We start from the raw sequence: 224,310 nt of genomic DNA, 5'->3' as shown, positions 1-224,310 counted from the left end.
TCTCTCTCTCTCTCTCTCTCTCTCTCTCTCTCTCTCTCTCTCTCCCTTTTCTTAATATCTTGAGAGTACTCATGTCATAAGTTGAAGAAAGGAGGATCCCTGATACTGCAGGGCAAACATAGCTACCCTCGGTTTCTAGGACTTCTTTAAATATGCCACAAAGGAGACTTAGGGATGGTTTTGGTCATCAGAAATTAGGTTGTTTGTGGTAAAAGAAAGAACTCCAACAGGAGTTAATGTTATGGTGAAATGAGCTTGAAAGTTTTGAGTGGCTAAAAATACATTTATATGGAATGGGGAAAATAGAGTTAGAGTGGAACTTAGAAACACAATTGGGATAAAGAATGGATTAATTCAATGAAAAACCATGAGACCAGAGGGCTGGGCATGGATTGTGCCAGCCACCTTCTGCAAAGGTGATGGATTCAAAATTCAGGATGAGTAATAAATTTTTGGATGTGGCCAAAGTAGGATTTTGCTTCTATGTGAGTTTGTTGTGAGGTTTGTTTTTGTTTTTTACTTTTCAGTTGGGAAGGGGGCACTGGAAGAGAGAGATAACAATTTCTTGGAAAAAATAAATACATAAGTAATATTTAAGAATATTTTTTTTAATGAGTAGATTGGAGTCAGTAAAGGGAAGAGGTGATAAAATGTCAATACTGGAAAGAAAGAAGGAATGAAGGTAAGACAAAGTGCTTTAGCCAGACCAAGCTACTATGATCTAAGAAGGAATGGGTATGGGAGTCAAAGTCCTAGTCCCTCCACTACTCCATATGTACATGACATATACATACATACATATGTGTATATGTATGAAATGAAGAAGAGTAGAGAGAGATCAGATCTGATAGCATACCAGTCAGCTGAGTCAGACATTTTCTTACCTTTTCATAGGTAGTTTGGGTAAGAGAGTCCCTTTGGAGAGGGGGATGTGTCTAAATATATATGCATACATGTATATATACATATATGCATATGTAATTCTTGTTTCTTGAAAGATCTTCCTCTTTATGTTTTTTTTATTGTATTTATTTTCAACGAAGTCTTTTGTGCTCCTTTTTATGTACCAGTCATCAACCGTAATATGCTGTAGCCCATTTATGCCTAATATCTGTGTTTGCCCTTTGGATTGACATTTTGATTCTTCCAAGATCTCGGTGAATAGTGATTTACAGTCATAGAAATCCCTGAGAGTCTACCAATTTTAAAGAAATGGACTTTGCTACAGTGAGCAATTTAGATAGATGGCACAATTCCCCACAGTCAATCTAACCCTATCCCTACTCAATTTAGAATCCAGTTCATTGTCTTCTATCTCTCTGTCTGTCTGTCTGTCTAGCTATCTATCTAATCAATTCAATGGCCTTTTTGTCCAAAGACTAGGCAATGTGTTTTCCATCCGCTGTGTTTTTCAACATAGATGGTTGGTTGAATCTCATTAACATTGCTATGAGGTTCACTGAAGAGGCTTTGTAATGCAGGTGGCCCTTAGAAGATACTAGGGAAATATTACCATTTCACTGATTCAACACAACTTTGGGCAATTTTCATTTATTTTGCTCATAATAACACGGAAGCCTTGGAATTTTCTTGGCAATTCAGCATCCTTTATTATTACTAATAAGGAATAGATTGAACTTGACAGTGGCTGTAGAGAAGAAATGAGTAAGAATGAGAAAATTTAGCTGTCTCCCTCTCTATCTACCAGATATAATAGATGCACTATTAATGCTGATGCAGTTGTCACTACATCAAATGCACGTCTCTGAATCTACTCAGTTAGAAGTAGATTCAAAAAGACATAATGAGAAATAATTACTTCTAAGGGCCTGAGTGATGTGCTATGTAATGACAGGGCATTTTTCTGGTTTTGTTTCTATGAACATATTCAAAATCACTTACAAGTCCAATGGAAATAAGAATCCATCTGATTTTCGTATTAATAACAAAGATTTTTAAGGTCAAAATATCTATCAATCACATCAGTGAGAATTAGACATCTGAGCTAAAGATATTGGCAAGCCATTTGGTAATCTCCTTTTGGAAGTTATTGGGAATCTTTAGAATAAATTTTCAGTTTCTTAAAATCTAAATTTCTGGCATTAACACATTTGCCTTTTAACAAAAGACATACTTTTTTGGTTTAAGTATCTTCACACAAGTTCTTAAGAAGCCCAGTATGAACTGGGTTTTTTTAAGGTAGATCTTTTATTTTTGGTTTTTAATCAATTACAACTAGAATATTAATTCTGAAACTTTACTATAATGGAGCTTTCCTTTGACTCTGAAAAGGCTACATATTTAGATCATGCATTTTTTTCTAAACCTTAACACAGAGATGCTTTCTACTGTGTAATGCCTCTCTTCTGTCTGTTGTGTAAGTAAATTAGTACTTAGGCCATGGAAAATGCTTAAGGCAAACAGAAAAAAGACCAGAACCAAACCACTCAGGGATTCCTAATCCATTCTGTTTGTAAAAAGCATTAAGGCCACAGTTATTTTGTCCAAAACTCATTTAAGCTATAAAACATGAGTCCAATCTCAGATTGTTACAGCGAATTAGAAGCAATAACACAACGGTCCAATTTCACATCAATTTTCTCATTGTTGGAAAAAACGGCAGAAAGGAAAGATGATGGATTCAGTGTGATTTTGTGTTTATTCTTCGATTATTCTCATCTGCAAAACCCATTTTATTAAACTAGAATATGTTTAGTATACACATATAAACATGTACAATATATCTTCACAAGAGATTCCAGCCTAAATCAAAGGACGAATAAAGAAGAGTTATCTTTATCCCAATTCTTTATTCCTATTGATACACACACACACACACACACACACACACACACACACACACATACACACACCCCTTCCGTGTTATCCAAACAATGAGCAGTAGAATATATAGACAAGGTCACTCCCTTCAACAGCTCAGAATATAAATTTAGATACAGACGTATGTAGATACAGTTACACAGAAAGAAGGGCAGAGAAAAGCCAATAGACATGCTTGAGAGAAGGCACACTGTTCCAGTGTTTACCTCTGAATAAATGCTAGCTAATGCTATTCTCTTTCCTCCAGAGTTCAGCTTAAAATCAACAGTCTTCCCTTTGCCAAATAGCCAAAGGCATCCAACAATATAAAATTACTCCGTGTTTCCAAAAATTCCCTTTCTTCCATTTCTGTTTTGAAGAAAAGAAATAACATTTTAATACTACTTACGTTCTTTATATATTTGTCTGTGACCTTGGTGTCTGTTCTAGTTTTCTCAGAATAAATAGTAATAATCATGATAACTAGCATTCATATAAGGCTTTAAGGTTTGCAAAGCACTTTATCCATATTATCTCAAGTAAAAGATATAAAAGGTTTATAAAGACTGCCACAACCAAGTGCTACAGAGGCTATATCTTTTCTCTTGTGCCCAGAACTTACCTAGACATGCCCACAAGGTGTTAAACTAAAGTGATTCTGAATCTTCAGAGCTCTAAGTTGTCATTCTGAAGCTGACATTAACTCAGCAGGTCCTTTCATCTGTCTTTGTTTTACCTTCCCAACCCATACAATGAAGCCAGTGGAATAATATTCATCAGAATGCTATAGCAACTTTGGTGATCATTATCCTAAGCTAATCAACTCAATACTTTCTTAGTGTCTAATAATAATTGTAACAATAATATCTCACATTGATAGATTTCTTTGCAGTTTGCCAAGTACTTTCCTTACAACCCTGTTGAGATAGGTAGGAAATCATCTGAGGTAGGCAGATTATATGCTAACAGGAAGATAACAGGTAAAAAATATCCTTGTTAAATAATAACAATGAAAGTACCTAAAGTTTTTGAAGCACTTCGCAAATATTATCTCATTTTACCCTCACAAGTGTAATTATTATCCTCATTTTACAGAATAGGAAATTGAGGCAGAGAGAGGTTAAGTGACTTGCCCAAGGTCACACAGCTAATAATAAGTGTTTGTAATGAGGTCTTTGTGACTCCAGGTATAGTGTGCTATCTAATGTGCTACCCAAGTCCAAAGCAAGCTATCTGTCATTATACTTTTAACAATTTAACTAGAATATTTCAAGGGAAAGTAGAGAAGGGAATTTGAATATACAAAGTTTTTTAAGCATTTTTTTAATCTTTAGACTTCAATCTTGTCAACATAAAGCAAGCAGTAGCTAGGTGCAGTAGTAAAAGCACTGGTTTTGGATGCAGAAGTCCAGGGTTCAAATTCTGCCTCTGATTCTTATTTCCTGGGTGACCCTGTTTAAATCCCTTGACCTCCCTAAGCTTCAATTTCCTTATCTGTAAAGTGAGGAGCTTGGATTAGTTGAATTTCTGATTTCCTTTTCATCTCTAGTTCAGTGAGCCCTAGGAATGATGAAATAGTTGCTTCTACTTCATAAACTAAAGAGATAAAATGAAAAGAATCTTCCTTTTAATATTCACCTTTACAAAAACAAGCGAACTAAATAAAACCATTTTCAAAGAATAAGTCGTTTTAAGGGGGCGTAAAAAAGCTGATCTTCATTTTTATGCATGTGAGGCATTCATATTTATCATCCAACAGCATTTCCCTGCATTTAGGTGTTTTATTTAACTCTTCATTAGTCAAGATTTTAATCTTTCAACTGAAGTTGATAAATTAAATCTTTGCTCTTTGGTTTAAGGAACATTACAGAGCCATGTGTATAGTTATATAGGCAATAACCTAAAGGCCTACTTTAAATGACTGACAGTGGCATGAATTATTTCCCTTTATTGATTAGCAAATAATACACTATATATACTTATTCTAGATGTGTGACCCTGGGTAAGTCACTTAACCCTGTTTGCCTATTATGTGGATAAACAAAGCCTTCTTTGATAGTTGCATGGCTAAAATGGGAGCAGCTTCAAAAAGGCCTGGGCCTAGTCCCTTTGGCCATTTTCTCCTCGTCACTACCCTTGAAGGATCTTTTGGACTCCTTGTTAGTGGCATCTTGGGAGATGTAATGGGAGAGGCGTAAGGTCCTCCCCACTGAGTCTGCCCCCTATGAATACAGGCATTGGTTCTCTCCCAGCCTCCATGTTTGTTCTTTCATTTTCAGTGAAAGGAGACTGTGTCCTGGCATCCAGGTTTTTGAAGCCAGCTCATCACTGATGTCCCAAGGATGAATGTTACCTTCAAGAGAAACCTTCAAGACTCAGCCCAGGGTAACTGAGATGAGGACTTCTCTGGCAGTCATGTTCCATCTGGATGTGAACTCCTTGGGACCAATGCTGTATAAGAACTATGCTGAAAGTGAACCTCCTCTCCCCGTAGGCAGAAGTAGAATAGGGGAGAGTGTGTCCCTGAGGTTTTGGGATAGGGGTGGAGCAAAATGTTTGTACCTTTGCTCTTGCTATAATTTCAAAGTAAATATCAGATGTAAAGTGATGAAATGGAAATGGAAATGAAGCATTACTCACTGGCACAGTGAGGGGCCACTGTCTGAGTGGGGAATACAGGTAATAGGAGTTTGACACCCTACCTCCTCTGGCGACCCCCTAGTGTCCTGAGGGGGAGATGTAGATATCTTTGGGAATATGAACACATAACATAGAACATACTTCATATGCTCTGACTAGTTAATATCTATAAGGAGCATAAAGTTAGCAGGAGTTAAAAACCAGTTTATTATCACCATATGCTGTGTAGAAGCCGCTGTCTTCCTCAATTACCTGATGTCTGATCTGGAATCAGATTTTCTATTCGTGTCCAAGTCATAACGGAATCAACATGTTTACTTCTGGTCCTCTTTTATTTGTAAAGTTCCCACAAAATAATAAGCCATTCTGGAAATGGGTATAATTTGTACATAATTTAGGTTTTTCTGCACCCTCTACAGGAGTTGGGTAATTACGATGTTCTTACCCAGGAAGACTGTGGTCTAGTGATTGAACAGTCATAGTTAACAAGTTCAGTGCTAAGTTATCGACCTAACACAGAGGAAAAAGAACACGATGAAACAACCTAAACCCCCTTAAAAAAACATCTACTCTGTGTCTGAGCAAGTAGGCCAGAGAAATGGTATAGAGAGTAACATCAAGGACGTACATGAAAAGAAAATTGGCTAATCATGCAACAAGAATGAAAACCTAAAGCTGCCCAATCCAAGTGGATTGTATGCATGTATCCAAGTATCCATGGACACTGCCAAGACAAAAAGAATAACCAGAGAAAGGTCTTTAGCAAGTTGGTTATATCCTCTGGGAGGATTTCTGAAAGACACAGACAAGAATTTTGAAAGATAAAAAGGTATGGGATTGTGAGTCCCACTGTTTGGGCATGCACCCAAATGAATGAGATCATTCTTACAGAATTTTAGCGTTGGAAGGAACCTCAGTGGCCAATCTAATCCATTTAAGTACCTACTAAGCACTAAATAATGGTCATTAAGTTTGCATGTAGTAGCACAGAAACTTTTGCATGTATCCTGCTTATGGGGAGGGCAATGGTAAACAAGTTTGAATTTGTAAAATTTCATTCTCAGTACAGTTTTATTTTTAAAGATTTTATATTTTATGACTATATTATATTTTTTTATAATTTCATAACTACATTATTTTTAAAAGTTTAGTTTAATTTTTAAACATTCTTTAATGATGTATTTAGGCCTTCAAAGATAAAATCTTGAATGAGAGATTTTTTTTCCCCCATCTTTTTATCAAGTAGTCAGGTGATATTGTGGATAAAGGGTTGGACTTGGAATTAGGAGGACTTGAGTTTAAATCCTTCTTCAGACATTTCTAGTCCAGTGACCTAGGGCAAGTCACCCTCTTAACCTCAGTGTTTTTTTTTCATCTGCAAAATAGGAATGATAAAAGCATTTATCTCACAGGGTTGTTGTTAGGACTAAAAGAGACAATATATGTAAAGTGCTTTGTAAACCTTAAAATAATAAATACTAGCTATTATATGGCAGCTAAATGGTACAGTGGTGAGAGTGCTAGGTCTAGAGTCAGGAAGACCTAATGGTCAAAAATGGACTCAGCCACCCCGAACAAGTCACTAAACCTCTCAGCCTTAGTTTCCTCAGCAGTAAAATGGGAATCATAATATCACTTATCTGACAGTATTGATATGATGATACAATGGAATAATATTTATAAATTGCCTAGTACCATGCCAGGCATATAGTAAGCATTTAATAAATGCTTTTTCCCCTCTCCTCCCTGCTTTTATTATAGCTACTTTAAAACTCCAATCTCTACTTCTGGAGCTTTCTGGATTTGTGATATAGAATTCTTTGCTCTAGTCTCCAATTCTTTTGCTTAGTCATTTGGCAAATTTCACTACTCTAAAAGAGTAATCATTGAGGTCCTGTGTCCAGATAACCCACTGAGATATATTCAAACTTTAAATCTCACCTTTCAACTGAGATAACTGATTAAATCTTTTCCATTATATTCTTTTCTAACTTATTTCCTGAAGGATGTCTCAAGTAAATGCTCAGGTTTATATTTAAGCAATTCTTTATGGTATCCTATTTTTCCCTTCAAAAAACAGTATGGGATTTCTGAGTTAGTACTTCACAACATCAATATTCATCATATTTTTATCAAATCATAGTTTTATTTTGATCAAAGAGTCATTAGGATTTAGCCAAGTATTCATAATCCATACCATATTGCATTTTTTTCACTTAGTAGGAACATTTCCAGAGTATGTTTTTCTTTTGATAATTTTGTCATTTACATCATTGTCATTAACACCACCCTTTGGTATTTGATCTTCAAAAGACCTAGTTTTTTTTATATCTAAAATCATCATCACAATAACTAGCATTTATACACTGCTTTAAGGTATGAAAAGCACTTTATAAATATTATCTCAATCTTCACCACACCCCTGGAAGGAAAGTCTAATTATTATTCCCATTTTACAAATGAGGAAACTGAGACTTGGGAGAGGTTAAATGGCTTGCTCAGGGTCAGCTAGCTAAGTGTCTCAGGCTGAATTTGAATTCAAATCTTTCTGACTCCAGGTCTAAAACTTCATCAATTGTGCCATCTAGATGCCTCTGATAATCTCATAATCATTGTTATTAACAACTGATGTATAAAATTGTCACCTTCAAAGCACCATGGGAGATGTAATGAAGCATGAGTATATATCATGTTTAGGAGCTAAGACATATTAAAATGAAAAATAGACAAATTTTTAGGAATATCTACCATCTTCCTTCTACCACTATGGGGCAACTCCCTCTTAGCCCTCCAGCATCCCCCTCAAGAAATAAGACACAGAAAGAAAGTTCAGTGGGTAGCTTTATACTATTATTAAGAAGGCAGGTTTTTCATTGGCTAAAATATGGCATCAAAGCACTTGGGTTTTCCCATTAATAGATATACATAGGCCTATGGGACTATGTGATAGGCAAGTGGACTATATGGGCGGAATTCAGTAACCTTGCCTCCCTAGATTACATTCTATCATTCCTCAAATTCATTTATAATTCAGCCAGAGAGGATATTGGTGTATTGTTGAGGGGTACAGTGGGGAGGAAGATGGGGATGTATGAATAGATAATAGTAAGTAAGATGTTTATGGAAGGTATTGATCGTCTAGGGGTAAGAATCAAAAAGGACCCTTTATCATGGCAGGTTCTAGGTACTATACCTTGGCAGAGAGTAGGCCCAGTGAGGCTTTCATAGTGAAGAGCAGACCCAGCAGAGATCCCACAGAAACCCAGCAAAGAGTAAACCTAGCGTTGATGCCACTGCTCCCAGAATGGATCACTGAAGGAACATGTTCAGTAGAGATGTCACATGCATCAAGGAACAGAGCTGTTGAGAGCAAAATGGTAATATCAGAGAGTAGAGCAGTAATATCAGAAGGCATCATCTTGCAGCATTGAAGGTATGTCTAGTCTCTCTATAAAGTATCCCTATATATGGGTCTTTTATTGTCCTTTATGCATGATCCTTATTGCAAAATAGCTTCGTGTTGATAGCATTTATTTATGGAAAGGATATGCCCCATTTGGATGGGGCGGGGGGGAGTTCTATTGAAAATCTTGCTGTTATTTCACTAAATGCCTTTGTTTTGGACTCATTATTTCTTCTAACGAGCTAAAGATAAAAGCATACACATTAATGGGAGATATGTTATTATTTTGAGTAAATGTAGACGTATAGAGAACCTTTAACCTGGAAGAGCTATTTTGAGACCACATGAGTGAAAGGGGGTGCCATGGATGTTGCACTTTATGTGAACAGCTTCATCATCACATATTTCTTGGAACCAAGATCAACATGCACTCTTGTGAACATAGTGTTCAGTTGTGTCCAACTCTTCATGACTCTATGGACCATGCCATGCCAGGCCCTTCTACCCTCCACATCTCAAAGTCTATCCAAGCTCATTGTTTCCATGATCCCATCTATCTATCTAATCCTCTGCCATCACCTTTTCTTTTTGCCTTTAGTCTTTCTCATATGTACACATAGACATATATAATGATGACACAAGGAATGGAAACTTAACAGAAAGCCACAGTGTCACTATCCTTTGCCTTCTAGTCTTTGTATACTTTCTCCACTCTGCCCTCTACAACCTGACAAGCATTCCTCATTCATGCCACAAAATGTATGACATCACAAAAATGTTCTAGCACCCTTTGCTGAACTGTGAGGCAGCCTGGTAGACTGTGCCACTTATTACATGTGTGGTTTTAAGTAAGTCATTCAACCCCTGGACCTGAGGTCCATCATTTATAAGATGAGGGAATTGGACTAAATAACCTTTCCAGCTCTAAATCTAACACCAAGCTTTCTCACCACTAAATACCATCTTAGTCTCCATTTCTTCCACTTTTCCTATACTTCTCCCTTTTCTGTTCTCTAAGAAATACCTAAACAGAAATGCTAGCACAATAATTTATTTCTTTGTCAAAAACCTTCTTCTCTCAGGTTCACAGCATCACAATTACCTGATCTAAATTAGTGGTGTTGAAGATATTTTCATGAGTTTTCACAGCTAAAGAATTCATCACCTGGTGACCAACCTATTGGTAATGAGCACCTTCATAATTAGCTAGGTAGGTCTTCAACAGTGGGCCCAGTCTGTCACTGGGACCTTATTAAAAGCCTTTCCAGCTTGGTAAAAAACCTGCCAGAGCTTGTACTCCTCTGGCAAAGACATCAAGGACTCAGTGTTACCAACTTCTTTAAACATTAAAACGCTAACTACCTTGTCAGTAACTACTTTTACCTTTACTATAAGTAGTATCTTGTGAATTATTAAAAATAAATATTTATTAGATGAAATGTTTCTCATTATCTCAATTGTTTTACCAAATGTTCCTTAAAACTAAAACTCTGCACTTTTTTGCTTGGAGAACAACAGGTATAAAGTAGCCAAACTTAACAATGTCCAATTCTGGCTCACTATTTTTTAAGTATTTCATTGGTCCAAATATTAGATACACTCTCTTCTCCATCCTACCCTCATCCCCAAATCTGGCTTGTATAAATTCGAATGTCTTCTTAGCACCACAGACACAGTTTAAGCTTTGTTGGTCTTAAAGAAATAGAAGCAACTATAGCACCAGTCTTTTTTCTGATCCCTACATCCCACACTCATGTAATCTGTGTTCTTTGTCCCTGTGTCTGGTACAGCAAAATAAATGAGCTACATACCTCCCCCTTAATCACCGGGACTTCTTGTCTTCCCTTAGAAGTCCATTGGCAAAGTCCATCAACTAACTCCTTCCTTAATCCTCTCCACTTCCCCAAAGCCTGCTGCTTTAGGGTACAAAGTTGATTCAATGTCATTGAGTGAAAGAATAAATGGGAATAAAGGATCCCAAATAGTTTAATGGAGTAACCAAGCTTTGAAACTGAAGGAAGTGGGAAAGAAGGAAAATAAGTCTTTGAAAGTGACCCATTAGGGTTATCCTCCTTAAATTAAAAGGGAAGGGGGCCAATGCAACTCTAAAGTCTTGGTATCTAATATGGATTGGTTGTAGGGAGTGATTATTTTCCAGTATCATATGTAAAATGATCCATTTTAGGTGTGTGGCCTATATTCACATTAGTACAGTAAATGTCATTACATTGACCTTCCTTCTAAGATCTTTCTTTGATCATTTTTTTTTACCATCTTTGACATCTATGGCATGTATGCTACAGGGGAAAAAAACACAACAAAATTTGTGTCTTAGAAATATTTGTAAGATATTTTAAAATATCAATTGGACAACTCTTTTCAAGAACTACATTGCCACAACCACAAGGTCTTCATAGACAAAAGATGCTCCAGCCTGTGACCTCTTTGACTCTTTAAAATAGCTTAAAAAGAAAATTCTAGACAGCATCAGGAGTGCTGTACAAAAGTGAAATACTGCAAGCAAAAATCTATATAAATTGAAGGAATAGCATTAACCTTGTTGTTTGCAAGTTAGGACAGTTAAAATGCCTTAAATGGAACTTTTTTTCACTTTTCCTATGATTGCCATCCTTACAGAAAGTTTCTTTTACCAATAAAGGGTTTCATTGAAGTATTGAGATCATGACTTGCCCAGGGACACACAGTCAGTATGTGTCTGATGGGACTTGAATTAGGTCTTTCCCATTTTTTGGCCAGCTCTCCATATCTATTCTGTCATGGGAACTTAGTATGCTTAAAATGCATTGGGGTAAGAAGAGGCAAAACTGCTAAAACAAACAATAGTGTTCATCAATCTGAAGGATGTCAGGATAAATAAACAAAACATAACTTTTAGAAAATTTAATATGCTATAATAGGAAGTTGCACAGTACTTCATTCCTTTTAGAAGACTGCTACATCTGGACTTAAAAAACTGTGTCCTGGTATTTCAGTATGATACCTAACACAATGAGGGTGTTGAATAATAAATGGCTAATGAATTTCCATGAGTACTTTTGTTTGGACACTCAAGGCAGAACTGTACATTGAACAATAACAGCCAGTTACAAAAGCTGGAATAATAATATAAATACTTCCCTATAAGTGTGACCCTGGGGGCCTAACTATATGTTCCTTCCCTAAACCCACCTCTTAAAATTTGTGGCCTCCTGCCAACTGAGTAGCCAGAAAAATAGGCAATGAAAAGGGACCCATGTAACTGCTTAGGAAATCCCTGTCCTCAGTAATGAGCTGCTACTGAAATGTTTTTGTTCTTGGAGGAAAGGTACCAGGATATTATAATTTCAGATTCTCTAATGAATTTGTGTAATGATTCGAAAGTGATGTCTTTTCAGCTGTAACTCTGAAAGGCAGAGACTATCTTGACAAACATAACACTAAATGAAGAATAACTTTATATAGCAAAGGTCTCCAACTTTTTTTGTTAGTAAGAGCTACTTTCTGTTCCTCTAGAGCCTTGAAATCAAGGAAGGGTAAGGTAGTATGTGTGTGTACATATTGGGGGTGAGAGTGGAAGAGCAATGATGAATAAATGCCATTATTTATGGAGCACCTTTAGAACACTGAGCAATGGCTTAGGAATGCCATGATAAATAGATATAAAAGGAATATACTTAAAATTTAAATAAAGAAGTCATATTACGGCTGAAATTTGGACAAGAAGTTGTCTATAGGAAATAATGAAAATTAACATTCATAAACTGAAAACTTAAAATATTTTACTGTGATCTGAAAAGTATCAATATATGAAAATATTGATGCTTGGGTTGTCCCATGCAATTTAAGTGCCAATTCAAGCATATTTGTAAAATCCAAATACCCCATCACTTATAGGTACTAATACCAGAAGCTTAATTTCATACAACAAATATTTATAAATATTATCAACCCTAATCAGGACCTTAATTAACAAATTTTCTACTTATTCCACAGAGTGCTTTGGCTGTCTTGAAGCATATCACTTGGACCCCAGAAATATGAGTTCAGATTCTGACCCTGCTATTTACTATGGCCAAATTTTCCATCAAATCGGGATATTAATACTGCCCAATACCTACTTCACAGGTTTGCTGTGTGAATCTAAAAGCAACATATTTGTGCTATTATTATTTATTGTTATTCCAAGTTCAGGCTGCCAGAAGTCTCTGTCCTTTTACTACCTGTGTGACCTTGGGTGGGTCCCTTTTCACTCCCAGGCCTCAGTTTCCTCTCCTGTAAAATTGGGGGGGGGGGTGTTGGACTAGAGGTCTTCTAAGCCACTTTTCAGGTCTAAATATAATGATGCAAATGTGCCGAGTGTTAATACCCGCACTGAGATGTGGCACCCCTGCCAGCACTAGAGCCATGTGGCTCTTGGCTCTCAGAGGTACTGGCAGCAGAACTGTCCATCAGTGGCTCGGGCAGCCATGACTAGTACCAAAGAAGGAGACATCCTGACTGCCCTCCAGCGGGCAGCAGAGGGGCTCTGCCCTTGCATCGGCCTTCGCCCATTTAGCGTCGAACTCAGCCAGGCGCGGAGCTGGGGGTTTGCGGCGGCGGTCCTCCCCTAGCCCGCCCGGTGCGCTGCAGAGTCGGGAAGGCAGGTGCACAGGAGCCGGCTGTCGGCGTGCGCGTGCGCATGCTGCCGGAGGAGGGGAAGGGCCAGAGGTGAGGTTTCCCCTCCCAGTCTCACCAGCACAGCCTTTCAGGGGATGCTAGCCTCCCGGTGAAGACCACTCCTAGGAAAGCGGTTCCAGCCTAGCGGGCACCGAAGGAAGGTGTACATGTGAGTATGTATGTGAGCATGAACGCATGCATGTCTGTCTGTGTGTGTGGAAGGTGCGGGGAGGAGAGGGTACAGGGGAAGCTGGGGCTCGCGCTAGCGCTCGCGTTCCCCCCCCCCCCCATACCCACCCTGCGCGCCCCACCCGCTCCGGAGATCCTCGCGGCGGAGGGGCTCGCACCGGTTTGTCGGTGCCTGTCACCTGACTCTGTCGGAGGAACCAAAGCTGAGGTGGGGGCGGGGGGATGGGGACGCTGCCGGGGAGAGCCAGAGAGACGCGGCGGCGGCGGCAGCGGCAGTGGAGGAGGCGGTGGCGGCGGCGGGGAGCGGCGGGCTGGTACATGCTGCACCCCTGGGAGGGCGGGCTGGGGGCCTTGGGCGGCGAGGAGCCATAGGGAGAGAAGGAGGAGGGACAGCGCTGCGGGTGAGCTCAGGGGGGCATCTCTCCCCACGAGACACCCGCCTGCTCTCTACCCACCCGCCGGCTTCCTTCCTTCCTTCCGCCCCGAGGCCACGGACGGCCGACGGACCAACTGGCAGGCAGGCGGGCGGGCAGACAGACAGACCGACAGGCGGGCGGGCACGTTGTCTCTCCCCCGCTGCCCGAGGGAGCGGCAGAGCGGTGGCAGCTGCAGCGCCGCCCTGGGGAGTGGGGGCGGGGACGAGTAACGGACTCGTGCGGCTGTCTGTCTGCACGGCCGCCGTCGGCACGCCGCCCTCACCCGGCTCTCCTCTCTCTTTCCGCTGCTCGGGCTGTGCCACCCTCGTCTTGCCTTGCCGTGCCGTGCCGCGCCTCTCTAGGGGGGCTCCCTCGGAGGCGATTATCCTTCCCCAGAGAGAGGCGGACGCGGAGTGACAGGTCCGCCTCCCGCCGCAGGCTCGGGTGCGGTGCTGCACCCCCACCTCCCAAGGGCCTGGTGCCCCTGCCCACCCTTGGGGAGCGGAGGGGTGGGAGCGGCAGGGGACCAGGAGGATCCTCGGCACCCGCACCCGGGAAGGGTGAGCCGCATCGAGCCTTCCCACCCCTCCTCCCCAGGGCGGGCCCCCTGCAGTGAGCACTGAGAGGGCTGCGGTGGGAGGTGGGGGGGGAAGGCAGGGTCGGGGCATAAAGGGGACCAGGAAAGGGGTACCGGAGGGAGGGATTAAGGATGTGGAAAACGGTAGCGGCCGTGCGCTGGGAAGGGGGAGAGAGGGCATAATATGGCGCAATGCAACGATAATCTCCGGCTCAGAGGAGATGGGGAGAGGAAGATCCCATTGCTGCTGCTGCAGCAGCAGCAGCAGCAGCCGAGGCAGCATCAAGGGAGGGGGAGGGCAGGGCGATGAAGGTTGGGTATCCGATCCAGTTTGTCTCCATAGCCTCTTGGGAATGGGGGGGGGGGAGGGAGTAAGGGCATGCTGCTGCAGCAGTGAGGAGGTTGCCTTGTGGGCACAGTGCCCAGGGAATAACCCCGAAACCTGAAGGGTCTAGTGTGGAATAAGGTCGTCTGGTTGAGGAGGAAAATTGGTGATTGACAAGAGGGTGGAGAACGCTGGGATGGTGGGGAAGCAAAAACAGGAGAGGGGTAAGTTGCAGAATAGAGAAGCCCGAGATTAGCGCATCCATAATGAATTCATTTTCTGTGGGTGCATCTCAGGCTGATGGGTTGTAGGTTCATCCGCATCTTTACAACCTCTAGTGCTGCTGATACTGAGATTCTGGGACAGTGGACAGGGCGAAGAGGGGGAGGCCCTTGTTGCCCAAAGACAGGAACCCTGGGCTAATGAGGGGGCCATCTATCTCCTCTTTCTTGTAGAAGAGGAGGCAGTAGAAGCAAACAGCCGAAGATGTCGGGGCAAACGCTCACGGATCGAATCGCAGCTGCTCAGTACAGCGTGACTGGCTCTGCTGTAGCGAGGGCCGTCTGCAAAGCAACCACTCATGAAGTAATGGGGCCCAAGAAAAAGCACCTGGACTGTAAGCATCTCTTTATATAAGTGGGACATGCGCATGCCAAAGACACTCCAGAGCCTAAGCAGAGGCTGTCTAGGCTTACTATCAATAATGCTGCAGCATTTAGTATTCCCAGCTGTGGAAATCTTTTAAAGTCTGCTGTAGCAGTGTCTTTGAGTGAATTTTTTTACTTCCCATATCCTTTCAGTTTTATTTTTCTTCCTTTTGGTCTTCATTTTCTGTACTAAGGTTAGGTTATAGTATAGGCTTAGTGTAGAAAACCAAAGTCTAATGTGAGTTATTGAGAGATTAGAGACTCAAGCTTCACTGCTTTCTTACGATTTTAGTTGTGAGGTTTTTATTATTGCTGACTAGTTCAAGAAATTCTGGGGTTGTACAATCACAACTCAGAAAGAAAAGATGAACACCGCCACTTGGCTTTAAATGCATTTTAGACAGGTTTTGATTTTGGTTGGTTTGTTTTTTGTTTTTTTGGTATTTTCAGTGTGTGTGTGTGTGTGTGTGTGTGTGTGTCATTCTGAGAGCCTAGTTGGCTTTTGTGACTAAACATTGAAAATGAATTCTGCAGCTGTTAATAGAAATAATTCATTTTGCTATAGAGGAACCTCTTGTAGATTATATTTTGTGATCTAAAATGGAAGTTTTCCTAGGATTTTGGAGTGATATGTATTCTATTTTTCATATTTGTTATCTTATGGGAAATATTTTAGAATCATTCTAAATAACTACTGCTGAAATGATATAACATTTTTGTTGAATCAGTTAATGTAGTAAATAATTCCTTTAATTGGAGGAACAATATGGAAATAATCTCAAAAGAAGGCTTACCGGGGTAACTGTGTAAGCAGTGATTTTTGGGAAAGAAGCTACTCAATTAATATTTTGCAAAATTGCCTTTTTTTCTCTGCTGGACCCAGTCAGAGCGTTCAGTGGTAACTTGTTGCCGTGTACAAATTCTTGCCTTTGCCAAGTTTTATCAACAATCTGATCCCAACTTTCCATCATCATTTTGAAAGGCTGGTACTTGGTGGTCAGGAATTGCACTATCAGGAACTGCACTTATTTGGATTCTGTTTCTGCTCCCCTGGAAGGAATTGCTATTCTCACACACTGGTATTAGCATTTACCTTAGACCCAGTAGGAGCATAAGCACAAACTGAAAAGAATTTCCAGTAGTCAAAAGAGAAGAATGTTTTAAGGTATTTCCATTGCTCTGGCCTTATAATATTAAATAATTTTCCCTTTTAGATTTATCTGAGGGCTATAAACTCCTCAATCTTTTTTAATAATGCTTTGTAATATATATATATGTATATTTATATATATTTACTGCACACTTTATGGTATAAGCAACACAATATGGATGGGGCTATCTAGTATATGATATTAAATAATAATTGAGAATTATAAATTAATAAATTAGTTATTTTGCTGCCTACATAATGAAAACTATGGACTTATTTATTGTCCTTTTTACCTGATAAATTAACCCATATGTGTGACTCATGGACCATAAAAGGAATGTATCTCCCTTTTAATGCTTTTAATAAAAAATTTTATATTGGAAATTGTAAAATTTATACTTGTAAAACATTACAAAAATACTAAATAACATGCAGAAATGTCAGGCTTAATTCAAAGAATAGTTTTCATTTCAAATGTACAAGAATTTTACCTGACAATTATGAAAGACTTATGTTTGAACTAAATAATGAAAAGAGAATGATACTTCACATAGAATTAGGGGTAGCATTGGAGTAGATATTAAAATTCATTGACCCCCTTTTTTTTAAGGAGTTATCATTTTATTTTCCTTGGGTATCTTTTTGATCTGGAAAAGTTTAGTAAAAATGATGCAGACTGAGAACATTCTTTCCATTGTTTTCAAAAATAACTGATGAATGGAATGGTTTAGAGGTGTGTAGCTTCAAATACTATGTGTGATTTTTTTAATAAAGGAAATAATAGCATTTGATTTTTGCTTTGGTTGCTTCTGGACATTATCAGTAATCTTTATTAAATTAGTTTACATTGTTAACCTTAACTACCTAATCTTCTCATTTACAGGGTATTTTTATGTTTATAGTCATTTTCTATGTATTCAGATTTGAAAGACATTTATTTTGCTTACAGTATACTACAGGGAAGGCAGTGTAGTAGGTGCTGGAGGTACAGAGAAAAAAGAAATAATCTCTCACTTTGAGGAACTTAAGTTCCCTATATATACAAATAAGTTAAATACTAGTTAATTTAAGGAAAGAGAGTACTAACAGCTAGGGGGACCAAGGAAGTCTTTGAGGAGGAGGTGAAACCCTGAGCTTTGTAGGAAGTTTCTGGAGTTGAAAAGGCAATGAATTCCAGGTATAGGGGGAGGTGTGGCATGGAGAAAATGTGCTATTAAGTTTAGGGAGCAGGTAGTAGTTTGATTTTGCTGGAATCCTTCTCAACATCCCCATAATATGTACAACAATGTTGACCACTCTCTTTCTGTATGCTTTCTCCTCCCAGAATTTTCATGGCACTACTCCTTTTTCAGTCTCCTTTGCTGATTTATTATACATATCACCTCCCATAATTGTGGCTGTTCACTAAGACTGTGTTCTGTGCCTCTTCTGTTCTCTCTGTACTCTCTCACATGGTGACCTCATTAGCTCCCATGGGTTTAAGTGTCATCTCAGTGCAGATGACTCCCAAATCTAGGTATCCAGTGCTAGCTCCCTCCCCTGACCTCCAGTCTGTTGTGCATTTCAAACTGGAATGTCCAAGAGGTTTTTCTAACTGTGGGAAAATATCCCAAATGTATCCGAAATTGAACTTACTATCTTTCCCTAGAACCTACCCTTCTAACAAACTTCTCTGTTGTTGTCAAGGTCACCAAAATCTTTTCAGTCACTCACTTCTGCAACTTGGGTGTCATTCTCAAGCCCTCACTTACCTTCCACCCACATATCTAATCAGTTGTCAAGCCTTATAGATTGTACCTAGCACAATTATCTCATACAACTGTATACTTTTCTCATGGTCACCACCCTGGTCCAAGCCTTCATCATGTCACACCTGAGGTATTGCAGTAGCTTCCTGATTGATCTCCCTGCCTTCAAAGCTTTCTCTTCTATTATCTCTTCTCCACATAGTTACCAAAGTAAATTTTCTAAGAGTTCAGATCCTACCATATCACTCCCCTGCTCAGTAAACTCCAATAGCTCCCTATTATCTCTAGTATCAAATAGAAGATACTCTTTTTAACTTTTACAGCCCTTTGCAATCCAGTGTTCAACCTATCTTTCTCATCTTTTTATATGTGACCTTCTTGCTCTTCTTTACCTACCATATTCACTTCCCATCCCTGGCTCTCCCTTCTGCCTGGGATGTATTCTCACTTCACCTCTGTCTCTTAGAATCCCCAGTTTCCTTCAAAACCCTGTTCAAATAACACCTACAGAAAGCCTTTGTTGATCCTCCTAAGTGACTTTTAACCCTCTCCCTCCAATTTACTGTGTGTATGTGTATATGTATGTACACATATTTTAGAGTGTAAGTATGTTTAGGGAAGGGTCTTGCTTATTTTTGTCCTTGTATCTTTACAGCCAGGCACAGTGCCTATACATAATAGTTGCTTTTAAATTGAATGGACAGTATACAGTGGGCCACAGCATGAAATGAGGCTAGAGAGTAGGGAGATGGTTAAAGTCAGACTATAGAGAGTCTTAGATACTCATTGAAGGCATTAGAATTCTGACTAAGTCAGAAATATGTGTGCAACATTCTGTCCCATAGTATTCTGACTCTGCTAAGGGGAGAGAGATATGCCTTCTAATTTATTAATAAGAAAAAACTACCTTTCACTCAGAAAAAGCACAGATGGATGAGACTAAGAAGAGATAGTCTAGAATTCTAAGATGATATAGTATTCTGAATTTATAAAACAGCTAAATTGGGGTTAGTTGATCGGTGACTTAATTTTAAAAGGACTTTTGCTATACAAAGTAAGTCACTGCAGGATTCTTTTGACCAGTAGTCTCCTATAGTGCATTTGAATTTTAATTAATCAACCAATAAGAATTTACTAAACACTTACTATGTGCCAGTTGCACTTTGTGCTGCCTATAGAGAGACAAAAAATGAAACAATTTCTGCTCTGAAAGGACTAGGATATAACTTTTCAAGAACATAGCTCTAATATAGATTGATGACCAAAGCTTAATTGTTCAATAGTAGCAACTAAGGGAATTTTAGGCATGTGATTTATGGCTATTAATATGGTATTCTATAGATTAATGGTAAATAAAATACTGTGCTTTATATGTACCTGGAATTTGGAATAAACAGAATGCCTATATCTAGGGACAATTTGACTTACATCATGATACATTTTTTAATGTTTGGAATTGAAACTAAGTAATTTGGATTAAAATAAGTTGGTTGTAACAGGTCAGATGAAGTGAATGAATTTGGGATCATTTGTGAAATAAATGTTTAATATTTAAGGTAGCAGTGCATATGTTTTCTCCCCCCCCCCACCTCAGCCTGGTTGATCAAGAATTTTTTTTAAAATTGGAACAATCCTTTTTGATTAGAGTAGAAGTAAGGTAAATAGGATGCTTAAGATTAAAGCTATTCAGAAAGTTTTTTGATTTTTTAAAAATACGTTGATTGATTTATTTTAAGTGCTTGGTTACCAATAGTTTTGAATACACATTACAAAAGAAAAGAAATTCTCTTTCTGCAAATTTAATGAAGATTAAACTCCCTTTTCTTTGTCAAATCATAATGAATTTATAGACTTGATAAGAGCAATTGTTAATATCTGGGCAGGAATTAAATGGTTAGACAGAAATGACAGGTTGGTTCCTAAATTTCACTTTTTGGAATGACAGTATATTTTGTTGGAAAAAGCATTTCATTCATAATGACATTCCTGTAATTAGCAGGTATTAACTAAAAATATATGATGAGCCTTGGTTATCTTAGATGCATCAATTCATACTAGTTTTCTTCTTATACTAAGCACTGTGTAAGTTCATGGAGCAACTAGGTGAGGCAGTGAATAGAGCACTGGCCCTGGAGTCAGGAGGAACTGAGGTTAAATGTGACCTCAGACGCTTAACACTTACTAGCCCTGTGACCTTGGGCAAGTCATTTAACCCCAATTGCCCTGCCCTCCCCCCTCCAATAAGCAAAAAAAAAGTGTAAGTTCAGGACTTTTCCTTCTGTATTACACAGATATGAATAGTATCAAAGTAACAATCAACAAGCATTTGTTAAATACCTACTTTGTGGTTGGCACTGAGATTAGAAATACCTTAAAAAAAAAAGAAACAATCTTTCCCTTGTATCTTTGTTTCAGTAACAGCTCTTGTCTGATGTTTCTGTGTTCAGTAATCTTAAATTGAACACTTATTTAGTAAAATGAAAGTTTAAATCTTATCTCCATATAACTTGCACTTATAAGGAACTAATTTTTGAAAAGAAAAATTTGCTAGGCATAAAAATGATTTTTAAATGATGGTATGTGCTATAAAATAGTTTTTGTATCTATATTTTTCATTCTAATGTACCAAATTAGTAAACTAAATAGAAATTTTGAGTTCTTAATCATTTTGTAGTATCTTTCACTCTTAACTTGTTTTGCTACCTAATTTTAATGAGGAATTACATTACATTTTTCTCTATATAAATTTCTTCTGTGAAAGCATTTGGAGTTGGACTGGACTGTGTTTACTTTATTGAAAGAGTTAATATCACTTTAATTCTTATAAAGCCTTTGGAGGATTTGCTATGATGTGGTACTATGCTAATAGCCATTAGCAGCCTACTAGAGGAAATATGTTCCAGGCTATATTGCAATTGCAACTGCCTCGATCTTATCTGTAAAATGTTTATAAAAAGTGAATAAATTACATGAATTTTTGGAATGTGTATGTTAGAGAATAATTTACTTTACAAAAGGATTTTTTTTAAATCAGTTTTCTTAAGGTAGCTCTCCAGGACATTAAAATATTATTTGATTTATGGAAACTCTGTTTGCATACAACTTTTCAGGGGTCCATCTATTATATATTTATGTAATATAATATATATTATGCATATAGTTCTATAATATACTGTGTAATAGTATATAATAGCTAATTTAGTCAGGGATTTCTTTGAATCATAATATGAAAATAAGTCAAAATTGATCTAAAAAACCGAATGGAAGTAGTAAAAATAGTGAAAAGTATACCAGATACCAATGTAACATTAGACATGAGATGAATGGATTCTTGCTATAAATGAAAATTTGAAATTAGGGAACATGAACAATATTCACTAAGTTACTATATGACTTTTCATAGCATACTAGGGATGGTGAAAGAAAAGTCTTAAGATACTGCACTTGATTATAAGAAGCTTATAGTTTAATTGCTCTTCAACTTCAATCTTCTAAAATTTCTTGTATGTGTATATAATGCTAAAGTCAATATCAATGTTAGTTGTTTACATATATCCACAATGTTGTATTGTAAAATCTTGGGAGAAAAAATTGCTGCCTAAGGCATAACATTTAAGAGTTATCACTAAGTTATCACTATTTAAATTGAAGTTAGAAGATTGTAGGCTGATATTTACATATGATTTATGGAAATATGTCTCATTTTATATACATACCCCTATATTTTTAAATTTTATAAATTTGTGATCTCATTAATATGTGAATATACATAGATCATAATCAATTCACAAGTATTTATTAAGAGCTTAATATGTGCCAGGCATCATGCTGAGTGCTAGGGTCACTAAGAAAAAAAACAAAAATGGTAAGTGTTCTCACAGCATTTGCATTCTACTTGAGGAGACAGCATATATATAAATAAGTACATAGAAGACACAGAATAGATGAAGGGTAACTATAGAGGAGAAGTGAATCTTGTCCATATTTTCCTTTGTACTGAGGGTCCAGCCAGGTTGCTGGGGGCCTTTCTCTAGATCTTGACATTGTGTGAATACCAGTGGAACACATAGCATTCCTTGGCTATCCTTTGCCAAGGAAGACCTGGGTTCAAATCTTGCCTTCCTCACTTATGACCCTAAGCAAGTCACTTAACTCTCTCAGGCTCAGTTTCTTCATCTTTAAAATGAGAAGGTTGGACCCAATGTTTTCTAAAATCCCTCTAAGCTCTAAATCTATGTTCATGTAAACTGTCTTGTACTTTTGTATTAGTTCTGTGCATGTACACAGATGTGTGCGCACGCACACACATAGAACAGGATATGTTTTCTCCCTGATGGAATATAGGCTTGTTCATTGATTGATTGTTGCATCTTCAGAATAGATGATGATTAGTAATATACTATATTACTATTTATATATATAATACTATATATTATATATATATATATAATATAATACTATAGCCTATTTTTGCCCACTCGGTTTCTCTTCATCATCCTTTGTCCAACATTTGACTTTAATTTTTGGAGGATTGTAACATTTCATGACTCACATCTGTATAGCATCGTCAGAACAATATTGACGTTTAAAAGATGAACATTTGTTTCAAGGAGAAACTTTAATTCACTAAAAGCATTGCATAATGTCCAAAATGTAGTCCAGCTTGCTATTCAGTTTTGGGCCTAGTCCACTGACTTTCCACATTGTATATTCAAGATATATGTGCTGATGGGCCATTTCTATTATATAGCTGTTCAGATGCATGATATAATCTATACAGTAGACTTTCTCCAGCTATTTGGTTTTTTGTTTTTGTGTTGATAGGTCAAACTCTTAGGTTATTGTGGGTTCCATTTAAGAACTCTGAAATTCTTATAGAGTATTATATTATTAATTTGAATTCCATTAATTTGGAACTTACACTTTAGTAAAGACTGTGGAAGCTTACTGAACTATCTTTTTTTGGGGGGGAAGCATTATTAAATTAGAAATATCAACAAGACTTCAAGGAAAAATACTTAAATTTAAGAAAACCAACATTTTTCAGAGCATAGTTGTTTCAGTCTGTCTACAACAGAGTTTCTTAACTCCAAGGTGTTCATGAATAGATTTCAGGAGTTCCATGAACTTACACAAAGCAAAAATATATATCTTTTTATACACGCATATATTTAATTTCTAATTAAAATTTAGCATTTTCTTCAATTTATATATATATATATATATATTTTTTTTTTTCTTTATAACATTGTGAGATATGATGCATTGACTTCACCGGACTGCCAAAAAAAGATTCATGACACAAAAAGATTAAGAACCTCTGTTTTTGAGGTATCATTTATGTATCAGAATCACAGAATATGAGAGTTGGAAGGGACCTCCGCTGACATCTAGTTCAACACTTGCACAAAGAATCCCTACCATAGAATACCAAAAAAAAGCGCTTAATGCTGTTTTCTTTATTTTTTTTCCATTTTTCAAATGCTTTATTAACTTCTGATTTACATCATTAATTTACGCCAGATTTTGTGTTACAAATTTTCTCCCCGTTTTTCCCCTACCCACCACCCCAGAATAGCAGTCCCACAGGATATCCCCCCCTCCAATCTGCTCTCTCCCATATCTTCTCCCATACCCCCTTAGACTTTTCCAGTAGGGCATGATGGATCTGCCCCAGTGCCTGTACATCTTCTTTCCCAATTACATGTAAGATAGTATTAATAATAGTTTATATGTATATATAATTTTAAACATTTGATTTTAAAACTTTGACTTCCAGATTCATTCCCTTCCTCCCTTGTCACCCACTCTTATTGGGAAGATAAGCATTTCAGTATAGATTGTACATGTGTAGCTAATGCAAAACATTAACATAGTAGATATATTGTAAAAGACTGACTATATTTCCCTCCCTCCTATCCCACCACCCACTTGTTCTATTCTCTACTTTGATCCCATCCCTTTTCAAAAGTGGGTACTTCCAACTTCCCTCCCCCCCAGCCTGCCGTGCCTTCCGTCATCCTCCCTCTCATCCCCTTCCCTCTGCTCTCCTGGAGGGTGAGATACCCTATTTAGTGTGTATTTCATTCCCTCCTCAAGCCAAATTCAGTGGGAATAAGGTTGACCCATTCCCTTTTGCCTTCCTATTCTTCCCCTCCATTGTAACCCTTTTCCCTTGCCTCTTCTTTATGAGATAGTTTACCCCATTCTGTCTCTCTCCATCTCCTCTCATTATATTCCTCTGTCACCTCTTAATTTCCCCTTTTAAGTATCATCCCTTCCTATTAAATTGGTCCTGTGCTCGGCTCCCAGAGCTCTGCACTGGCTGCTTGCTGCCGGCCTGCCGGGCTGTCCTCAGCGGGAGGTTAGCTTCTCTGTGTTATTTTGTGGGTTCTGCAGCTCAAAAGTTTGTTTAGAGTCCCCTTTTACATGGATTGGGGAAGGTGGAAGCCGAGCCCCGTGGAGGTCCTGCTTCTACTCTGCCATCTTGACCCCGCCCCCTCCATGCTGTTTTCTTTAAAACTAGCTAAGTACAAACTGGGACAATCTCTTCCTCATATAAGCATCAACAAAAGGAAATTTTAGACTCTTTATATTAATGCTGCTTTATCTGACCAGTTAATTGATTTCATTAGAGCATAATATGAGGACAAAATATTTTTGCCTTATTTAGTTGACATCTGTTGATATATGCCTGGCCTTTATAGTATTTATATATTTTCCAGACCTGTTAGGTATGGCGTAGAAACCATTTTGCATTGGACATTAGACTTTGAAAGAAAGTGTACTTGACTTAACCTCATTTCTTTAACATTTGAGAGAAGAGAAAGATAATGGTTGTTACTGTTTATCATCATATGTGGAGAGAAATTAGTTGTCAATGTCAACTTTTTGTTGTCAATATTTTATCTTTTCTCCATATTTTAAGAATGAGGCACCAGGGATATAAATAGTTTTTTAAGAGGTCAGCTTCATGAACATTAGGATTTGAGAACCTCAAGCATTCACAATGCTTGTGACCTACATTATGAAATGTTTTCAGAAGTGAATAAACCATTAAACTGTTAGAACAAAAAGATACATATACACATGGAGAAAACTGAATGATGGCTTTATAGCACATTAATTACAACATACACATTTACAAGATTTGCTAGGGTTGTAAAGAAAGTATGAGCTCCGATCCAAAGTAAGGAAAAAAGTAGCAGGGAGTAAAGGCATCCCTGTTGTTTCATTCTTGCAATAGGCTGGATGTTATGTACCTAACTGTGAGTTGGGCACTTTTCTTCTTATTCTAGGACATATTTTGTTCTTCTCATATATTAAGGTGACAATCTGTTGAGTTTTGACTGAGACAGCCAGACACAGAATAACAAAAACAACTCCTAAAGTCACAGTTAACACTGAATTGCATTTATATTTTAACAATAAATATTTATTAAACATTTACTAAGGTTATAAAGATGAAAATGAAATTGCCCCCACCTTCAAGAATCTTATGTGTACTTACAGTTTGTTTGGTTTTTTTCAAGAAAAACAACATTGGCAAGGAAATTCCCTAAAGGAAGAACTCCTAGCTTAGGCAGTGTAGGCAAATACATGTGGCTTCTGGCATATGCCATGACAGGTAGAAAAAAGGAACTTGGACCTTACTGAAGATTCACCTGTATTGGACCACTTCAAAGGGCAAATAATTTCCTCCTGGAGGCAATCCCCATAGGTGAAAACCTGGAGGACTCGGTGGGATGGATGTATCTCTATAGAGAAATACAATCAAAATTGTCAAAGGCTCACTAACCTGGATATATATCAAAGAACCTTTTTGATTAACTGGTCACCTAAACAAAATATAGTTACAAAAAGCAGCTAGTGATCATTGTTAAATGAAGGGTACAAAAAAGTACTGTATCAGTTAAGAGAAATAAATCATTGTGGCCTTAGGTGATCAGGGGAAAAAACTTTCATAGGGCCTGAATTGAGCTTTGTCAAGATGAAGGGAATGCTTTTAACAAGCACCTCTTTAACAAGCTAGACGTAGATGAGAGGCAAAGATGAAAATATCTTTATTTAAGTTAAGATCAGGGAGTTGAAATCGACTCAAAGAACTATGATATAAAATAGAAACGGATTAATCAATAAGGAAGAGGTTTAAATTAAAGTACTGTGGGAGTTCAGTGGAAGAAGAGATCACGTCTTTTGGGGAATCAAGGAACACGTCACGAAGAAAATAGTATGGGAGCATGGCAATGAAAGAAAGTTCAACTCAGATTTATATTGATGATTTCAGCAAAGTGGTGGAAGTAGAAGAGTTTGGGATATATTTTTGGGGAATGGCAAGTTGTCCATTTGATCTGCACAGGTTCCTAAAGTGGGTGATAGTGCCAGAACAATCCAGCAGGGTGCTGCTTGCCTTGGGTGTGATTATGGTACATTGAATAAAAATAAAGGGACAATAGAAGCATAAGGAAAGAAAAGAAGAAAATTTTGAAAAACTGTTCACAAAAGTTTCATCTTTTGTATAACAGAGTTAAAGTCATAGTTGATTACATTATTTTCCAAATAAATATGTAAAATGCAAGTTATAAGCATTCAGTGGTAAAGTTCCCCAATAGGTCTTAACAAGCAAATGTTGCAAGAGAGTATGTCATACATTGTCGGGAAGTCCAACATATCTGCAGGAATATGTGTGTGTAATGACTTGTTTACAATATTATATAACACAATATTACATCATCAAAATTGCTATGCAGGAAAAAAAAGCCCCACAAATTTGCAATAAATTATTAAATCTAAGATGAGTCATTTTTGGGGTGGCTAGGTAGTGCAGTGAATAGAGCACTGGCCCTGGAGTCAAAAGGACCTGAGTTAAAAATCTAGCCTCAGACATTTAACAACCAGATGAGTTACCTTGGGCAAGTCACTTAACTCCAATTGCCCTGCCTTCCCCCCTCCAAAAAGCAAAAACAAAAAATCTTTTTCAAAAAAAATTTTTTTGGAAATTACACAAATTAAAAAAAAAAAGTTAGGTGGCTAGGTGGCACAGTGAATAGAGCCCCAGCCCTGGAGTCAGGAGAACCTGAGTTCAAATGTGATCTCAGACACTTAACATAAAAACTAGCCATGTGACCTTGGGCAAATCACTTAACCCCAATTGCCCTACCAAAAAAAAGTTCAAGGGTTAAAGAAAGATATCCAGGGGAGCAATGAGTAATTTTTTTTTAAAAGCAGGTGGTAGGCCATATAAGTTTGGAAACTGCTGGTCTAGAGAAAAGGAAAGTGTATGTGAAACAAGATAGATTGAGATCAGATTGTTGAGGACCCTGAATGCCAGTTTGGACTTTACATAGGTATTTTTATGTTGATTTAAACAATATTTTGCTGCACATGCAATTCTAACAACTTTTAATTCTTATTTTTCTCATTCTGAAAGTCTTTGTTTATGAAATGCTTCTCTTTACATTTAACTTTCCATTAACCAAATTGGAAATAACCATAAACAGAAGTTTGTCATTTTTAAATATTATTTTCTAGACCATCTCTCTACCATGTGGCCCCCATTGGTGAACTTCTCCTAGATACTCCATTTTGGGGAAGGCCCTAGGCTGGTCGGCTTTAATTCCCTTGGTGATCCTGATCATAACCTTCCAGACTCCCCCCACCTTCCCCTTACATCTTTTTTTTTTTGGTGTGTGTTTTGTCTTCCCTCATTTAAATTTAAGCTTCTTGAGGGTAGGAACTGCCTTTCTTTTTTGCTTATGCTTGTTTCCCTAGCAGTTAGCACTGTGCTTAGCATGTAGTAAGACTTAATAATTGCTTTTTGCCTTCTGTCTCTAATTCTTCCTTATACATGAAATTCATTTGTTAAGAATCTTTACTTTTGGGGCAGCTAGGTGGCGCAGTGGATAGAGCACCTGCCCTGGAGTCGGGAGGACCTGAGTTCAAATTCGGCCTCAGACAGTTGACACAAAAACTAGCCGTGTGACCTTGGGCAAGTCACTTAACTCCACTTGCCCTCCAAAAAAAAAAGAAAAGAAGAAGGATTCTTGACTTTTTTCTGTTTTTCTGCCTTTTGAGGCCTGAGAGAATGATGCAATCTTACTAGCAGAAGAGATAGAGGCACGATGTTAAACCTTTATTTACTGAATAGTTCCATTTGTATGTTCTAGTAATTCATAGTACTTCAGATACATTCATAGTAATTTATAATATCAAAACCAAATACAAATTATTTTTTTAAATATCCATATCATGGGTTTCCTATTTGTATAGATTGAAAAATTATGTTTACTTAAAATGCAGAAACTTCTAAATTCAAATCTGCTTTTGTTGGGAAAAAGAGAAATCATGTTGGTAACCATTGAACTTACAGAAAATGCCCTGGATTTGGAATGAGTACCTTGCTTTTAGTCTGGGTCTATCACTTAATACCAGTGTGAGATTAAGTAAGTCATTTTACTTTCTGAACCTCAGTTTTCTCATCTATAAAATGAGGGAATTGGACTAGGTGATCCCTAAGGTCCCTTCTAGGTCTAAACCTTTAATACTAACTTGGTTATGTATAGTGCTTACTTCAATACTATAGTGGAAACATAATTTTGTTCCTTGCTGGTACTTCTACTGTTTCAGATTGCAATACATCCATACTTTTCATCTTATGCAACTATTATCTATATCCTCCAATAATTTTATGCAGTACATCCGCTTACCATGCTTGGGTCCCTTACCTTGCTCTAGGTCGCTGTACGTTATTAATATTCAAATAAATAACAGTATTTATTCTGTCTCTTAGTTATCCTTTGCTTTTATTACTTGACCAGTCTATCTCCTCTTCCCATGATACATCTCTCTGATTGTCTCTTTTTATACCACTTATTTTGTGTAATTAAGCAGTGATAATATGCTGTAGCCCTGTACCCCACATGTGCTCCTTGTACATCTCTGCATTGACTTGTAGATGCCCTATAAGTTTTGATTCTTTAGAGACCATGATATTGTATGATTTTTAAATATATAATATCACCAGAAGAATATTGATATTAGCATGATAGTCATTTTGGGGGGAGGGAAAGCTTGAGGTCATTGAAAAGTGTCATATTTTCTGGAAGGAAGGAAATAAGCATTCATTAAGCACCTACTATGTTCCCAGCACTAAGCTGAGTGCTTTATAAATATCTCCCTTGATCATTACAACAACCCCAGGAGGGAGGTGCTATTATTGTCACTATTTTACAGCTGAGGAAACTCAGGCAGACAGAGGTTAAGTGACTTGCCCTGGGTCTCACAGCTAGTAATAATATCTGAGGCTGGATTTTAAGTCAGATCTTTCTGTTTCTAGGCTCAGAGCTGTATTCACTGTACCACCTAGCTAATCAATAATATTCAGTTCTGGGCCTCGATAATGTCATACTGCCCATCCGTCCATGATATATGTATTTCTGAACTAGTTGTCTTAGTCATTTTTCCAATTTTATATCTTTATATGGACAATCTGATCCATTTGCTTTTTTTTTTTCTTATGAACAACCAGGGTTGAGTAACTTGCTCAAGGTTACATGGCCAGTTATTTCTAGGTGTGGTGCTAAGTTTTGGAGCCCAAATTCGATCCCCAGGTCATCCTGACACTGGAGCCGGTGCTCTTACTTGCTGAGCCACCTGGCCACCCCTCATTTGCTTTTTTTTCTGTGTATCTAGTTAAACACAATGTTCTGGGGCTTGGTGCCGTCAGCATCATATCATCTTAAGTAAGAAGACCTCTTCATCTATAGGGTATCATACTTCCATTTGGACTTTGTGTTAGACTTCCTCTACTACAATGGCTCTGATAAGAATACGTTTTCCTGAATTATGCCTTGCTTGATGTTCGTGTGAGAGATAACTAGTCACTTTTTTTATGTTCAATTGTAGAGATTTAAATTTTTTATGATGACTTTTTTTGTGTCTCAGCTCTCTTGAATAAAGTATTCATGATATATAATATAGGACTTCTGTTTCATGACTAGTTTTTGTCCTTTTTCATTTCTTAATCTTGAACATATTTTTCATAGACCTACCCTCTATTAAAGATTTATTTATTTATTTGTTTGTTTATTTATTATATAGATTTATTTGGAGAGCATTATCCAGTCTTTCTTAGAATTTCTCCACCATCTCTATCCTTTCCATAAGTTTGTACATTTGTTGCTAGGTCTTTTGCAAACATTTACCATGAACACTCTTAATATGATGTGACCTAGTCAGTGTCCCTTGAAATGTTTCTTGTAACTGTTGAGAGCATGATAAAACCAACTCTTCCAGCTATTTTCTTTGCCTTCCTAAAGAGATTTAATCCTTCTTCCATTTAGCTGTAGCTTCCTTATATCCTATAATTTTGTTGTAGTATAGTAGGTGCCATGTTAAAAATAGAAAATTGACATTCCCTGTTGATGATGCTGTGTATTTTATGCTAAATAGTTTGTACTCTTCTGATAATTTGAGCTAAAAATAAAAAGGGACATAGACTAAAAATGCATTTATTTATTGGTAAACATTTGGTGGCCTCAGCAGAGCAATGAGGTTTTTTAAATTTATTTACTTTTAGTTTACAACATTCAGTTCCTCAAGTTTTTGAGTTCCAAATTTTCTCCTCCTTCTCTTCCCCTTTCCTCCTATGGTGTCATGTAATCTGATATAGGTTCTATATATACCTTCACATTAAACATTAGTCAAGTTGTAAAGAAGAATTATAACCAATGGAATGAACAACAAGGAAGAAGAAATAAAACAACATAAAACAAAAAAGAGACAGAACACGTAGTTTGCTTCAATCTGCAATTACTGTGTAATTCTTTCTCTGGATGTGGATGGCCTTTTCCATCATGAGTCCTTTGGAGTTGTCTTATAATCTTGTATTGCTGAGAAGAGCCCAGTCTATCAAAGTTATTCATCACAGATATGATGTGTCCGTAATTGTGTACAATGTTCTACTGGTTCTGCTCCTTTCAGTCAACATCAGTTTATATAAGACTCTCCAGGTTGCTATGAAGTCCATCTGCTCCTCATTTCTTATAGCACAGTAGTATTCCATTACTTTCATATACCACAACTTGTTTAGCCATTCCACAATTGAAGGGCATCCTCTTGATTTCCAATTCTTCAGCAACGAGCTTTTAAAATAAATGAATTTTAAAGCATTTCTTAAACAATTATTATGTCCCAAACACTGAACTAAATCTTGGGGATACAAATTGAATGAGACAGTCCCATCTTTCAAGGTGCTTATTTACACTCCATTTGGGGGAGATAACACATAAAAGAAATACCAGTTGCAGGGCAGATGGAAAGATCCTGAGGTCCTCAGAGTGTAGTAGCAAGATTGACATATAGTTCAGGAGTCCTTAGGTTGCATCAGTAGACTTAGACGATGGTATCTGGGAGTTTGGAGGACCTAGAGGCAGTACATATGGTAAGGCATGGAGGACCTTGGGATACATTTGCAGGGTAAATAGTAAGGCTTGGTGGTCCTTCTATCTAACCATAAGGAATAGAGTCACTGACATCCATCTCATTCAGGTGATGCAAACAGTCAAGCAGCTTGAATGAAGTCTGAGTGACCCAAGGCAGAGAAGGAGTACAGGCAAGGGAAGGGAGGGCAGGTGCCATGGAAGTGGGTCTTCCCCTACCTAGATAGAGTCAGTGCCCTGAGGGAAGAGACAAAGTGAAGGTAACGGCTGAATTAAAAGAGACAATTTGTAAATAACACTAAACTTTGCTAGGGATAACAATAAATGAACAATGACAGGACCAGTGTTGGTGATAATTCTCTTAATTTGAACTGTTTTTACTGAATGGTAATTTAGTTGAATTTTGTGAAGGGCTTTAACAATTGATACTGGTAAGATTAATACTATAATTTAATATTCTTCATCTTCACTCTGATCTTCATTTCTTCTACTACTCTAATCTCCAAGGCTACTACTATCCCTGTACTGGCTAGAATGGCCTCCTTTCCCTGTCTCACTCAACCCTTTGTTAAGCAACTTGACTCTACACTATCTTTGCCATTTTGCCCTTTCACACTTTTCAAAACTTCCCAGGATCTGCTTCCTTTTAACCTATTCATATGTTGCTGAATGGAGCTGGAGGAAATAATGAAATTATGCTGATTCAGTCTTCTACAAATCTCATCTCATCGGGGCCCCTACTGTAGCAAGACAAATATTCTCTTCCTTCCTAATTTATTCACTCTTCTTCTCCTCTCCATTAAACAAATAAGCAAACAAACAAAAAGGTCTCACTTCTCCTTAAGACTCCTACTGCGCTCTCATTTAAAGGCCTTATCTCATATTTAACTGAAAATTTTGAAGTCATTTTCTGAGAGCTCTCTTTTATTTCTTCTTCATCTTGTATCATGTAGATATCTTCCTCCACTATCTACTTCACTCAGATTAAAGAAGGGACCCTTCTCTTTGCCAAGGCAAACACCTCTACATATACCCTCCATCCTATTCCATTCCATAGTCTCTGGCAGATTGCTTCCCCTTTAATCCCCATTTTCTCTTATTTTCAGTCTCTCCTAATTTACAGGCTCCCTCTGTGCTGCTCTGGATACCCATGGCTCCCTCATTTTTGAAAAACTCACTTGATGCACCATCCCCTCTAGGACTTACTCTTTATCTCTCCTCCCTTTTGTAGAAAAAATCTTCAAGAAAGCTGCCTCTTGACTTCCCCTCCTTTCACTTGATTTGAAATCCTTTGCAATCTGGCTTCTAACTTCATCATTCAATTGAAACTGCCCTCTCCAAAGTTGTCAATGCCAAATCCAATGGCCTTTTCTCACTTCTCAAACTTCTTTACGTTTCTGTAGCATTTTACACTGTCGATTACCTCTTTTTAAATAATATCTTCTCTCTACATTTCCATGACATTACTCTTGACAATTACTCTTTCTGAGTCTTCTTTGCTAGATCTTTACCCATGTTACTCACACTAACATTTTGTATTCCCTTTGACTCTGTCTTGGGCCCTCTCATCTCTTTATTGTATCTCAGGGATTGGCAAACTGTGACCTGTGGACCAAAGGCCCACTGGCTGCATTGGTATAGTCTGAGGCATACTACAAATCACAGAGATGCAGTTATGACTCGGCAGCATTTGAGTGTCATGCATATCACCATATTGTAATATTTTTAAAATTAGCATCATGGTCAACACCTATAATGTTAAATAAGAAAAAAAGTTTTATTAAACTTTTTAAGCCCAGGTCCTAGACTGATTTATTTTTTTCTGAATGAAACCTACCCTCAGCCATTATTATCGAACACTCCTCAGTGGCTTTGGAAATTAGCTTTGGGCAGACTTTATAATTTTTCTTAATGAATGCAACTAAACTTATAAGGCAAAATAGTGCTTACATGCAAAACTTATACTACAGTAATGTCAATTCAGTGATAACTAATGCTTCAATTACAAGTCATATCGGACTGCTTTATACACTTTATGTGCTGTCAGAATTTAAAATAAGAATTTTGATCTCTATTCTCACACAAATTTACAGCAGAAACATTTTCTGAGTTTAAACTACAGTTCCAGCAATGTTTTTCAGACCTCAGTGCAAGTTCAAAAGAAATTTCCATCTTTCAAAATTTAGTTAACTCTGCAGTTGAGGAGCTTCTACCTAACCTTCAAATGGAAATGATTAATCTGCTATGTAATAACATACTAAAAAGCAAATATCAAGAGAAAAATCTAATAGAATTCTATTAAATGCCTTCCAAGTGATGAATATGCTCAATTAAAATCATATGTTGGTGGATTGAGATCAATATTTGGCAGTACTTACCTCTGTGAAAGAACATTTTCAAAGATGAAATACATAAAATCTCATTACAAATCAGCAATAACAGATGAGCATTTGCAGTTGATTTTGATGATTGGGGATCACTAACTTTGAACCCCAAGAAATGTTATTTCCAAAAAAAGAGAGAGAGAATTCTATTCTTCTCCTTCATTCCCATTCTCATGGATTTATATTACAAAAAAAATAATTAATTTTATTTTGAATTTTGTCAATAAAACTGCATAGAAATTTGCTTTCTTGTTATTTAAGTACCTAGATGATATCCTCACATTTGTCTCTTGACCTGCAAACTAAGATGTTTACTATCTTGCCTACAGAAAAAAAATTACTGTTTCCTGCTCTATTCTCTCTCACTTTTGGTGAGCTTTTATGGGTTCAATTTTCATTTTTATGCAGATGATTCCCAGATCTATATATTCAGCTCCAACCTTTCCCCTCAGCTACAGTGATGTATCACCAATTGTCTTGGATAACTTGAACTGGGTGTTCTGTACTCGTATCAGCATGTATCATCATAAATAACTTACTCTTTTTCTTCTCAAAATCTCCCCTCCAGTGAACTTCCCTATTACTGTGAAGGCATCCCTATTACTGATGAAGGGCATCATCATCCTCTCAGTCACTCAGGCTGGCAATTGCCATGTTATCCTCATTTTTTCACTCTTATTCACCTCCCCCCATTGTGAATCTAATCAAAGTCTTGTTTCTACCTTTACATGCCACACATGCCCACATATGTTCCTTTTCCTTCATTCACACATGCACAACTGTATTCAAGTTCCTCATAACCTCTTGCCTGGACTACTGCAATAGTTTTCTAACTAGTCTCCCTATGGTCATTCCCTACTCCAATTTCTCAGCTGCCAAGATGATTCTAATGTTCAGGTCTAACCATCTTATCCCTCTGCTCAATGGGCTCCAGTGGTTCTGTATTATCTCCAGATTCAAATATTAAACTTTTCTGTAGGTCATTTAAAGCTTTTTGTAACTTGATCCTTTACCTACTTTTTATACTTTCCAAGTCTTTTTACAAATTGCTCCCCTCTCTACCCCCTAGGAGCTAGCATGCTGGCTTAGTTGGAGTTGTTGGAATATCACACTCCATCTCCTTTTGTACTTTTGCATGAACTGCAGCCCATGACCTGAGTGCTCTGCCCTCCCCTTACCTCTGCTCCTTAGTTTCCCTAGCTTCCTTCAAGACCCAGCTCTAATTTCACCTTCAGAAGACCTTTCCCACTTCTCCCAGATGCTAAAGTCTCCCCCATTCTGATTACCTTCTATTTATCCTGTGTGTATTTTGTATATATCTGATCATTTATATGTTGTACTCTCTAACCCCCCAACTAGAATGTAAGGTCCTCGAGGGCAGGAATTGATTTGCTTTTCTTTGAATCCCCTAATCTTAGCACCATGCTGACACATAGTCAATATTTAATAAATGCTCAGTAACTGACTGACTTGTTGGTTATTAGGAATATTGCTGAACTATGGAAATATTAAATATTAAGATACTAAATTCTAAATATTAGTCAATAAATAATATGAATACCACTCTTATGCAGTGTTGAGAATATTAGAAGACTCCAAAAATATTGGCCATAATATGTGAATAGTAATAACTTTATTTGAAGGTTATAATAATATAAGCATTGAGATTAAACATGAGGCTCAATAAGACTTCTATGGTTAATAATATCAGCAACTGCAAACTAGCAGTTATGTTTAAGAGGCTGCCTATCATAAACTAGTAACACATAATTCCTTATGGATGGGGAAAATTATAAAATAAACAGGTTATAATTGTTCATAACCTTTCCCCCCCCAAACTCTTTCCTCCTCTGAAATGCTATCAGACTGTATTTTGAAGCAAATTTTTTATTCAACACACTAGTTAGATTTTACTATCTATATTTTACTGTCATTACAAGCTGATATTTGGACTTAACTTCTATTTTAAATAATAGCAAATATGTGGCTAGAATAAGTTATTTTATTGTAGATTACCCAAAGATTACTTAGAATCATAATTACTGACTTTAGCGTGCATGTTTCAAAATAACACTGGACTAGAAAATGAAAAATATATTTGATATCAAATGAAATATATCTAATAACATATAATGAAAAATATATTTAATATCAAATATTTTGGTATGAGTAGGGCATAAGGAATATGCAACATAAAATAGCGGAAAGAGCACTGAGCTCGAAGTCAACAAGACCTAAGTTTGAACCCTAAATTCTGCCGCTTCCCTGTGTGGCTGTGGGCGTATGATTTAACCTCTCTCGGCTGTAGTTTCCTCATCTATGAAATGAAGGGATTGAGCTACAATATCTCTGAGGTTCCTTCCAGTTTTAGATCTGTGGTCTTTTGAATCTATAACATGAAAAAACCTTTTTTATTCCCTTGTCTATTGTCTTTCCTCCCACACATGAATAACAAAGAAGTAAAATAAGACCATGTTAGAAAATGTAGGTAGCTATTGCAGTGGTAAAAAATACCCAAACATGGATAATCTGTGCTGAGTATTTTTTAAAGTGGAATTAATCTAAAACTTCTACACTGCTTCACAACTTTACTTCCTAAGCTGCATTACCTAAATAATGCAGTGAAAAAAAATATTTTCAGTAATTACTATGCTGTCATCCTTCCTTTGAGGTCTGTTTGTATGTATACAATCAACTAAACAAAATTTTTTCTATGTATTTGTTACTTAAATAACCCGAAAGTCTAATTGTTTAAGTGGAGAATTTAAAATGTTTTGTTACTGTGTATCTTAATTGCATTGTATACCATCTTTATTAATTTGCAAGCTTTTTTTAGTTATTTGCTTGGTTTTATGTTTACATAACTACTCGTTTTCAAATTTTGTTTCAGATTTTTGGTGTTTTGGATTTTCATATCACCTTTATTTCTTTTTATTCAAATTTTTAAATTCTGAATTTAAACACTAAAAAGAACATTTCCATAGACATAGCAGAAAACAAAAATAATCTTTGTGAAACAGCAAATCTCCATTTCACAGTTTGCTTTAAAACAAAAAATTATATAATAAAGTCCATACATTTTCAAAACTGTCTTGATTGTGCTTACTTCTGAACTAAGTTCACTTCTGCACTTTTCCAAGTGTTACAATTGCTCTTTTTTTCCTTAGCATCACTATTGTTAACATATACCTCATACCCTATTTCCAGTTAAGTTGGAGAAAGGGAGAAGGGAGAAATTTTTGTTATCAGCTAATCATGGTCACGCAAAATCAGTCCATACAGTATCATTTCTAAATATATCCACCTCTTTCCCCTGCCCAGAGAGGCATTCCTTATAACAAAGAATAAAAAAAGACAAAATTTAAAAAGCATTTCCTAAAAATTGAGTCATCAATTTTATACAATGGTCCATACCCTTAGGCCTCTGCCTCTTAAATTAATGGTGTGAAGGTACATTTTCTCGTTCCTTCTATAGGACCAGGATTGGTCCCTATATGATTAATTATATTTTTAATTTTTGTTTATATAATTTTTAATTTATTATAATCGCAGTGTCTAGCTTCTTTTTTTTTCATTTATATTGTTATAGTGATTGTGGATATTATTTTCTTGCCCTGTTTACTTTGCATCAGTTTGTAAATATCTTCTCAAGCTTCTGCATTCTTGAAATTCATTGTTACCTATGCTTCAATAATATCAGAGCTGAGTTACCCACATATATTTCATATACCACAGTGTTTAACCATTCTTCAATTAATAGGCATTTTCTTTGTTTCCAGTTCTTTGCCAACATAAAAAAGTGATGCTATATCAATATTTTGGTGTATATAGAGTCTTTTTTAAAGGTATATGCCTAGCAATGGGAGCTCTGAATCAAAGGGCATACATATTTCAGTCACTTTATTTGAATGATTTAAAATTGTTTTTCCTGAGTAGTTACACCATTTCTGAACTCTACCAACAGTGTATTTGTGTGCTTGTCTTTCCACAGACCCTCCAACCTTAAGCATGTCTTTTCTTATATATCATTTTTACACATTTGTTGGGTATTAGTTGAAACACCAAGGTTGTTTTGATTTGCATGTCTCTTAGCTTTAGTGATTTGAAATATTCTTTCATATGATAATTAATAGTTTGCAACTCCTTGTGATTACTCATAACTCTCCTTCATGCACTCTGGTTTTCTTATTGTTCTCTGTCCATGGTATTCTATCTTTAATCTCAATGCCTAAATTCAGTAAATGTTAACCCTGGAAGTCCATGCCTCTTCTCCTTCACCTCTTTGAATCCCTAGCTTTCTTAACTGTTTGTTCAGCTTAATCACTACCTCTTTTTTGAGGTCTTTACTGAATGCTATTTCTCTCAGAAATTAACTTGTATTTAGTTTGTGTGTGTATATATATATATATACATATATATACACATATATATCTTTCATTCATATTTTCTTATTTGTGTACATGTTATTTTCCTTGATAGAAAATAAGCTTATTGAGGGTAGAGATTTTTCACCAACACAGTGCCTGGCATATACTAGGTGCTTATTAAATTTTTATTGATTCATCGAATAGTACCATGGTGTCAAATGGTTTATATTATGTCTTTGTGTGTTGTGGAGGAGGTCTTTATGATGTGGTCAGGCTTATCCTGGACAACCAATAAAATCCTTTTCTTTCTTTTTTTTGACTGGACCTGGGATTTCAGTTGTCTACTGAACTCACAGTGAGAAACTTCCTCTACAGACGTAAAACTGCACCTACTATACTACTCATAGTCTTAGAGATTTGCCTGGGTCATAGAGAATTTAAGTGGCTTGTCCAACCATGTATGTCTAGAACCAGTACTTGTACACCTGTCACCCTGAATCCAAATCTCTATCCACTCCAACTTACCTTTTTTCTAACCCCTAAGATTCTTTAATTCTATAGGTACTTGAGAATGAGCAGCAAAAAGGGAAAAAACTAAAATTTTTATTTGGTTTTATCAAAGTAATACTAAGTAATCATTTATGTGAACTACTTGTCCTTTTTCAAAATAAGCCTTATTTTGAAGGTTCTAACAAAGAAATATAGTTAAGCAAAATTAATTACTAAGTGACTTCTACCTTCATAACAAAAGAAATGAATGAGGTCCATTTCTTTCTCTGTTATTCAAGGACTAAGATTGTTCCTTTTAGTGTATTAAGTTCTGCTTCCTCTTTGTGGGTTTATTTTCCATTATTGTAATTATGTCTATTGTTCTCTTAGTTCTTCTCACTTCACTTTACCAATTGGCACAAGTTAATCTTTCCACATTTCTCTGAATTTATAATAATCATTATTATTTGAAGTGTAATACTATTCTATTTGTATACCACAATTTGTTCAGCCATTCTTCAAAAGATGGGCTTTGTTTCTAGTTTTTTTGTTGTTGTTAATACAGAAAGGATTGCTATCAGAATTTTGATCCATATAGATAACTTTTCTTTGTCCCTGACCTCCTAATGGTACATGCCCAGAACTAGTATTGCTCGGTCAAAGACTATGAATAGGTAGTAACTTTTCTTAGATAATTCCTAATTGTTTTCCTGAATGGTTGAAACAATTCACAGCTTGTATGAACTGATGCAGAGGGAATTGAGCAAAACCAAAGCAGTTAACATGATGACCATAGTAATGTTAAAGAAAACAACTTTGAAAGGCTTCAGAACCCCGATCTAATCAGTGACTGTTCCTGATGTCAGAGGAATAATGATGAAGCCTACCTCTTACCAAAAAGCTGATAGACTAGAAGTACAGAATGAGATAGGCGTTTTCAGACATGGCTAATGTGTTGATGTTTGCTTGATTCTACATATCTGTTAATGACAAAGGGCTTCTGTGTTAAGGGTGTATTGAGTTAGTGGGTAGTTATTGCCCCCAAATCATCAATAAGACATTAAAATATGGAGATGAAAACAAGCTTCATAAGAGGATATAAATTACAAGAGGACACAAATATGTTCAGATTTAACATGCTTTAAATTTGTATGGAACAGCTGTTCAGTTTCTTTTGTTTCTTTTTCTTGTTTTTTATATATTAAAATTTAAGTTCATAATAAAAAATTAAAACAAAAGCTTTTAAAAATCAGTTTCTCTGCTTTTTTATGTGTAAGCTTTTAAATTTTATATAATTCAATTTATTTTTATCTTTTATAATGTCCTTTAACCCCTATTTAGTTAAATAATATTACCACAACCATAGTTGTGAAAAGTATTTCATTCTACTTTCTTTTTATTTTCTTAAAATATGACCTTTCATATTTGGGTCAAGGATCTTTTTGGAACCTACTCTGGTAGATCCTATAAAATGTTAGTCTAAGCCTAATTTATGACAAGCTCCTTTCCAGTTTTCCACACAGTTTTTGTTAAATAGAGAGACGTCCTCCTCCCCAACCCAATTGTCTTGCAGTTTATTGTACATTGGCTAGTAAGCTCAGTTTCTTCCAATGATCTTCTTTTTTTGTTTTTTTTAACCAGTGCCAAGTGATTTTGATGATCATCACTTTATGAGTTTTGAACATGTTCAAAATACTCAGATGAATCTGTCATCTCTTGAACAATTCAGCTCACAACTCACACAGACCTTCCAGCCTATACAGTTCCTGTCTCAAAGGCTCACTATAGAAGATCCACTTAAAGTGCTGGAGGCCTTCCTTGCTTTCTTGAAAAGTTATCAGTGTAATATTCTGGTGACTTGATGCAGCTGGCTTAATGTTATCTGCAAATTGGAATTTATGAAGGACCTTTTCTACTCACAGGGGGGCCTTCATCAAATTGGACTCAGAACTGGATTTCCTCCATCACATGGGCTAAAATCTTTAGGTAACATACATCCCCCTGTTTTTTACCTTGCTTTATACTTGTGATTAGAGAGAGAGTTGCCAGTTGGAGTTATTTGTTGTATCTTTAACACTAGAAAAAGCAAGCACATCAATTTATGCAAAATTTTTATTATAATTTTACTTGGAAACAAAAAAAAATCCACTGTCAATTGATGCAGCTTAGTTCTTAAATTCTGGTCTTTCTGGTGTGAAGAGCATCTTCAACAATTCTGATGAATTGATGAAAACACCTTGTTAGATAAGAGAAACTTCAAGTTGGTCTTTTATTCTGTTGAATCAGATGATTTTTCATAATCTAACAACAGGCACAATAAGATCTTATATCCTCTACATCCACCAGTCAGTTGAGAAGTGGCTAATGTGTGGTCCATCATTTATAAAAACCTGTTTATTTCTTACTGTATTCTGATCAATGAGACCCTTGTTTTGTGTATAAATATGTATCCTAAAGACTTTGCATAGATGAGAAAGTTATCTATGGTGGGGAGGGGTGCAGAATTTGATTTTGTGAATACGTGAAGTGGTCACATGACTTAATACCAGATGAGGAAGTATAAATGAGATAATAAGGTATTAACAAGAGATCTGATCCTTTTAGAAGACCTGCACCTCTCTCTGATAAAGTTAAAAGGAGCCTGATCTTAGGAAGAACAAAGGCAAATTGGTTGTACCCCAGGGGCTTTAAGTCCTGGAGACCATCTACAATAAAGTTTGAAAGTTTGGAGATGGTTGAGCAGTCATAAAAAAATCTCCTTGAGAGATGAAGAACTGATTTCTTTCCAGACTGTTGTCTCTCTCAAACTGATCCAAACTGTCCAGCTGCATAGAGTATATAGGGCTTAGTTATTTAAAACCTCCAGAGGCATGGTCAGTTTGTTTGCTCTTTCTATAACCAGGGTTCTTTTAATTCCATTAGATGAAAGTGTGCCAGATTCCTAAAAGAATCACAGGGTAGTAATACCTTGTTACAACATTTATACCTCATCATCTGTCATTATAATCCTGTGACCAAATCAACTGAGCTGAGAGGGGGGTGCTAGATCTCCATCTACTCCTTACAGTAGACATATGTAGACATATTGGTCAGTAGTAGTTCATATAGTTAATATAAGACTTTTTAAAGGAATTTGTATATTCTCTGAGTAATGATGGATTCTTTGGAGAGAGTAGTATGAAGTTTCTTTTGCCTTACATGTGTAGCTAAATGTCCTATAAACATTGTGCAGTGTTTAGACACTGACTCTTTTAAAATATTTAGATTACTGAATTATTTTTTCAATGCTGTGTGGCAGTGCCCAAGTCCTTTTATTTGAGCTGTTTGGTAAGAAGAAAATTAAGGACTCATGAATGATAGAAGAGAAGTTTTGATGAAAAAAAAAGTTGGAAGTTTAATAATCAGTTACTCTCACGTTACACAACTAATCAGAATGACCCATTCTATGGTTAGCAATGTGGTTAAAGTTTCACACATAGATAGTGGTATAAGCATGGATGGAAAAAAAAGTTAATGTGATCTAGTGAACTCTACAGTTCTAATTTCTGGAGACATAATTGGTAGAAATGAAAAAGAACAGCTTTTTTTAAAGTCTTTATGGTCTTACTACTTTATTGTGAGAGTGTTTAGGAATGTGTTAATTATTATTTAGGATTTTTAAAGCAGTTAAGATCTGCTTTAAAATCTTTGGGTAGAAAACCTGTATAAATTAGGTTTCTGCTTTTATCTCTGGGAACTCTGTGTTTATGAATAGTAGTCTATTAAGAATTGAATGAAAAAGTAGATTTTTTTATTTGTTTTTGAGTAGGAGAACTTGCCTTGCCCATCGTAGTTGCTTAATAAATAATCATAGATTTAAATAGGATTCTTTCTTCTAAAAGATTTTTTAGCAACATTCACTAAGACAGTCTTTTTACTCTTTTTGAAACACAGTAAATATTTATTTACTAGTAAATATTGATAATAATGTGAAAGTGTTATGGCTAGTTTTCATGTGAATGAAAAGTTTTTAGTGGGGAGTCATCAGTTATCTTCTGCTGAGTTCAGAACACGAACTTAGCCATAGCATGAGAAATTTAATTTAAATAAGAAAGTTGTTTATAGAGTTGATACTCATTAAAGTAAGTATAGACATGAAGGGGATCAATTTTCTTTCATTCTAATCAGCGCTCACATATCCCCTCAGAGTTCTCTCTCCTCTCCCAAAAGTTATGCCACAACTTCTATCTACACCAGTTCAAAAGAGCATACTGAATCACATTTCCTATTTCCCCTCTCCTCACACCATCTTTATCCAGAGTTGGGATAAAGTTTTTCTGGCTCAGGTGCTATACATAAGTTATTATGTAATGTTCATACTTTTATACGTGTGTGTGCATATGCTTGGTAAACGGATACTTAAATGTATTGTAGAATTTAATTTCTGGGACATAAATACCAATATTGTAAAGATCAAAAGAATCTGCCAATCACTGTCGGAAAGGAAAAGTCCCAGGAATATCACAGACAAAATAAAAATTCTCACATCAAAGAAAAAATCCTACCAGCAACCAGAAAGAAGTAGTTCAAATAACCACATCCTGCAATCAGAATCGCACAAGACTAGGCATCTTCTACTAAAAACTAGAATATATCTCAGAATATGAGATTCTAAAAGAAAAAAAGGAAGGGCTTACAATCAAGAACAATTTGTCTTGCAAAGATCAGCATAATCCAATAGGAGAAAATAGAAAATTTTAAGAGAATAGAAAATTTTTTCAAGCAGCCATAAAAATACCAAAGCTATTATATTTCAAAGGAAATCTGAAATATAAACACAAGAGTCCAGAGGAACTTAGAAAAAAATTATTTGAGCACTTAGAAGAAACTATATGTTGATGTGTAGTGCTAACATGCTAATACAAGGAGAAGAAACAAGAGTCTCTTCAGAATCAGTCTTCAAGAAAAGCAGAGAAGTATATTGGGTCTATTTTGAGGATTTGAGGAGGGGAAACAGAGAGAGAGGGCAAAAGAAGGAATACACTAGTATAGAAAGGAAAAAGAAGAAGTTGGAATTTGGTGTTTCTCATAATTGGAATACCCAAGAAGAAAATGCAAACCAGGAAAACTGGTGGGAAGGATGAGCATCAGATGACTCCTACTGTCATCTTGAAATGGCTCAGTAAGGGATTGAACACACACACACAATATAATGTATAGAAATGCATTGTATTTAATAGGGAAACAGATGGGGCTACTAGGGAGCATGATGATTGGAAGGATGTAATCACAAGTTAACACAAACTTCCTGATTCTGCAAGAATTGGGGGGAGGGAGAAGAAAAGAATGAGCCTAAAGAGAATGATTTAGATCAGCCCAACACTCCTGAGTGGGATGAACCAGGTTAAAATATAATTGGGAAATATTTAACAAAATAAAAATTCAATAAAACATAACTAACATTACATTTTAAAACTAAGACAGTATGCTTCCTACAGACATCCTTATACAGGGATTAGTGGCCCCTGTTTATATTTGAGTTTGATACCACTGATTTAGAATACCTCTTAGCCAATTGGTGAATGACAGAGCAAACTGTTATATAAATATAAGGTAATATTAATATGCCATAAGGAATAGTAAAAAAGACTTTCAAGGAGGTAGTATGAACTGATACTGAGTAAAGTGAGAAGAACAAAGAGAAGAGTTTACACAAGGATAACAACATTGTAAAAAATGGATAGTTTTAAGAATTCTAATCATAAAAATGATCAATCATGTTTCTAGAGGACTTTTTGAAAGGTAGTGAATCATTACACCTATCAGATTGGCTAACATGACGAAACAGGAAAATGGTAAATGTTGGAGAAAATGTGGGGAAATTGAAACATTCATGCATCGTTGGTGGAGTTGTGAACTGATCCAGCCATTCTGGAGAGCAATTTGGAACTATGCCCAAAGGGCTATAAAACTGTGCATACCCTTTGACCCAGCAATACCACTTCTAGGTCTGTATCCCGAAGAGATCATAAAAATGGGGAAAGGACCCACATGTACAAAGATATTTATAGCAGTTCTTTTTGTGGTGGCAAAAAATTAGACATTTGAGGGGATGCCCTTCACTTGGGGAATGATTGAATAAGTTGTGGTATATGAATGTAATGGAATACTATTGGGCTCTAAGAAATGATGAGCAGACAGATTTCAAAAAAACCTGGAAAGACTTATATGAACTGATGCTGATTGAAGTGAGAAGAACCAGGAGAACATTGTACACAGTAATAGCCACATTGTGTGATGACTGCCTTTGACAGACTTAGCTCTTCTCAGCAAGACAAGGACCTAAGCTCCAAGACTCATGATGGAAAATATTATCCATATCCAGAGAAAGAACTTTGGGGTCAGAATGAAGATGGAAGCATACAATTTGCTTTCCTTTTCTTTTGTTGTTTTGCCTTGTTTTATTTATAGTGGTTCCTCCCCTTAGTTCTAATTCTTGTTTACATCATGACTAATATAAAAATATTTTTTGATATGAATGTATAAGGAGAGCCTATACTAGATTGCATACCATCTTGGGGAGGGGGAAGGAGATGGGAAGAAAATTTAAATCTCAAAATCTTATGGAAATGAATGTTTAAATTAAAAATAAGTTAATTATTAAAAAAAGAAACCCACTAATAAAAAAAGAAAAGTGATATGTATATTACACATACACACACGTGTTTGTGTGTGGGTGTGGAGATCTATATTTACCTAATCTATTTCTGATTTGCTGTTGACTTCTTTTGGGTATATGCTCATTAGTGAAATCATTAGGTCAAAAATTTTGAACAGTCTAGTAAGTCATATAATTCTAAATTGTTTTTAAAACATTTAGATCAATTAATATCTTCACCAACAGTGTATTATTAGTGTGCTTATCTTTTCACAGCTCATTCAACATTGACTTTATTTATTTTGGCTTTTGGAGGGGCAATTAGGGTTAAGTGACTTGCCCAAGGTCACATGGCTAGTAAGTGTTAGGCGTCTGAGGTCAGATTTGAATTCAGGTGCTCCTGACTTCAGGGCTGGCGCTCTATTCACTGCACCACCTAGCTGCCCCACAACATTGACTTTAATAAATAATTTTTTTGATATGATAATGTAACCTGTTTGCTAAAATTTTTTAATGATTATTTATTGGTAATATTTTTAACAGTTCCTTGTTTTATCCCTCCTTGGTTTAAGTATCAGGACCATATTTGTCTCAAAAAAAAATTAGTGTATAATACTTTTTCTGTTAAAACACCTTTTGGAACTTTGTCATTAATTCCTATTTAAACATTTGATAGAATTTGCTTTTTAATTCATCTGGACTAATAAGGTTCCCCTCTTATTTTGTTGGGGTTTTTTTTTTCTTTTCAATAAGATAGCAATTTCTATTTCTTATTTTGATAGTTTTTATATTTTATTTTTTATTATTAATCATGTACTTCCTTTAAATTATAAATTTTGTTGGTATGTAATTTTTATTAAATTCTGATTATTTTCTTAATTTCCTTACTGTTGGTTTTATGTTTATCTTGTTCATTTTTATTTTGGCAATTTAATTTCCTCTTTTTATTTTTTATTATTTTTTTTCTTTTTAAAATTGTTTTCTTTTAGACAAATACTAAAAATTAAATACATAATAAGAAAAGAAAAAATATTACAAACTTAAATATAAGATAAGAAAAAGCATGTCATGTGCACAGCAGAATGCAGGAAAGGATTCAGAATATATAGCAATAACTTCCCATTTCAGGAAAGCCTATATGTTAAATACTACATGTTATGTTGAAAGCTGTCAATCTTTTCTTTGCCTCCTTGTAGGTTTTCTTTTGCTATCTGCTGTGCACTTTCTATTTTGTTCTTTTTTTCCCCCTTCTGTACCCTCTCCCCCAGGCTACAATTAAATGTGGATATATTTATAAATAGATATTGATATATACATATATGCACATGCATATACACATACATATATGCGTGCATGCACATATAAACATATACTTGCCCTATTCCCTCTTTTTTAATCTAATAATTTATTTTTCTTCACATCTAAAAAAACCTATCCATTCTTTATTTTGTTTCAGTTCAATAGACTTTCTTTTTAATTTTTTTTGTTTTTCCCTCTTAACTTTAAAGATTTTTTTCTCTGGAGAGAGTGACAGCTTTCTGTTGCTGCAAAATGCTACCAGTTTAAAAAAAAAAGCTAAAATAATATAAAAAGAACTACTTAGTAGTACTTTTGCAAAGAATTTGTGTCACTTTGCCTGAATGAAAATTCCCTTTTAATTAATGACCATATAGCCATCATTTAAAAAATATTATCAACGTGTCTAACTTGTTTGCAAATGTAATATTCACTGAAGTGAAAGATGAGCCTCTTATTTTACTTCAGTGGAGCCTCCAGTTGATAAGATACCTTTGTTACAGGATGAAAGGACTGCAGAATTTTTTCACTCTGACAGTTTATTACTAGGAAAATCATTTGCTCCAATAGGGCATTGCAAAATTGAATAATTAAATTTCAGAGATTTTAAAATGAAAAGGAGAATGACTTTATAAATTTAAGATGCTGATATAAATGGGACATTATAAAAAGGGAATAACATTTTGTTTACTTTAGCAACTGAGTAAAAAGACAACAAGTATCTTTCTGGTGGTCTTAAGTGGTGTAGTGGATAGAGCAATGGGCCATGAGTCAGGAAGATTTGAGTTCAGATTAGGTCTCAGATAATTAATATCTCTGTGACCTTAGGCAAGTCACATAACCTCTCTTTGCCTCAGTTTCCTCATCTGTAAAATGGGGGGGGGGGGGTGAGAGTGGGGAAATAACTGTCAGGGTTGTTGAGAAGATCAAATCAATAATTATAAAACAGCATAGTGCCTGGCACATAGTAAGTGCTATATAAATGTGAACTGTTATAGGATATATATGTACACTGTATAATACTTTTAAACTCAGGTTGGTTTCAGTTCCTGTTTTAACAAGTTATGGAATTATCTTCAAGTTAAATTGCTTAGAGTATAATCAATGATGATATATGCTAGCATATTGTTGTTCTTCATGGTTTCAAATTTTGTATAATTCTTATTCATGAGATTATCAAGGCTAATGACTTCCCTAAAGTCATTGTGGGTAGGCATACACCTGGACTATCAAAATTCCCAGCCCAGTTTTCATTAGACTAAGCCTTCAGCTTGTGCTTAAATGAATGTTTACCTTGCTTAGAAGAAGGAAAACCATGTGCTTAAGGACTGAAGAAAAACATCTTGCCCATATTCTATAATCATGCTTATACAATTTTGAGTGATGGGATAGTTAAATGGGAGAACATTTTTAGTTAGGACTTAAAAGATCTGGGTTCAAATTCAGTCCTTGATACTTCTTTTTTTACATCAGACAAGACAGGTAACCTTTTTGGGCTTTAGTTTCTTAATAAAGCAATATGCATTTATTAAATACCTTCTTATATGCCTGGTCCTGTACTAGATATTTGGAATACAAAGTCCAAAATAAAAGTCCCTCCAGGAGTTTATACTCTGACATAGGAGACAACATGTATACACATAAGGAAATAGAAAATATATATAATTGTATACAATGTAATTTGAGGTGGGAGAGGTAAAAGGATCAGGAAAGGCTGTATATAAGCTGCAGCTCAAGCAGAACCACAAAACTAAACAAAAACAGAAAACCTCTGGGGATTCTAAGAGGCAAGGTTGAAGAGAGAGTCTATTCTGGACATAGCACAATGATAGATGGAATGTCATGTGTGAGGAACAGTCAAGCAGTCCAGTTTGGCTTGACTGGGAATCAGGTGAGATAAGACTGGAAAGGTACATTGGAATTAGTTGATGCAAGGCTTTAAATGCCAAACAGAGGAGTTGGTATTTTATCTTAAAGACAATAGGGAGTTTGAGCAGGGAAGTGGTATGGTCAGAAACTGCTTGAGGAAAATCACTTTGGCATCTATGGAAAGGATAGATTGAAGAGGTGAGAGATGAGGCCAGGAGACCAATAGATTATCGCAGTAATACAGATGAAAAGTCATAAAGTCTGACCTTGGGTGGTTGTGATGTGGTTAAAGATTAGATCAGTGTAAAAGATGTGAATATAGAATCAATAAGATTTAGTAAGAGTGAAAAATGTGAGGTGAGGAAGAATGGGGAGTACATTGTTGCAAATTTGCCTTTGACAGAAAGAGGGAAATCTAGAAGAATAATAAACTCTCTTCTCTAAAATAAAGGGATCAGGTTAAATGGAGCTTTTAATATATGATTCACATTCTCCATCTATAGGTGATATTGAAATGGATGAGAATCTTGGTGAATAGAATTAAAATGAAAAAACAGGTAGAAAAAAAGTAGTTATTCCTAATATTTGGGGGGAGTTATACCTTATTTACTTTTATGACACTAGCTTATCAGTCAAATAATAAGTATCATTAATAAGCATATAATAAACAATCATTTATTAAGCACCTACCGTGTTTCCCCAATAATAAGACACTGTCTTATTAATTTTTTTGGACAGAAAAACACCAGAGGGCTTATTTTCAGGGGAGGGCTTATTTTAATGAACATTGAGAGCAATTTTAATAAACAGGTAAATGTGAACAAAAAAAATGTACCTTTATTCAATAAGCAAATCACTGGGGAAGAACAGGATGACTCGCTCACTGCTGCAGCTCTGATTGGATGCAGCTCGGAGCACAGCGTGTGTTTCATGGGGGGGACGGTGCATACAGAGGGTACCGTAATGTAGCGTGTAGCGCAGGGGATCACCTTCACTACAGTAGCAATCTCAATAGGGCTTATTTTCGGGGGAGGGCTTAGTTTAGAGGAATCTTACACAGTAAGGGGAGGGCTTATTTTCGGGATAGGTCTTATTATCGGGGAAACACGGTAAGTGCTAGGCACTTTACAAAGGGGATAAATGGAAAATGGCACAAAGGGAAAAAATTAAAAGTCTCATCTTCAAAGAGCTTACATTCTATTGGGGATACAAGTACATATAAAAGGATATATATGATGTATTCATGTCTGCTGTGGAGGAGGGGCAGGAAATGGAGAATGTTCTGGATCTGAATAGACTTCTGGGATTTGTAGTTTTTTAGTTATCTCCTGACTATGAAGAGAACCCTTGAAAAAAATGGAGAAGAGGACACACCAAAAGGGGTGTGATGGTGGCCCTTCTCCCCGCTGTGAGAGTCACTAGTGTCCCAACAGCAGTGGTGGTGACATTGGTAATTCCTCATCCTTCAAATCCATAACCATGGGGAGATAATAGAAAAGAAAGTTAAAGGTACAAGCAGTAAAGTATAATACACACACACATACATTTATATATACACATGTGTGTATATATCTATATCTCTAGGTCTCTATCCATGCATCTTTCCATCTATCTACATTTGAAGCAAGCATTGGCCTAAGTAGCTGGAGTGCTGAGAATAAAAACTAGTTATAAGGAATGTCCTAGAACTGAGGGACCCCACATCTCCTTTTACTGTTTTACTTCACCTAGGTGCAGCTAATATCCACTTCTAAGCCCATTATTGTATTCTGTTAAAGATTGCATCTGACTGATTTAATCTTATTTCTCATAGACTTGTGATTCACCCTCTCCTTTTCATTTCCTTGCTTTATTATGTCTGTGGCATAGGGTATATAATAGGGTAGTTTTGGAAGACCTTTCCTGTCAAAGGGCTGTGTTTGTGGCTAACCCCACCTCCCCAGCCCAGTGTTAAAGACTTTTCTTTCTCTGAGGGCATTATCACAAACCATTCATATATTTTATAACTATACTCCAAAAAACAGAATTACTACAAACCTGAACCTTTTCAATAGGCTGCATCAGACTATGAGCCTAACCTTCAGCGACACCTAGTGTTTAGAAAGCATACAAAGCAACCAATGTAAGGTGGACCTTTCTGAAGTGTTTTATGTTAAGTAATGTAAAAGATTGTGAAATAAAATTTAATTTTGCTTCGAGAATTTTTTGTAAATTTTACCCCTTGATAAATTGGAGATCCTCCTAGAGTGACAAGAATCATATGATGTGATTTTTTAGAAAAGAGTTATATTATTCTGCTGCTCTGGACCTAATAAAACCTTTTTTTTTTTTCATGTATTTTCATCTGTTAGACTCTAAATTCCATAAGAGCATAGACCATACCTTTCATTGAAAATAGTGCTGTTAGAAAGGTTAAAGAAATTGGTGTGACTTTAGTCAAATATGACAGATTATATCCCTTTGTACTTTTTGTATATCCCTATTTATATCTTTATTATATAGAGATAAATTACCAATAATGGAAAGAAAGTGGCTATTTGATTCATATAAACAGAGAAAAGTATAGAAAGCTAAGTGGAATTCACTTTCTGATTAGTAAATAAAAAAACTGCCTAGAGTTTTTCTATGTAGACTTTTTTGGGCTTCCTATCCTAGATTTCTTTTTTAGGCCTTCAAATGAAGTGTTTTAAGAGGAAGTGTATTATCCTCTAAGCCATAAGTGGTAAAAAGAAACCACATATAAAATTGAATACATATTATTTTGGATGTACTGTAGAACTGCTCAGTAATACTAATAATAATGAAAAGTGATAAAGGTCTGAACTTGGGTACTCTAGATGCATGAGTGGAGAAAAGAAAATGAAAATGAGATATGTTATGGAGGTATAATCAGCAAATCTTAACAAATGATTGACAAATGAAAGAGTGAGGTATAATGAAAGTCAAGGAGAGAATTTAAGCTCCTGGAAAGTAGTGGTTTCATTTTTTTTTTAATTTGTATCTGTAATAGTGCAATGCCTAACATACAATAGGCATTTAATAAGTGCTTAAATGAATTGATTCAAATAGCCCTGGCTATTACAAACCTAGATGATTGGAAAGATGGTGGTCCTTTCAATGAAAATGTGAAAGTTAGGAAGAAAGATATTTGTTTTAAAAAGCTAATGATCCTGTTTTTGGTGTGTTGATACTCAAAGGACATCCAGATAGAGATACATAGCATACACTTCACAAGGTGGGATTGGAATTTAGCAGAGATATGCAATCTGTGATCTGTATATGTAGGATTTATCTGCATAAAGATAATTAAACTTATGAGACCTAATGAGATCACCCAGACATTAGGGGTATGGTACAGTGCTTTGGGGTGCACCAATGCAAAAGAAGCTAGACAAAGATGATGATCCTGTAAAGGAGACTGTAAAGGAGTGGTTATTCAGGTAGGTGGAGAACAGGGAGAGCAGGGTCATAAAAGTCAGGGAAGAGAGACTGTCCAGGAGGAAGGAGTGCTCAGCAGTGTCTAGAAAAACAGGTCAAAATGGGAGTGAGATGAGACCATTGGATTTACTAATTAAAGACATAATTGCTAGTAAAGGCTTCATTTCTAAAATATATAGAGACCTGAGTCAAATTTATAAGAATACAAGTCATTCCTCAATTGATAAATGGTCAAAGGATATGAACAGGCAGTTTTCAGAAGAAGAAATTAAAGATAACATAATCATATGAAATCATATGAAAAAATGCTCTAGATCACTATTGATTAGAGAAACGAAAATCAGAACAACTCTCAGATGCATTTCACCTGTCAGATTGGCGAATGTGACAAAACCGGAAAATTATAAATGCTGGAGAAGATGTGGGAAGATTGGTACACTAATACATTGCTGGTGGAGTTGTATACTGATACAACCATTCTGGAGAGCAATTTGTGATGGGGTTTCAGCTCTGGAAACCCCCTTGAATCTTCCCACTTGATGAGGCATTTACCTGAAGCTATAAGGCATTCATTACTGCTAGACCCAAATCTCTTTTACTCTTAACCTAACCTAGCCCTCCATTGTCCAGCTGCTTCCCACCCTTGATCCTATCAAAATAACTATACCCAAACCCTTAAACTAGCCTAGCCCTCCATTGTCTGTTATCTCCAGGGAGCCTTCAGCTATTATTCCCCACCCTTAATCCCATTCCTGGAGTCTGACCCCAGTTCCATCAAAGATCCTCCTTAGACTGCTCCTCAAGACCCTCCCCAAACCACTCCTCTAGACCACCCCTAAATCACTCCCACAATCTTTCTGTATATAAGATCCATCTTGCCTCCATGAAGGCACTGAGATTCAATCTAGCACATACTTAATCTGTGTCAGATTGTTCTGGCCTGCTAGTCCAGTACAAGCATTACAAATGCTTAGGCTCCCTAAGAGTCTACCCATTATGGCAAATCTTTAATAAACTTTGTTTTACTTTGGCTGAGAGAAGGTTTGAGTAGAATTCATTCAGCATGTTGATATGTCGTTATTTTGGGGTCTAGAGCACCCATAAACCCCAATCTCAACATTTGGACCTATGCCCAAGGGACTATAAAAATGTGCATACCCTTTGACCCAGAAATACCACTTCTAGGGTTGTATCCCAAAGAGATCATAAAAATGGGAAAAGAACCCATATGTACAAAAATATTCGTAGCAGCTCTTTTTGTGATGACAAAGAATTGGAAATCAAATGGATGCCCATCAATTGGCAAATGTCTAAATAAGTTGTGATATATGAATGTAGTGGAATACTATTGTGCTATAAGAAATGAGGAGTGGGGGCAGCTAGGTGTTGCAGTGAATAGAGCACCAGCCCTGGAGGTAGGAGAACCTGAGTTCAAATGTGACCTCAGAGAATTGTTAATAGTTCACAAATCTTTTGAGAACTGTTTATGCATATCCATTTATCTTTTTGGTCCTGGCTTTTATCTAGATGGCTTGGATACCAAACCTTTAGAGATATTTGATACAGAGATATTCCTCCAGGCTTCTGTTTCCCTTCCTATTCTAGATGCAAATTTAACAGGCCCTTCTGGAGTAATTTATTACAATTCTCTCAGTGCTTTCATGGGGGCATCTCTAAAGGTATTACATGCATTTTAGATGAAACTTGGCACCATGGCATTTGCAGAATGCTTGAAGGAACTAGAAATATTTAGAAGAAAAATATAAGTTGTAGCATAGAAGAAGAATTAATTTTGTTTTGCCCAATTACAGAGTGCAGAATAAAGAGCAAAGCTAGTTTTTGGATTAAGATAAGGGAAAAAAACTTCCTACTAGAGCTTGTCAATCAGTAGCATTTATTAAATGCCAGGCATACAAAGAAAGACAAAAGATAGTCCCTGCTCTCAAGAATCTTAGTCTAACAGGAGACAACATGCAAAGAACTATATACAAACAAGATATTTACAGGTTAAATTGAAGATAATCACCAAAGGGAAGGCACTAGCATTAAGGGACATCCAGAAAGGCTTCCTGTGGGAAACTTAGCTGAGACCTAAAGGAAGCCAGGGCACCTAAGAAGGAAGAGGAAGGAGAGCATTCCAGGCAAGAGTAATAGCCAGTGAAAATGTCCAGAGTTAGGAGATGGAGTGTCTTGTTCAAGGGATAGCAATTAGGCCAATGATATTGGATTAAAGAGTACGTGAGGCCAGAAAATGTAAAATGTAAGGCTGAAAAGGTAGGAAGAGTCCAGGTTATGCAGGACTTTCAGAACTACACGGGATTTTATATTTGATTCTGGATGTAATAGGAAACCACTGGAGTTGATTGAAAAGGGAGTGACATAGTCAGACTTGTGCTTTAGGAAGATTAGTTGGATTGCAGTGTGACTGTTAGAAGCCTGTTACAGTAGGTCAGGTATGAGCTGATGAAGGTTTGTACCAGTGTGGTAGGAGTGACAGAGAAGAAGAGGGAGAGTTGAAAGTTAGGAATATAAGAGATGTTACAAAATAGAAATGGCAGGACTTGGCAAGTTATTAGATATGGGAGGTAAGAGAAAGTGAAGAGTCAAGGGTGACATCTGAGTTGTGAGCCTGGGGTCCCAGGAGGTGGTAGTACTCTCAACAATAATAGGGAGGTTAGGAAGAGGATAGGTAAAGAAAGATTGAATTCTGTTTGAGACATGCCGAGTTTAAGAGATTTGTGAGACATCATTTTGAAATGTCCAATAAGCAGTTGAGCATAGAGAAGTGGAAGTCAGTAGAAAGGTTAGGGCTGGATAAATAGATCTGAGGATCATTTGCATAGAAATGATAGTTGAATCTATGTAATCACCAAGTGAAATAGTAGAGAGAGATGAGAAGCAGGCTCAAGACAGAGCCTTGGGGAACACTAACAACTGAAGAGCCTGATCTGGATGAAGATCCAGTAAAGGAAACTGAGAAGGAAGGAGGAGAACCAGGAGAAGAAGGCAACCAGCAGTGTCACAAGCAGCATAGAGGTCAAGAAAGATGAGGATTGAGAATAGGCCAAGATTTGACAATTAAGATATCATTAGTAACTCTGGAGAAAGAAGTTTCATTTGAATGATGATATCAGAAGCCATACTATAAAGAATTAAGAAAGGGAGAGGAAAGGAAGTGTAGGTACTTAATGTATACAGCCTTCTCAAGGAGTTTAGCCAGTAAATGGAGTAGAGATATAGGATCGTAGCTAGCAAGGAACATTAGATTAAGTGAGAAGTTTTTGAGGTTGGAGGAGACATAGATATGTTTGTAGGTAGTAAGAAAGTAGCCAGTAGACAGGAAGAGATTGATGATTAGTGATAATAGAGATGATAGGACAATTTGCTAGAGCAGATTGTATATTGGTAGATTGGATAGAATAGAATTATTTGTGCATGTAGAGGCATTTGTGTTGGCAAAGTGAAGGACATGTGATACAGGAGGAAAGGAAGAAAATGTGAGAAGGCTTAGTACCGTGAGATGAGGAGGGGAAAAAGAGAAAGAATGGCTTCAATTTCTTCAGTGAGATATGAGGAAATGTTCTCAGGTGAGGGGATGGGGTAGGAGTAAGGGGCCATGAGCTGATTGTGAAGGGATGAAAGGTTTGGAAGGAAAAAAAACCATTGTAGTGAGTAGGATAGTTAGTCAATTAGGCAGGTGTAAAAGGATTGCCTTGCTGCATGCAGTAAAACCCCAGTTAAAATTATCTAACATATTTGTAGTGGACCTAGTCAACATAGTTTTGTGATTTTCTCTAGTTTCATTCATTCAGTGGCAATCATTAAGAATGGAGCCAGTGAATTCTTGGCAGGGCAAACTCTTCAGTAAGATAAAGATGCAAGGGCTGTGTTGCTCAAGTACAAACAATTTTTGGCATTTGTGTAAATGTAGAGAACGCCTAGAGTGTTCCCAGGAGAACTGATTTATGTGGAGTTTGGGTAGCCTGAGAAATGCATTGCTTTGTAAAGGTCTATGTGAAAGTTTTCAGGCAAAGACTGGATAGATATCTTTAGGGGATATTAGAAATTATTACATTAGCTTTCAACTCTGTCTCTCTTCTTCAAGTCTTTCCCTCTCCAATCCATCTTCCATACAGGTAGAAAGTGATTTTCCGGATCTGACCACTCAGTAAACTCTAGTAACTGACTACTGTCTCTAGGACAAAATATAAAGTCCTCTATTTAGTTTTTAAAGTCCTTCAAGTCCTGGCCCCAGCCTATCTTACCAACCTTATTGTATTCTGCTCTCCCTTCCACACTCTATACTCCAGCCAAACGGGCATTTTCTGTTCCATATATACATGCTATTCTGTTTCTGATTTCTGTACCTTTTTCTTGGATATTTCCCATACCTGGAATGAATTTTCTCCTCCCCTGCACATCAAAGAATCCCGCTCTCAAAAGCACAAGTCAAACACTTCCTTATATATGAAGCCTCACCTAATTCCACCAAATGATTATATTTCCCCACCCCCACCCCACTACCTTCTACTTTATTACCTTCTGTACATCCACAGCCGTCTGTCTACCTGGGCAGCCAGGTGGCACAACTGATAGAGTGCCAGGCTTGGAGTCAGGAAGATTCATCTTCCTGAGTTCAAATCTATTAGACACTTACCAGATGTGTGACTCTGAGTAAGTCACTCAACCCTGTTTGTTTCAGTTTCCTCATCTGTAAAATGAGCTGGAGAAGGAAATAGCAAACCACTGCAGTATCTCTGCCAAGAAAACCCCAAAGGTGGTCACAAAATGTTAGTTGGACATAACTAAAAAGACTGAACAATAACAACACAGATCTATATCCATAGCTATATATATCTGTATCTATAGCCATAGACTGTTAGAATGTAAGTTCCTTCAGACTAGGGGTAGTTTCATACTTTGCATTTATACCCTTAGCACCTCTAGCAGTGCCTAGCATATAATAGGTGCTTAATAAATGCATATTTATTGTTTGATATTGCATAAGCGTTTCCACTTGAGGTTACATATTAGATGTCCTCTGAAATTCCTTTTTAACTATTAGATTATATGAATGACTGGAAGACACCTCTGTATCTATAAAAACTTAAAGCTCTTTTAGGAATTAAGCTTCTTTTCAGGACTAATTTATCAATGCTCAAGGAGGTTTGGGGGGAGGGTGTGTATTTACCAAATATTTATAAGAATAAGTATAAATAATCTTGAAATTCATATAGCATTTTAAGATTTATAAAGTAGGGGCAGCTAGGTGGCGCAGTGAATAGAGCACCGGCCCTGGAGTCAGGAGGACCTGAGTTCAAATCCAGCCTCAGACACACAAAAACTAGCCATGGGACATTGGGCAAATCACTTAACCCCAATTGCCCTCTAAAAAACAAGATTTATAAAGTACTTTGTATAATTCTTATTTATTTCCATGTCAGTTTGAGGTAATACTGGTTGGTATTATCTCCATTTTAAAGATGATGAAACTGAGACCCTGAGAAGTTGGGACTTGTTCTAAGTCACACAGGCTACTAAGTGTCAAAGATGTAATTTCTCTCAATTCCATATCATACTATACCATATTTATCCATAATTATGAGAATTTAGCACACAGTCAATTTATAAAATTTATTAGAAGAAAGTATAAACTGTGGTGAAATATTTTTAAACTCTCAGCCAGTCTTTGGTAAATGTAAGGAAACTAAGTACAAAGAAATTAAAATGCACAATAAAGCTGCTGTTGTTTATATATAATCTTTTGGTAGCTTGTGGGTAGAGACTCTTATGTAGGCATAGTTGAAACCCCTATTTAAAATAGTGTGTTGCCTCTTTTCATAAAATAAAATAGCTTTGTGTATTTTAATAACTTGTTTAAATTATAATTTGAAATAGCACTCACAAAACAGTAGTATTCAGAGTTGTATGTGCTTCTTTTGTATGTGACTGCTAAGATCTTTAATTTATGGATTAGCATATTTTATTATATTAAACTCTACACAGTGTCTTTAGTCATTTGATTCTTTGGGTTAACAATTGTTAATTACTGGTGTAGATCTAGAATCATATAACACTACCTCACTATACTTTAAATTGATGTGAATCTGAATACAGTGTCCTACAGAATAGTTCAAATATTGAGGCTACTGATAACTCCAGTGTATTTTGCTTTTATCAGACAATGTCTGGAGTACTATGTTCAATTCTAAGGGCTAGATTTTAGGAAAGACAGTGATGAATTGGAGCAAATCCAGAGTAGGGTGACCAAGATGGTTAGAAGACTACAAAGCAGCTAATAATGATTATCCTGGGGGAGAGAAAACGTGGAGGCATGCATGATAGCTTCTTCAGATATTTGAAGGGCAGTGAAAAGGGAGTTAGCCTTGTTCTGCTTATTCCCAGGGGGCAGAACTATGAAAAATGGGTGGAAGTTTGGGAAGATTTCAGCTTGATATAAGAAGAAAACATTTGGTAGTTGGAACTGAACTATCCCAAAGTGGAATGAGCAAACTTGGAATTTAAGGGATTCCCTGTCTCTGGAGATGTCTAATCAGAGGCTAGATGACTAGCTGGCTATGTTGTAGGTTTGAGATTGCCATTCAGTTGAGTTAGATGACATAAAAGGAAAGAGATCTGGTTTCTAGGCATAGGGCTGCTACTAATTAATTGTGACACCTTGGGCAAGTCACTTATCCTCTCTTATTTATCCTCTCTCTAGGTTTGAGGCTTGGTGGGATTTTGTTTGTTTGGGCAAAATGAGGATGCTAAGTAAATGATCTATATATTTTCCTTCCATTCCTTATTTTCTAAGAAGTGCTCAGTTAAGAAGGTGACTGTGAATAGCAGCAAACCATAAATAAAAATAAAGTAATATTTTATGGCATTCAGCTGTCTGTTATAGTAAAGGAATATAGTATTCAACTGCTTATGGAGTAGAAGAACTACAAATTTTAAAAATTAAGGTAATATGCTTTACTTTGATGAAGGTCTAGCAATTGAGTGAGAATTTTGGTCCTGATGTTTTAGAAATGTTGGATGGCACTAATGTCTTTGATTAAGGACTCATCTCTAAAATATACAGAGAATTGAGTCAAATCTATAAGAATACAAGTCATTCCCCAATTGATAATGGTCAAAGGATATGAATGGGCAGTTTACAGAGGAAGAAAGTAAAGATATTTATAAGCATATTAAAAAATGCTCTAAATCACTATTGATTAGAGAAATGCAAATCAAAACAACTCTGAGGTACCATATCTCACCAGTCAGATTGGCTATGATGACAAAACAGGAAAATGACAAATGCTAGAGAAGATGTGGACAAATTGGAACACTAATGCATTGCTGGTGGAGTTGTGAACTGATCTAACCATTCTGGAGAGCAATCTGGAACTATGCCCAAAGGACTATAAACAATTTCATACCCTTTGACCCAGCAATACCACTTCTAGGGTGGTATCCCAAAGAGATCATAGAAGTGGAAGGAAGACCCATATGTACAAAAATATTTATAGCAGCAATTTTTGTGGTGGCAAAGAATTGAAAATTAAGAGGATGCCCATCAATTGGGGAATGGCTAAACAAGTTATGGTATATGAATGTAATGGAATACTATTGTGCTATAAGAAATGAGGAGCGGATGGACTTCATATTTACCTGGAGAGGCTTATATGAACTGATGCTGAGTGAGAAGAGTAGAGCCAGGAGAAATTTGTACACAATTACAGACACAACGTATGTGTGACAAACAAGTTTGATAGACTCTTCTCAGTAATGTGTGGTTATAAGACAACTCCAAAAGACTCATGATGGAGATAGCTACATTCAGAGAAAGAACTAGAAAGAACAGAGTTTGAATGCAGATTGAAACAAACCACCTGCTCTCTTTCTTTTTCTTGTTTGGTTTTGTTTCCTCTTTCCCATTGTTCATTCCATCCAATACAATCCTTCTTTATAACCTGACTAATGTCTGAAAGTATTTGCAGATCTATACTTGATTGCATACTGCCATGCCGGGAGGGGGGGGAGGGGGGAAGGAAAGGGGAGGGAAGGAGAGAAAATTTGAAACTCAAGGGATCAGGGTGGCTAAGTGGCACAGTGAATAGAGCACCAGCTCTGCAGTCAAGAGGACCTGAGTTCAGATCCAGCCTCAGACATTTACTACAAAAACTAGCTGTGTGACCTTGGGCAAGTCACAACCCCTATTGCCCTCCAAAAAGCAAAAAAAAAAGGCAAGAAACTCAAGGGATTGTGGAACTGAATCTTGTAAACTGAAAGTAATCAAACAAATTAATAAAGACAAAAAAAGAAAAGAAATGCTGGATAACATTGTGGAACGTGCTTTACTTAAGCCAAAGAGTATCAACTCAGAGCTGTATAGAATAACAGAAATGGCAGAAACTAGCTGTTGTAGATGAAGGCTCTTTTGAACATGGTTATCTTCTAGACTGAGTACTCTTTAAAACACAGGGAAGTTTTGACCACCAAGATATTCTAAAATGTGTTGGTGGTAGGAATGAGAAAATCTGTCATAGTTTCTGCCTCTTGGACCCTCCTAAATCAATAAAATTGCATATGGGTTACTCTTCCAAAGTAATATCAACCACCCCAGCAGGTTTCATCTGGTCCATCAGGATAGTTTGCATTGCTTCTCAAACTATGGGTCGTGATCCCATATAGGGTTGTGAAAAGTTTGACAACAGTAAAAGGTTTCTGAACATGCAACAACCAAAAATTGATTAAAAATCAAATACGTAATGAATCTGAGATGTTTCTGGCAGCACTTACCCATGCTGCATTGTGCAGCTTCACTGCAGTGTTAGTTCTGAACATAAAGCATGTGTACTTTGCACTGTGCATATCCTCACTCCACACAATGCCAGCGAATGCTGCCAGAACACAAAAAGGGGTCTCAAGTGGAAAAATTTTAAGAAGCCCTGGTTTAAGGGACTGTTCAGGGATTAATTTTCTAGAAATTGGGTGCCTCTTGGGGATTTCTCAAATCTTTTTTTCTGCATAATAGAGTTAGTAATAGTAGGTCAGGTTGGTATTAGTACTGAAGATGGGTAAGTTCAGTGAAGTCTCTCCATAATGTATGTAACTAGTCTTATTCCACATATTCATATCAGGTATATATTGAAAGTTCATATGCTAAAAGCTACTGCCTAAATTGACCAGGCCAACTACTAAGCTCTTCAAAGCTTATATACAAAATATACACATTTATATACAAAAGCTTTTATACAAAATATATTAGTAATATATTATAGTAGATAACACACATGCAGTGACAAAATCCTAAAGAAGTTTAATGTTTGATACTTTTCACTAAAATAAAGGTATGCAGGGCTTTATAAGGATTAACAAGGTCATATTACAATAATTTAAACCCTTCATATTCTTCTGTCAGATCTTGGATCCAAGCAGCTGTACCTAGGTATATATGAGGTCTTGAGGGAGTTTGTGTTCTACCTGGCCTTCCTATCACTCTTGCTTACTTTAACAGGGGATGTTGTCAAGGATATTGGTAGCATGCATTTCAGTAGCTGATACTGCTATTCCATTTAAGAGCACAATGAAGTTTATTTTCAACTTTTTGTGAAGAATATATGTTTTCTTTAATAAGTACATGCATAGGGGGTGGAGCCAAGATGGCAGCATAGAAGCGGGAAAACTCCATGCACTCCCCCCATAACCACCTCAAATACCTATAAAATATGACTCTAAACAAATTTTAGAGCTATTGAACCCACAAAGTTACAGAGAGAAACAAACCTCCTGCTGAAGGCAGCCTACAAGGCAGACAGGAAGGGTTCATAGCAGTGTGCTGGGAGCAGAGCCCAGCCCCATGTGAGCCTGTGGTTTTAGCCCCAGGGTGGCCGCAACAAGCTGCTGCTGGAGGGACTTAGGGAGAATCGATCACCAGCAGCTGTGGCAGTTTCCAGTATTATCAACCCATAAATGCCAAAGGCAAAGTAAAAGGTCAGTGTGGACTTTGGGAACAGGGGGTCTAGGAGTGTGGTCTGGCCTCTGTGCCTGGAGGGAGAAGTGGCTGAGGTGCAGCAGCCGCAGTGGCATGGGTGCTTGAGAGCTCCTGGCCTACAGATCGTAGGGGGACCAAACAACCATTCTGAGGGGTAATCGTTCTTGCTTTAACCTGCTTGGATCTGGATCACTGTCTTGGGTGGAGGTCTTGTGACCAGGTGCCAGAGCCTGTGGAGGCTTCAGAGAAGGCAACCAACTAATAGCTACGGCAGCTGCAAAAACCCCAGCAATTTGGGACAAAGCTCTCCTCTCTGGAAGCAGAGTTCTACTGTGGCAAAAAGCTCAAAAGTCAAGTAATTAAGTGGCAACATGAGCAAGCAAATGAAACACAGCAATCCAACTTTAGATTCCTATTTTGGGGACAAAAAGCATCAAAGCACGGAACAGGAGGAAGACAACAAAGTGAGAACTTCTGTGCCAAAAGTTTCCAAGAAAAATATGAATTGGTTACAGGCCATAGAGGAGCTTAAGAAGGATTTTGAAAACCAAAAAAGAGAAGTGGAGGAAAAATTGGGAAGAGAAATGAGAATGATGCAAGAAAATCATGAAAAAAGAGTCAACAACCTGACTGAAAAAAATAACACCTTAAAAAAATAGACTAACTCAAATGGCAAAAGAGGCTCACAAAGCCAATGAGGAGAAAAATGCCTTAAAAAGCTGAATTTGACATATGGAAAAAGAATCTCAAAAGCTCACTGAAGAGAATCATTCCTTCAGAATTAGATTGGAGCAAATGGAAACTAGTGACTTTATAAGAAATCAAGATACTATTAAACAGATCCAAACAAATGAAAAAATAAAAAGCAATGTGAAATATCTCATTGGAAAAACCACTGACCAGGAAAATAGATCCAGGAGAGATAATTTAAAAATTATTGGATTACCTGAAAGCCATGATCAAAAAAAAAGAACCTAGAAATCATCCTTCAAGAAATTATCAAGGAAAATTGCCCTGATGTTTTAGAACTAGAGGGCAAAATAGAGGTTGAAAGAATCCACCAATCACCTCTTGAAAAAGATCCCAAAAAGAAAACTCCTAGGAATATTATAGCCAGGTTCCGGAGTTCCCAGATCAAGGAGAAAATATTACAAGCAGCCAGGAAGAAATTCAATATTGTGGAACCACAATCGGGATAACACAGGATCTGGCAGCTTCTACATTGAGGGATCAAAGGGCTTGGAATATGATATTCCAGAGGTCAGAGGAGCTGGGATTAAAACCAAGAATCACCTACCCAGCAAAACTGAGTATCATGTTTCAAAGGAAAATATGGTCATTCAATGAAATAGAGGACTTTCAAACATTCTTCATGAATAAACCAGAGTTGAATAGAAAATTTGACATTCAGATACAAGAAGCAAGAGAAACATGAGAAGGTAAACAGGGAAAAGAAATCATAAGGAACATATCAAAATTGAACTATTTACATTCCTACATGGAAAAAATGATAATTGTAACATGAAACTTTTTTCAGTATGAGGATAGGTGAAGGGAATATAAATATGCATATATATATATACATATATGTCTATATAGGAGGGTATATGGGCATATGAATACATATGTGAGTATGTGTATATATGTGTACAGGTATACATAGAGGGCACAGGATCAATTGAATAGGAAGGGATGATACTTAAAAGGTGAAATTGAGAGGTGAGAGAGAAATATAATGAGAGGAGATGGGGAGAGACAGAATGGGGTAAATTATCTCATATAGAAAAGGCAAGGGAAAACTATTGCAATGGAGGGGAAGAACAGGAAGGCAAAAGAGAATGGGTCAACCTTACTCTCATTAAATTTGGCTTAGGGGGGGAATGACACACACACTAAATAGGGTATCTCACCCTACAGGAGAGTAAGGGGGAAGGGGATGAGAGGGGGGATGATAGAGGGGAGGGCAGCTTGGGGGGGAGGGTAGTTATAAACACACACTTTTGAAAAGGGACAGGGTCAAAGTAGAGAACAGAACAAGTGGGTGGCAGGATAGGATGGAGGGAAATATAGTTAAAAAAAAAAAAACCCAACACAGTAAGTACGTGTGTATATTGCCATCACAGAAGTTAGGAAGAGAATTCTAATATGTTAATGGAATCATCTGAATATTGAAAATTAACATAAATCCCAAGTCTCTTGGCGTATTAATTATCTACATCATAGAACAAAGATGTTGATAAGAAAAAATACAAGGAAATACTGAATTAACAGCAAGAGTAAAACACATTTAATAAATTACATACATTATGTTTAGAAGATATGCTGTATGGGTATATGCATGTATATTTGCTATATAAAGTTCTGTGAAAACCTTATTTATAAAAAAGCTTCATGAGCCTACTTTATTATTTTAAAGGAATTATGAAACCTGTTTTCTAGGAGGCATGCTTTTAATTTATAAAAGTTAAAATAGATACCTGTAAAGATACAATTAACACAGCATCTCTTGATTTTTATAGATTTGATTCAGGCTACCAATGAGACAAATGTTAATATCCCTCAGATGGCTGACACACTCTTTGAAAGAGCAACAAATAGTAGCTGGGTGGTTGTATTCAAAGCCTTAGTGACAACACACCATCTAATGGTCCACGGTAATGAGGTAAGCTGTAGTTTTCTCAGTTTAGTGTTTTATTTTGTTTTATTTTTTAATAGGAGGGAAGGTTAACAGGAATATTGCAACTAAGTTTGTTTAATAATTAGTAGATGCTAAAAAACCATTTCTCATCCCCTTCTCTCGTTTTCTTTATGTATTCATTTTTATATGTTCTTGGAGGGATTGCTTTAAAAATAAAGATAGTGAAAAGCATGCTAGGTGACCACTGATAGGATAAGGGTGGTTGTACCTTCTCCAGAAGAGGTTTCCCTTAGTATTACACCTATGTCGTTATTTGTATAATATTTAAGTCCTTTTGTGGGGGAAAAATTAGGTGGTGACTCAAGGTTGTTAGGATTTGGATATTAGAAAATAAAGAGAAAAACTGTGCAACAGGTTGAATGTATCTTGGATCTTGTAATTTGGATCTTCATATAGCCATTTTTCCAAAGAAAATTTTTAAGCTAAATATTTGCCTTTGTTTTAAATGTATTTAAATATCATTAGGAACACTATTTCAAATGTTAGGTAATAAATTCAAATTTGGTTCAGTTGTAATTGAATTCAGTTCAAAAAATCAAGTTTCTATTGTGTATAAAGGACCATGCTAAGTTCATTTGGTAGGACAGGATGTGAATGAGCTGTTGCTTTGTGTATACATAAATGAATATAAGTTTCTTGCCCTCAAAGATTTAACATTTAATGGCAAGTTAGGTATATTTATAAATAGCTATTAAAATAATTGAGATAAGTGCTATGAGAGGTTAAAACAAAGTACTTTGAAGAGCCCTGGCAAAATAAAAATTATTTTTGGCCAGATAGATCAGGAAAGATTTCTGGGAAAGGCATCTTTTGGGCTAGTCCTTGAAGGGGACGGGTAAGATTTTGACAAGAGATAATGATGGGATTTGGGAGTGATGGGCGGGAATAGGAAGAACATTCCAAATATAAGGAACACTGTCTTTCCATGTGTGTAACAGTGCTTATAAAGAGTAAGCTTAGAGGAATGACAGCTCAGTTTCACTCAATCTTCAGATAAACAAAGCATTTAATTATGATTTTGTTTTTCAGAGATTTATTCAGTATTTGGCCTCTAGAAATACATTGTTCAATCTCAGTAATTTTTTGGACAAGAGTGGATCTCATGGTAAGAATATTTTTTGTAAAAACTTGAGATTTATAAGTAAAGAGTTATGATCAAATTTTGAACTGCATTTTTATAGCTCTTGGCACTGATCTTGATGAAAAATTGACTTTTTTTTTACTCCTAAGATGATATCCTTTTGCATCATTAAGTAGAATAACGGTTTGGATCTCTAGAAAGATCATTTCCTCTCTGGTGAAAAAATACTTTTTAAAAAATCCATTATTATATTTGCATTCTTCACAAGATTTCACATGAAGCTATTTGACTATAGTTGGATAATTTAGTTTTTATCTTAGTAAACAAAATTACAGGTAAAGGTTTCCTATAAAATAAATTTTTGTTCTTTTTTTCAGGTTATGATATGTCTACCTTTATAAGACGTTATAGTAGATACTTGAATGAAAAGGCTTTCTCCTACAGACAAATGGCCTTTGACTTTGCCAGAGTGAAGAAGGGGTATGACTTGCTTTTCATATTTCTATTTTAGCATAGTGAGGAGATGAAGCATTCTTGGTTTCTACTCACCCATCAGTTAAGGAATTTATTATAGAGTTGGTAGGAAGCTGTAAAAGAAACAGCAGCTAAACTTGAACATTTGAATTCCTCTAGGGGGGAGGGGAAGTTCTCTCTATAAGTGGTACTATGAGGGTTAATATTGGGTTAATTATTATTTTTAACACATCTTTGTATTTTTATGCCCCACAGTCAGGTTTGCTATTAGAAGTTATATCAGGAAGTAACAATTTAGGTAATTATATTTAAATGTTTCCTTTACACCCACCAATCTAAATTGATGCTTAATACAATAATACTTTTACAATCTTTTATTGAGAAGAAATAAAACATATATTTTAAGTGGGGGTGACTTTTAAATTATAGATATTAAGCAGGATATTATTTTCCAAGATCCTGAGGACTTTGAGCTGGTTTTATTTTCCTAGACTGGCCAACACTGCTCCCCTCCCATGGGGTTAGATGAGAAGCCCTCCAGTATTCTTCCTGGTTCTGATCTTGTGAATCCATTCTATAGTGGACTGTTTCTTCCCTCAAAGTCCTACCTTGCATAATAAGCCCAAGGCTTCTCTGGAACTCTCTGGTCCTCAAGTGCAGCCCTTTGACTGAATCCAAACTTCAGAGAACCTAGAGGGCCATATGTGACCTCGAGGCCGCAGGTTCCCCACCCTGCCCAGGACATTGCTGAGAGCAAGCAAGCAGGGAGTGCCTCTCTGGGCAGGTTATTTTGTATCAAGTTGTGGAAGCTGTGGGGTGTGGGGACAAGAGCAGCATATTTATAGCCTGAAAGACCTGGGTTTAAATTCCGGCTCTGGCATTTATTAGCTGTGTGAGTTTGTATGTTTAGTCACAAATCAGCTTTGACTACCACCTTAGCCTGAGGTGATCAGCCCTTGCTATGTCCACCCAGAAGGACACATGCCAGTGAAGGTTTGCACATCCCAACTGAGGAGGGATGAGATAATGCTATGTGCGTTTTTCTTCAGCACCTCATTTTATTTTCCCTTATCCCCATACTTGGGCAGCAGGGTCCCCCGCTTATGGTCATAGATCTATCTATTCAACATATTAATTCGCTGGCCTCCTTATCATTGCAATAAGCGACCTCTTCCACTCTCATCCACCAGGCATTGCCTAATGCTGTTATCATCTTCTGTTAAGGAAAGAGTAGGTGCCACTGTCACCATTGCCAGCACCAATGTCCTGTTCTCAGCCACAAACTTAGGCCTCCCCTAAGATTGGCATGGGAGTAAAGTATTGAGAGAAGCGGCTCCAGCCTGCCTAGGCCTAGAGATCTTCTATAACACATGGTCCTCCTAGATACCGTTACCATTGTTCCTTCTTGCCCTGGTACCAGTTCCTCTCAGAATTTGTGACAGAAGAGTAACTGACCTCACAGTCCTTTCTCCTGTTTGTCTTCATTTCTCTGAACTGCTTTCACCTTCCCCTATGATTTATAAAGTCCCACTGTCTGATTCTCCTCAATCACTGTGACTGTCACAATTTACCAACCCAAAAACTTGTTTGTCCCATACTCCACTGTAGATATCATCACTATTCAGCTTAGACCTACCCCACCCACCTCTTTCCTCTATTGCATTTTCCTTCTACTTTTCCCTCTAAAATATCTGTTCTATCAGTACCAAATGTCCTTTCATCTCTCATTCTTTTCCTTTCTCATTCTTTTCATCTTATTATGTTCATGGAAATTCAGCTTTCTCAGTGCTTATTTTGTTATGCCCTACCCACACTTAGCTGGGAGGAGAACTGTTTCTTGCTCTCTGCTACCACTTCTAGAACCTTCCTATGCTTCCATCATATAATAATTTCTCTTAATTTTGAAGTTTATTCCATCTATCTATGATACACTATCCAGATCCTTATTATGCTCATGACTATGGATCATCTTTTTCCCTTTGACTACTTGGCCCATATTCTTCCTCTCTATCCTAGCTCTTGCCTTTACCCTTGGGAATGATAGTATTTATGTTAAAGTCCCTTCAAACACCCAAACCTTCCAGGCTATTAACCTTTATAACTTCAAAAGCCTATGCCACAATTCTACCTAACTTCTCATAGGGGATGGTCATACTTTAGACTTCATAAATATTCAAAACTATTTGAACTCCATGATTTTGAATTCTTAAATTACCTTCTCTAAGCATAATTTCTATCTTTCCATCTCTTCTCCAGTATTTATTTTTTAGAAATAATTTTTGTTGACTTTTTTATACCAATATACTTACTCCCAATGTCTCCCTGCTTCATTTCTCCCAGAGAGTAAAGAAAAAAAAGGAAAACAATCAGTAAAACTGATCAATACTTTGAAAAGATATGAAAATATATACAGTGTAACATATCTGTAGACCTCTTACCTCTGTGTAGAAGTAGTATCAGGATCTCTACTTATTTTTTAAATCTTCATTTTTCCATAAGAGGCCAGAAATATGCATGGTGGGATACCTTATTAGAGATTGGACAAGCCCATGCTTGTTCTTTGTAATTTTGTAACATTCACTTTTAATTTTGTGGGATTTTGTGGTTTATTCCATTTAAATTGTTATAGCCATTGTAGATACTGTTTTCTTACTTCTGCTTCTTTCATATAATGTAAATCTTTCCAGGTTTCTCTATATTCATCATTTCTTACAGCACAGAAATATTCCATTATATTCATGTACAGTAATTTGTTTAACCATTCCCCAATCTATGAGCATGTTTGTTTCCAATTCTTTGCTACCACTAAAAGTGTTACAAATATTATGGTACATACAGGGACTTTTCTTCTTGGCAGCTAGGTGGTAAAGAGCACTGAACCTAGAGTCAGGAAGATCTGTGTTCAAATCTAGCCTCAGACACTTATTAGCTGTGTAACCCTAGCAAATTTTAACCTCTCTCTGCCTCTTTTTTCTCATCTGTAAAATGGGGATAATAATAGCACTTATCTCCCAGGGTTGTTGTAAGGATCATATGAAATAATATTTGTAAAGCACCTTACAGACCTTAAAGTGATTTATAAATGCTTGCTTTTATTATCAATGACCTCTTTGAATTATAAGTGGAAGCTCTGAATCAAAGGCTTTGGACATTTTAATCACTTTATTTGCATAATTTCAAATTGCTTTCCAGAATACTAATACTAATGCATAGCTCTACCAAGAAAGCACTTGAAGGCAAGGTGAAGAAGATATGCATTCCAGATATGAGGGACAGCTAGTGCAAAGCCACAAAAGTAAGAGATAGTGTGTCATGTATAAGAAACAGAAAGAAGGCCAAGCCTTGCCAGTTCTTCTTCCATCTCATCTCTCATCTCCATCTCCTCTCTACTCACATAGCCTCATCCTTTATTGTTCAGGTTATTAGCATCTACCACCTGTACCATTGCAAAAGATTCCTAATTCTTCTCTCTCCATTCCATCTTGTACACAGCTACAAAAATGACATAAAAGATCTGAGATGTTCTGTGTCATTCTCTATTCAAAAAATCCTAAATGGTTATTTATTTCTTTTAGAATAAATTTTTTTAAAAAGCTAAGCCTGGCTGGTTGGTGTTTCTATTCTCCTGGTAAAATGAAAGCTCCTTGATGACAGGAAATATTTCATTTTTTAATCTTTGAATACTTAGGCCTCAACATGATATCTTATATACATCATGATCATTGAACTGAATATAGAGAAAGGATAGCCAAGGACAGTGCCTTGGTAACACCTATTCTTGGGAAGCATGGATGTAGCAGCAAGCACCCTAGCATCCCCAGGATGGCTGCTAACACAGGTTCCTAGATCTGCTTTTCCAAAGGAAAGCAACTCAAAATGGGTTAACAATCTTGCTTTAATTAATCAAACATATATCATTTACCTAGTTCAGGGGAAAAAGTCAGCACCCTGAACTTCAGAGCGTGGGGCGGGGGGAAGGGAGGAGGAGGCTCAACAGCTGCCCAGAGTCTCATCTGGTCAAATCACACAACTCTTCTCAAAGTGAGCCCCCCGGCTTTGAAAACCCAGATGTTGGTGCTTCCCTCTCTGGTAACCGACTAGGTATGGATGTAATGGTCAGACATCTGGAAGCCTGTCTGCTGATCTGTTTCTCTGTCTGTTTGTAACTTCTGCTTGTAACTTGTTTGCATTCTTTGAAGTTCAGGGTGCTGACCTTTTTCCCCTGGACTAGGTAAATGACATATGTTTGATTAAAGCAAGATTGTTAACCCATTCTGAGTTGCTTTCCTTTAGAAAAGCAGATCTAAGAACCTGTGCTGGCAGCCATCCTGGGGTGCTTGCTGCTACAATAGATTGTATGATGATATGGCAAAGGAAACTGAGAAGTGATGAGACAAGATTAGAGAAAGAAGAATGTAGTATCATGGGAACCAAAAATGGAAAGAATATGTAGAAAGAATAGGTAGTTAATGGTGTCAAAAGCTGCAGAACTGTTAAAAATGAGGACTGAGAAAAGGCCATTAGACTTAGTGGTTAGGAAAGATTTAGTAGTTAGAACTATACTAGAAGCCAGATTACAAGTGGTTGAGAAGAAGGGGATGGTGGGAAATATTTATGTGTGAGGTTCATATGCAATTATATTTGTATCTATGTATCTCTCTATCTGTCTATCTCTCTATCTATCTGAAGTGCTTGTCACAGTGCCTGGCATATAGTTGGTGCTATATAAATGCTTATTTACTTCCCTTTCCTTCCCCACCCCATACCACAACTATGTCTGACACAAGCATATAGATGTTTATTAAATACTTGGCACCAGCTTACTCATTAATTGAAAATACAAATTCCTGCCCTCAAGAAATTTTTACTCTAATAGGGGAAACAACATATGTATATAAGTATGTGTGTACATTTGTGTGTATATATATGTATGTATACATGTGTGTACAGACAAAACATATACAGAGCAGATACAAGATGACCTTGTCACCATCTTAGGGGCAGGGAAGAAAAGGGCAGTAAAGGTTTCATGAAAAGTGTTGCTTGGAACAAGTCTTGAAGGTAATATGTTGAACAGCATACTAGACCTGGAGTCAGGAAGTCCCAAGTTCAGTCCAACTACAGACACTTAATAGCTGTATGATCCTAGGCAAGAAACTTAACCTCTGTTTGCCTCAGTTTCCTTAGTTGTAAAATGGGGATAATAATAGCACTTCTCTCCCAGGGTTCTTGTGAAGCTCGTATGAGATTATAACTATATGTGTATCTGTGTGTGTATATCATTAGCTCTTTATCTCTTTGAAGTGCTTAGCACAGTGCTTAGCATATAGTAAGTGCTATATAAATGCTTATTTGCTTTTCTTTCCTTCCCCTCCTGCCCCGCCAGAGCTGTGTCTGATGCCAGCACATAGGTGCTTAATAAATACGTGTTGTCTTATTGCCAACGGGGGGACTTTGAGATAGGGACAGGGAAGAATTAGGAATTATTACAGTGGTGTAAATATAGTTGGTGCTTTCAGTAGAAAGCACACTGATGTTCTCAATGGAAATAAGGATGGGTTTTGATTGAAATATGAAGAAGTCTGTTTTGGACCTCTTCAATTTGAGATGCCTATGGGCTATTCAGGTTGAGATGTTGGTAATGGGGGATTGGAGTAAGAGAAATTAGGACCATTTATTTAAGTTAGTTTTAAAATGTATTGTTGCTTCTTTATTTTAAACTCCTTTCTCACAACCTTTCCTTGTAACAAAAATAACTGGGATATACCCCTAACTTCAATTAATGTAACTAAAAGATGCTCTAGCTCTGATACTTTTATCAGATGGGAAAGCTTTTTTTGGGGGGGGGGCATTTGGGGTTAAGTAACTTGCCCAGGGTTACACTAGTTTTTTTGTGTGGGTGTTGTCTGAGGCCGGAACCAAACTCCGGTCCTCCTGACTCGGGGGCCAGCGCTTTACTCATTGCGCCACCTAGCCACCCCAGATGGGAATGCTTTTGTGAGATGTATAATCATTCCATCCATCAAGGGTATAAGATAGGTCCGAACAAGTTTTCAATCCATTGGATGAAATCAGAATACTTTACAGAGAAAATATTTTGTGATTGTTTAGAAAAGAGGAGTTTAACTGCAGGCGTTAGTTAAGCTTTGGGAACACCTTAATGAATCAAACTCCTTGTGAGTGACCCAAAAGCAAGAGTCACCTCTGCCTCTCCTTTACCCATAGCATAGGAACAACTTAACTGGACTATCATAGTAACAATGCATCTAACTGGAAACTGAGGGGGAACAAATCAGACATCACCTAAAGGCAGTTTTAGGAGTGTGATTTCTTTGTAGGTGTAAAGAAGAGTAACTATGAATCCTACAAAAAGAGGAGCTGACAGTTCCTCCTAAAGGGAACTTCATGAGAATTACACAAAAGGAGAAAAAGTTTTCGGTAACCAAAAGCTGTGAATTACCTCTTTACCTCATATGTAGGCTTGATATGTAGTTCATATATGAACCCTCTCTTTGCTGAACTCAGTATGTACTTGTGGAAAAATGTGGGAAAACTTTGGGAAATTCATTTGGTATTACTTGTTCTTTTTATACCACCATAGAAATAACCATTTCTACAAGCTTAAGCCTGGTAATTAGTGAGGAGCAAATCTGATAGGGGTTTGTGAGCAACAGTATTAGGAAACTATCCTTTAGCCCTCAGGATTAAAGCCCTCAAGATCCTTAAGCCCCTAGAACTATGAAGGGAAGAGTAATCAGTTGCCCATGTGGGACTCAGCCTGCAAATTTGAGTCAGACCTGGGAGAGTGATCCCAAATTTGAGGAGGGGAACAACATAAGCAAGGAGATCATTGGCATCTGATACATTATCCTTCCTCAAAGACAGTGTGTATCACATTCCATCTGTAATCCTCACTCTCAACTGAGAGTAAAATATGTGTGTTTTATTAGTTCTCTAGGGCCATAATACTTCATTCAATTCAGTAGGAAGAGAACCAAGAGAAACAAATATTATGGAAGCCAAGTGAAGAGCGTTTAAGAAAATGGAGTAGTCAGTAGTTTTCAGAAGCTGCAGAAATGTCAGGTTTAATGAGGATTAAGAAAAGACCATTGCATTTAGCAGTTAAGACAACATTAGTAAATTTACAGAGAACAGATTCAGTAGAGTGTTAGATTTGGAAGTAAGATTGCAATAGATTTCAGAGTAAATGGGAAGTGAGAGTGTAGTTTGTGAGTGTACTCAGCTATTTAAAAGAGTTGGACTATGAAAAAGAAAAGTAATATGAGAGAGTGGCTCAAGGGAATGGTGGGATCAAGTGAAAATGGTTTGGATTTTTTTTTAAAGGATCAGGGAAAATGACACATACATAGATGATGGGGAAGGTAGTGGATAAGGAGAGATTGAAAGAAAAAGAGATGATCTAGGAACAGGGGTCAAGCTCAAAAAGGAAAAAGATGGGATAAGAGTATGAGTAAAAGTTACCTTGTCAAGGAAAAAAATCTGTTTACCTTTTCATCAGAGATTGGAGCAAATATAAAAAGAATCAGAATTGGTCAAGAGGGATTTTTAGGTGCTAGAGTAGAGGAGAAGAGGGAGCTTATGCTGAATCACCAGTTTTCTAAATAAAGTAGAATGGAAGATGCTCTCCTGAGGAAGCTTGAGGAGGATGTTATGGTATAAGAGGTTCGAGGAGCTTAGAAAAAAATGCTAAGAATAGCTGCAGAAGATTCTGACAACCAATCAGGGAAAGAATTAAGGTATTTCTGTCAATCACGTATGAATGGAGGAATAATGGTAGAGAAATCTTGGAACTACATACTGAACTCCCTGAAAAAGGAAAAAAATTACTTGAAAGTTAGTAGTCAACTTTGACAGAATTTTGGACTAGGTTAGAGCATTATATGCAGTATTCCAACCTATGGTCTCCCAAATCTGAAAAGATGTTGGAGGAGTTATTTTATGTTAGGTGTGCTGAGCCTAGAGTTAAAAGAGACCACACATCAGATATTTTACTATTAGTGATCCATTTAACCCGAGTCTGGTTCACCCTTAGTAAAATGGAAAAAATAACGTCTTTGTTGCCCCTAAAGCAACACTGGGTTGTTTTCAGCATCACATAAATGAGATAATTATGCATACATTTATGCATATATACATACATGAGGGTGTATGTTCATATATACACACATGCACAAACATATTATGCTTTGTAAACATTTAAGTTATATACAAAATTTTTATTATTTATTATAGTTCAATGGCCAATTCCATCTTTTTGGTGAGAACTAGGTTCAGAATAGTTTCCCATTATTGCTTGTTATGTGCATGTTATTTCCTTAAATGGAATGTACGGTTCTTGAGGGTAACTACTCTTTCACTTTTGTCTTTGTATTTCCAGTGCCTAGCATGTAATCTTAGAAAGTCACAGAATTTGAGAGTTGGAAGGAACCTCAGCAGCAATTTAGTCCTGCCTATACACAAAAGGAATCCCCACTCTAACAACCTGACAAGTACTGTTATGACCTCTAATTGAAATCTCCAAAGAAGGGGAACCTACTGCTTTTTGAGGAATGCTGTTCTACTTTTGGAAAGTTCTAATTATAGGAAATTTTTTTCCTGATATCAAGCCTAAATTTACCTCTTTGTCACTTATACCCATTACTTCAGGGTTTGCTCTCTCAGGCTAATTACTATGGTTTCAAACATGGTGTCCAGAACTGAAAACATATTCCAAATGAGGTCAGGGTACATGGAATTTCATTTCCCTTTTCATGAAAACTATGCCTTTTTTAATATAAACCAAGAAGGCAATAGCTTTTTTGTCTGCCATGTCACACTGCTGAGTTGAGGTTACAGTATACTAAAATCCTAAGATCTTTATAAGAACAATTGTCGTCTAAGCATACCTCAGCCCCATCTAGTACTTATAAAGCTGATTATTTGTACATATTTTAAGATTTTATCCCTCTCCCTGTTGAATTTCATCTTACTAGATTTACTCCAGTTTTCAAGATTATCAAGATTTTTGGGGATACTGACTAGCATCCTGGGTGTTAGTTATCCCTCCTTCCATTCCTATCCACACATGGCTTTATAAGTCAGTCATTTCCAAACTTTTTGGTCTCAGGACCCCTTTACACTCTTAAAATTTACTGAATATCTCAAAGAGCTCTAGTTTATGTGAGTTATATCTATCAGTATTTACCATAGAAATTAAAATATTTTAGTTTTATTATGAATATAATTTTGTCCTCATGGACTCAACTCCAAGGGGATGCCTGGACCATATTTTGACAACTGCCAATCTAAGACATTAATAAAAATGTTAAACCCAGGACAGATCCCCGGGGTGATCCACTGCAGAATTGCTATTACATTTACAAGGAACCATTAGCAGCTGATCCTTGAATCAAGTCATTGAAATGAGTTCTGAATTCATCTAATCATATTATCATCTAGTTGCTATTTAAGTATATGATTGTTGATTAATTCTTCTACCTTTTAAAGGATGAACTTGTCATTAAGGTCCTTCATAACCTAGTCTCCTCCCACTCTTCCAGTCATCTCAAACCTTGCTCCCCAACACTCTTCAATCCAATGAGACTGGCCTCTTTATTGTTCCATGAAAAAGACACTCTGCTTCTCTGTTCTGGGCATGATCTCTGTGTCCCCCAAAAGTATGCTTAAATTTGTATTCAGAGTTTATCATTTCTCTATCTGCAGATGGATAGCACTTTTCATCATGAGTTCTTTGGAATTATCTTGGATGATTGTATTGATCAGAGTAGCTCAGCTTTTCACAGTCGGTTGTCATTACAAATTGCTGTTACTATGCATGATGTTCTGGTTCTACTCATTTTACTTTGTATCAGTTCATGTAAATCTTCCCAGGTTTTCTGAAATCATCCTTTCATCGTTTCTTATAGCACAATAATATTCTATCATAATCATATACCACAAATTTTTAGCCATTCCAATTGATGGGCACCTCCATAATTTCCAATTCTTTGCCACCTCAAAAAGAGTTGCTATTAATATTTTTGTACGTACAGATCCTTTTCCTTTTTCTTTTATCTCTTTTGGATACGGACCTAGTAGTGGTATTTCTGAGTCAAAGGGTAGTGGGCATATTTCCAGTTCACAACTCCATCAACAATACATTAGTGCCACAATTTTTACACATCCCCTCAAGCATTTGTCATTTTCCTTTTCTGTCATGTTAGCCAATCTGATAGCTGGGAGGTGGTACCTCAGAGTTGTTTTAATTTATAATTTTCTAATCAATAGTTATTTAGAGCATTTTTTTTTCATGTGACTCTTGATATCTTTGATTTCTTCTGCTGAAAACTGCCTGTTCATATCCTTTGTCCATTTGTCAACTGGGGAATGGCCTATTTTTACAAATTTAATTCATTTCCCTATATACTTGAGAAATTAGGCCTTTATCAGAGAAATTTATGGTAGATTTTTTTCCCCTCAGTTTCCTGTTTTCCTTCTAATTTTGGCTTGCATTTGGTTTTGTTTGTGCAAAATGTTTTTTTATTTCATGTTAAAAAATTTTCTATTTTACTTCCTGTGATCTTCTCTGTCTTTTGTTCAGTCATAAATTTTTCCCTTGTCTATATATCTTACAGGTAAACTATTCCATGCTCCCCTAATTTCCTTATGGTATCACTCTTTATGTCCAAATCATATACTCATTTTGACCTTATCTTGGTATATAGTATGAGATAGTTTATCCATAGTTTCTATCAAACTGCTTTCCAGTTTTCCTAACAATTTTTGCCAAATAGTGAGTTCTTGTCCCCAAAATTTAGATCTTTGGGTTTGTCAAACATTAGATTATTATGATCATTTACTACTGTGTATTATGTACTTAATCCATTCCATTGATCTACCACTCTATTTCTTAGCCAATACTAGAGTGTTTTCATGATTACTGCTTTGTCATATAGTTTGAAATCTGGTATTGCTAGGCCACCTTTCTTCAAAATTTTTTCATTGATTTCCTTGATATTCTTGACTTTTTGTTCTTTTAGATGAATTTTGTTTTATTTTTCCTAGCTCTAAAAAAATGATTCTTTGGTAGTTTGATTGGCATAGCACTTAATAAGTAAATTAGCTTAGGTAGAGTTGTCTTTTTTTTATTCTAATATATTGGCTCAGCCTAACTATAAGTAATTAATATGTCTCCAGGGTTTTCAATCTGTACTTGTGTGAAAAGTGTTTTGTGATTGTGTTCATATAATTCCTGGGTTTGTCTTAGCAGGTAGATTCCCAAGTATTTTATATTGTCCTCAGTTATTTTAAATGGAATTTTTCTTTCTGTCTCTTCCTACTGGGTTTTGTTGGTAAAATATAGAAATGCTGATGACTTATGTGCTCTTACTTTATATTCTGCAATTTTGCTAAAGTTATGAATTGTTTCAACTGGCTTTTTTAGCTGATTCTTTAGGATTCTCTAAGTATACCATCATATCATCTGCAAAGAGTGATAATTTTGTTTCCTCATTGTCTGTTCTTACTCCTTCAGTTTCTTTTTTTTTTTGTCTTATGCTGTAGCTAGAATTTATAGTACAATATTGAATGATAGTGGTGATAATGGACATCATTGTTTTACCCTGGATCTTCTTGAAAAGGCTTATCCCTATTACAAATAATGCTTGTGCTTAGGTTTAGATACATTTTATTTTTCATTTTAAGAATATCTCCATTGAATGCTATGTTTTCTGGTGTTTTTAATAGGAAGGGGTACCGTATCATTTTAAAAACTTTTTCTTCATACGTTAAAATAATCATAGGATTTTTTTGTTTTTTTGTTATTGATATGGTCAATTATGCTGATAATTTTTGTAATATCAAACAAGCCCTGCATCTCTGGAATAAATCCCACCTGGTCATAGTATATATATATATATGATCTTTGTAATTTATTGCATATAATATCCTAGCATTTTATTTAATTTTTTATCCATATTCATTAGGGGAATTGGTCTATAGTTTTCTTCCTCTTATTTTCTCTCTCTCTGAGTTAGGTTTTAAAGCTGCATTCATTTCATAGAAGGAATTTACTAGGATTCCTCCTTTACCTATTTTTTTCTTCATTGTTTATATAGTATTAAAATTAATTGTTCTTTAAGTATTTGATATAATTCACCTGCAATTCATCTAGTCTTTGGGATTTTTTTCTTAGGGGTGACTTCTTCAATTTCTTTATCCAAGATAGAGTTATTTAAGTATTTAATTTTCTCTTCTTTTAATATGGGCAAATTATTTTTTTGTAAATATTCATCTAATTTACTCAGATTGTCAATTTTATTGGCATATAATTGGGCAAAATAGCTCCTAATAATCACTTTAATTTCATATTCATTGGTGGTACATTCACCCTTTCCATTTCTGATACTAGAAATTTGCTTTTCTTCCTCTTTTTTAAAAAACAAATCAATCAGTGGTTTATTTATTTTAATTTTTTTTCATAAAGCCAATTCCTAGTCTTATTTATTAGTAATTTTTTTTTACTTTCAATTTTATTAGTCTTTCCTTTGATTTTCAGAATTTCCATTTTGGTGTTTAATTGGAGATATTTAATTTGTTTCTTTTCTAGTTTGGTTGGTTTTTTTAATCATGTGCCCAATTCATTGATCTGCTCTCTCTTTTTTGTTGACATAAGTGTTTACAGACATAATTTTCTCCCTAAGTTCTGCTTTGACTGAATCCCCCAAATTTTGGTATGTAGTCTTATTGTTGTCATTCTCTTTGATGAAATTATTGATTGTTTCTGTGATTTGTTCTTTGATTCTTATGATTTCATCATAATTATTTGATTTGGTTATTGTGATTCTTTGATTTAATTATGATTATGATTATAGAAGTTATTTTATTATTTGATTTGATTCTATAATTTTATGATTTGTAATTATGATTCTATGATTCTGTTCTATGATTTAGCCTTTAGGATTAGATTATTTTGTTTCCAATTAATTTTAATCTATGCTTCCAAGGTCCTTTATTGAATATAATTTTTGTTGCATTATGGTCTGGAAGAGGTGCATTTAATATTTCTATTTCTGAATTAATTTTTCTGTTAACTGGGATGATGAAATGTCATATATTTTAATGAGTGACATGTACTAAAAGCAAATTCTGACCCTAAAGACTGATGGATTCCTAGAGTTGGAGAACTAGAAAATTAAAAGTTTTACCTTGTAGATTTTTAACATAATAGAGCCATGGAAAAGTTTTAGTATTTTTAATAATTATTAGTAAAGTATAAATTGAAGGTGCAGATAATTTAAAGACTAGAGAAAATATGTGTATAAAAATAGATATGTTAATAATATTCTCTTTGGAAAGAAGTTGGTGATTTTCTACTAGAACATTCTCTTTATGGCCCAGTAAACTAATGATTACTATGATTTATCTAATTTTTAAACTTTGTAGCCTATAGCATCTTTGTGCATATAAATAAGCTAATGTTCAATAATTCATGTGACAGCTCTCTTTCATCAGCTTGTTACCATATGGTGTCAGTATACAATTTTCAGTAAAACCTCTCATTCAGACCACCACTTATTTATATATGCAATTCGGCATATCTTAAATACACACTATGTGCAAAGTACTCAATTCATCATTTATTGAGTGCCTACTATGTGTCAGGCTCAGTGGTAGGCCCTCAGGATACAGAAAACAGAATTAGCCCTTCCTTTTAAGGAGCTTGCTTCCTCTTGAAGGGAAACAATATACATAGATAACAATAAACAAAATATAGAGAGTAAATATAAAGTAATTTTAGAGTCAAGAGACTGCTCACTACTGTATGGTTAGGAAAGGCATCTTGTAGGTTGTAGCCCTTGAATTGTAATGTGAATTAACTAATGGTTCTGTGATACAAAAGTGAGCAGGGACTTAAAAATAGAAGATACAGTGTTATCTATGGAGAACAATAGACAGGCCCTCTTGGCTAAAATGATGAGTCTGTGAGGTGAAGTAATGTGCTATCATCCTGGAAAAACATAGGTCAGAGCCAGATTGTACATTTAAAGAAATGCCAAATAGAGGCATTTGCATTTTATCCTAGAGATAATAAGAGTTAATATGAAGCTTTCCCCCCACTTAATAGTATTTTATTTTTCCAATTACATGTAAAAATGGTTTTCAACATTTACTTTTGTGAGATTTTGAGTTCCAAATGGTTTTCTCCCTGTCTCCCCCCCCTCCCGAAGATGCCAAGCAATCTAATACAGGCTATAAATGTACAATCATATTAAACCTATTTCCACAATAGTCATGTTGTGAAAGAAGAATCAGAACAAAAGGGGAAACAATGAGAAAGAAAATAAAAAACAACAAAAGAAAGAGAAAATAGTAAGCTCTGATCTGCATTCAGACTCCATAGTTCTTTCTTTGGATGTGGATAGAATTTTACATTATGAGTCTTTTGGAATTGTCTTAGACCATTGTATTGGTGAGAAGAACTAAGTCTATCAGATTTAGTCATCACATTGTTGCTGTTACTGTGTACAGTATTCTCCTAGTTCTGCTCATTAGTATGAAACTTCTTGACCAGGGAAGTGACAAGGTCAGATATGTGCTTTGGGATTATAAATTTGGCCGGTGTGAGGAGAATGCAAGGTAGAGTAGAGGAACTAAAAAGGAAGGAGGCCAATTGAAAGGATATTAAAATAGCTCAAGAAAGAGGGATTGAGGACCTGAACTAGGCTGGTCATGCTGTGGTGAAGAGAAAGGAGAAGAAGATAAGCTGTGTTGTAGAGGTAGAATCAATAAGCCCTGGCATTGGATATGAAGAGAGAATAAAAGTTGAGCATGACTTTGAGATTATAAAATTGTGTTGTTGTCAACAGAAATAGTGAATTTTAGAGGTGGAATAGATTTTAATGGGGGAATATAATGAGTTCTGTTTTGGATATAATGAGTTTGAGGTGCCTGTGGGAAGTTCAAAAGGACGTGTCAGAGAGTTGCAGATGTAGGATTAAATCTCATAAGGGAGGTTTCATAGACCTCTTAACAACTGAAAAGATGTGGAAATAGATATAGACACAGAGAGAGAGAGAGACAGAGAGAAAGAGATAGGAGTCATGTGTTTGAGTAATATGTTTCAAAATATACTTTGATATTCTGATATTTTACAATGTAATTTATACCTATTGAGCAGTGTATTTTTCATTAACTTAATGCATGTGGCATCTTAATAATAAATTAATCAAACATCATCTATTTCATGCAACATATTCTTAGTAGGTACTGGAAATGCCATGGTGAAAATCTGTATAGGTGCCAGGAATGCACTAATAAAAAATAATGTAAGTCCTTAAGTTTATGGCATATTAGACCTCAGTCTTGCAGAGATATAGTCCAAAAATTCCAAGAAATAGAGAAGTCAAAGTAACATACTTTGCTTGTTATACTATACTTGGTGCCTCAAATCAGCACCAAACTACAATATAATAACAATTATTGAATAATCTAGAAATATCTGGTTTGATTAAGTTAAGGAGCCAGAAGATGTTTAAAAGGACAATTCCAACCTCCTTGAAGCAAACTCCCCAGTATAAGTTAATGAACAGCTAATAACATTTTATTATGTCTGAGGGAAACAATACAACTCAATGAATTCTAAGATTTTTCTTACCATACATAATACAAACTGCCATGGAAAGAATTTCAGGGTTTTATTTCTGGCTCATTTCTTCATTGCAGCTCCAGTTAGAGTAAGTCAGTTTTCTAACTTATAACACATAATAATAGCATCTTATTTCTATTTGTATGCTTCCTTATACCAGAGATACCTTACGCCTTTACTTCCTTTCCCCAAAGCTTTGAGGTAATCAGGGGACAAAAGAGCAAGATATGATGTGAAGCTGACTTTGCCACCCCTATGTGTAGGTCTATGTGGGGAGGAGAAAACATTTCTTTGGAATACTGGTAAACTGTAGAACCTTGGGCCATATTATTGGCAACTAGCTTTGAGATATCCCAGGTAAATTTTTGAGATATAATGTTTGATTCCTGCTTTATACTTTTCAAAGTCCTTTCAGATATTTTCTCAAATATCTTTATCTCTTTTTAACCAAAATTCCAGCACAAATGTTCTATCCCTTCCTTAGCTCCATAATAGATGTTCAAAACAAGGGGAGGGTATGAAGAAGAGAGCTCAGCAGCTAAAGGAGGCAAGCTTGCTTAGCTTACATGGTTTAAGGTTTGTGGTTGCTATCACCAAAAAACTGTTGAGAGCTTTCAAGCTCTAATCCCTGTGCACTCCATAGGATGATAGATTCCTTTTAGAGGACACAGTTTCTCAGTTCAGGGAACATTCCCACTTTTTAATTAAAGAGGAAAAGGACAGAGGTCCCAACATTAACATGGTATGGAACTCTTGTAATTGTATTCAAGTAATATAACTTGTTTTCTAGACAGAATCCCAAACTAATAAGTTAACTTTCTCAAATTTAAATGTTTCAGAAATTCTTTTTTGATCATCTCCTGAACCCTAGCCCTCATAAAAGTAAAACGAAATAAAATCCACCAAAGATAAAGTTAAATATCATCTTTTTAGCTGTCTTCATGTTCAGTGGAGATGCTAATGGAGATCCTATTACCTTATTTCTGTAGTAGTAGGTACTGATTAGAGCAGCTAGGTGGCACAGTAGATAGAGTGTGGACCTGAAAGGCTCATCTTCTTGAGTTCAAATGTGTCTCAGATACTAACTTACTAGCTGTATGACCCCTAGGCAAGACACTTAGCCCACTTTGCCTCCCTTTCCTTACCTATAAAGTGAGCTGGAGACATAAATAGCAAACCACTTCATTATCTTTGCCAAGATAACCCTAAATGAGGTCACAAAAAATTATACATGACTGAAAACTGATTGAACAATAACAAAAGATACTGATTAAGGTCAACATTAGTTCAGTTCTTATATTGTACACAGATCCAATTTATGTCTCATGGAAAGAGTATTGAACTGCAAGTTAAGATAATCAGGGTTCTCTAATACTACTTGCCTGCTCCACATCTTGCATGTAGGCAAGGGTAAATAAGGTAATAGTGAAAAGTATTTGGATATTATGTATGTAGTCTTGAGTTAATTACATCCTTGTAAAATCTAACATAATGTCTTCATTTTTGTCTTATAGAGCTGATGGTGTAATGAGAACAATGGTTCCTGAAAAGCTACTAAAGAGTATGCCAATATTGCAGGGACAGATTGATGCATTGCTTGAATTTGATGTATGTATCCATAAACTTGGATTTTTTTTCACTTTAATTTCTCAAAAAGAAGCATCATGCAGTAGTAGATAGAGGGGTGTCTTGGGCTACTCTCTAAGACCACAGGAGGCAGAGCTGTTGCTGATCCTCATTATTAAGGGGACTGACCTACACTGATTAAATCATATGTCTAGAACAAAAACAAAAACAATCTTAACAAAAGCCTACTTTTAAAAAATCATTTGTTCTTTTATTTTTAAGTTGAATAGGCAATAGAATTAATTCATTTATATTACAGTAGTGAACAAGCTTTTAAATATTTTACTGCTTCCAAAATTTTTGAGAAATGCTTTTCCTTGGATTCTAAAAACATGGTATAATAAAATTAAATGTGATTCTCCTCCCCCCACCCCTGCCATAGAATGTTAGAGAAGTCCTAATTTCCCCCTAGTTGTGTTCTAGGAAAACATTACAATATTTTAAGCAGTTTGAATAATACTAAAAAAATTTATTTTATATTTAGCATATGGATATTTTCAGACAGCAGCAGTTATTCTTGCCAGGCTTTTAGTATAGTTGCTATTAACAAATAGAAGTTCACCAAGGGAAAAGTAATAAAGGTTTTTAAATTGGAGGATAGGAAAATATATAAAAGGAAAAAAATGAGTAAAAGCCAAATTGATCTGGAAGGTGTGTAGACCAAATGGGGAAAAAGGCATTCTTTACAAATTGATGTTAAGATCTGGTTGAAGAATAAATTTGTTACCATAGTGGTCTTTCTTGACATATACAAAAGAAAAAATACAGAAATATGGAACTGGGACTGTACTGCTCCTGTTAATGCTATACACAGTCCCTGTTTTTCTCCAAAATGCATCCTGAAGCTATGGTATAAAATATTATTTTAAAGCAGATGACGTTTTCCTATAAGAACAATATTCAGTTTGGCTTTTGCATTTTTGGCCTAAGATTTGGCATTAAATAATCATAAATAAGATGTATAGTGTGTCTTAAAAGTAAAGAGAAACAAAAATCCACCTGGCAATAGTTAAAAATGATTTTAAAAATTTTCTGAATCCTACAGAGGAAACCTAAATATTCTTAATGCACTGTACATACAAAGAATCTTGACATATTATAAAGAGTATGTACTTTAATAGCTCATGGATATGTTATTTTGTCAATGTGGTCACTACCTATGTTGATGGAGATTGTAAGGCATCTAGAACTTGATAAATGGTCTTCAATTTTCTGTGGCTAAAAAATATATGGTTCTGAAGCCAACTTGTTGATGGCCTTTTCTGAATTTAGTTAGGCTTATCCTTGAACAGTAGACATTCAGTCCATCACTAGACACATAGTCAGAGACTTTTCAGGTTGGCATAGGACATACCAGAACTTATATTTTGATGATATAGTCTTCAAGAACGTAATGAGCATCTTATTAGGACTTTATGTATGTATATATATATATATGCACACACATACATATATATATATATATACATGTGGCATACAAAATACTATTTTATCAATTGAATGTTATAAACTAGCCAAAGTAAATGTTTTATTATTTTTTTAAGATTTAGGATTTGTACCCATCTATTTACAAAAGGATTTGCACTAGCTTAAAAAGTTAAAATGTAGAAAATAGGATAAATATTTTAAATTGCATTTTTGCCACCTTAGAATTTTAGAAGGACTTTGGGGGAATGATTTTAAGTGGGTCATGCTAATTAGAGGGTGTGAGGAATTTGAACTGATGCTTTTTTTCCTCTGAAATTTCCCTGTGATGAGCAGAGGCCTTTAGAATAATTTCAATGACCTCAAAACAAAAATTTAAATCATTATTTTTCAAAATTCACCATTCTAGAATCTAAATATTTGAAGTCCTTCCCAAAAATCTCTTTGTTTCTGATCTTCTTATTCAATTGTTATCATCATTACTACTCTTCATCCCCTAAAATGTTAGTAAGATGCTAAAAAGAAAATAAATCTGGTATCTGGGGATTTGGGGGTGGGGGCAAGCAGGGGGTGGGGTTAATGAAGATGGAAGGAAAATTGGTTGCTATTTTATACTTTACTTTTTGTTGTATTTATACTGTGAAACTCAGACTCTAGAAAGCAATCCCTTTCTAACCCTCAAAGGGGGAGAGACTATAAGCTATTACTCAGTAATCCATTACTCAATAAATGGAAGATCAGAGGAGATACAGAATATGAAGAAAGGCCACAAACTACATCCCTTATTTCCTGGACCTCATATTTATGTTATCTCATTCCCATAAGCTGAGGATCAAAGAATTTGAGCAAGAAAAAAAGAGGGATTGTGTTGGAGAAAACATGGAGAAGGCGGGCTTGGGAGACAAGCATCCTGGTGTTTTATACTGTATCATCTTGGAGCTACATGGTCCAAAGAGAGGAGTGGACCCAAAAACCAGAACTAGAGAAACCAGCTTCAAAGATACATCTTTTATAAATAGCTAGTGAAATAATTTCAAACCAGGACAGAAAAAAAGGTCCAGTAATGACATAACTTAAAAGGCTGGAGCCTCAGAAATTCACCTCAAAAAAAAAGTCAGGGATGACAACTGTACATCTTTTGACACAAAAAAACTTAAGAGAAGAAATCTTAGAAAGTATAGAGAAGGGTGTCATATGACATTTAACAAAAAGGTAAACTGAGGCAATCCTCCAAGCAAGATATCAATTTAGTAGTAGAACATTGACTGCTTCTAGCCAAAAACCCAGAATTGAAGATGCAACTCTTTTATATAAGCATAGAACACAGAACAGAACAGAAACAATATTTTTGGTAATGGAATTGGCAACATCATGGGGTTGAGGGATCATGACTACATTAAAGAATGTGGGTATAGCACATACATGGAATGAATACTTCTTTCTGTCTCTAAGGAATGCTTTTGTGAATTTATGGGTTCAAGCTACATCCTGAGATCACTGATTGTGGACCAAAAGTTGTAGACTTATAGGTACCTGAGAATTAGATAAAACCACCTTTAATTGGCAAGGATGGGACTAAAGATGAGATGGTCAATTTGCTTTGTGCCCAAGGATAACACACCAATGCTATGCTGTTTCTCAGAAGCTGAAGTTATGGGGAAAGACAAGGATTTCTTGGAAAGGGATGATTTGCAAGTAGTATTGAGATAACAGTTTTCTTAGCTGAAAGCTTTTCTCTATCAGTGGTTATGGGAAAGCTTTAACTTTTATATCAAGATCTCAGAGAGGTGCTAAACTTTTGAACCCATGAGCTTCTTCACTCAGACAAAGAAAAGGCTTAGGTTTATTATACATAGAATACAGAATGTGGTTCCGGAATAAAATCAAATATGAAATACAGGACCAAGAATTAATTCTCACAAGGGAAAAGCTTTAATTGTAGTTAAGGGCAAGATAGGTTCCACCAGGTCAATAGCCACTGGTTGAAGAATGACTTGGGAGTGGAGAGGAAGAGAAATCAGAAGTAGAAGGGGACAGGAACTGTTCTTCCCAATGATCAGATTTCACAGTGAAGCAGATATTACAAGGGCCCAGACATCTATACCCAATTTTATTTGGCTAGTCAAATTTATTGGCTAGTCACTTAGAACTGATCTAACAGTTATCAGAGGCAGGATTTGGCTGAATGTGAGGTCCAGATCCTATACTAGTAGAGGTGTATATAGCTGGATGAGAACCAAGTCTATAGAAGTGGGAAAGGTTTTAAAATTTCATGGTGGTGAGGGAATTGGGAGATTTATATGGATATGTACATCCAGAGATGACTTGTTGGAATTTTTTTATTTGTTTTGGTATACGGGAGTGGATATCTTCTTCTTTGGGTCCTGGATCCTTTCTCAAACTTAGCATTCCAGACTGTGCAATAGGAACTGGCAAATGAGTGAGGTAAAGATGCTGAGGAGTAAATTTAGGTTGCATAGAATGAACAGAGAGAGCAGTGGAATGCAAACTGGGAAAAATTAGCTATTATCTTTGCATCTACAGTGTGGATCACCAATAAAATGGAAATCTTTAATGCAATAATTAAACTTGTAACTTATAAGAATTATTAAATTTCCTTAAATTAAAGGGTTTTTTAAACACATCGGTAGGACATTTTAAAAATCTTCCCTTGTATTTATACATTGTTGTTAAGTACTCAACTGAGATTTTAAAAGCTTTGAGAAAATTATAAATTCAGATATGCAATTAATTTGTTTTTCATATTTATTTATAGGTACATCCAAATGAGCTGACAAATGGTGTCATAAATGCTGCATTTATGCTTCTTTTTAAAGATCTCATCAAACTTTTTGCTTGCTATAATGATGGAGTTATTAATTTATTAGGTATGTAAAATTGCTGAAATCTTTTCCTTCAACCATAACCCTTATTCAAGGAAACATTGGAAAATGCAACCCTGATACTTAACCATCTAATTTTGATGTCCTTTTATGTGTGTCAGATTAGTGATTTTCTAACAGTAGCAGGGAAGTACTTGTAGCTGAAATATTAGCAACCTGGTACCATGTGCAAACCTTTGATTGATAATTTAAGAGTTCAATAATAAGAGTTGAATTTGAAAATGTTGTAACACTTTTTTTCTCTGACATTGCTTACTTACTCTCCAATACCTGCCTCCTCTTCTAAGCTCCAGTCCTTTTCTAACTTGCCTGTTAGATATTTCTTTTTAAGATATTGTCATCACCTTAAATTCAAGATGTCTAAAATTGACTTTTTTCATTTTCTTCCTCTTTCTTCTAATAATACCACCATTTAAAGTATCTACCTTCAGTATCATTGACAAATCTGCGAGCAAGATTTGAACATAAAAGTAGTACCCTGAGCTGACCTGGGTTTTCCCCCTATTAAGTCCTTTATGTTTGTCTTTTTAGTGTGTCTTTATTTGGGGTGGGGAACATTAGGCTATGGGGCAAGAGGAAAAGGTTGGTTGGACGTAACCAAAGTTTACTTTGTTATTACTAATTATAGTAATTTATAAATTATAATATATAATTATATATTGCAATATATTATGTACATATAATATATTATAAATAATAATGTAACTAATTTATAATTATTACTAATAATTCACTTTGTTACCAAAATATTCCACAGTAATGGGTGTGTCATACAGGATGTATTCATTATGATGAGTTTCGTTATAGAGTATTATTTTCAGTTTTGGATGCAGCACTTTAGGAGAAACATTGATCAGCTAGAAAGGGCAATGACCAATGCTTAAGGGCTTGAAAATCATGCCATATGAGCATCCACTGAAATAACTATAAATGTTTATCTTGTAGAAGGGAAGACAAAGGGGGCAGAGGAGGAGAAGAGAGAGGTCCGAGGATTAGTCTTGTTCTGTTTGGCTTCAGAAGACAGAATTAAGAACAGGACAAAGAAATTTTAGAGGTAGTTTTATGTTTGTTGTAAGGAAGCACTTCTCAACCATTCGAGCTATCCCAAAATGCAAAGGGCTACCCTAGGGAGGTAATAGGGGTTTACTCACTTAGTTCTTAACCTGTAGGTTGCAACCCCATATAGGACCTACATTTTAAGAAGCACTAAGGGGTTGGGAGTGGAAAAAATTTAAGAAGCCCTGCAGAGGACTTAGGAAGATGTAACACAATCACTTGGTGAAAATATAGAGGAGAACTGGTAGCCTCTAAAGTCTTCCAGTATTGATTCTGTGGGCTGTTTTTAAAAAGATTGTTTCTTTTTTTTTTTCAAAACCCTGACTGACAAATTTAGGTCTACAATGAAGAAATATTTAAAGTGAGAGACATATATTTAAATTCATGAGAAGCTCCTAAGATGGCTAGTCTAAAAAAGCTCTTTACTTTTTCCATTTATTAAATGATATTAATCTTATTACATTACACAGCATCCAGAGGCATTAAACAACATTGACCATTTTCACTCAAGCTCTGTTAGCAATTTTTTCTATCACATTTTAAAGTTATGTTGATGCAACATGTGTTCACTAGGTATACTATGATAATAATAAAGTTCCTAAATGATATGGAAATTGATGCATCCTTTACTGGCTAATGAGAAGGAATAAATCTCTGAGTGGGAGTCAGTAATAATAATAATTAACACTGAAAGTCTTAACTTGTCTTTCTGTTAAATGATTCCTTTATAAATACACTGTTAACCTGACCCTATCTTAGTGAATAATATGATTATGCAGAGTAAAGTTTTCAAAGCTTTAAAATCTAAAAAGTTACATAAAATTAATTTTAATGTTATTTTAAAAGCAGTTGCCACTGAATGTCCTGTATATGAAATATTTATGCATCTCAAATTCAAAAAAGTATTTAATTGAAGTCTTGCCTAGGCCCACATACTCTGGCTGTCACTGATAAACCTAGACCTAGTTGAGCTTCTCAGAGAATGTGAAAAAGGATACCTCAAGGTTTTAATGCATAATGTACTGGTTATTATACACTAGGCAACACAAATAATCATTCACCCTAGTGTCTGCTATTATAGATGTTATTGTGACTTTTTGTCCTAATGCCATAATTCTTTGACTATTAGGAATAATTTAAAGTATAGTGATAAAAAAAATAAGAGAAACTTCTAAAACTCCAAATAGAGGATGGGAATTGCTTATATTTTTCGAGGAAATTGGTTATTCAAAGAAAAATTAATCTAAGTAAACTTAATGGCTTTCAAATTGATGATTGAGGGCTTATCACTTCATGGTTTCAATTAAGAAAAACACAAGAGGGAATTGATTTGAAATTATAGCAGAAGGGATATATAAGGTTTTAGAAGACATTCCTTTAAATTATGAGAAGGTAGGAACTTTCCCAAGAAAAGTATGGAAGTATCTGGGGAAAAAAGTAAAGAAAAAAATAGAAAAAAATTTAGATAAAGCACAGAAGCTGAACCAAGAGGTCAATATCTTTAATAAATATTAATTCTTTTTTTTAATCCTGTCAAACAGACTCCAGTGATTTATCCAAAAAATAATTATTGACGACCAAGTTTAATTTATTTTCTTGAATGGTATAAAGTAATGATGTTAACTCAAATAGTGGGCTGCATATTGACCTAGAAAGTCACACATTTATTTCTTTTTCTATTTACTATATTAAATATTTCCCAGTTACATTTTAATCTGAATTGGACTGCATCCAAGAGAGTTGTGGGCCACATCACGTTTGACATTTCTGGTATAAGAGTATGCTTCAATATTAGAAAGACCAATTACTGTTATCAAATTAAAAATCAGTACATCAAAAATCATATGATTATCTCAATAGATTCAGAAAAAGCCTTTGACAAAATACAATACACATTTATGCTAAAATCTCTACAAAGTATAAGAATAAAGGGAAATTTTAAAAAATATAATAAACTATCTAAAACTAGAGATATACCTTTTCTAGTAAATATAAGAGTAAAGCAAGGATGTCAAGTGTGCCTACTATTATTTGATGTAATTCCAGAAATGTTTGCAACAGCAGTAAGACAAGAAGAAAAAAGGCATATCAGTGACTAAAGAGGAGATAAAACTGTCTCTATTTGCTGTTATGATGGTATACCTGGAATTTACTAGGGAATCACTGAAGGTACTGATTGAGACAATAATTTCAGCAAAGTTGCAGGCTACAAAATGAACCCTCAGAAATGAATAGCATTTCTATATAACAATAACAAAAGCCAAGAAGCAAAAATAGACCAGAAAATCATATTCCAAAGAGCTGAAAAATTCATAAAATATCTCCTGACCAATTTACCAAAGCACACAAGAATTGTATCAGTTTAATTACAAAGTGATCCTTAAAGAAAGAACGAAAGAAAAATTTAAATAGAACAGTATTCAGTGCTCATGTCTGGGTCATGCCAATATAATAAAAATGACAGTATTACCAAAGTTCATTTATGTTACACCAAATAATGTCAACTTAATGTTACACCAAACAAATTACCAAGGAGATGCTTTATAAAATTTGATAAAATAATAACAGAATTCGTTTGGAAAACAGAATCTAGAGTATCAAAAGAAATAAGAAGTAGAGATGGAGTACTATAACTTGGGGGTCACATATTATAAAGTCAATGAAGTCATCTGATACTTGTTTTAAAAAAAATAGATAAATGGAATAGACAAGAAATAGACTAGGCAATGGAGAATCAGAAACAGTGGAATTTAGTTTATGTTTAGTGGAAAACATAAATTACTTGGCAAAAAAACTCCCTACTTGAGAAAAACTGCTGGGAAAACTGGAAAGAAGTCTGGCAAAAATTAGACTATCACCTCATATCATATTCTACAATGTATTTTTTTCTACAATGTATTTTAAATGGATATTTAATATTAATATTAATTAATTAAAATTAATATTAAAGATCATACTATAAAAAAGAAGAGAAACAGATCCTATATCTCTCATGGTTATTGGTAAGAGATATATTCTTAAACAAAGGGTAGAGGCAATTACAAAACTAAAATTAATTACTGATTACATGAAAATGGAAATCTTATGCAGAGACAAAATTAATTCATCTAAAATAAGAGGGGAGCAAAGAAATGGGGAAAAATGGAATTTCTCTGATGAGGGTTTGATATCCAGGACATGTAAACAATTTAAAATGTATATATGAGACTAATAGCTATTCCTCAATGGATAGATGGTCAAAAGACATGAACAAACAGTTCTCAGAAAAATGCAAACTATCCACAACCACATGAGATAATGCTCTAAATTACTAATAATGAGAGAAATGCAAATGAAACCAATTCCGAGGTTTCACCTCACACCCTGAAAATTGGCAAAAATTACCCCAAAATAGTCACATGTTGGAAGTCCTGGGATTATAGGCATGCTTGTGTATTATTGGAGAAGCCATGAAATAGTATAGTCATTTTAGAAAGCAATTTGGAATTATGCAAATAAAGTGACTAAAATGCTCATATCCTTTGAACCAGAAATTCCATTACTGGGTTTATATCCCAAGAAAGTCATCAATAAGAAGAAAGTTCCCACATATATCAAAATATATCAGCACTTCTACGGTAGCAAAAAAAAAAATTTGGAAACAAAGTAGATGTCCATTGATTGGGAAATAGCTAAATAAATTGTGGTACATGAAGAATGGACTATCCCGGCATTGTAAGTAATGATGAATGGTGAATACAGAGAAGCATGGAAAGATCTACATGAACCTGTACGGAGTGAAGTAAGCAGAATCAATAAAAATATATATAGAAATGACTGAAATAATATAAATAGAAAGAATTGCAATACACACATACAAAAAGTTAACAGTCCAGAGTGACTATAGCAAAATAATGAAGATTAAGCAAGAATGGAATAAAGAAATATGAGAGGACACCCCCTAACCTACCACTTCATAAAAGTGGGAGGTCCATAGGTGTTGGACATTGCTCATATTTTTAAACTTTTGATCAGTTGTGCTGATTTTTTCTCTTTTTTTCTTTTTTTTTTTATTTAAACAATACTGGTTGTTACATGGGGTGACTCTCTGGAAGGGGGAGGGGTACTGGAAAACCATGATGATGTCAAAAGCATAAATTAAAAAGGTTTTTTTTTTTTAATACAGTCTATCATATTTTATTTATGTAATTGTAGAGACGAGGTAAAAGAAACCCAGAATCTCTAAAACTATTTTCAGCTGACTACATTTATCTTTGTAGGTTTATGTTCAAAATTATTTTATTTCCCCTTCTTACCTTCCATTGGAGGCATAAATTAACAATTAAATTGCCAAAAGGCTCTTATTGCAAGACAAAGGAACTGAGTAACTAATTCATTTAATTTCATATAATTCTTAGGGAAGCTAAAACACCAAATTTCTAATTAGTAATATATTGTGCTAGTAGAATATAGGAAGATCTTGCCCTAGTATGAATGAAACAAAAAAAAAATAGCAAGCCATCATGTACAAATGTATTAAAATAATATTTAAAGGATAGTTAGCTCTCAGAATTCTTTTTTATATAGTTCTTGGTGGTCATTGTAAATAGAATTTATTAAGACAATGACCTAATGTACTTATGTAACTAAAGAAACCCTTAATAGAATATTCTTTTTCATTATGAAAGGCATTAAGAAGCAGGAAATTCTTTTCTACTTTTATAAAGAATAATAGTGTATAAACACCTGACCTGTTTCTTCTGTAAAATGGAGTTGAACTAGATAACCTCAAAGTTTCCTTCTAACTATGATTCTATGAAAACTGTCTAATAGAGTGGTTGTAGCTGACAATACATACCACTTTACTTTTTTAAGATTACCAGTTGTTGGGCAAGTAGGTGGTTAGTGAATAGAGCACTGGCCCTGGAGTCAGGAGGATCTCAGTTCAAATCCAGCCTCAGACACTTAACTCTTACTAGCTGTGTGACCTTGGCAAGTCACTTAACCCCAATAGCCCTACCTTCCCCCCTGCAAAAAGCAAAAAAAAAATTTAATTAAAAAAATTTTTTCAAAAGATTACCAGTTTTTAATAACATTGATTTTACTACCTGAGAATGAAGAATTGAGGATAATACTGAGGTTGCAAATCCACATGACTATAAGGATGCCCTTGACATTAATATGAAAGTTTGGAAGTGGGGTGGATTTTGGAGGAAAGATTTTGTTTTGAACATGTTGAGTTTGAGAAATCTATGGGATGTCTCATTTAAATTGTCAAGCAACATGCAATGTAGAACTGGAACTTGAGATATCTAGGGCTAGATTAATATAATTGGGACCCATATGCATAAAGATGATGACAAAACCCATTGAGATCACCAAGGTGGAGTTTCAGTGGTTTCAGAACAGAAGAGAAACAAGAGAGACCAGTGCCATAAAAATACAGAGGGAAAGAATACCAAGAAAGAAAAGGTGATCAGTAGTGTTAAATACTGCAGAAATATTTGACAGTAGTAATACTTTCTTATGACAGCATAAATATTCCATTTTATTTATATAGCATTATTTTACTGCAAACAGTGGGCACACATATTGTTTTCAACTTTTTATTACAAACAGTGTTTCTAGGAATCTTTTTATATATGGGTCTTATTTTGTTGTTACTAACCTCCTTAGGGTGAATGCTCGGTAGTGCTCTCTTTGTCTAAGGATATTAATGATTTATTAAGAATGGAGTTTAATGTGATGAGGTGCATATTTGAAGGCTTGCACCAATGCATAGCTCCAAAATGCAGTGAATCCATGTGATTACTGTACCTATGTTCTTATAGCCACTCCAACACTGAATTTCCTTTTCTCATCTTTGCTACTTTGGCAAAGAGGTAGTATCCCAGGATTATTTTAATTTGCATTTTTCTATTAGTAATGCTGACTAATTTTTCAGATGGTTTTTGACAGTTTCTAAAACTGGAGTTCAAATTTGGCCTCAGGCACTTACTAGCTATGTGATCCTGGGCAAGTCATTTAACCTCTTTGCCTCAATTTCCTTATTTTTAAAATTGGGATAATAACTGCCCCTACCTCCTGGATTATACTGAGGATCAAATGAAATAATAATTGTAAAATGCTTAGCACAATGCCTGTTATGTAATAGTAAGCACTATATGAAAGGTTATCTATTATTATTATCATCATTATTGAAAAGTTCTTGATCTTACAAATTTAAAAATTTCCCTATATTCTGAATGTCAGGATTTTGGTGGAGATGTTTTAATACAAATATTTTCCCAGTAAATATCCTTTTTTTAAATTCTGCCTGCATAAATTGGATTGTGCAAAGCTTTTAAAATTTTAATTGAAATGTATCTATTTTGTTTTTTATATTTAGTTGTTTTATATTCTTTTTTAATATTATATTGTTTTTATATCCTTCTCCACCCAGTCAGATTATGAATTCTTCTCTATTCCCAAACTGTGCAAGATACAAACTTCCATTCTGCTATGAATTTTTGTTATGACTTGATTCACTAGATCACCTGAATAAGATACTTATCTAAAAGCATAACTGTGAAGCTGCCATCTAGTTTTTCTAGTATTTCTTGTTGAATTAAGACTTTCTTCTCCTGTAGTTTTTGCTTTAGGTTAAGAGTATGCTACTATTTTCTGCATTCTCTATGCTACTGTACTGTATACTTTTACCTCTAGGTTTTCCTTATCTAATCTGGTCCAGAATTCTGCTTTTCTTTTTTTCTAACAAGTACCAGGTATTTTTTTATAAAAATATAAATATAAACATAAACTAATTACTGCTTTGTAGTGTAATTTGTCATCTGATAATGTTAAACCCATTTCATTCTTATTTTCTTCTGTTTTCCCCTAATATTGTTGATCCTTTATACACACACACACACACACACACACACACACACACACACACACAATATTCTATACCTGGAGAAGAAGAATTTTCTCAACTCTTCTCCAGAGTCAAGCTTAGTCATAATAACATGGTGTTAAATTTTCCTTTCTTTTTCTTTTTTGTTGTTTGCTTTGTTGTAGTCTATATACATACATATATGTTTTACATATTGGTATTTATGTCCAGGTTCTGCTTACTTCACTGTATCAATTCGTAGTTTTACCTTGCATCTCTGAAGTTTTCATATTCCTCATCTCTCTATAAAACAATATTTTATTGAATTCATATACCACAATTTGTCTAGTCATTCCTCAGTTGATGAGCATTGTACTTAGGTTTTTGTGTCCTGGGGATTTGAGTAGGTTAAATATTTAATTCATGTTATCATTTGCAATGGAATTTCTTTTCCAGAGTTTTGTTTGCAATATACAGAAATACTTATGGTTTATTGATTTACTTTGTGTCCTACAATATATTTTATTGAAGTTTTTAATTGCTTCAGTAATTTTTTGTTGTTGTTCTCTAGGGTTTTCTGATTTACCTTCATATTGTGGGCAGTATTGCATAGTGGATAGAGTTCTGGACTTGGAGTCAATAAGAACCAAGTTCAAATTTGGTCTTATACACTTAGTAAATATGTGACCTTGGGCAAGTCACTTAACCTTTTGCCTCAGTTTATTCATCTGTAAAATGACAATAGCACCCACCTTACATTTTTATTGTGATGTGATAATGCCAAACCCACTTCTTTTGTACTTTGAACACCTTAAAGTGATATGTAAATGCCAGCTGTTATTTATTACTATTATCTTTTTATTTTTATTATTTTTTATTACTATTATCTCTATCTAGAGATAATTTTGGCTTTTCTATTTCCTGTCCATATTATTATACTTTCTTTTTCATTTAACATTGTTATCAATAGTATTTCTCATGCCCTGTCAAACATTTATAAGGAGAAAGAACATCTTTCTCCTATAGTTTCCTGCATTTCTCCATTACAAGTAATGATTAGCTCGGTTTTAGAGAAATGTTTTTGATTATGTTAAAGAAAGATCCTTTAGTTCATTTTTAGGAAGCAAATGCTTTTTAGTGTTTTTGACATGAATGACTTACTTTCTCAAAAGTTTTTTCTGCCTTTATTCATTTAATTGTGATTTTAAAAAGTCAATAAATTGTTATCCCATTAGTTTTCTTAATGAAGCCCTTGCTTGCCTATTTGGATTTATTGAACTTGATTAAGTGAAAACAGGTAACAAAGATGAATACAAAATTTTGGCATAGCCCAGTAAGAATAATATCATGCTAAATCTAGAGAGAAAAGGGTATCTAAATATATTTTATGCTACCATTAACAACAGGCTTAACTTTAGTTAACACCGTCATAAAATGGAGTTAAATTATATTACTCTTATTTTCCATATCACTAATGATTTTATCTATTATTCCTAGAAAAATTTTTTGAAATGAAGAAGGGGCAATGCAAAGATGCCCTAGAAATTTACAAACGATTTCTAACGCGAATGACACGAGTCTCAGAATTTCTTAAAGTTGCAGAGGTAAGTAATGCTAAATTTTATTATGAGTGGAATCAAAGTGGAAGCATATATGAGGGAGCAAAATATGTAGTGGAACTTAAAAACAAGTAAAAATATCAATAATAGAATCACAGAATCTTAGAATTGTAAGAAAATAAATCATCTCAACCAACGTCCCCAAAGCAGAAGCCAAAAGAGAGAAGTAGAAATGCCCGTCTCTGGCATTTTTTGACAAAGTCACCCAGATGGCAATTTCTACTACTTGCAGTAATGGAACCTCATTAATGTTAAGGGGTAGCTCATTTCCTCTGTGAACAAATTGAATTTATATTTCTTCCCATATTGTGTACATGTACTTCCTTGTAATGTCTTAGTATGAGGTGGTTTGTCAGCTGGCTAAGTTCTGACTCTGTAGAGAAATAATCTTTATAGCAAAATGGAGTTATCATCATTGCCATTTACTTAAATATAATAATGGAGTGAAAGACATCTTAAAAGCATATGGTTTTCTAATTTTTAAAAAATGTATATCCATTATCCTTGAGGCCTTTTATAATTTCTAAATAATAGTTTAACTTTGCCTGCGTGATCATATGATGATTTTTATTTTTGTTACTTCATGAGGTAATATGTATTTTCATTTTGAAAATCTTTATGCTAATTTATATTGATATTTGAGATCTAGCTGTATATACAGAACCAGTACACTCACTGTATAAATATAACTCAGATAATTCTGAGACATTTTTGGATTTAACATAGGTGCATAGGAATACAGATGATAACAAGACTGTTTCAGAAGTATATGTTTTCAACCTTGAGAGTATCATTTTTTAAGTTGTATACTTGTGATAAAGTTCTTTAATGAGTGATCGAAATAAAAGATCTTATATTTACTGTTAATAACATTTTATTAGTAATTTGGGGATGACACGAAGTTGAGAGACATAACTAAAACTTGGTTGGGAAAATTGGGGTGTAAAATGATCTCACTAGGTTTAACAGTGGGCTGAAAAGATAAGATTTGATAAATGCAGAGTCTGATACTTGGATGTAGGTAGGTAGCTAGATGTTTAGGGATTTTACTAAACTGAAAGCTCAGTGTGATTCATCAATGTGATGTTACAGCCAAAATGTAATACTATTTTAGAGCATATTAGTAGAGTGTGTTTAGAATGAAGTATGATAGTGCTGCTGTATTTTAGCCTAGACAAATCATATCCTTGAATACAAAGCTCAATTCTGTATGCTATTCTTTATGAGGTACATTAACAAGTTACTACATATACCAAGGGAAGCCAATAACAAAAGGAATGGGTCTTGAAATCATACTATACAGGGATTAATTAAAGAAATTAGGGATGTTTAACCTGAAAATAAACTAACACTTAGATGGAAGATAAGATTGAAATTTGAAAGACTGTCTTGTTGAAGAAAGAACCATAGAGCAGAACTTATACTTGGTCCCACTGGGTAAAGATAAAAAGTACAAAATTATAAGGAGACTGATTTCAGCTCATTTTAAGGAAGAAAAGTTCCAACAGTTATAGTCCTTTAAAAGTGGAATCGAGGGGCGGCCAGGTAGCACAGCAAGTAAGAGCACTGGCTCCAGTGTTGAGAAGACCTGGAGATCGAATCCCGGGCTCAGACACTTAGCATCCACCCAGAAACACCTGGCCATGTAACCTTGAGCAAGTTACTTAACCCCAATTGCTTAGGGGCGGCCAGGTGGCTCAGCGAGTAAGAGCGCTGGCTCCAGTGTCAGGATGACCTGGATCAAATCTGGGCTTAGATACTCAGCACCACACCCAGAAATAACTGGCCGTGTGGCCTTGAGCAAGTTACTTAACCCCTATTGCTTTAAAAAAATAAAAAATAAAAGTGGAATCGATTGTCTCATAAAGTAGTGGGTTTCCAATTATTGGAGGTCTTCAAGTGCTAGATATGTGGCCACTTTTCAGGTGTCTTGTGTTAGGGGGAGGTAGATCTAAAATTCTATGGTAATTTTCAATACCAGATTTATTTGAAGCTTAGGATATTTAACATAAAACCTTCAGGGGAAGATTCTAGACTTTTAGGTGGTTGGAAAGGTTAAGGAGGAGGTGGATATTTAGTTCAAGCAATTCCTATACAAATCAAGCTAGTAACTTACTTTAGTTACTATGGGACAGTTCCAGTATTTAAAAATAACTTTTTTTAAATATGAATTGTTCTGTAGTTACCTTCACTTACTGATCTTTCAAAAGGTTGTTTGTGGGCTGCTAGGTGGCACAGTGAATAGAACACCAGCCCTGGAGTCAGGAGGACCTGAGTTCAAATCTGGCCTCAGACACTTAACACAAAACCTAACCGTGTGACCTTGGGCAAGTTACTTAACCCCAATTTCCCTCCAAAAAGCAAAAAAAAAAAGGTTGTTTGTATCCCTTCCAACCTGTCTTGAGAAATATACCAATATATTCCAGTAAAATATTAACAAATGTGTTTTCAAGAAAATATGATTTATAACTCCTTTTCTAAGTCAGCTGACATAGTTAATGTGACTATTTAAAAAATCAAAATTCCATAATGTGATAGCTTACACTGTATAAGACAGCAGTTGGAAAGAATATTACATCTCCTATCTAATTTTATCTATAGAACAAACCTGTGAAATGTTTTAATATAACCTATATTTTACAGATGAGAAAACGAAAGTTCAGAGAAATTAGACGACTTCTCCAAAGTTACACAGCTAGTAAGCAGTGAAGCTGACACCAAGTCTAATGTCCTTTGTACTTCACTGGCAGCTTCAACTGGTAGAACCACTTAGAGAAACTTTCTTGAATAAAGCTATCCAGTTCCCTAGTATTGTCATTTGTCAATGCCAGTACCTTTAAAAATAAAATTTTTTAAATCCCTTTAGAAAACTAACTAATCATAATTATAATTTAAGTAAGCAATGGTCAAAATATGAGGCAGTCATGTTGCTGCCTTGAAACTTCCCTTGGTTCAAATTCTGCTTCTGACTGTGATCCTGAACAAGTCACTTAACAGCTAAGTAGTAGCCCCAGGCCACTCTAAGATCTCTTAGCTGCTAAGGAGGTGCTGTTGATCTTCATTAGATGAAGAAATCTCTTTAATATGAATTCCCTGTGGGGCGGCCAGGTGGCGCAGTGAGTAAGAGCACCAGCCCCAGCATCGGGAGACCCAGGATCAGTTCCGGCCTTAGATACTTGGCACCCACACAAAAAATAACTGACCGTGTAACCTTGAGCAAGTTACTTAACCCCAACTGCTTTAAAAAAAAAATTATGAATTCCCTATACCAATCAAGTCAATTAAAACAACTACTGTATGTCCTAATAGCCATAGTGGATATAGAATTGGACTTATCATCAGGGAGACCCAGGTTCTAAGTCCTACCTCTGATGCTTATTTGCTCTTTGACCCAGGACAAATCACTTGACCTAGGACGACAGATCACAAGAACATAAGCCTAGAGTTGGAAGGGACCTTAGAAACCCTCTAATACAGCCCCCTTGTTTTATAGATGAGGAAACTGAGGCCCAAAGAAGTTTAAGTGATTTACCCACAGTCACAGAACTAGCATAAGAGGGGAGTTTTGAACAGAGGTCTTCCTGACTCTAAGTCTAGCACAAGTCATGCTCCCTCTTTGAGCCTCTGTTTTCTCATCTATAAAAAATGCAGGTAATTATAGTACCTTTTTTTTTTTTAAGCAATTGGGTTTAAATAACTTGCTCAAGGTTACACAGCCAGGTGTTTCTGGGTGGGTGCTAAGTGTCTGAGCCCGGATTCGATCCCAGGTCATCCCGACTCTGGGGCCGATGCTCTTACCCGCTGTGCTACCTGGCCGCCCCAATAGTACCTTTCTTACAGTACTGTTGTGAGACGCATAAAATGTTTGTGAAGCTCTTGGCAAACCTTAAGGAATATCATATAATTGTTAATTTTATTATTTTTGTTATTCTACTTGTGGTGGTTATGATTATTACTTAACTGACCAATCAGGAAGTCTTAGAAGTTTGTGTTACTTAACAGAACTTTGTAACATTTTCCTTGGATTCTAGTAAAAGGTATATATATAATGGTCACCCAGATATAGAAACAATCACTTTTTTCTTAATATTTGTAAGAAAATGAATGTGGATCCAAATGAAATTGACCTATACCATAATACTTTAAAAAATGGGCCACAGTTTTTTTCATTGTTTATGAATGCAATTTAAATTATGAAAGAATGAATAAAAACTTCCCACTAAATTACTTACTTTTTATTTGCAGCAAGTTGGTATTGATAAAGGTGATATTCCAGATCTTACACAGGTAAGCGCTCCCTAGAGGAAAAAATAAAATATAGATGACTTTATTCTGAGGCCAGATTGGTGCATGTTACTATTAACTAGACTATTTAAAAGAAATTTCATGACTTGTCAATCATACATGTATTCTCCGACAGAGATTAATCTTGTGAATAACAAATACTTTTCCATGTCCACTCTGTTGGAGATGATTCAAACTCACTTTACTTTTACTGCCCATGTGATTATATTTGTAGGGATCATTTAAGGATAACCTGTCACATGCTTTTGTTGTTGTTGTTTTTTTCCTTCATCGTAGATGGCCACTAAATTTGCTTATTGATTTATATGTCAGTTTTGGTTCCCAAAACTTGAACCAAACAAAACTGTCAAATAGAAATGTTTATATGAAATGCTCTTGTTAGCAGTAATGCCCCTTCATATGACATATATGTAAAAATAAGAACATTATCCCTGTTTGTGCTCCTACACCTCACATTTTCATTTTGACAGGTAGACTATAATTAAGAGGGCCAAAGCTAGGAAAAGCACTGCTGTCACAAGTCTACTATATTGCTTACTGCTTTCCCCATATCACAAGGAATTTCAGTGTATATAATTTTTTCACAGCCTCTGTGTGGTCTGAGTTACAACTGTGTTAACAGCAAAAAATTTTTCCTTGGTGCTACCTGGTATTTTTATGTACAGGTAGATGGGATTCAGATGGAAGGAGGTACACTTTTTTTCCACTTATGTGTCTGGAGTACAGAATTACAACTTTCTTAGATAGAAGAATTGATTCATTAATACTAATAAAATTTTCTCAGAAGATGTATTAGAAGATGGCATTTTATCAAATGAAGAACTACTGAAGTCTTTTATATTCAATTAATGTTTCATCTCTTCTGGTTAAATCCTAGCAACATCTTAGTAAAGTCTTAAGTAGTACTTATAAAAGTCATTTAATAGAGACTTTTTCATCTTGTAGTAATGATTTTGACAGAAAATGTTCTATTTCAAACCAAGAAGACTTTGTAGTAGATGGAAATTGGCCCAATTTTGCATTTTTATAATATTACGTAATATGCATTGGTACATAACATGATAATATATTAACATGTAATTTTATATTATAAAAATGGAATATTTTAATTTGACATCTTAGTCCTCTGCTTTTATTTAAAATGATATCCTTAAACATTATTTTAAAATTCAAGGTAGAACAGCTTGGAAAAAAAACTCTTAAGAATTAGTTAAAATAAATGTTAAGTTTCAGAAATTAGGGGCAGCTAGGTGGCGCAGTGAGTAAAGCACTGGCCTGGAGTCAGGAGAACCTAAGTTCAGTTCTAGCCTCAGACACACACACACACACACACACACACACACACACACACACACACACAAACTAGCCATGTAACCTTGGACAAGTTACTTAACCCCAATTGCCCTCCAAAAAAAAGCAAAAAAAAAAAGTTTCTGAAATTAGACCTAATTTTAAAAATTTGTTTATATATTTATTTTAATTTTTAACATTCACTTCTGTAAGATTTTGAGTTCTAAATTTTCTCCTCTTCCCTTCCTTCCCCCCTCCCCAAGACAGCATGCAATCTGATATAGGCTATACATATACAATCATATTAAACATATTTCCATATTAGTCATGTTTGTAAAGAAAAATTAGAACCAATGTGAAAAACCACGAGAAAGAAGAAAGAAAAAACAAAACAAAAAAAAAGAAAATTGTATGCTTCAATCTTCATTCATACTCCATAGTTCTTTCTCTGGATGTGGATAGCATTTTCGATCATGAGAATTAGATCTAAAATTAAAAACATTATTGCATTGTTATTTAAAATAATTCACATCTTGTAGATTTTTATATTTGCATCCAGTTAATGGTAGCTATATTTAGTATGAAATATTTTATGCTAAAGTAAGATTTTTGAAACTTGTAACCAAATAAGATTATTATATAATTGAAAATATGGCTAAAAACTAAGTTTTGTCAGTTTTGTATAGAAATTAAATGTAAATTTAATCTGCATTATTAGTGTTTTCTGCATCACTTTGTTAAGTCTAGACCAGGGTGAGGAACCTGTGACCTAGTTCCTCAGGTGTGGCCCTTTCACTGAAGCCAAACTTCACAGAAGAAATTTGTTTTTGAAATTTGAAAAACATATTTCAACAGAACATTGTATTGAGATTTGATTTGTAGTGTTTTCTGATTTCCAAGGTGTAAAATGCTTTACCCTGAATATTTAACACTTGTGTCTCATGAGCCAATTTTAGCTGACTCCAGTGCAACCCTGTTACATTCCATTATTAGACCTATACCTAAAAATGTTTACAGTTTGGAAGGACCTGCACAGCTTATGCTCTGCTGGCAAAACCTTTGAAAATCCAAATTCACCTCCAGGAGGCAGGGAGACACTGGAATAGAACTTTATTGGAGATTATCAAATACGCTTTAATTAAATTTTAGATACATTTTATCAAGTATTTACAAAATAATCCCAACATAGAAACATAATGATTTTAACCAAGCAATTCTTAAAAATATTAAATAGTCTTTAATAGCAGTTAGGTAATAAGTCTGGCTATAAAATAATAATGGAGTGCTTGATATATTGAAAGGGCAAATTTATCTAGAGATCTTTAAGCAAAAATAAATGTTCATCTGAATTCTTTTAGTTGTAGTATAATTTTAAAATTGAGAAATGGCTTAAAATCTACTCCTTGTTTTAGAATCTTTATTTTTAGACATTGAAATTCATTTATGGTACTATTACAAAAGGATATATCAACTTGTTTGAGTTTCATTTTCCAGGAGCACTAATTCCAACTTTAATTTACATTTCACTTTTCATGTTAGTTATGAAAATAAATATTAATTTAATAGAACAAAGGGGCACTCTTGGAATATGTCTCATCCATACACCAAAATCATTTAAGTTTTCAGATAAACAGAAGAAATCTTATTCAGTGACTCTCTGATCATAAGCATCAAGTAGAGCATAAAACAGAGAGATGTGTTCTTGCCAAATTTGTTTACTGTTGTGATAGAGACCCAAGGTCAAGAGGTATTCTTTGTGCATAGTGAGGTCTTTCAGATGCTCCTGTTTGTGAATAACATTGTTCCTGATGTACTAAGGCCCAGAATACTGAAGAACCTCTTCCTGAAAGAGAGTTATAACCACTTGAGAGTTTGGCCAGGTTACCCACACAGGAAATACTACATGAATGAAGAATGCCTATTGCCCAGATTGTAATAATCAAGTTGATGGACAATATAGATTTGGTGGATAAGCATATACAGATGTGTATATACACACACATATCATATATATGCAATCACATTTATATATGTGTGTGTGTGTGTCACACACACACACACACACACACACATATCTGGGACAGGCTGCATAAATGAACAGTAATTTGGGGCCAGAATTAAACGAGAAGAAGAGTGAACTGGATGACTTTCAGGAAATTGCAAAACTGCTTTAATTACCAGTAATACTAAATTTTTCACAGAAACACAGGCCAGTCTTTTAAATATAAATATTCTACCAGTGTTTTCTGGCTAGGAGCCACAGAAATAGTCCACAAAGAGGACAATGGAGAAATGCCTTGTGAATGTGAATAGGCTGTAATATGTAACCACCAAAGAATTTCAAAGAAAAAGAGGGAAAAAATATCATTAAGCAAGTGTATGATAAGAAAAAAAGGATGATCTGGTCATTCAGCTACAGTAAGGGATGACAAGTGGAAAACCTGAGGGATCCCCTGGTAACTTGATGAAGTTAGGAGAAAGCAGCATTGGGTTAACCCCTGTGGCAAACTTACAGGAGAACATGGGTATTTATGCAAGAAGGGCAGTCTTGAATAAGTAAACATTTTTAAATGTCTAAGTGCCAGGCACTGAGATTAGCTGGGGACCCAAAAAAGAGACAAAAGACATTTCCTGCCCTCAAGGAACTCACAGTCTAATGAGGGAGACAACAAACAACTATGTACAAATAAGCTATATACAGTATAAGGAGTAAAAATAATTAAGAGAGGGAAGGCATTAAGGTTTGGAAAAGGCTTCCTGTAAGAGATAGGATTTTAGTTAGAAGTTAAAGGAAGCCAGTAGGCAGAGATGAAGAGGGACAGTATTCCAGGCATGGGGGTGAGTCAGAGAAAATGGTTGGATCCAAGAGACAGTGTTTTGTTTTGTGGAGTAGCCAGAAGGGCAGTGCCACTAGATTGAGGAGTATGGGTCATGGTGTCAGGTTTAAGAACTGGAAAGTAAGAAGGGCTAGGTTATGAAGGACTTTAAATGCCATACAAAGAATTTTATATTTGATCTTGGAGGTGATAGTTTATTAAGTAGGAAAAGGGGGCAACACAAATGGACTTGCACTTTAGGAAATTCACTTTAGTAGCTGAACAGAAGAAGGATTGGAATGAGCCAAGACTTGAGGCAGACAGACCTACCAGCAGGCTATTTAATCAAGGCATGAGATAATGAGAGCCTGCACCAGAGTGAGGCCAGTGTCAGAAGAGAGAAGGGGACATATTTGAGACATGTTGCAGAGGTGAAATCACTAGAGGGAACATCCAGATTGATGAGATCATAGATACATTCTAATATTAAGTGTTGAGTTACACCTTTTTTTCCAAGCACATAAAAAGTTTACATATGCATAGTTTATCTCTATTCTCACATTCATATAAATATCTCATTTTTAAAAGGTTACAGGTCCTAAAACATGGTCTGAAATGAACTGAGTATACTTTGGCGTGCACCCCTATCCAGCCCTGGTTTAGAGAGGAAGCTAGATGAATTCTCTGACTAAGGTAGAATTTTGGATTTACTGTAACAATTGGATTAACTTCAAAGGAAATGGACTAAACTGGACTTTGAGTAGTCTTTATGAATATTTGAAGCCCTTGGGTCAGCTAGAACTCACAAATATCTCAAGACTGGGCAGAAATCTTTATACCTTTTGATTGGAATAGAGGCTCTAAGCCTCATTGAGAGGTTTGGAGTAGAATCTGGTTAACATCTGAATCTGTGGTATAGATGACATATATCCAAGTAATTATCCTCTGTAATAATTTTTCTGTCTTTGTCTGATCTTTGGAAAGTAAGGGATGTAGGGGGAGGAAGACCTATTGGAGAGTCAGTAGGGAGTTCCCTTGATTTGGAGGTGAAATATATATTTTTTGAAACCTGAGAAAAGTTGATATTTTTGTTGATCCCAGGAATGAAAAATAGGGGCAAGGATTCTGTGGGTACCTTTTTAAAATTTTGAGGGCCAAAAGCTGTCTCGTTAACTTGGGGTTTACCAGCTAGATTTCTTTCTCAAAGACCAAGCTGTAAACCCAATTCACTCTGGATCTCCTGGACTGGACAACAACAGGTCCCTGCCCAAGCACCACTTAATGGTTATTTTTTGGGCCTTTCTGGCTCTGAGTGATCAAAAAGTTTCTCTTTTGACCTGCAACCCTGAGGGCCTTCCCCTCCCAGTTTGAGTTTTTTTTTTAATTAAAGGGGCCATCCCTTGACTCTCTTCTTAAAGATGCCTATTCACTGAATGGGTGTTGCCTCACTCAAAGTGAGAACCAGAAAAGACCTTAGCTTAAAAGGGTCAAGATCTCCCACAACATCCTGGGCCATATCCAGTCATCCTGATCAATATCTGGCCACTGGACCCAGATGGCTCTGGAGGAGAAAGTGAGGCTGGTGGCTTTGCACAGCCCTCCCTCATTCAAATCAAAGTCAATTGCAAATTATATCATCATTTCCCTGATGCAATGGTCCTCTTCAAGAACAAAGGACAAGACACAGCTACAACCACAACCAAGAAAATATGAGGATCGCAAGAAATCAAGCTAATTGTCTAAAGCCCTTTTATGTCATTAAACTTTCATTATAACCAACTATAAATGTAGCTATTTATTTGACATTTCTTACTAACTTTTTCAAGGAGACATACAAGTTTTAGGTGTGAAAAGATGATGATTGAAGATTATATTGATATCAGAACTGTTACTTTTCTTTTAAACACTTAATATTGTTTGTTTTTAAGAGCTGACCAAGGAAACATTCTAAATTTTCAAATTAATCTGAATAGTCTGTAAGTCATTTACTCTTGCATTTGACTTATTTATCATATTTCTTGTAATAAGTTCTATTTTTCCAACAAAAGGATTATTGGAAAGGTATTAATTTGCTTTTTGGATACACATGTTCTTAATTTATGATCTCTACTTATGAAAAACTTCTTAGACTTTTCTGACTGATCTGAAAACCACTAGTAATAAAAGTTCTTTTAAAGACTGATGCTGGTGAATTGGTAACTGATATAATATTACTATTATATTTCTCAAAAGCTGTCCTTTTGTTCTTTGGATTTGTGTTCCAATTCAATTAGTGTCTATACTATTGGCACTGTTTTTACTTGAGTAAAATATTCTTGCATACTGTATATTCCCTTGCTCTCTTTAACATTGACAGAGACATTTTGGTGTACTCCTTACCAGAGATTTGAAACATAATCCATGAATTGTTGGAGAAAAAATTTTTTTTCAAGAAAAAAATCAAAGGACTTTCTCTTTTTCCACTGAAAAGGATGAACTTATTTCTTTCTACTTGCTTCCTAAATGGAATTGTTGGTGTGCAGGGGTTGAAATAGTTAACTTTTGAGGTACTTTTCCATTCTGTTTCTTTAAAAACGTTGACTTGATTTACTTTTGTATCAGCCATATTGAAATTATGTTCGGACAGACATTCTCCGAGTAGTTATATACTCTAACAAGTCAAATATGTTAGTAAAAAGGTTGTTTTCAACTGAACCATGTTCTTTCTGGACCTGCAGTTATAACTAGCAGATCTCTATCAGACATTTCAAACTGAGTATTTTGTAGATATTTCAGACTTACCTTTCCAAAACAGAGCTCATCATCTTTTTCCACAGATCCACACCTCTTCTGAACCTCCGTGTTTCTGCCAGGTTCCTCACCGTCCAGTCACCCAGGTTCTCCAGCTAAGCATTATTCTTGAGTCCTCACTTTCTCTCATCTTATTTATCCACTTAATTGCCAAATATTGTCATTATCCTTCCACAAGTCTTGAGCATCTCTCCCTTTCTCTCTACTCCGATGGCCACCACCCCAGGTCTGGCCCTCCTCGCCTCTTGCAATGGCCTCTTAATTTTTACTGTGTCCTTAGTGCTTAGCACAATGGTTGGCAGGTAGTAGGCAAGTAATATTCATTCCTTCATTCATTCACTGGCCTTACTGCCTCAAGTCCTGCCTTGTTCTAAACCATCTTTCCCAAAGTTATTAGAGCACTTTTCCTAAAGTGAAGGCTGATCACGTCACACATTAAATCCCAGTTTCTGTTAGTTACACCAAAGATAAAATATAAATTCCACTGTGGTTTTTACCTGGTTCTAACCTTCCTCTCAGCCCTATTATACTACCATACATGGTTCCCTTTACCAAACTTTATCGTCTGGGAAAATTGACTTTCTTACTATACAGTGCCTTTGTATTGGCTGCCATCCAGGTCAGAAATGCATGCTCTGTTCACCTCTGCTTCTTGAAATCCCTTGTTTCCTTCAAAACAGAGTTGCAAATGCCCTCCTCAGACCCCATTGTTTTACATTTATCTTATGTATATTTTATATATACTTATATATGTAAATGTCTCCTCTGTTAAAATGAAATTGCTTTGAACTCAAATAATGTTTTTAACCTTTTTTAAAAATTAATAATTTAAATAATATTACAAGCGAGGACTCAGTGAACTTTATCTTTAGCATCTAAATTGGTCCAAATTATTTCCTGATATTTATTAATGTGGGCAGCTAGGTGGCACAGTGGATAGAGCAATGAGCCTTGAATCAGGAAGCCTAATTTTGAATTCAAATCCAGCCTCAGACATTTAATTTAACTAGCTGTGTGAACCTGGGCAAGTCATTTAATCCTGTTTGCCTCAGTTCCTCATCTGTAAAATGAGCTGGAGAAGGAAATGGCAGACTATTTTAGTATGCTAAGAAAATTCCTAATGGGGTCACAAAGAGTCATACATGACTGAAAACAACTGAACAACAACAAATTTATTGATGAACTAACATATCTTTGTCTTTTAGCTATTTCTATATATTGTGAAATCTGATATATAATTAATTATTTTTACCTCAGAGTTTGCAATGAAACTCTGAGGTAAAGTTGAAATAAGTAAGACAATAAAAATTACTTAATCTTATTTCCAGCCTATTTTAAAGAACAAGCTTTTAAATGAATTTCTTTGCCCCCCAAAATAAAAGTATTTTGACATTTTAAGCACAAAAGATAAAGTCAACCTTTTATTCAAGTTCAAATTATATGCTTTCTACCTACTTTCTACTTCATTATATACTACAGTTTAATTTTTTTAATTAGAAAATAGTCACATAAGAAAACAAAAATTTTAGTTTTGCTGAAAGTTGATACTGTAATAAGTAAAGATAAATACATAGATATTCTCTTGACAATGTAGCTGAAATTATAATGTTATATCAGTATTGTTAGAGTAAATAGTAACTATAAGAAACACAGATATTTGGAGAAAGTCTTCTCATTTAAAAAAAATGGGGCCTAATATTTCTTTTTAAATATTTGATGTGATTAAAATCAAACTGGTCAATTGAACAAATTTTATTCGGTCCAATAAATATTAAGCACTTGTGAGCAAGATGCTAGGGATAAGACAAAAATGAAAAACGGGTCTCACCCTCAAGGATCTTATATTCTACAGGTCAAAAAATATACTAAACTGATGAATTTATGACTTCTTCATGTAACTAGATTTGACAAAATTTGTCACATTTCCCTTACTAGGTTTATGAACCTAGGAAAGTTGTTAAGCTCTCAGATTCAGTTTTCACATCTGTAAAATGGGGATAATAATAACATCTACCTTACAGAGTTATAAGGATCAAATAAGATATGTGAAATGCTTTGCAAACCTTGAACCTAAAACCTTAAAGTGACATATAAATATTACCTTTTATTATTAGCTAGTAGTGTAAGTTGACTTTGGAATAGAAACGTACAATTTCAAATTTACAATAAATTGTGAAGTAGAAAAATTGTCAGTGAGTCACTCCAGTATTCTGCCTCTCCATTGCCCCTGAATAGGTTGGAGTTGTACTCCAAAGCACTCTCTTTTCTATTAATGTCTTATTTAGAGATTTACCTATAATTTTGTTAAACTTATTATTTGAAAGTTTTTCTCTTTCTGGTGATAAATGATTAAATAATGTCATTGTAAAGCACTTAGCACAGTGCCTGGCACATAGTAAGTGCTATAAAAATGTTGGCTATTATAGAAGCATGAAATTTCAAAACTATGAAAATTATGTATTTTTATATTCTTGACCTAAAATTAATTTAATATATCTTGTTGTAAAATGTATTTAGTGTGGGATTTTCTTACTATATTTTTTCTAATGACAGTTAAAAGGATAAAAAATAAATGATTGCTTCTTTGAAGCCCATTTAAAAATAATTTTCATATCTAAAAAAATTCTAATTAGTTCATATACAGTTTCGATTGTAGTTTACAGTCCTGTAAATGCCTGTGAAGTTTTTGGATTTGAGAATTAGCATGATGAAAGTAATGTTAAAATTTCTAAAGTTTTAGGATAAATTGGTTGGAATATTCATATGAACCTATTATTCCAAATGCAGTACAATTCTGCACATTTCTATTGCCTAGAATTTTTTAAGGTAATCTTTGAGGCTTTCAAAACAAAAGGATAGTGTCTTAAATAAATTCGAGATATTTCTAATTATCTTTTGGCATTATTACTTACATAGAACAAAGTTATTTTGTTTAAATTAAATTACATCTCAATGAAAGAAAATTTTAGTGCTTATTAACCATTTAAAAGATTTGTGCTTATTTTACCATGATTCCTTCTTTCCCTATTTTTCCCCTGTCCTTAGTGTTTTCATTCAGGTGTATAGAAGTGAGATTTTACTGTATTTTTATAAATTTGCCTTGGGAATATGTTTCTATCTTGGATTCATTTAACTATTCTTATGTTCTTAGTATGGGAATGGATGTTCTGAACTTTAACCGATAAATTTTTCCGAGTATAAGTATTAAGCTTTTTTTTACCTTGTGTGATTTGATATGCTGGTGGAACCTCGCAAAGGGAAGTTAGATGGCACAGAGTGCTGGGTCATTTTCCTGAGTTAAAACCTGTCCCTAACACTAGCTGTGTGATCCCAGGCAAGTTATTTAATTCTGTTTACTTCAGTTTCATCGTCTGTGAAATGAGCTGAAGAAGAAAATGGCAAACCATTCCATTATCTTTGCTAAAAAAGAAAAGAAAACCCAAATGGAGTCACAAAAAGTTGGACAGGACTGAAAACAACTGAACAACAGCAAACCTCATGATAACACTATTCACTATAAAGTCAAGTTAGGTATAATGTGGATCCATCTTGGATCCTAATGGGGTTTAATTATTGCAATATCAAAAAAAAAAAACTTATAGAATCTTTTATGTTCAGTAGAACCCGACTATGGATTTCTAGGACATGGTTATAGTCTAGTTCCAGAGATTTTAACTTTGGCAGGCTAAGGGAAAAGAATGTAGACATTCACTTTTACTTTTTCATTATAGGCTCCGAGCAGTCTTATGGAGACACTTGAACAGCATCTAAATACATTAGAAGGAAAGAAAACTGGAAACAAGTATGATTTAGTTGTATATTCTAAAGTGTGTATATGTATGTGTTTTGGGGGGATCTTTGCTAGCTTTAAAAAAAAGGTAACTTTTAATAAAATTACAGTGTCATTTATAAATGACATCCTTCTTCTACCCCACTTCCTCTTATTAGGAGAATTTTCAAAATTTTTCAACTGAAGTAGTAGTAGAATTTTGGTTTTGGTAGCAATCACATTGGCTTAATGCAAATCTTAATTATTCTTTTATGTTAACTGATTTTTTTAATTGACTTACAAAATGTGATTTTCTTTTTTGACAGTGTAGTTTCTAATGCAATTCAGAGTTAATCACCCAAAAGCTTTTGTTGACACTATTTTCTGCCTAATGGTTTTTATTCACTTTTCCTCTGTAGGAATTTTTAAGCCACCCTCTCCTCTCCCCTTCCTGCCTTGGGCCCTAGCTGAATGTTGGCAAAGACAAATAAGCACAAATACAATTTGTCACCTTAATTAAGTTTTGAAAATAGTATTTTAATGGGCAGCTAGGAGGTACAGTGCATAAAGCACTGGCCCTGGAGTCAGGAGGATCTGAGTTCAAATCTAGCCTCAGACACTTAACACTAACCATGTGACCTTAGGCAAGTCACTTAACCCAATTGCCCTGCCTTCCCCTCTCCAAAAGGGCGGGGGGGGGGGGGGGGGGAGGGAATACTATTTTAATTGGCTACTAGTTCCATAATAGATATAGAAATAAATTCCTTATCTCTGGTCACTCCATTCAGTCTGTTCTTCACAAAGCTGATGAATTTATCTTTCTAAAACTACATTTATGTTATGCCAGTCCCCTACTCAAAAATTTTCTATGGCCTTTAGTCCAGACTTTTTAGTTTAAATTCAAGGCTCTGACCTCACCCTACTCCTCTAGTTTTATTTCCCACTGCTTACTTAAAGAAGCCTGAGCCCTCTAACACTAGTCAAATCCTTGTACTTAGCAGGCCTTAAATTTTGCTATTTCTTTGGTTTGAAGGGAGCATTCCTTTTCCATAGAATTCCCCTTTTCACCTTTTTTGTTTTCAAAATCCAGCTCAACTCCTAACACTTACGTGAAGTCATTCTTCTCCCTACTCTAAAATCCTTAATTATTTTTCTGCTTTGCTTTTTGATATCTTTATGTCAAAAAAGCTAAGATTGTGCCTTATACTATTCTTTATGTGTTCCATATCGTACTTTGCATATAATAATTATGTAATCAATATTTGTTGGTGATTATAAGAGCCATCAATTAAACAAATATACTAGGTTGAGAATAGAAAAATCAGTGGAGACAGTCCAGTAAGTTTCAGGTGATGGATGGACCTTGACCTGTTGAGAGATTTTAGCTGGGCCATACTTCCATCTATATGTTTTTCTTTTTCTATCCAATTTCCTATACCTCAGAATTTTGTCCTGAGAAAAAGATTATGCATTTTTCCTGATATTTTTGTACTATGTCCACATGTGTTATGATTGTATCATTAAAAAGTATAATTTACTAATAGAAGCTAGTGCCTGATTTTCTTTTTAAATATACAAAAGGCTAATAGACTTATAAAAGAAAAGTTCATGATATAATTATTTTGTTTTAGAATCACCCGCTAACTTTATCTCTATCAAAAATCCTTTTCCCCCCCTGAATTGTGAATTAATCCAGAGCATTTTTGGCCTTATGTTAATCTTCTTATCCCTAATTAAAATTAACAGACTTGAGTAGTTAACGATTTTCATTTTTCTATATTTGTGCTTACCTGGGGACTTAAGTGATGGGTAAGTACTATATTGAGTGTTTACTTTGCATTCAGTAATTACTATGTATGCAAAAATACTCATCAAGCAGAACAATATATTTAGAATATCTAAATGTCAAGTTTCTATTTGTTTCCTAATTTGTTATCTTTTTCAGTGGTGCTTTTCAGTCTCTTAGTATAGATGGCATCGATTTAAGTGGGTTGTTATTTGTGCCTTCTTGAGACTGGGCAAATTCTCCTAGAAACATATTCCCCCAGCCTTGGTCTTAGTGTCTAAAATCTCAAAGATTTTACAGTGTGTGTGGTTTTTTTTAAAGATTTTATAAAAACGAGTTTGACAAAATTATCAAAGGGCAATTTCATGAAAATAATACTTTTTTTCTTTTCCATCATCAGTATAGAATAAGTCTGATATGTAGGTCTGAGAAGAGATTTATATACTTTTAGAAGGAAAACTACAATTTATGTTGATGCCCTGTTTATCTCTAAGATTACATAACCTACTCTCTGGTATTCTTCTGAGAATTCTTATATAACAGTGTATAAAATCCTTTTGCATTTTATCTTTTGAAAAACTTCCAGTGGACAAAATGGAATTTCATTCTATGTGCTTTCATTTTGAGAAGTATTTTTAAAAATCTTTAGTCACTTTAATTTCAGTTCTGTTGATGGGGAAACCCAAAACCCAGTTTTCTGTAGCTTTCCTTTTAAGAGTAAAGGCCTAAGATATATTTAATAACATGTGGATTTTCATGTAGATACTTAATTTTATCTCAATATTAATTCAAGCACAGTATCATATTTATTAGGCATTTTGAATAGAATTGAAGGATTTGAAATTTCTATACCTGTGTATTTAGAGTCTTAGATCTGGAAGGGACTGCCTATCCCTTATGCCCACTTACTCTAACTCCCTTTCTAGGACATTTTCTGCCATACGATGTTTCTTTCCTTAATGTTAATATATTGGTGGAAAATCCCTATCCTACTTAATGCTCTTCATAGAATATCAAGGATTCATACTTAGTCACCCAAGTAAGATGCTATCTGAAGCAGTCATTCTATTTTCTTTCAGTAATAAGATGATAGGTACGAGACCCTTCTTTTGGGGTGGTGGGGAGAAATAGGCAGGGAAACAAAATTTATCATAAGATCAGTGATTTGAATATTGTTTTAAAATATTTGTTATCTAGGACAAAGGTAGGCAACCTTATGAAGCTGTTCCTTTTACAAGGAAAAATGTCACATACAGAAAATGAAACCAATTTAGGATTTTGTTTGTACATAAAGAATAAAGTATAAAGTATTCTACTTACACACTTTTGAAATTAAAAAAAAGAGTACAAAACTGAACTCAATTTTGTTGACTCTTGTGACTAACTTAACAATTTGTTTAAAATTATTGAGTTCTAAAATAAAGTCATTTAAAAGCCTAGTTTTGTGTAGGGGGGGTGGCATGACATAGAGCTCTAAGGCATAAAGATAGCATTTAATTTTAAAACATTTTTTTCAAAAATATTGATACTTTATAAACTATAAAAATATTCATTTAAGGTTTTAATTCTTATTTAAAGTTTAGAAGCCCAAAAATTCTTTAAAAAAATTTTTTATCATTTTTGATTGGAAAACTTGAGTTACTTTGCAAAATGTGAAGTATTACCTCATTTAATGAATAAAATGGGCTATTTTTATGGAATAACATCTCAATCTTACAGAATCATAGCTTCATGGTATTTTAATGTAATAGACCTTTGTCACCATCTAGTAATAACTTGGAATCCATATTTTTAGCCAATATAAAAATCTTATTTACAAGGTCTAGCTTCTGTTGAATTAACTCAACCCAAAGTCCATATTGTGATGAGGAGGAAGCATTGGTAAATTAGGGGAATGCCATGTATGTGGCAAATTAAGGGAAATAAATATTTATATGCATATAAACATAATAATATGTGTACATGTGTATATGTAGTGTGTATACATGTGTATGTCTACATATCTATGTTTAGAGATAGATAAATTGATAGATTGATTGATTGATTACATAGATAGATAGATTGATTGATTGATTGATTGATTGATTGATTACATAGATAGATCAATCAGGGACTGTGTGCCCTGAATTGTGAAAGCCTGGTAGGACCTCAGGAACCATGAAATGCTGACGACTTGGGTTTTGATGATTTTCATTGACTTAGCTAGGATCCCTGTCATTGTAATTCATCTGCTTCTAATAATCAAAGAAACAAGGTGGTTCTACTTGAAACCATGATGATCAGCTTGACACAGGTATTCCTTCATGTTCTCTTAGAAGAGGACAACCTACATGGGAAAAAATCATACTAATACCCTACCTTTTAGAAATAGTTGTGTGCAGATGATGCAGACCACCAAAACAAACAAACAGCAAGTATGTATAAAATACATTGAAGATGTGAATATTTTCATTATATACCATAATTGGGAAACTAAGCTCAGAAATTATAGGCAAGGACTTTGCATCAATAATACCTTTTGTTCCTGGTTGCACAATAATGCATTGCTGACCAATATGAGACAATAATAAAAATAAGCAATTTATCCAAATACATGCGAATTACTATTTGTGGTTTTTATACAAAGTGTTTAGTGCTTGCATTACAAAAAAAAAAAAACCAAAGATAAGAATAACATAAGAATGCAGTATATTGGGCTAATGAGCAAAACAGGAGTCTCACAAAAAGCAACTTATTTGCAATTCAGTAATTATTGAACAAACTGCTCCATGATATTTATATTATCTTTGTTGTCTATCTCAAAACCTTTTAACCCAATTCTGCACTTGTGACTTACTCATGTGCTGAAATTACATAAAATAAACCCAATTATAGTGAAAATATTAGATTATATTCACATAGAAAACTTCTGTATTTAAAATATGCCACCAATACAATAATTGTTATCAAGAACAATTAAAGCATACCACTAACAAAATAACTGTCATCAAGAATACTTGCTATATAACATGACATCTTTCATCAATTTAAGTTTATTGTGGTTCTGACTAGCTTTAAATTCCAAGGATCATAGATTTGTAGAATTAGAGTTGAAAGAGACCTTGAATACCATTGAGTCCAACCTCTTCATTTCACAGATGAGGAAACTGAGGCTCAAGAAGGTTAAATGATTTGTCCAGGATCACACAGCTAGATAAATGCCCAATTTTTTATTCAAATCCAATGACTCTTAAATTACTATTAAGTCACTCTACTATATCGCATATACCTTTATTTATCAGCTCTCTTAAATAGAATAAAGTGCAGTTTTTTTCCCCTTACATTAACAAATATTTCTTTTTCTCTCCCTCTTACCTCCCCCCACTATAAAAAAAAAATCTCTTGTAACAAATGTATACAGTTGGGCAGATCAAAGCAAATTGAACCAAATATTCTATTAATTACTTTTTGTATGTGGATATCAAGTTATACAATTCCACTAAAAATATATTAAAGAGCCCTTTCATTTCATAGAATTTTTCTCCAATGATATCAAAATGTCATTTAAACTGTATGTGTAAAACTCTTAATATATGCCAAGAAAAATTTGGAGACTGAAAGTTTGAGTTTGACTCCAGGATCCACATTGAACTAATCAATGAAGGTGATACCTACAAATATCTTTGTCCTCTTCAGACAAGATTCATCTAGCATAAAGATGTCAAGAAGACTGAAAGTAAAAGATTTATTGGCAGTCTAAAACCAAAGCTTACTGGGAAGAGCAACTTAAAACAACTTTTGCTCAATAGTTGCCTTGATATCCCTTTTCAGAACTGTAAAAAAATGAACCAAAACAGATTTAATAATTGTCTTACTAAAAACTCATACTAATGAAATACAGAGTTTATCATCCCCAAAAAAGCTATAGAAAAAATTAATACTTTCTTACCCAAAAGGAGGAAGATAATTGATACACATTTTAGAGCACTAGATGAATAACTTTTTTTTAAAAAAAACGACAAAATTACTTTTGAAACAAGCCAACATCATTTCACCAAGTGGGTGTGCAAATTTATGTTAAATAATCTCAACTGAGTCTTTATTAAAGCAAGGCAATCCTTTTACACCTTCCTAATCAATTCCCTCTTCCACTCACCACAACAACTTTTCCAAACCTTTTCATCCCTCCTCAAACCTCTCACCCCCTTGCCCTCATTCTTTCAACTGAGAACTTTGCTTCATATTTTACTGAAAAGAAATTGAGGCCATTTGATAAGATCTCCTTCTTTTCTCTCCTCCTTCTCAACTCACATCACTCAGATGTCTTCATCCATGTCTTCCTAAAGCACAGGTCTAACCATGTAATACTCCTGCCCACTTTAAATAAACTTTTAGTGGTTCCTTTATTTCCAGTATCAAATATGAAATCTATTAAGCAATCAAAACTGTTCCTACTTTTCCAGTCTTCTTACACTTTAATCTCCTCTACATATTCTGTGTATGTAGAGGATAGACCAGGGATACTAGTCTCCTTGCTGATATAAGATACTCCATCTCCCACTCCTGGCATTTTTATTGACTGTCCCCCATACCTGGAATTCTCTCTCTCATCATATCTTATTTCCTGGTTTCCCTGGCTTTCTTCAAGTCCCAGCTAAAAATCTTACTTTCTACAAGATGTCTTTCCCATTCTCCCTTAATGCCAATGTCTTCCCTTTGTTGATGATTTCCAATTTATCCTACATATATCTAATTTGCATATAGTTGTTTGCATATTGTCTCCCCCATTAAACTGTGAGTGAACTCCCAAAGAGCAGGGATTGTTTTTTGCATTTCTTTTGTGTCCCAGCACTTAGTACAATGCCTGATATCTAGTAAGTACTTAATAAATGCTTCTTGACTGACTTACTAGTAAAGGCCACTTGTATCAGGCACAACACCATTACACTGTTCAATATAACTTGCCAAAAATTATTTATCTCTGACTAGGGAAAGTACAGGAATGGTATCTTACTCATTCTATAAACTCTGCATCTCATAGCACAGTTTTAAATTGTATTAGAGTTTGGCAGGGTGGAGTGGTGGTTGCATGTGGGTTTTGCTTTTAGGGTGGTTTCTTTGGCAGCCATGTCTCTAATTCATACAGAGCATATAATACACTTAAGCCCCACGATCAAACTATAGTCAAGCCTCACCTATTCCATGTTATATTTTCATGAATTTTATCTTTTTAATCCAGTTATAGGACTTTACTATTTATCCTTCTTGAATTTCATCTTATTAAATTCAGCCTTTCCACCCCTTATTTCTAACTGTTGAAATCTTGCTTACAGATATCCTTTTCCAGATATTCTCTGATTTTCCTCCATTCCATTTATTTCTCTGTCCTCCAAATCTCCACACTACCTTGTGTCTTTCTTTGGCAATTGTATATATAAATGAAAATTTATAAAATAGATAACTGTAAAATATTGATTTATACACACATTCTTTTTTTTCTGGATTTTAAGCTCTTTTATCCATCTGTATAGCTCCTTTCAGGGTCTAGACCAGTATCTTAAATATACTAAGTTCTTAATACTTAGGGAATAAATGAAAAAAAAATTAATAGATATCTGTGACTTCCAGTCCTCAATGAACTGTTAATCAACTAGATTTCTATCATATAAACTCTGTCTCAGACATCTTCAATAAGTAGAATGACCAACTTCATATCACAAACACAGACCCTTTGGCAATAATATTCCAAAACATTTCACTAACTTCTTTAGCCATACCTGGTCACTAAGGAAGTCGAACAAACTCACTTTACTCCCTTTTTCTAGGAAATAACATATGTTAACATGCACATATAAGAGATTCAGGAGTTCATTCAATTCAAGGCAAGGGTTGGTTCACTTGTCATACTAGAGTTGCCTATATGTAAGACTGACAAACTGATGATTAGTAAGAAATGAATGTTTTTAGTATGAATTTAGTGAGTTTGACTTTTTCACATTAAATTTATTCTGGACTGAGAGTACAATACATATACATATATGAGTGTGTGTGTGTGTGTGTGTGAGAGAGAGAGAGAGAGAGAGAGAGAGAGAGAGAGAGAGAGAAATTTAAGGTAATAGGGAGCAAATTTTAAAAAGTATTTACTTATTAACTGATTTTTCTTCATCAGCTAATATTCTAACCAGTAGCTTCAGCTGATTCCTTAAAAAAAATCCCCTCATGTAAATTATTTCCAGAAACAAATAAATTCTCTGTCATTTCTCACCTGAACACCCAGATTTAATGACTTCTCAATGACCCATTTTCTTTATAGGGTTTAGGGCTTTGCTTTCTGAATTTTTTTATTTCATCTAATTTTCTCTTCAACTTTCCCCATATGAAAACAAATATGAAAGAAGTTATTGACCAAATTCTTTGGGGAAATGTGCATATACCATTCTGGTGTTTGAGTTCTGCAGATGCTAAGAGCAACATAATTTGAATTCTTTTATCTCTAGTATAGCTTTTTGAGATGATCCTACCAGGTAAATATATAGGTTTCTTTCTAGGATACCTTTGTTTTAAGGAATATACAATTATCCATCTTCATCTTTAAGTGGAGTACTAGGGGTGTTTTTTGGTTACTAATTAGCCTATAAACTTAGCAGTTAGCCAGTGTACCTTTTGTACCTCCAGAGGTAAGTTATCCTAAGGGAAGAAAAACTTAAGAAACATATTTTATCCATGCTCTTTCTAAGATGTTCTACATATTTGTATATTTAAATTGAAGATTATTCTGTAATAGAAGTTTAACAATCTGCTTTTCTCTAAAAACAATAAATGATCCAAACTTTAAACTTTGTAATGTATCAAATCCTAGGTAGAGAGACTGCTGTGGACTGGTTATTTCTTTTCATTTTCTTCCTAAAGAGAGTTTATACAACACCAAACTCCATTTATCATTTGAGCATCACACAATTCCAACCTTTCCTTCTCTATATTAAGGTGCTATTGCTTCTTGTGTTAAAGTCTATAGAATGTGGGATTTTAGGCTTTTGGTGTTTTTGCTGCATTTTTTTTTTTTGCTAGAAAAGTACTGTTGCTAGTTCTACTTAAACAGCCTTATTATTATCTCTTCATCTTCATTTCCTAAACCAGGAACAAGTTTTGAGGTTATTGTATAAGAAACTAAAGGAGATGTGGTGACAGTAGAGGGAGGTTTCTTTTGTCCTGTAGCAGTTTTATTATACATTAAGTGAAATAGACTTTAGTCATCAGGATGTGCAAATTATGGCATGGTTCCTCTAAAAGTTTAGTTGGAAGCATCATTCACATTAGTTCTAGCTTTTTAAATAAACCTTAGTAGACTCTATTCTTTATAAGTTTTCTATCATTTGACACTTAGCTATTCATTTTAACTATTTCTATCATCTTTAACTCTTAGCTATTTTTTCAAAATATGTAAAAATGAAGTTTTTGCAGAATTACAATGCTTACTTTTATTTTCCTTTTTATATCTCTTTTTAAAAAAAAATTCCTGCCTCTGGGGTAGGAGCTTCTCTAGTTTCAGTATGATCAGTTTTATGATATGGTGGAAGTTTCGTAAGGTATGAGTAGGGTATTGGACATCTGGAAATATTTAAAATGGAAATGAGATTGAGATATCACTTTATAGAAATTCAAGCAAACTTAACATGATTGTTGCAAGGAAAGCACTTTGTAAATTGTACAGCTCTCTATGAATTCAAATTGTCATTATCAGCAATAATATCAGGTCAACAGACTTTGGTTCTGGGTCTAGTTATAATATTTATTAACTTTTACTTTATCCAAGTCACTTCACCACTGCTTTATCTACTCTCTTTGTTTATAAAAATAGATCTTTAAAGTTCCTTCTAACACTAAAACTCAAATGATTTGATAAAATAACAAAGAAAATATTTAAAGTTCACATATCTTAATAAAGAAAAACTTGAAGTCCTAGAAAATGTCATTACTGAACTTTGTTTTTATGCTAACGTTAGTATTTCTAATGGATGATTTTGAAATGCCGTTTTATATGTGGACACTACATGTTTACACATAAGCAAGTTAAACCTCGACATTTTTGAAGATACTTGAAATATTTCTGACTATATTCATATACTTTCCTTTTTAAATTTTTCTCAATTAAATTTTAGATCTGGTGCTCCTTCTCCGCTGAGTAAGGTAAGTCTTATTGTTTTCTGTATTAGAAAAATAATAACAATTATATAGCAAAGTATTGCCTACTTGGCTTTTTCATCTTAAAAGCTAAGATCCATATCTCCAAATTTGCATTATTAACTTTAGATATGTTTCTTACTGTAGTCACAATTTTGAAACATCCTGAATTTTGTATGATTTAATCTTATCTTTGATAGATTTATGTTGCTCAAATAGTGGAGATTGTGCCAGACATTTTAAATGCCTGGATTAAGACAATCAGATACAGGAGAATTTACTGATATCAGTTACTTTTAAGTAGCCCAGGATATCAATAAGTATTTATTAAGCTTACAACGACAACATAATAAAAGATCCTGCCTCTGACATTTACTATTTTGTGTGACTTTGACCAAGTTATTTAAATCCCTGGGCCTCAGTTTCCTCATCTCAAATATAAGGAGATTGGACTAAACTAGGGCTTCCACAAGTCTCTTCCAATTCTAAATCCATGATCTAGGATTCTGCCACTTGATGTACACTACACTATACGTTAAAGTGTCTTTTTTTCCTATAATTGATAGTCATTGACCCAGAAATAATCCAATTGTCATCCCTTTATTATCCTAGAACATTTTTAGCTTTTTTATCTATATATAAGTACTGTTAATAGGTAAAACTGCTAAATAGCAGGAAATAAAGTTTTCCTGACATTTTATGCAAAGGATAACAAAGTTTCAGGAGTATTTATTGGGTAGTTTTGGCATTATTTGTTGTAACCTAATTTATATGTTGGTCAAATCAGATTGAAATTTTTCTGATTGATCTTTTTTTTGTAATGGCCAGAAATTTTGCTTAGCTGCCACAGTTATCATGTGTCCTGCCAAAAATTGTACTGTGAACAGTCAGTTTTACAAAGCCAGCTATTTATATTAACTCTTACCTGCATTTGTATCTGTTACATTTATATCTGTTCAAGCTCTTGTGTAAGACTAGTGACAAAGATTACACGTCACCTTTGATTTATATTGGTATACCTATATTAAGCCTATTGCTATGGTTGAAGGATATATCTGAGTTTTATTTATGTGTTGATGTCCATAGCTGAAATTTAGCATAACTAGCCTAATTTTTATATGCAAACCAGATTTAGCTTAGTAGTTTCTAACACTTTGAAAATACTATTTAATGTTTGAACTATATACTAATTTTTATTTGGGAAAAAAAAGATTTGAGTAGCATTGTGTACAACAGAAATCCATATACTGCTTTTGTTTCTGTAATTGATACTCCTATCTATTTAACTCTGACTTCTTGATTACAGAGTTTATAGGTTTGAAACAAGTATTGCTTTTCCTCTGTACAACTACTGAGGTGCCTCCCACAATTATTCACCTTTTTTAATCCTTTTTCTGGAGTAGTTTTCTAAAACAAAACAAAACAACACAAAGAGTTTGGGTTTTTTTTTTTTAATTTGGTTGTGCAGTTAAGTTAATGATATATTTATATGATCGTTATCTTCAAGTATTTGCTGTGCTATTAATTCTTTAAGCAGAAATGAGATTTCTGTGTCTGATTTGCTTTGGTACCAGGCAGACCCTCCCCTCCTATTGATAATATTCTTCTGAGGATATAGGAAAGTGAAATGATCTTATGAAAGGAAGCAGAACTAGTGTGAATGCTAACCACAACTTTAAGTATTTATTTAATGTTTCAACTGTCCTCATGTGATATTTACCTAGTCTGCCTCAAAACTGAACTAATCCAGAAAAAGGATTTATAGGCTTTGTTGTTCTTTTTCAGCTGGTTGTGTCAGATTAGTGGGTGGATATGCACAAGATATCCTCAAGCTGCCAGTGACTTGAATCATGCTTATGAGTCATTCTTTGCCATCTCTGAATTGTTTTGTAAGTTGGATTTTTAGACACTAAAGACATGCAGGAAGATTCCCAGTAGAAGTAGGAGTAGGAAGGGAAGGGAAAAGAGTGGCGGGGGTGAGTGTATTAACTGAACTGAATGTCTTGGCAGTTGCTTCAAACTTTTCTTCAAATATTTAAGTTTTGGCAGCCACTAGTTTTTTTTTTCTTTTCAACTAATTTTCTGGTGAGGGAATGTTTTTAGGTATTGACAATATAATTGTAAATGTAGAAATGGAAGTTATTGTAAGATTAGATGTAATCAGTAAATTAAACTTTTGTAATTTGAGACTTTCTTCACAGTCTAATAATAATTAAACCATTTTTTTATTCTGTGGTGAATTACTCTTTGTCATTGCAAAGGGTAAACTTCTGCAGTAAGTTTATCTTTAGCTTATATGTGGAATAAATGCTTATTAGAGTATTATATATTGTACATCTTTACTTTCAGTCTTCTCCAGCTACAACTGTTACATCTCCTAATTCTACTCCAGCTAAAAGTATTGATACATCACCACCAGTTGACCTCTTTGCAACTTCATCTGCAGTAGCTCCCATCAGGTTAGTTAATTATTATTGGTGAATTGTTGATATTTTAGTTTGATTTTTATTTTATTTGTACAGAAATTTTACTTTTTAGGCCACCCTTATTGATATAGAAAGTAAAAGCCTGATATTCAGATTTTCTGCTCTGGGAAAAAGAGCTCTTGGCCATCAAGACAATGTTTGAAAGCTAGAAGTATTCATGGAAAAAACCTGGTAACTAGTTGGTAGTAAGAAGATAGAAAAAAATTGAGCACAGGACTTAAAAAACAGCAGGTTTTGGGATTGCAAGGCAGAGGGAGAGATGGAATGATAATAGATTATGATCAGAGAAGGGAATTTCAGTGTTCATGAACATGGAGATGGTGTATTTATGAGTGATTGCAAGATCAAGGGTATGACCATCATGGTGTGTGGATGAGGCGGGGTGGATGAGGTCATGTGACATGAGTAAGCTGAGGAACCATGAGGTTAAGGTGTTGGAAGGAGTCTTTATTGTACATAGTAGAAAGATCATTACTCTGAACAGCAGTAACTACAGAAAAGAATAGGGTTACCTTGCTGCTATATTCAAATTTATATTCTAATTTCCAGAGGACTTGATTATGATATTTTAATAACCAATTTGTAAAGCTATTATCTTAATTAAATTCTATACCTTAAAATATCTTTGCTATATTTATATTATATTGCTATATATTAATATATATTAGCCAAATTTAATGAATGATCACATATATATTTCTTTAAAATATACTAAGCTAATTTTCAAGTATTTTTCTTTCCTTCAGTACATCTAAACCATCTAGTGATCTCCTTGACCTTCAACCAGACTTTTCATCTGGGGCACAATCAGCAGCAGCAGCAGCAGCACCCCCTCCAGCACCTTCTGGAGGGGCAACTGCATGGGGAGGTAAGGGAAAACAGTGGAAACAATTTATATCTTTCCATCTCTTATTATTTCTAGATTAGTCTAAAATGGAATTTTTCTCCATTTTGGAAAAAAATGTTTTACCTCTTTTATAATCTGACAATTCTAAATGGTAGTAGAAAACAAGGAGATGGGAAGGACCACAAGTGATGTCCATAGGCATATAATTGTGTTAACTTTTTTTTTAAATGGCAATACAATTAAAATTTTGTTTGCTTGTATTTTTTAGCTTCAATTAAAATTTGCAATATAAGGAAATGCTCTACCCAAATTCTGAGGGTTTTTTAACCAATAGGATATTAGGGTATAGCAAAATTAACTCAAAGTGTGAGCGGTTGGGTTTTTTTAATAGGTTGTTAGGGTATAGCAAAATTAACTTAAAGTATTAACTCAAATTTACGCGGAACTTAAAGTTCTTACTCATTTTAATTAGATATAAGATTGATTATGGATTCCTTTAGATTTGAATTGATATTTTCTTCATATTGTCCTTGGCATGAAGCAATAATTATAGTTAATTTCTGGTAATTGCATTATAATAAATTTTGGCAAATACTACTTCTAGAAGACCAAAACATTTAATACTAGTTCTCTTCAGGGGTTCTAGATAAATCTAGTCTTGGCAACATTCATTTTTAAATGTGGCATGTGTTTTCCAGTGCTCATTTCAACATTAGAGTATAATATGTTCATGACATCCTTAAAATAAAACTGCAAAATAGCCTGTGGTCTTGTGCCATTCCCCTCTTTGTGTAAAGTTCCAGGAAAGGGGGTAGAAAATGCTAAAAATCAATTCTTAGACTACCTATAAACTTTAACTTGGCTTTTGATACTCTAAATTTGAGAACTTTGCCCCTCATTCATTGAGTGGATTAAGGATAAACCATAGTTGGTTTTAAATATTTCATACCTTTGCAAATACTTTGGTATTCTTGTTTCCTCTTAATTAATCATTGGCTCAGTCTGGGCAATTAGAAGTAGTAATAATACTCATTAATCCCTCAGCTTTTAATTTCTGATGTTACCTCTAACTATTTAAGTATGAGACAATAGTTGATTGATGGGTCACATCATCATATCTGAAAAGTTTTGTTATAACTCAACATCATTTGCTTTATTTTAAATTCTTAAATATGATTTTTTCCTTGAGTTTATTTCTTTCCTTTTTGATATGTTTACCTTCAATTACAGTATCCAAAGCTTTTAGTTTTCTAGTAAATGCGACTACTTAAATGATAGATAAGCAGAGAATAAACAAGTCTATTCAAAATCTATATAATAAAATCATTTAATTAGATAGAATTATGTATTTGAACAAGAAATACATTAAATTTATCTTATATACTACAGTTATTGACATTCTCAGGCTTTATTTAGGTCTGCATTTATGTTTTTAAAATGCAGTTTAAAGTTGGTCTGATTCTGCTCATTTTCTCAGTTATTATTGAAAGCTTCACACTGCTTATATTCCTTATGCAGAAGTAATTTTTATTAGTAGTAGCTTTACTACTGATGCCATTCAATGTCTCAGTTTTCACTTTTGTTTCTTTATATTGCTATCATATAATGGAAATTATTAGACCTTTTGGGAGAAGGTAAATAATATTTAATTCTTAAAGTTTTGAATTGATTAAAAATTTGACCATTTTTATTATTTGGAGTCCAGTATATTTCTTTTCTCATTTTCATCTTTTGTATTTAATCCTCGTCTTTGGTGGACATAGATTCTTTGGCTGCACTTTCTACTGTTCCTTCTGAAGCACAGATTTCGGATCCATTTGCACCAGAGCCTAGCCCTCCTACCACTGCTGAAATTGCAACTGCTTCTGCTTCCTCTTCAACTACCACAACTATTACTGCTGTCACTGCTGAAGTGGATCTTTTTGGAGGTTAGTTGAGATGCATTACCTCTTTAAAATAAATTTCTTACAGGACTATTAGAATGATTTAGTAATCAAAGTATTTTAAAGACTTTACATCATTTTTGGGGAGGGCTTGGAATTGGTTTTTGTTTTGTTTTTTCTCATAAGTGTAGAGGACTTCTAGTGTGAACTCCCTCTACTTATGCAGATTGGCACTGCATTTATAAATTATAATTTTTTCACTTTATTCTCAACAACCAATTAATTTCTCTCTCCCATCCCACCCCTATTTAAGAGAAAAACAAAACCATTATAAGAAATAGATATAATCAAGCAAAGACTCAAGGTCCAAATAACTGTGTGTATACACAGTTTATTATACTGATTCACCTCAGTTTTAGGATAACTTGCAATAGAGATGAGCTAGCAGTTCTTTTGATCCAGTTAAATGGTCAAATAGAATTTTTAAAGTGTTAAAAGTATAAATTATATCTTAAGACATAATATAGCATAATTCCCTTCCCTGAGATATTAAGTCATTTGCCCTAGATGATACAGTGAGTTAATGGTAGACTTGAACCCATGTTTCTTGATGTATGTTTCTGTCTCTGCTCTGCCTTCTCCTTACTTAGTATTAAAATTTGTCCTGAAATTCATAAACTTTTGTCATTAAATAGTAAATGGGTTCTGAATAGTATTAGGGGTGAGATGGTGATTTAGGTGGGTACTTCACTGATAGTTGAAACAAAATGAGGTAATTGTATAGAAGAGATATTTCACGAAGCTACTTCTGTGGTAAGATATAGCTAGTCTCCCTTACCTCCAAATGTGCCTAGATCAGCAGGATGGGGTGTGGTGACTCTTGGTTTTGGTGGTCTTGGGCCAGGTCTTAAGAGAAACACAAAATCTGAAAGACTGACTATGCACGAGTGGACTATCCATGCCCTCAGGAAACCAAAAAGTCATATATCATTCTGTCTAGAGGACACCATGGAGTTGTATTAAAGAATGCACAGCTTGAGCCATGGCCCTCTGGGTCACTGAAGACCCAGGGATAGCTTTGTTGTAGGATTTAAGGAGGGAAAATACAAGTAACCTAATCCATAGTGCAAGGAGTACCCTTGTAGAAAATGATCCTATCACAAATAGTAACATCATGGATAACTGATGTCTGTGTCATACATAGGCCTGAATTATCTAACCCCTGAGGCAATGGCTATGGAATTATATTGTCTAACCTAGAAGACATGAGAAACTTGGGAATGGTGCTATTCTTACTTCTCTCCTAAGAACTCAGGAATAGAAATTGAAAGTTTCTAAAAACTGTTCATGGAGCTTTACTTGTGCTTTGGTCTGTGCCTTATTTTCTTGCCATCATTAGCCCTAAATTTTAAGGAAACACTGAGATGAACAGAGAATATTTAGGCCAGGCCCAGAGGTGGATGTCTGGAAACGCATAGACAGTCTGGTCTTCTTGTTTAAGTTCTAGCATCAAATTGGATACAATAAAATTGACTTCACTAGCATTCTGTACTTGAACATGAGGAATCATCCTGCGACCTCAGATCCAGATTTATTTCTGGATGTCTGACCTTTCATTTCATGATCCACAAAGCATTTCCTAGTTCCCAAGGCAAAAAAAAATGACCTTTCCTTTTTCTGAAATTTCATGGCAATTGATACCTCTCAGGCACTTAAGTTCTCTTCTAAATTATATAGTTTTATGTTATATTAAAAGCTTCTACAGCCAAGGACTGTTACTATAGCATTGTATCTCACCAAACATTTCTCAATAAATGCTTAAAACTTAACTGAATTAACAGTTTTAAATCTCGTTATAATGTTGCATCTTATAGTTGGAGAACAAGGTTTTCCTTCCTTAGATACAGAGAACTAAGTAACATTAGAAAATAGGAGAATAGAGGGGTGGCTAGGTGGCACAGTGAGTAAAGTGCTGGCCCTGGAGTCCGGAGGACCTGAGTTCAGATGTTACCTCAGACACTTAACACAAAAAAACTAGCCATGTAACCTTGGGCAAGTTGCTTAACCCCAATTGCCCTCCAAAAGGCAAAATACAAAACAAACAAAAAAAAGAAAGAAAGTAGGAGAATAAAGTAATAGAGAAAATTTTGGTAACTTTTAAAAAAACTAATTAGAATATAAGGGGAATGGGGGAGAAGTCAACTAACTTATCTATGACTTGTCATTTCCTGGTATAATCTAAGAAAACGAGTGAAAACATATATAGCTGACCATTTAAAATAGTAAAAGTACCATTAAAATAGATTCCCTACCCACTGAGCAGGATACAGTAAGATCAATCAATCATGTCTTTTTATTAAGCACTTAACCTTTTACTTCATTGTGCTGGAAGATGGAGATGCAAAACCAATCAACAAAATAATCCATCTTCTTAAGAAGCTTACAATCTAATGGGGAAGACAAGTACATATATAAGTGTAAGGCAAATAAATATAAAGAGAATATATATATATATAAATGCCAAGTATTTAGATGGTTTGGGGAAGAGGACATCAACAGTTGCAGGAACTGGGAGAGGATTTATCTAGAAGGTAAGCTGCTTCCTGAAGAAAAAGAGGGATTCCCTGAGGTGGTGAGGAGGGAGTGCATTCCAGGCAATGTTTGACCAGTGAAAAGGCTTGGAGATGGGCAGTAGAGCATATTATATGAAGATCAAAGAGAAGGCCACTATGCCTGTATCGTAGAGTATCGAAAGGGGAATAAGGTACAGAGTCTGGAAAGATAGATTGGGGCCAGGTTATGAAAGCCTTTAGAAGCTAAGCAGAGGAGTTTATATTTTATCCTAAAGGCAATAAGGAACCACTGGAGTTGAGTAAGGGAATCACGTGGTCAGATCTGTACTTAAGGTAAATCACTTTGGCAGCCATGTTAAAGATAGAGTGGAATAGTGAGAGACTTGAGACAGAGAGACCAATCAGGATGCTATTACAGTAATCCAGTAATCTAGTTCTCCAGCCCTTACCTGAAAGATGTCCAAATGGGTGGTTATTGTCCGCATATCTCTCTGCCATTTCTTTATTTTGGAAGGGTCCTCCCAGAGGTGGAGAGAAGGTGGAGTGGGATGAGGTGGGTGGGTGGAGATAGCCTGGAGATAGCCAGAAGCAGCATTCCTTCCTTCTTTCAATTGAGGAAAATCTCAGAATCTCCAATGTCCATTTTCCTCATAAAACAATATAACTACAATATAAAACAGTGGTGCCAAACTCAGATAGAAACAGGTCAGGGGTAGGGCACTAAACTGTACATAAAAATCCCTCTGGGATGCGTATCTACTTAGAAACCCAACATTAATATTATCGGTTTTAATGTATTTGTATTCATTTTGTTAAATATTTCCCAATTACATTTTAGTCTGGCTCAGAGGCACTTAGGAGTGTTGTGAGCAGCCTGCTCTCCCTGACTACATGTTTAACATGTCTGATGGAAGGGATAGGAATTTAACAGTTTTTTTACTTTGTTACATACCCAAGTATCTTGGGACTAAGAAGAATAAAAAGATCATTTAAATGTTATAACTTTTCATTCTTTTCCTCATTTTTCACTTCATTTGTCCCTTGTTTTATTACATGAATTGTCTTAGCCTAGAGATAAGAGATAGAAGTAGTAGGAGAAATTTATAAGACGAAAAAGTTGTGGATAGGTTGAGCAAAATTTTGTGTTGAAAGTGGTTTTTTAAGCCATTAGCTGCCTTTTTTATTTTGTGTAATATGCAGGGAGTTTCATATTTACTCTTAAGGAACAACTCTAAAAAAGAGCACGAAAAACCAGTTTTCATCCAACTTAATATAAATGACCTAAGATTTTCTACAGTAAAAGGTTCTTTGTGATATTATGCCAGCTGTATAGGAGCATTGAAGTTTAACAGTCAAAACATCAGTTCATTTGATCTGAGAATGAATATTCTGAAAATATTTTTGTGTTTTTACCTTCAAGTACAGAATACCATCCTGGACTATACAGAATCCATTACATAGTGGCCTAAAGTTCCAAAAATGATCATTTCCTCATGATTCTACTAAGACTTTTGCCTCTTTTCTGATCTACTGACATAATTAAGCATACATAGTAAAAATTTGAATATCTACCTACATTAGCTCAGTATTTTAATTTACTGGTGGTATTTTACTTAATAAACTGTCACCATTGCTTCAAGAGTGTTTTAGGTTGCTAAACCTCATATGTTATATCAGTTTATATCATGTTTATATTAGTTGTATTGTGTCATGGTTTATATTTTTAATATGCCTTGTCTACTTAAAATAATACTACTATTGTATGGTTCTAAATAAATTTAGTAAAATTCATCAGTTAAGGACTGACAGTTTTGTTTTCCAAATTTAATTTAATTATAGACTATGAGATTTTATGAATATGTAGAGAGAACTTAAAATTTCTGTATGGATAGTAATTACTCAACTAATGCTACAATATCAATATTACAGCATAATTTCTGAGATAGTATGCTTTTGTGTTAAGTTTGGTAATACCCCAGATTACTACCAAAATAATAATCTTTAGCCTTGTCTATATTAGCAACTTAAATAATTTTTTTTTTAATTTTCAGGTCTTCAAAAAAGTTTTTTATTGTTTAAATCTGTTAACTTTAAAAATATAAGTAATGGACCTGAGATCAAATAATCAGAGATCAGTGTGGTATAGAGGAAAGATCTTTGAATCTGGAATCAGAAGGCCCAGGTTCAAAGTCCACTTTTCTACTTATTACATATGTGTTCTTACACAAATAATTTTTCTCTGGCCTCAGTTTTTTTTAATCGCAAAGTTAAAGGGCAGAAATTGATGTCCCCTAAATATCCTTTCTATCCTTAGAAGCTTTGATCCTAAGAAGAAATAGTTGTCTCATTAGTTCTCTGTTGTTGGAAATTTGAGGTAATATGTAGAATAGAGTGAATCTGGTAGAGTTAAAATAGCACTTTATGCAGCCCATGCCATTAATAATTAGTTGTCTTCTCATTTTCCCAGTCACCCTATACTGTTTTCTCAATCTGAAATGCTATCAATGAAATTAAAATCTCATGTAAATTCTTAACAATTTACAAAGTAGAAATTACAGTCCTTGCCCCTAAAACACATGTAGACCAATGGTAAGATGGGATAAATTCATAGAAGGTACTTGTGGTTTGGGACTTTGACCAGACCTTGATGTGTGATTTCACTGGCATTGCCTGAATCACCTAGAGGTGAGGTGACTTGCCCAAGGTCACAGAGAGTCTCACAGTGTCAGTGAGAGGTGGGGCTTGAGCTAATGAACTCCAAGGCTAGCTCACTGTCTGCTATAGCTAGACTCTCTCAGGAAAACTTTTATAAATTCCAGTAAATGGGAGAGAAAGAAAAACCATAAAAACATTATGTAAGTGTGCTGTATCTGATATATGAAAATTCAGCCACTAAACTGAACTTAAAGGGTTTTTTCCTAGTAACTGTGAATTTATAGTGATCCTTTAATATAGAGTTTTGCATAAATTATTGGATTGGACCAAGAAGAGATGATTTATGATCTGAGGGAAAACAATTTCCATAGTGTAATAAGGTCAGAAACCAGATTGCAGTGTTTATACTGAGTTTCTTTAAATAAATAAAGTTTTAAATATAAATCGTATAATATTATATTTTAACATATATGTATTATATTCATATGTAACAAGATATGTCTGGTTTGGCATATATGCATAATCTCAGATGAAAGTTAATCATCAGTTACCACACTTTTTAGGTTTCCTGGAACTAAATTGGCGAGCATTAGTCAACTTTTTAAGGTAGATGAAACTGTATTTAAGTGAATTTGTCAAAAGCTGTTTAAAATGAAAAAAAGACTTAATAGGCTGTCAAATACTTGCTGGATTTAAATGACTTAGATACCTGAAATGTGGAGAAATCCACTCTATCAAAACCCTACTTTGTGTTTCTTAAATATTGTTACTTTCTACTTATTTTAGATTCCTTGGTGATTTTGTGAAATTATATAGTTGGAATGAGATTTAGGTACTTACCAATTTTTTGTTCAGTAATTATAGATTGATATTGTATATACTGTTCAGAGAATTCACTGAATTATACATTTTTTCATGCATAGTCTGACATAAGTTCAACTAATAGCCCATCCCTACTGCAGTTTGTGGGAGAATACTGTCCCCCATCTCTGGCAGTTCCTGCAAACCTTCCCACAGACAAGAACTTAACTCAATTTGAAAAAAAAAGTTATTAACAAGTTAATATATGAGCATGTAACTAAGGTTTTCTCTCTGAAGAATTAAATGAGTTGAAATATCATGTAAAAGGGAAAAATATGTAAAAGGGAAAGTTTTAGGAAGTGTTAGGCACATTTTACATTGTAAATAAATGCTTGCAAATTTGTCTAGGAACTCTTTACAGTATATCTTTAGTGTCTTTTTTTTAAGCATAGTCTTTTATTCTGTTTTTTTACTTAACATTTTCTTAACTATTTCCCCCTCAGATGTTTAAACAAGGTTTCACAAGGCACACTTCTAGTTATTTTACATAGTTTGATAAGTTTTTCAGGTACCATAGGATGAAAAGTACTACCATTATAGTCAGTTTTGAATTATAAGATATAGAGGCCACTTTTAAAGCATTCCAGGTTGGCAAAATGCTTTGAAAATAAATCTGCTAAACTGATTTGCCTGGCAACATAGTTCAGCATGGATAGTGTCCACTCAATTTCATAAATATTTCAATTATGTTTGCATTGGAAATGTTTAGTTACATTGTTGAAAAATTATTGGTGTACTCATTTCTGTCTTGGTTTTGTGAGATGTTTAATTTTCAAGAATAGAAATTTAGCTATTAACTACTGTTTTAATAACTTTGAGGGCATATCGATGATTCTTAAATTTCATCGAGCTTTGTATCAACAGTGACACAAAATTTTTTCTAGAGAGATGTTTTCCATTCTATTCCATTCCACTCATGGTAGTATAAACTTTACCATGAAAGTTTTCCAGTACATATGAACTTTAAAAACAGTATTGAAACCGCAGGATTCCTTTTCAGTAGGTAGTATTTTAAATAAATTTTACATAAATTAATAACCTTTTATAGACACTTAAAGAATTAAGCATTAAATATCAGTGCATGGATATATATATGTAGCTAGGTAGTTAGGGGTATGTATTGTATATATTTGTATGACTTGGGTGCATGCTTTTCTACTTTTATCTAGCATTAATTACTTCTAGAAACAAAACATCACAGTGTGTTTTTATATTATGTATGCCAAACTTATACAAAAATGTTCATATTTTAAAACCCATAAAAACTTGAGCTATGTTTTTAAAATATTGATAATAGTTTAAATGGTCAGCTCTAGAGAAACATTCATCTAAACCTTCACTATTATACACGTTTTAAGATGCTTTTCAAAATGATGATGTTATTAAGCATATGCATGCCCAACTTCAGGATTTATTTAAGGTTTTTTGACAAAAAGAGTCAGTAGTATAATCTTTAAAATGTGGTATTACACTGAAATAGATTGCCTTGTCATCAGATTCCATATAGTAGGCATCTGATCAGATGTTCTTTCTAAAATGTGCTAATTTAATCAAAAATAAGGTTTGTAGAATGAAATGATAGTAATGTTGAATGTGGTTAAATACTAACTTCTTAAACATCCTGAAACTGTTTCTGGCAAGTGCATTAATAAGCTCTGACAAGTACAGTACATTATAAGCTTTCAAGATACAAATAGTTCACTGATGGCATAATGACATACATGTTGGGATAGAAGATTACATATGGATAGATAAAGCAAGCCTGAATTTTTCAGAAGTTGAAGATAGGTTTTTCATACTAATTGGAACACTACTATAATATCTAAAAAATGAAAGCTAATTAAATTATTTTAAGAGAAATAAGGGCACTTTAGTCATGCCTGCCCCTCATTTCTTTAAAATAAATGTTTATATTTATCAAAAAATGCTTTCATTGACAAAGAAAGTTCTAAACTTTATCAGTAACTAAGAGTCTTTTATGCAGTTATTAACATTATTGCTTAACCCTGTTAAACATTTGGAACTAGACTATATCTGATGCATTCCACATATATTACAGGTACCTATTTACCTAGATTGGCATTAAAGAAGACATTCATGTTTGCTTTAAGCCACTAGTCAGATGTCATAATAGTTACCTTAAGCAACTCTGACTGAACTTGAAAATTTTAATGTCGTAAGTGACATTAGTTTACTCTTGTATTTTAATTTTTAACATCCATTCTAGTTAATTTCTGATATTACATAAAACATGCTGCTCAGAACCCTTATACAATGAGAATCATGTTATCTTTTGGACTTTAATGTGCCTTGGCAGTAACAAAACTAAACCACATAGTATGTAACTGACTAGAAGGAATGTAAGGAAAAATTTACTTCATGACTGTCAACAGTGCATGACCCATAAAAATAACATTTCTAAAAATTCATGTTGTATAAGGGAGCCTTCTTCTGCAATTTAACTTGGTTCTTTTACTATATTTTCTTCTCTTTTTATTCTTTTAATTTCTATTGTTTAAAAAAATACTGCACCCAAGATGCCTTTGCAGCTTCTCCTGGTGAAGCCCCTGCAGCACCTGAAGGGGCAGCAGCACCAGCTACCCCAACCCCTGTAGCAGCAGCACTTGATGCATGTTCAGGAAATGGTGGGTTTTATGTCATTAGCAAGTCTCTTGTTTTGTGTTCTAGTATTAAATCCCATAGTCAGATGTGGCCATTTGTTGTTGTTGTTTTGTTGAGTTTTTTTTTAATTCATCATTCTTAGTTTCTTGTGAGTACAAAGTATCATTCATTAAATTAAATTAATAAGACCAACACTTAAAACATTAAGATAGAGACGTGCATACTTCTCAAAATTGACAATTTCTCAAGATTGACAATTTTTGTCAGTGTAAGTATGCTTTCTTAATGTTTTTTTCTCTAATGCTATGGAGTACTTTTTATTCCACTAATCTAAGTAACTAATAAACAGCATGTTTTTGTAAATGTAAAAATTTACTAAGTTTGTCAGGTGGGTTTTGAGGATTTGAAGATGTACTCCCCTCACACTTCATTCTGATCTTGCCCAACTAGAGTTTGAAATCTTTACCTTTATACTTATAAATTTCTTAAAAAGACAAAAATGTGTACTAATTATTCACACTGGTTAGGATTACACTGGAATAGAACCCCACTTAAACAACTAGCTTGTGTTTATATCTGTGTATGGTGTATGTTATCCTTGGCTGTGATTATTTTCTCTTATTTCCTTCCTTACTGATCCTCTCTATATATTCTCCACTTTCCTTTTTACAAGACCCTTTTGCCCCATCTGAAGGTAGTGCAGAGACTGCTCCTGAACTGGACCTTTTTGCAATGAAGCCACCTGAGACCAGCATTCCTGTAGTTACCCCTACAACTAGTGCAGCCCCCACGATTCCCGCAACAACTCCTTCTCCTGCTCCTGCTGCCGCAGCTGCCACTGCTACTACTACTACTGCTGCTACTGCCACTACCACCACCGCCACCACACCTGCCACTACCACCACAACCACTGCTCCTCCTGCTCTAGATATCTTTGGTGGTAATTCTTTAAAGCTCTTTGATTCTGGTGGATCAAATTCTGGTTTGTCAAATGAACATACAGCATACACACATGACATTGCATGTATACTGTATATTTAAATTTTATTTGCTACAAACCATTTGCAACATACTTCAGAATTCTCCTAATCAAAATTCAGAACTGGAAATGAATGTTGTTTCAGTTTGGTCAAATTGAGTAAAGGCATATATATTCTTGGTCTTAGATTTATTTGAATCTGCTCCTGATGTTGCTGCAGCGCCTAAGCCAGATGCTACTCCTAGCATAGACTTGTTTGGTACAGGTAAAAATGAATAGATCCTTTCTTTCATTTTGATTTCTTGGATATTTTCATGCTTAAGCTCCTGACTCTTATTTGTAATGATAAATTTGTTAGATTTTTGACTTTGATTTCAGCTTTCTACTTACTTCTGCTTAATTTTGGTTTGTTTCATTTTGGAAGATGCTTTCTCATCTCCTCCACATGGGGCTTCTCCTGTGCCTGAGAGTTCTCTCACTGCTGATCTCTTATCCGGTGAGTTCTGTGGCAGAATTCCAGTCTTCTTAGTTGGCTGATGCATTGTTATGTGTGGACAGATAATGAATTTCCTTGCATATGTGCTAATTGAGTCTTTTAGGCTAGATAAAATTAATGAGGAATTCAGTTCAAGCTTCTCTTAACCCATCCAGCAGAAATTGGATGGGCAATTGTCTATTGGTAAAATTTACCGTTCCCCATCTTGTTATCAGTTACATTAAATTACATGCATACTCTTTAGCCTGGGCAGGTGGGGAAAAAAATGAGTCAAAATCCGTAATTTTTAAAGTGATACTTTGAACTATTTTTTCTTATGAAAATCGGTATATATCTTAAAATGTGAATCTATCTTTGCCTTATTAACAGTATTCTCTTCAGTGAGTTTGCTCCTAGAATTTATTCATCTTGAGTATAAATATAGATCTCAAAAGAACTATCAAAGCTCTCAGTTTTCTTTGACATACAATATTATCTGTTCTCTACTTACTTCAGTGGATGCATTTGCAGCAGCATCTCCTGTAGCCACTGCCTCTCCGGCAAAGGTGGATTCTGCAGGTGTGATTGATCTTTTTGGTGGTGCGTATTAATCTTTCTTCACCACTTAACTCACTTTTTTCTCAGATTATTTTTATACATTCATATTCATTTAATTCAATCATTTCCTCACTTTTATAAAATCATTTTTTCTGTCTTGAATGTAAATATGATTTTCAAAGCTCTGATTTTCATCCATTTCATTTCTTTACTATCATCTATTCATCATTCTTATTGCATGGTTTAAGCATAACCAGGTAATTTTTCCACTGTCTTAATATAAAATACATTGATTTGGAATTTGTCTACCCTTATTCTTATTCATCTCTGTTGCCTTAATCAGATTTTACTTATTTCTTGAAAAATTATTGCAACATTAAAAAAATTAAAGCACCCGGGTTTTAAAGGTTAAAACTTGTAATGAACTGAATTCTCCAATTCAATCAAAATTAAGTTGCTTACTTGTTAAAATCTTCCCACAAAATTAAAAGACATTTTGCTAATTTAGAACATTCTTATCTTGGGAATGACATAACGTTCATGTCTAAAAGCATAAGTGAATGTACTCTACAAAGTTTACTTTTTGCCAACATATACTCATTGGTTTGCCATAGTTGACAGACAAAAGGTGCAAGTCAGAGATATTTACTTGCTGAATTTCTGATGTAGCTATGAAAGCATAATTGAAACACTAAAATATCAATCACCAAATTCAGATTTGGAAAGCTAAATTTTGAGCTGAAAATATAGATATGATCAAGTTTGCTTCTTGCACCAGTCTAAAATTATGAAGTATCAAAAAGTTGATCCATTTCTAAATAGAAAAAACCATTATTGTCTTTCTAATTAAAGAAAAAAATGGCAATTTTTGTTATATATGGATGACATATCGGACTTAATCCACAAATTTATTCTGTGGAAAAGTATTTTTCATTTTCTCTTTATATTCTCTCTCAAGCCTAAGATTAAGGTTACAACCTTTTATTAATGGGCATTCACTCTTCTTTAGTGACAATTTAGCAATCCATTATTTTGAAAAAAGATCAATATACAGTTAAGTTTGTATTTTTCACATGCCTATAGGATGTACGTCACTAGGGAATATAAGGTACTGCAATTATGCATTTCTTTGCATAACATTGAGTCAGTGTATTCACTGTTTAAACTCTTTTACCTTTCTTGCTGCAAAATGGATAATCCAATAGATGCTTTTGGAAGCAGTGTTTCTGAACCCCAACCTGCAACCCAGGCTGTTTCTAGTTCCTCAGCTTCGGCCGACCTACTAGCTGGTAATTAATTTAAAATTTATAAATTAAATTTTGCTTTATAAAAATTTAAGATGGGAATTATTAATGTGATGTATGTTTTCCTTTCCCATTGATTTCATAGAACTGAAAACAAAAATGATATAATCAAAAGCTACTCATTATATTCTTGAATAAATTACATTGCATTTTATGAAATTAGTTTTAAAATGCTATTATATGCAAACCATCCTTATAGATTACATAGGTTACTGTGATCTTTCCATTAGGCTATTTTTTCATTGTTCTTCTAAAGAGATACTATAATATAATGAATCTGGACATTTACTCTTGACTTGAGTTTCTCTTTTGCACCAGCAATTTGGCATTTGGTTATAGAATCATATGAGGAGAAATTATTGCTGACTTCTATAGTTAGTCTGAGACTTGTTACATGTGCTGCTTCTATAATATATATATATGTATGTAGGTTATATACATATATAGGTTGTAGATCTAAAATATACATGTGTGTATGACATATATATATATATTTCTGTCTAGAATCTACAGTTAATTCCAGTCCACCATGTTTATATAATAGAAGACACACCAATAAATTATAAATGATTAATTTCTTTTGCTAGATGAGTCAAAGGAAAAATTTTTGAGAATTTTAAGCCCTTACTTGAGAGGAAAAAAAAGCCTTCATAGCTATACCTAGAAGAGTTACCTGTGCCAGAATTTATTAGTGGTTTATGTTCTCATTATTAACATACTAGAAGAAATGGTACTTCTCCTTTACCCCCTTACCCCTTAGGGCCTAGGTTTGTCCTGACTGTCCCATTGGTTACTAATACTTTACTAATACTTCTAAAGTTCACTTTATGCCAGTGAGTGGATGAATTTTAACTGAATAATCCTATATCCGTAGGATTTCAGGCTTAGTCATTTCATCAAAGCTCCATAAACACTGCTATTTGTGGTACTTTGAAGCAACAGTTTGTACAGTAAAGATACAGGAATAATAGTGATAGCTGCATCAAGTTATAGCCAGGAAACTCTGAAAGAAATTTATCCCAGTTTCTGTCCTCATCCCAGGTTTTGCCTTCTTCCTCAACCAGTTAAAGTAAGTGGGTAAACATCTACCCTTACTTCTAATGTCTTATTTTAATTAACTTCCTTTTTCTGAAGGCATTTTCCAATAAATTTTTCATTTCCTCTGTCCTCACTATCTTCCATTTCTATCCATTCTGAACTTTAATTTCTGATCCCTGGATTATACCATTACTTGTTCTTACTTTGTTCTGTCAAAAGTTATAAGTTGGCAGATGAAAAATTAAGTATAGAATTTTAAAACTATATATTTCAGTGTTTGGATTCTAACAGATAATTGGATATGGTAAAATGTTTCTGTCTAATTATTTCATGAAAGAAAGTGAAGAATAAGTATATGCCATCATTGCAGTGCTGCCCATGCATTGGTAAAACACATAGGTAGCTTATAGTATTTGCCAGAGTGGAAAGACCTAATCTAAGTAATGATCCACCCTGTACCTGAAAATGAGGGAGGATGCCCATTGACCACAGAATGTATATCAGCTCAGCCATTGAATTAGAAGGCACCACAAGTCTCCAGATTCAGGTTCAGAATTAGAAAGACATTTAGCTAGAGAAGAGGATATGCTGTCATATTACATATTAGTGGCAATGGAAAGCTACAGGGGAAGGAAGGAAAGAAAGAAGGGAGGAAAAGAAAGATGAAGGAGGAAAAGGAGAGAGGGAGGAAGGGAGGAAGAAAGAAATTATCAAGAAAGAACTAAATAATTAAATCACTTCTTTCATATAGGTTATTATGTGGGGAAATTTAATATATCAGGTATTTAAAAAAAACAAAGATCAGTAGATTAAAAAAAAAAGATCTAAAAGGACAAATTTTTTTTATAAGAATTTGAACCAAGAGCAGGGACGGTAGAAAAGCTGTTGATCTTACATGGGTGAAGCACTTCTACCAAATTCGTAAGTGAGTGATGAAAGGATAGTAATTCCTATAATCTCTCAATAAGAGTTGACTGGGAGAATAGGATTAAAATATGGAATGGAGTGGACTGAGATGAGGGATTGAGCATACATGGGATTCATGTCCCAGAAGGTTAATGAAAGAGTGCCATTAAAGAGCATTTCCTTGGGAAAGAAGGTACATGTCTACAATGTGAGACCTTAAAAGGTTTTTCTTCTGAGGAGAATTCACACATTGGGAGACCAACTTCTCCAAGAAAGGATTCTAGCAATGAACTTGGGGGAGGAAAGGAAGAGGGGAAACATAAAACCAGATATAGCATAACATGACCTTAGGAATGGAAACTATTAAGGTCAGATGGTGTGGTCAGGCCTCATAATTTGAGATATAGAAAGACTCCTGCCATACGCTCCTATATGACATTATGCCTCCTTATGAATCTGTACTTCTAAGAGAGAGGTGTACCTCAATGTAGGGAATATGGGGTAAGATCATCAAAGGCAATAACTTAGAAATTGGATAGGAGGAGCTAAAATTTGGTAATTCAAATGCTTTGTCCCCTTCAGCAACAATGAAGAAAGTAAGAACAAGTAATGGTATAATCCAGGGATCAGAAATTAAAGTTCAGAATGGATAGAAATGGAAGACAGTGAGGATGGAGTAAAGGAAAAATTTCTTGGAAAATGCCTTCAGAAAAAGAAAGTTAATTAAAGTAAGACATTGGAAGTAAGGGCAGATGTTTACCCACTTACTTAACTGGTTGAGAAAGAAGGGCAAAAAAGGAGAAATTAACAATTTAAACTAAAAAAAATTGGGGTTTGGAAAGGCAAAGAATATGAATACGATGAAGGGAGAGTTTTGGGACTAGCATCAAAATAGTTTAAACAAAACTAAAAACAGGGACAAAGTACTGACTTAAAAGACAAAGAGAATAAAAATCAATCAATAAATAAATGGAGGAAAACACGAGCCTAACAATCATAACTTTAACTAAATTCAACAAGCCAATAAAATGAAAGAGTGGCAAAATGGATGAGAAAATAAAATCAGCAATCTAAAAATTGTTATATAGAAAATGAAAATGGTTGCTATGCATCAGATGAATCCAGACAATCAGGAGTTATAATCATGCTAATTGGACAGAGCAAAAATAAAAATTTTCAATAGCAAGAGATAAAAATAATACTACATTATGCTTACAGGGAACCATAATAACACAAAATCAATATTATACATATGTATACCCCAAAATGGCATGGAACCTAAATACATAAAAGTTAACTGAATTGCAAAAAAGTAAAGGTAGAAGATTCTAATCTGAGCTAGACAAATCTAATGGGAAAAATTAAAAGAGAAATATAGAAATGAACAAACTATTGGAGAATTTAGAGCTATAAGACTTGCAGTATCTTCTGTCAGCAAGTATTTCTTAAATACTGATTGTGCTTTGGCAATGAGCATGTAAACTCCTGTACTCTGAGAAAGGCGTTTCTGTTTCAGAAAGTTCAGATACTAGAAGCACCAGGAACTGTGGAAACTGCCAAAGAAAAAATTTCAGGCTCCAGTCACAATGTGGATGGCATCTCTCTCTGCCATCACATCTAGGCAGCACAGTAGATACAGTGCTGAGCATGGAATCATGGAAGATCTGAGTTTAAATCTTGCCTCAGATACTTACTAGCTTTGTGACCAGAGGCAAGTCACTTAACTTCTATCTGCCTCAGTTTCCTCATCTTTAATGGGGATTTTACAAATTTTACAAAGTTCTACTTATGTCAGTTGTGATTAAATAAGATAATATATTTATATAATTTATAGATAAATAATTACTATATTAATAATAAATAATTAAAAGCTTATATCTAGATTCATATATAAATTAATATGTAAATATAATATTTATAAAGCTCTTAGCACATTGACTAGTATATTTTGTTGTTGTTTTTTAGTCATGTCCTACCCCATTTGGGGTTTTCTTGGCAGAAATACTGGAATGGTTTGTCATTTCCTTCTCCAGCTTATTTTCTAGATGAAGAAACTGAGGTAAATAAGATTAAGTGACTTGCCCAGAGTCACACAGCTAATAAGAGTCTGAGATAGGATTTGAACTCAGGAAGATGAGTCTTCCTGACTCCAGGCCCAGCACACTTTCCACTGAGCCACTTAGTAATCGCTTGTTAAATATAAAAACCATAATAATATAATTACTATTACCATCCCCACCCCACCCCCAGCCTCTGTTGTCTACATTGGTTTTCAAAGCTGGAAAAAGTTTGGCATGGTGCTTCCTTTCTTCTTGCATAGGACTACAGTTCCGACAATTTTAGTTATTCTTAAGTGGAAAGGACTGATTCAGAAGATAGTGTCTTCTGAATGTCCCTATTTCTATTCAAGACAGCAGCAGCCTTCCAATCTCTCAAATTTGAAACCTCAGCATTATCCCTTACCTCACAATATTCAAATGTCAAATATTATTGTCCCTGCCTCCACATCATCTCTCTCAGCCTACCCTTTCTATCATCTCAAAGTTATCAGCATCTTTTTAAAGTTATCAGCACCCTTTTGGTGTTCTCTTGGTGTGGAGCTCTGTAGTCTGGATTTTGTCTGAAATTTACATATCACAGGAGGAGAACTTTGACAAGCAGCACCTAGATAGTTTTTCCTGATTCAGCACATATTACCAGGATGTGAATTTTAGTTAATATGTGATACAATTTATAAATTATGCTTCTTTGATCTTTGGGACAGCTTGTATGTGACTTTCAGGTTCCCTTTTTTGCAGTCTTATTTCCTACTATTACCTTTATTATTTATTTATTTTGCTTTTTGGAGGGGGGAAGGCAGGATAGTTGGGGTTAAGTGACTTGCCCAAGGTCACATGGCTAGTAAGTATTAAGTGTTAAGTGTCTGAGATTGGATTTGAACTCAGGTCCTCCTGACTCCAGGGCCAGTGCTCTATTTACTGCACCATGTAGCCACCCCCCTGCTATTACCTTTATATGAATATTAATAAATTTACTTACTCTGCAGACTAAGAGGGCAAGGGGCAGTTGTGGGAACCAGTTCAACATAAAATCTTAACATACACTTTCTTTACAATTTATAGTCAGTATATTACCTAGGGCCATGAGTGGCTGAGTGACTTGCCCAGGATCATACAGCCAGTTGGTGTCAGACATAGAACTTGAATCAGCTCTTCCTAGTTTTGAAGCCAGCTCCATTCTCCACAAGGTCACTTCTCTATCTACAATGCCATATTGCCTCATAACTACTTGTGTTAATATGGGAAAATCATTTCCACTTTGAGCCTTAGTCTCTCTTCATCTATAAAATGGGAATCATCTGGGGCAGCTAGGTGGCGCAGTGAATAGAGCACCGGCCCTGGAGTCAGAAGGACCTGGGTTCAGATCCGACCTCAGACACTTGACACAAAAATAAACTAGCCGTGTGAACTTGGGCAAGTCACTTAACCCCAACTGCCCTACCCTTCCCCCTCCAAAAAGCAAAAAAAAAAAATTTATTAAAATGGGAATGATGATACCCACACTACCAGCATTCTTAAGAAAGTACTTTGTACACTGTAAAGGTCAGTATAAATATAAAGTCTCAGTTAACCTGTAAGTAAAGGTAATTCTTAAATTTTGCTTCCTATTCATGGTTTTCCCAATACTTTAACTTCTTGATTAATGTGGTAGATTGCCATATACCTACATATCTACAAAATATTTTATGACCTTTTATAAATCTTTCATGATTTGGTTTCTATTTTGCACTAGATTTATTTTTCAAAGTACTTTTTAACTTTATAATCCTATACAAATTTCTTATCTTAATTCATAGCAAGATATAATTTCTATATTTTTCTTTTATCAGTCTAATAGATTCTTTAAGGCATAATCCACTGGAGATAGTAAACAGTAAAATAGTGAAAATTTTGCTACATGTAACTTTCTTTGCCTTAGAAAAGGGAACTTCAGATATTTTACTGTTTTTCAGAAATAGCTGTTTCATCCATCCCAGAAATAACTTGGGTATATAACTCATGTCAACATAACTGTTTCAATTTTTTTTAATTGAAGAAGATAAAAGAATGAGAAACTGAGCTCACTCAGGTTGACTGAAATGATTGTCTCGATTTTTCTACTACCAAAAAATAATCTTTTAATTAAATTACAACATCCTTAAAGATAGGGAATATCTTATTTTCATATTTGTATCTCCTTGTACCTAATGTAGTACCTGAGTATGATAGGTACTTAATACATGTTTGTTTGCATTGTGGAAATATTGTTTAACCATCACTTAAGTCATAAAGCCTGCCATTGTATATAATTTGCCACATTTGTTAACCACATTTTTCTGCCTTAGATTGCATTCAAATGACTGTGAAAGGAAGATCGGTCATTAAAAGGTCTAGTAGTGAACCCTGGTGATTCACTGTGGTGTTACAGTCTGTTTTTCATTCATTTAAATACAATCTAAATTTTGGCATGGGAATGGAATATGAAGATTCCAATTAGTTATAACTTAGTAACCCCAGATTCAAGTCAGAAACAGGATTTCAGTTTTTAAACTATTTTCAATTCAACAAATATAGAAAGGGACCAGTTCAAATGTAGATTCCTCTAACATAGGCTTGGTCTAAAAAGGGTCTAAAAATTACCAACCCAGTAGACACAATTCTTTAAGTTCTTCACAAGAACCTAAGATATAAAAGAGAATTTCATACATTCATGGTATAAGGATATTTTTGTTTGTTTGCAGAGGACAAGGCAGGCAAATGTTTGAGTGTAGCTTTATGTAGTATATAAACCAGGAAATAGCTATTCTACTACTGTTTAAAAAGTGAATTCTGTTACATGTAGATAGTAGCTAACATGTGCTTTAATGTTTACCAAAAGCTCTCCCTACATTATTTAATTTTGTCCTCCAAACTACTACTATTTTTGCCATGCTATTATTTCCCCATTTTAAAGATGATAAAACTAGGGCTGAAAGAACCACACAGTTAGTAAGTGAGATTTATATAGCTACAGGTAAGATTTTAACTCAGGTCTTCCAGAGAATTAAGTCTAAGACTATGTAACACTACCTCTCTCTCCAAAACTAGATAGGATGAGTTTGTTTTTGACACAAAAGATAAACAACTTGAAAATGTGCCATGAAATATATAGAATTCTGTTATTTATTGAACTCAGAATTCTATAATTTATTGAGCTCATTAGTTACATAATTATATTTGGTATATATGTTGATTTTAAAATTCAGGGTTATAAAATTTGGCCAAAGTTACTTTTTTTTTTGCTTTTTAGAGGGGGAAGGTAGGGCAATTGGGGTTAAGTGACTTGCCCAAGGTTACAGAGCTAGTTTTTGTGTGTGTGTTAAGTGTCTGAGGCTGGATTTGAACTCAGGTCCTCCTGACTTCAGGGCCTGTGCTCTATTCACTGCGCCACCTAGCTGCCTCTCAAAGTGACTTTTAAAAAGTAAATTCTTTGATTATTTTAATTCTTTAAATTCTTAGTCTTAATCAAGAAGTATAAAGCTATGGATTAAAACTGTATTGTGAGAAAAATGAAAACCCTGAGAGAATTAATAATCAATTTATTAATTAGTGTAACCAAGGCAATCAATAAATTAATGATCAGTGGTTTCTCTCAGCAACTAAAGAAACCACGGGAGAGATCCTAAAATGCCTTAAATCCCTTCTAAAAGGAAACTCCCCTGACAAGTGAAACTCAACTAATAGATTAGTAGATATATAATTAGTAGATGAGTAGATTATATAGTAGATTAGTAGATATATAATGAGGAGGTGGGCTAAAAGTCTTCAGCTCCTCCTGCTGAGAACATAACTTAATCAGGAGACTCAACAGCCTCAAGGGTACCTGGGAAAGGGAAAGCTGTCTCCAGCCAGACCTCTCTTCCTAGTTTTCACCTTCATGAGCTGAGTTGCCCTAAACTCTTTTAGAGGGCACCAAGGACTTGGGGTTCCTCCACGGAAAGGCTCACCCAGACTGGCTTCTGTTTATATTCTAAACAGAAATTGACTCTCCCATTTGGGTGGGGGCCAGTGTACCTTGAGGGCTAGAAGCAAATCTCATCACTCCCGCCTTGCCCTTCAGAAGCTAACCTTTTCTTGAGATGGGGTTCAACAATAAGAGGGGAAAGGGTGGATCACAAATTAATAGTTAATTATTAATATAATAGTTTAATATTGTTTTCTCTCAATTGTTATTTATTACCAAAAGGGTCAGAAGATTTTCCAAATACTAGGAATTTGTGATTCCAGGTCATGTAGGACTACTATTCTTTCCTCCAGTATTGCAGTTTCCTGATTTACGCATAGTATTTTTTTCTAGTAGACCATATTGCTATATAACTATTAGATTGTGAGCTCCTTAAAAGTAGCAAATATCTTTTCTCTCCATATCCCCAGCATTTAGCACAGTGCCTGATCATGTGGTATGTACTGAATAACTGTTTATTGACTAACTATATGACATCTTTTAAACCCAATACATTTCTTTGTTTAATTGCATTACTTTAAAAATTACCCATATACTTTAAGTACAAAAATATTTATACTACTTCTTTTTCTGATAAAGAGCAAAGACTTAGAAACTGAGAGAGTCCATCAAATGGGGAATGGATGACCAAATTATTGGTATGTGAATGTGATGGAATACTACTGTGGTGTATGACATAATGAAAAGATGTTTTTAGAGAAACCAAGAAAGACTAGTATGAAGTAATACAGATTTAAGTAAGTGGAACCAAAAGAATACAGTAACAAATAACACTGTAAAGATAAACAACTTTGAAAGACTTTAAAATTCTGATCAACTCAATGATAAACCATGATTTCAGAGTACTCATAATGAATTATGCTACCTACCTCCCAACAGAGGTGATGGATTCCGGGTACAAATTGAGGCATATTTTGTGGATATGACAATAAAGGAATTTGTTTTGCTTGACTATGTATATTACAAGAGTTGTGTGGTTTTTTTTTCTTTTACAGAGGGGGTTGGGGTTGGAGAAAAGCTGGATTTTTTATTCATTGGAAAAAATTTAAATTTAAAAGGAAAAAAGTTACTTATCTGAAAATATCCATACCCTTTGACACAGAGAGCCCTACTGCTGAACCCCAAGAAGGCAAAAGAAAAAAAGAAAGGACCTATATACACAAAAGTATTCACAACAACCCTTTTTGTTGTGGTAACAAAGAATTAGAAACAAAATAGATGCCCAACAGTTGGGAAAAGGCTAAACAAATTATGGCACATGAATGTAATGGAATATTACTGGAGCTTAAGAAATAATGTATATGCTGATCAATACAACATTCTACCACAACTCCAAAGGACTTCATAATGATAAATGCTATCCAGTTACAGATGGAGAACTAATGAATTTATATTGCAGATTGAAGCATTTATTTTATTTTTCTTTTCCCCACTCCAGAATGTAGCTAGTGCAGAAATATGTTTTACATAACTTCATATGATAACGAGCATCATATTTATTACACAATGAATGGGGGAACAGATGGAGGAAGGGAATTTTGAAAAATAACAGTGAGTATGAGAAATTCAGAGAAGTTTAGGAAAAATTGACGCACAGTAAAGTAAGGTAAGCCAAGAAGATAAAATACACAACTACAACAATGTAAAAGGAAAGGAAAAGCAAATGAAAGATGAATACTGTATAATTATAATGGTCACAATTGGTCCCAGAGAAAAGCTAAGAAAATGTATTTCCTTCTCTTCTTTGTGAAGGTAAAGGACTATGGGTGTAGAATATTGCATGTTATTGGACATGATTGATGTGTTTATTTGTATGAACTATATGCCACCATCCGCTCATTTTCAGTCTTGGTTATGAAGGATGGCTCATTGGGTGGGTAAGAGATATATATTCAGAAATTAATGCAATAGGGGTGGCTAGGTGGCACAGTGAATAGAGCACCAGCCCTGGAGTCCCGAGGAACTGAGTTCAAATCAGGCCTCAGACACTTAACACAAAACTAGCTGTGTGACCTTGGGCAAGTCACTTAACCCTAATTGCCCTGCCTTCCCCTCTCCAAAAAGAAAAAAGAAATTAATGCAATATAAAAACAGAAGGTATCAATAAAAATAAGACTTTTAAAAAGAAAAATATTACCCATTTGGTCTTTGTTGAATGCTGATATTTTTTTTCCATTCTCTACTTAATAAGCAATTTCTAGCTTTCTTGTATCTGTTACATCTCTCTTCTCTCTACTCACATGTCTACCACTCTCTTTCAGGCCCTCATCAGTTATTTCCTGAACTAGTTCAATAACTTATTAGTTGGTCTCACAGCTTCAAGTTTCAACCTTCTCCAATTTATCTTCCACACATTTGCTAAAGTGACACTCTTCAAAGCAAGTCTAACCATATCATTCTCCATCTTTCTATTATATCTTTAATCAAATCCAAATTTCTCTCTTGGGCTTTTAAAACCTCACACAATCAGTTTCCAGCCTGCCATTGTTCCCCTTCACTCACTCTTGAGGTCACCCCAAAGTGGTCAACTGGTTGATCATCACACACACATTCCATTTACAGTTCCTTTTTACTACCATGTCACAGAATCCCTTCAAAGCTCAACTCAAGGACCAACTATTACATGAGGCCTTTCCTAATTGTCCCAGCTACACAACCAGCTGCACTAGCCTCCCTACTGAAATTAACACGTATTTACGTATATGTTTGCATGCTGTTGAGTGTCTGTATCCTCCTTTTTGTCTTTGTATCCCAGAGCATTGCACAGTGTCAGGAACACAACAAGTATATGATAAATTTGTTTGATTGGTGGATCAAGAAATGAAACTTAAGCATCTGGAATAAATTGTATTGCCTGAATTTTCATTAAAATATAAAGCATCAATGATTATAGGCTAGTTCTTTCTTGTTCTCAAAAAAACTATTCATTTTATATTGTATTACCCAATTCTCTTATTTTAATTTAACTTCTCTTTTAGGCAGTGATCATTGAAAAACTCTAAACAATTTACTAGGTTTTGCAACTTTTTATCCATTCCTAAATTTAAATCACATTTATTTTTTGTATCTATACTCTTCAAACTCCTATTTATCACAATATTTTATATAATATTACTTTAAATGTTACTTTTTTTACTTTTCAACTTTTTTCCAGGTTTTGGAGGTACTTTCATTGCACCCTCTCCATCACCAGTGACACCAGCTCAGAACAACCTTTTGCAGCCTAATTTTGAAGCAGCTTTTGGAACATCACCATCAACTACTAGCAGCAGCTCCTTTGATCCATCAGGTGAGGAAATTAAATGGATTTTTAATTTAACTTACTTGAATTCATTGAAAAATAACTTAGCTTATTTATTCTTTCAATTATCAAGAAATTAACAACAAATATTGAGTATTGAGAACCTTATCATTTCAAATTTATCCCTTTTTCTGTATTTTTAAAGTACTAATTTTAATAATTACTTGCCATTAGTACATTTGTGGATAGCATTAGGAATAACCCACAAACCCTCTCTGAATCTGTTTTTAATTTTTAGCAGAAATCTAACTTAACATGCACATCATCTCTTTGCATGTGCTTATCTTTGCATGAGTTTTAGAACTTAAGGGAAAACAAAGACCTTGTGTATAGTCAGTATCTGAATGTGTACTCTCACTGCTTTTGGCAGGGAGAGCATGCCAGCTTGCATGGCATTCAGTTTTTCAAAGTTGAGATACAAATACAGAGTGTTCTTTGCCTGCCTTTAACCTTTCATCCCTGCTGTCATTTTGTTTGTATTCTCTTTCATTCTACTCTTCCTATGCTGGGTCCTTACTACAAATTTACAATTGGTGAGTTTTTGGCAATTAAGTGAGTTTAAAAAGCACCCTAATTATATTCCTTGCCTGATGATTCAGTTGCTTCTGTAGCTAGTGCATAATTGAATGCTATATTTTCCCTCAATTTAAATTATAGTAGTATTATAGTATTTATGATAGATGTCTAGCATATATTACTTGTATTGGGTTTTAGCAATATGATTTTTTCTAAAACCTATGGATATGGTATCAACAGATCCTACTGTGAGTCTGTATTCAGAATGGTCCATTTGGACAACTGAAACTTCTCAAATGGTGTTTTACAAGATGAGCTATAAAGAGTCATTAGGTAAATTTCTACAGGGTCAGTTTTTTTGTTTTAAAATTCTTAAGAAAATCAATAATAGTGCTTCAGATGTGATCTTAAAGTTGTAAACAAAAGTAAGTTACCTACCATTAAAAAAAAGAATCATAGTTTTCAGTATATATCTAAAATGCAGACTAAGTGTAAGTTTATTCACTATGAATATTACTTGTCAGGTCTTACTATATGACATTCATTTCATTTGGTACTGTGAGAATAAACCATTTACTCAAATTTAAATGCTCAAAAATCATAATGGTTTTGTTCTTGTTTTTGTTTCAGAATAAAGAGTTCTGACTTACATTTACATTACTAGCATTTCAATGATTATTTAGATGTTCATTAAATTTATTTCAGCTTTGAGAGATCTGTTTCCATACTTGAAAAATTATGAGTTAACTCTTGAATTCTTGCCAATAGTAAGATACTTTTACTTTTTTGTAAAAGTATATTATTTATATGTACCCACAATTTTAATTTGGGTCATTTCAGTTACAAGCAGCTCTCTGTTAAGTCTGTAAATGGCAGGAGAGTTGTCCATCTGCACTGGTAAAGAGAGTTTCCTAACTGTTAGCTCTGTACACCTATGAAATCAAAGATCCAACTCCTGCTCTCACCCTTACTCCCTACCCCAGAAAGAAATAAAAGAAGCAGCTCAATTCTATTGTTATTTTCAAAAAAAAAAAAATCTGAACCTGGTCTTTTTGAATTCCAGTGTTTGATGGTCTAGGGGATCTTCTTATGCCAACTATGATCCCTGCTGGTCAGCCTGCACCTATTTCAGCTGTAACACCTGGTCCTGCTATGGCAGCAAGCAAAGCCCTCGGAAGTGATCTTGATTCATCTCTTGCAAATTTAGTAGGCAGTAAGTAACATAATTACCTTTTAAGTTAAATAAAATTGACTAAAATTATTTATCGAAAGTTATTTTTGTTTCCTGTATTCATCTCCTGATGTTTATACTTATAAGACCAAGAGTAAATAGAATTATCCATTATTGGGTGTAAATGTTTTTCCTAGAATAGGTCCATACCTATTAATTCAATTCAATAAACATTTACTAAGCACTGGTAGGCCACCAACAGCCTTCAGTCTCTCTTCATATGCTTTTATTTAAGTCTTAGAGACTGATTTCCTTCAATTCAACAAGCTTTTATCAAATACATTCTGTGTACCAGGCATTGTGCTAGGTACTAAAGATGCAAAGATAAAAATGAGGCAGCTAAGAGGCACAGGGGATAGACCATGAGAGTCCAAAAAATCTGCCTCATGTAACAGCTATGTGAGCCTGGACAAATCACTTAAATTTTCTCAGTCTCGTTTTTCTCATCTGTAAAATGAGGAGGGTTGTACTCCAACATCCCTTCCAGTTCTGAATCTTAGTGCCTAAAACAGTACCTGCCCTCAAGAAGTTTACATTCTACTAGGAGAATGGTAAATATATAAATGAACTGATTTTTGTTGCTCAGTGGTGTCCGACCCTTTGTGACCCCGTGGATGTCCCAGGCCCCTCTGTCATCCTCCACTATCACTATCTGTCCAAGTTCATCTTCATTGTTTCCAGGACATTGTCTATCCATCACGTCCTCTACTCTCCCCTTTTCCTTTTACCTTCAGTCTTTCCCAATATCAGTGTCTTTTACAATCATTTCCATCTTCTCATCATGTGGCCAAAGTATTTAAACTTCAGTATTTTACTTCCAATGAATAGCCTGAATTAATTTCTTTAAATATTGACTAATTTGATCTCCTTGCTGCCCAAGGGGCTCTCAAAAGTCTTCTCCAGCACAATTGGAAAGTGTCAACTCTGTGGCTTGCAGCTTTCTTTATAGTCCAGCTCTCACATCCGTACATTGCTACTGGAGAAACCATAGCTTTGACTACGGTTTTTAGTATATCTCTTCTTTTTAGTATGAGATATATATGTGTATACATACACACACATATGTACAAACACACACTGATTTATAAATGAAAAATATATACAAAGTAAGTGCAAGGTCATGGAGGGGCTATTTGATTGGGTGAAGGGAAGTCCTAACAAACACTGTCACTTAGGGTGGTAATAGCTAGCAAGGTCTTTTTTAGTGTAACAGATTTAATCATGTTAGTTGATAGAGCCTAAGGCTGTTTCCTATCTAAGACTGGTTTCTCCACTTGGGTGAGAAAGCCCCAGATTGTTTCCACAGTCCTGTGAACAGAAGAGACAGAAAAAGTCCTTGCCCATAGAGTCTCTGTTCCCTGGTAACAGAGGACAAATCCCCTGAACTCCAAACCCTTTAGAAACTAAACCATTTACAACCAGAAATGGAGGAAAAGATTACCACTACAATGTGGGAAAAACTTCCTGGGATCCCTCTAAGCTATAAGTTAATCCACTGTAGTGGCCTAATGCAGTCATTCTAGAAAACTAGTGTGCAAGTGTAATCACCACTGTCAAGTGTGGCTCTGTTACCTTAAACAGCTCCTTCTGATGAGTAATGGTGAAGAGCAATTAAAGTTAGATGGCAGTCCTGACAAATTGGCTACTCCTGCCACTGTACTGTACTGAGGTGTGCCTCTACCTGGGAGAAGAGGAGAGAAGGTATTCACACTTCCCATGCTAACTCCACATCAAGAGACATTGCTATTTTCATTGTATTCTTGAAAAATAAAACAGCTGCCTATAATGCATAGACTTGCCCTCAGCCTCTTCCTTCTACTAAGGTTACAGTAGCTCCTGTTCTTACACTCTTCCTTGGGGACTGCTCTCCATTCTGTTTTACTTTCAATCCCATTTTTCTTCCTCATGAATAAGCTTTCTTCCATGTTGCCTTGTTAAACATACTCAACTCTCCCGAACTGCTACCCAATGACACCTTTTCTCAGTCACTGGTATTCAGGGTCATATATTTTCCATTTTTACTAGTAGAGAATAAATATGGTACCAAAATATGCACTTACTATTTCATAGAATCTCAGAATTGGAGAATTTAGAGTTCAGTATGTATCTGAAACATGATATATCTCTGTAGCAAGATGTCATCCAGCTTCCACTTGAGGACCTCCAAGGCTAATGAGGAACCAATGGTTTCTAAAAGTAGCCAATTTTATTTTGGAGGTCGCAGTAAAATTATTAGCAAAGTTTTTTCTTTAATTTTTAAAAATCTGTTTCTCTTTGACTTTCATTTAATTGTCTTTGTTCCCCACCCATCCATCACTACTAGAGTGAAACAGACTAGCCTAATTCCACTCTCAGTTGACAAAGCTTTACCTATTCTGAGCCAGCAATCATGCTCTCCCAAAATCTGCTCTAAGATAAATAGTCCCCGTTTCTTCATCTGTTGTTATTATGGTTTTTAGTGATGTCACCATCCAACATGCTTTCCCTTGTCTAGAAAGGAAATGCCTTTCTTGATCTCCTGTGTTCTTCATAATTGAGCATGTAATCCAGATTTGGTCTGACATGTAGAACACACAAAAAACAACCGTACTTATCCATCCATCTTAGCTGCTAGATAGTTATATCTCCCCTATTCCATAATTATGTCATTGAGTTTTTTAACCTAAGTGTAGGACTTCATGTTACCTCTATAAAAATTTCATCTTAATAGATCACATTTTTTCCAGGCTATCAAGCTCTTTTGAGATGATACTCATTGTATTTGCTATCCCTCACAGCTCTTCATTATCACTAAATTTAATCAGTATCACTCTTATGTCTTCAGACAAGTCATTGATAAAAATTTTCACCAATTAACAGCGAAAGACTACATTTTGTTGCACTCTACTAAAGACCTTCCTCTAATTCAACAAAGATTGACAATGTTTTGGTCTAGTCATTCAACCAAATCTGATTCTATTCTCTGTGCTATCATATTCTAGCCTGTATCTCTATTTTGTCTGCCACAGTATATGGGACTTTGCTTATGCCTTACTCCACGCCTGTGGTATTTCCTAGATCTAGTTTAGCTTCCCTATCCATAAAGGAGAAGAAATAGACGAATTAATTATTAATGAACCTATACAGACTGTAGTTATGACTATTTCCTTTCCTAAATACTCACATTCAAATTCTTTAATAATCTATTCTAGAATTTTTCCATAAATGGATATTGGGCCATCAACTGATAGTTGACAAAAATCTACCTTCTCCTTTCTGAAAACTGGATCATTTTCCCATCTACAGTCTTCTGTAACTTCTCTCATTCTCCATGATTCTGAAAAGATCAGATATTGGGTCCATAGTAATTTTTGCAAATTATTTTAGTATGTGAGGAGTAATTAATATGTACCAAGTGACTTGAATTCATTTAGGGCAGGAAGGTTTTTGCTTACTATCTCATCTTCTTATTAGCTTATTGTTGGTTTCAGTTGTCTCTTAACCAGTCGAAAATACTTCTCCTTAATTTTAATCCTATCCACTCAAACAGTGGACTTACTCTTCTTTTATTGCTCTTGGATCCCAGGAAAGCTTAAAATTCAACACTCCCACCCCTACCTTCACCACCTCAGCTATTTCTGTTGTCTTCAATAATTTTTACAAGCCTCAGCTTATTCTAAGATTTTAGCTTTGCTATTTTTATTTTTATGGGATCATGCCCCTCTTTTGTTGTTTTGTTTTTTTTCCTGAGTTATCTGCCATGACTTCTATCTTTGGTCTTATGGCCTACTAAAATCTCAGATCATTTTAGAACTTTTAGAGTGCCAGCATCAGACCCTTAGGCCTCTTATGTTCTTTCTAGGAATTAATAAGGAAAGTTCCAAAGAAAAGGATTAACAAACTGGAGAGAGAATCAGGTTTAAGGGGAACAGAGTTAGTGGAAATAGGGCCACCTTAAAAAAGATTAAGCTAAAATAACTGAAGACACATAGAACTATGTTTACAACAGAAGAAGAGGAAAAATCATAGTTTGGGGAAAAAATATTAAAGACAATAGAGGAATATATAACGTTAACTCTCATAACTTTAAATGTGAATGACTTAAATTATACAACAATCTGTTGCTTAACAAGTAACATATTTTAAAAACCAACTAAAACTGAGAAGATGGAAAAACAATTCACTACTCATCGTGTGAATACAAAAAAGAAGGCATTGCAATCATGCCATCTGACAAAGCAAAAACAAACATTCAAAAAATAGATAAATAAGGAAACTACACCATCCTGAAAGGAACCATGGACAACAAACCGATATCAGTAACAAACGTATACACTCCAAATGCCTTAGCATCTACATTCACAAAGGAAATATTAAGTGAATTAAAAAAAGACAGTAGCATAATCATGACAGAAGGCTTCAATAGCCTCCTCTCAGTTTTGTATAACTCTAACAGAAAAACAAAAAGGAAAATATGGAACTGAACAAATTGCTGGAGAAACTGAAGTTAAAAGACCTAAAGGTGTCATCTAAATGAGACTACAAAAGAATATTAATATAACTGGAGAAATGTTCAGTGCTCAGGACTAGACCTCTAAACCTCACCAATATAGTAAAAATGACAATGTTACTGAAATTTATTTATACCTTTAGTGTTATTCTAATCAAATTAACGGGATATTTTATAAAACTTGATAAAATAATAAAATGCACTTGAAGAAAACAGGATACACACACACACATGGCCATGTGTGGCCTTCTAGGTTCTTGGGTGTGACCTTTTCATGGAGTCCAAATTTACAGAACAAATCCTTTTATTAAGGGGCTTTGTTCTGTGAAATCTGGATTTGATCAAAGAGCCACACTTGAGGACCTAGAGGGACATATGTGGCCTTGAGGCCACAGGTTTCTCACACACTGGTATTAATTCAGAGGGGAAAATTATCTTATCCTATTAGACCATTACAAAATTGCCTTTCTCTTCAAGCTCAATTGATTCAAATTTACTTGTATAGTTATTATTCTTTGACTTCAATTGTAAACACCTAATCCTATTTTGTAATATCAGGAATTGGCAAAGTAATAATAACAGTTATTAATATTATTATTGATTATTTGGCAATAATTAAACAGAATAACATTTTTAGGATAAATTTTGATGTTTGGAAAAATTATCCATCTAAATAAACAAATGTATATGCTTTGTAATGCAGTTTTTTGGTGATCTGAAAGCATTTTTTCTTTCAGCAAAGTAATGGTCTCTAAAGCTGTGTTTTATATGTTGTAAAATCATTCTGTTTAAAATTTTTTAAAAGTTGTAAATATTTTATCATCTTATCTAATTGCAGATCTTGGGATTTCTGGTACCACATCAAAAAAGTAAGTACTCCGAACCATACTTTTTTGTTTTGTACTAAACTGAGAAGTAAAGGGACGGTGTTAAAGTATTTTTCTTGGAATAACCATAGTCTAAAGTTAATTAATTCAGCTATTCACTATGAAACACATAAACTGTTATGGGGAACCAGCAAAGTAAACTTCTACTTTTTGTACATTAAGTGTTAATGTGAATGAATTCATTGCTTTTCTAGGGTGAATGTGAAGTTTATTCATCCTAAAATTAGGTCCTTTTAAACATGAGATTGGAAAAATATTAACTATTCACTCCATAAATGTGTACTTTATGGGAATAAAATATTTATTTCTCTTCAATTATCACTAAAATACATTTTAAATTATTTTAAAATATCTGATTTCATGATTGGGAGGTATTCCTTATCATTAGTTTAAAATACTTAGTTTCATTTTGGACTATTAATTTTGAGTGCTAACTATTGAACAGCATATATAGTATTTCCTGTAGTTATTTTGGCATATTTATAACCAGTGAGAGATGTAACCATGTAATTTAACTGGCAAATTGGAATATTTTGAAATAGGAAGTGAAGATCCTATAATATACATATTTTTCAGATGCTGTTAAATTATCTTACATATCATAATAGACACTTACGTAGGAACCTCCTAGCTCCAAGTTTTAACATATTTCAAATTTCAGTTATAATTATTTTCTGACTAGCTTATTCCATTTGCACATGATACTTTAGGGGAGATCTTCAGTGGAATGCTGGAGAAAGGAAACTGACAGGAGGAGCTAACTGGCAACCAAAAGTAGCACCAGCAACGTGGTCTGCTAGTGTCCCACCAAGTGGCCCCTTGGTATGTAGTACTGTATGTCCTCATCCAAACCTCTGCTGCAGTAGAATATTGCTAAAATGCAGACTATCGTACTTCTTAAATTCTTTCATGCAACATTCTACCACTTTTCAGCCATCAAATATGAGCAAAACACTTAATTCACTAGCATCTTAATTTCATTAACATTTTTATGTAACAAGGAGAAATAATGTGAGCATAGTACTTTATGTTAAATACAGTATTTTTAATGGAGTTAAACATTAAAACATTCATATATTAACAAGGCTTTCTGGAAGCATCTAGTATAATTCATCATTTTGGACATCTTCATCTGAAATTTTATTCCTTATAGCTTTAATTATGTATTTTTTTATTTGTCTGTCTTAGTTGTAATTAAAACTTTTTTTTACCAGAAAGGTTAGGCAATTTTCTGTTATGTAAGTGAATTTTCATTTTAAAGTTCTGCAATTCAGCTACCAAATTTTTCACTAAACTTGAGAGTATAACATCTTTGCTGCAAGATTAAATATATTATTGGTGTCACTCTGTGGTAGCATAATGTTATAAGTACTACAGACTTGATTTGCTAGTTATTTTTTCCCTAAAAGACTTGAGAGTATGATAAAAACATACCTCTAGTGTAGACAAATTGATGATTTGGGAATCATTTTATGAAATGCCATTTCCAAAGAAATTAACCACTAAATCTCACTTCTTACTACTTGGGAACGTTGGCTTCTTCCATTAAGTGCTTCACTTTTGCAGACATACATATGGTGTAGTGAGAATGGGAGAGGATACCTTCCCAGTCAATCAAATCAGCTCAGGCAGGCAGTGTTGGGATTTAGGCTCTGTCTACCCAGGGATGCCAAAAACTGTTGCAGTTTCATGATGTGTTGTGGTGGGCCTCAAAGAATGTTATGGTAGTACCATCTCAAAGAATTCAGAATCCAGACCACCTCTAATCCAAGTATGGGCATTTATTGAGATTGACGCCTCTCATGAAGCAGGCTGTTCCAAGAGGAGCCAGCAACTTCAGAGAAAGCAAGATAGATTTTGGCAGGAGGGGTTTGTTCAGGGATTAGGTAATACGGGAGGGGTCCCAGCCTCAGTGAAATTGTGCTTGTGATTATCCACAATCATAGAGAAAACCCCATTGTGGGGTTTGTATGATAATAATATTATAATAAGCCTCTCTACATCCTAAATTCTCCTAAAGGACAGCTTTTGCTATTACTGCACAGGTGCCTACTTAGGGAAAGTCGCTTCTGTTGTTTTGGGGCCATGTCCTGCTTGGGAATTCTGGTGGTACTGCTTTCTGATTGGCTGAGTATTGTGGTCCTGTCTGAGACTAGATGAATGTGGTTGTGGTTGAATGCATGAACACACCACCTATTTCTATGGGAAATATGAAGTCTGGGGGCAGTGACTAGCTAGAGGCAGTGGCTAGGATCCCATCACATAGTACCTTGGTTTCAAGGAGCTTACAGTCTAATGGGGGAGACAACATACAAATAACTTTATACAAACAAGATATATATCAGATAAAACTAGAGATCATTTTTTTTAAAAGGCACTAAGATTAAGGAGGACTGAGAAAGGCTTCTTGCAGAATGTGGGACTTCAGCTGAGATATTAAAGAAAGCCAAGATACAAGGAGATAGAAAAGGAAAATTCCAGACATGGATGGTAGCCAGTGACAATGCTCAGAGTTGGGAGATCGAGTTTTTGTGTGTGAGAAACATCAGAGTGGCAAGTACCACTGGGTTACAGCATATGTAGTGGGAAGTAAGATGTAAAAAGACTGGAAAGGTAGAAGAAGGCAAAGTTAGGGAGGCCTTTATGAGCCAAATGGGAGATTTTTGTATTTGGTCGTACAGGAAACAGGGGAGGGGAAAGAGCAAGGTAGGGTTGACAGGAAGGGTGACATGATCAGACCTTTGCTTTAGGAAGATCAGTTTTACAGCTGAGTAGAGGGTAGACTAGAAAGGAGAAAGATGAGGCAGGGAGTCCAGTGGCTGGCTATTAAAATAGTCTAGGTGTGAGACGATAAGGGCCTGCACTATGTCAGTGGCAGTGTAAGAGGAGAAAAGGAGACATATACTAGATATGTTGTTAAGATAGAACTGACTGGATTTAGCAAGAGATTATATAGAAGGGTGAGAGAAAGTGAGAAGTGTCAAGGATGGGACACCTAGATTGTTAGCCTGGGTGACTAAGAAGATCGTAGTAGCCTCCACAGTAATAAGGAAAATTTAAAGATAAGTGTTTGTAGGGGAAAATAATTAGTTCATTTTGGGACATGTTGAGTTTAAGTTAATTTCTACAAGACATCCAGTTTGAGATTTCCATAGGTACTCATAGATTAGAAACTGGAGGTCAGGAGAGAAGAAAGGGTTAGACAAAGAGATAATGAAAATCATCGGTGTGGATAGAGATGATAGTTAAATCCATGGAAGCTGATGAGAGCTTTCAAAAGAGAGAGCAAATTGTTCATTTCTTTTAAAAATTCTAAACCTTACTGATTATCATAACTTCAGAGTATTCAAAATAATTAAAATGGCAGAACTAAAGGGTTGCAAGATTGTAGAAAAGTAGAAACAACCATCCATTACAAGTGGAATTGCAATTGAGTATTCTTTTTTAGAAAAAAAAAATCTGGCAGTGCATAATTAAAATTACAAAAATAGCTGTACCCTTTGAACTAGTAATCCCATTGTCAGTAATATACTTTGAAAATATAATCAAAAACAAGATAAAACAGAACCAACTGTATTTTGAATGTGCCTATACATAAGCAGATAATGTATAGGATTGTAAGCCATTTGAGGGCAGAAAATATATTACTTTTTTACCTTGTATTCTTATTTCTATGCTAAGAATAACAAATGCTTGTTAATTGATTGCACATTTTAAAGGAAAAGTAACTAAACAAAGAATTTTGAGGGGACTTGGAGGGAAAGACTGAAAAGTTGTTATGATATTTCTGTTGCAGTTATTTTAAATATAAATAATTACTAAGCAAGTAAGGCTGGTGGTTTTGATATTCAGAATTAAGTTTCTAATAAAAAAAATTACCTTTCAAAAGAGATCATTGTCAAGTGGCAGGGTCAAAATACAGATTGCAAGGGACTGAGAAATTAGTGGGAGGTGAGGAAAATGGAAGTAATTACAGTACTTTTCTAGGAGTTTGGTGATGAAAAGAAGAGATATAGAATGACAACTTGAAGTGGTGTCAGAGTCAAGTGAAGACTTTTTTAAGGATGGTGTGACCTAGAGGAGAGTGACTTAGGTATCATTCAACATAGAGGTCAGAATTGTAGATTCAGTGGGTTCAAGTTAGAGGAAGGAAGAATTTTTAGCTCTTTAAAAGAACTTTTTCACAGCTATAGCTTTCTAAAAATAGAATGGGACTTGTGAGGTAGTGATCTCCACACTTCAGGAATTGTTCAAGCAAATATTTAATGATCACTAGTTAAGGATGGTATAAAAAAACTTCTTTTCTGATGGGATTCAATCTAGGAAACCCTCCTTATGACTGAAACACTCTCCTTGATAGGAATTTGGCAACAATAATTTGATCTATGTTAATAAAGGAATGAGAGAAAATATATTAGATATGTTAGGGGATTTGTCTTTCCAATTGAAGACTGAAAAATAAAACATTACTCTGGGAGAATTAAAAACTTATTCTAAATTTGTTCTTTTCCCCATCTTGACCCCTTGGTGAACCAGTTCAACTCTATATTATCTTCTTCTCATGAATCCCTAGCTTCCTTATCATATTATTGATAATGCCCATCCAAGCCAGATCCTTGGATCACCCCCACCTTTCATCACCTTCTCTCCTCCACATGTGCTACTGAACAAAGTTGGAGAAAATTATGACTGAGTCCACTACAAATGTATGTGACACAATCTCACCTGGGCCCTCACCACTGCTAGGCAGTCCTTCTATACCTTCCTTATCAACTCACTATTCCACTCTCCACATTGGCTCTTCCCAAACCTTTTTATCCTCTTGAAACTTCCCATGGTTCCTCTCTACCAACACTCTCTTAGCTCTCATATTTTACAGAAAAAAATGAAGTTATTTGCCATTAGTTCACTCTTCTTTCCTCTCTTTCATCTTCTATCACTCAGGTGTCTTCTACAACTATCTCCTCCTTCACCCCTGTCTCATGTGAAGAGGTGACCAGGTGACCTTACTCTTTTTCAAAACTAACCCCTCTGTTTATTCAAGCTGTGCCATTCCATCCCATCTCTTAAAACAGATTGCTCTCTCTGTCAACCCCACTCTTTACATCAACCCATGTTTTAAAAATCTCTCCCTGTATAGTGACTCCTTCCCTACTGCCTATAAACATGCCCATGTCTCCCTCATCTTAAAAAAACATCTTTACTTCCACCCTAACTTTCATTCTATATCTCCTCTACCCTTTGTGGCTAAACACCTTAAAAAGGCAGTCTGTGATAGGTACCTCCACTTTCTTTCCTCTCAGTTTCTTCTTAACCCCTTTCAGTCCAGCTTCCAACCTCATCATTCTACTCTTCCCAAAGTAACCAATCATCTTAGTTACTAAATCCAGTGGGCTCATCTCAGTCTTCATTCTCCTCAACCTCTCTGTAACCTTTGACACTGTGATCACTCTCTTTTCCTTCATTCTTTTATTTGTCTAGGTTTCTAAGTTTTCACCCTTTTCTGGTTCTTCTTCTTTCTATCAGACCACTACTTCTGTCTTTTTTGCCAGATCCTCATCCAGATCTCACCTTCTAAACATAAGCATGCCTCAAAGTTTTGTCCTGGAACCTCTTCTCTCCCTCTATACCACTTCACTTGGTGATCTCATCAGTTCTCATGGATTTAATTACTGCTTCTATGCTGATGTTTCTCAAATCTACCTATACTGCCCTAACCTCTCTACTGACTGCAAGTCTGACATATCTAACTTCTTTTCAGACATATTAAACTCAACATATTCAAAACTAAACTCATTTTTCCCCCTAAACTTTCCTACCTACCTACCTTCCCTATTATCTTTGAGAGCAACACCATTCACCCAGTTCCTGAAGCTTACAACCTAGGAGGCATCCAAGATTCCTCACTATCCCCCCATGTCAAGTCTGTTGTAGTAGTTCAAGTGGGAACCCCCCTTGAACTGGCCTAGCCCACCATTTGTCTGTAATCTCCAGGTATCGTCCAGCAACTTCCCACCCTTAATCACTCATTGACCTCATTAACTCCTCCTGAAGACCCTCCCCAAACTCCTCCTCTAGACCACCCCTAGATTCCTCCCACAACCTTCTGTATATAAGATCCCATCTTGTCTCCATGTCTGTGAGAGTGCCATAGAATAGTGAGAGAGTCATAGAATAGTGAGAGCGCCATACAATGACCTAGCACAGACTTACTCTGTGTCCAGTACAAGCAAACTTTTAATAAACTTTACTTTTCTTTGACTGAGAAGACTTGGGTCGAATTCATTCGGCAGAACCTGACATGTTGGTATTTTGGGGTCTCCAGGGCAACCCAAACCCTCTTTATGGGTAACCTCTTGTATCAACAATGCAATATTCACAATGCCTATGGCAATTATGAATATGCTGATGTGGTTATTAATCACATAATATACCAGGCTCTCTGTGGGGGATAAAGCTAAAACATTTATTAAAATACCAAATAACTGAGTCCCCAAACCAGAAAGTCAAAGCCATCACAGTTGTTATGAAGTTGGCACACGTAGTTAATGTAGTAAACATCCACATTCTCAAGCCTTTAAAACAGAACAGACTACCTCAAGCAAAGGTCCTCCTCTCCCCACTCGTGGCAATTGCTCAGCGTCCAGGAAGCGTGCTCCCAGCAGTTCCAGCCCCCCCCCACAGTTCCAGTCCCTGGCAGTCCTCGGCAGGAGTCCTTAGCAGAAATTCTCTCTGGCTCATAAAAAAGGGGTTCGTGCCTCCGCCTCCACCTTGGCCGCTACTGCTGCTGCTGCCACCACCAGTCACCACAGGAACTCTAGCTTGGCTTCTGCTTCTTCTTGCTCCACCCCTTCCTGCTATGTCAGCAAGTCCAATGGAGCATGGAAGATCTTTAAATCCCATAACCCTTACATTCGGCCCCAAGATCTTTCATGTCCCTTACTTCACAAAAATACATTAGGAATAACTGGTGTCAACAGAATTTTACAACAATATAACAAGGATAGCACACAATAAACACAGAAAACAATATTTTAGGGTGGGGCTTGAGCACAAACTCCCCATCATTCCCCCCCAACAAATGGGGCCCCAAAATCTTATAGTAAGGGGCAAAAGTCTCTTCTTCCATGGCGACTTGCTGCTGAAATCGGACGTAGAGCTGTCCCTGTCCCAGGGGGTCCCATTTGAGAGGTCAGTTTGTAATGTGCTTGATGCCAGGTCCAGGGGTGACACAGCACAGTTGCAGACAGGGGGTGACATCCAGCTTAAGCTATCAGGCATCTACAGGTGGAGGGTACCAAGCCTGCGGAAACAAATCTAGCAAGCAAGGTGAACAGATAAAAAGCCAAGAAGAAGCAAAGAGACAATAGCCAGACTATTGTAGCCTCACTCACCATAGAATATATGAGTTAAGGGTACAATTTTGTAATCATCTTCTCCGGAATGAACAATAGTTACAGTGTTATCCCTCCCATGTGCTATAATCTCTGCAGCCTTTGGAACATCATCTGGCTTCCGTTTTACCAATACTTCAGCTCCCGATTTTATTCTATCAATAGAACCAAATCCTTCAGTTCCTCTGACAGTTATTTTGGAAGGAGGGTCAGTTTTTACAAGTGGTATTGTTTTACAAGGAACGATAATCACTTGAACTATCCTATCATTTTTATGAATCTGTTTGGGCCCTTCACCTAAAATATGGAATGTCACAACAATTTCTCCTTGATAATTAGAATCTATTACTCCAGCCAATACATGTATTCCTTGACCTGCTAATCCTGATTTGGGTAAAATCTGTCCAGAGTGATTTTTAGGGATTCTTATGCATATCCCAGTGGAGATTTTTCTTATTTCTTTTCTGTCCAACCAAAAGTCCTCTAAACAATGTAAATCATACCCCACCAAACCGGGTGTTCCTGGGTTCAGTGCTGGGACATTTGGCCTCAAGGTCCAATACTCAATATTTGGGATCTTATGTGTTTGTTGTTTTCTAATTTGCAGATTTTGGGGTCATCATTCTGGCTAGAGGTGTACTTCCTCCCAATGGTCTATTATTCAAATTAAGTAAAGCCATGAACAAATTATCCTTCCAATGTTGATATGAATTATTGGAACTTAACTTCCTTAACTGTTCTTTCAGTAATCCATTCATTCTTTCAATTAACCTGGATGCTTCTGGATAATATATAATATGGAATATGATATATCCATTCTGTATTGTTTAGTGTACAATGCTTCTTCATTTCATTCCCTTTGAAATGTGACCCATTGTTACTTTGAATCTGTATTGGGGTTCCATAATATAGACTTATGAGATCTAGAGTTTTACAAGAATTTTTCTGAGTTGCATTCTTATAAGGACAAGCCACTAATACACCTGAATAGGTGTCAACACAAGTACATATAAATATGCATCCTTTATTTAGTGGTAGTGGACCAATATAATCTATTTGCCAGATTTGGGCTGGGACTTTTCCTCTTGCTATCTCTCCAGTTGCTACCCAAGGAACAGTTTGCTCCTTTTCCAATTGACATTTATGACATTCTTCTGCTATCTGTGTTAACAGTGGATGAGAGATACTAATACCTCAATCTTGCACCCACTGGTGTGTGTCCTGGACCCCCAAATGGCCTGCTGTTTGGTGGACCCATTTTGCTAATACCAGATCATCAGTTGTTGTCAAAGTACACCTAGACTATTGTATAAAAACCTGCTCATGAGTCTGTCTCCCTCAAGTCTCTCCCCACTCCAATCCCTCCACCATTCAGCCACCAAATGTCAAGTCCAGTCATGTCACTCAGTAAATTCCAGTGACTCCCTATCACCTTCAAGATCAAATACAAAATCCTCTATTCATAGCCCTTCATAATCTAACCCCTTCCTACTTTTGTAATTTTCTTACACCTTATTCTTCACCACATACTACCCTTTGATCCAGTGACACTGGCCTCTTGGCTGTTTCACAAACAAGAACTTCTATCTCTCTCTTCTAGGCATTTTCTCTGGCCATCTGCCATGCCTGGAATGGTCTCCATCTTCATCTCTACCTCCTGGCTTCCCTGGCTTCTTCCAGGTCCCAACTAAAATTCCATTTTCCACAGGAACCTTTCTTAAACCCTTTTAAGTTACATGCCTTTCTTCTTTTAAGTATTTTCTATTTAACTTTAACTTGTTTGTATATATGTTTTCTTTTTGCACCCCCCATTAGGTTGTGAGCTTCTTGAGGGCAGGGACAGCCTTTGCCTTTTTTTTTTATCCCTAGCTCTTAGCACAGTTCCTTGAACATAGTAGGCACTTAATAAATATTTATGCACTGTCTAAATATCAGATTTTAAAATTATCACTAGACAATTTGAATTAGATGACATATGAAAAATGTGGGGAAAAATAAATCTAATAAAACATATTCATATCCCTTAAGAAAAGTTTATGCTTGGTTCACTTCAGTTCCCTAACTTTCTAACTGCTTTTACTTTCTTAGTATCCTATTTTGTGAGATAATTTTTATAATCTGTTATATGTAAATGTTATTCCTAAAATGGGGATTTGATTCTGTCCAGGTACAGAAAGGTCTTCAATAAAAATTCAAAGACATAAAGGTATAATCTAGGCAGAAAAGTAGTTTTAGTAGAGAAAACAGCAAAGTTGGATTGAAGATACAAGAGAAAGCCTTATGATTAAAGGTCAGGCCCAGCATCAGTCTGAGCACACAGGGATCAAAGAAAGAAGAACATTCCTTTTAGAAGCATATATAAATTATAAATATAAAAACATATTTTTAGAAGATATATAAAGTTAAAAGGTTAAAATAAAGTGGGAAGGAGTTGTGCATAAGTGATAAATGTGAGAATGAGAGAGGAGAAAAACACTGGTGAGGAGACAACTACATGTCAGCTGGTAATGTGATGTTGTAACTATCAGAGCATAATGGAGTATCCCTGCCTGCAGTTAAATCTGATATTTAGTGGTGAAGTCTGAGAGACTAAATATAAAATTCATATACTATGAACTCACTCATTTTGAAGTAATATTCTATGAACTTTAAAAAGTGTGTACATATTTTGCATGTTTTTAGCAAGGAACTAGTACAGTTCCTCCTGTTGCTGGTGCACCACCTGTCGGACAGCCAGGCACAGGATTTGGGATGGTAAGAGATCACCTTAATTAAATTTCTCTGCATAATAGATTCACTTTCGTGTTCTGAAGTTTTAAATAATATTTCAGCCTTCTGCTGGAACGGGTGTGCCCATGATGCCACAGCAGCCAGTTATGTTTGCACAACCTATGATGAGGCCACCATTTGGAGCTGCCTCTGTACCTGGTGCACAGGTAAGTTTTTATTATTTTTTAGTGAAATAGTAACATAAAGTTTGAAGAATATTAATTGCCATGCAAACAGCTTAAAAAACATTTACTTTCCCAGATCTCTTCTTAAAACTTCAGTGTAAGGGCAACTTGGCAGCAAGGGTAAGAAGAACATTTGAGGATATTTGGAGAAAAGTGTATAAATGGTATCAGAGTTGCACTTGGTGTAAACCTGGAGTCTCCATTCTTCTCAAAGGGTCAAGATGACTGGGAGCAACAAGGTTGCTAAATTGGAGGTTACACATTAGTATAATGCTATAGAAAAGAGTATTGTCTCTTTGTAGCTCACAATATATGTTCTCTTTATCTACAAAGACAGAATAATACATGACCTTGGAAATTTTTTTTTTTCAAGAGTACATCCATCTTAACTCTCTTTGTCCTTCATGACTGACATTCTGCATTTGCAAAATGTTGAACCAGGATAAGAATAACACTGAAGTTTAATCTATCAACTGCCAATGCAGTATTCACACCACCGATGGTGACTGTAAATGTGCCAGTACAGTGCTCAAATGCAAAATATAACAGACTTTCTATATAGAAAACAGAAGCAAAAAATTTATTGAGACACCAGAAAATTGAATCCCCAAACCATAAAGTCAAATCCATTTTGTTAATATACCATAACAGCACAGAGAGTCACACCATCCTTTAGCCTTCAAATAGGCCACATAGAATCAGTGGGATACATTTTATTGCATCCATCAACAGTGAAAGCTAACAGATTGGTTGTATTATTACCTCCTTGAATATGGTCATCCCTAAAAGTTTGCTGGACAAAATGATTCTGACAAATACCTATAAATTTCAAGCAATTCATGCTATCTACCCATATTCCTCCTAGATCTTCAAATTACCATTATCATTACAAACTAACTAGTACATCCCTAAGTCTTAGCCTTGTTAGCCTCATGTTCCATCCACCAGAGCTGATTGAGGTAAGTAAGTCTTATAGAATTAAATTCATCACTTCTCAGGCCAATACTATGTGCAATTCGTTTGCTAGATGTTGGATATACAAAGACAAAAAAGAAAACAGTTCTTTCTCTCAAGAATCTTATAATTTAATAGGGTATACTACATATACATATGTGTGTGTATTTGGAGAGATCAAAAATTATAATAGCTAGCAAGCATTTATATAGTGCTTACTATGTGCTGGCACTGTGCTGAGAGCTTTACAATTATTATCTCATGTGATCTTCACAACAACCCTGGGAGGTAGGTCTGTTATTATCTCCATTGTACAATTGAGGAAACTGTGGCAGAGTGAGATGTTCTGGAAGTAACATTGCCAAGATCTGGCAACTGATGAGTTCACTGACTAATGGGGAAAAAGAAAAAGTTAACAACAGCTCCAGGGTTGTGAAGCTGAGTGACTAGGATTGTAGAATCCTCAAAAATAAATAGGGAAGTTTAGAGAAGGGGTGGATTTAGGGGAAAATAATGAGTTCTGCTTCGGGCATGTTGAACTTGAGATGTCAGTGGGACATACAGATGTAGACACATGCAGGCAGTTGGTGATTCAGGACTGGGGCTCAGGAGAATGATTAGGACTGAACATATACCTATGGGACTTGTCTGTGTATTGAAGATTCTTAAACCCAAAGAGCAGTGTTAAAAATCAGCAATTAAATTCATCCATAATTGGAGTCAGCAAAGAGGACAGGCAGGAAGAGAGAGCCTTGTCACAGAAGCCAAGAGAGGTGAACAGCTTTCTAGGAGGAGACAGTGTTTAACAGAATCTGAAGTGGCGGAGAGAGGTCAAGGAGATTGAGGATGGAGGAGAAAAGCCACTGAATTTAGCAGCTGAGCTCACTGCTGATCTTGGCAAAAGCAATTCCAATAGTTTGGTTGGGTTAGAGTCCATATTACTAAGAGCTGAGAACTGAGTGGTGATGAGAAAGTGGAGACCTTAGAGTAAATGTCTTTTCTGGGAACTTGGCAGTGAAATGAAGAAGAGATATGAAAATTATATGATAGCTTTAGGGGATGAAAGGATCAAGTGATCTGGTTTTAAGGATGGGGAAGACCTAGGAATGTCTACAGGCAGCAAGAATCAGTGAATAGGAAGAGATTCAAGATGGGAGAGAGAAGGAATAATCAATAGAGCAAAGACCCAAGATGAGATGAGAGGAATTGGTGTGAGAAGCACAAATAGATTTGTCCTGAAGGAGAAAGGGCCAGACTGCAGCAAAAACAGAAAGGATATTTTGAGAGTAAGAAAGGAAGAAATGAGGGAACTCTTTCACCACAAGTGACCCCTAATTTTCTATATAATGGAAAAAAGCAGTCCTATGCTTCATAAAGAGAGATGGAGGGCATGGCATAACGGCTTATAAGGAGAGAGAAGATTTAGAATACACACTAAATGATAATCAAGAAAAAGTAAAGGACTTCCTTACCATCAAATTTAACAAAAAAAATTAGGTTGGTAAGATTCTTCTTATATAGTAAACCTCTATTTCAGGTTTTGCCCTGATTGATGGGAAACTTGAATTGTCTTAAGAACTATTTTCCCTATATCCTAAAAGGAGCAGAAATCTGAGTATAATAGAGAATGATATTAATTGCTGACATATAATACTTAAAAAGATTAAGTGCATTGTTTAAATTATCTCATTCAAATTTCAAAATCTGTCATTAATGCTACAGTATTAACCCTTTTTACAGATGAGAAAATCAAGGCTAAGAGAAGATAAATGACTTGCCCATAGTCACACCAGCCAGTTAGTATTGGAGGCAGAAGTTGAAGCACCTTTCTTCCCTAATATTAGTGTTAACCTCTCTGAGCCGAAGTTCCCTCATCTGTTAAATGGGGATAATAATCCCTTCAATACCTACCTCCCAGGGTTGTTTTGAGGAAAGTACTTTGTAAACATTAATGTGCTATTCAAATGTAAGCTATTATAATTCTAACAACTTAATCTACATCAATACTAGGTCTTTTTTGGTTTCTTTTCCAATTCATTTCAGTTGGTGGAGATTACTTCTCACTTGAAGTTGTTCAACATAAAATGATACATTGAATTTCAATAGACCTTATTGCCTGAGGAACTCTAAACCTAGCTTATATCTTCATGTAAAGATTTTTGAGTTGTCCAAACCTATGATTTCATCAGAATGAGGACTTCCAGTGAGGAAACTCCCTCCAGTGATACAGATTAGCAAATCCTCTCATTTAGAACCTCAGAAGATTGCCTGGGGGCATTAAAAGATTGTCAAACCAACAAGTCAACATGCATTTATTGTGGTTTGTCCACAGTTATATGACTGGTATACCCCAGAGATAGAACATGAATTCAGGTCTTCCTAATTCTAAGACCAGTCTTTTATACCCAGATCCACACTACCTTTCATAAGACATTGTTCCTACTTTAAAATTGGCAAACTGAGAGATAAACTTGGCTGTAATAATTTATCTGAAAAATCTTCTTTCCCCTCAATTAACCCACCTTCCTTGCTTCTCTGAAGCTTTGATTATTTGATATAATGTAAAAGACACATCTAACTCAATTATCCTCATGACAAACATTATAAAACTATACAAATGTCATTTAGCATATTTGTGTTTTACAAACAAGGGCCTTATTTTGTTTTGTTTTTTCTCATTCCTTTTAGCAGAAAAGAAACCAAAAACTGCCAAGTTCCTGAACCCTCATCTGTGGTCCAGGAACATCATAAAAAGATTTACGTAGCATCTGAACTGAAACAGAGTCCAGCTTTTTCTTTCAAATTTTATATAGATATTTACCATAATTAAGAGACATTCATTTTACTATTAATAATCAGATTTACCATCTTCTGTCTTAAAGGCTAAAAAAATAACTGTCCAAGAGATAACGGTAAATTGCATTGAGACATGATTTATCTTGATAAATTTATCCAATTAGAATAAACTTGCTTATTTTTGATTAGCACTAGTTAGTATGAAATCCTAAGTACACTTTACTAATCACTGATAATTAATTCCTAAACAACTTTCGGCAAACTCATTCTTACTTGGGGAAAAATCCATTAAACTTTCTTAGCTTAGTGATAACTAATGTCTTGTGCTTTTTTCTTTTTTGGAGGACAGTTGAGGTTAAGTGACTTGCCCAAGGTCACACAGCTAGTAAGTGTTAAGTGTCTGAGGCTGGATTTGAACTCAGATCCTCCTGATTCCAGGGCCAGTGTTCTCTTCACTGTACCACCTAGCCACCCCACAATAACTAATATCTTAATATAAAAATTCTTTCATGTGAAGAAAGGGGTTTTGACTATACACTTTTGATATGTGTTTGTATATGTCTTATTAAACTAGCCTAGTTGTTAACAGCTTCCCCACAGGAACTGAAGACTTATTCTACCAAAGTCCCAACCCTTATCAATAAAATAAAATAAAATAAAATTTTTCTCAAAACCTGATATTGAAGTGTTTGAAGTTATATAAACTATATATATATTTCCAATCTCAAGTCAGATATTATATTTTGACTAAGTAGAACAAAGTGTTATGGGTCTTGGTTTTTTGTTCTTCTTGTTTTGTTTTTTTGTAAATTTTAGGCATCTAATCTTTTGCAAGTTTGTTCTGTGTAGTAGTTTGTGTTCTACCTAATGCTTGTATATCCCTTTTTGCTTTCTATGCCTTCTTTTTTTGGCTGGCTTTTCTTCCATTAGCTTTCTCCAAGCCCTACACCTGCCACTCAGAGCCCCAAGAAACCTCCAACAAAGGATCCACTAGCAGATCTTAACATCAAGGATTTCTTATAAACAATTTAAGGTATATAATATTGAGCTTTTTTGTGGGTTTGTTTGCAGTAATCACATAGTGTTTAATTATTTCTTGTGTTCAAATCATTACATTTAAATGATGTGGAAAACCGTATAATATTACTGAGAAAGCTAGTAATGCTTAAAACTTAACTAAGACTTTTGGAACTCTTTGTATAATATAATTATACTGCTACAAAAGATTCATGATTCATTGGTGTAGTAGGTCCCTCTGGCTATATAGATCACACCATCTCTATCTTTAGAAGATGGTTTTTAATTGTTGTAATAAAAAATGTCATGGATACCACAACATAACTTTCTAGAATCCAGAGCCATCTTTATGCCATGATGAGGAGGCATTGGAATAGAATCTTGCAAAAGCTGTCAATGAATTATTTAACTTTATTTAATTTAAGTAATAAGAGGGCCATTATCCAGACTTTATACTCCAAGGTTATCTAGGTGAAGCACAAATGACATTTTCCACAAGTTGTTTAAAAAATATGAGTGCCAGAGCAAAGCCAAGGATTGCACAGAGAGGAGGCCAAGGGCTGCCACTGAAGCAAAATAAGCAAACCACACCCGCCCAAGCTAAAAAAAGTTATGGACAAGAAGCTATCATTGAAATTAATGGTGGGAGGCACGTCCAAGGAATTTTGTGGGGGCTTTATAAATCTTGTGATTGATGAATGTGTAGAGATGGCACCAGGTGGACAACAGAACAGTATTGGTAATCAGAGGAAACAGTATCATCATGTTAGAGGCCTTGGAAGGAGTATAAGGCATGAAGAATTGTTGATGCCTTGGGTCTCCACTTATCCTTAACATTCCCAAGAGCTTCTCCTTTTTTTCTTTTGATAGATAAAATTAGTCGTATGTTCTTTGTTTAACTTTTTGAAAATAAACTTTTTGTAAGATGAAAAAAAATATGAGTGCTTTGATCACACATTTGGCTTAGGAATTATAGAAAGTTAAAACTTAAAATGTTATAATTAGGAAATATATTTTATTCTAAAAATATATTTAACTATTTGGATTTTAAGTAATCTTATTTTCATCTTATCAATCATAATTTAAAAATCCCCCCCTTAAATCTCTTCAAGAACATTTATATCATTGTTTAAAATTATATCTTAAGAAAAATTAATGGTGGGCATTTGTACTAAGGGAAACTAAGGAAAAAAAATTGTTTTGAAAATGTTTATTTCTATGTTGTAAATTTTCAAGGGTTGGGGGGTCTTCTGGTTTATATTTTCATGTACTCACATTTCCTTATTTGGAGTCTCAGCTGTGTACCTAAATTCATCAATCAGTTGGTAAAATAATAACCAGATTTGCTGCCGTTAGTACTCAGGTATCATTTTTCTCCAGTTCCCTCTGCCTTCATGTGGTCTGGATTGGACTGGAGCAAAAGGGAGGCACTGAAGACAGCTTACACTCCTATTCAAAGGTTTAAGAAGAGGTGCACCAAGATTGATATTGCCTCCCTTTATAACACCATTACTTCTCACAGGCCTTTTTTCACATTGAGATTTAATGCAATGACTCACTATATTCTCTTCTTTGTCACTTGACTTAGTTCATAGCTCCTTTTTACAATAAAACAGAATAGAGTAGGAGAGGCAGTTGTATGATAGTGCCTTTTTAAATAGCTGTACTTAATTTTAAAAGTAAAATTCAAAACTAAGCTAAATAATCATCTAAGATCTTCAAGTAACTGATATTTGAAAGTTTCCCCAGTGTATTTTCTGAAGAAGTTTTTTCATCCCACTTGTGATTGTTTTTCTGCTCATTATAATTAAGAACATGTACTGATGGAGCTTTGGAGAGGGACAGGGAGAAATTTTCAGTGATACATAAGTTCAAAGGAAAATTCAGGCTTTATTCTCCATCTGCAAAATGTGAGGTGATGAACCTCCAAGGTTTTTTCTAGCTCTTAATCAATGATCTAAGAAAAATTTAGATTTTGGTTTAGGCATATTGATGTGAGACTTTGAAGAAATTTAAAATAAATCTGAGGTGTACTTTGGAAGATAATTTTACATTCTACTTTCTAATTGAAGTATTTTTTTTGTCTCCACAGCTGCAGTTCTTGTGACTGAATAAGGGGGGGACAGTGAGTTTGGAGACTACAAATAAGTTTGATGCTCAGAGTTTCAAAGTGAGCCACCAGTACCAAACCCAGTGCTACTTCATATCTTCTCTTCCAAAACGTGTAGCCCAGCTGTGAAAGTGAACATTAGGAATGTGTACTACCTTAGCTGTTATCCCAACTCTCTCACTTTTAGTGTATTGGGGTTATTTGTGTGTTTTGCAATTTAGACAATGGATGTATGTTTCTGATGCCTTTAGTGCTTTTCTGAACCTCCTGTGGGACAGATTATGCAGCTGTTGTATGGTGAGCTGTTTGGAGCGATGTGTCTGTGTTTTTTGAAGGTTTCAATGTATATAACTTTTGGACAAACCCTAAAACTTTCTTCATAAGTTCTGTTTTCTTCTGTATCTCTGTTACAAGGCATATGAGATAATATCAGACAATAAGGAAAAAACACTCTTAAATATACAAAACCCTTTTTTTGGTGTGGAGTACATTTTTCCAATCACAGGAATTTCAATTGTTGTGAGAAATGTTTATTTTTGTGGCACTGTATATGTTGAGAAATATTATTTAAAGGAATATAAAGGTTAACTTCCATAATAAACACTTCTCCTTGAAGCTACCTTACCAAGAATGAAGAATCATATTGGAAAGAATACCATATGTATCATTGTTATATTTTAAAATAATATATTTTAATTATATTTGACAAGTTTTGCATCTAAATTGGCTTATTTATCCAGTTTTGCTTAAAAGCACTGAAGAATAAATAAATGGTCAGTTTCTCCTCATGTAGTTGAAAAAAAGTAACCATAATTGTACACTCTCATAAGGGGTTTAAAATTGTTGTGGAGGCACTCTGGTATATAGGTAGTCAGAATATTACTGCAAAGATTGTTATTTTTACTTCACCTTTTAGTGTACATCTGTTTAGTAGTTGTGTGTGTGTGTGCGTGTGTGTGTCTGTGTATCATAGACTAATGTTTCTCCATTCCTAAAATGAGCTCTAAGTAGGGTTTTTTTTGTACCATTTATAATTAGGATTTAAACTAATTCAATGAATATGCTCTTTCACTGTACATATTGTATTTTCCCCTTTTCATTTTTTTTTTCCATACTGTTTGTGCTGATGGCTTGGCTGAAGATTTCAGTGCAGAAATGAGGTCACTGTTGATCAGTGTTACAAGTGGCTTGGCAGCTCTTTGTGAAAGCATATTGGGTTGGAAAGATATTCACCTAAGTCTTTCAAATTATTTAATCGATGTATGGTACCATTTACAAGTGGTTGTATCTGAATTTACTGTGGGGATAGCATACACTGTAATGGGGGAAAAATAACATGAAGCTAATTTCAAAATGGCTTTTCTTTGTATTTTGGTTTAAAAACCCAGTGCATGTATGTATGCCCTCTGAGATGCAATAAACACCTTGAACAAAGAAAATGCAAATAGAATTCATGTTTCTTTTGTTTTATTGGGGGGGAGGTGACATAGGGAGAGACTGTTGCAAATTGAACTGTAACTGCTGGAATTGAGTTTAGGAACAGCTAGAAGTACAATTTGACTGGAATATAGAATGTGTGGAGGATGATATATGAAGTAAGTCTAGGATGGAGATGGGGGGTCAAGAATGTGGATGGCTTTAAATGCCAGGCTAAGGAGGTAGTGTTTATCACAGAGGCAACAGTGAGTTTCAGAAGATTTTTTTGTAGGGGAGTTATGCTGTTTTAGGCATATTAATTTGGCAACCCAATTGGAAAGGAAAGACTTAAAGCAGGTAGACCAATTAAAAGACTACTGCAATAGTGCAGGTGAGAAATGATGGAGACCTGAACTAAGGTAGTATATTTTGGTAGAGATGAAGATACTGCAAGGCATATTATGGTGCCTATTAAGCAATGTGTATCTGGCAATTGATTGGACATGGAGGTTGGGGGAGGTACAAGAGAGAGAAGATTCAAGAATGACCCCAATGTTATAAACCAGGGTAACTTAAAGGATGTTGGTTTACTCTGTAGAAATAGGGAAATTAGGAGGAAAAAAAGAATGAGTTCCATTATGGAAGTGCAGAGTTTGAGACACCATCTAGGTATAGATATATAGAAAGCCATTGGTTACATGTAACAAGAGTGGACCCAATACGTGTAGTGAGGCCCCTATGTAGCAAGGTTTGTAGTTGAGTGGCTTGAAGGGAGGCAGAATGAACATCCCTAGCCTCTTCTCCCCTCACCCTTCTCCAAGGGAAATTTGTCAGATAAAGGAGCAGGGAGTTGGGGGCAGAAGTCACTCTGCTCTCCTCAGAGGGAGGGGAGACTGGGCTAAAATTATATCAGCTCCCTTAAATATTATTAGTCTAGTGGATAGGATCAGGTTCAATCTAACTTTTGATTACTTTGTCATTATTGGAAGAATGGGACACTAAGCTCTATACCCAAGGCTTGATCCCTTTCCCACCAAATACCATTTCCATAATGAACACAGTAAATAGGAAAGAAAGCCATTTATCCAATTCATAGCAAAACAGAAATCAAAGAAGGTATACGTATGAGAATATGTACCAGACAATACAAAATGAAAGCACTCTCCCACTGGGAACTCAAACAAGAAAGTGTCCTTGATTTCACCCAAGGGAGAAACTCCCTGAAGTCTCTAGTTTAGCAAGCTAGGGGTTGGGACATGATGGAGAGTGCCAGTTCTTCTCATTTTTGCCAGAGTATTTTCCTTCAGCAACCTGAAAAGGGGTTGGCCTCTTCCAATTTCTTTCTTGAAGCTAGAAGCCAGAAACACCTGAAAGGATTCAAACCTCAGAGTCCTGCCGAAGACTGACTGAGAACTGAAGCTCTCTTGGGCTCTTACCAACTTTGCCTCTCACTTGGGGCAAGCATTTATCTCTGATAAGGAGAGAATCCCATACCAATAAGCTTTGGGACAGGAATTAAATACATGTAACAGGAGTTCGGGAAAGACTAAAACATCATACAGGTTTGGAAATGATGTGTATGCACACTGTTGAACTCAGGAGATCACTATGAAAGTACAGAGAAAAATGCCTGGAATAGATGCTCAGTGGGACACCCAGAGTTGGTAGAGAAGAGAGGAATATTGATCGAACAAAGGAAACTGAGTGATCAAACAGATGAAAAGGAGAAAGAAGTCCAAGAGAGAATGGATGATGATTATAATAAACTGCGGAGAAGGGTCAAATACCATAGACCACTGAATTTAGCATTTAAATCATTGTTAGCCTTGGAGTGAGTTTCAGTAGAATAATGGGTTTGGGAAAAGAATTGCAATGTATTGAGAAATAAGGAAATGAAGGGAATAAGTATAATTGACTTTAGGAGACTGGCTATGAAGGGTGTTAATTTCAGGGGATGGCAGAATAAATGAAGTGAAGGCTTTAGAAATCGAAGGACAACAGCTGTTTGAGTATCGTTGTAGAAATGCAACACAAAGATTGTCTGCTACAGCTAGCTAGATGGATAGAATGCTAAGTGGGGAGTGGAGTCAGGAAGACCTGAATTCAAATGCAGCCACAGACACCACAGACAAATCTAACCTTGTTTCCTCCCCTATAAAAAGGATACAATAACAGCATCTACCTTGAAGGGTTATTGTGAGGATCAAATGAGATATGAGTAAAATGCTTAGCACAGTACCTGGAACTGGGTAGGCACTATATAAATGTGTACTCCCTTCCTTCCCCTTTCAATTCATCCCTCCCATATAACTAACTACAACTCTAGGTCAAAGTGTGATCTGGAGGTCCCTGAGACCCTTTAGGGGAGTTTGTGAAGTTAAAACTATTTTCATAATGAAACTAAGGTGTTTCAACTTCTAATATTGTAAACATCAATAGATATAACCCACACAAATAAAAGCTCTTGGAGGGTGTGGGTAGGGGGTAGAGGTCTTCAATAATTTTTAAGAGTATAAAGGGGTCCTAGGACAACTGGGTTAATCTGCATGCCCCATGACACTACTGCCACATGCATTATGGGAACTGAAAGAAATTCATGCCAGGCCAATTGTAAAGTTGAGCTGGAGGAGATCTTGCTGATAGGGAAATTGGAGTCATTTTATAAAAGGCAGATTTAACTCAGGAATTCTGCCACACTGGTGGAATTTGACAGTGGCTCTATCTCTCTCATGGAAGACCTGAAATAGCTGTGAAGCTATGCATTTTTTTAAAGTTATAAATGATCTTTCGTTGAAAAGAAGAAGCCTTGCAGCAATTTGGAGGAAAAATATCAGATGAAACTACTTAGTGGCAATTCATTGAATGATCAACAGGTGGCAGCAGCAGCATAACAGAGAAAGCAGGAGATGCCATCTTCATCTCTAAGGGGAAACAAGCAGATTTGGAGATAGAGGGTCTCTAAATCTGGGAAGCAACCTTAAGGACATGAGTTTTTCAAACTATAAAAATCTCCTCTCTTACTGGTAGCATAGGAATCTGTGGGAAAATGTGCTTTGGTATATGGAAGAATTTTTGCTATTCTTTGTCTAGTGGGTGGTTCTGATAAAGGGGAAGCATCAGATGGAGGGGGTAGGGAGGGCACCCATGAGCAGTGGTATTAAATAGATGCTGACCCAATGGGTACCTTAAACCTAGATGTAGTTTTCAGAAAGCCATTTTGAGGATAACCTGGAGAATATAAAAATGGGGACAGTAGAGAAGGAGGAGAGGTTGAAGATGAGATAGAAATGAAGTAATGAAGGGGAGGGCAGCAAAACCTATCAAGAAACAGAATAAAGAACAAAAGTTAGAGGGGGTTATCTTGGCAAAGAGAAGTGCTTCCTTATTATAGAGAGACCTGTAGTTTGGTGCAAGAATTTTAGAGAAGAGTAGTAGGGCAATATTCAATAACAGCCATAAAAATAATCGTGCCTCTCACCCCAGTGATTTCATTTCTAGAATTTTATTCCTCCAAAACATCCTAAAAAGGAAATATTAAAATGGAAATTTTGGAATGGAAAAATAGGGGGAAAGGGAAATATTATGTATAAAAATGGCTCCATTTGTAAAAAAAATTAATTAAAATTTTTTTAAAATGAAAGTAACTTTTATTTCCAACACTTGAGGAATAGAATATATAAATATGAATGAAATAGTCAAGAAATTTATGGAAAAACTTTTGTGAAGTGATTCAGATAAAAATCAGTCTTGTATATACATTGACTAATATAAAAAGGGGAAAGGAAATAGAGTTAGATGTAGCACAGCATTTGGTTCAATGCGATAATTTTATAGATGAGGAAATCAAGGCACAGGAATGTTGTGACTTGTCCAAGGTCACACAGATAATAAGTATCAAATGTGAAATTTGAACCCTGATCCTCTACAGAACCAGTGCTTTTTTTCCACAGTCTACAAGTTCCACCATTTCCTTTGTGTCTTTAATTAATTTGATTCTACCTACTTAATTAATAATGAGTTTGTGTAATGTTTCTTTCTTTATTTTGATAATGTAAGAAGACATTAGAGAATATCCACTAATGGATAGAAACCTCCAGTATCCTGGAGGTATCACTCTCACATGGAACTCCCCTGACCCTATGACAGCCTGGGACCAGATTATGGCTGACAAACTATCCACTTCTGTTCCTAATGGAAGGTAAAAGCCTCAGTGAGGAGAGGAAAGCAGCACCACCTGGAGCACCCAGGCCAGACGAAGAGGCAGACACATCGTGACCCTGACAGGCAGAACCAGGTCTAGTGCTGTCATTATTGTTATCTGTATTGGGGAGTGAGAGGAGCACTTGGGGAAACCCATGGAAGTAGAGTATTAACCATGAGACCCTCAGCACTGTTCTACAGGACAGGAGCTCTGTAATCGAGTCGTGTACCAGAGACACAGAGTAGATACTGGGTTTACTGATACTCTTCAAACTTCTGAGACCAAGGCTGGTGATTCTTCATTCCTCTCCCTCTTCTCATTGTCTCTCTGTTTTGAAGAGACATGTGCCTCTTCCCCAAGTCTCCATCTCATAGGAGTATATTTGCTTTCTATATTTGGATTTGGTTGGGTTTTTTTTCAGGTTTATGTTTGTGTGTGCGTCTTCAAGTACACTAATAATTTCAAAATGAAGATAACAATAACACCTCACAGGCTTGTTGTGAGGACCAAATGAGATAATATATGTGCAACTGAAATCAAAGGAGATCCAATGAGATCATATATTTAAAGAGCATTGTTCGGGACAAGAATCACCCCTGCCCAAAATAAAATAAGCATAGATACCTCCAAGTAGAGACAGGAAGGATTTATTTAATTATTTCTTCTTGCAAGCAGGGTGGTCTCACCATTAAAGGCAGTCTAGTAGGAGAGGCAAAATACAAAATGCAAAGCTTGGTTATATACCCAAGAGACCACTCCTTCTCCCCCCACTTTGTCCTGTCCTGTTCCTGTTAATCAGGAACTGAAGTGCACAATCTAACCACAAAAGAATCTGCTGGCATTTGCAGATGAAATGTCAGTAATATTAAAAAGCGGAAGGTACATATCTAGCGTACATGAAAACGGACAAACTATGTCATCAGTATTATTAACTACCTTAATATAATCAAAACATGGATATGAAAGCAGACAATATCCCATAAATAATGGGGTGTTCGGAACTTTTGGGTCATGATGACCGTCCTAATGGTGACAGGAAGGTAGGAAATATCCTATGCATCATGGGGCTTGTGGAACACGATGACCAGTCTGTAGGTCACAGTAATCTTTCTAAATCTGTATTTGTGCTAGTCAAGGGGAAACTAAGTCCATGGCCAAGTTTAAGGAACACGTACTTTCCCTTCCTACATATTAGCTAAGCTCAGCAAAACCTTCAGCTCATGACCAGGAGAATAGAGCAAGGATCTCAGGCTGCTAAGTCCTAAGCCTTTGGTACTTTATTACAATTCTATTCAGATTTCTGGAATGTTACCTGAGTTTTCATTTTTATTCCATTCAGCACTGCAAACCTTAAAACGTGTATAAACTCTAGCTATAGTGATGATATATTAAATGTGGTTAACATTAGTGGTATTGCATTAATATTAGTAACATTAGTGGTACTGCATTAATGGTGTGTGTTTTATTGCTTAAATGCAACAGAGAAAATCAGAGGAGCACATGGGAGAAAGAGTAATGGGGTTGTTGTTTTTCATAAAATCTTAGCACAATTTTAAGCTCTTCTAGTCTTCCATATTGGCAACTTAGCCAAGGAAGCTTGTCATTTTTCAATAGCTTCCATAAAATGACTCCAAGACCTTGAATTGAGAAACTATCTGCTTCATATGGTTAAAAATATTTGCCAAGTAAGCCAACTAAATGGAAAAAAACCCTCTCTTTCAGTGTTCCTAAAGCAGTTTTTCTTTTTCTTTCAGAAAATGCAAGTCAATGGGGTGGCTAGGTGGCTCAATGAGTAGAACACCGGCCCTGGAGGACCTGGGTTCAGATCCGACCTCAGACACTTCATACACATACATACACAAAACTAGCCATGTGACCTTGGGCAAGTCACTTAACCTCAATTGCCCTAACCTCCCCCCTCCAAAAAAAAAAAAAGAAAATGCAAGTCAAGCAAACAAGCAGCGATTAAGAATTTTTCATGTTTATGCTAAGCATTAGGGATACAATGAAAAAGCCTCTGCCTTCACAGAACTCACAGTCTAATAGAGAAAGACTGGTTGGAAAAAAACAAAAAGTAAGTACAACCAGGCTATACAGAGTAAATTGAATGTTTAGCTTCCAAGAAAAGGCAATAGCATTGAGGGAGGCCAGGAACCGGCTCTCCCAGGAGGTGGGATTTGAACAGAAGGAATTTGATCACATGAAGGATTTGCTCCTAGAAGTAAGTGGGAGCCACTGGAGTTCTTGATAGGGAGGTGACACAATCAATTCAAAGGCATGGAGCATTCCCAAACTCAGCCCTGAATAAATCCAAACTGCATGACCAATCCCAGAAACAACCTAGCCTTCCAGGTTCTCCTCACTGTGGTTGACTCAAGGCATGCCTGTCATGTCCTAACCTGAATCAATAATCTCCAATTGCCAAACAGAAAGAGTTTCTGGGGATAACAAGGGAGGACAGCATCCACCAGGGATTAAAATCCCATGGTTTTCGGTATTTGCCACAGAACCAGGAGCGAAGGAATAAACTAGTTTATGGCATTGTAGATTTTGAGTTGGAAGGACCACTGAAGATAATCTCATCCAACTCTCTCATTTTACAGGAGCACAGAGCACTGCTCAGCATATTCTACAAAGCACAGGCTTGCTCACAGTCAGCTAGGATTCGAACTCAGTTCCGCTGACTCCAGTTTCTGAGCTCCATATACTGCACCACATTGCCCTACAATATAGTGAGAAAAAACATCAGATTTTTTTAAAGTAAAAATAAAATCCTGTCTGAAATCATCTGATTTAAATCCTGGATGTTATGTAGGGCTATAGTGTTATTTCTTGACTCCGTGGATAAAGGTCTAGCCTGAATTTTTTTTTTCTAGTTGGCTCATTGGTAAGCTTGGTTACAATTTTAGTTTAGGCCTCACCCTGCAGAAGATTGGGGAGCAGTTTTTCTATGGGACACTTCCTTTTAAATAATATTTCACATACCTCTTGTTCTTTGAATGAAGTGATTATTTTTCTATTATATTAATAACCAATTATTAAATTAGAATTAAGATTTGTCCTTCTTATATCCTCATTCAGGGACCAGTCCTTGTACATCATTCAGTCAGTCTCTGAAGGACAAGATTAAAGGATGAGTTTAGTCTAATCCTCCCTATACGTGCTCCACTATCTTGGGCAGATCCCACCCAACTAGGGGACCTTACTTCTTTTTAAGCAATCTACAAAATCTAATCTAGGCGTATTCCAGCCCTAAAGTATTTACTGATGCCCTTGCACCCCTCCATTGCAGTCTAGGGGAACTCAGCTCATGAAAGACAAAATCAGAGTGGTCTGAATAGAGATGAATCCCTTTGTCCAGATTGATGGAGGCAGCTGAGTGTCATGATCAAGTCACATTCTCAGCAGGAAGTGGTAAAGACTTTTATGTCCACCCCCTCATTAATTGTTCACCAATCAGGGTTGATTTTTCACCTGTCAGAGCCACCTCCTTTTCCAAAAGTATTTAAGCATTCAGGGATCTACATGAATTTGTCTTTGGTTATTTAGAGAAATCACTGACCATCAATTTATTATCAGGTTGCCTAACTGATTATTAATTACCTATAAACTTCCTTTCTCTGGCTTTTTCTTCATTTCACCTTTCTCGGCAGAGAAGCTTGCTATTGACAGTGTAACAAAAGCACGACCAATTAACTTAACTTGTTTAAACTGTTAGCATACCACTCTGGGTGGTAATTGCTCCTGTGGTCTGTTTAAATCCCACTGAATCTAAGGTAAAATGAAGATTTTTCTCATGTTATTTACTGAACAACAAAATGATCAAGATTTTGATTGTTGGGGCAGCTAGGTGGTGCAGTGAATAGAGCACCAGCCCTGGAGTTCAGGAGGAGCTGGGTTTGGATCAGGCCTCAGACACTTAACACAAAAATAGCCATGTGACCTTGGGCAAGTCACTTAACCCCAATTGCCCTCCAAAAAGCAAAAAAAAAAAAAAAGATTTTGGTTGTTGATAGGGATAGGGGAGTAATAGGAGTGAATAAAGTACTAGGAAATGAAAAGGGAAGAAAACTGCAAGTAAGGGCCTAGGACCCCATTTGGCCACTCCTAATAGCAACCTTAATACTATCCATATCATTAAGACGCCTCCCACCACTCAAGACTGTAAAAGGATAAAATGATGAGGCAATGATTACTGCATGTGGGTACCTTACAGCAAGCATAACTTGTGCACATCAGAATTATTGTTTATCTTCGTTGAAAAGCCACATAAATCTTTATTTTAGTTATTGTTGTTTTTGAGGGCTTTTTTATTTTTAATCTCAAGATCCATACCATCTTCAAGAAATTTTCCCTTTGTCTATATCCCTACTGACCATGCATTTATTTCTTCCATCATTCTGGCCTTCTCTGGCTTCATGAAGGTGAGAGACTGATATTCTGCAGCTATTTGAAGGAGTCTGACAACTTCATTGAAAATCTTCCAAATTATAAAACTGTGTATACACTTTGATCCAGCAATACCACAGCTAGGTCTATATCCCAAAGACATAAAAAAGGGGAAAAGGACCTATTTGTACAAAGATATTTATACTAGATTTTTTGTGTGTGGTGACTAAGAATAGGAAATCAAATGGATGCCTATAGATTGGAGAATGGCTCAAGTTGTGGTATATGATTGTGATGGATTATTATTGTGCTACAAGAAAGGATGAACAGGATGATTTCAGAAAAACCTGGAAAGACTTACATGACTGATGCATAGTGAAATGAACAGAACCAGGAGACTATTCTACTCAGTACAGCAATATTGTACAATGAAGAACTGTGAATGACTTAGTTATTCTCAGCAATACAATGATCCAAGACAAGAACTGCTATTGTCTGAATACAAACTGAAACATGCTATTTTTCACTTTCTTTCTCTCTCCCTTTCTTTCATTTTTTTTTATTCAAGACTTCTTGTACAAAATTACCAATATGGAAATGTTTTACATGATTACACATGTATAACCTACATCTGATTGCTTATCATCTGTGGGGGGTGGGGGGAGGGGAAGGAAGGTAGGGAAGGGAGATAGGGAAAGAGTGATAGAATTTGGAACTCAAAACTTTTTTAAAAACTTTTTAATTGTTTTAACATGTAATTGGGGAAAAATAAAAGATTATGGGTTTTTATTTTTAATCTACCAAGTTCAAAACACCAGGACCTATAAAGAGTTCATTTCTCCCTTTCTCCCTCTGTCACATATCTCTTCATGCAATTTTGCAATGTGGCAAAAGTAAAGATTTGGAGCAAACTTGGACTTGGCTAATTGACATCTAGTAAAAAGTCATCGAAAGTTTTTTGAAATAAAAATAACTATAATAACTGACATGTAAAACACAATTTAATATTTGCAAAGCATTTTGCACATATAATCACATTTGAACCTCATGCCAACCCTTTGACATAGGCACTGCAGACACTCTTCCCATTTTATAGATTAGAAAACTGAGGCTAAGAGGAGTGACAATAGTGATTATAAGAGGAATGACATAGTGATATGCCAAAGATCCTACAGCTAGTAAGTGTCTGAGGAAGGATTTAAACCCAGGGATTCCTGACTCTGGGAGCCAGTATTCTGACCATTGTGTGGCACTGCCTTTCTTATGCAAAGTTAATAACTAGAAAACTAACATTTGATGGAGGCCTGAGACAATTCAAATACTTCTGGAAAAAACTTCCTATATTTTATGAGTTTAAATATTCTCTCTCTTACTTCTTCTGATTTTCCCACCATAATAAAGCAAAGCATTAATCAGAAGTGTGGGGAGAGATGGTCTCTTTTTTTGTCTTTTTGTATTTAGATTCAAAATGAATTTTAAAAATTTAAGTGTGGGAAAATGAATTTTTAAAATGAAATTATCACCCTTGTGCCAATTATGTAATTCTTATTCATGTTCAGCTGAGACCTTCTGACTATTACATTCTTTACAACTACTCCAATTTAAAATAATGACAAGTTAATACTTGTCAAGCATTTACCTTAAGGATATTTTAATAGGTTTGTGGGTTGTTTGCTACATATGTATAATTCATGTTTGAAATAGCTTAGGTTTTCTCCTCTATAATTTCCTGTCCTTTTAGGTACCAGAAAAGAACAGAAAATATAGGGCCAGAGGATGAATTGCCTGGGTCATTTTGACCTAAAAGCAGTTGCGTAAAGTGATTTTATGTAGAGACCTTAAAAAACAAAGATTGGGTCTCTATGCCTTATAGGAAACATGACCAAGAGAAAAGATACTGTTCTTGTAGCTGATACTCACCAGGCAGTTTAAGTGGTTTAAGAACCCCTAGGTCCAGTGACAACCCTGGAAGATAACTCCCAGTCATCTGATCCTAACCATGGACCAGTGGTTAGACCAATGGACCAGTTGGCCAGGAAGCAAATGCCACCCCTGCAGGTATTGGGGACAAATGAATGTTACCTACCATACAATGAGACAGCCAGGTGATTGTGGTGAGCCTTAGGTAGTTCCATGCCCCACCCTTTGACTTCTGAGCCTGAAAATGCTTGAGGGTTAGTCCCTCCACCATCAGAGTCTGTAGGTGAAAACACCTGGCACAAAAGAGTAGGTGGGGAGCTGAGATTTCATATCTTACAAGGAACAACAGGTTATTGACATTTGTTTCCAATATGACTAATTTTGTTGTTGTCTTATAGAAGTATTGGGCAGCAAGGTGGTGCAGTAGATAGAGCACTGGTCTTAGAACACATGGGACACATTAGAACACATTAGGATACTTGTCTTAGAATCACGTGTGTGTGTGTGTGTGTGTGTGTGTGTGTGTGTATACGTACTCTGAGTTGGTATTTTGTTTTGGGAGCTAGTTTATGAGAAGGACCTTGTGATTCCCTGGTCAAGATTCTAAGTGGCTGTATGTTCAGAGCTCCCCAACTGTTCAGATGTAAAGGCTCTCTAGATACAGGGATGTATATAAAGTGTATAGCAATATTGCTTTGATTCAGGTAGTCAGAACCCTGTCTGTTGGCCTTGATTTCTCTGCTTGTATTTTCTGTTTGTATTTTCTCTGAATTTAAAAAGATTGTCGACCTCTTAAACAGCTATCTTTCCTAGTAAAGCAGATCTAAGAACCCATGCTAGCAGCCGTCCTGAGTATAGTTGCCACTATAACCACTCACCTAGTTTAATCTGTTGTATAAAAAGGGCAGATAAAGATGAACTAAAAAGATCCCACACAGTGAAAGAGCTAGAGGTTGTCATGCCCTGAGCCCCCATCCAATGTGCTTGCCATTGATTATCAGTCAGTAGATTCAATTAATAGCTAGGTAAATTGGGCAAAGGAAATTCTAAGGTCAGTTGGTATTTATAGCAGATATGTGTCAAATGCAGAACTATCTTGGACCAAAATTCATTGAAATATCAGCATCCCTGAAAACATGAGATTTCTGGTTGAACTGGCTCAAGAGAAACTTATTTGTAGCCAGATTCTACATAGTATAATGGATAATGGCCAGGATGAGAGAAATTATAGCTATAACTATGCTGAGGTTGATAGTTTTTCAGTGGATTTTGTGCTTTAGCAGAGAAAGAGACAGAGAGAGAGAGAGAGAGAGAGAGAGAGAGAGAGAGAGAGAGAGAGAGAGAGAGAGAGAGAGAGAGAGAGGATCATAGTCCTGTTATATGCTCCAATAATAAAGGAAAGAACTTGTAGCTTGCCAATGAGGTCAGAGTCATAGGTGACTGGTTTGTTTTGTTTTACATTTTTCCCACTTGCTTCAGTTAGTTTTGTACTGAGAAAAATTCTATGCCTTGACCCCGATCAAATTCCTGACCTTAACCATCTGTCTCACAGAAATGCATACTGTCACAAAGGGATTTGGGAACAAATGCAGTCTCTATCTCACAGGCAATGGATCAGGGTTTAAAATTCATTATAGAATTATATAATACATGTGTTTATTGTACTATTCCTATGGGATGGATGTCCTTCTCCAGACGTATATGGTGGAAAAGAGTGCTTTGCTGGAAGTGAAGAGGCTTGGCTTCTGTGACTGGATCTCTCACTAACATGTGACCTTAGGCAGATCACTCTTTTTCTGGACTTTGGTGTCTTCAGATCTGTAAAATGATGTGGTTGGGTTACACTCAATTCAATGCAGAAGATATACACAGAATCATGTAGTTGGCAGTTAACTCAGAAGCCATCTAGTCCAACCCATACCTGAAGAAGAATCCCCTCTAGCTGAAAAGTCTTTGCTTGAAGACCTCCAAATAAGGAAGAATCTGCTAACTCCTGAGGCAATCTTTTATTTTGGATAGCTCCAGTTTTAGGAAGTTAAAGCTAAAATTAGCACCCATAATTCTGAGTTCTGCCCTCTGGAGCAAGCAGACCAATGCTCCACCAATCTGTTGCAATTTTGGAATTTAAGGAGAGTAGTTTGAACCCATAATAACCCATCAAACCCCTGAAGACATCTCTAATGTCTACAATGAGTCTTGTCTTCTCCAGGCTAAACATCCTCAGTTCTTTAAAGTCATTCTCTTATGAAAGGAGTTTTGCAGGGTAAAAGTCATTTCTACTTCATCTCATATTCTTCCTGGAACCATTTGTGCAAGCTTTATTTTTCTTAAACCAGGATTTGCTTGATATGAGGGCTCTATTGCCAAGAAAAAAGTAGCACTGATTAAATACTTCAAATTAAGGTTGGTTTTGAAGATGACACTAAATTTTGAATTTACCACTGAACTTAGAACATATGCTGAATAAGACCATCACTGTGGTTGGAAAAATGGTCTATGCTAACTGAAGTCTTCAATCTGATACTTGTCATTTCACTCCAGAGCAGTATTTAACCAACGTGGTTCCATCAACAGATATAGAAAGTGAATTCAGCCAGGACAGTCTTTGCAAAAATTGCAAGGTTCCCACCTAACACACTGAAATTAAAGGCACATCTCTGGTGACGCAAAGGCAGCGTGATGCCGTGTGGACAGCCTTGGTTTGTGAGCCATTCACTGTTTAGTCTAGATGAAACAGCAGCTCTTCGACCACCTTCCAACTCAGACTGCTTTTCTGGGGCATTTAAATTCTCTCGCTTCTATTTAACCACATATTGCACTTAGATATACAGTTCCCAGTTTGAACCAATTTGTGGGCACAGTAGCCAATTCCTAAGGAAGCCAGTGGTCTGGAGCATCCTTTCTCCCTGAAGACTTACTGGTCACTATGCTACAGTAAATTGGCAGAGGCCCTAATGCTAAACAGGATTAGAGCTGGTGGCGGTGAGCCCTGTAGAGAGCACTGCCCAGTCAGTAAGTAAGCCCTGCTGTGCCACCTCATTGGAGTGGAGTTAGGGTTCTGCTATATCAATGAGGTAGATTAACCATGGGGCAACTAGGTAGCAGAGTGGATAGAGTGCTGGGCCTAGAGTCAGGAAGACTCGTCTACCTAAGTTCAAATCTGGTCTCAGACACTTAATTAGCTGTGTGACCCTGGGCAAGTCATTTGACCTTATTTGTCTCAGTGTCTTCAACTGTAAAGTGAGCTGGAGAAGGAAATATTAAACCACTCCAGTATCTTTGACAAAAAGAACTCCAAAGGGGGCCATGAAGAGTCAGATGTGAGCACACAACAAATAACAGATTAATCACAGATACAAAATAATAATAGCTAACATTTGTATAGTGCTTTAAGGTTTGCAAATCACTTAACATTATCTTATCTAATATTACCTTATTATCACAACAACCCTTGTGAGGGAAGTGCTGTTATTATCTTACTCATTTTACAGATGAGGAAACTGAGGCTAGGAGAAGTTAAGGGACTTGCCCAGAGTAACAGCAAGTGTCTGAGGCAGGATTTGAACTTAGATCTTTCTGAGTCCAGGTCCAGCACTCTCCAAGCAGCCTCTAATTTCCCAAAGTAAAACTTCCCTTCGTTGGTGGGAGGTGAGAATTGTGCATTTTGTTAGCTCACTCCCCTTGTGACATGATGTATAGAGCCAGTGAGGTTTTACATTGGTTGCTGGAAGACATAACATAATAAAGAAAGGAATGTGGGGATCAAGAGAGTGGAGGAAAAAACCCTGTTTTCAAATGCCAGCTTTTGTGCTTTCTTAGATTCATTTGAATGCCAGTTCAGGTAGGATCTTTGAAGCAAAGTGGACACAATGCTCACATTTTTGTTTTGTTTAGTCAGAGCTTCCTAAAACAGGCTTCGGGACCCTAGACTCCTCATCAGGGGTTAAATGGGAGTTACAAGGAATTTTCTAACACTGTCAGAATGTTGTCTGGGACAGTAGACTTGGAATAGGCCCCAGACACTGGCAACTAAAACAATGGACAAACTTAGCCGGGGTCCTCTGACTGGATTTGGTTCAGCTGCCCTTAGTGAGGGGTGGTGATACTTACTAGACTTAAGTACAAACTTGAATAGATCAGCCAACTCTTATGTTATTTGACTAAATATCTTTTCTTTTAATTTAATGTGTCCTATGACTAAGACATCCCACATATACATATGCCATGTATGTGCATAAGTGTAGCAAGTGATTGGATTGGAGATTTCTGTGGAGCTGATGCAGTACGGGCCCTGGGAAACACCCTCGTCCCCCCCCCCACTCTGAATTTTCCTTGAATTTTCCTACATAGCCAAGTCTCTGGCATTTGTCTGAGACATCACATCACCCATCCCAGTAATTCTCTCAACTGGTCTTTCATTGTGGCCTACACCCAAACTTCTACTTCTCTGTTACCTCTAACATATCTCAGCCTTTCATTGTCTGGATGGTCTCAGGTCATTTCCCACCCTTAGTTCCATCTAGACCCCTTCCAAGTGGCCCAGGTCCCTGGCATTGACCTGGGGCACCCAGTCCTTCCAGTCTTTCTCTGTTACCTCCCAGTCACCCCAGCCTATGGCCACTCCCATCCAGATCTTCCCACAAAATCTTGTTCTCTATAAAAAGAGTCAGTTTCATTTACCCAGGACGACTTCCCAGTGTTCTAATAAACCTTGTCTTTGGCTGAAAGAAGGCTTGGGTCGAGTTCATTCAAGGCAGGACCTGAGTCGCTATTTTGGGGTCCCAGCACCCCTAAACCTCAACAGACCTGGGCCTTTCTAGTGATGCATAAGCCTTGACCCTTACTAAATGATATGTGTGATTCCTGGTTGGTCCTTTGGGAAGCTGAATCAAAGATCCCCTCAGTGGGTCTAATGAGGAATTGAGAAGAAAAACTCCTCTTTCCAAGTTTGTCACCTGGGATTCAATCAGCTTGGGCTTCCAGTGTTGATGTAGTAAGGCATAAATGAGATTTCTCTCCCCATCCATTTTCCTCTGTCTCTCAAGAGCTATAATGACTATCCACACATGGGAATGGGAATGAGACAGGGCCTGGGTGAGATTGAGAATGAACCTCAAGTCCCTAATTCCTTTCTGTTGTGCATTTCTCTCCATGAGCAGAGGTTACTAAACAGTAAACCTGCAAGGTGGATGTTTCCAACTTCAGCAGCTACCTTGTGAGCCCCAATCAATCAATAAACAATTATTAACACCAACTATGTTCCAGGCACTGTGCTAAGTGTTGGGGATATAAAAAGCAAAAGACAGTCCCTGCCCTCGAGGAGCTTACACTCCATTGCAGGAGACAAACATGCAAATAAATATAAGTAAAGCAAGCTATATATAGGATAAATAGGAAATAGTTAAAAGAGCAAACACACTGGAATTAAGAGGGGTTGGCAAAGGCTTCCTGTAGAAAGAGCCATTGAATTGGGTGCTGGTTACTCAGTGGGAGGTGTTCTCTGTAACTACATCCTTTTCATAGGACCAGATGAGTCGTACAATATTCTTGGCCTAGAAGAAAATATGGACCTAGAGTTATTGCTTGGAAGGTTAAGTTCCGAAGTGAATGAAATATTTGTTTATTAGTCCTGATGAATGGAAAAGATGGACTATGTGGTTTAAGTATGCATCAATGTGTGCTTAAGTCTTTCATGATTAAAGTATACTTGGGGGGAGGAGAGAGAATAAATAGCTGTCCTATACCTGATATCTACTAGTTTATACAATGAGTAGCTTTTCTTGAAGGGACCTTGTTAAGACCTTTTGAGGAGACCATAAACATAAGTCAAACTTAAGCTTTATTTGAGAGATTTCTCCAGGACTCTGTGGTGGGAGTATAATGAATCCAAACGTATGAGGACAAGACTTTTTTTAAGGTTAGGATTGAACCTGAGTGCTATTGAACCCAGAATTGAAACCCTTGTGGGAGAGATGTGTGTGTATACACATGTACGTGTGTATATATAGATATATGCGTGTATATACATACGTGCACATACGTGTATATGAGCCTGCCCATCACAGGATAGCTGGTAGACACCACAGGAAGCTACACTGAAGCTTTCCTTCTCTGTGGATTTCCAATGATCTTCAGTTCTATATTACTTAGCTTTATTAGATTTATAAAAAAAGATGAAAACATACCAGGTGCAGTCCCTTGACAAAGAACCTGCCCCACACTGCAGCTCTGGCCTAACGGAACAGTATTTTATTCCATAGCAGGAGAACTGGACCATAAGGATGAGGCTTGATGGACCTGGACACTGTTACAGCACATGACCAATACCCCTGGAGCCTAAAAACATCCAGAAGTGGGAGAGCTAGAGCCACAGGGTAGATTCATTCTCTGCCTGAAACACTTTCAAGTGAATGATTCTCTATTATATTTTTATAGGGGGAACAGATAACTGCTGTAAAAAGGCAAATGCCAAAGGAAAAATGCATCTACATACATGGGTGTATATGTGTGCATATACCTGTATACATACATGCACAAATATGTTAATGTGTTGTATGTTTATTGTGTAGAGATGTTGTATACATTTGTGTGTGCATGTATATACACATATATTTATGCATACATGCACATACATCTAGATGCATATATGCTGTTTCTTAGTACAGTTTTAAGCGCTATTAAAGCTTTAAATTGCACTAAGATTTTTGGAACACTATATATACATATATACATACATAATATATTCTACATGTATACATACACAAAACATCTGTATATGCATATATGCATGTACAGATATATACATGCAAGAGGGGCACATATATGTGTTTTATGTATGTATTTATAAATGCTTATATACATGTGTATATGAATACATGATCCTCCAACCAACGGAGCTTAACAGGTAAGGCAGTGGGCTACTTAATTCAGAGAGGAGATGCTTGTGGGATCTCTTTCTCTGAAGATAGTTTTCAAATGCAATGCATGCCTCTCACCATAATGGGTTTTTGCTCTCTGTAATGAATCCAAAAGTGGTCATTAGCGTATACTATGAACCTCCTGAGGGGATTTGAGGTGAAAAGAGTAGGTGACTCTAACATGGTTTTGCCACAAATTATACTGAATCTCTTGAGGTCTTTCCAACCATTATGGTTTAAGCCAACATTTTGTACAAAAAGAAACATGATGTTGCTGGCGGGGGGGGAAGGGGGGAGTGCTAAGAAGTAGGCACAGGGAGGTGAGCAGAGAAACAACTTTTATTTCCAAATCTGATGCAGTGATTATCTATAAAAGTTTAAGTCAGACAATTTTTGTGAAATTCAGGTTTTGAAAAGAATCAAAGAATAACAAATAAAGCCTAATGGATAGTTACTAGTTTTTTCACCATAATGACCATAGAACATACTGCTTTAATACAGGATTACTCACAAGGTCCAAAAATAATAGAGAAGGGTAATGAAATATGACTCCAATGTTCTTCTATGAACCTGTGATGATTTTACATGCTGCATTAGCTTCCATATCTGTAGATGGCAAGGTACTCTTTTAATTTCTTGTTGTTGTGAGGCAATTGGGATCAAGTGACTTGTCTAGGGTCACACAGCTAAGTAAGTGTTAAGTGTCTGAGGCCAGATTTGAACTTAGGTCCTCCTGACTCCGTGGTTGGTGCTCTATCCACTGCACCACCTAGTTGCCCTAGGGTATTCTCTTTTTATTAGCCCTCTGACCTTGAGTTCTAATTTCTCTTAACTTGAGCTAAGTTAACACTATAGAACAGTGTGATACAATGGAAAACGTTCTAGATCTAGATGCAAATCCTGGCTCTGCCACTTATTACTTCTGTGACCTCTAGTAATCAGTCAACAAGCACTTATTATGTACCTGCTATATGCCAGTCACTGGGCAAGTCACTTAAACTCTTGGGCCTCAATTTAAACAAATGGGGTAAAATGATAACTTCATTGGATATCCAAATAACTACATCTCCTGTTCTTGCAATGCACAGGCTCAGTTCTAGGTTTTCTTTCACAAAAATATATAAAAATCAAATAGTGTCTTTCAACTCCTCCATCAATGTATCAAAGATCTATGATTTCATCCATGTGGGAACTCTCTCCACCAGGGTAGATCATAACCTAGCTTTAAAATTTGGGCAGCTCTTATAAGACTTATAAAGTTAGATGTTAAATGACTTATCCATGTGTTACATAGCTAGAAAGTGTCAGAAGTGGGATTTGAACTCAGGTCTTCTTTACTTGAAGTCCAGAATCTCTTTTACCATACCATACTGCATTTAATTAGTTTCAACAAGAAAAAGTCTCTGTGGCACATGCTATTTTTCAAATTGTACAAATCAATTGTCTGGCACTCACAGGAATGAAACCCAATAGTCATGACTAGAATGAGACTAGCACCAATTCTGACTCTATAGTAAAAACAAAAAGCTTTCAGTGAAAGTTACACAATAAACATGCAGTGAGCAGACTTATGCATTTATTGAGCACCTACTATGTGCCAGGCACTGTTGATACAAAGAAAGGCAAAAGACCGTGTTTACCTTTGAGGATGGGGTAAAATGATGACTTCGTTGGATACCAGAGTCTAATGGGTAGTAAAGAGGCAGAGCCAAGATTTCCACCCAGGCCTTCTAATTCCAGAAGTAGTACCCTCTTCACTAAACCACGGGATTCTTCTGCATGATTCGGGAAAAGAAAAACAGAACTAATGCAGGACATGGCTGAATCACATACGGAAACAGTTGTTTGAATTTAACTTTTGAGATTGATTTCATAGCTTAGCATTGTACATGGCACACAGTAGGTGCTTAATCTATGTTCATCGAATTGAATTGAATTTCTGGTTGATTTTCCAAATGACTTGCCTCTCCGCTGGGCATTGCTTTATTCCTCAAGTTGATATGTGTCTTTACATGCCGTTTAAGTACCTAAATACAAAGGACACAAATGGAGAAGGGAATGTTGTAGAATGAGATTTCCTGAGTTCATTTTCCTCTGATGTTACCAAGCTATCCCTGAACAGTAGGAGGCAGGGTGGTACCTGAGTTCACATCTTGCCTGTGGCATTTACCTGGGTCACCTCAGGCAACTTATATTTCGCCATGGGCCTCAGTTGCCTCATCTATAAAAAGAAGGAGTAATACTAGGTGGCCTCCAAAGTTTCCTTTGCCCTAGGTCTATGCTCTCATACTGAAACTACCATGTTTCCCCGATAATAAGACACTGTCTTATTATTTTTTTTGGACAGAAAAACACCAGAGGGCTTATTTTCAGGGGAGGGCTTATTTTAATGAACATTGACAGCAGTTTTAATAAACAAGTAAATGTGAACAAAAAAATGTACCTTCATTCAATAAGCAAATCACTGGGGAAGAACAGGATGACGCGCTCACTGCTGCAGCTCTGATTGGATGCAACTCGGAGCGCGGCGTGCATTTCACGGCGGGCAGAGGGTACTGTAATGTAGCGTGTAGTGCAGGGGATTACCTTCACTACTAGCAATCTCAATAGGGCTTATTTTCGGAGGAGGGCTTATTTTAGAGGAATCTTACACAGTAAGGGGAGGGCTTATTTTCGGGATAGGTCTTATTATCGGGGAAACACGGTATATACTATAGAACGTAACCTCCTTGAGGGCAAACACTGTTTTATTTCTGTTTTTGTATCTCCAGCATCTAGCACAGCTCTTGGGGCACTGGCAAGCACTTAATACTTGCTGACTGATTGATTGTTCACTCTATGAGCCTGTGATCCCATGGCATGTGGGGAATCCCAATTCACATTGTTGGAGAGTCTCTTACCTAGTGAAATTACAGATCTTTTCATCATAAAGAAGATGCAAATCAAAACACTAAATTGTCTGTTTCAAAAGAGGATACAACTCAGGTGTTTTAATGAAATTCGTTAAAATAGATGACAAATTCAAGCTTTAAAAAGCCATTCAAAATGTTTAACTGTGCTTGTTTACCAATTTAAAGTGTGATTTTTAGTGACCACACATAAATAACACAATTTACTATAGAGTTATAACCAACTGCAAACTGGTAACATTCATTTCAAAGTTATATCTCCAAATGAAGGTGTCCCAAAAGTACTAGTGTGGTTTTAAGCTATCAAATTTAAAGACTAAGACTTTTGGGATATCCTGTATTATATTGTCTGTGTATACATATACAAATACATATACATACACACACATAATATGGACCTCCCAATCTCATCCAGGCTCAAATGCAGTCAGTCACCACTCACTGGACCAGTTCCAACACTAATTCACACAGAGGCTTTAATGTGCTCCATTCTTCTGACCTGGGTGGGTTTGCCCCTTGTGGGCAGACTGGCAGCCCTCTGCTCCTATGGGCTCATCATGTTAGTGTCAGTCTTAGCTCTGGCTTTAGCTGTCTTACAGCTTAACACCCCTGAACTCAACCATCCACCAGCCTCGGCCTCCCCAGTAGCAAGGATTACAGGTAGGTACCACCATTCCTGGCTTCAGTGTTACTTGAAGTTCATATTCTATTCAAGTTACTATGAATTTTTTTCTTTGAGGTGTTTGATTATGTTAATACATAATCTACAGTTTTTGAGAAGTGAAGCAAGCTGAAGAGTGTGGGGGGCCGAGTCTAACGGACTCTTGAGTTTGTGTCTGAGTCCAGAGATTTGTGACTTACTCCAGGTTCAAGGACTCGTTGAGCTATGTCTGAGTCTGGACTTGTTGACTTGTTGGGATCCAGGAGGGTGCAAAGTCCCCTCTGTACAGGTGCGCCATATCTTTCCCCAAGAAGAATATTTGGCAATAAGTATCAAGAAATATTGCTGTTGGGGTGGCTAGGTGGTGCAGTGAATAGAGCACCAGTTCTGGAGTCAGGAGGACCTGAGTTCAAATCCAGCCTCAGACACTTAACACAAAAAACCAGCCATGTGACCTTGGGCAAGTGACTTAACCCCAATTGCCCTACCTTCCCCCCTCCAAAAAGAAAAAAAAAGAAGAAATATTGCTGTGTCTCCCACAAGCATTCTGGGCTTGCAGAAAATAGGCTTGGTAGTCAAGGTCTTTTGCTGCTGTCTATGATTAGCTGAGTGTATCTGTGAGACACTGGTGATCCTGAAGTTCACTGTAAAACTTTCCACGTATAAACAAGAAAGATATATAATCAACTATACTACTCCAATAAACCAGCACTGTTGCCTAACTATGCTTGTCTAGACCAAACCTTTTGTTCACCATCTGTCATACAGCATCAGTTGCTGGCAGTAGAGTCTTTGACTTGGTTATTAATATTCCCAAAACATTTTCTCTAGAGATGGGATTAAGCTGTAGCCTAGAACTTACTACATGGGTGAAACTGATTAGTAAATAAAGAAGTAATTTCTAAAGGATATTCATATAATCACAAGCTCTTAGAGTTTCAAGGAACCCAAAAACTCAAGAGTCATCTAATCCAACTTGTACTTAACCAGGATTCTCCTCTATTACATGGCTTGTGCATGTGGTTGTGATTGTGGTTTGTCCTGTGTTCTCCAAGAGGACCACGACATCAGAAAGATGATGATATGACTTACAAGTGAACTGGTTTTAAGTGAGGAGGGCTAAGTCTCTACTTGAAGATCTGGAGGGATAGGGAACTGCCTACATCCCAAAATAACAACAAAAATAGCATTTGTCTAGCACTTTAAGGTTTTCAAAGTACTTTATATATGTTACTATCATTGCTATCATTACCTTCCTTTTACCGATGATGAAACTGAGGAAGAGATGAGTCAACTGAATTGCACAGGGCCATACAGCTAATAAGCGTCTGAATTCAGGTCTTCCTGAGACACTTTATCCACTGTGACACCCAGCTGCCTGCATATCACTCTGAGATAGGTCTGATTATTAGGAATTTTTCCTTATATCAAACGGAAATTATCTTCCATACAAATTCTACTACTTCAAGCAAAATAAGTCTAATTATCACCTAAAAATCTTTAATATCAGCAAGTATGCCTCCTATAAGCCTTTTTTTTCCTCCAAGCTAAATATTCCTAGTTCCTTCAACTAAATTTTTGTAATGGTAATGGGAGTTTGAAGATCTTCCCTGCCCCTTAATAAGTCTAAGGGAATTTGAAGACCTTCCCTGTTTTGAAAATAAACTCTGCCCCCTAATAAGCTGAATATAATCACATGGAGCCTGTGGTAGGAGAAGTTTGCTGGAGGGTAGAGCAGAGTCCATAGGAAGCTGGGAGTCAGAGTCAGACTAGATAGTTGGGAGGAAAGCATGCTTCCCATGGAGACGGATAAATTTGTGAGTAAATATTGGTCTTGTGTTGGTTTGTGGGAAGGCTAAAGGATGCTGTGGCTCTCTGGGCTGTTGTGGCTTATTAACTTCTTTGCTACTATGATGGAATCAGCTTACTGGTTTTGGGATTTGGTTTTCTGGTGTCTGAATAAATGTTTTTATTCTGTTCTCTATATGGGGAGTCTGTTACATTTTGCAATTGAGCACCATGCAGGTATATTTATAGTGATCATGGGTGCTGTGAATATTGTATTGGTGCTACAACCCCAGATAGTATGGTTTCAAGATGGTGAGTGGCACTATTGGGGTTATCCTCATCTTTAGTCTAGCTGACAAGCTTTGGACATGTCAATAGACAATGTCAAGGACATTGATAAATGTCCTTCCTATATCATAGCACCTGGAAATGGACCAAATATTCTGAATGTGGTCTGATTAAGGCAGATTATAGTGGTTCAACTTGATTTATTTCCTTATTCTGAATTCCATGCTGTATTACTCTAAACTCCTAAATAGACAAGCTCACTGATACTCAGGTTCAAGTGACTGTCCTATGGTAATGGAGTTAGCTAATAAACTACAGCCCCCATCCCCCCACCCCCACATGCATCTATTAATGCAGCCCAAGATTGCCATACTTTTTTCTGATGTGTCACCCTGCTGACTCACATTGAATTTTAAGTCTACTAAGACCCTAGTTTTGTTGGGGTTTTTTTTTCCCTTTGAACTGTTGTTGACCAATGTCTGTTTCCCATCACCCCATTTCTATACAGATGCCACTGCTATTTTGAACCCCAATGTAAAGCTTCATGTTCACCTCTATTAAATTTCATCTTATTAGATTTCACCCATCATTTCAGCCTAGGGAAAATTTTTTGGATGCCGGTTCCATCATCCAATGCATTAGCTATTGCTCCTAGCTTTGTGTCATCCACAAATTTACCAAGTCCACCATGCGATGCAGAATGGATAGAATGATGGATTTGGGATCAGAGGTCCTGAATTCAAGTCCTGATTCTGCTATTTACTACTCGTGTGACTTTGAACAAGTTACTTGAACTCTTGGAGCCTGTTTTATAGATGAGGTATCCACAAAATGAGGCTATAGTAAATTACCACCTAAGTCCTTTCCAGTTCTAAAACTATGACTCTATAATTTATATGTTTTTTTCAAAATCATTGATAAAAACTTTGAACAGAAGAGGGTCAAGGGAAAAGCCCAGCAACACTTAAGAAAAGACCTCCTTCCAGGTTGATATCAACTGATATGGATCTTGTAGAGCTGAATCTTGTTAAAGAAAAGGTTGGACAACATGATCACAGAATGATATATAAATTTTTGTTGTTTAGTCATTTCAGGCAAGTCTGACTCTTCATGACCACATTGGGGTTTTCTTGGCAAAGATACTAAAGTAGGGTTTGCCATTTCCTTTCCCAGATCATTTTACAGATGAAGAAACTGAGGCAGACAGGGTTAAGTGACTTGCCTAGGGTCATACAGCTAGTAAGTGTCTAAGGTCAAATTTGAACTCAGGAAGATGAATCTTCCCACTCTAGGCCCATCACACTATCCACCACGCCACCTACCTGCCCCAATGTATGTAAATAGAATACATTTAACCTTAAGCACCTACCTCCTTTTTTTTCCAAGTAGAGCCTGTGATTTCATAGATGTAAGAGCTCCTGTTAGGGCATGCCCTCTACCAATACACTTGTCTTTAATTTATACTCTTCAAAAATTCCCTGTTGCACTGAGAGATTGAATGAACCACCTAATGACACACAACCAGTGTGTCAGAGGCAAGACTTGCATTCAGGTCTTCCTGACTATGCAGCCAGCTACCTAGCCACTATATCCTACTTCTTCTTGCCTAGTGTGAATATATCTAACCACAAAAATGTTTATTTCCCTCAGCTCTGTCATTATCATATAGAAGATGGTCAAGAAAAGATTTTTAGTTGGTGGCTCCATAATGATACAATCTTGCACTCAGTGGAGACCAGCATTAAAACACCAATCAGCAAATTTGCATATAATTGTTTCTTACATGTTCACACACAGTACAAAAGAATGTGAGCTGGGACTATATTTAACCTGATTCCTCTGAATCCTCCATTACAGGAAGTTGGTATGACCAATCAAACATAGAATTTGTAGAATGATAGAAAGGTATGCCCTAGGTCTCCTTAGAAGAAAAGGTAAAAACATTTTTATGCTAAGCAGAGTATGAATTGGGTGAAGTTTAGGGGAGTGAAGGAAGGATAGTAATGTCTTCCAGATGCTGACTAAGGATCATAAACCCACTGTTCTAGCCAGGGCTATTTGTTTCCTAGTTAGGAGATCCTTAGTTTGGGACATCTTTCTCAGCTAATGGGGCCCACTCTGGGTTGTGTCCCAAAGCCATATTCTGGCTAACGTTAAACTTGGGTGAATTAATGTAGATGCTCTCAGTGATGAGATGATCTGACTAAAATAACCGGTTCATTCAAAAACGTGAAGCTTTTTATATAGAAACAGAGCATATTAAAAATAGAACAGTCACCAAAAAACTGACATATGTGAAAGAAAGCAAATAATATTTGTCAGAAAAAAATAACTTTCTTGAGGGGGTGGGGAGTAACGGAATTTCTACTTTTAGAAAAAAATAGCACCTAGTAATACAGAGCTATACAGTGTTTATACTCATTGGGTTCTTAGTATCTCTCAGTCGACCTAGTTTAAATACTGTCCATCATGATTTACCTGCTTCTGCAGACACAGTTCCACAAGTTCTATGGAGTGACCATTAACCTAGAAACTAGAGCAGAACCCTGAAAACAAGTCTATTGAGAAATTACCTATTATTTGATAGTACCAACTTGAGGCTTCAAAATTTGCCTTTTTTTTTTTAAAGGCAGAAGGAAATACATTTGCTCACAAAAAATTTAACATGACCACAATTTAAAGAAAAGCATAAACTTTGGCACTGGGGTGCCTGTTCCATTATAGTAGCTATACAGACCTAAAATTCTCTTTTTAAAAAATTATGAAAATATTCTCGTCGTCTTTAGGGAATAATTTTCAAAATGCTGAAACGCTGATGATAGATGTCAAAGTCAGATATAACCTGAGATGAGGTGCTGTTGTGGTAACTTGAGACTGGTCTTTGCTTTGTTTTGGGAATTGGCTTTTTGGGGTGGGCACAGTTACCCATAAGTGCAATCGGCATCATTTCCATGGATCCACAGGCAAATCTGTGCGTACTTGAGAGGAGTGATGCGGACAGCAACATTATAATCCTTCTGGACTCCACTGACGTCCATCTGCTGGTGGCCTGAATAGATAGCAATGATCTTGCGTTTCCACTTCTTATCCGGGTCCTTTAGGCGGAGATAGACCCCAGAACCTGTCGAGCCAAGCTCTGCATCACAGTACTGGTAGAAGAGGTCATTGGATTCATCCGATACGCTACAAAATCGGTAGACCAGTTGCCCAGATCTGTCGTCGTCAAAACCTGAAAAATGAATCATGCTCCCAGGCATCTTCTTGATGGTTGGGCTGATGCCCAACTCCATATACTTCTTTTTGTGGGGGCGTTTCAGCTCCAGAAGAGCATAGTCGTAATCTAGAGCAACATTTTCACTTACTCCTCTAACCCAGCCTTTGGGAATGTGGGTTGTCTTGACCCTGGTCCACTGGAAAGAGGGCTTACCCTCGGAACCTCTCTGACCCTTTCCCGATTCTTTCTTTCTTCTCCTTCCCTTGGATCTCATATTCAGTTCCTCTTGGGTACCCTGTGGTAGATCTCCATATTCAGCTTCTCGTCGACTCCTCTTAGAACCTCTGGGTTTCTTGCCATTCCTCTTGGACCTCATCTTGAGCAACCCCACCCTTAGTTTTTTGCCCCCTTTGACATAGTCCTGTCCATCATGAATACAGTGAGCTGCCGTTAAGACATGGTTAGGGGAGATAAGAATACCACTGCAACCTGTGGAGAGCTTCACTGCTGTGCTAAAAGGGAAATTGGTTACAAATCGCTTGTCCAAGATACTGAAGCGACTATCAACTCCATATACCTGTCGCTTTCTCCTGGATGTTATTTTTCTTGAAGTGTTCTGAGAAGGCTCAAGCGTCAATCCCTGGACATTGACTTGGGTCAAGGTTCGAGTGCCATTCTCGAAGACAGTCTCATAGGAGAGGGACTCCTCCAGCTCAGATAGGCTTGGTATTGGTAGTTCCTTTTGGCATTCAATACCACATACTCTGTTTAGCACCAATTTAGTATCTGCTTCAAATTTGGGACTGGAAAGATGCAAAGTTCTTTCACTGACTACCCGAGGTATTTTTTGTAAGTGCCAGGTAAAATCCTGTTCCATTTCAGAGCCACCAATGATGGTCCATGCGGGGGTAGTAAAGATCAGCCAGAAGAGTGTATTTTCCATTTTGATAGAACAACTCGAGCTTGTCCTGCAAAAAGAAAAACAGAAGGGTTAGTTTTTTACTATCTAAAGATACTCATCAAATTTCATTTAAAAGTAGCGGCAACCCTATTTTTTCACCTTTCCAATACACTGAGAGTCTATAAGTGATTTTTTATTTGTCTATCTGATTGCTGGTCAGAAAATTAGCATACTTATAAGTTAGAGATGAGGTATTATCCTTTTCCATAGATTCCCCCTTAGTCTTTCCCAAAGTACCAAAGAAACACTCATAATCCCCCCTTCCCATACCCTAACACAGGGACCCAGCAATGGTAATCAAAGGTACTTTCCTAGATCTTTTACAGCTCTAGTTCTTGGGGAGTAAAAATAAAATTTCTGGGTTCCCTAAGACTTCTCATGAACCAGCTTTTGAGGCTCTGATGCCCATGCAGGGATCTGGATCAGTCACAGGTCACAGTCTATGACCACTAGGTGGCAACATTTCATATATATACATTTAATCAGAATTAAACCATCTCTTGTTTGTGGTGATGTTCTTTAATAAATAGAATTAGCACTATAAAAACTAGTCCCACATCTTAGTCTTTCTGTATGCATTATAGGAGTAGAGAGGCACTGTACAATGACATACCCAGGGGTCATACTTTTCTAGTATGTTATCAAAGTTCTATATTAAAATTAATCAAAGTTCTATATTATTAGAAAAATAGGTCTAATAATAAAGCTGAGCTGGTAAAGACAGAAAGAACTTGGATACAGTCAAGACACTGAGAAGCAAAGCAGAGGCTGCCTTTAGTGGGGTATCAATGTATTTAAGCACTGAGGAGAATTACTCCTTTTCTCATACATCTGCTGATGTTACAGAATGAGTATGAGAATGGTGAGAAGAAGAAAAGTGGAACTTTTGTTGTAAAAATCACCCATCAAGCAACAACAAGCATCTATTACGCCCCCAATATATGCCAGGCACTCTGCCAGGTGCTGGATATATTTTTTTTTGAGGGGGGAAGGCAAGGCAATTGGGGTTAAGTGACTTGTCCAAGGTCACACAGCTAGTAAGTGTGTCAAGGATCTGAGGTCGGATTTGAACTCAGGTCCTCCTGATGCCAGGGCCGGAGCTCTATTCACTGCACCACCTAGCTGCCCCAAGGTGCTGGGGATACTAAAAAAAAAAAAAAAAAAAAAAGACAAAAATAGTCCCTGCCCTCAAGGAGTTTTTATTCTATAGGGTGAGATAATATGTATGTGTATACACATACACCCAGATAGACCACAAAATACTACCTGTCTATATCTGTATCTCTAAATCTATCCATCTATCTGTATATACACATGCATATTTGTGTATATGTATGTATACAGGAAAAAATACAAAATAAATACAAGGTAGATTAAAGAGAAAGAGAGCAAGGGAGCCCTGCTGCAGTGGTTTAGGATCTGTAGATGCCTTCTTTTCCATGTAATTCTTTGTTCTATGCTGGCACATCTTTCATCCAGGGAAGGAAAGCAAAAGGGCCTATGTCATGTGTGTTCTTCTGGGCACGCATTGTGTGTCTGTCCTGGAGAGCTATCCAAAAATCCCAGGAGAAACAATACCAGCCAGTGACAGTGAGAATGACACCATCAATCTGTAAGTATTTATTAAGCACTTAGTACTGACAGACACTTGGCTGGGCTCCAGGGATACAAATAATCCCAATTCACAGTAAAATTACATTCTAATGGAATAGAGATTCGGTTAATGCTGGCTGTTACGTATTCTCAAGTCCATTCCTTTCCCCTCAGATTGATCCCATAGCAGAAAATGGAGACCTTCTCACGACTGTTAACACAAGGGCAAGCAATGTATCTGGCACGTGGAGGTGGGGCTGGGATGTCACAGTACTAGAAAGCACAAGGCTGCTTCTCCACCAGCAGGACCTGAAGATCGACAGTGTATTTGAGAATGACAGAACACTGCAGGTGTTAACACAGTCATAGAACTTAGAGTTGGAAGGGGGCACAGAGATGATTTAGTCCATATTCTTCATTTTACAAGTGAGAAAATTAAGCCCTAGAAAGGCTAATAGACTTGCCCAAGGTCACAGGCAATAAAGAGCAGAACCAGAATTTGAACACAGATCTTCTGACCCCAAGGACAACAGCTATCCTATTCAGCCTTTTCATTTTCTTTCAGTACTGTCTTCCTTTTGATAGGAGGTGGTGAAATTTAGATATTTCTTACATAAAAGGTATCTTTAGAGATACATAAGGATCATATGCCATAAGGAGCCAATAGGGGCTTAAATCACAGGTAAAAAGTGTCTTGGGAAAATGAGACGAAAGGGACAAATACCTCCCTGCCAAGGAGAAAGAGGCATGAAATTTTCACGAGAAACCCTCCTAGAATGTTAGAGTCAGAATAATAATTAGTAATCTACTAACTCCCATTTCTATAGTATATTGCTTCTCAAAGTCATTTTCACACATCACTCCTGTGTAGTAGGTAACACGGTATTATAGTTCTTTTTTTAGTTGAAGAAAACAAGACTTAAAGAGGTAAAGGAATAAAATTGCTGAAACTTAGTTAAATTCTTAAATTATCTTATTTGATGCCCATAACATAATAGAAAGTAAGTGATACAGATATTGTTCTATACAGTTGATAAATTAGGAAACTGAGGCTCAAAGAAATAAAGTGAGTAAACTTCAGACAAAAGATTTGAACCCAGGTATTTCCTGACTTCATAACACTTGCTGTATTCTAAGGATGATTAGAGATCATCTTATCCTGCCTATCTATAAGTCTAGAATGACCTTTTCTTAAATATAGTAAAGGCTACTTTTATGATAACTGCTAACTTTTCAAAGTTTTCACTAAACCATCCTTTTGATAATTTTGTTAGGAAGTAAAATCAAACTCAGTGGCCTCTAGTTTTCAGACTATTCCCTATTCGTTTTTGAAAATCAAAACATGTGTTCTTCTCTAGTCTTGCAGTGCCTCTGGGTCCCCCACGATATTTCAGACATCATTAATGGGGGCTCAACCATTCTTTCAGTACCTGAGGACATAGCTCGTCAGGGCATGGTCACCTGAATTCATCAAGGGCAGTTTAGGTGCTCCCTTGCTCACATGCACAGCATCAATTCCCCATTAGGCATTTTTTGTTCTTTCCTCTCTAGTCTAAAGTCATTCTCCTTGGCAGAAAAAATCTGAACGCTGCTTCCTCTATTGTTCTTTATCATCCTCCCATCTACCCAAAAGCCAAGGTCCTCTTTCTCCCCTGAGCCTTCTTTTCCCTTACAACTTAAGAGGAACAATAATGATAACCACAGGTTCTCTTTTTGATGCCCTTAGCTTTACTTTCAAGCTTCAGTTCATTCTGAGCTTTAATGCTTCTAACATTATTCTCACATTACCACATTTTTTATTCATCCTCTGTTATCTGACTTTGTTGGCATCCTCTGTGCATATCTTTAGAAAGTCTAAATTCATTGGTGAGCTGCCTATACAACCACATCACTTTCTTCAGACAACTCATGTTTTTTCTCATTAGAATTACCTCTCTTAGGGTCTTCAGAATTTCATCTTTGAAAGATTCCCATTCAATTTAGGTTGATTTCCCCTAAAGAATTTTAAGTCCATTGATTTTCCCTATCCTTCCTTTGAATCCTGTGAAACCTGCCATCTTCAAGTGTAAGGTGCTGTAATGTTAATGGAAGTTGAAGATCTTCCCCACCCATTAATAGTCCTCACCTGGAGCCAAGCAAGAGAAGCTTGATTAGGGGAGGCTTGTTTTTCATGAAGGCCCACACCTTTTGTTATTTTGTAATTACGTAGTGGGTCATGAGGATTATGATGCCCTCTGACCCTGAAGAAGTGTACATATACTCTCAGGTTAGCATTTTGCTTTGGGGCTTACTCATGGGAAGAGTGAGTGATGTGGCAAGGTGGGACTCTGGAGCAATTAAGGAGCCCCCCAGGTTTTGAAAACGTAGATGTTGGTGCTTCTCTCTCTGGTAATGATGTATATATTGCCTTGGTCCAACAGTTGAATCTGTCTGTTTATCTGTGATGTATGTATTATTTGGTCAGATGGTTAGAAGCCCTATCTGGTCTTTATGCTATTATTCTGCTTGTAATTTCTGTTTGTATTTCCTCTGAAGTTCAGGGTGCTGACTTTTTCCCCTGAACTAAGTAAATGATATATATGTTTAATTAAAGTAAGATTGTTGGCCTCTTTTCAGTTGCTTTCCTTTAGAAAAGCAGATGAAAAAACCTGTGCTAGCAGCCCTCCTGTGTGCTGGTGTTACTGGTCTTACATCTCCACAGCAGCTGCAAGTAGCACTGCTGTTACAGGTACATGTCAGATAATTCTCTAGTTTTTCTCTCTTCTACTGCAAACTTTAGGAAGGAGTGGTTTATTTGGTATCAGTGTATGTTTCCTTGTCTTCCTCTTGGGAGGAAGAAGTAAAATTTAGACAGTCAGTGATAAAATTAAAAATAAATTTAGACAACCTGAAGTGTGTAGACTACCAAGAGTCTACCACACAATCAAGAGCATTTCTGATTGGCTGAGTTGAGCCAAGAATTGTAGACTTGACCAATTAGTTTGCTATGGAGCATCCAGAAGGACTAATTCCAAAATGGCTGCAGGATGTTGTTGGTAGTGGTATTTTGGGGGTAGAAGAGTTCACTGCCCATGGGGTCCGTGAGGGAAAAGATACTTCTGACTGTGAGAGTATCACAATGGGTACAAGGGCCAAACTAGATTCAAGTACAGTAGCTAGACAGAAGAACATCAAAGCTAAGTACTACCCAGTCCAAGAATGGAGAGTTTTATTTTTATCTTCACTTCTAATTATCTTGCTCCAGCATATTATTTCTGAATTTGTATACCGTATTTTCTTTTCCCTTATAAATAAACTTTAGAAAACTTGTGGTCTGGAGTTTGTGGAAATGGAGTAGAAGGGAAAGAAGGAGCAGATGCCAAAATTGGGCATCTAGTTATAGTGGCAGTGGCAGGAGAATGGGGAAAGGGAATTATGGATTGAGTACGTATGTCCAAACCCATGGAGCTAAGCAGCCTCAGGGCCAGAAGAATTCAGGAGAAACTCTGTCTCAAATTGGAGTTCAGTGATCAGGAAGTAGGGAATGGGACTAGGAGGAAGATATTATTAAGTAGTCAGTGGTGAAATCACTGGAACCAAGTCAAAAGAGATGCTGGCTTAGACTGGCAAGGCCCAGGGCTGGTACCTTGCCAGGTCACTCTTGCTTTCTTTCTTACCCTATGAGTCAACTTCACCGTTGGCTCTGCTACGGTCACAGGTAGAGCAAGGTTAAATAGTAAAACTACTTTATGTAAATATTCAGCAGGAACACATTGGGCGTACTGAGGAGTATTCTGGAGCCTGTTCATACAGTTCCTGAGAGACAAATGCTGAATTTTCAGTGCCAGCTTTTATTTACACCTTGGAAATTGGCAAATGCTACAAACAAGGTCTGTGCTGTTTTGCTAATTGTCTAGACTTTTAAAAATGATGAAGAAAAAGTTAATAATGACGGTTAAACTTAGAAATGTGATGTAAGTACATTGCCCCCCCAGAGAGCCAGCTGGTAAACGTTTACCAGCACACTTCTGCATATTCCAGGCCCTTGGGGGTACAGAATCAAATTTAAGCATGCTTCTTGTCTTCAAGGACCACTGAGCCTTTCCATCTGACTTTGAAGCTGAATTTTCTTATACTGTGTTGCCTTCCCCTATTAAATTGTGGGGTTTTTGAGTTTGGGAATTGTCTCAGCCTTTCTACTTGTATCTCTGGCACTTAGCATAGTGCCTTACACATGATAAGCATCTAATAAATGTTTTTTCATTCATTCATCTGAATAGCAGCATATATGTAAAAAAAAAACTGCTTATCTGCTTTGGAAAAAGTGTTTACTCTAGAAAGAGTGATCATTTCAGCTGTTTTACACAAAAATGGCAGTCACCACCCAATGCATCATTTTAAAACAAAGGATGGTGATTCAATTCAATAAATTTTTATTGAACACCTACAATGCTTAATACCGGCAAACTGTGCTAGGCAGTATAGGAGATTAAAGGGTATGGAGTGATTTTGATTGCAGTGGGGACGTTGGGGAGAAGAGGAATAATAGGAAAAAGGTCACCACCTTCACTAGGTCCACCTAACCCTTTGGGTCCTGTTTCTGAGCTGATTTGCATGACAACCAAAGACATATGGGGGTTGAAAAGAATCTCCTTAGGAGCGGCCAAGTGGCCCAGAGAGTAAGAGCACCGGCCCCAGTGTCGGGATGACCTGGGGATCAAATCCGGGCTCAGATACTTAGCATCACACCCAAAAATAACTGGCTGTGTAACCTTGAGCAAGTTACTTAACCCCGATTGCTTAAAAAAAATTTAAAAAAGAATCTCCTTACTCTCACCAGGGCTCAGCATCTTTGCATGTTTGCTAAGTGGAGGCCATGGAATGAATAGAAGGGGACCCCGACTGTTGACCTATTTGTAGTTGTCCTTTGTTCTTGAAGAGATCATGGCATTAGGAAGGTGATGCTAAGACTTGCAAGTGAATTGGATTTAAATGAGGAAGGGCTACACAAAGTCACCAGCCTCACTTTCTCCTCCAGAGCCATCTGGGTCCAGTGGCAAGATATAGATCAGGAACACTGAAAATGGTTCCCATTGGCCCAATAGTGTAACAATTAAAAGAAATTTTAGATCATAAGAATTCAGGTAAATATTTAGACTGAAAACAGTAGGAAAAAAAAAGAGTTCAAAAGATACTTAAGAATGACTAAGTCTGGGGGCAGCTAGGTAGCACAATGAATAGAGTACCAGCTCTGGAGACAGGAGTACCTGAGTTCAAATCCAGCCTCAAGACACGTAACAGAAAACTAGACTTGTGACCTTGGGCAAGTCACTTAACCCCAATTTCCCTGCCTTCCCCCTCCAAAAAGCAAAAAAAAAAAAAAGTGACTAAGTCTTCCATAGTTAGCTCACTAAGTACTGATCACAAAGAAGTAAAGATAGCTCTTGGTATCTATAAACCAAAAAGCTGGGTAATCTTTCTGCCTTAAGAGAAAAGGTTGTTTCTCAACTGAAAACCTGCAGATGGCAGCAGAGAGCAGTCCAGCAAGAGATGCCTCATAGAGCCAATTCACTTCAGCACAATCAATGGATGAATGAATGGGCATTTATTAAGCACTTACTGTGTGCCAAGCACTGAACTAAGATAAGATGACATCAGAGGACACTGATAACTGAAGCGCTGGAGGCATGAATCACTGAATCACTGTGGCTGCTCATATTCTCTTATATTGATTGTCTTATATTGATTGGCTTATATTGATGCCCTCTGCCTCTTCACAGGTATCATATTTCCTCTCCTCTAAATATTTGATGCCAGCTGTGGGTGAGTGTGCTTGGGGGTGGAAGAATCTTTCTTGTCATTTATTTGGCTATACCAAATGTCTTTTCCTTCCAACTTCTGTATCCTCTAGTTGTCTAGGGGGGAAAATCATTGATGGGAGCAGGTAAGCTGTGATTTTGAGTGAATACTAGCCCAGCAACCTTGCACCTGTAATAATTTTCTTCTGCCTGTGTGTAAGGGAAGGTTCTGAGTGCTACATTTAAATAAAGCAAAGTTTTTGGCCATCTTTAAGCTTGGATTTAAAAAATGATTATGGAACCACAGAATCTCAGAGCTGAAAAAGACATCAGATAATTAATTATTTCAGACTATTGCCTATTTGTTTTTGAAAATCAAAACATGTGTTCTTCTCTAGTCTTGCAGTGCCTCTGGGTCCTCCATGATATTTCAGACATCGCTAATGGGGGCTCAACAATTCTAACCAACAATTCTTTCAGTAACTGAGGACATCAGGGCATGGTAACTTGGATTCATCAAGGGTAGTTCAGGTGCTCCCTGGCTTACATCCACAGCATCAATTCCCCATTGCATTTTTTTTCCTAATCCAAATGTCTTATTTTATAAGTGAGGAATGTTGTTCAGTCATTTTTCCGTCATGTCTGACTCTTCGTGACCCCATGTGGGGTTTTCTTGGCAAAGATACTGTAAGGGTTTGCCATTTCCTTCTCCAGCTCATTTTGTAGACGAGGAAACTGAGGCAAACGGGGCTAAGGGACTTGCCCAAGGGTCATACAGCTAGTAAGTGTCTGAGGCCAGAACTAAACTCAGGAAGATGAGTCTTCCTGAAGTGAGGAATTCACACCTAGAAAGGTAAAGGCCACGCAGCTAATTAGAGACAGATGCAGGTCTAGAACTCAGGTTTCCCAATTTTTAATTTAATACTCTTTACACTACAACACCCTGTTGTTTTATTGCATCTGAATTTAATCTGGGTTTTGATTGTTTTTTAGCTACATTAAGTAGCTAAAAATTTGAGTGCTGAAGATATTTAATAAGGAATGATTTTTAAAATAGTTTCAAGCTAATATTTTAGTAACATTTGCCACTCCACAGGTTACTTTCAGTCTTTTAAAACCATTACCATAATAAATATCATCTGCCAACTACGTGACAATATTTGAGTATGTCCAATATTACTATAACACACAACCAAGTCCAGAAATACCACGGTCAGCTTGTAAAAGGCAGGGCCTTACAATGTGACCTCAAAATCAAAGCAATTAGAGACTATGCATTTGGTTAACCTTTCTAATTTAGTCTATAATTAAGTATGTTTTAAAATAGGATGAATACCGAAGAACACTTTACTTTGGAAAATCTGAGTTTGTCTTGTGGTGAAATTTAAATGCAGCATCAGTGATAGCTGGTGCTGATGGAAGAAGGAACCCAGGCCCATCTTCAACAGAGCCTGCAAGTGAGATTCATTTTTTAAGCAGCCCCATCCTGGGCAGGGAAGGGGGAGAGGCTGGCTCAGGTGTGTGTGCCCTGCCTTCTCCCATTCCATTTTCTTTGTCCAACCTTCCTATGTAACCATGTACTCTGTGTTCTGACTTTCCAAAGTACTAGAGCTGTCTGTTCCAAACCCCAGCCTTGGATAATAAGGCTGAGGTCAGAGCAGTCATGCTCTAGTGTGAGTCAACATGCACAGCTGATTATGGGGTGGGCAGAGCACAGACGGGAATGTGGGGAAATGGAGAGGCTTACAGTAATTAAATGAGACTACATTATATATGTGTACACATACATGTGTGTATATGCATATGTACATATGTACACATAGGATTGTACCTGTGTGTATTATGAATGCATGCACATGTGTATACACATGTACATATATGAGTGCTTTGCAAATCTGAAAGCACTATATACATGAGCTATTATTATTCATTATTATTACTATTATTCATATTTGTAGTCTGACATCAGTTAGTGATGGCACAATTATGAGTCTATGAGATGACATTTCTACATGATCAATACCAGAAAGTTTTCAAACTTCATTCTAAAGGGACAGTAAATTTTGTTTATATAATTAGTTTTTATCTTCATATTAGTTTTTTTTTTATTTTTTATCCCAGTTCAGCTGTCCCTCACACACCTAATATTCTATATCCCATTTCTATGCCTTTGTCCAGGCTGTCTTCTATTCCAGAAACACTCTCTTTACTCAAATCTGCTTCTTGGAGTTCCTAATTCCTTCAAAGCTCAACTCAAATACCACTCCTTTCCTGATTTCTACCTCCCACTAGTAGCTGCTAGGGCTTCCTGATCCCAAAACTTAATTTTGCATGCATTTTGTATTTATACATACATATGTATAAACATATGCAAGCTCCTTGAGGGCAGAGATAGTTCTGGTTTTATTTTTATATCTCCAGTGCCTAATACATAATAAGCTCCAAATAAATACTTGTTGACTCATTGATCACCATTTATTAACTGTGTGATGTTGAACAAATCACTTAGACCCTTTGGGTGTCAATTTCCCCATTTCTAAAATGAGGGGATTAGACTAGATCTAGGGTGGGGAACCTGCAGCCTCAAGGTCACATGTGGCCCTCTAGGTCCTCAAGTTTGGCCCTCTGATTGAATCCAAACTTCACAGAACAAATCCCCTTAATAAAAGGATTTGTTCTGTAAAACTTGGACTCAGTCAAAGTGACACCCAAGAACCTAGAAAGCCACATGTAGCCTCAAGGCCGCAGGTTCCCCACCCCTGGACTAGATCATTTCCATGTTCCCTTCCAGTTCTAAGTATATTATGATGTTATATCTTGAATGTATAGTTATTTTAAAATATGTATGTAGTAATTTTGAAATATGTATTTTGTTTATATATATTTATTTTGAATTTTTAAGCCCTGTAACTATTGCTTTATTAACACTCTGAATAAATTTATAGTTCTATAACATGTTATAGTATTAACTGAAGTTACAGGAAAGTTATTTAATGATCTGTGTTTTGATATCCATATTGATAGGCATTTAGATTTTTGAGAAGCCCTCTCTCCCATATCCACTTGTTAATATTGTACCCATTTTTTAAGGTCCAGTCCAAATAGTATCTCTTCCATGAAGCCTCTTATAATAATCCTCAGACTATCCTTCCCCTACCCCTTAGACCTCAAATACCACTTAGTTTTTACTTCTTGTGGGAACATATCATGTAGCATTTTGTATTTTAGTTATTTGTGTCTGTCTCCTTATAAGGTTATAAATTCCACTAAGGAAGGAGCTGTCTTTTTTCAATCTTTATATTTCCTTCAGTAAGAGTATCAGCACAATGTTCTAGAAACACCAAATAAATGTTTCATGAAGTCAGAGCAGGAAGGGACCTCAGAGGCCACAGAATCATAGATTTAGAGGCACATGGGACATCCAGGGACCACTTTGTCCAACTCTCAAATTTTACAGAGAAGGAAACTGAGGCCCAGAGAGATTAAGTGACTTGGTCGATGTCATACAGGTAAAGAAATAAGTGAGAAGGGGCAGCTAGGTGGCACAGTAAATAGAGCACTGCCCCTGGAGTCAGGAGGACCTGAGTTCAAATCCAGCCTCAGACACTCAGGCACTTAACACAAAACTAACCATGTGACCTTGGGCGAGTCACTTAACCCCCCTCCAAAAAGGAAAAAAAAAGTGAGAGAAGTGAGCTCTGAATTCAGGGATTCTGACTTCAAAGCTAATGCTCTTTATGCTGTACCTAGTCCAAACTTTAAATGAAAAGGACTCCCTTCCATAACTTTCAAAACAAGCTGACTCCAATAGTAAGCTATTCAACTGATCTAAGAAAACCCATTCCATTTTTGATACTCTATTAGGATGTTTTTCCTTTTCCTTATGCTAAAGTGAAATTCAATTCAATCCAACAAGCATTCATTAAATGCCTACTGTGTGCAAGATACTGTGCAAGGTGCCAGGATGAAAAAAAAAAAAGACAAAATGAAAAACAATACTAGCCTCTAAGGCACTTACATGTTGCTAAATCTGTTTCTCTGTAGTTTCCACCCATTACTCCTACTTCTACCCTCTGTGGTCAAGCAGAAGAGGTTTGATTTGTCTTTCACATGTAGCTGAAATTGAAGTGAGCTGTAAATTCTGACTGGCGATGTCAATAAACAAGTATACCTTCCCTAAAACCATTTTCTTTGTCTCTTCTAGTCAAGGATATTTTTAAGATTTCCATATTCCTGTTAGCTAAGTGACACTTGTATTTCAATAACTTTTTTTTTTTACAGATAGAAAATTTGGAATTGGTTACAAATGTGTATGTAATCTATTTTCCTCTTAATATTTAAAAGACTCCTGACTCTTAAACCCTGTCTTCAACATTAACATTATGCCAAGTTCCACTATGCCTTAATTATTGCCTAGGAATGAACTAAGAGTTTTGTCTTCGTCACTTGTAAAACTCTCAATGAAGCCCTGATACCTTTGGGGACTAAAAAATATCAGCTCCAAGGCCAAAAAATTATACTCAAGAAGAAAAATCTTTCTCACTGAGTTTTCCTTAGGGTGCACATCACTATATTTAGGACCTATAAGGGAAAAGAGTTACTTTTTATGTCTAAGATATAGTTTTTGTCTCAGAGGCATTAAGATTTATAGGATCATTGACCTAGAGCTTATATATCCCTCTAAAATGAGGAAACGGAGGCCCAGAAGGTTAAGTGATTTGACCAAATTCACACAGATAGGAAGCATCAGAGGTAGGATTTGAACCTAAGTCCTCTGATTCTTCTTTCCGCCACACCACAATTCTAGACTAAGGAATACAAAACAGTAGGTGCATAATAAATGAATGAGGTTTGGGAAGCATTGTGGTGCATGACCACAACATTTGTAGTCAAAGGACCTCGGTTCGAATCCTGACTCTGCCTCTTACTATCTATGTGACCTTGGATAAGTCACTAAACCTCTTTAGGCTGTTTCCTCATTTGTGAAAGGAGGGAAGTTAGACTACATAATCTCTAAATTTCCTTTTCACTCTAAATACCATGATTCTATGACTGAAAAAGTCAGTCATAAAAAAGTAGGGTGTTAGCGCTTAGCACAGTGTAGGTACTTACTATTTATTCATGTGACTTACTACAGAAATTGAGAATTGAAACAGTATCAACACTTCCTTGCACAAAGAACCCTCGGACACATTTTTAGCTACTGTGATCTCTCAAGTGCCTTCTAGCTCTAAAATTCTCTGATTTTCTTATTAAATGAGAAACATTAATTTTCCACAGTTTGCAGGCACATGACACAATTTTGGGTTCCAGGCTAGACTTTCTCATGCTTTATGCCTCAAGACCACTAGGTGGCAGAAGCAGACAGAACATAATAAATCTTGCCAATTGTACTCAGGGACTTGGAATGTTGAATTGAAAACTTGAGAGGCCATTCAATCTGATGCTCTCATTTTATAGTTGAGGACACTGGGGCTTACTGTATTCAGCTGAATCATTATTCAGTGTGCCACAGTGGATAAAGAATGACCCCAAACCAAGGAAGCTCTGAGGTTTAAAATCCCTGTTCTGTGGGCTCTGGGTGGCTTTCCAAGATAAGGTACAAACAAGGTAATGACCTGCAGTGGCAGAAGGAATTTCCTTTTTTAGATAATTCCCCATATTAATGAATTCGCAGATGTAGCCCCTATATCTCTTCCTCTCCCTATTATTCCTTTAGCTGTGAATTATATTTTATTTGGGAAGATTCAGCACGAAAATGGTTAACAGAGTAATAGAGTAAAATGCTTTCCTAATAATAACTGACATTAAAATATATTATAATATAATAATACATTATCTGATTTGAACCTTATGACACACCCCGTGAAGACAGTGCTATTATCCCCACTTTACAAATGAGTACACAAAGTCTCAGAAAAGTTAAATGACTCTATACAACTGGTTACTGTCAAAAATGGGACTTGAACCCTGACTTCCAAGTCTAACCCACCATCCATTGCCTCTCACACATGGAATGTATTACATTAAGAAAACCTACCATGTAGTCTACATAGAATGAATTAATGAACTGAGGGATAATATTATCCATTAGCAGCCAAATTTCTGGTAGATGTTTGCCAGCCATCACTGCTCTGCCAATTGATTTCCCCTGACCCAGATCCCTGCTGAATCTTCTAAAGCTGCCCAGCCATCCCATTCATCATGCTGAGGGAACACTCTTTTGCTCACTCCCCATGTCATGTATGTCAGGACTTAGGAATACTTGAATCAATCAACAAATACTAAGCTTTTTGTTGGCTTCCCTATGAAAACAAATGACAAAAGACTGTTCCAAATGATTTTGGGAATGTCTGTGGGCCTATTTTTAAATATAGTTTGAAGAATGGAAACAAAATAATGTCGGTGACATTTGGCAATAGTTTGGGGGGAAGGTTGATAGCAGAGGCACAGCTTACTGCAATTCAGTCATATGGTTATTTCAGTTTACTTTTTTTCCTTTTTGGAGGGGGGAAAGCAGGGCAATGGGGGTTAAGTGACTTGCCCAAGGTCACACAGTTAGTTTTGTGTTAAGTGTCTGAGTGTCTGAGGCTGGATTTGAACTCAGGTTCTCCTGACTCTAGAGCCAGTGCTCTATTCACTGCGCCACCTAACCACCCCCATTTCAGTTCACTTTAAACACTTCCTATTGTTTTGGGTGCCTCAAAGTCTTATCAGTACAGTTTCCTTATACACAGTAGGTACATTTCTAGAAAGCTTTATTTCAAAGAAATTTGGATCAGTCAAGTGGTCAACCTGGAACTTATTCATTAAAGAAATCCTGCAATGAATTCTGTAAAATAATGATTCCTGCCAAGTGAATGAGGAGGAAACAAATAACATCCAAATGAGTAAGGCGAGTCCTCTGGGTTTTGCCTAGTGGGTTTTCTTAAAGCAGAAAATACATACATTCTTGGTGGGCTATTTTCCAGGTTTTTCAATTTACTTAAACTCACAATGCTTTTTTAGCTTAGACACTAATCACTTTTAGCTAGTCACACAAAATTGGAATAGAACACAAAATCTAGAAATACAAATTGCAATAGAATGTAAACTTCTTGAGGTCATAGACTATTTAGTGTTGGTATTATTATTATTATTATTATTATTATTATTATTATTATTATTATTATTATGGTCTTTGCATTGCCAGTGCCTAGCATAATGTCTGACACATAGAAGGCTCTTATTGAATTGAAATGAACTTAATAAAATAATGTTGTCCTTTATTTCCGATAGAAGGTAAGCTGCATAAGGGTAGAAACTTATATTTTTCTCTTTGGATATCCAGTAGTAGCAAATAGTAGGCACTTAATACATGCTTGTTGATTGATTGATTCTGTGTCCCGAGTCACAGGATTTCAAGTTGGAAGGCACCTCAGAGGTCTTCTAGTCTGACCTCTGCATATTAGAGATGAAGAAATACCTTCTCAAAAAGGTAATTTGCTCACACTGTGGATAAACACTATATTTAAATTAAGTGAATATGCTTTGGTTATCTAAGATAGGTTGAAATAAACAAATGCTTCATTCAGTCAGAAAAAAAATCAAGGCTAACCAACACTTATTACCTTTACCCCTTCTTCTCTTTAACACTTTCCACAGAAAATACAGATAAAGTAAGCCCTGGATTTGGAGGCAGAGGGCCTAGGTTTGCATCCTAATTCTATTATTTAACCACTTGTTTGTTCTGAGCCAAATTACTCAACTCTCCTCTGAAGGGAGTGGACTAAGTGAATCTATAGATGGCTTCTGGCTTGAAATCATGATTCTATGAACATTTGTTTATAACCAGCCCAAATGTCACACTGCCAACATTGCTTCCAAGTGACAATTCTTAAAATCAAGTCTTATAAAATGCTTGGTTACTCTTTTCAGGCCTAAATGGCTCAGGTAGGTGATATCTCCTCTCTTCTCTCTCAAATGTTAAACCAGTTTGGTTCTAAATATGATTCTACAGATGGCAAAGTCATTTTCAGGAATTTTCAGATCTGTTCATTCCCTGAACCCCTGATTCTCCAGCCATGAAAGCCATGAGGTTGAAAGGGGCAACTCCTATTTCAGAACTCTGTAGGGGAAATTAAAGATAGAGAAGAAAGCCAGACTGTACTTACAGTCTCCTCCTCTCCAACAGAGGCACTAATGGGGAAATGGTGAAGGGGATGGGCAGCCCAGTCTCTGCAAGACTTTGTGAATGCTCCCTCTGGGCTCTTTTGCTGTCTGTGTGCAGCTAGGATGATAGAAAAGGAAAACAGAAATAGAAAACCACCCATTATAAACCTGCCAAAGATACTTTCAACAAGAAGAGTAGGCTTTCCAGGAATGGGTTTTACACCTTTTCTTAAAAAATGGCATCTGTTAATAATTATATAAATTAAAAGGGAGGCAAATCCTTGGATACTGCTTAACTAGCAAGAATTTCATTTGGATTCCAAATGAAACACTGTCCCTTAATATTTAAAGCATCTGCAGTAGCAGAAAACTTCTCTGCAACCCTATTGCCCAGACTAGAAGCTGTCCAACAAAAAACTTCTGAAAGTGCTGGGCTTGGTCCAGATCGTTGGGGCACTTAAAGGTTCTGTTGTCTCAAGAGTCACATCTCTTTTCCAGGGATACTCCCAGGGTCTTTCAGAGCATGGGAATGTAAGTTAAACAAAAATGAGAAAAATTCTCATGCATTAGAGTCGTGGGATCAAAGAATTAAAGCTTTGAACTGGACGGCCCCTCAGAAAACCATCTAATTCAACTCTTCTTCATTTTACAAATGGAGAAACAGAGGCCAAAGAAGTGAAGTGACTCGACCGAAGTCAGTGAGGGGCAGGATTTGAATCAAGATCCTCGAACTCCCAACCAGGTATTCTGAGTCATGCACATGCATCATGAGAAAGGTGGCTTGCTCCCCTACCTGTTGGCTCCAGAAATGTGAGTGGAATGACGGCCGCAAAAATGCTACCCAGCTTGGCTTAGGAGATTCCTGTTTCAGTCATGGAGCCTCGTGTGTGGGATAAAGGAGAGCTCCAATGCCATGGGCTACCAGGGCATAGGCAAGAGCTGGAGTCACCACCAAGGAGCACTGGAGGAGACTGAGGAGGCGAAGTGGAAGCCGGGTGGTTTTCTCTAGAGAAGGGGGGTTAAGAAGGAGGGGAGAGGGAGGGGGGAAAGGGGGAGGAGGGAAATAGAAGGGGAAAGTGAATAACTCCCAGGCTTCAGAGTGAGCTCAGGGTGAAGAGATATGGGAGGGGTCTTTCTCTGGAAAGGAAGGAGAGGAAAATGAGAAGAGGGTGGGGAAGGAGAGAGGAAAAGGAATCTGGAGGGCAGGGGGAGGGAATTCTTCGGGGACTGAAAGAAGAGAGAGAGGGAGGGATCACAAATTCTGGGGAGTGCCCTCTCCTCAATGAATTAAAAGGAATAAAAGAAAAAGTGACCTTGCCCTGGGAATTCAGTCTCAGCATCTCCCAGCAGGGATGCCTGCTTCCCTGGGTGATGGGATGGAGCGGTCCAATAATGAATTAAAGGGTCCCTTGGGCTCTCACGGGGAGGGGGGTGGGGAAAGAAGAATGGGCGGGGAATGGGGTGGGAGCTCTCGGAGGAATCGGGAGACGGAACTAGGATCTACAAGTCCTAAGTAAGTTTTGACTTCTTTGCACTTAGACAAAGCGCACGGCTCTTTTTTTTTTTTTTCTCCCCCTGGCAAATCCTTTGCCTCTTCCCTCGCAGAAAGGCTTCCCCTCCACTTCCAAGGCAGCTGGCCTTCCTGGAAAGTGACACCCTCGTGCGCGGTGCAGCCTGTCCCCAGTTCTGGAGAGAGGGAGGATGGATCTGGGGCGACAAGGAGAGCCCGGTGGTCAGACGCTCTCCCAGGGAGAGGCCCATAGTCTCGTCACAAGACCATGTGGGATTCAGGGTCAGAGATCCGGAATGGATACCAAAACTTATCGTGTGATTAGTGACTTGCCACTTAAAACCCTCATTGGTAAAATGGGAATAAGAATATTTAGGGTTGAAATGAGAATAGTGCTGTTGAAAAAAATCATATGTTGGATAATTCTGAGATGCAGTGCCGTGTAAATGAACGGAAGACATAAATTGAGGTCTTGCCTCTGACATCCTAGGACCTTGGATCAGAGAGGTTGGACAAGTAATTTAGCCTCTAGGTGCCCGTGGCTTCTCTTTTTTGGGGGGGGGGGGGGGGGCAGTTGGGGTTAAGTGACTTGCCCAAGGTCCCACGGCTAGTAAGTGTTAAGTGTCTGAGGCTGGATTTGAACTCAGGTCCTCCTGACTCTAGGGTTGGTGCTTTGTTCACTGCACCACCTAATCGCCCCCCAATGACAACTTTTTAAGACTGAGTGACTAAAGGGTAAGTAAGGCAGAAGGACTTTCAACCCTGAGAGTTCACAATACATATCAGATCCCAGGTCTGTGACTATTTGTGTGTGTGTACTGGGTATGTTCTCTGGCTCACTCTCCCCAGAGACAAGCAGGTTACATCTCTTCCAGGTTCTAGGCAGGGCATCCTGAGGCAGGTGGGAGCATTCTTTTCTCTAATGCCATCATCTGGAGCCCCCACAGGCTGCTATCTCCCCGGAACCCAAGTTCTGTAAAACCACTTCACATCAATTAACTTTAACAAAGGGTCCAGTAGGCCACTCCTTGCTCTGTGGAACATCCATGCTGGGCTGGTTGCAAAACCCAGTCTGGATTTTGACTGCTGGATTCATGTCACTTCTTCAGCTGACTTCCTAATTAATCCCTTTTTGGATCAACTGGCTATGTTCGCTCTATTAAGTTCCCATGACTGGCACCTCCATTCCATTTGATATCAATTACCTTTACAAAAGGATATTTACTTCAAAGACACAAGAACAAATACATACATTTCCCACAACACCTGAGGCCATATTTTTTACTTAATTCAGTTCCTACATAGCATTTGGCTACCCTAGTTCATGTCCAGATATGGCCTGTCAAATGAGTCTTCATCTCATTTTTCTCTGGCCTGGGCCCAGAAGGTACTCCCAAAAATTACTTCTTGCTTCTGGGGCATCAATACAACATTGACTACAGACTTCAGTCTAGTGTCCAACCAAGATTGGTAGCTTGCTTCTGAGCTATGACACTCATAAGGTTGGAGACTCTGCTCCCTTCACCTAGAACTGAGAAGAACAAGTACGGAGGCTAAGGCTTGTTTCTTGGGGTCACAGAAAAAGACAAAGACACAATTCATGCCCTCTAGGAGCTCACATTACAAAACAGCCATATATGTATAAGATACTTGTACAGACTAGATGGCAGGTAGTCTCAGGGGGAAAGCTATAGTGGGGAAGAAAACACAAAAGCCTCCTGCTTTTGAAGGGAATTGAGCTGAGTCTTAGAAGGAAGGCAGGAAAGCTTTGAGGCAGAGTTGAGCAAGAGTATTCCAGGCATAAGGAACAGCCAGTGTCTGTCAAAGGGATACTGAGTTGGGAGGGGGGATGTTGTAGATTTGCAGGGTACAAGGAGGAGAGTAAAGTGTAAGAAGACTATAAAAGAATTCAGATTATAAAATAGCCAAACAGAGGGTTTTATATTTGATTATATTTTATATTTGAGGTAACAGAGAGCTACTAGAGATTATTGGGAGGGGAAGATGATATAGACCTACATTTTAGAAAGATCCCTCTGGAGTGGGGAGAGACTTGGGTTAGATAAACCAAAAAGAAGGCTATTGCCAAAGTACAGGTGGGAGGTGATGAGGACCTACCCGGGTGGGGTTAAACTCAAATAGAAAAGATGGTTAGGGACACCAAATTGTGCATAAGGATACCTGAGAGTCACATGTTGACCTAGAAAATCACTTATTAACATTATCTATGTCTAGCTGTACTTTTTGTTAAATTTTTCCCAATTCCATTTTAATTTGGTTCAGAGTGTTGCCTCCTCTGTCCTGCAACAAGTGGCAGCACTGTGAGTGGAAAGAAGGGGACATAGAGGAGAAATAGCATGAAAGTAGAAATGACAAAACTCTGTAAGTATTAAGCAAATGATAACTTTTGACAAAAAAGCATGCTTGTCTGTTAAAGTTGTATAAGTATTTGAGAATGATTGTGATCTCCAGATAAACCAGTTGTATTTGGCCTGGGAACTCTCTAAAGATTGGTAATTTTTGTGAACTTTGTATGTAAGGACTGTGTCGGATGGAACAGCGGGACTCTTCTACATGGCATTTAGGGGATCAATAAGAACTATACTACAGGGCTTGTTTGAGACTTTAGTATAAGGCACTGGGGAAAGCACTAGAAAAGACAATGCTTGAACCTCCCCAGGACCCCATACAATGTTCCAAAATTTGGTATATGGACAAATGTGCAAAATGCCCTCCCCAGGTGATTTGTAGAGGATGGCAAATACTCAACCAGGAGAAGTATTAAGGGTTGTAGTGGACTGCTGGAGTCATTCCAGGGAGCATGTGCTCAGATTTCCCTTGAAAACTTCCAAGCCTATGCTTCCTAGAATGGCCCCTATAGACTAATTCTATCCCATGTATAGATAGATAGATAGATGGATAGATAGATAGATAGATAGATAGATAGATAGATAGATAGATAGAT

The 224,310-nt window shown here is 36.1% G+C and overlaps 2 protein-coding genes and 1 pseudogene across 3 annotated transcripts; 2 read left to right on the top strand and 1 right to left on the bottom strand.

Annotated features, from left to right (window-relative positions):
* The first annotated feature begins 14,326 nt into the window (after nucleotides 1-14,326).
* On the top strand, nucleotides 14,327-177,100 carry SNAP91 (synaptosome associated protein 91). The gene is made up of 28 exons (XM_069065077.1): nucleotides 14,327-14,544; nucleotides 15,482-15,642; nucleotides 64,995-65,137; nucleotides 66,203-66,278; nucleotides 66,632-66,734; nucleotides 83,889-83,982; nucleotides 88,202-88,313; nucleotides 97,735-97,841; nucleotides 102,102-102,143; nucleotides 112,789-112,859; nucleotides 122,751-122,778; nucleotides 125,122-125,231; nucleotides 126,005-126,126; nucleotides 127,869-128,033; nucleotides 136,615-136,722; nucleotides 137,373-137,639; nucleotides 137,866-137,943; nucleotides 138,103-138,174; nucleotides 138,670-138,753; nucleotides 139,917-140,000; nucleotides 151,156-151,290; nucleotides 152,882-153,031; nucleotides 158,377-158,407; nucleotides 159,136-159,247; nucleotides 168,502-168,573; nucleotides 168,651-168,755; nucleotides 173,454-173,556; nucleotides 175,633-177,100. The coding sequence occupies exons 2-27, from the start codon at nucleotides 15,513-15,515 to the stop codon at nucleotides 173,544-173,546; spliced, it is 2,694 nt and encodes an 897-aa protein (XP_068921178.1). The 5' UTR covers nucleotides 14,327-14,544; nucleotides 15,482-15,512; the 3' UTR covers nucleotides 173,547-173,556; nucleotides 175,633-177,100.
* On the top strand, nucleotides 174,112-174,484 carry LOC138143779 (small nuclear ribonucleoprotein G pseudogene; annotated as a pseudogene).
* Nucleotides 177,101-197,448: 20,348 nt separating the features above from the next.
* PRSS35 (serine protease 35) lies at nucleotides 197,449-220,880 on the bottom strand. Of its 2 annotated transcripts, XM_069065076.1 has the most exons (3): nucleotides 220,629-220,880; nucleotides 219,838-219,953; nucleotides 197,449-204,321 (listed from the first exon to the last, which is right to left on the bottom strand). In XM_069065076.1, the coding sequence occupies exon 3, from the start codon at nucleotides 204,294-204,296 to the stop codon at nucleotides 203,061-203,063; it is 1,236 nt and encodes a 411-aa protein (XP_068921177.1). In that variant the 5' UTR covers nucleotides 204,297-204,321; nucleotides 219,838-219,953; nucleotides 220,629-220,880; the 3' UTR covers nucleotides 197,449-203,060. The 2 variants fall into 2 exon arrangements, with proteins under 2 accessions (XP_068921177.1, XP_068921176.1); XM_069065075.1 differs by lacking the exon at nucleotides 219,838-219,953.
* Between the last annotated feature and the right edge of the window lie 3,430 nt (nucleotides 220,881-224,310).

The sequence above is a fragment of the Petaurus breviceps genome, unplaced genomic scaffold, assembly GCF_028583685.1.
Source record: "Petaurus breviceps papuanus isolate PSGF00001 unplaced genomic scaffold, PetGlider_PUasm1.0 90667, whole genome shotgun sequence".
Classification (NCBI taxonomy): domain Eukaryota; kingdom Metazoa; phylum Chordata; class Mammalia; order Diprotodontia; family Petauridae; genus Petaurus; species Petaurus breviceps.
Note: the sequence above shows the minus strand (reverse complement) of the source record. Positions and strands in the feature narration are given on the sequence as shown.

What these genes read in the sequence shown, in the direction of transcription:
- PRSS35 (XM_069065076.1), bottom strand. Translation starts at nt 204,296, where the DNA reads ATGGAAAATACACTCTTCTGGCTGATCTTTACTACCCCCGCATGGACC.
- SNAP91 (XM_069065077.1), top strand. Translation starts at nt 15,513, where the DNA reads ATGTCGGGGCAAACGCTCACGGATCGAATCGCAGCTGCTCAGTACAGC. An exon ending in CAAGAAAAAGCACCTGGACT is followed by an intron (nt 15,643 to 64,994) that starts GTAAGCATCTCT and finishes TGATTTTTATAG; the next exon opens with ATTTGATTCAGGCTACCAAT. An exon ending in AGGGGCAACTGCATGGGGAG is followed by an intron (nt 126,127 to 127,868) that starts GTAAGGGAAAAC and finishes TGGTGGACATAG; the next exon opens with ATTCTTTGGCTGCACTTTCT.